The sequence below is a fragment of the Arvicola amphibius genome, chromosome X, assembly GCF_903992535.2.
Source record: "Arvicola amphibius chromosome X, mArvAmp1.2, whole genome shotgun sequence".
Taxonomy (NCBI): domain Eukaryota; kingdom Metazoa; phylum Chordata; class Mammalia; order Rodentia; family Cricetidae; genus Arvicola; species Arvicola amphibius.
Window position 1 is genome coordinate 260,770 of NC_052065.1, and position 288,358 is coordinate 549,127.

The window sequence follows — 288,358 nt, forward strand, 5'->3', positions numbered from 1 at the left end:
CAAAATTGACCTTAAAAATCTATACCAATGCAAATTATTCATATCTATATCATCTCCCCCTTTAAATGTAAAAGAACATTTATAAGCAATATTTGGGAAAATGGGCGCAGTTTTTTCTCTCCAAACTGCTTCCTGCTGAATGGGGGCGCTGTTATTTAGGTCTTTTATGGTATAACCTGTGTGCTAGGTTCCTCTCAGTTGGCAGTTGAGTGAAGTAATTTTTTGAAGATGTTCACAGCAACCTTTCAGGAGGGCATGGTCTATCATACCATATTGGGATAGAAGCAATCCACAGAGTCTCGTCCTCTGTGAAAACAAAAGAAGAAACTCTTTTCCAAAGCATCATGTTCTTAGATCCAAATCCTGAAGTCATACCGTTAAGATGTCCATTCTGGTCTAGCCTGGCAGCCCATATAATGAAATGTCTCTCTGTACTTAGCTCCTTTACAGTCAAAAAAATCAAAGAAAACACAACAAAATACATAATCCAGACTCTCTGTGAATTTTCCATTTTTATGTGGCTTATTTTCATTCTATCACTTTACTTTATTCTGTCTCTTTAAAGACTTTAGCCTTTTTTTAGGCATTAACTTTATTTTTTATATTTTCTTCTTCTCTCTCTCTCAAGCCTACATACATTCATCCAACACTGTGACTCATTTAAAAGTCTTTTATGTCTGAATCTGTCCTATTGTGAATCTGTAATTTTTTACTATCCAGGAGCACTTCTTAAAAGGTTAACCACTTCTTAAAATCTTAAGTTTCTCCAGGTAGAGGTAATAGGGTACTGCCTGTTTACAGCCAAGTCTAAACCTTAACTGCACTGTTATTATGGTAATTGCGATAGACCTGCCTGAGGTCAGCACAGTTTAGCATGGCGGAGCAGAGCCAGAGCTGCTACTGCCTCAGTCATTTGGTGTCCCTGAGCTGCACACAGTTACAGGTACACAGCAGTCCACATTGGAGCTGCACTCAGCAGTTTAATTTTGATACTGAGCGTGCAGCACAGAAACTCTTTTAATCCAAGTCACAGCCGAATCTGACGCGCAGAGCACCGCGCAGTCTGAAAACACCTCTCTCTCTATGGCGGCAGGAATCCGCAAATGCTGTCCCGCTCGCCTAAGCCTGATTCCGCCATCTGCCCAGGTGCAGGCAGGGAGCAGTGAGCCATTGGCATGGTCTCAGAGAACTTTCTTTCCGATCCCAAGCGGGCAAGGTTTTTAAGTGGATTTAGTCACCACGTTGGAGCCAATCTGTAGTAGGAAGCGGCAGGGCTGCGTCCCGCCACTCGCCGCCGGCTAGCTTTACACCCGAAATAATTACACGGAAACTGTATTCTTTTAAAACACTGCCTGGCCCATAGTTTCAGCCTCTTATTGGTTAACTCTCACATCTTCCTTTAACCCATATTTAGTAATCTGGGTAGCACCACGAGGTGTGGCTTACCAGGAGAGATCTTAACCTGCGTCCATCTCGGAGAGGAGCAGCATGGAGACTCACTATGGTGACTGCCTGAAGCGTCTCCCCCACTCTGCTTCCTTGTTCCCACAATTCTGTTCTGTCTACTCCGCCTACCTAATTTTCTGTTCTCTTAAAGGGCCAAGGCAGTTTTCTTTATTAATTAACCAATGAAAGAAACATAGACAGATAACTCTCCTCCATCATCTGTGTATGTCTTTAATACACCTTTCATTGAATATATATATATACATATACATATATATATATGTATGTATATATATATATATGTCTCTGTAGATAATGTTTACCTTTTCCGTAACAACAAATTTTTCTTCAGTAATCTTTGAAGTTTCCAGGTTGAAGATGGGGCCCCATAAGATCAACTCCAACTGGTTATTATGACGTCATGTTTTTAGTAGCGCTAAAACTAGATCTGTCTTTTGGTACCAATTGAACAGGACACTTTTGAATGGTGCACATTTTTTAACAACATTCTGGCCGGATCTCCTCAAAACATTCAGAGGCTAGATACATTCTTCTTAGATGAAATGTTACCCTGGGTATTTTACCATCATTTGCTTTCACAGAACCCCCTGAGAAGAACATCGCCCCTATGTCAGCTGGAAGCAATCTTAGATGACAATGCCCCCTAATTGGTGGTTAGTATAGGGTTGAGGGGATGAGGGAGGTATTATATGGACTCAGGGGTGTATATATTGAAAAAAGGAGGGATTAACTGTTCTGAAGGGATGATTGATATTTGTGAGTTACTGTTTTTAGAAAACTATTGGTGCTGATTCTTATATATTGATATATTGAACATTGTATAGGAGTATGCTCCTACCTCTGTTTGAAACAATTGTTATATGAGATATATACCATATTGCAATGTACATTTCTATCTCTGATATTATTTATGTAATGACATTATTTACCATATTGCAATGTACATTTCTACTTCGGATATTATTTATGTAATGACCTTGTTTACATTTGGAAATCATTGTCTTCATTTATTGCACAGTTGTTTATTCTCTTAGTTTTCAATTTAGATAGGTATTGAGAATTATGTTTGTCATATTTATATTTAAGATAATCAGGTTTTTTAGATACATAGAGACTATATTTAGTATAGATAGTATAATCTTCAACCTCTTCGAAGAGCTGTAGAACATGGCCTTTAATCTAACCTAGAGTTTTGTACTTATGAGACACAATCACTCCTAGCAACAATGCTCTACTCCCAAGAGAACGTTGAGCACCAAAGGTACTCCACTGGGAGTTTGTCTTCTTCTTGGCAGAACTGGCCTTTGGGAAAAGAAAAGCCCATATCTCGACTACTGACAAAGATACAGAATATCCATAAGTGGATAAAACAGAATTGTCTTATCTTGCCAAGACAGGGTAGGATAATTCTACTAAAGGTTCCTTGCCTTTGAATAATGGTATGTCAGGTTGTGTTAGGCCTTAGCCAAAGTTGGTTGCCTCAGCATTGCTAACGAGACTTTGCGTGGTTGCCCAGGTAGTCAGTTGTCTCTGTCATCTGTTGCACATTTTGGAAGTTTCTCGTTTGTACTTCCTGGTTGCTTAAGTAATATTACTTCCCTTCTCAGATCTTTGATGGGGTTGAAGATTAGATAATTGTAGCTACCCTCTACATTATTTAGGCTCCTTGAAGTAGAATGCTTAGTAAAACTTCTTTTATATGTTCCTTGCTTAATATTGTTTGCTTCTTGTAATTTTATATGATCTGTTCCCATTGTATATAGTTGTATTTGGTTTTGAATCTGTTTTATTTAGACAAAAGGGGAGATGTTGGGGAGGCTGACCAATCCCTTGTCTGAGGGGCATGACCGCTCCAGGGCAAAAAATACCTTTAAAAGAACCGGGTTTTGGTAAGCCCCTCCCTTCTTGTTTCCCTGCTCTTCGCAGGAACCTTGGCTCTGTAAGCTTACCCCACTTCCTTCCTTTATTAAAGCTGATTAATTCGGACAAGGCTATTTTTGGTTATTTTCAATTGCCGCCCGACCGCCACGCTTCAAATGTCATCTACATTCAAATTGGTCATGGGAAGTGGAGAAGCCACATCTTTCATAACAACACTCATACAGCTGAATGTGAGCTTATGGGGAACGTGGAAAAAAGGACTGCCATTGAGCTTGTTACAAGAATGCTCAAATCAGCCGGGCATTGGTGGCGCTCGCCTTTAATCCCAGCACTCGGGAGGCAGAGGCAGGCGGATCTCTGTGAGTTCGAGACCAGCCTGGTCTACAAGAGCTAGTTCCAGGACAGGCTCCAAAGCCACAGAGAAACCCTGTCTCGGAAAAAAAAAATGCTCAAATTGCTGCTAGTCCTGTAATGGAGTTCCCAAACATTTGGAAACTGGTGAGGGAGTGCCTGACCCTTTCTACATCGTGCAATTTACCCTGAGACGCTCACCTTCTCCAAAGGTCTTAGACCTTCCTTCTCTGTCCTGCTATGCCTAACACTTTCCCCTTACTGACCAAGGAGGTCTCCCACCTTATAGTTCTGACAATGGGGCCATAATGTGGGATTCCCCTCTGTATGCTGTGAATACCATTGGTTAATAAAGAATTTGTTTCGTCCAGTGGCTTAGTAGAACAGAGCTAGGCAGGGAAAACTAAACTGAATGCTTGAAGAAAGGAGGAGGAGTCAAGGAGAAGGCATGGAGCCACTGCCAGAGTCAGATATGATGAAACCTTGCCCGTAGGCCATGAGCCTCATGGTAAAATATAAAATAATGGAGATGGGTTAATTCTAGATGTAAGAGTTAGCTAGCAATACGCTTAAGTAAATGGCCAAGCAGTGACTTAATTCATACACTTTCCGTGTGGTTATTTTGGGAGTCTGGGCAGCTGGGGAAACGAAGAAGTGGCCTTATTACAATAGGACTGTGAGAAATTCTCTGAACAAGCCTGGGATTTATAACCAAGAGTCCGGAACCCCAGTAACCTGCCTTTAAGCCAGTCATGAGAAATGGAATGGCCTGCCCATATCTGGACAGATGAACACAAACTAGAGGAGGCAATCTAGCCAGGGACAGACATATAACTGCTTGAAGAATGCTGAGACTGGCGAATGGTCTCTTGGTGAATATTCTAAACTGAAGAGTTGGAGCATGCTGAATCAATGCTGGGAACTTACTCCATTGTACAAGATAGAGGGGACATTCCATTACCCTTCCTTCCAAGGCTGTATGGGACTTTCCCTTTCTGTCCAAGGGTTCAGACCATCACCTTTGCCCAATTCAGCTGCAGAATATCCTCACAAGAGGATCTTGGTGTTTCCTCTATTCCCAAGGGCTCTTACTCCTTCTCACTTAATAGGAAGTCTGTCTCAGACCTTACCTATTTGTCCAAGGGTGTCTTAAACATTTATTTTATGTAAAGAAGACTCACACCTTATCGAGTAGACCTCAGACCAAGGTAAACTTAAACCATTCCCTCTGCACAAGAGAACAGAGGTAGGGCTATGATCTTTCCACTTTGACTAAGAGAACTTAAAGACATCCCATTTTTGATCAAGGAGGTCTCGAACATGCTATTCTGGTAAAGGGACCCTGTGAATAAGGGTCCTAGAATTATGGAACTAGATCTTTCTATTGTGCCAACTCAGCTAGGGATTTTGCCCCTCTGGCCAGAGAAATTCAGAATATCCCCATTTAGTTCTCAGAACTTCTTTTTGACAAGGTTGTGTCCAAGCCAACCTCTTCTCAAGAGACACACATTCCTCATCTGATAAAGGTGTCATTAGAACTATCCCTGGGTCAGAGTTGACTTTCTTTCTTCCTCTTTAACAAGGTGAACTCAAGACACTCCCTCTACCAAGAGGGTATAAAAACTTTCTCTGACCAAGGGGAACTTTCCCTTATTTCCCAAGATGACATACGATGTGTCTTTCTGATTCCGGGAGCATCAGACCTTGCCTAGTACTCCATGAGGCCTCAGACCATTCTCTCATATCCAGGGGACCAAGACCACTATTCTTTTAACTAAAAGGGTCTTACATCTTCCCATCATGACCTATGTAGTCAGCACCTATGGCAAAAACAACTTCAGATCATTCTGGCCAAAGATATGGCCATTCTGGACTGTTATAACAATTGGAACATGGGAGTGAGTCCTGGGAGTCCCTAGACAAGATCAACTACTCAGTGCTCCTCCACTGCCCAAGGTATCCTGGACTATTCACCTTTAGCCCAACAGGACCTGGGACCTTTCTGCTCTACCCTACTTTGCCTGACACTTTTCCACTGGGGTAACAGGGATTTCCCTTCTACTCAAGGGGGTTTCACACCTATTCATCTGGTCCAAAAAGTGGCCTTGATCTATCTTCACCCTTATTTGAGTGAGCTTCAAATATCCCCCTAACCATGGGGTGTGGCTTTGAGCTTTCCCCTTTCTATGATGGCCTTACATTTGGTAAGTTGAGAGGCCTTGGTAGCTGATTTAGCTATGGTGTTTGTCACTCACTGATCTATGGATAGATAAGCATACCACCTCATAGTCTTGCCACCACGGATGGGGTCCAAGACCACCACAACCTCTCTACCACGATGGACTGTGCCTTCTCCAAGGGGAAAAAAAAAACCTTTCCTTTCTAAAACTGTTTTGTTGGGTATCCTGCCACAGAAACAAGAAAAGCTATTCACATTGTTCTTTCATTTGTCAGATGTCAGAGATACCAAGCAAGATGAAACGAACAAAAAGAAAACACAGTCACTATGTTCTCTAATATCAAAATAGAGCAATTTATTCAAGACACGGAATATGATCTGTTGATTCTCTCTTGAAACAAATGAGCTACAACACACAAGGTGATTCTTTTTACTTCTTGAAGAGCGTGAGGGGTGAGTGGGAGTGGGAGAATAGAGGACAGAAAGGGAGGGGAGTTTTGATGGTGCTTAACAGAATGTGGAAGATGCGGAAAGAGGACCATGTCTGGCTGTACGTCTGACACAGACAATAAAAACTGCACAAGCCAGAATTCAAAACTTCAGTGAGCTGCGGAACAAACATTTATGCATTTGACTAGAAACAGAATGGAAAGGTAGAACGAAGGGTTTGAAAAGGGAAAAGCAACAAGGAACAAAGCAGATCCTTACATGTGACAAAGTGCACTTCACTTGGCTCCATGATCTATTTCTTAGTTAGACAGAACAAAAAGTCAAGTCCTATGGTGTTGAGTGGGGTCAGAGAGTTGAACCTTGTAATGTCCATCTGGCCCTTCGGTCCTCTACAGGCAGCATCCTAATGTGCTGGGAATGGTGTGTGGTTACTTCAAACTCAAGGAAAAATACCTGTAAAGGCTGCTGTGTCACTACACTGCTTTCAAGGTTGAATTTGGTCACAAGACTTTAACCATTCCTCACAATGTTTTAGGAGTTATAAACAATGTTAGGTAGCAACATTACATACGGGCCACCCCTTCACCACAAAGATGATGCACATGCCCTGTGACAGCAGGGCAAATGATGGTGTCCAAATGCTGGCTGCTTCAGAAACAGCTGTAGATTTAACTGTTTTATGGGGACGGACTTCAGGGGTGTGGGCTGCATTCTTCTGCTTGGTCCCCTTGTGGCCAGCACTAAATTCCTGTCCATGTTTTGCTGCAAGGCCAGGGAAGTAAATGGTCTCTAGGTTTCTTCTTGTGTAGATCGAACCTTTTTGCCCTAGTCTTACAGCCACTGACTCCAAAATAACAGTTCTTATGTGGCTCAGATTCATCTGGGTGGGTGTAGCCTGGACACCCAGAGATTGTCTGATGAACCCCTTATGTGCCATTTACCCATCACCATCGTTTAGCAATGTGGAACTGTCAAATGACAGCCATGTCCCTACAATAGGCTGAATTTTAACAGCTGATCTTCTATAGAGATGAACAGAAATTTGGGGAAGATGGGATTTAAGTGGACTTCCAAAATTATATTCTAAAGCTAAAGCAGTCTCAGGGCAGGAAACATCTTATCCACAGAGACACACCTGCTATAATCAAATTCTCCACAGAACTCAGGCTTTCTTTGCTAAGTGTTTAAGTGCCAGAGTCCAAACACACAGCTCAACTCAGTAACACAACACCTGCATACGAGGGCTCACATAATTTACATGTGAAAGCAGAGGCCAATTCACGTTCTTGGTCTTACATTTGTTTGTTGTGGATGAAGCGCCTCACCTTCCTGCTGGTTGATTTTTGGCTCCATATAGGGATACTTTCCTCTAAGTAACAACTTTGCCTCAGCTGTAGACTGGACCCTGTATACTGCCATTTGCAGCTCCACTGACTTGGCCCAGCCCCCTTCTGGTCTACCTATCCCCCTTTACTAATTTAAAAAAAAAGTCTGTATCAAGTTATGACAAAACGCAAACCAAAGTCACCTGATTCAACGATGGCAAACTTTACCAGGCACACTCCTTAGTTTTTTAAAAAATTGTTAAAAAAAACCAAAACCAAAACCAAAACCAAAAAAACTTCCTTTTCCTCATTTTTTTTAAAGCTTTGTCCTAATCTTCTGTAAGAGAAATTGTAAGGTGGGCAGAAATGATTTATGACATTCTACCTGGGTCATAATTCATTTTTAGGATTCAAAGTCTCCCTTGATACTCATTGTCTTCACAAGACTGAGTGGCACTGAGGCCCTTGGGTCGGTTTTGCAAGATTCACCAAGCACGCTCTTGATAAAGTGCCCATCTGTAGCTACACTGCTGTGAGAAAGAAGTAGCTGGCAGGTGCCATGGAGCCACACTGTCGGTCAGGGTGGCTTCTTCACTGTCTTCCTATTGGCTGCTGAAGTAAATGTGCATCGAACAGTTCAGCATTCTGCTTGGTGCCAAACCGGTGGGGCTCTTCCCCACCAGCTGCCAAAACAATCCCCTTGTTCTTCCATAGGACGCTTCCCAATCCACGGTTTTCCTAACTGCCTTTCATGAAGCTGAAGGGAAAGGGGTAATTAGACACCTCAGACTCTGCCAGTGTCTTCTTAGTCTCTTAAATATGAATTTCACAAAACTCTCTATGTCTGATGGCCATTTTAGGATTTTAAAGTCATTTTAACATAAAAATATTTTTTTCAAAAAATACTCCAGGTTCTTTCTCTTATAAGTCTTTTTTTTTTTCTGTAAAAAGTCCCCCTCCCTGCCTTCTTACATAAAGCACTTACTATGCTCTGAAAGTGCCTTTGGGACCTAATGTGAAGCAACTATGAGAAAGGGACAGAGAGTAAGCGATGGGAAGGGGTAGGACGAGAGGGAAGGAGAGTGCTGTCCATCAAAGATCCGTTGTGTGCATGTGGCCATATCTATGCAGGATTTCATTAAAAGTGAGACCACACCAGAGCAAGGACATCAGAGGAAGGAGTGGGGGGACAACAAGGGAGGACAGAAAGAATAAGCCAAAAACAGTATCCATCTGAGGTGGGAGGCCCCCAGACCACAGAATTTTAGCAGATAGAAAAACCACCAAAGAAGGTTCTAGAAAATACAGCGTTGGGATTACAAAGTCACACGTTTCATTGGTACAAACTGGTCTTTTGGAGAGCAACTGTAGTATCCAAATCGACAGGAGGGAAATACCATAAGGAGCAGGTTTTTCCTCCCTTTTGGTTTATCACAGCATTTTTCTTTTTTGTTTTTGTATTTTTTTTGTTTTTGTTTTTCTTTTTTTTTAAACCTTTTCTTTATTTTTTTGGCACAGCTTTATGTTCTTCCTTCCCTGTTCAGTCATTAGAGCCTGTTCTGGATGGAAACCAAACCATGCATCATGTAGCTGATGGCTTCATCCTTCCCCAGCTGAACATTTTAGGTGGAAACCATATTCCTGTGATACAACCATGTGTATGACTTTGTATTTGTTTGTGTTTTAAATTTCTGGATGCAGATTAGGGGTGGGGTGGGGGGGAAGAATCCTGTGGCCAGGGACAGGTGATTTCCAAGTAGACTCGAACAAGTCAAGTTCACACAGTTTAGAGCCCATCATAGGAAGGATGCTGCAATCCCACACATTCACTGCTGGTCCATTAGAATGGTTTTCTACATTTTGTGTTTACTTTCGGAGATCTAAAACACAGACCTGGAAGGAAAGATAAAGTGTCTGTTACTTTGAGAGATAATATCAGGTGCCTTCAATCAGATGCTGGCAAGGTACAGTTTAGCTACCAACTTCATGCTTGTAAAGTTTTTATAATGGAAGAGTCAAAAAGAGAGAGAAAAACCCTAGAAACAGGCTAGTTTCTGAACATTAGAACAACCAAACTCTAGCAAAGAGCAGGGAAAGGAAAAATCAAGCCATGGACCATTCCAGAACTCACAGGGACTAAGGTCATCAGCAGGGGTCACAAATAGGATGCCTACATGGTAGAGCAGACAACAAAAGATTTCAGGCCACACTAATAACTTGGTCCATCAGTCAGAATTGCATCTCACCCTGGAGTTATTGCAACCTCAAGTTCAGAGGCAAATTAAAAATTACACATGCTAGTGGACCACAATAAGATCCACAGAAACCAGGAGGCCTATCTGATAAAAGCTATGGCTTGTCATGATGATGTTTGGTCAGAACATGCACATGGCAATGGAATAGGAACTTGTTTCTCAGCCTATATACTAATGATATTTGTGGCCAGATATTTCTTGGCCAAAGTGGGGCATCTAGAGCATTGTAAGAGGCTTACCAGCATCCTTTGACTCCACCAGTAAATAGCACCCTGCACCAAAGTAGTGACAACCTAATATGACTCCAGATATTCCTTAACATCCTGGGGTACACACATTGTGTGTAGAGTCACTGCAGCTAAAAATAATCAAGTTCACTGACATTCTGGGGCAAAGACAAGGCCATTTTCAACCCAAAGAGAAGCCTCCTTCCCATAGACACGCCTGCACGTGCACATAGTATGCGGTAACCAAGCACCTGTTAGGTGATAAGGCACAGCAGGACAGAGAAGCCTCACAAGGCCTTTGAAAGGATCTCGTGCTGGATCAGGGGATTAGCTGCCCTGTACCCCTAATTCCCAGCAGACCAGAGGTGCCACTTACAGAGCCATCTGAAGCACTGGCACCCACTTTGTCTCCTCGAGCATTCCAGCACACCTCAAATATGCCACCTGTGCCTCGGTAGCTGTGGACGATACCTCCACTCTGAAAAGCAAAGCATTTGTCATGATAACTCAGAAGAGGTCCCCAAAATGACAGTAGTAAAAGGGGGGACACTCTTCCTCCATAAACCTCTATCTGATCAAGAAGCTTTCAAGAACACAAAAGTTAAGGGATTTCCATAAACACCAATCTATTGTCACCCACAGAACTGCCACCACATTTCAGCTAGTCATGACTATGCCCAGCAATGTCTCGTGGCACTTAGGAGCACAAGAAATGATGCATACCTACCAGAGTGGGAGCTTTAACTCATGACCTCCTCTTGACCTTTTCCCACCATTCAGGGCTGGATTTGAAAACTGGGGCATCAGGGTGATAGGCATGAGTTCTACCACTAAACCACATTCCCTGTTTTCCCCAGTGGCTTTGCTAAATCGTTATTTAGCCTCTATGGCTACCTGAGCACCATATTATTAAGCCACCCTTTCTTGTCTCCTTCCTAGAGCTTGGATCAGTCCTCTGGGCTGAGGTCTTTCCATCTACTCCAGTCCCTACCTAGTTTCTGTTCTGATTATCTGTCTCCTTCTCACAGCACTTGTGTGAGCACACCCCCAGCCTACCAACAATTAGACAATTAGATGCATTAGCATGTCATGAACTTAAAACTCCCATCAGTTTGAATATGTAGTTTGGAAGGATGAATACACATATTTATGCTGTGGTATTTGTTAGTGGTTGGCTTGACGTATGTCATGAGATATGGAAGTCAAGGTTTCTCTAGACTTGACTAAGCCAGTTCAGCTTATCTTTACAAAGCATGTATGAGAGGTCTCTTGGTTGTCAACTTGACTATGTCTGGAATCAACTAAAACTCAAGCATCAGGGACATGCCTGTGAACCAATTTCCTGATTCGATCATTTGAAGTGGAAAGATCCACCCTAAATCTGGGCCACACTTTCTGGAGGCAGCCCACATAAAAAGACATGAAAACGTAAGCTTTTGCTATTGGCTTCCTCGCAGTGGCAAGTTTATCTATCCTGCTTCTAAGTCATTATTTGGCTGGTAATAGAGCCTATATCTTCAGAATTCTAATGTAGACTGAAGACCAGCTGAGACATCCAGCCTAGTGGCCCAATCAACTACCAGATTGATTCTTGGCCTTTCCTTTTTGATCAGACAGCTATTGTTGGACTAGCTAGACCATGGCCTAACAAATCCCCCTTTGGTACAGCTTCATTCTATCAGCTGTATTCCTTCAGTGAACTAAGACTTATACAGTCACTAACCCCAGCGGTCACCAACTATTCATTAGTTCTTATCCACAACAATAAAGTATCAATGCCATACACATATTTACTCACTATAATTAATATATATTTACCATTATCAAGCTACAGCAAGTAGTAGCAAAACATAATAAAAATGCATTGAAATTAATATTAGTTTCAGTTTACACAGAAAAATAAAGGGTAGTAGACATTGTGACTATGGACAAGACAGAAAGCCAACAATAGTATATATGTTTATAATAAGAGAATTAATGTGGGTTCTAAGAAGTCTCAAAATAATTAACTCCCTGGCGCCCTTCAATATGAACCTAATACCATTGGCCCATTTCACCATTACCTCCCACCCCAGCCCCTCAAAATCCTACAATATAAGCCAGCATGCAATCCTAGCTACTCCAGAGGCTGGAGGAGGATTCGAAGATTAAAGCCAACCTGGGCTGTACAGTGAGTGAGTTTTAGGACCCTGGATCCAATCCCTAGTATTAAATAAGAAAAAAGAAAAGAAAAGGAAAGCAAAAGAGGGAAGGGAGGGGAGGAGAGGAAGAAAGGGAGGGAGGGAGGGAGGGAGGGAGGGAGGGAGGGAGGGAGGGAGGGAGGGAGGGAGGGAGGGAGGGAGGGAGAGAATAAGAAAAAACAAAAAGTCTAACAACCATTCCTATAATATTCATGTCATATTGTACCAGGAGTCACCTAGTAAATGTATATGTGCATCAGCTCTACACACATACCATACCACACCGACTTATACAAGTGAACTGGGCTGCACAAATTCTGGTATCCCTTGGGGGGGAGCTATCCCTCAAAGATATTAAGGAGCACCTGCATTTTCATCTTGCTGGCATTTTCAAAGTGAGCTATCACTAGCAAAATCTGTTCTCTCTGTATGAGGATGTTATTCCTGCACACGTTTCTACCTTTTGTTCTGTTTTGCTTCTTGATAATACAGCTCAGGCAGGTGACAGGCATCTATGGGTATACCTGGAAACATGCTGCTAACTTTTGGGGTATGTCCCTGAAATGTCTGTGGAATGCTAGAACATGGCTTATTTACTGCTTCCCCTGCCACAAAGGGGCATGAACTTAAGAATTCATATCCTTCTAAATGTCAACCAACCAAAAAGGAATGAAAAGGTGGGGCATTGAATTCTCCTCAAGTTTAACAAATTGGCTCTTTTGTCTCAATAACTTACCCTAACTACTTTTCAATTGGGATGACCAAAGGTTTAGATGTAGCACAGGGAAGAACGATTGCCTGCCACCTCCAAGGCTCTACACGTTGCATTCCCAGCACCAAAAAGAAAACCAAGAACTGCCCAGTGTAATACTTCCACCCATTCTACCCCACTAGCTTTCATCCACTTCTACTCGATAATCAGAATTCTCTCATCTCTGTCAGGCCAGAGATATCCAGTGGCTATACTGATTCCAACTCCTTCCTTTATCAGTCCCTGCTGAAATGACAATCTAGTATTCAAAGATCCTGTATTAAAAAAAATAACACTTTCAAATGTTAAAATTCCAAACCTCATATTCCTTTATCTGTCAGTTGTTCCACAGTGGACAGGAGGAAGCTAAAGTTGGTTGTCCTCCAGTGTCTCCCTGGGAAGGTTTTATAAAGGCCACCTCCAGGGCCTTCCCACAAACAGCAGCATTTCTACGGTGACAAAACTAACACGAAGTAGGTCCCTGCCAGGATAGGACAGCTGAAGACAGCACTTCCTCCAAGAGACAATGCTCCTGAGGTGACAAGCTAAATGCTCTCGCTGGAAGTCAGATGGAAAGTGTCCAAAAGACTCCAGGCTTGTAGGTAGGGAAAACCCTACATCATTGGGGAACACACAGAAGACTACACAGAATCTGTGATCTCCATGGGAAGGCTCGCTCTACTCACTCCTGAATAACTCATTCCCCCAGCCTTCTTGCGAGCCCAGGAACTGAAAATATGCCTTTCAGGAAGGATTCGGCCACAGGAAGTGGCCTTTAAGACATTACCTGAGTATTCCAGATATGGACACACTTGTCAAAGGACCCACTGGCCAAATATTTCCCATCAGGGCTGAACGCCACACTGTAGACAGGCTCTTGATGCTTGGTCAGTGTGTGGATGCAAACGCCTCGCTCCACATCCCACAGTCGAACCGTAGAATCAAATGAAGCACTAGGAAGACGGCAGGGAACACAACCACAGAAATGGGTTGGCTTTTCAAGATCTTTATGATGTATCTCATGCGAACTGCCTATTAGCAATATTTGAAACATACTTGAATTTGCTTCAAGAGAACATTCTAGTGAGCCTTTTCTCTCCAGAGAAAAGTGAAGCTGCCACCAAACAGAACCCAGGACATTGTACAAGCCAGATAGGTACTTTCCCACTTAGCCACTGTGTTCATTTCTTTCTTTAGTTCCCTCCTGAACACAAAATGTTTTTGTGTACTACTCAACTAACCTTTCTAAAACACCATCATTGTTTATAATATACCTGCTTGAACAACTACAAATCCAGCCAGGTATGACTAGAAAATAAATTTTAAAAGCTGAATAAAGATGCACTACCACATAAGAAAATCTAAACCCACATGTGCATATACAACCACAGTGACAAGGGCTACAGAGTTTAATTATTTTCAGATTTAAAAGAACACTACATATCAAATAGCCGTTACCACCTTGCTTTCTGTATCTCCAATGGTCTCACAAGGTTCAGTGTGTCCTTTTGTTCTTTTAATAGGATAATATATTTGTTTCTGATATGTATTATGTGATAGAAAGAAGCATCTCCCTAGTCATTAAAAATGACCACTACATGTAGTACTACATCACTGATACGCAAGTGGGTTTTTGGATAATTATTGAAAAGAATTATAGAAGACCTTGGGGTTCTTCTAGTTCAGTCACAGTGTTTGGAGTATTTGTGTGTGGGGCTTAAAAGTTTCTTTTGGGCTAAGTTTTTGGTGGTGATGTGTATGCCAATCAAGTGATCTACCACTGAGGTATAGTCAAGTGTCACCATCTACTCTTGGAGACAGTCTTTGGTTGAACACTTACCACAAAGCTGTTCTCACTGCCAGGAAAGGCTGCTCACCCGACTACTATCTTATAGCAGAACTACCTACTGTCACTTCCTCCTCAAGCCTCTGGAACAACACAGACCAACCTTCCCATTGTTCCTTAGAAACCAAACTTTTCTTTGGGGGTCTGGTCTTGTCCAGACTAAGTGCATGAATTCAAACCCCTAAGATCCATTATCATGGTTTCCAGATCATTCTAAAAGTCCTGGATTCTGGCTCATAATGGCCTTAGTTCATCTGTCTAAATGCTCTCATTAAACTACCAAGAGGAGGGATGGTGTGTACTCTATGGTACACTACTTACCCAGCATGCACAAGGCAAGAGCTTCCATCCATGCACCAAAAGCCCAAGAATGGATTGTTATGTTTCCTGGACTCTAACATGCATCAGGATACAACAGTTCTGCTGTCTAAAGTCCAAAGTGACTTGGTTTCGATGAGATACCTCTGGCCCCTTGCTTCTGGGCCTTGGCTAATCCACAGTTCCAATATTAAGAGATCTGGGTCACCTTTGGCTAAAGCAGGGAATCACTTATCTCTAGTCAAAATCCTAGTACCACAGCCCTGAATGGAACTTCAAGAACAAACTTGAGCTCCAAGCTAAACTCTTATTTTCCTCTCTTTGCCTTAAAAACTTTCACTCTAGTAAGCCAGCCCTCCATATCTGCACATTCATAATTGTATAACTGCGGATAAAAAAAACCATTGAGGGGGAAGGGAAAAATGCATTATTGTGAAGACCTGTAACTCTAGTGTCTCAGAGGAAGTGGTACACAGCAAGTTCCAGGTACCCAGGGCTACATAATGAGACTCCATCTCAAACAAACCAAGCCAAACCCATAAAAACTGTATTGGACATGTGCAGACCCTTTTGTTGGTCACTGTTACCTAAACTACACAGTCTAAGAACTACTCCTACAGCATTTTCATTGTATGGGTAATACAGGCCATTTAGAGATATTTAAAATACAGGGGAATGCATTTAGAGGCTGTGGGCAAAGGGAAGTAAGCATCTATGGATTTTGGTACCCACATGGGGGTCCCAGAACCTCTATGGATACTGAGGGAGGTTATACTTCCATGTCCTTGGCCCCCTTCACAGTGAATTCCCATGCTGTTCAGTGTGAAAGGGATTCAACCCTGCTATTTCTAAGTGTGAGTGAGTCTTCCCAGCTGAGTTACTCACTAAGCAACAGAGAGTGAAGCTGTGCTCGGGAAGCAGACAGAGCTGTGAAGTTGCCCTGCTTTACCTTGCTAACATGATGTTAGAATTCGGGTTGCTGGTGCCTGGTCCTGTGGGACTCCACTTGATGGTATATATCTCTTTGCTGTGAGCTTGGAGGTCATGGACACATATATCCTGCTTCATACTCCAGATCTGGAAGAGGCATTGGTAACAGTGTGAGCTAATATTGTGTCCCTAATTGAGAATGGCTCAGTACCATTCATTCTAGTGCACCTAAGGTATCACTTAGGCAGCAGGTCTGGGAGACAAGCCGGCAAGCAGTCAGCCAGGCACATTAGCAGGTGGCTGTAAGGATGTGCCAAAGCACAGAGTTAAGCTAAATCTACAAGGATGCTGGTGGACAGGCCATAGGAAGGATAGGTCTCTCACTAGGAACCATGCCCCAGATGTCAAAAACTCCTTGGAAGAACAAGACATTTAGTTCAGAAGTCAGGAAAATCAGGGAGAAAAGACAATGTCAAAGTAATGGTCCAGGTATGAGGGTATAAAGGGCTGTGTGCCATACAAAGGTTTGCATAGGATTAACCACCCCATCCCTTTAGAAACCAACATTACCTTTAATGTCATGTCATCAGAGCAGGAGGCTAGCAACATTCCAGAAGGATCCCATTTGATAGCATTGACCTCATTCTGCAAGAAAGCACAGCATTTCACACAAAGAAATCAGAGCGTTTATGTAGAAAGGCTGGCATCCACCAGGGGCAGCAACATGCTGCCAGCGCTGCAGTGCAAAGGGACTTTCAGGAGTTCACAGGATATCAAAGACCACAACACAAGATCACACCCACATGATTATTCTTCCCTCAGTTTGCTTTTCATTCATGAAAAAATACTGATATATATTACAAAAGAACAGCCATACTCATAGTCATATTTCTTTAGGGGAAATTTCCTTATTAAGGAAGCCAAATGAAGAATTTGCATACAACAAGCACAGCTAACTAAATCAATTATTCATTGCTTCTTGAGACAGGGTCTCATGATGCAGTACAGGCTAGTCATGAGCTCCTTATGTAATTCCGTGATGGTCTGGAACTATTTTGTCAGCATTCTGAGTATTAATTAGAACTACAGGTATATACCATCAAGCAGAGCTAAAGCTAGTTTGTTTGATTCATTCATTCATTATTTGGTTTTTTGAGAAAGGGCTTCTCTGTGTAGCCCTGGCTGTACTGAAACTCACTCTGTAGACCAGGCTAGCCTTGAACTCAGAGATCCGCCTACCTCTGTCTTCTGAGTACTGGGATTAAAGGCATGCAGCACTACCATCACTGGGTTAAAAGTGAAATCATCACTTTCTGTGCTTTTAATACAACAGCTCCTCTTCATCATTCTGTTGAAAGAGCTTTAACTTGTTGGATGGAAGGTAAAGGTAGACAAAGGTTTCGGTGCCATCCAAATGCACAAAGATACACACAAGCAATTCCTATGTACAGGGAAACTACACCCAGTCAAGAAAAGGCACTGAGAAATAAAATCCATCGTCTTGTGGATTTGTGTTGTGTAGCCATTTCCTCTGAGGTTAAAAACTCCCACTTCGAAGGAAAACTTCTTAAGACAGGATGTTTTCAGGGAGTTGTAAGTGAGATGAAATACTACAGGGAAGCTCATTAAGACAGGAAATGAGCAACTCAAAAACCCTCCAGGAAGTCCCTGAAACTAACCAGATCCACCAGCCCATCAACTCCAATCACAAGAGTGTATACATGCAGAAAAGACTGCTGAGTCACTCTCAGATAAACATAGGTCCCTGGAAGCAGCAGAGGTCAGCTGAACTGCCTAGAAGAAACAAAGACAGGCTACTTGACTGATCAAGCCACACAGAAACGGAGGGTTTATGGTTGTTACACTGAGCTCCAGATTTTCAGCTTTTAAGAGGTTATCACTCATACTGAAGTGAGCTTTCATGGTGCAGCTGTCTTTGAGACATTTCTACTTCTGTAAGTAACCCCACTAAAACCCACTGGTTCATCAAGCTGGATTTTGGGACCATAAAAGAAGGGAACTGTCAGGTTTTCTTTGTTTCTGAGTACCAGAAACCCCAAGACTGGAAGAGAAAGGCTTCTGGTACAGAAGGAAGAAGGGGATGTGGTTATATAAAGGACCACCAGCAACTCCACCATACTGACAGGGACAACATACAGAGCAAGGGGCAGAGGGAAAGATAGTGAAATTTATTGTCTAGGGGGTCTCTTTAGAGGGGTCTTGGGAACACTACTGCCATTAACTGCCTCTTCTACCGAGCCAGCTGTCTTGCCCTAACAAACAGCTTCACACACCAGATTGTTTTCTAATAATTTCATACTTCAAAATGTTGTGGTTGATCCCCTTTGTAAAGACACCAAGTTTTGAAGGGTGTGAAACTGGATGAAGCTGGGGAGAGGAAGGGTGTGAGTACAGAGCAGCATTGAGGGTTAATGTGACAATGTGTACCTATCTGTGAGCCCGAGTGTAAATGAGGCAATGTGTATGGCTCCAACTAACTGCAGCTGTAGAGAAAACTCACAGGCAGATCTCTACATGACCTGTCTGTCTCTAGCTGATCCATCTGCAATTCCCCATGCTTCCTTCCTGGGAGTAGAGCTTTCTTTCTTGCTGTCCTTTTGCATCTCAAGTCAAACTTCTAGAACCTGCACACAGTCTTGGGAAGTAACAGGTTCAGCCTGCTCAGAACACTTAGCATCAGTGAGAATCATTTATGGAACCAGGAAGAAGGGTATGAGAGAAGTAAATTCTAAGCAGGGAAACAGAAATCAGACATAAAACGGGTACCCCTATTAAAAGCTGGGAAACAGACTGAAGTTAGAAGAGAAACAGCTTCAGGATAAAACAGAGGTTGGCAGAATGCCACTCTGAGGTATTCCCAGGACCACTGACACTTCAGCTGGGTTAATTCCATCACTCAGGGCAGGCATTGCACCTCTAAGCAGCAAAGCATAGTAGATCAAGTGGTCTCCCCTGGGCAGTTAACTTTTAATGCACACACTCAAAAGATGGCTCCTACATCACACTTTTACAACTCCCAACTCTAAGATCAGAACTGCTACTTACAGTATGTCCTTGGAAGGTTTTGATGGGGCGGTCACAGCTAAGCCTGCACACATGAATGCACATGTCTGTGCTGCATGAGGCAAAGGTAGTGTTGTTTTGCCAGTCCACATCCAAGGCAGGTGCTGCAGGGCAAGAGGCGAGAGAGGACATTTACCTTATTAACTGAACACAGAGTTTGGCAATGCAGACAAAAGCATCATCCAGGGGTCTTGTCTAGTGAACAGGAATGCCAGTTCCAGTGTAAATTAGCTCTACTGAAAGAAATCATGAAAACCATCCTTCATAGACCTTAAAGACACTCTCCTTCCAATTTACAAGCATTAAAATGCCTCTGCAGAGAGACCCCACCTTTTTATGAAAGAGAAAAACAAAAACAAAAACGAAAATCACAGGGACAGGCCCAGTTATATGTAAAAGGGAGGTAGCAGTTATTTTTTGGCCAGAACACCGATTTTGTTATTGCCAATACTTTGTTTCACATTAGTCCTAAGGTTCTGGACATGTTTATGCTCTTATACAATACCATGCAAGCTTAAATTAAAAAGCAACTCCTGGGGCTGCCTCTGTACAGCCCCAACAACAAACCTACCTGAATGAAAAGGAAACTGTTGTTTGGCTTCTCCTGTGTGGGCATCCCAAATTATTGTTGTCTGTGCTCCGCAAACAGAGGGAAAAGTCAGTTACTATTCTTCTCAAAGAATTATCTAGAACAATGTCTTGTAACAGAAAACACATCCAGCCAGCCCCCTTTCGTTCTAAGAAATTAATAACAACATATTTTATTTTATCCCTGTGCATAGCCAAACTGATATCATTTATACATGCAAGAATGTAAAATATTTATACAACACTTGTCATTTCTGTATTTCTGACCTAAGTCTATGATGTACACTCAATAATGCGAATGTCACATTAATGAAAGTAACTAGTACACAGCAGCCTTCACCAATATGTGGGAAAGCTACCAAAACTGATGGGAATTTCCCCTCAGCTTTCAAACCTAGGAAACCATTAAGTAACAGTTCAGAAGGCACACCCGCATATCCTTTGGACATTTGCCACAAGAATGAACATAACATCTCCAACAATTCCCCATCACTCTATAAACTGGTGGAACGGGGGAACCTCCATAAATTCAAAATATGGACTGAGAAATCAGCCTCATGAGTTTCTGTAAAGTATGATCCTGTATTGGGTCTCAGAGAATTATGCCATCTGTAATGGGAAGCAGTGGTTTATCAGGTGAATAAGGTTTAGCCAAGGGAAAGAAAAAGAGTCTGTGATTACGAACTGTTCAGTGGATGAAAGTCAACACAGAAATTGCTTCCTGATTAATAAACTCCATTTTACTGCCGCCTAGATTAATACAACATTTGGAGATTTTTTTTCTTCTTTTTATCACTGGGCTGAGAGCATATTCTGAATGAAGGTCTACAGAAGTAAATGTATTATGAGGTGATGTTTTGTTCAAAGTCAGCAGTAAGATCAAACCAGAGAAATCTGAATCTAAATGAGTTATATTGCCAAAGAAGCCAACAGGCTAAAAATAAATCCAGATCCATAGCTAAAAGGGGTGCATTAAAAGTTGATACTCACTCACCTTATCTACACCAGCACTCAAAATATAATTCCCCTTTTTGTTCCACTTCAAGGCAAAGATGGGGCCTTTATGCTGACCTAAGGTGCTGGCTAGGTTACCTGAGATGGGAAAAGACAGACATGACGACTTCACAGTCACCAACTGTTCACTCCTAAAGTCCATCTTACTCAACACAAGAGGGATGTGGAACTTACCATCTTCTGTCCATATTCTTGCAAAACCATCATAGGAACCTGTTGCCAACAGTGTCCCATCGCTCTGGGGGACAGAAAAAAGACAAAGCACATTAGTATCTGGGCCTCCATTCCATGGAGCTCTCACAGGCAACACATGCTCACAATGATGGGAACAATTTCCCACCCCCAGACTGCTATCTGCCCAGTAGGACCTGATCATGAGCCCCTGATACCAGCACCCCAGGGTGGGAGCTGAGACAGAACGGTCTGTTTCTTTCTGTTTGCATACGCTTCATCAGTAGGGTAGCTGTGTAATCATCGAAATACATGAACTGCAGAAGCTGCTTACGTTCCAGTCCAGTGAGGTGACATCCTTATTACTTGGAACATCGTGTCCACCTTCGCGTATACAGTGCCTTAGCACGAGCTGTGTGGAACCCCCACTGCTGTTCTCATTAAGGTTCCATATCCTTGCAGTGGAGTCTCCAGATCTACAAAACAAACATGAAGTATTTAGTTCTGGTTCAATGGGGAAATGGGACTAATGTGTGCAAGGTCTCACATCATTAGCATGTGCTCTGTCTTTTCCACCCCTCTTGCTCAATTTCCATCCTCATCCCCCTCTTCTCCTTACTGACTTGAAATGTGTCTGCCTTGCTCCCCACCCCACAGAGAAACAGCTGGACCACTGGCTTCACCACAGTAGAAGGTGCACAAAACACATTTGGAAGATACGACAAACGTGTGCTTTCCTGAAGGAACTGTGCCAGAAATCCCTCTCACATCCTCCAGACCAAGGTGTATTCCTGTCCCAAATTCTTACCCAGAAGCAAGTAGGTCACTAACAGGATTCCAGGCACAAATGAACACCTCAGACTCATGGCCTCGAAGGACCGTCGCTTTGCTCGATGGAATTTCAACTTCCCCATCTATTTCCATTGGTTTTGAATGATTATCTGTCAAGCAAACATGAAAACATACATGGCTCACAAACCCACGAAAAAATTGCATCCGTACACACTACTGTTTTAAAACTACTTTGTTTTTATGTACCCAAATCACAATACATCTAATGACTGCAAAAGTGGACATTTCTGTAGTTTGGTCTACAGTCTGTGTTTCTGTTTAGAGAGTAATGTGATGTGTATTTGCAGGCGGTGTCTAGTGGAAAGTCACTGGCAGCCACTTCTAGGATGCTCTGACTTCTTTGTCTCTCACGATGCTCTTCTACCTTGTGTTTCTGCCTCCACGTTCACCATGGTCATGGCCATGTGTAGGCTGACCCGAGTCTTTTCTCCTTCTAAACCAGTTGCCTCAGCTACGTCATTACAGGAACACAAAGCGAACTCACACTGCTACTCGAAAGAGAATCATGCAAGAAGGCCAATGATTTGGCTCTACCAGACAAAGTACTAGTCCTGGAGGGCTGATGGGCCTGAGTACACTGCTCCAAACCCTTGTTGAAGAAAGAGAACCATTCCTGAATGTTGTCATAGTTCGCCACTGTAGCAACAGAAAGGAGAAGCTACCTTGCAGTAGTAATACAAGAGCAGACAGTGAATCTTGTGGTCAGCACCCCAGGCGCACCAGGCCCAAGGAACAGTGTACAAATCAGAAACCTCAATAGGTGGCAGCACAGGTATGCCTTCAGGAAGTACCATGAACAGCCACCAGAGCTGTGGGTGCACACGAAACATACCTTCTGTTGTGAGTTGCCAGTGTGCATTAAAACATGTGTTCACCCCTGCTCTGTCCAGGTGCAGGGCTGATGTAGATGTCACCCTACCGGTTCTAGTAGCACAATTTATCCCTTAGCATGGGACACTGGTGGGAAGCTGGGATTGAAATGACACACTTTTATGTTGGGTGACTTACTTATAGAAGCTCCCCTTGTAATGTGGATACTCACACAGGAGCAATACTTTCTAAAACCAAGGGATATGAATGAAGTTGTAGAAGATGGGAGATCTTGTGGACAGATCAGAAGCAAAGATCAGAAAGCAATTTAACAGACTGGCAGTGGGCAGCACTTTAAAGTTTCCTTCAACTATATACAGATTCACGAGGAAAAACAAAGAAAAACACAACCATGTCTCTTGAAGACCAGATAACTCTCCACTTACTTAATGCATGGGCTCCATTCTCTTCCCCATTCACGGTGGCTTCTCCATTCTTTGGTGGGTTCTGCTGGGCAGCAGCTGCTGGTGTTGTGGCTGCTGTGGCTGCGGCTGTGGCGGCGGCCGCTGCCGCCGCCGCCGCTGCACTGGCTTGCTGCTGAGCGAGCTTCTCTCGAAAGGCTTGCTGTCTTGTCTGTACCACATCAGGCATCACAGCATCAATCAACGATAGGGACTCAATGGGACGCCCATCAAATACCGTGCCATCCTAGGAAAGCAAGACAGGGTTACCCATCAGCTACCATGGACCAGAGAAATTGGCATGAACTAGGAATAGGTGCAAAGAATTTTTGTGGTGGGACAGGGTTCGAGGGCAAAGAGGAACAGGGAAGTGGATGAGGAGGACTGTTCATGGACAGTTAGTAGTGAAGATCATCCTTAGTGGAGATTTGATAGATGCCAAGCCAAATTTTGGCATTAAGGACATCTGAACAGTTTTTCTTTTATCCTATGATAAAACCTACTACCATCAATGACTATTTAACCAGTAGGGTAGGACTGCCTCCTTGAAGGATATGTTCAATGTGGGGGAACCATTTTCAGTCATCAACATTGGGAGCATGGGTTTATCTAGCCACCTAGTGGGCAGAGCATGACATGCTGCTCACCATCCTCAGGCGCACTGGAAATCCTTCCTCTGAGCACTACAGCCACAGAACCCTGACTGGATGTTCCCACCAGAGTGGGCATCTCTACAATGGCCACCATTAACAATGAAGGAACAATGAACCCAATATGAAGACAACTAACTGTACAACTCAGATAGGCTTCCTAGTCCATCTGATTTAATAAGCACTGGATGTGCTCAACAATGACTGTATAAAGATGAAATAGCACCACGATACACCAGACAACAGATTCACTTGATCCTAATGCATATGTTTTACTGTACTTTGAGTAGTTCGTACCATTACACAAACATTTCCACACATCCTTAAAAACACAGAAGTTCCTCCCTCAGGAAACACTCCAGGTATTTGAATCAGGAATCTCCACATAATTCCAGGCTGTCTGCTGGATGAGAAACCATGTTCCCATATGCTCTGAACTTCAATTATCCCGGAAACGGAGAGGCACAAGTTTCGGTTGAATACTATCTAAACAATACATCGCCCCTGGTAGGTTTTTTTGGTTTGTTTTTGTTTTTAAATTATAATACAATGTGAAAAATAAGGAAAATAATACAACACAGTATAATATCACCCATCAGTCTCTTAGCCCTGGATTCTGGCCATTAAGTGACCCAGGCTGATCAGTCTTGATCCTTCCATATTACTTTCCTCTTTCATTGAGAGCCTCAGCAAACAAGTGACTGTGTCACAAAACACGGTCATGTGGCTGGGGAGATGACTCAGTCGGTGAGAGCACTAGCATGCTCTTCTAGATAACCTGGGTTCAGGTCCCAGGACCCACATGGTAGCTCACAAGTATCTGTAATGTCCAATTCAGGCAACCCCATGCCCCTTCTGGCTGTTGCAGACACTAGAAACCCATTGTGGTATACAGACATGGATATAGGCAAAACACACATACACATAAAATACAAACTAACTGATGAATTTAAAAAGAGGTCACTGTCAATACTGCCACATTTAAAACATATTCTTGGAGTTCTTTTTTTTAATGCCTGGAAATGTGACAAAGATTATCTACCCACAGACAAACAAAAACCTCTTGGAAGATGAGAGAAATAGAAATCAGACATTACTTTTGTGTTCTGAAGGACAATTTTTAAAGTTAAAAGAGAATACAGAAAGAAAGCCTGGGCAAGATATAAGGGTGGACTATGGTGGAGAGGAGATAGGTATGTGTTGGAGCAGGTCAATCAAAGTATGTATGAAAAAGTAATAAGGAAACTTGCTCTTTTGTAAGTTAAAACAAAGTATGAGCAGAGGTATCCTACGTGCATAGCTAAAGCTGCTCCAAGAAGCCAAAGTACTTTTAAAAAGCTGCCAAAGGTGTGCTAACTCTTTATAGGTTGCTGGTTTGGTAGGCCCTAAAAAAAAACAAAATAATACAGGTTATTTATTGCTACTGCTGTCCATTTCCCATGAGAACTAGTTACTGGTCTTTAAGACTAGTTGCTGGTATTTAAGAAGCAAGACACAAATCAAGCAGGAACTGAGATGGATAGGGTTATCTTTCATAGGGCTAGAAGGTACTATGAAAACTTCAGCTATGAACCCCACTTGCTTTATACCACCAACCTGCTAGGCAAGATGTGTCTACTGTTACTACAGCGGCCCGACTGTTATAAGGGTAGTTAACTGTTTTCTGATTGGATTTGAGACCTGCTTCACAAGTCAGAATTTGTATCTGGTACCATAAACCTGGCCAAAAGCCTGTGGCTGGGGAAGGTACTGTTATGGGTTTTGCTAAATGGACATGATGTGTTTATCAAATTCTAAATATTTATGTTTAAGATCATAGATTAGTGCTGCTCTTAGCTTTGCAGTGGGTAATACTCACTATAGAAACTTGTCCTGGTAAAAGTGCTGAAAATAAATGATCACTGAATGTGCAGCTCTAAATCAGACATCTATGTCACTTACTCCAAGGCTCAGTCAGGGAACATCAAAGAAGGATGGTGACAGTGAGAAAATAAGAACAGGAGAAATGGGTAGAATGTTAAGAAAAATTGCTGGTCAAATTTCCCTTTGGTTATGTCCTCTGTCAGTTTCACACAAAATACAGACTCTTCATGAGTATTCAGTAAGAGCTCTCTTTGGCCAGTATGTCCTGGAAAATCCGGAAGAGAGCTTGCCTACCCATGCACACGCTGGGCCAAAGTAGATAAAAGAATGAATTGTTTCTATCAGTCAACACCTTGTGATTCTGCAAACCTACACAAGGGGGCACCCAAATCTTGCTGATGGTGCAGTGGCCTGTCTGTAGCCTCCACTTTTTCCCAGGTACCTTAGAATGCATGCCAGACCCATATAGTAGAACCACACATTCTCCAGAGATCTGCTGGGGGGTTGGGGGGAGAGGGGTGTGGCAGGTCCTGGAACTCTGCCACATTCTCAGGAATGAACAAACCTCATTGATACTGATCTCCGCCTCCACATACTGCAGTCCCTTCTGAAGAATGGAGATGAGGGCAGCCGGCGGCACTAGTGTCCCATTGATATTGGACTGGCTAATGTGGCTTTCGATCCCAAACGTGAAGGCGGAGTGGGAAAAACCTGCAGGAAGAGGGAAACAGAGGTAGGTGAGAATAGAACAAAGGTGAGAATAGGGAGAGGGGTGTGGGCTGGAGATGTGAGCATGGAACTGTGTGCACTAAGGGGCTGCAGAATGGAAGCTCAGCTTCTGAATGAGGGTTGAGCAGGCAGGGGGAATAGGAAATGAAGGAGAAAGGAAGAACGGTGCTGATGTGGCAAAGCTTGGCTATTACATGGGTGGTGGGGAAAGGAACACAGATCCACACCCTTGCAAAGCAACCACTTTACCTACTGGACCATCTCTCCAGCCCTTAAATGTACTTTGTCTTACATTTTCAACTTAAGATAGATTTAAGGGAAATTAACTATATCCGACACTGAGAAGGGTACTATAGTTTAGCTGTAATGTGTCCCCAAAGGCCCATATGCTAAAGGTTAGAGTGACAACCAGTGGCACAATTGGGTGGTGATGGGGCCTTTAAGAAGTGAGAGAAACAGGTCATCGGGTATGACATTTAAAGGGGGCACTAGTGACTCCCCATCCTTCCCGTTTTTTTCTCTTTGCTTCCCCTGGTCATCATGAGGTAAGCTACTTTGCCATGCCATATATTCCCATCACAATGTTCTCCCACAAAACAGTCCTAAAAGCACTGGAACCAAAGCAAAAATGGACTAAGGCTTCTCAAGACAGAGCAACCACTTCCCCTTTAATTTGCTTTGCTTGAGGTATGAAAGAAATCTAACTACACATGTAACTCTGGAAAGTAGGAACACAATATATTTCAAGAGTGTGACCATTTGAAAATAGGTTCATTGTGGGTATAATTTATTAAAAACAAGTGTGCTGAGACCCTAGAGTAGTGGTTCTCAACCTTGCTAATGCTGTGACCCTTTAATACAGTTTGTTACGAACACCCCTTTAATCCCAGGACTTGGAGGCAGAGGCAAGCGGATCTCCGTGAGTTTGAGGACAGCCTGATCTACAAGAGCCAGTTCCAGGACAGCTAAGACTGTTACACGGAAAAACCAAAATAAATAAATGAACAAACAAATAGAAATATAGTTCCTAATGCTGTGGTGATCCCCCTACCGTAAAATTATTCCATTGGTATTTCGCAACTGTAACTTTGTCACTGTTATGAATCTTAATGTAAATGTTTGTGTTTTCTGATGGTCTTAGGTGACCACTGTGAAAGGGCTATTTGGGGTCATGACCCACAGTCTGAGAACCAGTGATCTGAACCAGTATGACTTTTTCTTTGCAAAAGGAAATGTGGATACATTGAGACATCAGGACCAAGGTGATGCAGCTTTAAACCAGGGGATGCTGAAGATTGCCAACAGGCCATCAAAGTAAGGAGAGACGTGGAACCGACTCCCCACACAGCCCTCAGAAGGAGACACTTGCCAACAACTTCACCAGAAACTTCTATTCTCTATTAGGGAAGTGAACATTGGGGGTTACCTATTGGCCCCCAGTGGCTTGTTGCTTAAGCTGCACAGCTAGATATCAGAATGGGTTTTCATTAGTATTGTTTTGTAGGTCTTAAATATCTTAAAGTTGTTAGAATTAAAAAATATTTTACTTGAGAACTACTATCTCTCATTACAGAAATCACATTGACCATGACAAAATAGAATTTTGTCCCACATGAGGCTCTCTGAGCACACCTGCTGCTACTACCCACGTGGCCTATTTTGTCAATAGGAGACTTATGTGTCTAGTCTTTTTGTTTTTGTTTTGCAAGACTGGGTTTCTCTGTGCATCAGTCCTAACTGTCCTGCAACTCAATATGTAGATCAGGTTGGCCTCAAACTTAAAGAGATCCACCTGCTCTCCCTCCAGAGTGCTGCAATTAAAGGCATGCACCACTACCACCTGGCCTCATCTTCTAACTATATACCATGAAGCAACATTTTGACAATGTCTCACTCATTATGTTGACCGGGCTGGCCCTGAACTCAGAGATCCACCTGTCTTTGTTTCCCAAGTGCGAGGATTAAAGGCACATTTGTCATCAGGCCTGGCTCAACTGCTCTTGATAGTAACTTCAATTTGATTTACCTCTGTCATGAGAAGAAAGATCATTCTCCCACATTCCAATCCAGAAATAAAGTGCCCCCCAAACTACTCTTTCATCCCTAATACTCTTACAAAGGGGGTCCTTAGTTATTTTTGATGATCCTATAGCCTGGTTTGCACTGGTGGTTAACCATTCTTCCCAATGAACTTCCTTCAAAAAAACAAGCTGTTACCTGATTCCTGGAGGTAGCGATATACCAAAAAGTTCACCTCGTCGCTGGTGATGCTCATCTTAGCCTCACCTTGCGGCGATGAGGTCTTCGTCTCTATCAAGTGGGAGCCACCCTCTGTTAGAAAAACACCAGAAATACTGTTTTGAATATACTGTGTGTATTTATCTTCTGAATATATGTATGTGTGTGTTTGTGTGTTGGGGAGTGCTACGGATAGGTCCAGGGCCTTGAGTATGTTAGGCAAATGCTCTACTACTGAACTACACCCCTATGAATTTTAAATAATGTTCATACTTTTGTACACATGATGGAAATTAATGACTGATTCACATTATATTTTGTAATTGTGTGATTATATAAAAATTTCATTGTAGCTCAGGGCCTAGCCTATCTATGGCCCTGGTTGATCTCCACCAAAACACGTGCACACAGAATAACTACATACAAATATGTTAGACACAGATAACAATACTAAACACTGCATTTGCATTTACTATCATATATTATAACATCACATACATATTATAGGTTGACCAATTACCATTATATTATAGAAGATAAATGTATTCATATGTGCATATATGTGGCAGTTGATTTTAATTGTCAACTTGACACAATCTAGAGTGGCTTGGGAGGAGAGTCTCAATAAAAGACTATCTAGATCAGGCTAGCCTATGGCTGTCTGTGAAGGAGTCTCTTTATTGTGTTAATTCATAAGGAAAATAACAGCTCAATGTGAGTGGTACCCAGGTCGGGCTGGGTCCTGAGTGTAGGAATAAAGAAAGGGCAACCTGAGTACATGCTCACATTCAAACTCTCTTTGCTCTCCCTGTGCTTCTGCTTCAAGTTCCTGTCTTGACTTCTCAGTGTTGGACTGCATCACAAAATTGTAAGCCAAATAAACCCTTTCTCTCTTAAGCTGGCAGATATCTTATCATAGAAACAAAAAATGCAATTAGGAGTGTGTGTGTATTACGAATGTGTGTTAAACATACCCCAGATAAAATGTTTTTCCCCAAAGAGAAAAGCTGATATAAATTTTAGGTCCGGATAGACTAAGATATAAACCATACTAAGAAAGCCAGATTCAGGGTCAAGAAAGCGCACAATCAGTTGACTTTGTATTCAGTGAAACTGCAGGGCATTATAATTAAGAATGTGCTTAGTAATGGAACTCTGCACATATGGAACCCTGACCAGACATGGGCAGATGTGGCTGGGTCAGGCACTAAGCACTTGCCCACACAGAACACACCTGAGCAGACAGAGTAGTGATGTCAAGTCTTCCTTGAGAGAATGATGATGTGGTCCTGGGGCAATAATGTATCACAGTGTCTTCCCCTGAGGAAGTTTAAAGGGGTCGGTACCATACACCTAAAGGTTACTCTACCTACAGGACATGAGCAGCTTACACATGGCACCTTGACATCATTTCTGTGCCAGGGCTCCAGGTGAAGAGGTGTACTGCAGTGACCATGGAGGACAGAGAGAATCCCATGAAAACAGACTCTGCCTCATCAGTCTATTAAGAATAATGAATTAATAAGAAGAAAATGCATTGTATGCGTGTATGAAATTGTCAAAGAACTAATGAAAATATATCTTAAAAATGCTTATCTTCCTTAGGTGATAGTAATGTATTTGTGCAAGCACTGCCATAAAAATTTGACCTGAGATTTCTACTTGATGCCTTAGGGGGAAGAAATAGAGACTCAGTAAATACCTATAAATTCAGTGTAACCTCACAAAAATGTAACTTAAGAAAATTAGACAATTCAATAATGTGTACAGGAAAACACTAGGGCCTAAGCAGCCCATCAGACCCTTGGTGAGGCTGAGTATTTTCATAATGATAGCAGTCTAAGCTGCAATAACAGGCATACAGTCTCAGGGTTTCTCTACCTCTCACACAGCTGCAAACCTCTGATTTTTCTATCAACAATTTGTTATAACAAGGTAGTGGAAGTGCAGAGGTCACACGGAGTTATTAGAATGACAGAAAGAAAACAATTTGGAAAATGGGTTTTTTACCAAAACAAGTAAACTATAGTTTTCAGTATTATTCTCCAGACTAGCTATACATTTGTGGAAGGTAATAAAAACAGGTAATAGGGTGCTGGAGAGTTAGTTCAGTGGTTAAGAGTACACACTCTTGTGCTAGCACCTATGCCAGACGGCTCACAACTTCCTGTAACTCCAACTCCAGAGAATCTCAACCTCATTTCCCCTTTGTATTTTTAAAGAATACTTATTTTTATTTTAGGTGTATGAGTGTTTCTGACTGCATACAAGTATGTGTACCAGGTGTATGCAGTATCCAAAGAGGACAGATGGGGTGTCATAGCCTCTGGAACTACAATTACATACTTGTGAGCAGCCATGTGGATGCTGGGAACAGAATCTGGGTCCTCTGCAAGAGCAACAAATGCTCTTAACTGCTGGGCTTTCTCTCCAGGCCCCATATCCTCTTTTTTTTTTTTCAATTAAAAATATGCATAGGGTATATTGCATGTTAGTGTCTGCAGAGGACAGTAGAGGGCATCTGATGCCGAGACTCAAGTTACAGGCAGTTAGCCCCATGTCCTCTTTTTATACCACAGAGTTCATACAATTAATGCTGCCCATCTATGCATGGGCATGGGACCATCCACTGGAGCACAAACAAACCATCCTTAAATAGAACTGATTATTCTTCATCTAGTAGCCCTGTCAATAGCTCCTCAGCTCGGGGGGGGGGGGGGGTGAGGGGAGCTTGTGAGTCTCTCTCCTACCCATGCTGGAATGGTGACTCGCTTGATCTTGCACAGGCAACAACTATTGTGAATTTGTGGGTTTGATGGTTGTGTCAAGAAGATACTATTTTGCAGTAGTCCCCCAACCACTGGCACTTACAGTCTTTGCACTTCTTCTTCGGCAACATTCTCTGAGTCTTGGGAATAGAGGCTATATGACAGATATTCCATTATGTTAGCCAGTATTCTTATCTGACAGCTCTGAAAATGTTGCTAAAATTACTCAAAGGGGCCACGTGAATGAGTCAGGAAAACATACCACAGTCATCACGTAGACTCAGGCCCTGTTTCCTAGTAACAGTTCACATCACTGATTGTCACTCAGGAAAGGAGAGGCTGACAAAAGCCCAGCAAAGGAAGCAGCAGTGCAGAAACCCGTGCTGGCCATCTGGTATCCGGTCACTTGCAAGTGGAAACCCAGCTCTCCTTTAAGACTTGACTAGTTAGTAGGATGGCACCCACTTCAGCCTGGAGCTCTGAGAGGCTCCAGGAAACTTTCTGCAACCCTCCTAGTTATGAATAAAAGAGAACATTTGCTATGTTCATAGATATATGCCCAGCCTCAAACAGAATGGGGAAGACAAGAGTGTTTCATCTGAGTTTATTTTCTCGCCTGAACTAGTTTTCAATAGAGACACCTTCAAGTAGTTGATGTGATGTCTTTGGAGTTGGAATTGTACAGGAAAGGAAATAAAAAAATTCCATTTGTAGTTGAATCCACAACTTATCAATCCCCTCTCCCCCCTTTCCTGTCCTGCAAAACAAAAGAAAAAAGAAAATGGCATTAAGATTGATGGCATCTCTGAACCTCCTGCACTAGAGAGAAGTATCAACAGAAATAGTAATTTGGTGTTAAAGACTTCAAGAAATTAAGAGAACATTATACCTACTGTTTTTGTTTGTCTGTCTTCTTTTCAAGACTTTAAGGTTGCAGAAGTTTCTGTTCCTTCACAAAACAGGTCAAGATTTAGTATCCACAGACCGTTAAGTGATTTATTTATTATCAGTTTTCAGGTGTGCTTAACAGAATTTGATAGCTATTAATCGTTGGGAAACAAGACGATTGCGCAAAATCAACAAGCTCTAAATTGCTATGTAATTATCTTTAAAAATGGAAACTAGAGACTTCCCTATCCCAGAGAAATGGTGCTGCTGTAAATTCATTACTTGCCACCAGAGGGCAACCTTGTTCTGCAGTGGAGAAGATGGTGCAAGGTGCTCAAATTTTAGCGTGGGTGATACATCTGATACGTCATTATATGGCAAAAATTCTCCTTTCACAGTTTGTCCCATGATGCAGAGAACTTTTATGGCCATGACAAACTGTCTGTGTTTCTCAGGGAGGTAAGAAAGTGTCTTGTTCCTGCTATTGCCTGCTGTTCTTTATGCTAAAAGAATCTGCAGTACAAAGGAATTATCTACTGAGACTCAGACTTAGGGGTCCTGTTTCCACGAGGACCCAAGACAGTCAACCAGAGGATGAAAATGGTCTCAAAGTACCCCTTCCATAAAGGACAGGGAATCCAAATGCATTACATGCATGTATGGATACTAAATAACTTTTCATAAGGGTACTTCTCTCTGCTGTATTAGTCTCAGCAGCTCTTACCTCCCTGGCTTCTTTCTCCATAACATCTTTAGTCTCTAAGTTAAATTCATGTACATTCCATAATCGGTAGTATTTCAAGACAAAACTCTTAATTTTAGGGAGCTGGCTTTCAGAATTTTCTTATGGCCACAAAAATGAACTAATACAATGACCCTTGAGTCCTCTCTGTCTTTCCTGTTCTACTGTAGATGTCTCTTTGTTTGTACATCAGATTAACAATGGGATAAGGGAAGGAGATAAAACCAAAAATGTGGCCAATATTCATTTTATAGTTTGATCCCAATTGTGGAAGATTTGCAAACGAGGAAAGGTTGGGAAGAAATAGCACAGTGGAATAAAATGCTGCCATTAAAACAATATTTAGGAGAAAATGTCTGTGCTAGTGTTGTGCAGGGGAAAAAAAAGTAGTAGGTGTGGGTTAGGGAGGTGGCTCAGTTGGGAAAGCAGCACCTGGCATGTACCTCTGGCCTCTGAGAGAGCCTGCTTGTATCAAGAACAAGCACACTCCCAGTCATGGGTGCACACCTTTATACCCCACCCCCACCCCCACCCCCCACAAATCGGTCAATCAACAAAAAAGAGGAGGTGTGTGCATGGTACTACATTTTGCTTTGCTTTGTGTGTTTACACCCTCATCTTCATTCATAACTAGCTCTAGGGAGACTTATATTGAATTTACATCACTGTGTGGTGCTTTTTGTATTTTCCATTTTCTATTACAAACATGAACTGTTTTATATTTATTAAAATATAATTAAAATCCAGCAAAGATTAAGTAGAGGATTGAGAAAGGAAAAGAAGGGAGTCTTCTGTTAGAAAAAGAACTCTGCTTTTCACATAAGATTATCCTCACCAAAAGGCAGGCCAAAAAAGTTTTATTGTGTCTGGCTGCCTTATTACGTTAATTAAAATTTGCCCTCCCAAGATTTTCTGCTAGATCCCATGTACACACCCATGACAGATGCTAATGTTACACAAAAGGCATGCAAGGAGGCAGACCCAGAAGGCAACATTCTTGGACACGTTTACCTGGTAAGAGCAGACATCTGCTAAGGAAGTCCACTTCACACTAGTGGAGGATGTGCACAAGCCAAGCAGCAAGATTTTCTTAAAATCTTCTCTTCTAAACACAGATTTCTGTCCCCCACGACTGGCAAATCAGGAGGCTTGGAAGATACCAACAGACAGACATAAGCCTGTCTGGGAATCAGGCTCAGCTATAATTGTTGAGGCTTGGCCCCAGTGACCTACCTCCTCTACCTAAGCCTCACTTCCCAAAGTGGCCACAACCTCTCAAAACCATACCACTCACTATCTGGGAACCAAGTATTCAAATACACAAACTTGTTGGGGCATTCGCATCACAACATCTGAAGAGCCTCTTCTCTCTACCTGCATGCACAGGCAATTACATTTGGTGATTAAGAGTTTACCAGTTTAAATTCCACAGGCAAAAGACTGATAACATTTTTGTGGTTTTGTTTTATTGCTTGTTTGTTTTTTTGAAACACGGTCCTGTTATATACACCAGGTTGTTATAGACACAATTTTCCCACCTCAGCTTCCTGAGTCCTCAGATTAAAGGAATATATCACCATACCTGGTTTAAGACTTTGTGTAGCATTTGTGTGGAGTATGTGTGTAGGCACATATGAGATATACGGGTACACATGCACATGTGTGCAAATTCAGAAGCCAGACATAGAGAATTGATGTCAATTTCTATTGTTCTCACTGAACCTGGAGGTTGCCATTTGGGGTAGACTGGCTGGCCAGTGGGCCTCTGGGAATCTACCAGTCCCTCCCCTGCCTCAGAACTAGGTTTACAAGAGGGCACACAGGACCATCACAAGAGTAGGAGACAGAGGAGGGGAGGGGAGGGGAGGGGAGGGGCCAGTCTGTGACTTTGGTAGGCCTTGCCTCTTAAATATACACTACCACACTGCTGCCAGCACCTGAACCCTTGGGGCACACTCAAACCACTGGAGTCAGTATTTACTGCACCCAATTTCTACTTGGGTATTAGGTCCTTATGCTTACCTGACAGGCACTCTACCATCTGAGCCATCTCCCCAGCCCCAAGACTGATAATATCTGAAATGCAAAATAAAATAAAAAGGCAACAGCAGCAGTGAGCAGGGTTCCTCAATCTCAGTCCTGAGAGCAGAAGGCAGCACCGTCTTTGTTTTAAGTTATTCCCATCAAGGGCCTTTGTGGAGCATGTCCCTGAGAGTGGAAATTTTAGCTCCAACTCAAAGAGCTACAGCCCAAACAGTTGAGAAACCACTGTGTTCTTCTACTTTAAAGTTAGCAACCATTGCCAGAGTCTATATATACAAGCTGATTGACGTTCAGCAAGTTCAAATGGCTTCAACATATCACTTGGTCCATAAAACATAAGCCATTAGAAGATGTTTGCTGACCACTATGGACTGAATACAATGATTTGAGCGTGCTCCCAAGGATTCAAATGCTGGAAGCAGTGTGGTAGTAGACATTTAAGAGGCAAGCCCTCTTGAGGTCACAGACTGGTCCCTCCCCTCCTCTGTCTCCTGGTTTTGTGATGTAATCCCTCTTGCATGCATTCCTACCAGTGTGATATGATGACCATGAGGTTAATACAGCTACGGGGGCCCCTGCATGAGCCAGACCTATACTGTTTGAACTTTAAGATTCCAGAACTGTGAGCTAAACAAACCTCTCTATTTTAGTAAGTAGCCAGCCTCACACATTTCCTTTTACTAACAAAATACAAACTAAAACAATGACCCCACCCACCCAATCTCTCTTGGTCTTTCCTAGGCAGGTTTTTCCATTTTTACTACAGAAAACAACTGCTTTGGTCCATCCTGCCTAATGATGTTTAGATTGACATCTCTAAGTGGACAAACCTCACAAACACACCCAACTATTTTAACAAGAGGTCCAAGAAAGGACTATGAACAAGGGATGCTGATCACTACAGACTCAATCTAACACCTAATCAAAACACTGAGGCAGAATAGTTCCCCTTCCCCATGTTTTCCTTGACTATTCAAAATACAGTTCAAAAGTTCCCCAAACGGGGCTGAAGAGGTGGTTCAACAGTTAAGAGGACTGGCTGCTCTGTCAGGACTCAAGTTCTATTCCCAGCACCCCTATGGCAGCTCACGATTTCTAACTCTAGTTCCAGGGGCCCTGATGTCCTCTTGTAGTGAGCTCCAGGAACAGATGAGTTGTACAAACATACATGCAGGCAAAACATCCCCACGCATAATAGATTAATTTTTTTAAAGCTCCAACTATTGGTGGACACAACAGTCACTTAAAAAAGATTAATAATTCTCCACTATTCCAGATCTGGAAACTATCATATGGTCCAGAAACCCTACCCTGAAATAAATACACCAAAGAAACAAAGCATGTCCACACAAACACTTTCATTCAAGTGTTCAGGACCTCATTTTCTAGAGCAGACAAAAGATGCCCATCAACTGAAAAACAGAAAAGAAAATCCAAAACTGCCTGAAATATTATGTATCTCATTTTATTAAAAGTGAAACCCATTTTCACTAGTTCTGCTTTAACTTCTGAAAATGACATTATAAGATTTTCCAAAGGTCTATTTAGTGCATGGGTGTGTGGGGTGCACATGTGGATATGCATGAGCACATGTAGGTCAGAGGTTAAGCTCATGTGGAATTACACACACAACTGCCTCATGTAACTCTTACATGGATGGGTTCTGAATCTAGGTCCTTATGCTGGCAAGGGGGGGGGGGGGTCATCTTGTGTTTAAAATTAGGAAAGCTTTGTGGGGTTTTAAAGTGAATCAGTTACTTTAAACGGTATTAAAAAGGAAGCTGAACATATAAATATATGTAAATAAAACTCTAAAATAAAAAGGAACAATTATTTATTTATTTGTTTGTTTGTTTGTTTACTTGCTTGCTTATTTCACTACAGTGCTAGGGATGAAACCCAGAGATTCATGCATGGTAAGCAAATATTCTACAGATGAAGTGCACTCTAACTCCAAGGTAAAAACCTTTACAGCATCAGTTTTATTTTGGATGTACAGTTAACTTGATCAGTTGGTGCGCACACCACTGTCTGCTCTCGGGTAAATTCAGGTAAATTCTAATCTGACTAGATTTATGCAGAGTAATCTGTATGACTTACTACAAAATTTCAAAGTCAGCCAGCAAGTCAATCTGTAGACAGACAGAAATCATATTCACAAACTAATGAAGTAGAACATTCACATGTGGGATCCAAATAAAAGCTATACTCCTGTGCCTCATCCCAATAAAAGTTGCAGCTTACATGTAGCTATTGCATAATATTGACAAGAATGTCTGATTATTGAAGGTGTTGTCTCCTTATAGTGACACTTGGAGAAGCTTATTTTAACTCAGCCAAGATCCAAAACTTTTAGACAGTCATAAAAGGTGAAAAGTAACCATGGAAACCATAGTAGGTTACTGATATTCCTTCCTTCTATCCCTCCCTCCCTCCCTGCAATTTCAGCAGAAAGACCTGCAACTTCTTCCTAAAATATAATTTGAAATCAAGTGCCGAGCTTTGCAGAATGGATGGCAGGCACAAAACAGAGGGACCCCATGAAGGAGGGGCTTACCGTCACAGTGAGTACATGTGTAGATCTCTGAAGCAATAGGCCACCCAGCATCCAATCATGGACCTTGAGAGGTACCCACAAAGACCAGGACCACCCTGCAGAGAAACAGAAATACTTGCGAAACAAATGTCATAAAAATTCATGAATTCACTCCTATTGTCCCTTTAGGGATCCTTCTCATCCTAAGTCAAATTTTACTTAATAATAATGTCCTAGGAAGCACTTTAGTTTTAGGATAGTAGTTTATGCAACCTGTGCACACCCTCAGGTAAAGACATGCATAACATTTAGAGTAAATCTAGCATGTTTGTTGGTGCATCAGCATGCCTGCTCATATTGTATCTTTGGCTCCTCTAAAAGCAAAGGCACTATCAAAAAATAAATATGTCTTTATTCTTTTGTTTCCCTCGGTGCTAGGGGTAAAACCTAGAGCCTTGCAGGAGTCAGGCAAGAGTTCAATCATACCCCAGCTCCATTTCAACCTTTCGAGTGATGTTTTTTATGAACTGCCATTTCAAAGGGCTCTGCCTGAATTTACTTCTCTATTTTTACCTACTTGTTTACTAATTTACTTAGTACCTATCTGTGTGTGCACTTGAGGCCCCCAGAAGACAACTTTCCAAAGTCAGTTCTCTCCTTCCACCATGTGTATCCCTGGTATCCAACTGAGGCTAGTTAACAAGCTTGCTGCTGGGTACATTAACCCTCTGAGCCATTTTGCAGGACCCTGAAGTAATTCCAAAGAAGCTAGGCTCCTAGTTCATGAAAACATCATACTGTACATCATACCAAAATTTTCTTTAAGGGGCTGGAAAGAGGGCTCAGTGGTGAGGAACACTGGTTGCTTTTGCAGAAGACCCAGATTCAATCCCCAAGTTCCATATGGTGAGCTGGCTCATAACTGTAACTCCTGTTCCAGGAGATCCAATACTCTCTGGCCTCTATAAGCATGGCACATAAATGTGGTACACATACATACACGCAGAAATTCACACATACACATAAAATTTTTAAAAAACTTATTTATTTGTTATTTTTCAGTAACTAGGAACACAAATTAGCTAACCAACAATGGCCTGACAACATGTACTCCTAGCCTTGTAAAATTTCTTTAGTTATAAATGAAACCAGCTCCTGGAATTCAAACTATCTAAAACCACTGGAAAATGCAAGAACCAGAGAAATTAAATTCCTGCCTCTCAAATTCTTACTTGATCATCTTGAGCAATAGCTGAAAGGCGCAGGTTTGTTGTAACTCAAAGCCACCAGTGAAGCTGCTTATCACCCATCATAAACTGTTTTCGGGAAACTCAAATCAGTCCTACAGAGTTATGTTTATAGGTCTGCTGTTTAAAAGAAGGAAATGAAAGAGATTTGACAGTCAAGTTCACAGACCTCCAAGTTTCATTCCAATATTAAAAAATAAAGAAATCATAAGAATCTAAGAAAATAAAAATTCACCTACAAAAATCTCTGAATGGAAATTAAAAGGCACTAAACCACATTAAACGAGGCACAAATATGCTTATAAAATAAAAACAAATAAATGCAGTGGGAAAGAGGGACTGGAGAGATGGCTCAGCAATTAAAGAGTACTCTGCTCACTTGCAGAGGACTGAGGTCAATTCACAACACCCACATGGCAGCTCCAATTATCTGTAACTCTATTTCCTGAGAATATTGGCTTCCTCTGGTACTGCATATGCATGTGACACCTATACACACATGCAGGCAAACACTCGTATACATCAAATAAAGATAAAAAAATCTTTTTAAAAGGGAAAAATGTGGTGGAAAAGCACAAAACTCTTTGAAGGAAGCTGAAGGGGAAGCAAATGACTACTCGGAGTTGCTGTAAATTACAGGGTGGGGGATAAGCCTTATGATGAAATAGCTAAATGCTACAAAGTATCAAAATATAAGCAGCTGTCACCACAATAAGCTCCAAATTGCCTGTAAATTAAAAGATTAAACCCTATCATAATTCAATAAGCAATTAATATACTAACAGTTCCTATTACAAGCTGTTCTGAAAAAAAAATTTAGAACTGAATCCCTTTCCCTAGGTCCAAAACAGATGGTAACTCACAAATCAGAGTTTCAAAACTGAAAACTATCTTTTATATATGTTGTGAAACTCTGTAAGCCTAATTGATTTTATCATCTGTGTGTGATCAACACACACACACACACACACACAAACACAAAGGGGAATTATAACTTTGGTTAATGGCATTCTTCTGGTTATACAACCTGCCAAAAATAATTAGTTGATTGCTGAACACAGTAAATTAAAATGAGAAACCAGTCCTTTAATAGCTGCTTTAGACTGATTTCTCCATGATTAGTACCATAAACAGAAGAATCATCAATAGTTGATGTTCTCAGGGCTGGCGAGATGTCTCAGTGGATGAAGTGCTCGCTTTGCAAGAATGAGAACCAGAATTCAGATTCTCCAGAATCCATATAAAATCTGTGCATGGCACCAAACATCTGTAACCCCAATGCTGTAGGGCAGGGGCAAGCAGATCTGGCCAATCTAGCCAGTCAGTGAGCTCCAGGTTCAGTACAAGTACAAGTTTGCCTTGGTCATGGTGTTTTATCAGAGCAATAGAAAAACAACGAAGAAACTCATTATATTTTTACTGTTTAGCTAATTCCCTAAATTGGACACAGAATTCCTGGAGTATAAGGTAACCCCCAACCTTTCCACTGAATTCCGTGCTTCCTTCTGTTATGTTATTCAAAGGATCATTTTTATGTCTCCTGCTAATAGGAAGAATACTATCCCATGCTGATCTCTGCACTCTAGACTAGACACACGGTAATTACAGTAAATGTAATTCAAAGGAAGGAGAGGGAGGGAGAGAGAGTAGGATGGATGGACCATATATGGTCACAGAACTTTGCAGTAGTTGATAACACAGATTAACACAAAAATTACACAATCTCTCTGCCACATTTGTTTTCTTCCTTTCTGTCTTTATTGCAAAATACCGAAGGAAGTAAAATATTTTCACAAGAATATTAGAGTTCAGAAAGATTTCTTTGTAAGTTTTCCTGTGTGAGTTGGAATTCAGGGGCCTGCACATGCTATGCAAGTTCTCTACCACTAAGCAGCATCCCTGCCCCGTTCTACTTTTCTTCAGTGACAGCATCTCATTAAATTAATGATGCAGAGTGGCCTGGACCCTTCTATCTCAGCCTCCTTAATGCTGGGGCTACAGGATTTTAAGTAGGTATTCTTTCTACACCCCTGATGTGACATCTCAGCACACTGATGTCCTATTTGAGCATGCCTGATCCAGTATTCACCTATTTTTCTACCCTCTAACTTTTCATCCAGTTACTGTTCAACACAGCTGAGAAGTCAACATGGCTGAAATGTCCAAACTCAGGAATACCCTCCGTTAAGGCCCATTCTAAAGCCATTCCCATTTTGTTCTAAACCCTGTTTATTACTTTACAGAGCTTCAGAACAGTTCTGCCTTCAAGACTCATTTACCCCAATACAACAAGAACATTCCAATTGGAGCTCCCTATAACTAAATATACCCCAGCATCCTCAAGATTGCACTTTGTTTTTAGTTGAAGTAAAATGAAATCACTTAACATAAAATTAACCATTTTGAAAATGTGCACTTTGGTGATATTTAGTACAATGACATCTTAAGGAACCACCACCCAAAAAACACTTCTATCACACTAAAGGAAAACCTTCCTCCTACTCACAGTCATTCTACCCCTCCTCTCAGGAGTATCAGAACTGCTAGTTGGATATGTGTGCCCATGGATTTGCCTACTCTGCACATTTCACATAAATACACATCACACAGTGACCATTTGTGTCTGGCTTCTCTCACTGACCATGTTTCTAAAGCTCTTCCTTCCGCAGCAAGGATCTAGCCTCATTCCTTTTTATGGCCTTGCACCATGTTGTTTGTGTTAAGTGACTTCCCTTCCAGGGGCCATAAGGCAATGTCAGTAGAGACATTGGAGGTGAGCTTCAGGACAGTGACAGAGAGAAACAAAAGCACACATGTGCACACACATATGGTCCATCTGTTCTCCAAAAGAAATATAAAACTCAATGTGCAATTCCCAATAGATTCTGGAAGCCTGAAATCTATAACAGTATTTTACTGAAACAAAAGTATGCCAAGATGCTAATGACTTAAAAAAATAAGTATAATAATAGTTACAAGAAGTAGGGCAGGTCTCCATGAACCTTTATCCACAGGGAATTAAAATCAGGCCACCATCCTCAATTTTCTTTTTACTCATGAAACTATGACATGGGCACAGGAAGGTGAAAACTGACTATCTGAATTGTTTCCTCTGAATTGTTTCCTTAGATCACCTATCATTTTATTGATTTCTTTATGTTAAATTACTGTGGAATAACTTTCCCTCAGATCAGACCACAGCTTATTAAACTGATCCCATATGGTGTCACGTAACCAAATGGAGAGCTTACCAAAAACAATTGGCAATAGTCCAAGGTTTCTGAAAGTACAACCAAGAATCAATTCAAACTTATGAAGAATACAAGGGGCTCCCAGCAGGGCTCACACCCATGCTGTGTGTGTGTAACCTCACTTCAGCTTTGGTTCTGAACAAACAACACATGTACTGCACATGTCTCCACCACACTCTCAGAACTGAGACTGTTAGATGTTATGATCTACAGTGCTTTCCCCAGGTATACAGGCTTCTGCTCTCATAGAAACTGCATGGCTTAATTATGGACAAAGACTTCATATTTTTATATACCACTGCTCAACACGCTAGTATCAAGTTACTATATTTTTGGATGTCTGAGTTGCTGAATTGAGTTTCTTCCCTCTCCCCTGTGTATATGCAAGTTTGACTTCTATGTGGAAGGCCTCAAGGTGGATGCTAGGAATTATCTTTGATTTCTCCTCCACCTTACTGATTGAGGTAGGGTCTCAATCAAATTACTGAGATGGCTACTGTTGCTAAACAGCTTGCTCAGGGAAATCCCAGGATAGAATTATTACAGGTGGGGATCCAAACTCAAGTCCTCATATTTGCCAGGCAAGTGCTTTGAACACTGAGCCATCTCCCAAGATCTGACATCAGTTTCACAAAATAATAATAATAATAATTACAATAGAAATAGTGGGATGATGGCTTAGGACAGAAATTTCCAAAATTTTCTGAAATTGCCTTAAATATTTTGTTCTACATATTTATACAAAGTGGTATTCTTGGCAATGAAGATTATAAATTCAAAATATTGATCAACTTTGAAAAACCAATGAAGATAGCTCTACATAATACATGACTTAATATTTATGTAAAATTAGGCACATTCATCTTATTAGTATAAAAATCTGCTTTCACGTTAATGATAAAGTTGTACCAAAAACCTTTTTTAGAATAAATTTGTGTATGATTTATCATCAGTAAATGTTTTATATTTCCTATATATGCAGAATTGTGTAAAACTGACTTGGGCAAAAAGGTTTCATGAGTAGAATTACAACAAAAGAAGCCTGATTTCAGTACAGTCTTTTTGTCATTGTTGTATATCAATGCCCTGTTTAGACACATTCCTGAATAAAGAAGAAATCTCTTCCTTTTTAAACTTAGATTTATAGCGTATATGTATGGTACTGCTGTTTTAAACAATAACTCTAATTTTGTATACAAATTCTGAGGGCCTAAATTTAATGTCCTTTAAAAACTGAGCCTATATAGCATAAACACAATGGACAGCTATAAACTTAAACCAAGGATCACTGAAGAAATATATAATTTAAAAATAGTATAGATAAAACAATAAAAAAATTAGTTTCATGTCTACAGGCTGAATTGGAGTCAGTGACTCTGTGGGGCAGGGGTAGCATTTCAGTGATGTTATCTGCAGGTGGCATTCTTGGTTTATTTCATCAATTTTCCCTTAACATGTGGAAGGAACCCTCTGTGACAGGGTCTGAGCAATATTTTAACATATATTTAAGATAGGAAAAATGGGGACTGGAGGGATGGTTCAGCAGTTAAGGAGACTAGCTATTCTTCCACAGGACCTGGGTTCAGTTAACAGCACCCATATGGTGGCCAGAACCACATGTAACTTCAGTTCCTGGTATGCCTATGGTACCCAGGAGAGGCAAAACACCTAGATAAATAAAAACTTAAAAAAAAAAAAGATTTTAGAAAACCTTTTAAGATTACTTACCAAGTTTGCATAGTAAGTTAGCAGGTACTGCCAACTGCTGTTGATAACACAAGTGTTCGATGTTCTACATGATACCTACAAACAGGCAAGTGCTTTCTTGGTAACCCAAGTCTGCATGGTGCAGGAAGTCAAGACCTAGTTAAAAGCACATGAAAACACAAACGCAGAATTTTCCACCATTATCTTCCCAATTTGTGTTAGAATTCATAAAAATGAAAGGAAAAACCCCAGTTAACTACAGGAATCAATAGTCAGTTTTTATAACATGTATATAAATGAAATATGTGACAACAGTTCAGGACTAGAGATAGATATTGTGAAGTTCCAACATGATAGAGCAATGTCAACAGATATAGAGGATGACAAAGATGATGGCTATAAACACTAGAACCACACAACAAAAAAGTGAAAATTCAGCTAATCAAAGGGCAGAACTGTAAAATTCTCTAATTCATTAAAGCATATAGGAATCGTAAAAGGATAGAAACAAATGCAGAAAATGTAGAAACACAAAGTGAGTGATGAGTATTAAGTAGTATGTTGAAACAATACAACTGGGTGATAATAAGCCAGATACCACTTATGTCTATAACAAACACACTGTGTGTGCATGTGTAAATGTATATGGTAATGATATATGGCGTGCTTATTGTGATGATCATATCACTGAGAATATTTATATATTAATTACACATATTCACATATATTATATCAATAAACTGAATGTGAATGAGTGTGAATCACACACATTCATATTAACCTATGTGGTAGTTAGTGTTAACTCTCAGCCTGACAAGTTCTGGCATCACCTGGGAAACAAGGCTCCAGGCATACCTCTGAGGAATTATTTGGCCTCTGGGCATGCCTGTAGTTAGCCTAATGTTGATTAGGCTAATTGAAGTAGGGAAGATCTGTTATGAAAGTGAGTGGCACCATTTCCTGGGCTGTGGTCTTGGACTGTATAAAAAAGTAGAGTGCTAACTGATTTCCCAGCTTCCTGATTGTAGATGAAAAGTAATCAACTGACCCAAGTTTCTGGGCCTTTGATTTCGTTACCACAATAGATTACAGCTTTGAAGTGTGAGCCAGAAAAACCTTTACACCTTCAAGATGCTTTGAAAAATTGTTTACTATATGTGCGTGAATGTTTCGCCCCTTGCATGTATGTCTGGGTATCACAGGCATACCTAGTGCCCTCAGGTTAGAATAGGACGTCAGATTTCCTAAATATGGAGTTACAGATAGTTATGAGTCATCATGTGGGTAACCTGAACCTGGGTCCTCTGGAAGAGAAGCAGTGCTCTTAAGTGCAGAGTCAGCTCTCTAGCACCTCCTAGTTGTTTTTGTCAGGAGTATTTTACCATAGCAACAGCAAAATACTAGCTCTGAATACATATACTATACTCAATTTATCTTCCTGTGTTTTGTGACTTCTTTTATTTCCTTACTGAGTCTGGAAAAAGTATTTTTTTAAAAAATAAAGACAATAGGGACTAGGAAGATGACTCAGTGGATATAGTGTTAGCCTTACAAGCATGAGAACTAGAGTTTAGAGCCTCAGAACCCATGGAAACTCAGATACAATAGTGTGTATTTGTAATCTCAGTACACTTACAAGAGGACCCCTGGGATCTTACAGGCCAGCTAACTAGAGGATAAAGCAAAAAAGCGACCCTGTCTCAAACAAGGTGGGAGATGAAGACCCACACCTGAGGTTATCCTCTGGCTACCATATATGCATCCTGCTGTGCGCTCTCTCTCTCTCTCTCTCTCTCTCTCTCTCTCTCTCTCTCTCTCTCTCTCTCTCTCTCTCTCTCTCTCTCTCTCTCTCTCTCTCTCTCTCTCTCTCTCTCTCTCTCCCCTGTCCTCCCTCTCCAAAGATAACATACAGGAGAAAATATAAACTGGATATGGAGGTGCATGCCTGTAATCCCAAGATTTATGAGGGTGAGATGAAAGTATCAAGAGGTTGGGACCAGTCTTGGCTATATGGCAAGACTGTCTCTTTTTTTTTTTAAATGAGGGCCTGGCTTGGTGGCTCAAACCTATAATCTGGGAGGTCAGAGCAGGTGGAGCTCTTGAGTTCAAGGCCAGCCTGATCTACATAGCAAGCTCCAGGACAGCAAACAGTACATAGTAAGACTTTGTCACAAACCATTTAAGGATGCTATGGAGTTCTGCCTCTATCTAGTATGGTTGGTAAGTGAATATCCCATCATATACAGAGAGTACTCTACTGCAAGAAGACTGAAAAATGACCTGGCCACCAGGCTCCTTAAGGAGTACAGTCACATCACACTGGGGCATTTGAGAGATTCACTTTCCTCACTTTCAAGGGGGTCATTCAGGTATCCACACACTCTACTGGGGATGATATTGGCAGGAGACAGAAAGTGCTAGGTAGTAGAAATCACACACAACCGCCACCATGTACCTCTATTGTGAGTGTTGTTCTCATTCTTCCTAATCAAAGAAAATGACGATGTTCTTCATCTTTAAAGTTATGTTCCTAAGATAGGTATTTTAATAAAGTCATTTGGTTCACATTATGGACATCTAAGAACAAAGAAGCACCCAAGAAGTCCATAACATAAGTCAATGAAGGTAAAATGTACATCTTATTAGGCTACCATTGATGCTATGACTATACTACCAAGGCAAGCATTGTAATCTAAGTGGGAGCAGAGCCAGTAAGAAGCAAATGGTCAGATGAGGACATGTTTGAAGGCATCTCTACTCACAAAGACAAACTATGGCTGAGGGGTCCTACAGGCATTAGTTTCCTGACCTCTACCATGAAGCAGTATCACCACAGCCTGGATAATCCATGCACTGCAAACACATGGAAAAGTTAAAATAGATGATCTACAGCTGTCATCAGGGTGAACACAGACATACATTGCACACTGGGTCTAGAAAGGTCATGCACATCACTCCAGGGTAACACAGGTCTGCTTTCTGTCAATGAGGAACATACTAGTGAAGAGGAGAGGAACACAAGAGGGGCTGTGGTCCCGGATTCTGGTCCCTGGGATCTGCACCTTAGGAATTTCAAACTATGTTTTGATAAGGCTCCGAGAACATGGACACAATCAGCCTTGCAAAAACTGCCAGCTATTCTGAAGACAAATATTTTTCAATTCCTAACATAAACACTCAGATCTTCTGCAAAAACTGATCCCTCAGTGCCCTTTCTTACTGTCTGGTGTTGCTAACGGGAGTGGACTCAGTGTGTGGAAAACACTGAACCAGTAAAAAGCAGGATACCCTCCAAAAACCACATTCAATATGACTCTCTGAGGTATGTCAGTGATGTGGCTGCGGGTCCCATTTTGCATATTACCTTTGTTGTGAATAAAGAACAGGATACCAGCTTATTCTCAGAGGTGGCAGATACAAAGGAGATGGTTTACAGCGTGAGACCACTGGGACAAACACAAAGCAAGAAACCTGTCACTTAAATAAAAGCCATGTTCGTCATGTTTCACGGAGCAACTGACATAACTCTCATGAGATTCCAGGTATTATGTATGGATGCTATACTGTAAGCACTATACACTAATGATATAGACCACATGAGATAATGGATCCAAGCTATACATATTTGCCACACAAGTCTGACAGCCCGAGGTCAATATCCAGGAGCTACTTTGGGAGAAGAGAACTGACTCCCGTAAGTTGTTCTCTGACCTCCATTCCCACACTGTGGCACATCCATGCCCATACATCAGGCACTTGTATTTGTTGTCTCTCCTACCTCTCCTCTCCTCTCCCCTCACAATAATAATAAATAAATAAATAATGTAATTAAAAAGAAAGAAAACTCTAGAAGAGTAGCAGGGCCAAGTACACAGAAGATAAGTTTTGCTCTCATCTAAAAGGCCAAAAGAAACTCAAAACAGGGGTTAAAAAATATTTTTAAATAACTTCCCATTTAATATCTTTCTAAGTAGGGGAGCAGAGTTCCCATATCCTATCATCACTGCTGGTCCTTTTAGGATTACTAGTCTGGGTATGCGGTACTAAAGCCAACACAAATACAATGAACTTCATTTGAAAGGATCAATAACATGTTAAGTACCATGTACTACAAAGATACTACTCAGAAGCAGATACACATCTCATCTTAAGACTTTCAGGAAATTCTGACCACCTCCCCAAGAATCATCCACAGAAGCCTGACCATAGGTCACTGACATTGCACTCCATCGACATTCCATTATACCACATGGCCTTTGTCAAGATGCCTTAAATAACTCAAATAAAGAAATAAATCAAGAGGACCAAGGAGATGGTTAACTAGGTGAAAATAATAGTCATGCAAAGCCTGGCCTCCCAAGTTCCATCCCCAGAACACATAAGATGCCAGATGTTGAGATGCACAACTGTAACCCCAGAGCTGCTGCTCCTGGCAAGAAGCAAAGAGAAAAGTCATTAGCTCAAAGGTCAGACAGCCCAGAATACCAAGCATGGCAGAAAGAGTAAGAGAGAGACTCTGCTGCAAATAAGGTAGAGGCCCGTGCGCGCACACACACACCATGACACAATGTGCCAGCATTCACACATAAACAGGATAAAGAATATTCTAGCTTCTCAATTTCTTTGTGTTTTACTCTAAAATCAAACTATTGACTACATTTCTTGTTCATATCAATCACACTCTCCGTATGCACAGCATAAGCTGCCTTGATTTTCCTGTCTCTGAATTCCAGTGTGGTCCTATTTCTTGGAAATTATACCCCATATCATTAGGAGGACACTGTCTCCCCAGCCATGTAAACTAACAAACTCTCTCAAGAGGAGTCTATTTCCCAGGGGAAGCTGTCATGAGCTACAGAATTTCTCATGAAGGCTAGGTATCTTGTAGGAAATAGTCCAAGTTTGCTGTGTTGATGAACGGGCAAAAGGCTCTCAACTTCTACTACATGAAGTCATAAGGTACAATGCAGGTAAAGCCACACATGCAGTAAGGACACAATGAGTAGAACTGCACACACATCACCAGAATGCTGTGTAACCTTTTCTGTGAATCTGTGTGACATATATTTATATGCATGTTCGCCACGAATGTAGGCACACGTTTGTGGAGGTCATAGGTTGACATCAACAATCTTCCCAGATCTCTCCCAAGGGTCTCTCTCTCTATTGAATTCAGACCCTCACCAAATTCAGCTAGTTTACCTAGCTACCTTACTCCTAAAAATCCCACCCTTCCTTTCCAAGCTAGCACTACAAAGAGGTTGCAACATCACAACTTTTAAGGTATACATAAACTGACCACATAAGGGGATGCTACACAGATTTGTCCTCTGTGTAACATAAGTTTTATTTTTTTTTAAAGAGCAAGGGGGTTTTAGTAAGGCAAAAAGGACCAAATAGAAAAAAAAAATGCTAGCAGATTTTGCTTCTGGAAGAGAACATTAAAATCTTTACTAACTCTCAAATTGAATTTGTGTGCATCGTGCCAATCTGACTATATGAATGGCACTCTGAACAGTTCTCCAGGCTGGTTTCCCAGATGATTTTATCTGCCCACCTTTCTCTTTTTTTAATGTTCTCCTCTTTCCAAGCAAAAGTGTCTTTCATATAAATAAAATTTCCAAATGCAGTTTCAGAAAAGAGAAAGCACACGTGCCCCATTTCCTATAAAAACTAAATTCCAAATGTGCTAACTATTTTTGCAATTTTATTTTCTTTTGAGCCTGTCAGGCCCTAAAATAGTGATTTTAAAAAAAACAATATGCTAAAATGTAAGCTACACAGATATAGGTATGACGGTTGGAAATTATGTTCCTGACAAGAAATCAAACACAAAGTGTAGTCCTCAACTGGAGGGCTGGGGAGATGGCTAGTGGGTAAAGCCCTGGACATAAAGATCTGAATTTGGATCCACAAGACCTATGGAAAAGCAGCTGCAGCATATATCTATAATCCCCGCAGACATACAGAGAGATGGGAAGAGGAGACAACAAATCACAGGCCAACTAGCCTGGAATATGTAGCAGCGAACAAGAGACGGTCTCAAAAAAGTGTGGAAGGTAAGGACCAACGGAGGCTGTCCCCTGACCTTGAGATGCAGATCATGGTAGGCACATACGTGCACACAAACATAAATACCACATACACATACAAAATGTAAAACTAATAAAAATAACATGATATTGAGGACATAGTTCAGAGGGAATACGTGCCCTTTCAAATATCCCAGTGTGAAAACCACGTTCGAGTTTTCAGAATGACATTTATACTATTTAATAAGATTATAATGGTTAATTAAAAAAAAGACAGTATCTCTTAGCTGCATACAAATCTTGATCCCAAATTAAGCATGAACAAAGGAACAGAATTTTGAAGACTCCTCCCAAGTTGGCTTGACAAAAACGTGAGAAAGCTAAGATGTGGATACATCTGAAATGAGCAAAACTCAACAGTGGTTTACTTCATTTTTTCTTTTTTAAAATACCTTTCTATATCATTGGGGTCTTAAACAACTATAATTGATCCCTGCAGATGGGTGTATCAGTCAACAGACATGTATGTATGTGAGTGTCTAACTTGGGTTAGCCAGTTAACTCTCTCTGCCCCACACATCTCTTTCTATTTTAAGACAAGGCTTCCAAATGGTTATACAGTCTGAAATAGCCTAGAACTATGGACTTGCCTGTCTTGGCCTCCTGAGTGCTGGGATTATAGGCATCTGTCTCAAATTTATTCTTAGAGGATAAAGCAAAAACAGCCCGAGGCTATGTTTCCTCTGCTATCACCTCTCTATTCTGTTGTTGCATCAAATAGTCACATTCAATATAAAAAAAAAATCAATGTACAGAGCCAAGTTCCAGTAAGACTTCAACTATGAACAAAAACTTCTGAGTTTCAAAGAAACTGTATGTATCCTGATACATAGTAAGTCTGTATTAGATAATATGACATATGGTTCCATTAAAAATGAACATTTAATCTAAGTCGGCACAAATATCACAAACACTCAAACATTCACATTTACTACTACAGCGTTAATAAACAGCCAAGATATGAAACTGAGCAGTCTATGTCTCAGTTAGAGTTCCTACTGCTATGATAAACCACCATGACCAAAGCAACTTGGAGATGAAAGGCTTTATTTCAGCTTACATGCTAGGTTCAATCTGTCACTAAGGGAAGTGAGCAGGAACTCAAAGCAGGAACCTGAAGGCAGAAACTGAAAAAGAAGTCATGGTAGAGTGCTGCTTGCTGGTTTGCTCAGTGTTTTTCCTATATAATTCAGGACCACCTGTCCTGCAGTTACACTACCCACGGTAGAATGGATCAATCCACATCAATCATTAATCAAGAAAATGCACCCACAGGATTCTCTCTTCCCAGATATGTCTAGGTTTGTTGACAAATATCAATCAGGACAGTATCTATTAACAGATGGATGAGTAAAAAACTGTGGTTTCTGTGTATGAAGGAGAGGAGATGAGGGAAGGGTAGGGATGGGGAGGAATGGGATAGAGAAAAAAGAGGAGGGAGAGAGTGAAGGGGAGAGAGAGTTCTATTCAAGGATAAAGAATGAATTATATCATTTGCTGGAAAATTCTGTTAAGAAAAGTAAGCCAGACTCAGACAAATATTGCATGTGTTGTCACATATGTAGAATAGGGGGAGGGGTCAGAAAGGGAATGAATACTGTACAATCTTAATTTTAAAATATTATGTAGCGGAGCTACCTTCAGAATTTAGTGTACCTTTAATGTATGCCAGGGACATGAGAATCAATCAATATCATCTTAGGCTTCCAGATTAAAGGTGATGCAACTTCAAGGCATTACCATTTCAGAGGTATAGAAGCCCAATTCCATAAGGTCCTTTCAGCTGTACTCGTTTTTCGGGTAAGTCTCTAGAGATGCTAGGTTCTCTTTTTAATCTAGAAATGGTTGTATATGGAAGCTGGTACTATGCAGGCTCTTTGTAAATCTGTACTGAGTCTATGAATGAACTGTGACTCTGCATCAAACCTTGGCATCTTAACCATAACTGCTGAGAAGCTCACAGCTTGGTAGTATGTATACACACCTCTGAAGGTGTTTAAGACGTTAGACATATCTCCACAACCTGTTTCTACCCTAGCCCATCAGTACCTGTTCTACAGTGAAAGCAGTCTTTTGTGTCATTTTGTGGTAAAGAGGGTGAGTGCGATAAAGCTAATCATTCAGGACTTAATTATTCTAACGTTGGGCTTTCTTCCTTTCTTTTTAGATTGTTCCCTGCCCCGACTTGTCTTTTTACCAAAGTATGAACTAGCTAGTTTCCAGGATTTCCAGCTCCAGGCAAGAGTCTAGACGATCTGTAATTACTACTCAGGATCTAAACTGGACTTCTGCTGCAGTCTCACCACTTTTGCTAGTTTAATGGGTACATTTTCGAGTCTTCCATTTTGTGTGGAATGAGAACCTCTCCATCAAATGCTGCGATGAACATCACAAAATAAAACATTGAGACCTAAAAAAAGAATGGACATTCTGGGTTGGAAGAGTTAAAATTATTTACAAAGCTCTGTTAAAGGCAAATTTATGCTGCAAGATTTAGCAAGAATTAAAGGGCTGGGCAAGGCAACCCAGTATGAGGAATAGGACTCAGGGACAGGTCCTGCTTCCACCACTAGGAGTCCCATAAGTAGATCAAGTTACACAACTATCACACATACATGAAGGGCCTAGATCATGGATGTGATGTAAAATAAGTGAATAAATTTAAATTCATAAAAATAATTAAAGGGTTAAATTATTTTTAATGTTTTTAATTGAAATAAGTTTTTATCACTGTTTTATTACTGACCCTTGAGTGCCTCCCATGACACCCCCATTATCAATATAATAGCTTCTTTTTCTTTATTACATGTCTACATGTATGTGTGTACACACAAATACATATAATTCTTTTTTCTGATTCAGTGTCAAGTGGTCAGCCCTGAAAGCATACATACAAATAATACTATATGGACTGAGCATGTTATATCTTGGATGAGATAACATGTGGACAGAAACATGGTATTTGCTAATCACTACAGCAACTACAGGAAAAACCAATTTCTCTTTGTAGTCTTTTTAACAGAGACCCTGAAGAATGTTCTTTTCTCTGACTGAGCAAAAACAAATGATATTCTACACATTTCTTAAATTGCACAGGTCAAAACTGTAATACTCCAAGCATACCAAAATAATACTATAAACTATGTTCAGCAATGGCTGGGGATACAGCTCCGTGGTAGAATGCTCACATCCTGTACTCGAGACCCTGGGTTCCATCCTCGTTCAAACAATATTTTAACAAGCTGTATGCTTCTTTGGTGAACAATGTCATATTAAAACACAAAAATCACATTGATTTTATAAGGTTTCTGTTCTTAGCATCATGACGTGCCAAGTGCTATGTGTGGCATGTGCTTTACCTAGTAGGATTCAAGGTGTTTGCCTGGTTTGTGCACTGTTACCTTCTGTGCATTTCACCTAGTAACTGCCCAATGAATAGTCACTGGGTTGTTCAATCTATTAAGCTGAGAGATAAAGTGAGGACCTATCAAAGAACACAATGTTCGTCAGTAAGTCAATATATACAGCTATCAAGCAAAGAGCTAGACCACAGTATGTGTGATGGTTAATAGTGGTTATCAATTTGACAAGATCTAGAATCTCCAACATGAGAGGAATAATCGAGGTGAGGCTAGCCACTGGGCATGTCTGTAAAGGATTACCCAAATTAGGTTAACACAGGTAGAAGACTCACCCTGAATCTGAGTGGCACCATTATATGGACTGGGAACTAGATTGAATCAAAAGGAGAAAATGAGCTGAGGCTTGGCCTTTATTTTCTGTTTCCTGAGGTTGGATGCAAGGTAGCAGCTGTCTCAGGCCCATTTCTACAGCCATGCCTTCCTCAACATTATGTATTTTCACCAGACCAATGGGCCAATACAAAACTTTTCTCCCTCTAGCTCCTATACAAATTTACTTTTTAAAACTAGGCATGATGGTGTACAAAAGTAATTCCAGGATCCAGAAGGCTGAGGCAGGAGGCTCACAAGTTAGAGAGATGCCTGGGCCACATAGTGAGACCTCATCTCAACATCTAAAGTACCCAAAAATATTATTACAGCCTTATACATTTCTTTTTCCTACTACTCAAACTCCAAGACCAATAAAAGTGTCTTCATTTTTTACATTCACCAAATCTCAACTTGGATGTAAAATTTTCACTGAAAATACGTGACTGGAAGCTCATAAAATGCACACTTGAAAAGGGGAAGTTTTTGGTCATAAAATTCTTCTCTAATTGGTTCACACACAAATTTTTAAATTACATGTCTACAGCATTTTTCTTCCTGAACCACTTCCAAATCCATTAATAACCACAAACTTGTCCTAGTTTAACACTAACCCTTGCCTAAAAATAGAGCAACTTTCCACTTGAAAAGTATTTTCCATTTTATGAGCTGGTTTGCCTAGTTTTAAAAAGGAGCCTGAGAGCTTCAAACCCTGACCATATCATCACTGTAACTGTAAACATACAACCAAATGACATGCAAAATCCACACACTGTTCACATGGGTAATATGAAAAGGGCAGCTATAGAAATTACATTATTCTGCATAAACCAGGTATATCTGATTTTTATGTGTAAGTGTATTTTTACTTGCATGTATGTATTTGTACCATGTATGTGCAGTTCCTGCAGAGGCCAAAAGAGGGTGTCAGAGTGTCTGAAATTGGAGTTAAGGTGCATAAGCTGCCATGTAGGTTCTAGGACTGGAACCCATCTTAAACTGCTCACTCCAGGCCCATTAAATAATTCTTTTTCAGATTTATTTTTGTTTCCTTATATGGTACGTTGACTGCATGTATATGGATGGCCATGTGTGCAGTACCAGCTCAGGCCAAAAGAGGGTGTCAGACACCTGGACTGGCGTCACAGTGTGTGAACCACCATAGCGGCTGCTAGAAATCAAACTTGGGTCATCTGCAAAGGCAGCAAATGATTTTGACTGCAGAGATACCTCTCCAGCCTTTAGGTAAAGTTCAAAGTCATGGTGTTATTATATATGAAACGAAGCCTTAGTATTAACACAGGGCCAGGTATTTAAATATAAATTTACTAGTTCCTTTCTACTATTTCATTCGCAGCTGATTTACAATTCTTACTGGGTAAAGAAAACAGGGAGTTCATGAAGACTTCAGGCTCTGAAATATGCTAATGGTAGCTGGGAATGTTGAAGAAGTACTTGAAACCTGTGTGTCCCCAAATGTGCATGGAAGCCAGAGGAGGAAATGAGTGCTTTCCTCTATCACTTTTGGCCTTATTCCCTTGCAGCAGTCTCTCACTGAAGCTGGAGCTAGCCCAGCAGCCAGCAATTCCCTGTGATCTTCTTCTCTGCCCCACAGCTCTGCTGTTGTAGACATTTTCCCCCACTGAGCCATCTCCCCAGCCTCCGGAGGTGAACGTTTTCAAGGCTATATAACCACTGTTTTAGTTCTGTGCTCTCAGCATCCTTCTCTCTCCTTGACCAGTCAGAAACACATTAACAATCTTACAGTGTTCTGGCAAAAGAGAAGTCATCCCTAAGGAAAAATTTAAAAAGTAGTTTTCTCTGAAGTTATTTTTAATATACTAAATTAGTATAACTTCCCTTAGACACTAGATCAAGTTGCAGGTAGAAGCTGTGGGTGCTGGAATAAAACGCCGTGGGCAAGTGGTTCCTGCACTGAGCTGACAGCCACCTCCCACCATTGAGCTCTGTGACTCTTACATATTTTAGCTACTGCTGTAACAGGCAGCAAGGTGAACTATAAACACACAATGAGGAATGACTCTACCTATGTGAGGTTCCCTTGCATACTGAAACAATACTCATGTATCCTAACAGGTGCCAGAGAGGACAAATGGTGATATTAGTGAGGTCTCCCTTCAGTTAGTTGCACTAGTCAAATCTCAACTTTGTTGGGTGACTCCCACTAAATTGTTCCACCTTGGATCACTCTCTGTTAGTGTACTTATTCTTATTAAATCTTCCTTCAGACAGGACATCCTGTTGCTGACATTTCTCAGCTTTGTTACAAAATTTAATCATGTCTCACTCCTTAAAAACATAGGAGGGCCTTCAGAGATGGCTCAGTGGATAAAGGGCTTGGCATGCAAGCTTGGGGACAGGCGGTCAGATTTATAGCACTCATATAAATACTGGATAGGTGAGCTGGCCTGTCTAATTCTGGAGTTCCAAGGGTAGAGAGAGGGGGATGATCCCCAAGGAAAGGTGGCTAGAAAGAACAATCATACTGGCAAGCCATGGGCTCAACTAACAGTGTGGAGTAACCCAGGAAGGTTCCAGGTATCAACTGCTGGCTTCCCCATGACACACAAGTACGTGCACCTGTGTGTGTGGGAGGGTGGGGGGTCATGTATCACACATGCACAAACACTGGGAGGGGGCAAACTGGTATTTTTGCCTCATAATACTTTGTCTGGGCATTAAAAAAAAACAACAATAAGTCTTTTCCTTACACATTATGATTTCTGAATTTTGTTTTTATGGGGTTTCTGTATGTATAAGTATGTGTCTCTACATCTATGTATTTCTTGTGCTTTTTCTTTGACTCCTTTTTTTTGTTTGTTTGCTTTGTCTTATTCTGGTTTGTTTCTTATTTTATCTCTATTATTATTATTATTATTATTATTATTATTATTATTATTATTATTATTATTAGCCTATTTGTTTTCTAATGAAAGAGAAAAGGTGTAGATTTGGGTGAATGGGAAAGTGGGAAAGATTTGGGAGTAGGAAGGGAAACCATAATCTGAATATATTGTATAAAAATCTATTTCAATTTTAAAAAAAGTAAAAAGGAACCAATTTCTTCAAATGTTGGAGTATGTAGTGTTCAACAGCTACATTTACTCTATAGTGACAAATCAAACTCCTTGGGAGTCCTTGTGCCAGCAAGGGCAATTGAAAACTAACCTATCACATGATGGATCTATGCAGCAAGTATGCAGCTCTCTTCATGAGATGGAAATTACAAAGCACAAGAAGAGCTACGCTTCTGGGTTTATTTGACCATGAGCTATTTGTTCAAAATTACCATCACCCATCAGGAACCACATTCTGAAAGAAAGCTGTGACCAATGTCTATGCCGACAGCACGAAATGGCACCATGTAAATTCCTATTGATTAAAAAAAAAAAAAAAGGAATCACATCTCTACAGATTAGCTCAAACTATATTGAACCTGGCAGGAAATGATTCAGTCAAAGCCTGGCTTACCCAGTCAACATACTTTTGAGCAAAAATACGCGAGCGTCATCAAGAAGTTAAATCTGCAAAACACAGATCATCTACTCCAAAATTATCAAGCAATCCAGCAGTAATTTCTCTATCATTGTTCTCCTCATCTTTCTACTGTTTCATTTCAAGGTGTGGGATTCTTTCTTAGGAAGAAATAAAGAAACACACGTCTAAAGTAAATTCTGCTCAGGGAAAAGCTGGAATAGATACGAAGTATGCTTTGAACAGAGTGATATCGCAAAGTCATAAAAGGAGATCTGTTAGCTGAAGCCTAAATAACAGTGCAGGTGTGAAGTGCTGACACACAAGCATGAAGACATGAATTTAGATCCCCAGAACTCAGGTAACACAAGCATCTGTGATGCCGGCATGCCCCTACCAGGAGACAGGAGGTAGATACAGGAGAATCAAGGGATGCTGCTAATATCAAGTATGAAACTGCAAATAAGAGAGACCCTCTTGGGGCTGGAGACATGGCTCAGAGGTTAAGCGCACTGGCTGCTCTTCCAGAGGTCCTGAGTTCAATTCCCAGCAACCACACATGGTGGCTCACAACCATCCGTAATGAGATCTGGTGCCCTCTTCTGGCCTGTAGGCAGACAATACAAGTAGATTATTGTATAAATAACAAATACATAAATCTAAGGACGGAAGGAGGAAGGGAGGGAGATCAACCCTCTCTCAAGGTAGAGCGAACCAGTATCTAGAGTTGTCCTCTGACCTCCAAATGGTTACCACCCCCCATACACACACAAGGTTTGAATGATGTCTTCAGAGAAATACAGAAGACAAGTTCTTCTTTCCATGTCATGAGCACAAGTCACCTCAGTGCTTCTAAGACAGCGTGCAGCTTGCCACATCAAACAGTCAGTTAACTTGTATATAACTCAAGACATATCAACACATCCACATTCTCAGAATACTGAATTCTGGCTAATGACCACCAGAAACAAACTATAAGCTTGTTAAATGATGCCTAAATTTTAAAACAATATTTTATTGCCTAACATCCTAAGAGTCTGCAATTTCCACAATTGCCATGCTATAAACAGTGTGTGTGTGTGTGTGTGTGTGTGTGTGTGTATGCAAAGAGTCCAACTATCAGTGTTAGGTGTGTTCCCCCATAGCTTCCACCTTATTTTTTGTTGTTGCTATGATTTTTGAGACAAAAATCCTGTGTAGTCCTGGCTGTAAACCAGGCTGGCCTTGAATTCACAAAGCCTGCCTCCTGAGTGTTGGGATTAAAGGCATACACCACCACACCAGGCTTTCTTCACCTTATTTTTAAGATAAGGTCTCTCAATAAGTCAAAAGCTCACTGACTGGCAAGAGTACCTGTCCAGCAAGCTCCAGAGACCCACTGGTATCTCAATACCTCACCACTGCTAGAGTTAGTTACAGAAGTGTACTGTAGTGCCTGGCTTTTACATGGGCCTTGGAGATCTTAACTCATGTCCTTGTATAAAAGGCAGTTTAGCAGCCAAGCCAGTAACCTACCCACCCCCACCCTTAAATATACTCTACCAAACTAGGACTAGATACTAGAGCTAGGAGATGGGGGCTCCAAGAATATCAATTACCATGAATAACCAGTTAAAACTGTGGTATGTAGCACTGACTTTTCAGGAAAAGAAGTATCATAATTAACTACACAGATGCTGTGTCCAATCTTAGCACAAGGAGTTGTTAACGTGGTCTCTTAAGCCTTTGTTTAATATGCAGCTCTAATACTTCCTAGTCAGCATTTGGCTCAAGTTCAGGGACTAATACACCAACAAATTTCAGGTAGGGTGCCTTCAGGTGAAACTCTGACATTGCAGTCCTTGAAAACAGCCCACAGGAAACCCATATAGCATATAGCTCAAGTACAGGGAAAGAAATGCAAATGAAAGATCAACATTCCACCCCATTAAAAATCAAAGAAATGCAAGGGGGAAATGCAAACACAGGATGCCATGCGTGCCTGCTTCTGTTAACTCTAAGCATGTGAGCGGTCTCATGTGACTGCAACCCCTTTCCACTCCATTCCCCAAACCCCTCTGACCTGCCCTCATGGTTCCAGTTCCTTGACCTTTCAACAGAGCAATCTGATAATCTGCCACAAGAGCCCTACACTTCTATTTCCAGCAATCTCCCTAAAGCAAAACCTGGAAGCAGTCTAAAATTCAAGCATGTGTGATAAATAAATCATAGACTGTGAGCTCGACAGGCAGGATGTAGGTATGCATTTTCTCCACGTTTAATGGGAAGGTACTGAGAATGCCTCACATCCACACTCTCATACATTAGAATTCTTCGTTCACAGCTGGCGGAAATAATTGAGAAGGATTAGGAGGTATGGCTTAATAGAAGAAGGTGTGTCACTAGAGGTGGACTTTTGAGGTTCCAAAATCCCACATCATTCCCAATTTGTGGATCAGATGTGAGTTCTTAGTTACTGCTACAGTGCCTTGCCTGCCCTCATGCTCCCTGCTGTGATAATGATGGCTGCTAACCCTCTGGAATCTGAGTACCCAAATTAAATGTTTTCCTTTATAAATTGCCTTTGTTATGCTGTCTATTCACAGCAATAAAAAAGTAACTAAGATACACATTTCAAAGCTAGATAAACAGCCAGTTGCATACCCATAAACACACACACAAAGGTTGGGGGAATTTCTATGGATGTATGTATCTATGTCTTTGCATGTTTAATTTTATTTTCCAAATTGCTAACAGAGGACTGGTTGACTGATTGATTGATTCATTCATTCATTCATTCATTCATTCATTCATTCATTCATTCATGTATGTCAGTAAAGCCTCTTAAAGAGCCTAGTACCCAAAGAGTAAATTCATTACAGATACTTTCTCTGTGATTTCCTTAAAATGAACTACTTATCTCCTTTTCTATGAATGTTGGAGATAGTTTCTTTATACAAGGGAAGGTTCTAGAATATTTTCTCTCCAATCTCTGTGCAACAAGCTCCCCTACAGTCAGTCACCTCTTTTGTACTTTTGTGAAGCTAAAGTCTATAAACACAGCATTAAATATTTATGGTTGATATTTGCTGCTTCTAAAAATACTCAGTGGAGGAAAAATATGGACTTAATGAGGTCTCTGCTTAAATTTCTTGCTGAATTAATGGAAGTATTCTTTTGCAGAGGGTCTGCCAACTGCCCACAGCATCTAGACTGGGCTCTTCTTCACAACATCCACAAAACCCCTAGAATTCCACTGGAATTGGTTCAATGGGACTAAATAGAAACACCCAACTGTGGACTGTCTCCAAACGTGCTCCTGCCAAGTGGAATTACATTACTGGTGCATCTATGAAAAGTAATGAAATAATACATAAATTCATGAGCTACCAGAACACATACATTTTTTCCCAGTGAAACCCATCTCAATGCTTTCTTATGGAGTTAATCAAAGCAGATGTCCAAGCTAAAATCCAAAGACAGCTGGACCTCTGGGGCTCACTAGCCAGTCAGTCTAGTCTATTTGTAGAGTTCCAGGTCAGTGGGGGGGAGGGCTATCACATGAAACAAAGAGAGTGCCTAAGGAACAATACCTAAGGGAGATCCCTAGCCTCTAGGGGCACACGGTCACATGTTCATGTGCAATTCTAAAGCACATGTATGTACATACACATACCACTAAGATAACATTCTCAAAGGAAGCCCAATGCTTTCCATGGAGAGATCAGTGAACAGATATATTTTCATGTACAACATAAGCAAAACACTTCCGGGAAGTAAAATCTATCACATCAAACCCAGTGTGGACTTAGAATGAACAATGTATAGAAAGGGGAAAGCATTAACTTCATAATGCAGACATTTATCTCCCACAACTTCAGTAAAAAGGCAAAAGTGAACATTATCAGCATGTAATGTTTACTATATACCTACCCCCTTGATAGGAGAGAACAGTGAGGTACTTCACCCCCAGGATACCCCCCAAAATACACTATCCCATTCTAATTACCTGAATAACAAACACCAGGCCAACCTCAACTGAAGAAAACATAAAACATAAGACCAGGACTCCTCCAAACTGTCCAGGTCAACCCATACAAGACAAGTTTGAAAAACTGCCACATATGCACAGAATAAGAGGACACAGGAAAACTCAGACAATAAGGTTTCCCAGATGGGATCCTCAAACTGAAAAAGAACATTTGTGGGAAAATGAGCAAACCCTGAAAAAGTCTGAAATGTAGTTAATAATTTAAGATAAAGGGAACATCTATGTGCAGCATTTGTTACAATTACCAGTGTTGCTCATGCTTTTGATGAACTGAGCATCTCTGTGGATCAGTCCTCCAGGTAAGCTCTTAAGAAGCCACGTAGAAGCATTGCCACCTGTGATTCATGACGTAGCTCATTCCCCAGCACAAGTACATCATACAAAAACCAACCAGCCCAATGTGTGTGTGGTGGTTTGCATAGAAATGGCCCCCACAGACTCATATATTTGAATGCTTGGCCCATAGGGAGTGGCATTATTAGGCGGTGTAGCCTTGTTGGGGTAGGTGTGGCCTTGTCTGAGGAAGTGTGTCACTGTGGGGGCAGGCTCTAAGATTTCCTTTGCCCAAGCTACACCCACTGTGGCAGTCTCCTGCTGCCTGTGGATCAAGATGTAGAACTCTCAGCTCCTTCTCCAATACCTGTCTGCCTGCATGCCACCATGCTTTATGCCATGATGATAATGAACTAATCCTCTGAATTATAAGCCAGTCCCAATGAAATGTTTTCCTTTATAGGAGTCGTGGTCATGGTGTCTCTTCACAGCAACAGAAACCCTGAGACAGTATGTTAACAGCTGCCACAGGGGCAACAAATGAGTACCTAACATTTTGTTTCAAAGCTTGAAGATTTCAACATATCTCTGGAGCCAACAAAAAATTCTCCCCTATTACCAGCCCACATTTACAAACATCCCCATCTTGATCATTACGGATGTCATTCTCTTCAATGTATAAATTTTGGATTTTGTAGTTCCCAGATCACTCCTCACATCAGAAAATTTTGGCTACCACCTCACATATTTTAGATTGGGGAAATTGAAAATTCTTCACAAAAAAGTTAGAAGGAGAGAATGACATCAAAGCCTTAACTCTCAAAGACAGGGTGGCCTTCAGATAAAAACACTGACATCAGCACATTTCAGAACAAAGCAATTCACAATACTGACTATAAAGGTCAGGGTTACTAGGTGCAGAAGCACAACTTGGAAGTGAACCACATGGTAGTTTCTCACCCACAGACCTGAGCTGATGTGATGCATGTCTTCTATAAGAAATGTAAGGACTTGACCCAGGGCATACTATACTCCACCATCCCAGCCCTAGCTGTACCTAATAGGAACCACTTCCTTTTGTGGACCACAATGGCAAATCCATGAAATACAGAAAGCTACAAGAGCAACTCAAAGCTTCCTTCCAACTGTAAGATCTTAAGATCTTACAAAAATATTCAGTCTTGCATAGTGGTTTACATATCTGTAATCCAGCTACGAAGTAGAATGAGGTACAGAGGCTGAGTTCAAGATGAAACACTGGGGGCCTGGAGAGATGGCTCAGTGGTTAAGAGCATTGCCTGCTTTTCCAAAGGTCCTGAGTTCAATTCCCAGCAACCACATGGTGTCTCACAACCATCTGTAATGGGGTCTGGTGACCTCTTCTGGCCTGCAGGCATACACACAGACAGAATATTGTATACATAATAAATAAATAAATAAATAAATATTTTTTTTAAAAAGATGAAACACTGTTCTCTCTCAAAAAGAAAACAACAGATGTCTGCTGATTACCTCTGTCAACCTGACACAAACTTAGAAGGGAGGAGTTTCAGTGGTGGATTGTCCACACTGGGTTAATCGGTGAATATGTGTGGGTGACTATCTTAAGTTATGTGATAGGGAAGACTCTGTCTACTCTGGGTGGCACCAGTCCCAAGGTAGGGCATCCTGAACTGTATAAAGTTGAAGAAAGCTAGCTGAGCACAAGCAAGAGAGAATGTGTGAATTCATCTCCCTTGGGTCGTTACTGTCGGTGTGATACAACTGTTTAAGTTCCTGTTACTAATGCTTCCTACCTATAATGAACTGCCAACTGTAATTGTATACTAAAAAAAAAAACCTCTCTCCCGAAGTGGCTTTTTGTTAAAGTATTTTTTTTACCACAGCCAACAGAAGACAAACTAGAACAGACCCCACACACACACCAAAATGTTCATTAACTCATTGCAATTTTCCCATATTTTAGTGTTAAATGACCTAAGTGTAATAAGGACATTGTCACTTTTTGTTTTCTTAATGTTTGTGTGTGATATGTATGTGAACATGCTTGTATTAGTCAGGGTTCTCCAACTGATAGAATGAATATATGTGGGATTTATTAGATTATCTTAGAGGGTGAATGAGGTTGGCTAAGTTGCTGAAAAGTGCTGCAACACCAAGACAGATGGACTTGCATACAAGAACGAGGGCAAGTGAGCTTCTTCTACGTTCTTTAAGCTGTGCTGCGACCAAAACATACCACCTAGATTTAGGGTCTTCTTGCTTCAATTAATCTGATCCAGCAAGTGGTAATTTAGTTGATTCAAGATGCAGTAATGCTGACAGCCAAAAGTGGCTATCACAGTGTTCGAGTGTGTGAGTGTGAATGCAGTTGGAGAGGTCAGAGGACAAGTTTTGGTGTCAGCCCTCCCCTTCCACCTTATTTGAAACCGAGTCTCTTATTGTTCACAGCAGCTGCATACAGCAGGCTAGCTGCCTGTGAATCTCTGGGCATTCTTATCTTAGCATGACATCTTGCTAGAAATGCTGCGAATACAGACTCTCTCTGAAGCATGTAGCTTTTTTTATATGGGTTTTGAGAATCCAAACTCAGGTCCCTACACTTGTACTCAAGCCCTCTGACCTAGCAAGCCATCTCCCCAGTCACAATGTCAACTCTTAAATCATGGCCAAGAAGTCTGTGATGCAGCTCAATGACAAACTGTCTAGTATAGTATTACGAGGTACAAAATAATGACAATAACAACAACAACAACAAAATAAGAGCTAGAAAGATGGCCCAGGTGTTTACAGTACTTGTTGCTCTTTCAGGTAACCTGGGGTTCAGTTCCCAGAACCCACATGGAAGCTCCCAACTAACAGTAGCTCCAGGGGCCTCCCTCCCTCTTCTGGCCTCCATGGGCTATGCATACATGTGATTTCATGTAGGAAACACCCATATGCATAAAATAAAATAATCAAATCATTAAAAATAAATAAACTCAAAGAAAAAGCACAATTCAACTATGACTGAGAACACTCCTGAACAATTGGTGGGTGTGGAAATGAGACCTCCCAGATGTGTGGAATGAGCCAGTTCCATCTGCCTGTGTGGACTGCACCTGGTCTCAGGACACACATAAGAGCATCAGTTACTTGCAGAGGTTCAAGGTAATCTGTCACATGACCTTCGAAAGATAATTCATATAGTGTTTGAAACTGGTGTACATTTGTAGACAAAAAAACAGACATAAAAACCAAGTTGTAACATCCTGTCTCTTCCAATCAGTATCACATCATTCTGTGTGTTTACCTTCAAATAAGCATGTAAACAATGAACACTACCAACAACAACAATCAAGCCACTGTGAAGGGCCATAAGTTATTTTGCTTTTGGTGTAGTCCAAATCTACTGGGCTATTTACTTACTTTTCAGATGTTCAGATTCAGAGCCTTAGAAATCAGGAAACATTTCTACTTGCAAATGTTATAAAAGACATGCCTTGTTAAGTTCATAGCAAATGCCCTGCTCAAAGCTCTTGACGTCATCTAGTTCATTTAGTAAATTATTTTAGTGTTTGAGACAGGATCTCTATATAGCTTTAAACTCCAGATCTTCCCCTTATCACAAGGTCACATTACCACACCCAGCTATTTCTTAGCAAACTTTTGGCATAAAAACTAAGGAAGACTAAAGGAAGCTATTGCCCTGCCCTACATTACAGAACAGACTCCCTGAAAAGAAACCTGCCTTTGTGGGTTTAAAGACAGATTCATGCTGTATCATGAAGCAGGATTGAAACTTCCTTCCAAAGCACACTTCTGAGGTATTTGGTCATTGTCTCCAGCATCACAGAACCAATGACTGCACACATGCCCACTGCCTTGGACTCCCTATGAAGCAGGATCCTCTTTGAGGCTTCTAATCATCATACAAGATGCAAGGTGCATCCCCCACCCATAACACTGCCACTGAAAGCTGAGTCTCTAGGGCTTGCCTGACTTTTGTCAAGTGTTGAGCTTGATGGCTGGTGATACACCACCAAGGTAACTATTGTCTTGTTTACATCTGAAGTCAACAGCACTAAGAGGAAACCCTCAGGTCAAGGCCTCCCCTGCTGTGCCCAAGACTTCTAAACACAGAGCATTTCTCAGCAGGCCATCTGTTTGTATAACACACTTCCCTGAAAAGAGCTAAAAGTGTTGAAAGATGGTGAGCTTAGCACCAAGACTCAAAAAATCAGTTCTTTTGGAGAAAAATGCACAGTACTTTGTGGAAGGGCCTTTGGAGTCAGCACTTTTAGCTTCTTTTCTTCTGTACCTACCACTGGAAGAGCATCACAGCTCTGTTCCAAGTCAGCTGTCTCAGAAAGCACCCCACCTATACCAAAGCTCACTGCATTCCTCCTGTTAAGCTACCTGGACCAAAACCCACCTAAAGCATACAACCATGCAGATTTCTGAAAAAGCCCCAGAAGGTAAAAACTTAACAACAACACAGATCATCGACTCATGCCTTGCTGAGTCAAAACCCACCCTTCATTCAGTAAGATATCATCCAGAATACTGGTGGTGAAGGCTGACACAAACTTCAGTTCCAGCATCTGTGTTTGGCTTTGCACCTTGCTGCTTGTATCCTACTCTTGGGAGTAGAAACAGCCTTTTAGGGATTATTGTACTTGGGAGGGAAAACTTGTTCTATTTACATGCTCACTACAAAAACAGAACGTCACCTGCCTGGGTTCCTTTGGCCGTTCTTTAAGTGTCCCATAGGTAGCATTGGAACCTGTAACAAATGTGGGGTTGGAAGGGGTGGTGTATGAAAACTGTTATGGGTTGGACTGGGTTCCCCCAAATGACATGCTCTAATATACAAACACCCACAATCTGACCTCATCTTTCAAAAAAGAATCATTGTTGAGATGGTTCCAGTAGTTAAGAACACTTGTTCTTCCAGATCCAGGTTCAGTTCACAGCACCCATATGGCAGCTCACAACCATCTATAACTCCGGTTCCACCTCTTCTGACCTCCACAGGTACTAGGCACACACATGGTGCACATATATACATACATACATACAGGCAAAACACTCATATACATAAAACATTGTAAATATAACTGAACTGTGTTGGACATGCTGGTGTATGCCTGTAAAAATTCCAGCACAGAGGGAGTAGATCTGAGGATTGGGAGGCATTCGAGGCCACCCTCAAGGTTACACAGAGATCTGGAATATGAGGTTAGACTGCAGAAGGGGAAGCCTTCAATCTAGTGTGTATGGTATCCTGTTAAAATGGTCACAGAAAGGCAGACACTCAGGAAGAAGGTTATCTTCCCCTGTGGGCCCAATGACACCTTGATGTTTATAACCTGTGGCCTCCAAAAAGGGGAGACAATGTATGTTCTAACCTATTCCAGTCTAGGCTACAATATGACAGCAACTCTGGGGTTTTAAAACAACCAGACACAACGTGCTTCAAGGCCACTCATTTCTACAGGTAGGAAACAGACCCTCTGGTGGGCTTGATCTTGGACTTGGACCTAAGCTTACTGTTGCACAAGCTCATCAATAGCCTACTGTGAGCCTCTAAAGCAGTGATTCTCAACCTGTGGGTCATGACCCCTCTGTGGGTTAAAAAATCCTTTCACAGGGGTCACATATCAGATAATTACAATATGATTCTTAACAGTAGCAAAATTACAGTTATGAAGCAATAAAAATAATTTTATGGTTGGAGGTCACCACAACACGAGGAATTGCATTAAAGAGTTGTAGCATTAGGAAGGTTGAGAACCACTGCTCTAGAGCTACCATCCATATGCTGGTGGAAATTGTATACCAAATTATGAACTCAGAATTTTAGTGACTCCAATGCACATAAATATGCATCTTGTTTTCACAGATCCTAATATCTATATCCCTGGTATCCATTTTCACAGTCCTAGTATCCACAGCTATATATATATATATATATATATATATATATATATGTGTGTGTGTGTGTGTGTGTGTGTGTGTGTGTGTGTGTGTCTTTGTATTCAGTTTATTATTAATACTATTCTGAAAAAATAAAATTATTCTTAAAAAATAGGTTTCAGTGAGTTTCAGATCAACAAAAGAGAAATTCTGATGAGGGCTAGATGTTTGCTGCACAGGTTTAAAGACTTCAGTTCAGACCCATGTAGTGAGGAGCTGCGGGCAGGCCTGTTTTTCATCCCGCCCGGCTCCCGGCCACCTGGGTAGCTTATGCCCCGAAGAAATAACAACACACCAACTGTATTCATTTAAACACTGTCTGGCCCATTTGTTCCAGCCTTTTATTGTCTAATTCTTACGTCTTGATTAACCCAATTTTAGTAATCTGTGTAGCACCACGAGGGGTGGCTTACCGGGAAGATTCTAGCCTGCATCCATCTCGGCGAGGAGAGTCATGGTGACTGTCTCTCGCAACTGCCTGAAGCGTCTCACTAACTTTCCTTCTTCCCAGGATTCTGTTCTGTCTACTCCACCTATCTAAAATCCTGCCCTATCAAAAAGCCAAGGCAGTTTCTTTATTAGCCAATGCGATTCCTCCATCAGACCCACGTAAATGCCAGGGAGGCACTGAAGCTTACCTGTAATCACAGCATTCAGGAGATAGAGATATGAAGTCTCCAAGGCAACCTGACTAGCTACACTAGCCAAACTGGGGAGCTCTGGGTTCGAGTGAGAAACCCTGTCTCAATGAAAAACATGGAGAGTAATCAAGGAAGACGATGCACACCAACCTCTGATCTCCATATTCACACACACGCACACACAAAATTCTAAGGTGGTAAAATGCTTGCCTAGCATGTAAAATCTGAATCCCAGAAGTACCAAAATAAAGTACTATAGAAAGTTGAAATGTCTTCTAAAGTAGAAAGACTCATAGAGAAAAGCAGTGAGCAGCTTACAACCCTGAGCAAAATGTAGGCACCTGCTTTTAGGTTGGCTGAAAGGTGAACAAATCCTCATTAACTGGGAAATTTGTCCAGTGTATCATCAGGGAGCTCTAACTGGAGCTTCTTGTCCACAAAACAGCTCCAAGAACACCAAGACCACATGGATCAAAACAGATATTCAGTTCTGAATCAAGGCTGAGCCTCGGTTTGTGGTTAGTTTCTGGGTTCTATTGCTTCTGGGTAATCCAATAAGAAGCAATTATATGAAAATGCGTAACACTTAGGATGACTAAAGCTTTCCTGACATTTTCAAAAAGTATTAAGCTTATTATATTATGTGTGTTAAGTACATACATTATAGTTTTTATCTTAATATTCCCCAAATGCCATGTGTCAAAGGTTGGCCTTCAGCCTGTGGCGCTAAGTAAGAGAGGGGCTAATAAGACCTTTAGAATGTGGGATGGAAGGAAGTTAGACCATTAGAGGCATGCCCAGAAAGAATAATGGGACCTTAATCTTGTCCTGACTCTATCTAGGTACATAGTTTTACTTTACCTCATGAGACTTTATCCAAAGTGACTGTGTCAAACAACTGAAGAACTCTCAAATAAATTTGTCCTTTTTATAAACTGATTTATTCCAATGAAAGAAATCTAACACAGCATACATCATCTTCTAAGAACTGAAGTGCAATGAGATTCTACATGAGAAAAAGATGGAGAAATTTTTGTCAGTTGTACTACAATACTCAGTATACACTAAGCAGGAAAATAAAGTATACACCTTCAATTTACTGAAGAGCCTTCCATTAAAAATATATGTGTGTACAAATATCCCATAATCAAATCAGAATGCAGAGTTATGGATCCCAATCCCAATGATAGATCTACAAAACAACTCCCATGCCTAGGGCTCAATGAACATTGTGGAAGGGGTGAGGAAAGATTCTAAGAGTCAGATGATCAGGAAGACTGCTATGAGACTGTGTTGCCTAAAAATATCAGAAGCTAAAGCCAAGAAATCTCATTAACATGGCTGCCTAAGCATGACCTGAACAGAGACAACACAAGAGGCACACTAATGTGGAAAAGGGAAAGTCCACAAGGCCTCAATCCTAAACAAACAACATACAAAGACTGAGAAGGTCATACTTATGTATTTAGGAATAAATATCTATATCTGTGTATATCTGTGTGCGTGCATGTATGTATGTATGTAATAACAGCTAAAGAAATAAGACCATGCATGAGTTTGAAAGACAGTACAGCAGAACTGGGGAGACTGAAGGAAGAAAAGGAGAGGTAATATGATGTGACTATATTATGGTCTCAAAAACTAAAATGCTTAAAATGTATGGGTATTTTTGTATATGTGTGCACATGCACACACATGCTGAAGGTGTAACTCAGTTGTATAGCAGCATATGCTGAACATGCACAAAGAGAAAAGTTCCACCCCAGCAAAAAGAACAAAATTAACCCATGTGTGTGCTCATGTGAGAAAGAGAAACTTCAAAACCATTCAAAGGCAGGCAAGCCTTTCCCAGTCAATGCTATTCCTCTGAGTGCACATATCTTAACTCAACCTACATGACACAGCTTTCTACAATGGGATAGTCTCAGGATTCAAAGAAAAACTTCCACTAAAATCAACAAATGGCTAAAAATTATTCAGGTTCATCAAGCAACCTGAAAATTGGTGGGCAACTATGCTGAGATCCAGGTTCTTAGGTACAAAAACAAGGTAAGGAACTAAAAGACACAGCCAGGATTTGAAGGGAATGATCGTGCACCTTAATGCTTCTCTGCCCTGAAGTCAACTAACTGCATGCATTACCAAGAAAACAGACTGTTTTCCCATATCAATCAATCAATCAATCAATCAATCAATCAATCAATCAAGTAAATACCCCACACACTTGCCTGTAAGCCAATCTAATGAAGGCAATTCCTCAGTTGAGGTTCCCTCTTCCCAGATATGTCTAAGCTTGTGTCAAGTCAACAAAAATAAGCAAGTTCAAATATTATTTTTATATTTAGCACTATCACACATAGTAAAAACATTCTACTACTGGGCTATACCTCAGCCTTTAAATTCTAACTTTTTTGGTTTGGTTTCTTTTTTTCGACACAAGGTTCCTCTCTGTAGTCCTGGCTGTGCTGAGAACTCACTCTGTAGACCAGGATGGCCTCAAACTCAAGAAATAAGACTGCCTCTGCCTCCCAAATGCTAGAATTAAATGCATGCACCACCACCAACAGGTCAGTTCTAACTTTATATGTTTCTGTATATTTTACAATATCCATAATGTATGTAAATGGTAAGACTATTCTCTACATACATTTCTGAAGGGGAAGCCTAGCCCAAAACCTTGTTTTGTAAGGCGTGTCCCCCTTGGTTTAAAGGCGTGTCCCCCTTGGTCTAAAGGCGTGTCCCTCTTAGGCGTGTCCCTCTTAGGCGTGTCCCCCTTAGGCTAATATTGACTTATAAAATCTTGCGGGCCTGCGGCCTGCCTGCTCTTTGTTTTCCTGCCCTCCTCGCTGGAACCTTGGATTTGTAAGTTCCCTTTCCTTTCCTTTATTAAAACTGAATTATATATATATTAAAGCTTGTCTGGTGAATCATAACTGCCGATCAACCACGCACCTTCATTTGGCGTCCAACTCGGGCATTTGGGAGCCTTCAGCTCCAGTTCCCACACTGCGTGGCAAGGATTCGGCCTTGGGCTCTTGATTGCTTCAGAGCAGTTTCCCAGACTAGCCTGTCCCAGCCCCGCTTGTACGGAGCAAAGGACGTGTGTGTGACTCGGTTTGGCCGAGCGGTTATTGCCCTAGCGACCTACTGGCAGGGAACGGTCATTTCAGGTAAAATTTCTTTTGATTAAAAAAAAAAAAAATGTCTGACCATATCACCGTTGAAAGCTTCTGCAATCTATTTAATTATACTATGGTAGAAATATTACAGGACACATATGATATTCCCATAACTTGGATGTTTATAGGGCTTGCAATTTTTCTCATATTTGGTTTCTCCCTTACATGGTTTGAAAATAGAAAAATGATAAAGTCCTTACAGAATGAAACCAGGATTCTTAGGACAGAGGTTGAATGCTTAAGAAAGGGCACAACTGTTTTGAGTGACAACTTTAAGTCGGTCGAGGTATTTGCAAAAACAATTCAGACTGACACCAAGAAAGAGTTTGAAGGTCTCAAGGAAGGGAATAGGGCTTTGTCTGATATAACTCGGTCAAATGAGCAAAATTTAGAAAAACTACAGTCTGATATTAAGGAGAGACTCATTGCTGCGGAGGAGAGAACAGCTGATTTGGATCGTAAACTTCAGTCCCTGTCTGAAACATTATCAGAGAGAATTAAAACTGCTGAATGTGAAAATCGGACTTTGTCTAAAGGATATGACAGATTGGCTGACAGATTGTCAATACAAGAAGGCACAATTCATGCCATGAAAATTCTATCCAAGGATGAGATACTAACTCTACTGGACAAACTTCATGTTTTGGAATCCTCCATGAAGGCCTTGGAGCATAATTCTGGACAGGAGATCCAGGCCTTACAGAAGGCAATAGTAAGCAGATTAGAAAAGATTGAGGAAATTATAGAACAGGAGCAAACGGTACAAAGGCGAAATTTAACTCCGTCAATGAGTAAAACTCTCCGGGATAATTTCCATAAAGTTCTACCTGCCTTTCCAATAGTAACGTCAGAAAAGGTGACTGGTTCCAAAAACCCTAAAGTCATCAAGGAATATACATGGGAACCCGTCCGTATGAATGATCTCAAAGAAATTAAACAAGCCATTATGAACTTTGGGCTACATTCGTCCTTTGTTAGAGAGATGCTCAAAACTTGGTCTATAAGCAATAAGGCAACGCCCCATGATTGGGTACAATTAGTATCAGCTGTTCTAGAGAGTGGGTCACAATTAAATTGGAAATGCATGTTCAGACAAGAGGCTAAACTTTTAGAACAGCAGGAAAGAGCAAAGGGAATTGAGATCTCCCTAGATCAAATTCTAGGTGAAGGACTTTTCTCCGATCCTCTGGAACAAGCGAATTATGATGAACACACCTTATCCATATGTACTACAGCAGCCTTAAAGGCTTGGGACAGGGTTCAAGACCCAGGACAGAGACTGGAATCATATATCAGAGTTAAACAGGGTCAGAGAGAACCCTTTAGTGATTTTTTACAAAGGCTAACTAAAGCTGTACAGATAGGGATATCTGACCCAGAAGCAAGACGTATAATAATTGAATCTTTGGCTTATGAGAATGCCAATGTGGAGTGTAAAAGGATCCTGGGGCCTTTAAAGATGAGATCAGCGCCCTTGGACGAATGGGTCTTACATACAATGAATGTTGAATCATTTGACTATGGCACTGAAGCATGGGTCGAAGAAGCAATTTCTAATGCAAAAAGGAGGCATCAAGTTACCAAATGTTTTAATTGTGGCAAGATGGGACATATTAAAAGGAATTGCAGACAACGGATTTTCAGAAATAATAATAATAATAATAACAACAACAATAATAATAATAATAACAATAATAATAATAATGCCTCTTCTAGAAATAACAGACGTAGGAGGACTCAGCCTTCAGGTATATGTAGGAGATGTGGAAAAGGCAGACACTGGACAAATGAGTGCAGGTCAACAAGAGATAGACAAGGCAACCTGTTGCCACTGGGAAACTCAATGGGGGGCCTCTCGCAGGCCCCCATGGCGAATGTGGTCCAGTCATTTCCAGTTACTGCCGAGAACATGCCTCGTCAAGAAAATTAGAAAGCCCCATGCCTGCTGTTAAAAGCAAAAATGGCCTGAAAGATGAGTTACGTGTATTTTGGCAGACTTTTATAAATGAACAAAGACCAAAGTTAAGAGTATGTGTAAATGGCATTTTTATTACTGGCCTACTGGACACAGGTGCGGATGTAAGTAACATTACTCCAGAATCTTGGCATCCGTATTGGCCTCTTCAGGATGTAAATGTTCAGTTCCTGGGAATTGGAACCCTATCTCAAGTAAGGCAGAGCACGAGATGGGTTGAATGCATAGGGCCAGAAGGACAAATAGGAAAATTAAGGCCATATGTAGCCAATATTGCAGTGAATTTATGGGGCCGTGACCTGTTGCAGCAATGGAATACCCAAATTAACATTCCTGCTGCTTCTAGAGCCTATATCACCGAGGGAAATATTAAAAGATATTACAGAAGGCGGAAACCGGCTGTTCGGGCTGTACAAGAATGCAAAGCAATTGATGGCCCTTCAGAGATACGAACAGCACTGCCTCTAAAATGGTTGACTGAGAAACCAATCTGGACAAAGCAATGGCCTTTAGCTGAGGAAAAGTTGCAGGCTTTAGAACAGCTGGTACAAGAGCAATTAGATGCTCGACATATAGAAGAATCTACCAGCCCTTGGAATTCTCCTGTATTTGTTGTTAAGAAAAAATCTGGTAAGTGGAGAATGGTGACAGATCTCAGGGCTATCAATAAGGTTATTCAACCTATGGGCTCTCTACAATCTGGAATTCCTCTGCCATCTTTATTACCAAAAGGATGGCCTCTCATAGTAATTGATTTAAAGGATTGTTTCTTCACTATACCTTTACAAGAAAAAGACAGAGAAAAGTTTGCCTTCACAGTGCCTACTTATAATAACTCTCAACCTACAAGGAGATACCAGTGGACCGTCCTCCCACAGGGCATGTTGAACTCTCCCACCCTGTGCCAATATTTTGTAAATCAACCATTGCAAATAATACGCAAGCAATTTCCCAACTCTATAATTTATCATTACATGGATGATATTCTGTTATCTGATTCAAACATGGCTACTTTAGAAAGACTGTTTGAAGAAGTAAAAATACTTTTACCTAAATGGGGATTGCAGATTGCTCCTGAAAAAATTCAGAGAGGAGATTCTGTTAATTATCTAGGTTATAAAATAGGTTTACAAAAAATTAAGACACAAAAAGCACAAATTAGGAGAGATCGGTTACGGACTCTCAATGACTTTCAAAGGTTGTTAGGAGACATTTCAAGCTTACGACCAGCTGTTGGCATAACACCTGATATGATAATTCATTTAAATAAAACCTTGGATGGTGAAAAAGACTTAAACAGTCCCAGAGAATTAACAGCTGAAGCAGAAAAGGAGCTGAGAATGATTGAAGAGAAATTACAAGAGACACATGTGGACAGGGTGAATCCAGAGCTCAGTTGTATTCTCGTCATATTGCCTTCCAAAATTTCTCCTACAGGAATTTTAATGCAGAGAGATGATATTATCTTAGAATGGATCTTTTTACCCCATAAACCAAGTAAGAAAATAAAAACTTATGTGGAAAAAGTCTCTGAATTAATTATAAAAGGCAAATTGAGACTTCGTCAACTAGCAGGCATAGACCCAGCAGAAATTATAGTTCCTTTCACTGCTGATGAACTAAAAAAATTGTGGGAAGATAACGAACCATGGCAAAGAGCTTGCGCTAATTTTTTGGGAGAAATCAATAACAACTATCCAAAAAGCAAGAGGCTTAACTTTATAAAGAGAACTTCTTGGATTCTCCCCCGAATCATCCGTGATGCTCCAATAACTGGAGCACGTACATTTTATACTGATGCTAATAAATCAGGGAAAGCAGGTTACAAATCAGAAGATTTGAGTAAGGTGGAACAAAGCCCTTATGATTCTGTCCAGAAGGCAGAATTATATGCCATTCTTATGGTGGTAAGGGATTTTAAAGAACCGCTTAATATAGTTACTGATTCACAATATGCAGAAAGAGTAATCTTACATATTGAAACTGCTGAATTTATACCTGATGATACAGAACTAACCTCATTGTTTATCCAGGTACAAGACATGATCAGGAACAGGCTTTGCCCTATGTATATAACACACATCCGATCTCATACGGGTCTGCCAGGTCCTCTAGCAAAAGGTAATGCAGAAATTGATCAATTGTTGATTGGTAGTGTGCTGCAGGCCTCTGAATTTCATAAAAAACATCATGTCAATAGCAAAGGCTTGAAGAAAGAGTTTTCTATTACATGGCAACAAGCTAAGGAAATTGTAAAGAAATGCCCTACTTGCTCTTTTTATAACCAAACACCACTGCCTGCAGGGGCTAATCCAAAGGGCACTCAAAGGAATGAAATCTGGCAGATGGATGTGTTTCACTTTGCAGAATTTGGCAAATTAAAATATGTACACCACACCATTGACACTTATTCAGGTTTTCAATGGGCAACTGCTTTAAGCTCAGAAAAAGCTGATTCAGTAATCACTCATTTATTAGAAGTTATGGCCATCATGGGTATACCTACACAAATAAAGACGGATAATGGTACAGCTTATGTTTCTAGGAAAATGAAACAGTTTTTTGCTTATTACAATATTAAGCATGTTACAGGTATACCATACAATCCTACAGGTCAAGCAGTCATAGAAAGATCAAATAGAACTATAAAGGACATGTTAAACAAACAGAAAGGGGTGGAAAATACCCCTAGAAATAGGTTACATAGTGCTTTATTAACCTTGAATTTTCTCAATGCTAATGAGAAGGGGACAACGGCTGCAGAAAGACATTGGATAATGGAAAAGTCTGCTGAATTAAATCAACCAGTTTATTTCAAGGATGTGCTGACCTCGCAGTGGAAGCCAGGAGATGTGCTGCGTTGGGGAAGGGGTTTTGCTCTTGTCTCCACAGGAGAGGAAAAATTGTGGATACCGTCAAAATTAATAAAGGTTCGGTTTGAAGAGAAGAAGCCCCTTGGAAAAGAAAAATAATTCATTCACAAGGATGATGATCATACTGATGGTAAGAAAAGCATATAGGTTGGGGGCAAGGTTCTTTTCTTATCTCCACAGGAAACCACTCATCTTCAAAGAACTTAAGGGACCCTGGATATTTAAATACTGATGCATGGACACTAGTTACAACCTAATATGGATCAACACAGAACCCGAATATGTTTAGTAAGTATAAAACATTTTTTTTTTACATATATACTGTGCCTTTATTTATATGTATATAGAGCTGGTTTTGGAGTTGGACTATGGCTCAGTCCTTCTTCAATTCCAAGCCTGTTTATAAGAGATATCTCAGAGTTTCTGTCTCAGGTCAGGAGCCATGAAATGGGACAGAATAATAATAGTAATAATAATAATAATAATAATAATAATAATAATAATGATAATGATGATGATGATGATGATGATGATACTTGATAAACTTTCTTTGCCTTTCCTCATATCTGTCTGTCTTTATTATACCTTCCATCGAATATATATGTCTGTATATGTCTTTGTAGATAATGTTTACCTTTCCTGTAACAAACAACAAATTTTCCTTCAGTAATCTTTGAAGTTTCCAGGATGAAGATGGGGCCCCACAACATCAATTTCACCTGGTTACTATGACGTCATGTTTTTAATAGCGCTAAAATTAGACCTTTTTTTGGTTTTTTTTTTTTTGGTACCAACTACACAAGACAGTTTCAAATGGTGTACAATTTTGACAACACTCTGGCCGGACCTCCTCAAAACACTCAGAGGCTAGTTACAATTTCCTCGACCAAATGTTATTCTGGGAATTTTACCATCATTTGCTTTCATGGAACCCCCTGAGAAGAACGTCGCCCCCATGTCAGCTAGAAGCAATCTTAGAGGACGACGCCCCCTCTCCCAACAGAGTTTGCCCTCTGGTTTAGGGACATCATTTAGTAGATGGTATAGGGTTGAGGGGATGGGGGAGGTATTATATGGACTCAGGGGTGTTTATGAAAAAAAAAGGGGGGAGAATTACCTGGTTTGATGGGATGATTGGTATTTGTGAATTATTGTTATTAGAAAATTGCATTGGTGTTGATTCTTGTATATTGAACATTGTATGCGAGTATGCTTCTACCTCTATTGTATGAGAGTATGCTTCTACCTCTGTTTAAAACAATTGTTATATTGAGATATTTATCATATTGCAATGTACATTTCTACCTCTGATATTATTTGTATAATGACATTGTTTACGTTTGGGAATATTGTCCTCATTTATTGCACAGTTGTTTTTCAGGTTTTTTAGATACATAGAAATTATATTTAGTATAGATAGTATAATCTTCGACCTCTTTGAAGAGCTGTAGAACATGGCCTTTAATCTAACCTAGAGTTTGATACTTATGAGACACAATCACTCCTGGCAACACCACTCTACTCCCGAGAGAATGTTGAGCACCAAAGACACTCCACTGGGAGCTTGTCTTCTTCTTGGCAGAAGTGGCCTTTAGGCAAAGAAAAAGCCCATACCTCGACCACTGACAGAGTTTCAGAGTATCCGTAAATGGATAAAAACAGGATTGTCTTATCTTGCCAAGACAGGGTTGGACAGTTCTACAAAAAGTTCCTTGCCTTTGAAAAATGTTATGTCAGTTGTGTTAGGCCTTAGCCAAAGTTGGTTGCCTCAACATTGCAAAACGAAACTTTGGGTGACTGCCCAGGTAGTTAGTTGTCTCTGTCATTTGTTGCACATTTTGGAAGTTTCTTGTTTGTACTTCCTGGTTGCTTAAGTAATATTACTTCCCTTCTCAGATCTTTGATGGGGTTGAAGATTAGATAATTGTAGTTACCCTCTACATTATTTAGACTCCTTGAAATAGAATGCTTAGTAAAACTTTTGTTATATGTTTCTTCTTAATATTGTTTGTAATTTTATATTTATTATTTGTTCCTATTGAATATAGTTGTATTTGGTTTGGTTCTGTCTTATTTAGACAAAAGGGGGAGATGAAGGGGAAGCCTAGCCCAAAACCTTGTTTTGTAAGGCGTGTCCCCCTTGGTTTAAAGGCGTGTCCCCCTTGGTCTAAAGGCGTGTCCCTCTTAGGCGTGTCCCTCTTAGGCGTGTCCCCCTTAGGCTAATATTGACTTATAAAATCTTGCGGGCCTGCGGCCTGCCTGCTCTTTGTTTTCCTGCCCTCCTCGCTGGAACCTTGGATTTGTAAGTTCCCTTTCCTTTCCTTTATTAAAACTGAATTATATATATATTAAAGCTTGTCTGGTGAATCATAACTGCCGATCAACCACGCACCTTCACATTTCATACATGCGTTACATTTTTTCCTGATACTTCTAGGCTGTATAGTTTGTAAGTTTTTTCAAAAATAAAATTCCATGTACATGCAGATCCCACACTGTCATTGAAGGTTCAGCAGTAAATAAATGTGGAAGTTGCCCAGAGCTAAATAGCTTCATCATCCTCTTGCAATCATGAAATGAAATAAAAACCCAAGCCTAGGACTGGGGAGATAGTAAATAGCTCAACTGGTAGAGTATTTGTAGAGAAAGCATAAGAACCAGAGTTCCAGTCCCAGACACCAAGTTAAAAAGCTAGGCATGTTTTCACAGAATTACAATCCAAGAGCTGGGTAAGCAGTCAGGTGGAGCCCTCAGGTTCACTGGCAGGCCAGCATGGCTTATCAGCTGAGTTGAGGCCAGTGTGAACTCTTGTCTACTCTTGGGTAGAATCTGAGGAATGTTACCGGAGGTTGACCTCTAGCCTTCTGCATTACCCACACACGTGAAAAAACATACAAGTGCAAGTAAGTCTAACTCAAGCCCAAGGGATATAGCCTCCTGAGAAGATTCTGCTCTCAGTTCACTGCGCCTTCTGAAGGCTTCTATGGGGGGTATCCATGTGGCACAAGAAGCCTTCTTTGGAGATCCACATGTTCATACTATGAGGAAGGATTAGCTGTGAAGGATAGTGGTGGTGGCTGATTTGGTGCCATTCCCCTTCTCCTCGTCCTCTGAATTCTGCCTGTATGGATTGATTTTTTTCAGCCAGAAACTTATATTTTATGCATCATTCTCCATACAACAGTGCTCCATGGAGCACATGCAGAATGCAGTGCATGTACTGGCCTGAAGTTTTCTCGTAGGCTTCACTACAAAGCTGCCTTCTTTCAGACCCTCCCTCAGTCCTTCTGGCTCCTGAGACACTGGGTTGGTACACTGATTAATTTAGTAGTGTTGTGGTGAGAGATATGTTGGTGCTTTGGCTGATTCCCCCACTCGGACTATAAAGAAAACAAATTTCAATCATCATTTCCATTCCTGGATCCAGCAAAGCACCTATAGTACTCACCCTGGGTTGACTGCATTAAAACAAATACAGAAATGATTACTATGGGTTTCCATGGTGCTAGGCATACAACACTTAGTAATGACTCTGTTTTGTTTTACCAGTTTGTAAAGAAGTATTTCCAAAGAGACCTGCTGGGTCACAAACGTGCTTATTAATATGATCTAAGAAGAGGGGTATGCAAGTTTCTGTTGCAAAGGAAAAATGTTATTCTCTATGACATTCCAATCTACAAAGCCATGTGCCTAGATCACAGTACCTCCAAACCTGGTCAAATTCCTGTTATAGCCTCATCCGCAAAGTGATACATTCACTACTAAAAGGACTGGGTTCGGGGAAGTGATGAGGTCACAAGCATGGAGCCTTATGTGTGGGGTTAGTGTGCTTTTTTTTAAGAGATCCCAGAAAGCCCCCCGCACTTCCACTTCTGAAGATACAGTAAGAAGAAGAAACCATCAATGAACCAGGAAGCAGACATCACCAGATACCAATCTGCTATGCTGTGATGTTGGATTTCCAACCTGCAAAGAAATAATCTCCTGTCTAAGCTACCCAGTCTGTTATTTTATGATAACAAATACAATAAGACATCCTGCTATAATATGTGGTAGGTTTGATGAACTAAATGCATTTGTGCCTTTATAATATTTCAACTTATAATGGGTTTATTGAATCTGAGCACCGTTCTAAGTTGAAGAGTGCCTTCCCTGAATATTAAAGACAGGGCTTGCATTTCAGCAAGAAATCAGAAACTCCACCCCCAAGGACTAGAGATGTTCCAAAAGCTACGCTACAAAAGCACTCCTGAAGACCATCCTTGGCTTGACGCCGGCTGGATGTCAACCTTTCCATACATTTCAGAGATTCTATTTTCTTTGAGAAGCCAGTCTGCCCATGTCTTTATCTTTCAGCATTTGGAATACATTCTGCCTTGTGGGAAGTTGGGTATGTATGTGTGGTGGGGTGGTGGTCATGGTGGGTATTAAGAGATCTCAAAATGGCATTCAAGACTGCTCTAAATTAGTATCTTTGGGAGGAAAAATGCTTGCAGAATTTCACAGGGAAAGGCAACAGGAGATTCATAGGGCCATAATTCCAGTCTTTTAAACATATCACTAACTTCACGCTCTAAAATAAAAAAAGGGGATAGAGGTAGGGTACCCAGCAGTTGAGTTTATTGAATGGCATACATAGATACCTGGGCTTCACCCCCAGCATTGCAAAAAAGAAATCAATAAAATACAAAAGGCAAAAGCATTCTATTCTTAAGTAGTAAGTGCTCTGAAGCCCCACAAGTGTCCATAAAATCTTTTCTGCATAGCTCATCATCTGTGTGTCTGTCCCCATGTCTGTCCCTGTCCATCCATGTGTACGCACAGACCATAGAACAACTTTGGGTGCCCTTTCTCAGACATCATCCACTCTTCTTGTCTGACACAGAGTCTTTCACCACCCTGACACTATCCAGGTAGGCTAAGTTGGACAGATAGCCAATGATACTCAGGGATCTACCTGCCTCTGCCTCCCCAGGGCTAGCTGGGATTTTGCCAGACTTTTGTATGTGGTTGACGACAGAACTCAGGTCCTCATTCCTGTAACTCCCCAGCCCTGTTTCCCATATTAAAAAAAAAAAACTGTATGTGAATATATTTCAAGTATGTGTGCATTTTGTTTAATATGGGTTTCACTATATAGCTCAGTCTAGCTTAGATTTCTCTGTCCTCTTGCTCCCACTTTCTGTGCTGTGATTAGCGTGCACATCACGCTCATCTCCTTTGCTCCTACTGTTAACTCTTATTTCTAACGACTAACCTCAAGTCTTCTACTCACTTTGGTCTCTGTTCTCTTCCTTCCTCATTATACTCATTTACGCTTTTTCCTTTATGAATATTTGAGAGACGATGTCAAAATTTTTATCATTTCAGACCAATTACTTCTAACTAGGTATTTCAGATCCTATTACCATTACAGAGAATTAGGGAGCCTAATTCTTCATGTCTTCAAGATTGGTCTTAGCCACAGAACTAGTCTGAGACCAGCAAATCTCAAACACAACAAAGTTAAATAAACAACTCTCCCACCCCACTCCCCTCAGTGTATCCCCCCCACCTGAAACCCAGCCAAGGCCTTTTACATGCAACACAGTTACTCTATTATTGAGGGACATTCTCTAATATGCATTTTGCTTTGTATGATCACAAGACAATTGCAGCTACCCTGAACATTACCTAGCCTACTCTGGTGGTGCTGTATTGACACCAGTCCTGGGGAGATATGAAATCCAGATGGGGAACCAACAACAGACCAAAGTAAGGAAGGATACTACCAAATTCCATACTAGTGAACCAATGAGTTTTAATTGGGACTACTTAGAAGATTATGGGTGAAGGTCTACTTACAGGAGCAGATATGACTAAGCACAGCTGTATCACTAAAAGCCCACCCCAGTATAAGTGACAGCTCATGAAAGCTGGAAACCTGAAGCACACAGCACACACAAACTGCAGGCAGCTGAGCAGGTTAAAGGTTGTCTGTCTCTTCCAAGACAGAGATCCACATCAGAGCACTGGACTGAGCTCCCAAGGTCCAGTTGAAGAGCAGAAGGAGGGAGAATATAAGCAAGGAAGTCAGGACCACGAGGGGTTGGTTCATCCACTGAGACAGTGTGCCTGATCTAATGGGAGCTCACCAAGGCCAGCTGGACTGGGACTGAACAAGCATGGGATCAAACTGGACCCTCTGAATGTGACTGACAATTGAGGCAGACTGAGAAGCCAATGATAATAGCACTGGGATTTGTCTCTACTGAATGTACTGGCTTTTTGGGATCCTATTCTATTTGGATGCATACCTTCCTAGGCCTGGATGGAGGGGGGAGGGCTTTGGACTTCCCACAGGGCAGGGTTCCCTGCCCTCTCTTAGGACTGGAGGGAAGCGGGGGGGGGGGGGGGGGGTGAGTGGGGGAGTGGGAGGAGGGGAGGAAGTGGAAATTTTGAATGGTATTATTTATAAAGCAATAAAAAATAAGTTTTAAAAAAAGGTTGTCTCTTGCAGGCAGCTTGGCTAGTCTCTATTCCAAGGGGTTCACCTGCTCTGAGCCTCTTCTAGGTAGCTCAGCTTATCTGAAAGTGATTTTCAGTGGCCCTTTCTGCTTACATAGGTTTGGGGAGAGTTGGTGTTGCTAAAGCCTGTGAATAGTTTATTTTATGGTCTTAAAGAGGTTCCCAGCAGGATGGAGTGTTTCACTTCCTATGAGAATATCCTGTATCTGTATCCCACCAAGGCGAAAAGTTTATATAACTCAGAAGAAACTGCCACACACCATATTGTTACACCCTGAAGAATATATAACTTATCTTCTTTTTGAATGCCTTGTCCTTGCACATATATCACAAGCTATCAGTTGCTATTAAGAACTTTAAATTCACATCCACAATAATGGAACATTACTCAGAAAGGCTATCCTGGGTGGTATCTCAAGAGATCAAGAAATTGTACCAAGAACTGACTCTGTGAGTGGCTGTCACAGTTTGGCTAGGTCCTGAAGACTTAGGTATGCAACATTGTGCAGACGTAGGCTTGGCAGAATAGCTACATCATTAGAGTTAACCCCTCAGCAATGAAGTAATCTGCTGATAGATTCTGAAATTGATGGTACTATTAGGAGATGGTGTAAATTTTAAGAGGTATGGTTTAGCAGGAGGAAGGAGGTCAGTAGGAGACTGTCACTGAAGGATACACCTTGTCCCTCAGGACTTAGGATCCCACTCTCTCCTGGCCACCATGTGGTGAGCAGCTCAAAACAACTGACCAAACAACCACAAACTAAGATCTCTGAACCTATGGGCCCAAATAAATCTCCATGCCCTCCCCCATTTTGGGGTGTGTGTGTGTGTGTGTGTGTGTGTGTGTGTGTGTGTGTGTGTGTGTGTGTGTGTATGTGCATATGGAGAATATAGGTTGACAATCAGGGTCTTCCTCACTTTCTTACTATTTGAGGCAGGACTGCTCACTGAATCTGGATACTGCCAATTTGACTAGACCAGCCAGCAAGGCCCAGGAGTACTTCAGCCAGCACTCCTATAGGAGTACTTTCTGCTTATTCTCTTTCAATGTCATTTTCCATCGCTGTGGCAAAATAACACAGACAAAAATCCTTTACAAAGGAGAAGACTCAATGGGGGTAGGAAGATGACTCAGTCAGTAAAGTGCTTGCTGCTTAAGGATGAAGACCTGAGTTTGATCCCCAACATCCATGTAAAAGCCAGGCATGATGGTACATGATGTACTTTACTGAGTCATCTTCCTACCCCCACTGAGTCTTCTCCTTTGTAAAGGATTTTTGTCTGTGTTATTTTGCCACAGAGATGGAAAATGACATTTAAAGAGAATAAGCAGAAAGCTCTGGAATTTTATTTCTGTCCCTATAAAAAGTCAGGGCAACTGGTAATGTAGTTTAACTTACCTGAACTCAAGAGAAGGGACCCAACAGCTGATTTTACAGCCTTTGAGTTCAGAGAGGTGGTTCCAAACTCAAGGTAATTATCCTCCCCCTCCCTAAGGAAGCATTATATAATGTCTGGAAAAATTTTTGTCATATGAAAGAAAGCACAGTGGCACAGTGCTTATGAAATTGTTCTGGAGGGCATTATTTTGCATGAGGAACTATCTAGTGTGTTGTAGGACATTTTACAACACTCCTGGTCTTTTTTCATTAAGTACCCTTCCCTGAATCATGACCCCAACATGTCTCTAGATACTACCAAAAGTCCTCCAGGGAGCAAAACATCCCTGAGAAGAGACCAGGCCAGTTTACAGGTCTTGGAGAATGGTCGATACAGTTGGCCCCTCATTTTGTAGGGAATTAGAAGGGCTGACCTATATCTTAATTATAGCTCCTTATTTTGCCTAGTAGACTTGAGTCACTGAAACAAAGAAAGTATAGATGAACCATTTTTAGTTCAATATTTTCTGAGTCTCAGCAGCTTGCAACACAGGGAACAGTAAAAGAGACCCTGTTTCAAATGAGGTGGAAGGTGAGGTTCCACAACCACATGTCTTCTTTAACCTTAATTTGTGGTGGGGTATTATATGAATCATAGTATGAAACTCTAATTTTATTCCACCCATTCATATTCTTCCAATATTGTTGCCAAAATGTCAGCTGTGGATACTGGAATGGCCAATCTACTGTGTTTTTTTGGGGTGTAGCTCCTAACAAACCAATTCAGGATGTTGATCCACTTAAAAGAGAAATATGAATTAGATGTTTTAAAGCTATGCTGGTTTGCATGGGGTGTGTTAATCATTAACAGCTGCTAAGGGCCAAGTCAGGACTCCTTTTCATCTCTGGTCTTTGAGCAGGCACTCTTCCCATGTCAAGGCTCCATACTGAAAAACCTAAACAAGACTAGCATTTGGGCAAAGATGTACTCACATGTGGAACACGGTCATTTGTCTCCTCCTATTCAGTAGGCTGTGTCCAAACACACCACACATCACATTGATTTAACCAGATTACAAGCAGAAAATCTTTCCTATTTGAGTTTCTAAACTCTTCCATGCTCCCTAGAGTGGCTTGGAAGAGCCGATACATATACGAATTTGAAACCACCACTATCATCAGTCACACAGGACTAGGAATTCCAAGACCCAGCTGGCAGAGACCACCTTACAGCCTCTGAGATGGCTCTACAAGCTGTAGTGCTGTCCTTCTTGGGCAGATCAAAAGTCCAGTCCCCATGCTGCTAGCAGTACGTGCTCTGCCAGATGAGTTCTAAATCATCTTTTTCTCCAAAAGGAAAGAACAGTATGGGAGCACAAAGGAGAAAGGAGACTGTCTTAGGGACAGGTCAGCAGCAGGAAAAGAACCCACCGGCTTTCTTTGACCTGGCTCAAAAAGCCTGAGACTCAGGCCTACAATGTCTTTATTTGACTGTAACGTGTAGAAAGCTTTCTAACTCTAGGCCCCTTTATTAGGAGATGGCAGAATGCAAGGATAAAATAAAAGTTTTCAAACCTCAAAGAGTTTCAACTTAGAACTCCTGAAAGGACTTGCTTACTGCCTCTCTTTCTGTGAGTCCCTGCATGATGATATAGTTAACTACAGAAGTCTCTGCTAGGCATATACACTCTCAAATATTCCCATAAACACTACCATTAACAACTCTGCATATGAGGGCTGGAGAGATGGCTCAGCGGTTAAGAGCATTGCTTGCTCTTCCAAAGGTCCTGAGTTCAATTCCCAGCAACCACATGGTGGCTCACAACCATCTGAAATGAGATCTGATGCCCTCTTCTGGCCTGCAGGCAGAAACACAGACAGAATACTGTATACATAATAAATAAATAAATATTTTTTAAAAACACAACTCTGCACAGCACTTTTCAATAAGACAGTATTAGGAATTGTTAAGGCATCTAGAGAGAAATTAAATCCTACAGGCAGATGTGCATGGGTTATATGAAGATACCACATAGCTTCACATACAGATCTCACACACCTGTGGCTGTGGTGTCCATGGGGTGGGTCCTAAAGCCAGCGGGCACCACAGGAGAAGATAAATGTCAACTGTCAAATTTGGAAGGCTGAGCTTGTGAAGAGATAAAGCAGCTTACAAATAGTTTAAGACAAAAAAAAAATAAAATAGGGTCTAAGTGTGTGGCTAGCAAGTGAGAAGTGCTGGGATCCATCCACAGCAACAAGAAAAGAAAGGGGAGAGGAGAAAGCCTATTCTGAACAAGGAACAAACCTGGAGGTAGGGGGTGAGGTGACCAGAAGGAAAAGAGAAAGGAAGAAAACACACTAGGGCAGTACTACAAACTGATTTAAAGAGAAATTATTTTACATCTAGATAAAAGAAGAGTAAAAATGATTCAAAACAACCATTCACCTTGTCAGTAGTCCCCTATCTTCCTTAAATTGTAGCTGGCTCTGGGGCAGGGGGCCTCATAGAAGATAAAGTAAGATTCCTGTGAACAAAACAGATTCCTGAGGTCAAAATTGCTATCAGTTCTGGTTAGGGAATCTTCTGGGTCCACCCCAGCAGACAGATGCTAGGCCATGATCTTATCTATCACTTTTATCCCCATAATTTCCCTACCAACACACAAACACATACACATACACACACACACCCACACACCCACACCCACCCACACACACACACACACGTACGTCAAAAAGCTGATGGAAATGTCAGGCAAACATGAATAGAACAACAGAAGAGCAGTGTGGAAGAAAGAAAGATGAGGCTTAAACCATGACTGCAACAAGGATGAACCCCCCCAAAAATACATCAATGAATGAAGTCTGATATAAAGAGACAGAACTGCAGGATTCTCCTTCTATGCAGTCCCTGAAGTAAAAAACCAACATGGGGACAGAAGGAGTGTAGAAGTTGGGAGGGGTGGGGCAATGGGGTGTGACTGCCACTGACTGGGAGAACTATTTTCAGAGAATGAACTATTGCTATAAGCTAAAGTAAGCATGACTGCAAATTTTTTAAATATATGCTGCATCTTAAGTGGATGGACTGTACAACTCAAGTGAATTACATTTCTCAATTAACATAATTTCTCTTGATGTTGGTGTGGTTTACATCCCTTCTGCTCCCAAAGCGAGTACCTCACTCAGTTCTTGGCCTGGACTTCACAAATAAGCAGTCTATTGTTCCCTCCATGTTCACCAAGCCAGGGTCTTGGCCCTCCCCAAGGTGAAATTCCACCTGATAAACCTTACAGAAACATGGAGCCAGTAGAGAATACTGCAGGACATTGTACTTAAATGAGCATTCCTGGCATTTGGCAGAGCACCCACTGTCCTTGAAGTCTGTCTTAGATACAGGAGGGTGTTTAGAAGCATCCAGAGACTCTGCCCATCAGATGCATGTAGCACCTCTAAGATGTGACAACCACAAGTATTTGTAGGCCTTGCCAAGATTCTGCCGAAAGACACAATGTCCTTCACTTGTACCACCCTCCTAAGAAGCCTCACAGTGTACAGGCCAAAGTCCTACTATTCTGAACCATCTGAAACAATGTGCAAACTAATGTCCCACTTATTTTTATTTATCTATCCATTCATTCACTCACTCATTTTTGAAAAAACTTTTACTGGAAAGAAGGGCCATAAATCATGTAATTTAAAGAATATGCATTTTTCAAAACATAGTATTTCTTATTCCATAATGTCTGTCTGACAACCTATGTTTTTCTTTTATTGAAAATAGATTCCTTTATTACATAATATATCCTGATTATAGTCTCCCTCTCTCTACTCCTCCCAGTTCCTCCCAACCTCCCCTCCCCTCTGGATCCACTCCCTTTCTATTTCTCATTAGTAAAGAACAGACTTCTAAGAGATAACAACAAAGCACAACAAAATAAAATATAATAAGATAAAGCAAAAACTATCATATTGGAGTTGGACATGACAACCCAACAGGAGGAAAAGACTACCAGGAACAGGCACAAGAGTCAGAGACCCACTTGTTCTCTTTTTAAAGGAGTCCCTTATAAAAATGCCAAGCTGAAAGCTGTAACATCTATGCAGAGAACTTTAATGCAGGCTGGTGTAGGCCTTTGCAGCTTCAGTCTCTTGAAGCACCTTGCTTAGTTGTTTCAGAGGACCTTGTTCTCCTGGTGTCTTCCACTCCTCTGGTTCTTACAAACTCTGCAGGATTCCCTGAGCTGGGTCACTCACCTATTTTTTAAGACAGTGTCTCCAATAACCCTGACCAGCCTCACTCACTCTATATCTGAAGCTGGCTTTGAATTACTGTTTCTCTGCCTCCACCTCCTCAAGAGCTGGAACTAAGACATATGGCACCAAGCCCAGGCTTCTGTTCCCTTTTTATTCAGGAAACACAATAAATCATCCACATACAGACCATAAGAAGAGAACGTACAGATAGACAAGGAAATTGGATACACTCAGATGAACTTTGGAGAAGGTAAAATGAAATTACTTTTGAACAAATAAAGCATATGAAAGGGGTTTTTAAAGTTTTAGTTCAGTTATGGGCAATTTCTAGACACCTGGATGTTGCAACTGTTCTTTATGGTTCTTAATTTCTCAAAGTGGGAACAGCTAAAACAACACAAACACTCACGGATAGGATAAGGGACCGGAAAGATAGCTAGTTCAGTGGTTAATAGCATACTATCACAAAGGACCAATGTTAAATTCCCAGAACCCACAAGAGGTGCCCCTCACAATAGCCTGTAACTCCAGCTCCAGAGGATCCAATGCCCTCTTCTGGCCTCCACAGGCAGCAGCACACACATGCACATAGACACACACAAACACACAGGTAAGACTCATATATAAGGATAGGGTTAGGGAGAGCAGAAGAATGGGAATGTGCTGATTGCACATGTGTGTGGAGCTATGTGTTTATAAAGACCAGAGGAAGATTGCAGGAGGAGGATGCAGGTGTGGTGAATGCACACGTGTGTGGAGCTATGTGTTCGCAAAGACCAGAGGAAGATGCCAGGTGACCTGTTTTATCATTCTGCACTTTATTCCCTTGAGACAGAAACTCTCAGTGAACCTAGAGCTAGAATGGCAGTGAGCAATACCCAATCCTCCTGTCTCTAACTTCCACTGACCAGGCAGGGTACAGGCATGGAAGGTCATGCCTAGCTTTTTACATGGGTGCTAGAATCAGAAGTCAATGTTCATGCTTGTGAATCAACCAAGCATAATGATCCATCTATCTCCCCAGACCTTAAAAGAGGGTTCTTACAGTTTTAATTTTAATTTTACTTATTTATTTTGTGAGGGAGGAGGGACCATGCACGTGTGAATGAAAGAACAACTTTCAGGAGTACATTCTCTCCTTCCATCACGTGGGTCCCAGAACTCAGGTCTTCATGTTTGGCAATAGGCCCCACTACCCAGTGAGCCATCTCTCTAAACCCTAGACAGGCTCTAAGGGCTCTTAGCACACAAAAAAACTACAAACGCGGGTGAGAACAGTCTATCTAGCTCAGCTGGTAAAGTTCTTACCTTGTAAGCATGAAGACCCAAGTTCCATCCCCAGCATCCACTTGGAAATCCCCAGGCCATTGAGACCCTGTTGTCATTTCTGAGCAAGTTTATCCTCTGGCCTCAAAATGTACATGCACATGAGTACCTGCACACACGTGAACATGTACACATACACCCCAAATTCTTTTAAAAAGGAAACATATGGCTCATGCACCTTCTTAAAGGATTCTCTAATGATTGTATCTCCTTCAGGAGTTACCTCCCTAGTCCTTTTCTTCATCAAGGTGGTTGAAGAACATTCCAAATCCAGGATGAAAGAGGTACTTCTGTGCCTGCGACATGCTCAAATGAGCAGGCTAGTGTTCTAGGGAAACACCTACCTATTAAACAGCAGGCAACTCATACCATGTGCTATAGCTCTTTGCTGCTACACACCATGCCCAGTGAAAGGGTTTCCTCAGCATCAACACACGAAGACTCCTGACACACAACATGCAGCTGGACTCCCCAACACAGACGTCTGCATTTCAGTCACTACTTCCTGATCTTTTCACCTCTAAGCACTTTTTTTTCTCATTTGTTTTATTAAAAATTTCCATCTCCTCCCCTCCTCCTCCCCCTTCCCTCCCTTCCACCCATACGGTGGGGGAGGACTGAGAAACCAAGGACAACGGCAATGAGCATGAACTCTAAGCACTCTTAAAGAGAAAATAGAGCAGGCTTTGGATCCCTTCTTTGCATGCAGAAACAATCTGTGGTGCACAACAAACTGACTCAGTCCTGATACAAGGCATTTGGCATTTGGAGAATTGATGTAGGAGTGTTTCTATCTATCTGTTGTTTCATTGGTTAATTAATAAAGAAACTGCTTGGCCTGATAGGTCAAAACATAGGTGGGTGGAGTAGACAGAACAGAATGCTGGGAGTGAGGCAGATGCCTCCGGCAATCGCCACGCCTCTCCTCTCTGGGTCAGTCGCCATGATTCTCTGACCTGAGACAGTCGCCATGAAGCCAGCCACCAGGTCAGACATGCTGAATCTTTCCCAGTAAGACACCACTTTCTGGTGCTACACAGATTATTAGAATGGGTTAGTCAAGATGTGAGAGCCAGTAAGAGGCTAGAGCTAATGATCCAGGCAATGTTTAAATGAATATAATTTGTGTGTTGTTATTTTGGGGCATAAGCTAGCCACGTGGCCAGGAGTGGGGCGGCGGGAATGCGGCCCGCTGCTCTTTACTACAGAGAATAACACTTGATTAAAATGCTGTGGCGTGCTATTCTAGTCAACTATATTTTAATTATTTAAAAAAGTCAAATTTGCCAGGTGGTGGTGGTGCACGCCTTTAATTCAGCACTTGGGAGATAGAGGCAGAAGGATCTCTGTGAGTTCGAGGCCAGCCTGGACTACAGAGTGAGTTCCAGAACAGCTAGGAGGGATACACAGAGAAACCCTGTCTCAAAAAACCAAGAGTCAAATCCTGTTTTCGAAAGAGTATCTACACCTGTAAGCAACACATAATGCCACTGGCTTTTGCTTCATGGAACTGCACATCCAATAATGTCCACATCTCCTGGAAACTTGTAGTTTTCCAGAACGCTTATTTTCTGAATGATTTCAGTTTCAATTCTCGCATAACCATCTTACTACCTGGCTGACATCATTGTCATATGCTACTTTTCAGTTTCTGCCAAACAGTACATGAACAGGCTTCATTTCTAAGTAGTGAGGTTTCTTCTTCTAGTATGGTAATTATTATCAGTGTTGTCCGTTTGGCAAGTTGATCTGCCTTCGTCGGGGGGAGAAACACTACAATAATGTGCAGTATCTCAAACAAATGGAAAAATCAGTCTGACAATGCCAGCAGCATTCTCCATGCCAAGACCAGCCCTGTCTTCTGCCACAGGAGTCCCAGCTGTACTGGTGCACAGGGAATCGCTTGTTTTATTACAGTGACAGCACTGCTTTAGCCCTCTGTGGATCTGTGCTCCCTTCTGTCTGTTCCAGCTTGGCACAATTGAGAAAGTCAATTCCAACACCTAGGCCTGCACGTATTACTAATGACCATACCTTCAATTTTGTCTCTCCAGAGGCCAAAGCCTCCTCCAGGGTATGTGACTGGCAGTGGATAGGGATTATCCAATAGGAATTTTTAAAATTCTCTTGTAGCCTTTAACAAATAAGTCAAAGTCTTTTTGTCATGGGTCCAATTGTCTAGTTGGATGTTACCCAGACTGCTATACCAAATAAACTTTCCAGTTGCTGTCTAAGTGATGTTTGTTAAAGACACTGACAAGGACAAAAAGGTACTGCTCAGCTATCCCTCTTTACTTGGCCATGGTAATGCTGCAACACAGGGCCTGTGCACTCTACAGCAAATTGCAAAGGCAGGGCCCAGGGGCTTGTTCTGTCTTTGCCTTTAATGCTTACTGGTAGTTTTAAAAATCTTTATGTATGTGTAGTGTACATGCATGTCAACCTGTCGGGGGTGCATGTGCACATGTATGGTGATGAATGTGGAGGCCAGAGGTTGGTACTGGATGTCTTTCTCAATGGCACTCCTCCTTATTGAGGCAGTGTCTATCAGCTGAACCCAGAGCTCTGAAATACAGGCTAGTTTAGCTAGCCAATTTGCTTTGAGAGCTAAAATCACAGATGAGCTGCTTTTATAACCACCAGTGCTTATGATTATTATGGTTATGTGGAATCAAATACTAGCCCTCACATTTGTACAAGTGCTTTATCCACTGAGTCATGTCCCAGTCTTCTTTGTTTTCTTTGGGGGCCGGTGTTCACGTAGCTTATGCTGTCTCGAAACTGGTCAGGTGGGCAAGGAATGGCCTCCTGCCTCCAACTCCCAAGTGATGGGAATACATGTTAGGATTCTAAGTATGTATCCCACACCCAGCTTTATGAGGGCCTGAGGACTGAACTCAGGGTTTTGTGAATGCTAGGCAAACATTCTACCAACCAGCTCCCTCACACACACACATTCCTTAACAACAAGCAATTAATTATACAACATCAAATCTGTGGTTTACACTTAGCATAAATCAGAACAGCAAAGGAAAGATAGCCGGGGAAGCCACATGACAGTCAGATGCCTGGCTTCCTATCTGAGCCCTAGCATTACCAATCTACCTGTGCATGCTGCCAGAGTTCTGACCTCATTCAGAGTCCCTCGACTCCTTGCTTATAATAAACAGGAGTTGGCTGCTTATACATATCTTATTGTAGAGATCCTGCCCAGTCTGTTCAGCATGAAGCAGTTTCTCCAAGTGGCAATGTAAGATGGTATAATCTCCACCTTCTGTGTGCACTGTATGCCAAATAGCATTGGGAAAATTCTCCAATGTCCATGTGTTAATAAAGTCTTGCTCCCTAGGGAGAACTACCAGGAAGTAGTGGAACCTTTAAAACACAGCCCCGTACAGGAGCAACTTAGGTCACGGAGGGGTGGTGCCTGTGCAGGAGATAAAAAGACCTTGGCCCTTCCTCTTCCACTCTGCTTCCCAGCCATCATGGGTATCTTTGTTACTCAAACCTGATGAGCCAAGTTTGATCCCTAGAGCCCACAGTGGAGGGAGAAAACAAACTACAAAAGTTGTCCTCTAACTTCTACATGAAGGTCGTAGCATAAATGCACCAACAATCACACACTTATACAATAATAATCTATAACATTTTTTAAAATTATCTAATTTTTTACAACCTAACTGCTCAGTATTAGGCGAGCTCATGATTTTAAGAATCAGTTTTAAAAATTAGCAGAAAGTCAAAAGAGAAGGTATTTGTCACTCTAACTTTATATAATTTAAATGTAATTAATTAAAAGTATGAGCATGGTAAATACTGAGCCAGATCTAAAATGATGGCTTTAGTGGAAAAAAAAAGAGGGCTGGAGTCCCCACTCTTTCAGGCATACTGTCTAGGCCTGCAGAAATGAATCTCTTCATCTTACCATGAAACTCAGTCTTCTCTAATGAATGCCATCCCAGTTTGCTCTCCTGGATTGCATAGCACCTGAATAAACTCTGAGACAAAACACCAAGCACATGAACAGACAGAGACTCATCAGTGACGCAGACCATTTTCTTGAACAGTTAACTGTCACTCGGGCCATCTTATTGAATTCTAACTGGGTAAGCACCTTCTAAATCCAAGCCGTTACCTTCCAGGGATGAAAACAGCTCCCATAAACCACTCTTTAGGAAGAAGGGGGGGGGGGCCGCAAGACCTGCAATAGGTTTAAAGCTGTAATTATCTCAAAATCTTTGCATACTTCATTTATGATGTGCTGCTTTGTGTGACCAAAAAAACAAACAAACAAACAAACAAAAAACCCTCTATCATTCTCTACCTTGTCTTTTGACAGGGCATCTCACTAAACCTGGAGCTTACCAATTTGTTAGCTAGATTAGCTAGCTGGCCAGTGGGATTTGGTACAATGGTACCTGAGACACTTTACTGTAGTGAAGGTTAGTAATGTTAGTAGAGGAGGATGGTGTTCAGTTGTTTTTCCAGGATCCATGATGGAAGTGGAAGATATAACATTTCCAAAGCTGACTCTACATACTCTGTCCAAAAGAGTTCCTTCCTGGGGTCACAAGAATGCAACACACAGCATGTTTTTGCCTTTCCGACATCAAACCTTTCCAGGCAAAGTTCCTATCTGTGAATCCATTACTTAGATGAAACCTTCCTAGCTGAACTCACCAGAAAACGTGTGATGATTTTTAGGCCCTTCTAAAAGCATGAAACAGACTGTCATGCTGGAAGTAACTCCATAGCAATGTTCCCCACTGCTTGTTGCCTGCAATGCTGTCTTTCCAGGAAGTTATGAGGCCTATAAAGAATGGTATGGACTTCATTTAATAGAATGCATCAGAAGGGAACACAATCTTTTATCTCCTGGGTATCCTGGGCCCTCACCTAAGTTATAGGAGAAAGGGATTGGAAAGAGGCTTTCTTCAGCACTCAGAGATTAAACACAACTGAGAAATTGCTTTTGGTATGAGGATTCCAGAGTCATCTTTAGAATACAGAATAACTGGGACAGCTCACACACAGATTTTGATTCTTATACAAGCAGAAGGTATCACACCAGTTCCTCTTTACTAAAAAAGAAACCAATTTAACTCCATAGTACCAAAAAGGAGAGGACCTATCAGACAAGGTATACACAGCATGTTGTGATGTAGTCTGTGGCCAATTAGGTCAGTCTAGGGCTCACTGAGACAGCTAAGAGTTTTGTATATGGAGAAGGAAAGGTATGTGTCAAAGCATAACCTCAGGTGACATTCCTAAGGATGGCTATCCAACTTGTTTATTAAGACAGGACCCAAGTAGGTCGGGTTGGCTATCCAGCAAGCCAAAAGTCCACTGGTCTCTACTGCTGGGACAAGCTCACACTACAATTAATGTCTGAGTTTTTTGGGGTTTTGTTTTTGCTTTTTAATGTGGGTTAACTCAGGTTTTCATGTCCATACACTAAATACCTTACTGACTGACCCATCTCCCCAGCCCTCCCAGAATTTCTTTATTTATAATTCACCAACTAGCCTCAACTGCAAAGCCATAAATCTATCCATTCCCTCCTTATCTGAATGTCACACAAGATTAATATATTCCCCCCACTCATTGACAAAGACAAATATCCAGAGTGCAAAGTAACAAATATTCATGTAAATAAATCTGCAAAAACGATCCAGTCAAAAAGTGACACATGCAGGTAAAACATGCTATTTTGAACACATATATACTATAAATTAAGCATTACTCGTACGAAAAAGAAAGTGTCTTTAAAGTGGATATAAAGAAGCTTACACAACAGTAAATACCATTCTTCCATTGTCATTAAATATGTTGCCTTTAATTCAGGTTGTTAGACAAAACCATGAAAGCAGCCCATAATATTTTCAAAAATATAAATTAAATTCTTAGCCATATTTAAAATTAGTGATATAAAATAAAATAAGTAACTATGCATCCCAGTAGATAACCCAGAAAACCCGGCTGTGAGGATATATGCCCCTTACAAACGAAAATTTCTCTTTAGTTTTTCAAAGGAGGAAAGGGACTGCAAAGCTGTATTTTATTTAGTTTACAACAACTAAATTATATATTATATATATATATATATACACATATATACACATATGTATGAATATAATTATAGTTAATAACTGTAACAGAAGGCAGGAATGTGCTTGAAATAGCCAGCAGAGCACTCAGAGATAACACAATAACATAAAGGACATTATCTCCACAACGTATTACAGATCATCTCACTTTTTAAAAATGTTTATGTGGTATACACGCATGCTTCCATGTGTGTGCCAATGTATGTGTTTGTGTGTGTATCTCTGTGTGTATGTGTAATGGATAGGTGTCAGCTGTCTTCCTGGATCACTCCCCACTTTATTTACTGAGACAAAGTTTCTCACTGAAACTGAAGCTTGCCAATTTGGCTATTCTAGCAAACTAGCTTTCCGTGGGATCCCATCTCTGTCTCCCAAACCCCAGGGTTACAGGTGGGCCATTGTACAGTAGCTATTTTGTATGAGGTGATGATTATCCAAACTCTAGTCCTCATGTATGTATGTATGTATGCACATGTGTTTTATCCCGAGCCATCTCCCCAGCACCTGCAGCTTACTTTCATTATTTCTAAGAGCTGCACACTTGCTTCCTATGTGTTCTCCATTCTCAACCAAGAGTTAGATGAAACCTAGGTTACCACAAACTAATACACTAAAATCCCTGCCTGTTATCTACAAAGCAGGTTATTCTGTGTGTGTATTCCTCTGTGTGTGTGCGCGCATGTGAACATGCCTGTGTAGGCCAAAGGTAGACAGGTGTTGGGTGTCCTCCTCGAGCACACTCCACTTTCTTTAACACAGGGTCTCTCGATGAACCTGGATTTCACCACTGGCTAGAGTTGCTGGCCCATGAGCTCTAGGCATCCTGGTCCTTCCCTACCCCAGCATTGGTATTACAGGTTCCACTCTGCCTCATGAAGCTTTTCAAAAACAGGTACTAGGAATAAAGCGTGCATAGCAAGCACTTTTCTGGCTGCACCATCTCCCCAGCCTGGGAGAGGAGGCATCCTGTGCTGGGCAAAGGAACAGTGAATGAAGATCAGGAGATGCTCTACAGCTCCATACCAAAATAGCAAAGAAGTCTGCCTCAATTATTCAATGTACATAAAGTGAAACCTTTGGCCAATAAACATAATACCTCTGGGATTGCAGATACTGATAACAGGCTGGAATTGAGTCAGATGCAAATACAAAGCTGGGGTTCCAGTCAGATGTAACCTGCTAAGAAGTAGATACCACATTTCAGACTAATCAAGAACCCTTTCACATGAAGATGAAACCTCATCACCCTGATTGCAGGAGCCATGCATCTCATCCACACAGAGCCAAAGTCTACAGCTCTTCATAGAAGTAATCTTACATGGGGTGGGAAAGAGGAATGTCTGAATTAGGGTCAGAGTAAAGGAAGACAGGCAGGGGACTGTTACTCAGTCCTGAAAAGAGGGTCCTGGCAAATGTGCAGCCATAACAGATCTATCTTTGAAGTAAGTCTTTGCACAAATGGCCTGATTTTAAATGGGCAATAGTCTTTAGTAGGCATTCTCAAAAGAAGATAGAAAAATGGACACACACAGGAAAAGACTTTCTGACAGAACACCATTAGCACAGCCACTAAGATCAACAATTCATAAATGGGACCTCATGAAACTGAGAAGCTTCTACACAACAAAGGACTCTGCCATTCAAAATGGTAGCCTAAAGAATGGGAAAAGGTTTTTACCAACTACACATCCAATAGAGGCCTAATATACAAAATGGACAAAGAACTAGATATCAAAAAAACAACCCAATTAAAAACTGGGATACTTGGATAAACACAGAATTCTCAATATAGGAAACTCAAATGGCTGAGAAACACTTAAAGAAATGTTCAACGTCTTTAGTCATCAGGGAAATGCAAATTAAAACAACTATGAGATTCCCTTTTACACCTGTCAGAATGACTAAGATCAATAAAACAAATAGGGAGCTCATGCTGGTGAAGATGTGGATTAGGAGGAACACTCCTCCATTGCTGGTGGGAGTGTAAAGTCAGCCCCTATGAAGATTAATGTGGTGGTTCCTCAGGAAGATGAAAATCCATCTAACTCAAGCAAGATCCAGCTAAACCAGTCTTGGGCATATAGCCAAAGAATCCTTCATCTTACCATAGAGACACATGCTCAACTATGCTCACTGCTGCTTCATTCATAATATCTAGAAATAGGAAATAACCTACATGTTCCTCAACAGAAGAATGGATAGAGAAAATGTGGTACAATTACAGGATGGAGTATTACACGGCCATTAAAAATGAAATCATGAGGGGGCTGGAGAGATGGCTCAGAGGTTAAGAGCATTGCCTGCTCTTCCAAAGGTCCTGAGTTCAAATCCCAGCAACCACATGGTGGCTCACGACCATCTGTAAGGGGGTCTGGTGCCCTCTTCTGGCCTGCAGATATACACACAGACAGAATATTGTATACATAATAAATAAATAAATAAATAAATAAATAAATAAATAAATATTTTAAAAAATGAAATCATGAAATTCACACATAAACACTTGGTGCTTGGGGGAAAATCATCCTGAGTGAGGTAACACAGACCCGAAAAGACAAAAATGCTGTGTATTCATTTATATGTGAATGTTAGCTCTTAAGTCTTCAATAAGTAAACTACAATCCATAGGCCCACAGCGGTTAGTTTTAAGAATAAAGGACTAGAGGGGAGGGATGAATTTCTCTAGGAAAGGAAAATAGGATAGTTACGAATAAATGGGGGCAGGGTGTAGGAGAACGTCAAATGGGGAAGGGAGAGAAGAGGGGACAAGAAAGGGAATATGGGGAGAGATAGCTTAAACTAATGACCATTTGAGGGCTCATATGGAAACCAAATACAGTAGAAGCTTCTTAAAATATATATGTATGTGAAAGTAATCTAAATGGAATCACAAAATAACGGGAGAGACAAAATCCCAACTAGACATTTCTCACACCAAATGAAACCTCTATGCCAGTAATGGATGTCTAATATAGTTCTTGGCCAATGAGGCTCCATGGACATCCCACACAATGCAGGCAATTGCCAAGGCTGTTGGTTGCTTTCCACAGACTGATGCAAAACCCCTATTGTTGAAGACAGCACCTACATAACTCACTGAATATGGAAATTCAAGCTGGTGCATACATAGGGCCTTCACCTCTACTGACTAATGTTCATGTTACTGAAAGTTACTCTGCACACAACCAGAGGAGAAAGGTAAAACACCAACCCAGGTACAAACCCTTTGATCTACAGTAGTGACTTGCCTGCAAGATACTCTGGTGTGCTCGTAATGAAAAGCTGTGGGAGTACCCAACCAATAACTAATTGAATTTAAGATCCACACCATGAGATGGAACCTACATCCAATGCTGCTTGGGTGGCCAAGAACCTGAGACCAGGGACCTGGTGAAAAACCAAATGTTACTGTTCTGCTAAAAGAAACATAACAGTGAAATGACTCCTAATGGTATTCTGCTGAACACACACATCAGTGCCTTGCTCAGTCATCAACAGGCAATCTTCCTCCTACAGCAGATGGGAACAAATACAGAGACCCATAGCCAGACATTATGCAGAGAGTGAGATACCTTAGAATACTCAGCCCTAAACGAGATGTCGCCATCAAATTCCTCCCCTCAGGGATCAGGGAATGGTACGGAAGAGGAGGCAAAAAGACTAGTAAGAACTAGGGAGGAGGAAGACACCAAAAACAGTTTCTTCCAAACACTTAACAGGATCAACAGATATACAAACTCAGAGTTTGAGCATGCACTGAGCATACAGGGGTCTGCATCAGATGGCATCCTTAGAACTGAGAGAAGTGGATGCAAATTCCCAATGCCTAACCTAGAAGCTGTCTCCAATTGATAACTACTTGCAAAGGAAAATTAATTTTGTCCAACTGCATCTCACTGAGTATATAAACCACACTGAAAGGCAAGCCCCAATACAAAACAAATTCAATGGTATTTTTGGAGGTTCCCTGCTTGTATCATAATGCTTTGACTGGGCATTATCTTTTTACCTCCGTACAAGTCTTTTGAGTATATATTATGGTTTCCTGTGTTGTGTTTTTATGGGATTTCAGGCCAACACGTGTGTGTGAGCACACACGTGCACACGCGTTTAGGTGATTCTTGTACTTTTGTTTGGGCTCATTTTCTTTTCTCAGTCTGTTTTATACTACTCCGGTTTATTATTTTAGCTTATTTTATTATTGTTTTTAAATGCCCATATGTATTCTAATGAGGAAAAAGGGTATGTATTTGGAGGGGAGGATTTTAGTTCAACCTGAATGAACTAATATAGTATGGTGATTATTTTCCCAATGTACAGTTATACTGAGAGCATGCACATTAGGGGATCTAAGGACATGTCACTCCTTCCTGAAGTACTGTATATTGTAAGAATCTGCCCCCTCTGTGTGTGTGCACTCGCATGTGCGCGCACATATTTCTCTCTGTGTCTCTCTCTTTCATAAATGTACACTCAAAGGTTCATATACTGACAGATTGTCTTGTAGGACAATAGGACAATGTGACTACTACTAGAAAAGGTGAAGGACAGGAAATCACAGTAATATGTTTGTAACACGCTGGTGAGTTTTCTCAGGTTTCAAAATAAAAGGTTTTGAGCAGCATGGTGGTACATACCTGCACTCCAGAGGGTAAAGCATGAATGTGAGTTAGAGATCGGCTGAGCAACACAGAGAGACCTTATGCCTTATTAATAAGAAAAATAAAAAGGCTTGGAGAACACAGTTCATTGGTAGACTGCTGACCAAGCATGTGCAATGCCCTGAATGTGGTATTCATCACCACAGGAAGAAAAGAGAAAGTTTCAAAAATGACTGTGTGGTGCATGAATGAGCAGATGACGGAATAGCATTTGAGGCTACTAAGAAATGAAACACAGATACCAAAACACACTTTAGTCCTTGAAAACTGTCTTCGAGTGGAAACCAGCACACACAAAAGGCTAGGCAAATGCACAAACAGAAAGTTAGGTGTATGGTACTTATGAGCTGGGGCGAGACTGGTAACAGAGTTTCTTTAGGAATTGGTAAAATATTGTAAACATGATGGTGGGGATATGATTTCTTGAATATAGTAAAAATCACTAAACTGCGTGCATCAAATGGGTGTACGATCTCATCTCAGAAAAGCTGCTACCAAGAACCAACAAATGTTAGGTGGGAAGTGCTTAGCAAAAGGCACACACCCAGACATACCCTGCACTCACACCCTGTGGCTCCTACTCCAAATAAACTCAAATCTACATCACATAACTCTGTGCTCTCTACAAGACAGAACTAACAGGTCAAGGACTGCCAGCAATGAAACCTTTCTTAAAAGTGTCTATAACACATGCTTTCAATGGAAACTAAGTGACAAAGGAAGACAATGAACACATCAGCTTCCAGAGGTCCCATTCTACCAGAGGCTGCCTCCTTCTGCTTTTGATAAACAACCCATACCAGCACTGATGAAAAATGCTAACCATGCTACCTCAGAATCTGGCCAAAAGATGTTTATGGAAAAATCTGGCTGACATACACAGACTTTCAAGGCTTAGTTCACTTCCACACTAATTTCATGAGGAGCATCTGAAAGCCTGGGATATAGAAATCAGAGCCAAGTGCTTTCAATTTGTTTTTAAAAGTCAGGGTAAAATAAGAACTTCAAATGTACATGGCAGAAGAGATCAGCAGCTATGCTCCACTGAAAAGTACACACACTGTGGTCACTCTCCATGTTTGTTTTCTAAAATTGATACAGGACTGACGGTGTAGCTTGGTGGCAAAGCACCTACAGCATACACAAGACTGTCAATCCCAGTACTGCAAAAATTTTTTAAAAAGGCATAAATCTTCAACTTCCTAAAGCTAAACTAAAGGTTTTATGTGTTTAGGAGTGCAGCTTGGTACCTTGCTAGCATATAAAAGGTCCAGGGTTCCAGGTCCAGCACATCTAAGAAAAAAATGTGAAAGCCGTTTGTTATGAACTACTGCTGATATTGCTCATCCTTCTTTCCTTCTCAACCATTTGCTAGTAAAATCAGCCAATTGCAACAAATGTTGGTAAATCACCATTTCCAGTGCAGAAAGCAAACATTGTTACATTTATTTTTTTTTAAGCTCAGGAAACACAGGAAGACTGACATGTTAATTCACTACATAGTAAGAAACCGTTTTACCATTTCACTTACTCAGAAGTAAACGGAGGCAAATCCTTTTCTTTCAGACTTCTGGTCTATCTTCAATTACCTGTCAATGAGTAATAGCCAAAGTAAGGTAAAAATATCAACCAATACACGCTGAAGTATATTATTGTCAACATCTTATTACTAGACAGAGGTGATTTAGTTAAATCTAGTCAGTCTGCATGTAGACGCTTTAGTCAACAAAGGACCACATATAAGACAGTGACCCCATACACTTTTATACCTAGTTAGTATCACAACTAGGTTGCTTCCAGTGCATGAACTCTATGGATGCCCACCCAGCAAAATCTAAGGACGCATTCCTTTGCACATACCCCCTGAAGAGCTCCTCAACTATACCATAGGAGCATTCTGTAGCTTGACTAAGAACCACATAAGGTGGCAGGAAGCTGTCACTGATGAATTTATGACTATACCTCTGCATAAAGTACACAGAGAGACAGTTCCACACAAACTGATCTCAGAATGCTCAGGAGCAGCCTGTAAATGACATTTCTCAGTTACAGAAATCCCCCCAGGAATGTTCTCAATGCTAACAACCTCCTCTGTCATCCAAAAGAACACCAAGTGAAAACTGAAGCTGAAGATCTTTCAACTCAAGGTAAGACTAAAATAATTTTAAATGGGCAGAATGCAGTAGTACACAACTTTAATCCCAGGAATTAGACTAGTTTGAGCTGCATAGTAGCCTACATAGTCACCCTGACTGTGCCAATTAAAACAGCTGTTTCCCAGATACAGAAAGCATCCCTAAAGGACATATACAGTCTGTTTAGAATTTTCTGGTCTAAGAGCATAAGGTAGGGAAAGCATAAGGTGGAAGAGATAGCTCTCACTGGGCACAGGCAAGAGAGGAGGATTGTCAGAACATGTGAAGTACCTAGTTTCCAGTGACAAATAGTTCTGTGGACAAATTCAAACACACACATGCATATAAAGAACCATGGTCAACTGACTTCCAGAGAGCTCATATCTATACCAGCACAGGTAACACCTCAAGACACACTCCAGTGCAAGCTGAGCTTGCAATCCCTACATTAGTTTCCAATGTGGGTAGGGCTAAGAAGCCATGACTATGAGTAAGTATGTCCACCATGCATGATCCCTACTGCTGAACCATGTCCACTGAACTGTGAGCTTCCTGTGGTATCTCAGAGAACAGCAGCAATTCTCACTTATCCTCTGTGTCTTTTGCATGTAGAACAGTCTTGTTTTCATGTCTACATATTCTCAGCCCAGGGAAAACCTAAAGGGCCTTCATGGCCGATGGGGCAAGGACAAAGAGAAAGGGAAACTGAGGATTCTAACTTCTTGGTGTGTTGCCTTCCTCTAACCCCAGGCAGGGAACCAGAGCCATTTAGATATAGATAAACAAAGTAGCTGCATGCCCAGCCAGTGTAGGATGAAAGAATTCATGGCCAGCAGCTTTGAAACATCTGCAGCTGGCAAAGTCAGCTCCAAGATACCTGCTGACGTATTTAAATACTTGGTCTCCAGCTGGTAGCACTGTTTGGAAAAGCTATGAGACTTTTAAGAACTGAGTCCTGGCCGAAGTAAGCCACTGAGGGCAGACCTCAAGCTATAACTGGTACTGACACAGCAGCCACACTGTAGTGGACTGCATTCTTATTTATTCTGATTATATATGTATGGTGTCTCTCCACATGGGTGTGTGCGTCACACGCATGCATGAGTATAGTCTCCACAGTGGTTACTACAATTGAATATGAAAATGTTCTTAATGTAGAATGGTAGAAAAGTAGGGTCGCTGTTACAAATCCTATAATCACATACAGCAGTTCTCCCTTATCTGAGATGTTAGTTTCAGCTGTATGTGGTCTAAAAATATTAAGTGCAAAATTCTGCAACTAAACAATTTCTTTGTTATAAATGGCATACAACTATGATTTGTATGGATTCTTGTGCTGTCCCCCTGTCTCATCCAAAGTAAGATTCATCCCTTAGTTCGGCACATCTACACTATACATGCGCCCCCACATTGGTCAATTAGAGGACATCCATTATTATACAGCTTGTCATATATAGCACTACAATACTCATGTAATCAAATATTTCTTATTTTACTTAATAATAATGTTCATGCTAAACTTACTTACCCACCTCATTTCACTTCATTACAAAGGCATCACAAGAACAGTGGGTACCACATAATGATATCATAAGGGAAATTCACATTCATGTAGCTCTTATTATAGTATACTGTTACAACTGTTGTATTATTGTTAAACTCTTACTGTGGTAACATACATTCCATTTTCTTACACATATGTAGCTGCATAAGAAAAATAAAATGTAATACAAGCTTTATTAGGAATCTACTAGAGACCTTAAGCTAAGTGCCCCACGCACAGGAGAAGGAGCAACTATTTTAATTCTACTGGAGTGGTACATTCCACTGTGGACTGTGTGAGGGGCTAAAAGGACACAAACATGCAGTTATTATCTGAGGAAGGTAGGGAGAAAAATGAACACAGGCAATGATTTCCTATGATCAGCAGACTGGCAGATTGGCTTCATCCACAGCTTTGCAATCTGTGCTCTCCAGTTTTATGAATGGCGTATGTCTAGACCCACCCACCCTTCATTCTTTGTCCAGGGTAACTAAGCAGGTCTCCTAACAGGTTTCCCATTGCCTAGTCTCACACCCTTGGAGAGAACTTACTTACCCTGTTCAGACCTGCAGCACAGTCATCACCTCTGTCCTTCACACCCATTACCAAACCCTATGCTTCTTATGTAGAGTCCAGGGCTGTCTTGCCAGATTTATTCTTTGTAGAATACACCCTTTTGGTTCCTTGATTCAAAACTGAAAAGGACCCGCAAGGAGCACTACGGTCTCTGAGTCTTTGTCTCTGGGTATGAAGTAGACAGTTTTTATGACTCTATTTTCTCTAGGAATTAAGAGCACAGATCCAGGTCAGAGAAGCTAACACAAAACCAGCTATCTTAACATCCCAGGGTCCAGCGTGCTCAGGGCCTTCTATTCCTTGCCTATATAGAGTAAATGACTTCCTGAAGGATAGCTTCTACCACATTCACTAAAGAGCCTAGAGAATCTTGTGTGGCATGCAGAGAATGCTCTATACCTAAAGTTGGTTTTGGAATTGAACTCCATTGAGTGTATGAAGAATTTTCAGCCTTGTCAATCAGCACTAGGTTACTCAAACAAAAACCTGGTGTGGGGGGGGGGGTGGCTCTCATCACCTATTTCTTCTTAAAACACAATGAGGGGCACCTATAGTATCCAGGTGCTGTGAGAGATAAAGATATATTGAAAACGCATAGTGTTACTCCTCCTAGCTCATCAATATCATCAGCTGGCCAAACTGGTAGCACACACCTGTCACCTCACCACTCAATAGGTAGAAGCAGGAGGATGGCTAGTTTGAGGGCAGCCTGGAATGCGGAGCAAGACTGTGTGCCAAAACAAACAAATAGGCTGTGTGGTAAAATAAATAACTAAGCAAGCAATTGAAAGACATCATTACTAGCTATCATTTTAAAAGGTTTTTTAAAAAGAAGTATCAAGGATACTGAAGAATCGATAAAGTATATTACTCCAAACTTTCCCTTCTTACATCAAGAAAAAGTTATTTCTGTACTAATTCCTTGTATTTATCTCAATGGAAACACCGAAGAACTTGTGGCTCTTTCTTTGCTTTTGGGGCATGGGGCGTGGGGTGTAGGGTGTATGTATGTGTGTCAGAGTCTATATCAGGTGTCTTCATCTATTGTTCTCTGTGTTTGTTTGGAGAGTTTCTAAGTGAACTTGCAGCTCACCAATTGGGCAAGACTGCCTGACCAGCAAGTCCCCAGTGTCTATGTGTCTCTGACCCCCAGAGTTACAGATGCATGTTATGCTAACATAGCCACCATTTACATGGGTGCTGGTGATCTGAACTACAACACTTGACCCACCAAGCCATCCAGTTTCTGTGAACTATTTTAGTTCTAATATCTCACTTTTATTTTCTGCTTTTCTGTAAACTTCATAAAGCCTATTTAATGTACAAATTTCAATGGTGTTTAGAGAAATATCACCCTCTAACAGGTAAGGAGACAGAAAATAACTGAAGTGTATGTAATCTAATGCCTCCAAAAAATTTATTTTATTTTTTTTTTGTGTGTGTATAAACACTACAGGTCAGAAGAGCATCAGATTCCGTCAAGTTAGAACTGTGTGTGAGCCATCTGACATGGTGCCTGGAATTAAACTTAGGTCCTCTGCAAGAGCAACAGTGTGCTCTTAACCTCTGAGCCATCTCTCCAGCCCCCAAGACCCATTTAATTGCATTAAAATTCAATGATTTGGGTGCTCTGTTAGTCACTAAGAATCTTTCTTGTAAAAACTACTTTTGAAGAACTTATCATTCATGTGCAGACCTAAACGACCTCCAAGGCTTTGCCTAGGGTCTGGCAGAAACTGTGTGTGATTCAGTATCCATCACACTAAATTTAGAAATACACTGTGTCCCTGAGGCACTTCCACAGGAAGTGAGATTAAAATAGGATGCATGCAGCTATTCAAATGCTACTGCCAGCTAACAACCTCCAAGAAACCACAATGGTCTCAGCCAGTGAAATCCTTATCTTTCTGCACCCAGGAAAAAAGGGGGGAAATGATCATGGCATACAAAATAGCAAAATAGCAAAATAGCAAAAATGAAATAATAAGATGGACCACAGCAAACAGAAGGGAACCACAGCAGGGAAATGAAGCTGAAGCCAACAAGAAGGCACTTTATAAAGGCTGCCAGTGAACACAACTTTGTACCAGGAGGATGGGAACCACAGACTTTAGTTTGGTTTCTCAGGAGTCTACCAAGGGAAGACAATGAGGTGCTTATTCAACAGTAAAGACAGACTATCAGAAACTCTGCTTCTAGACTTTTTATGCATGTATAAACTTTCATGCACAGGTCCCAGAAAGAAAACATTCTGAAGTAGGAACAAGCTAGGTTTAATAAACAAAAGGGGCAGTTCTTTCAATAACCCTCAATCCTGGCTAACTGGGCAAGACCAAAAAACAGTTAAGCAAACAAAATCTGAGTGGCTACAATGCAGATCACGGCAGCCTGGTTTACTGCAGAAACTGCCTGCCTGTCCCTGGGGTTTGCACAAATACACTGCTGTATCTTGCAATCACATTTTGGTGCCAATAAGTATATCAGTTCTGTATTTTTTTATTTTTTTAAGGGGAGAGTGAGAATGCAGTCCTCTACTATGAGTTTCCCACCTTTGGGGAAATCACAGGGGCCAGCACATCCATGGAGAAGCCTCACGCTGGGAAAACCACCTTCATGATCATGGTATCTCCCTTCCCTGGCAGGAAAATATCAATAATATCATTTTTAAAATTCGCTTGGTAATCCATAATGTGGCTAGATCAAGGTCTTTTGCCATTGCCTTCAACTTGCTATAAGTAATAATAAATGAAAGCAAGAAAAAATTTTTTTAATTTTTTTGTTTATCTATTTTTACAATTTTTTATTACAGTACTAGAGATTAAACTTGGGGCTCCGCATGTTCTAGGAAACTGTTCTACCACTTAACTGTACCCCCAGCTGAAGAACCTTTGTTGTTCTTTTGAAGCTGATTCACACTATGTGGCTCAGGGTATCCTTGAACTCTCTAAGCAGCCAGGGAGAATCTGGAATTCCTTATCACCTGCCGTCAATTAAGCTCCAGCATTATTATAGACATGTGCTACCATATCTTTATGGAGTGCTGGGGAACAAACCCAGAGTTGGCTGCATGCTAGGCATATTAACTGAGCCAAACACCCATTGCTGATTTGTTTCCTTTCTTTTCCTTTGAGATAGGTTCTCCTTCTGTGGTTCTGATTGACCATGTGAACCAGCACTGGCCTACCACTTGCAGCATTCTTGCTGTTTCTACCTCTGAATTGTGAAGTTTCAGGCATGAGACACCACACCTGGCATCCAAGACTGAAATTTTCAGCATCAAAAAATGTCTGGATTCTGGTGTGGGAAGGTCTTCTGTATATGTTGCTTTTATTGGTTAATGAATAAAGAAGCTGCTTCAGCCAATGGCTTAGCAGAATAGAATGAAGAGGGTAAAACTAAACTAATGCTGGGAGAAAGAGGGCAGAGTCAGGAGACTTCATGTAGCTGCAGCTGGGAACAGACAAGCCAGAATCTTGCCAGTAAAGTCACAGCCATGTGGCAATACACAGATTAATGGAGATGGGTTAATTCTAGATATGAGCTAGCTACCAATATGCTTAAGTGAATGACCAAGCAGTGATTTAATTAATACAGTTTCTGTGTGGTTATTTCGGGGCTGAGCAGCCAGTAACAAACAAGTGGCTTCTTACAACAGAATCCCATATACAGTAAAACCCAAAGCTTGGTTTTCACAATCTAATAATGCTTTAGAAAAGTATACCTAATAACAAGATTACACTACACAATAACATTATATTCCAGGATGATGTTTAAATAATCTATATTCCCATTTATTACACAAATGTCTAGCAATTTTTTGCAAAAAAAGGCATACTTATGAGACAATGGATTTAAGATTATCAACAATAGCTGGTGGGTGCATAAAAAGTTCCGGATTTCTTGGGAAATAATTTTGAAACATCTAGCATTAAAACATTTACATAAATTTGGGTTGGGAATTTTGGAAGGAAAAACCATAATGAGCAAATTATGACTAACGTTCCAGTCTAGCAACATGATCATTACAAGATGCAAATTAGAGGCATCAAACTTCAATTGCAGTATCTCTGGTTACCCTGAATAGACTCTTCCCTGTGCCTGCTCCTCCCTCATCTATGTGAAGACAGTGACTAAATGAATCTTCTCCTCTAAGATAAGAACCTACTGACTTAAGTGGCTTTGACCAAGCGGATACAGCAAAGGTGATGTCATTTCTTTCCTGATAGCAAATGTCCTCTCTACTGTTCTGGCTAGAATAAAACAAGTGTCTATCTTTTTTCTTTCTCCGTCTCTGTAGTTATTTTGTTCATAGGTTTTATTTTGCATTCATGAGCCTGCATGTATGTATATGTACACCAAATGTATGCCTGGTACCCAGAGAGGTCAGAGCAGGTGTCAGATGTCATGGAATTGCAGTTATGGACGGTGTTGAACTAGGTCCTCTGGAAGAGCAGGAAGTGTTTCTAGCCACTGAGCTATATCTCTCTAGACCCAGTAGGGTCTGTTTTGTCTCCTCTACAACTTAAAGTCCTGTACATAAAGAATAGTCATTTGGTGTGTATGGATTCATCTCAAATTTTAGCAAGCAAGTTTAGTTTAAAAACACATGTCCTCAGTATTCTGCAAGTTGGAAGGGTAGTGACTCTGAACACCATCTTTCCTTTACATACATCCTTTGAGGGAAAAATTTAAGTCAGCTTACTAGAAAGACAATATTTTTTTTCATACTGTAGACTGATGAACTAATACAGATGGAAGGGACTAGGAAGATTTTACTAAGTCTTGCCATTTCAGAAGCTGGCACTAATGACAGAAGATCATTATTAATAGTGATTCTATTTCAGAATTGTCTATATTTGGATGATGTATCACATGGTCACCATATGTTTTACTTAATCAATAACCAAGATGGTAGTTATAGCTGGACCAACTAGGAAAAGTCAAAGCCTGAGCATATGTCTCTACACAGACACTAGGACTTCTTAAATATGACAACATAAATGAGAAAAAGAGGCCCTAGATTAGAACCATGTGAATCACCAAAGGAGCCTTCTACATCTGCTGTGTTAAAACAATAACCTCAATAAACTCTACAGATGCAACACTGAGCCTCGACCTGCCCACTTCCCAGAACCATCTGGCATTGCCGCTTCAGAACCACCTCAGAACCGCCTCCATAACTGCCTTATGTAATAGCCACTACATTCAAAGACGAATACCTGGAGCCTTGCACATGGATTCCCCATTCCAAGCAGACCAGGGCTACACTGGGGTTTGACCCAGTCAACATGTATGAAACAGGTCAGTATGGGAACATTTGAATAAGGATGGCCCCCAAAGGTTCATATATTTGAATGCTTAGTCATCAGGAAACGGTACTGCTTGAGAAGGATTAGGAGGTGTGGTCTTTTTGGAGTATATGTGGCCTTGTCTGAGGAAGTGTCACTGGGAGGTGGGTTTGAAGGCTTCAAAAGCCCAAGTCAGGCCCAGCGGCTTCTCTTCCTGCTGCCTGAAGATCTATCTGGATGTAGACTTCTCCAGCACCATGTTTGCCTGCGTGCGACCAGCTTCCTGCCATGATGACAATGGACTAAACTTCTGAAACTGTAAGCAAGCCCCAATTAAATGAGAGTTGCCATGGTCATGGTGTCTCTTTACAGCAATAAAATAGAAGAGTTGCTAAGGCATAGCATTATATCTCTACTTGGGTCCCTGTCTGGTACCCAGAAATCATTATGCCAAGGGTCAACTTACTCTAGCCTTAAGTTGTCTTCAGCATTCTGACTTACCAACTGGTATCCTTTTCCTCCAGGCTCCAAACACTGCCAATGTCATCTTGGACTCTCAACCTTTGTCTCCCCCACTCCCCACCCCCGTCATCCTCTGCATCAAATCTTAAGTCCTATCGCTGTAGCCATAGAGCACCCTTAACATTTTATCACTTGTACTGTCATTTCCATTGGGGCTATGCTGTGGTCTCTTCAGAGTGACAAGAATTGGTGTCAACCTGATCAATCCTTCTGTAAAAATACACAATTCTTGCTACAGCATAGTCTGACCATAGCACATCACCTTAAAAAGAATGCCATCGGTTAAATCACTATCTGAGAAAAACAAACAAAACAGGTTCCTTCCATCAACTACCTGGACATGTGCTTCCTATGCCACCAGGAGAGGTGGTGATGGGGACCAGTAACATTCACAAGAATTATATACAATACTTCAGATTCCATTTGTAATAAGTAAAATAATGTCCTCCTCACCATCACTGTGTCCTACACTTCAATCCCCTCAAGCTGGAACTGTCTAGTTACTGACAAGGGGGAGGGAAAGTTGCAGAGAGAAATCAGGTTGCTAAAGATCTGACAGCATTTAGAGCATTTACAGCATTTATACCCTGGGTTATATGAGGGGGTATTTGCTAAATAGCAACACAAGAGCTTCTCTCCCACTACTAGTCTTCTAAAGCAGGTCACAGCACACAAACCAATTTTATCCTAAACAGTGTTCTCAAAAGAATTCTTTAAACAAGGAAGGAGTAGAAGAGAAGAGCTAATGCCTGTGGTCCTTCATGAGGAAAATGCAAGTCAGCTCTACTGGCTTTGAGAGGAAGGGGCTGTGGGCTAAGAGATGTGGTAGCTGTGGCCTAAAGAAATATGGACAGGGGGTCCGGTCCCTTGAACCCCCAGAAAATAACAATGAGCTGCCTTCAGATTTGTGACCTCCAAACTGTAAGACAGTAAACCTGTGCTACTTTACTCACCTGAGTTTATGGAAGGAAGATTGTTACAGCAGCCAGTGGAATACACCTCTTCCCTCTCACTGCTGAACACCCACTGCAGAACATTCACACCATTTTACAGTACTTAGCATTTTGTATTAGAAGCCTCTGTACTGCACAATGAATATGAAGTTCCAGTTCTACACCGCAGGCAGTTCTTTGTTGCCCTTCAAACAAACAATCCTAAAACTCATCCCTTTGGCTTAAGTGAAAAAAGGACACCTGTGACTCAGGCCACATGAGTGAGCACCTGCTGCAGTCCTACACCCTGTTGCCCATACTCACTTCACTCTTGCATCTTGTCCTTGCTTTCCTGAAAATTCTGTTCACACTCCCTCAGGGGCAGGCACGGTATCTTATTTTCAGTTTCATGCCATGCCATCTTATTCCCTGCATTAAAGTTTCCATTCTGAAAAACTCTGGGTCATTCATTTGGCCTCATTCTTGCAATGAATCTTTGAAATCAAGGAACTTTTGCACTTTGTTCTTTAAACATGTAGAATAAAGGGTTGGGACTGGGAAGAGGGCTCAGTTGACAAAATGCTTGTCACGCAAGCACAAGGCCTGAGTTCAGATCCCAGCACCCATGTAAAAGGCCAGGTACAGTGGAGAGAGTTAGATCACTGTAGTTTAGTGATCAGCCATTCTACCATAATCAGCAAGTTCCAGAGGCCTTGAGGATCCCTGGTCTGGAAAATGTAGAGGGCAATAGAGGAAGACATCTGACATTGACCTCTGGCCTCCAAGCCGCACACATAAAAAAGAGAAGAAAAACTATCTTTGAAAAGGTTGAACATGGGGTTGGAGAGATCGCTAAATTGTTAAAGAGCACTGGCTGCACTTCCAGATTCAGGTTCAATTCCTAGCACTTACATGGTGGCTTACAACCTTCTGTAGCTCCCGTTTCAGCAGATCTGATGCTGTCTTCTGGCCTCCCTCAGCACTAAGCATGTGCATGATACACGGACATATGTGTAGGCAAAATACACATAAAATATTTTTAATTTTTTTAAAGTTGAAGATTTATATTTGTCTTCTTGTTTATATTTGTTTCTATGCTCAAATGCCTTAGTTCAGAGAAGAGTTTATTTGGGCTTAAAGTCTGAAAAGATAGATAGTCTACCACGGCAGGGTACGTGCAGGTGACAGCAGCTGGTCACATTGCTTACTTAATCAAGAAACCAAAGCAGATAGAAAGTAGGGCATCAGGACCTGACCCCAGTTCATTCTGTGAGGCTACACCTACTAAAGGTTCCACAACTTTCCCAAACAGTATCTGTATTCAGAGTTCATCAGCCTATGGGAGATAGTTCTCATTGAAACCATAACATAAACAGTTCTGCTCCTAAGAATGTAATCAAGACAATGAAGACATATCATTAACAGCTATATTCACAACAGAAAAGAGCAGAAAGAGTTTATGACCATCAACTGAAAAAAAGATAAACAAAACGCAATGAATAAACAACTCAACAAGATCCTGTTTCAAAGTAAGACATGAAGAATGATGGGGATATAATTCAATAATAGAATGCTAGTCTAGCATGAGCAAGGCTCTGAGTTCTAAATGGAGGCAGTACTAAATGGAGGCAGGGAGGGAAGGAGGGGAGAATGACAAGAATGAATGCAGGAGGGTGAGAAACAATTCTACAAACCTTCATGTGGACACTTTTTACACAGGTGCTATGGATTCCATTTCAGGTCCTCATGCTTGCACAGCAAGCATTTTACACACTGAGCCAGGAGCCATGCTTTCTTTCATACTTTCTGAACAGTTGTCTTTGCTTTCAGCAAATCTACACATCTACACTTGCTTATGGATAACCAATCTATGTTCTCCACTTCAGAATTCATGGGAAATGCATGAAAATGAATAGTTACAACTGAAGCAACAAAAGAACAAAACAGACAGACATAGATGCAAGCCCAAGCAATTCCCACCAAACCCTGAACTCAAAAGGTAATAAAAAGCTCTCTAGATTTTCATCCTGTCTCCCTCACTCTTCACACACATTATGATCTCCCCAAACCACATAGAATAGATAGAACAGCATTCCTGAACTGCACAGGCACACAGTATCAGACACCTGCAGGCTACACAGCTTCCATCATAATTGCACAAAACACCTGCTTGACCTGAGGTGAGGCCCAATCTCCTAATCTTCAAAAAACCCTAGTGATGTAGAACTATTTCTATCTGCTGTTTCATTGGTTAATTAATAAAGAAACTGCTTGGCCTGATAGGTCAGAACATAAGTAGGTGGAGTAGTCAGAACAGAATGCTGGGAAGAAGGGAAGTGAGGCAACCACCACAAAGCAGTCGCCATGACTCTCCTCTCCGAGATGGAGGCAAGCTAGAATCTTCCCGGTAAGCCACCACCTCGTGGTGCTACACAGATTACTGAATATGGGTTAATCAAGATGTGAGAGTTAGCCAGTAAGAGGCTAGAGCTAATGAGCCAAGCAGTGTTTAAAAGAATACAATTTGTGTGTTGTTATTTTGGTGTAAAGCTAGCGATGCAGGAGACAGGCGGGACGAAAAGCAGGCCTGCTCATCTCTTCACTACACCCTAGCACGGTTTCCTCCTTTATACCTGCTCCACACAGGCCCTGACTGAGCTCAGATCAGTGTCTCTAGAACATGCACCACCTGTCTCCTGTCTCCTGCACTGGAGTAGGTGCCACCAGAATCCTCAGCCACCTCTCTAGCCTGACTGGTGGTTCTTCAGAGTAAGAAAGGTACACTCTGCATCTCACAGTTGGCTGAGTACCTGCTGTTTGTTACAGGTACGCAGAAAAGGTTTGTGCCATGAATATATTCCCCATCTCTGAAACTTCATTTCTGAAGAAAAACATGGGGAAAACTTCCTTGTAAACACTTGAGAGTGATAACATGTGTAATAATGTTTCTGGGCCAACAAAATTCTACCTTCATGTTTTACAGGGGACACTGTGTCTACAGGGGAGTCCCTCTATCTCTATTTCCATATGAGGAATTAGCTAGAAAAATCCTGTGATGTACGCTAAGGAATGAGATCAGAGAACATCTTACTGGAACTTCAGTCTTGACATTGTATGAGGTAAGTCATTCTGGGGCAGACAGAGAAGACTAGTGTGGCGTGCTATATAGACTTGTAACAGCATTCTGGGCTTCCATCCAGCAGAGACCAGAAGTACCCCTCCCCCAACACTTGTGACAACTAAAAAAAAAGTATTGACAAAGGCCCTTGAAGAATACAACTACCCTAGTTTAAAAACAATTGCCCTGTGTCTGGGCTCACTGTATAAACTGCTTGCCACACAAGCCATGAGAACCTGAGTTCAGCGCCCCAATATCTATAGAAAATGGGTGTAGTGAATGGTATGTTCTAGTTATTCTGGTGCTGGGGAGGCAGAGATAGGTGATCCCTGATCAGGCAGGCTAGACAAATTCGGGTGCTCCAGGTTCAGTAAGAGACCTTGCCTTTAAAAAAAAAAAAAGTAGAGAGCAACTGACACCTGCCTATCAACCTCTAGCTTCATTGGGCACATACCCAGGGTTCATTGATTATACACACATATACACACACACACACAGAGAGAGAGAGAGAGAGAGAGAGAGAGAGAGAGAGAGAGAGAGAGAGAGAGAGAGAGAGAGAGAGAGAGAGAGAGAGAGAGAGAACACAGCATCCTATCCTTTCAAAACTTTGCAGTGAAAAAGCAACCCAAGTTTGTAATTTTTTTTGAGACCGAGTCTTACTATGCAGCCCTAACTGACCTAAAACTTGTGCAGCCCAGTCTAGCCTCAAACTGAAGCAATCCTTCTGCCTTGGCTCCTGAGTGCTGGGATTACAGAAGTGAGCCACCACTCCCAGACAGCCTGGACTTATTTGAAGGATACTCCATCCTCAACACTAGCTCAGTCTATCTTCCCACATTCTTTTAAATCTCACCGTAATTCCCTTCTTTGAGGGTGGGGGGATCTAAAACATTAAATATGTGGCTGGGGAAATACCTTAGTGGGCAAAGTTCCCACTCACTATAGAAGCTTGAGTGTGAAGACCTCAGTTCAGATCCCCCAAATCCACAGAAAACACCAGATTCAGTAAAGGCAGAAATAAGTAGCCTCCTGAAGTTCACCAGCCTAGCTCAGTCAGTCAAAATTAAAGGTACAGCGGCTGAAGCAACTGCTTGGCAATTAACATAGCCTATGCTGCTCCCCTGGAGAGTCCTAGTTGGGTTCCTAGCACCCACATTTGGCAACTCACAGCCATCTCTAACTCTTGGGGAAACCAATACCCTCTTCTGGCCTCCATAGACATATACAAATACAGCATACACTCACAGGCATGTAATATATCTTTTTTTAAAATAAAAATAAAATACAATAAAGGTAGAGATCAGTAAAGACACCCAATATCTGGCCTCTGGACCCACACGCGCGCGTGCGCGCGCGCACACACACACACACACACACACACACACACACACCACAACATGTATATAGACCAAAATAGTAAAAGCAATTGCATATTGCATCTGTGTGAGTGACCTATATTCCATGAAAATGACCTAAATGTAAAATCTGCACAACTCATTTTTCCATTTAAAAAATGTTCCTATGTTATGAAGAGGATTCAGAGGACTCTGACAGAAACAGAGATTGCTCACTCTCATTAGCTTTGCTCAGAGGCCTGCAGCCAGGGGGAACTCGAGAGACCATCCTGCACGTCAAAGTGCAACATCTTTCCCATGGTTAGCCGAGATTTCTACAGGTTACATAAATATTACTTTTGAATGGCTGTTTATTTTCTTTCCACTTGTGGACTGAGAATTAAATGGAAGGCTGGAAACAGTCTACATCAAAGCTCTTTTATCCTTTTAACCATGCTTTCAATGGGGACTTTCATCCAACTCCTAGCCCCATGCCCTACCCCCACATACAGAGCAGAGCCAGACTGCAGAATCCCAGGCTATTTCTGGGATCCCGAGCCTGTAGCTCCTTTTAACAAAACCAAGCTCAGAAGTGAAGGGGCTCTTAGAAATCAAGCCAGTTCTCCAGGGTGGGCTCAGAGTGAATGAACTGTCATACAAGTGTGCCTTTGGCCCTGAATCCTCAGAACAGTTTGATCTGTGACCACCATCCCCAGCACCCTCACCAGTCTTCCCTCTGGGGCTGTAGACCATCATGAAAGCAGTCCCTCACATCATGAAATAAGGTTCATGTTTTGTGTGCATGCAAGCACATGTGCAGCTGATAGCTAGCATCAGATGCTTTCCTCAGTTGCTCTCCACCATAAGGTTTTGAGGGAGTCTCCAACTGAACCTGGAGCTCATCAAATAGGCTAAACTGGCCAGCTAGCAATTTCCAGGGATCACTCTCTGCCCCCACCTCTAGCTCTGGCGTTATAACACATGTTACCATACCCAAGTTTTCACAAAGGAGCACAGGATTTTGAACACAGTTCTTCATAGTTACACGAACAAACATTTTACCATCTGAGCTATCTAACAACCCAATTCACCTCTTTTAATTCCACCCCCCACCGTCAACTACTTAAAAGTGCCAAACTGTTCAAAGCTTGAATGCCTCTAAAAATAAACAGTTTGCAGAATTGGGCCCAGCTGGTGTAGACTAAAGACTGGTGTTAAAGACTGGCACAGACCAATACCCTAACTCTGGAACCTAAATACACGGGATGGGGGCTGTGCAACAATGGATAAAGAAACCACTACAGAAAGATGTTAAAAGAAAAACTCTTCAGAGCTGCACTTGGCAGTGAACATCATCAGGAAGCCACACAGGTAAACAATATCCACCTCCAGGGCCTCCTCACTGAAAGAGCCAAGAAATAACACCAAGAGCAATGAGCAAACTAACAGCTCCTAGTGTCTAACTGCCATAGCAAAAAGAACCTGATTCTAGGGAATTTGCTCTAGGAATTGGAATAGCTTTGCATCCCAGAAAGGGAGGATATGCTTAAAAGGTCAGAGAGAAACAAGACCAAAAGACCCAGGACTCATCTTGAAAAGACTCCCACTAGTCAAATTTAAAGCAGCTTGTACATCTAAAACAAGTATGGTGATGGATTATAACACTGTTTTGTTTGGTTGGTTGGTTGGTTGGTTTGGTTTGGTTTTTTGGAGCAGGGTTTCTCTGGAACTCTTTGTAGACCAGGCTGGCCTCAAACTCATAGACACCCCCCACCACAGCCTCTGCTGGTATTAAAAGCATGCGCCATCACAACCAGCTTATAACACATTTTTAAAGGATAAATTAAAGTGACTGAATTTTTGGTCAGTTCTATTGTTGTTAATAACAAAATACCTGACAAAGCAATTTAAAGATAGAAGAGATTATTTTGGCTCACGGTTTGAGCAGTCTGTCATGACGGAGAAAGCATGGAAGCATAACCTTTCAAGATAGCTAGATACACTGTGAAGAGCAGAGAAGTGAATGCTGGTGCTCAGCTCATTATCCTCTTCATTCAGTCCAAAAGCCCAGCCCAGCCCATAGGGTGGTGCTGCCCACAGTTATGGTACTAACCTACTTAACATAATCTAGAAATTCCTCACTCACATATATCAGAGGTTTGGAGAGGCTTGATCCTGTCAAGTTAACAATCAAAAATCACACAGGGATTCTTTTACAAAGAAGCAGAGCTGAAGGTCTAAAGATTGTTAACCAGAGTGCTGGAGAGATGGTTCTGTAGTTAAGCTACTTGCTGCTCTTGCAGAAGACCAAAGATTCAATTCCCAGAACCTACATGGTAACTTACAACTGTCTTTAACTACACACTTCCAGGGGATCCAATATCCTCTTCTGGACTCCATGGGCATGCATAGGCAAAACATTCATACACATACAATAAAAACAGATCTAAAAGACTGCCTTCTAATATATGCAAAATGAATAGAATTAGAAACACATCATTTTTTTTGTTTGTTTTTAACTAACAGCACATGGGTTGAGGAGCTGCCCAAAGAGAATGCTTTTCACTTTGTAAGCCTGCCAGTCTCTTTCCCAACGTTCTCCTCTGCCTGTATTTATCATGAGGCCAGCCACTGTCAAGACGCAAGTGAATAGGACTTATGGAATCCTGTTAACAGAGAGCCACAGTTCCCCCAAATATGTCCTTCTTGATGTGTGTAATAATACATCGATGGTCCTCTGCAAGAGCAGTAAATGCTCGTAACTACTGAATGAGAAATATGTGACAATAAAGCAGTAATGCTACCTCAGACTGGGCACCAACTACAGAGGCCACCACTTTCCAAAGGGAGCCACTTGGTGGGTAGACCTTCATCCACTACTCTAGATGGATATAGTCAGCTGTGTAGCTCTTAATCTCACTCTAATCCTAAGAAAAAAGAGAGATCATCAAAACTCCCGTGCCTTGGGAGGAGGTAGGGGAGATTCTCCAAAACAGAGATGACTAAAGAGACATAAAACAAAACACAGGGAGGAGGTACTCAGATAACAATGATCAAATGACTGAAGAAAAGTATGATTGGTCAGTGTGACAGTAAGCTGCCTATGTTCACTTGAATGAATTGTGTGGCAGCAATTTCTTCAGAATAGCCTGCAAAATGGCTTATCAAGTAAAGGCACTTGCCACCAAGCCTGACACCTAAGTTTGATCCCCAGGATCTACATGGTGAAAAGAGAAAATTGATTCCTGCAAACTGTCCTGACCTCTACAAGTATACACACAAAAATAATAATAATAAATTTTCTCCTTAAAAAAATCAAGGAGGTGGTGAAAAGATGGCTCAACAGGTAAGAGCTCTTACTGCTCTTCTAGAGGACCAGACTTCAATTCCCAGGGCCCAAGTCAAGTGGCTCATCATCACCTCTAACTCTGGGGATCTTACAGCCTCTTTTAGCCTCTGAAGGCACATTCACAGACTCACACACAAGACACATGTACATACACAGAAATAAAAACAAAACAAAGGATTAGGGGAATGAGGTGGAAAGATTGCTTGCCGTGTAAACGCAAGTTCGAATATCTAGCTCCCATGCAAAAAGCCTGGCATGGCTCTATGCACTATAATCCCAGAGCTGTGAAGTGAGGGACACAGGAAGACTGCAGAAGCTTTCAGTGAAAGAATCTGTCTTAAGGGAAGCAAGCTATCCCACATCCTCCTCTGGCCTGTATGTGCACACTCATATACACATGTGTACATACACTGGCCCCACCCACAAAATCAAAAGTAGGTGAGGAAATAGGCATTCATTTTAATTCCTGCAATGAATACTTACATAGTTGTTTATGTTGCACATAAGCAACATGCTACTTTGCAAGAACTATGTTTCCTTCTTCCATTAATGGGTGCCCTAGTATGCCCCACATATAGTATGCAAGCTAATAGAAAAAAATAAGGAAGATGAATGTGAGGATGAAAACTGAGCCACATCTCTTAGAACCATAAAAATAACAATACCCAGAATCCCTGCTGTCTTCAAAAGTGAGACCCATAGAAAGTTGAAACACAACTCATACTTGGGTAGGCATGGCACCTGGACTCCTCCTTTCCCTAACCTCATGAGTAGACACTTAAACACACACCAAGACAATTAAAAAAAAAACTCAAGTTCATGAATGTACTGAAGGCAACCAGGACACATGGCCAACCAAAATCCCAAAACAAAGGCTTTTGTCCCACACACCATCATTCAGCAAGTTCTTAACTACGGAACAAACAATGGGATGTCTCTGAAATGCAGTCACACCTGCTCTGTTTATGCCACAACAACAGTCTAGGGAATTATGAAAACTGCAAATCACCTACAGAAGTTGGATAGGGTGACAGAACAGGGAAATGTGATGAAGACTGAGATATGACTGAGCAGAGAGGCTTGATGACATGAGCCAAGAAGTCCCACTGTTCTTGTCCTATCCAGGTCATCCTCCCTACCCAGCAGAAACCAAAACAAAGGTCTGGGAGATGTGGACTAGGGGCTCCCACTTCTTCCTTCCCTAACCAAAGCTGCAGCATTCAGGTGCACAATAACTGAGCTTCCATTCATCTGGAATGGTAGTTGTCTCTCAATATACCACAGCTTTTGAGAGTGCCCACTGATTAAGTTCTTGCAATCTGCAGCTATTCTAAACCCCCCACACACAAAGACACACAGACACAGACAGACAGACAGACAGACAGACAGACAGACAGACAGACAGACAGGGGCACGCATGCACACGCACACACATGAACACACACACACACACAGTGGTGGAGAACCCTATCCTAGCGCTGGAAGTCAGAATTAACAGTGTGACTGGTTCCTTCAATTTTTACTGCTACACACCCATCTTCTGTATAAGAACATCCCCCACTTTCTTTCTGTGGGGTTTATTTCCCTTTCTGCCTTACAAATAGCAGTTGAGCAGGGGATGATGTGGGAGAGTCTTCTGTTTGTGTTGATTTCATTCGTTAATAAAGAAACTGCCTTGGCCCATTTAATAGGCCAGCCCTTAGGTGGGTGGAGTAGACAGAACAGGAAGAAGGAAGTGAGGTAGATGGCTCAGACAATTGCCATACCTCTCCTCTCTGGGACAGTCGCCATGAAGCCAGCCACCAGGTCAGACATGCTGAATCTTTCCCAGTAAGACACCACTCGTGGTGTTACACAGATTATTAGATATAGGTTAGTCAAGATGTGAGTAAGAGGCTGAAACTAATGGGCCAAGCAGTGTTTAAATGAATACAGTTTGTGTGTTGTTATTTCAGGGCATAAGCTAGCCAGGCAGCCAAGAGCCGGGCAGCGGGAAGCGGCCCACAGCTCTCACTACAAGGGGATGTGGCTCAGTTGGTAAAATTCTTGTCTCCAAGCACAATGCCCTCCCTAGCACCACATAAACAGGGAGTGACAGGTGCAACAGGCCTGTAATCCTAGCACTCAGGAGGTGGGAGCAGGAGGATCAGGAGTTTAAGCTGGCCCTTAGCTACATGGCAAGTTTGCAGCCAGCCTAGGAAACTTGAGACTTTGCCCCTGCCTGACAAAGAATGTTAACGACAGAATTTATGGAGTTGTAGCTTCCCTCAATCTGTTCTCCTAGATTTTTTAGGAAAATTCAAAGCAAGGTCTTCCCAAATTCATGATTGTAGCATACCAGATAAAGACAGAGTAATCCCATTCATCAGTTTAAGATCCCTTCTCTCCCACTGTGACAGAAAATGTACAATGAGGGCTTAGTGGGATGCCTCTATCTGGCCCCCAAGTCTCTCCCACTGTGACAAAAAGTGCACCATTCAGACTTAGTGGGATACCTCTTTCTCATCCCATAGTTACCACTAAGCAGCCCAGCGCAGCAGTGGCTTCCAACAAAGCTTAGAGGATAGAAATCAGCCAGTGTCAGGCCAGGAGTGGGTGGTGCCAGACAGTGAATCTTGCTGGGAACAGCCTGAGGGTAGGAGGAGACATCTGAAACTCAGGCACTCTGGAAAACCTTGCAAGGAATTCTGATCACTTAACAATGTATTTACCACCTTACACCCCTAGCAAATAAAATTGCAGGCAATTTCCCAAAACAGTTAAGAAGTCAGACATTCACAGACATTTGCCCATGACAAGTTGTGAACTATAACCATAGCACCACCAATGACAGACTCACCCTCCAGAGACTATTTCCTCTACTCAAACTGGTCTCATGTGAGCCTCTTCTATCAGCTTCCTGAGTGGCTGGGACTGGAGGTGTAAACCATCATGGGGCTCATATTTTTTCATTCAAAAGGGACAGGGCTGGGGACTTAGCTAGGCAAGTACAATGCCCTGGGTTTTGGTCCTTATCTCTCCCCCCCCCAAAAAAAAGAGATAAAATATAAATAAGAGGGGTATGGAATAGGGTGAACAGACATCTATCAGGCAATTAACTCATGAACATCATTTTCCTAGACTACAATGTCTATATCAGCTGTAAACTTTTCAAAGCTGTATAGCACTGCTTATGACCCATCAAAACCTAGTGAAGTGTCAAGTGAAGAGTGAGAGCCAAGTTCTTGCCCTTGGTCTTGACTGTGAATGAACACATAAATACCAGCTCAGTCAACTAGCTACTATACATGTGTGCTCATGCACACACTGAATTCTGAGGTACCAGTCCAAGGAGAGGAATAGTCTCTCTTATCAACATGATGGTATCTAGGTCACACTGTTCCTGTCACACCTTACATTCCCTGCTTGCTTCTCAGTCCAGCAAAACTACCCTGCCTCCTGCTACCCACCCACTCCCACCCCAACAGCGAACATCCCTGCCCTCAATCAATTTCTCCAGTTCCCTCAATGCTAATATAAAAAAAAGAAAAGAAAACCTTGTTAGCTTAACTACAAACTGCTTCTGTTATCCCAGCTTCAATAAACCCTAAGAGATATTTTCCGTGACTGGCCTGGGAATGTTGAGCCCATTGGTATGCTAATATGTCCAAGATACACTAGGAAACAAACACACACACACTTTCACATAAAACGTCCTAGAAAATATACAAGAAACTATTACCACAACTTACTATGGAAAGTGAGATTTAGAGAGAAAGAAGCTTTTAATTTTTAAACTTTTACTGTCTTACCTTTTTATATTAAACTAAATAAACAGCATGTGCTGAAAGAAACAAATGTATACAAAAATCTGAAAAGGAGGCAACCAGAGAATGCACTTACCCTTTTGGACTACCAGTTCCTTACTCCTTTGGTAAACTGCTCTTACATCCATTGTCCTGCCCATGTCCATCTTTGGCTTAAATTCTATCTATTCATCCAGTAAATTCATATGCAAGAGGTGAAATCCCTTTCCTGTCCCTTAGAGAAACAGCACCAAATGGGCCCAATCTAGCTCTCACAGCTAAAGTCCCACATACTAAGCATGCAATGAATTAAAAACAAAAACCCAGGAACAAATAACATTGCCCCATTATCCCCTCAGGACTATTTGTTCCCATGATATTGAATTAGTAGAGTTAATGAGAGCTAAATTTCACCAAACAGGCATTTTGCTTTATTTTCTTTGGTTATATTTTTATACTGTTTGATTCTCAGGCTCCTTCTTTACCCCACTAAACAGAAATTCTCCCTCTAATTGTTAATTACTTAACACACTTTTTACAAAAAGAACATTCTACATTTATGCCCAGGCAAAGTTAGACAGCAGAGTGGGACTGCATTCTTGACTAATGCTGACAGAAAGATGCATTTTCACACCCTTTAAAAGACAGTACCAGAGGGAGTCACAAACAATAGAAGATGCTAAACAATTCACAATAATATTCCCTGGGGCTTGTCATGAATGTGGAGGCCTTTCCAAAGAATATTCAAGTTATTAGTAAATACATAAGTATCTCATTTAAAAAAATGGGAAAATAGCATCAGGACAAAGCCTCAGCATTTAGACTTGTGGGTGTTGAAAGGTCTAAGTCTTTCATGAACTGTGAACACAAACCATTTGTCCAGCCCTAAACCACTAAATTTCGGAAGGGAAGAGTGACTTTTTGCCGTCACTTCTCTTGGCTGCCTCAGCCTTGTCTGTTACTTCCCTGTTTTTTTTTTGTTTGTTTGTTTGTTTGTTTGTTTGTTTGGTTTTTCGAGACAGGGTTTCTCTGTGGCTTTGGAGCCTGTCCTGGAACTAGCTCTTGTAGACCAGGCTGGTCTCGAACTCACAGAGATCCGCCTGCCTCTGCCTCCCGAGTGCTGGGATTAAAGGCGTGCGCCACCACCGCCCGGCTACTTCCCTGTTTTTAATTTATCTTCCCTTATAAGATGGTCAGCTTTATGAGGACAGAAACACAGCAGGAGGACTTTGTACACAATAAAAGACCATGGCCATGTGCTGGCCTTTCTGGTTTGCGGCTTCTCTCTGGTTCACTGAAAACTGACTTGGCTTCTCCTGGGCTGACCCATCTGGCTGTGATCCTGTTCTCAGATTCTAAAACCCAGCCTCCTGTAGCACCTTCCTTCCCTATGAGTGAGTGGCCACCTAGTTTCTGTGACATTGTTTGTCTTGGTGACCTTTCTACTACACTACTTCCTCTCCAATCTCAGTTGCCACATACTTATGATGTTTTCATGTCACCAATGAGATGGCAAGGATGAAGAAAAAAGAGTAGCTTGCCCAGAGTGAACATGGGCCCACTGATCCTGTCATCATAAACTATCCCCCAATTCTTCCTGTATTGCAAGGACCAGCTGCTGGGTATACTCAGGTTATAAAGGATAGACTCTGCATATCCATGGATATACTCCATGTGCAAATATGGCCATCTAGAGCCACACATATTGGTTTGAATGAGAAATGTTTTCCATGATCTCAGGTACTTGAACACTTTGATCCTACTTGGTAGCACTTTGGGGAAGATTTAGGTAGTACAGTCTTGCTGAAAGTATATCACTAGAGATAAGCTATAAGATGAAAAGCTTTGCCCTTTGAGCACATGCAAGAACCAGGCTCTGTAGCCAGATCTAAAGAACACAGATGAAAATAATCACAGCTTTGGCCACATCTCAGAATATTTATGGTGGGGTGACAGATCTGTCAAAAGATCATCAGAAGATATTTGAGTATCTTCTTGAATAGGAACTATCCCGAAGATTTCTTGTGCCTAAAGGAGAAGATGCAAGTTCATGGGGATTTTGGAAGTGACTGGATCATTAAGTCTCAACTTGTTTCTGTCTCTCTCATCCTCATCTCCACCAGGTAAGCCTTGTTTCCCAGCCACATACTCCCCAGCTGAACTGCCTCACCACCATGAGCCTCAGAAGCAGCAGAGTCAGGGGACCATAGACCCAAAACCTGGAAACCATGAGCTAAATAAAACACCTGTCTTCCTTTGCTGTAGCTCTCTCAAGTATTCTGTCACAGCGACAAAAGGTTAAAACACATGTAAGTCAACCTAGAGGTGCTACAGCCCTTGACATATTACATACTCTGAGCATGGGCAATATCTACGCAAGTCAAAAATAAACAGAATTCAGCTGGAAAAGGGAGTAGGGGGCCATCAGAGAACACCCCAAGTCTATAAAGGAAAATAACTCTTACCAACTGCACATGCACCGAGTTGCTTACCTATGAAACTTCACTAAAACCTAACAACTTCATCAAGCTTAATTTCATCAAGCCTTCTAATTTAAGCACAGGTAAAAAGAGATTAATCCATGTAGGAGCCGTGCCTATGCATCCTGACCCCTGTCATTTCATCAACCAAGTTTCATTTGGCCCTATGGCCTTCATGGAACCACAATACTGCAGTGAAGGTCACAAGGTCTCTACATATTTAAACACATACACAGTGTTCTGAGATATTTCTTGTCACACACTCCTACACACACTCTACCCTCATCCGTACTCAGGCCACATGGTTCACAAAAAGGACAGAAACCAGAACTGGCATCTTCTGTCTCCCCCACCTTAAACTGCCACTTCTCTCTCCTTCCTGCTCACTGAGTAGCATGTTCTAGGCAGGTAAGTCATCCATCTGCTCTACTGCCCATTCTTATCTTGAGCACTGGGGAAGGGCCTCAGGCCAGCTTTCTTCACAGCAAGTGCACATCTACTTTGGCACTGAGCCACACAACCTTTCCCCAGCCACCAGTACCTGCCAACGGATAGGCATGCAGACTTTAGGCTTGCCAGCAAGTAAGAAAGACACTCTGGGGCTCTGAACACAGGGCATCTTCCAAACAAAATAAACAGCAAACATCTCCCAGGAAACCCATACAAAGAACATCCCACACATCCTTCTTTACAAGAGGGAAGGGGGAGGGTTGGAGGGTGTGGTTCAGTGACAAAGCACTTGCCTAGAATGCACAAGGCACTAAAGTACAGCCCCAGCACAATAACCAGTACCACCATCAAAACAATCATGCCAGAGCAGTGGCTCAGTGGTTGAGGAGCTAGCTTAGCACATAAGCACAGGAACTTGAGCTCAGGCCCTACCATCCATGTATAAGCCAGGCCCCAGCATCCATGTAAAATCCAGGCCCTAGCATCCATGTAAAAGTCAGGCCCTAGGCATTCATTTAAAATCCAGGCCCAGCATCCATGTAAAATCCAAGCCCAACATCCATGTAAAAGTCAGGCCCTAGCATCCACATAAAAGCCAGACCCTAGGCATCCATGTAAAAGCCAGACCCTAGGCATCCATGCAAAAGCCAGACCCTAGGCATGCATTTAAAAGTCAGGCCCTGGGCATGCATTTAAAAGCCAGGCCCTAACATCCATTTAAAAGCAAGGCACAGTATTATCCATGTAAAAGTCAGGCCCTAGGCATCCATTTAAAAGCCAGACCCCAGCATCCATTTAAAAGCAGGCACAGCGCTGCAATCCAAGCAGCAGGAAGCAAAAACAGAATGGTTAAGGAGCAAGATGAAAAATGATAAAGGCAGACACCCAACATCAACCTCTGGCCTCCATACACACTTGCATAAGTTCCTGTACCCACAACAAATGTGACCTTCATCCTCTGGGCATTAGAACACAAACTAGGCTGGAATTATGAATATGAAATGCTGTGCATTTACTACCAAGACCCAGATATCTGAAGGGAAAGAAAAGACAAAAACATAAGACAAATGGATTCAAACCTTCAGTCCCCATAACCTCTCCTTCAAATTATTTACTAGACCCCCCCACAGCTAACAAAGACCCACCCTATTTAGCAATTCAAACATTTTTTGACTCAGCATCCATTCCCATCAAGGGCTTCCATGCCATGACCCTGACCTCAGGCAGGGTTGGACAACCTACAAAGGCACACCTTGAATATGATCACTCACAGACAGACTTCCAATGCCATCACCTCTGAGATTATCGCTCTGAACCCCAACTTCCCATGTCACCCATATCTCCATTGAGCCTACACAGATCATATCTAACTTCCATAGAACCCCAGCCCACAATAGGCACACAGATCTAGGCCTCTTAGTGTTGATGGGCCTAAACCAACGCCCAGAGCTATCTACATGGATATTGTCTTCCTGAGTGTTCTACTAGTGTGATAAACACCGTGACCAAAAGCAACTTGGGAAAGAAAGGGTTTATTTCACTTACATTTCCATAATATAGTCCATCACTGAAGGAAAACAGGACAGGAACTCAAACAGGGCAGTCACCAGAGGCAGGAGCTGATCCAGAGGCCATGAAGAGGTACTTACTGGCTTCCTTCCCCTGGCTTGCTCAGCCTGCTTTCTTATAGCACCTGAAACCAGCAGCCCAAGGGGAAGAACCACTCAGAGTAGCTGGGCCCTCCCACACCAATTACTAAGAAAATGCCCTCCAGGCTAGCCTATAGCCCAATTTTAGGGAAGCATTTTCTCCACTGGAGTTCCTTCCTCTCAGATGACTCTAGCTTGTGTCAAGTTGAGTCAGCACAGATGTCAACAGAAACACAACTTCAAATAGACACCAAGGTTCACAGCAGCATCATTAACAACTGCTAACAGGTAGAAAAAAACCAGGTGCCCACAAAAGGATATCCAGAAAAACAAAGCCTGTTCTATCTCTGGAATGGAAAATGGTCCAGCTTACCAAAGGAAGAAACTCCTGTTACCATATTCTGAAATGAGTGACCCTTGATACAGAACTAGTTGTCTTGCCGTGCCTCTGCCGTGGTAAAATACGTGACAAGAAGCAAGCTTCAGGGAGAAAGGGCTTATTTGGTTCTGAGTTCAATCATCAGCACTGGAGGGGCAAGAAGGAAGAGGAAAGGTGGATGTAGGAAGGGAAAAGTGGGGAGAAGGGAAAATGAAAGTAGGAGGAAGGGGAGAGGAGGAGCAAAGGGGAGGGAAAGGGAGCAAAGGAGGAAAGGGAAAGAAAATGTAGAGGAAGAGAAGTAGTAGATGAGGAAAATAGAGGAATTGAAGAGGAGGTAGAGTAGAAGACAGTGTTAGGTACTAAGATGATAAATGTTATGTGTAATTTTTTTCAGATTGATTGATTGGTTTTTCAGGACAGGGTTTCTCTGTGTAGCCCTGGCTGTCCTGGGAACTTGCTCTGTGGATCAGGTTGGCCTTGAACTCAAGAGATCTGTCTGCCTCTGCTTTTTGAGTGCTGGGATTTAAGGTGTGAGCCACCAGGGCCTGGCTTTTTTTAATTTTTTTAAAATTACATTCATTCTATGTACTCACTTCTTTGTGTAACAGTGCATGAAAGTGTGTGGTGCATATAGCGCTCTGATGACAACTTGCAACAATCAGTTCTCTCTCGTTACTTCGTGGGTTCTGGGATTAAAGTCAGGACATCAGTCTCGTGAGCAGGCAGCCCATCCACACTATAGGATATTTTGCCACAGTTCCTTAAAACTAGCAATAAGAACAAATTCTTCTATATTAAAAACCCAAGAACGATGCCATCAATAACATATATGACTCAAGACGATAAGGCACCTTAAATCCCAGCACTCAAAAAGCAGAGGCAGACAGATCTCTTGAGTTCAAGGCCAACCTGATCCACAGAGCCATGGCTGCTATAAAAGTTCAGGCATCTGCCTCTGACCTACAGTCATTTTCCTCCCTGCCTGTCACCTTTCTTGTGGTCAGAAAGGAACATATATGAATAGTATCATGGACCTCACTCCAACCACAATTAGTTCTGCTGTGACCTCATAGATGAGCTTAGAGGCCAATGCTGATTCCAAGGCAATAATTACCTGTGCAATGAAAATGCACAGATTTTATTTAACTGCATGGTGCACCGCCAACAAAACAACAATACCACACAATCAAAGTGCTCTGTGTCGATGCTTAGCCAAACAAGAATTACCCAACACTCAATATACATCCAGTGGCTATATATAATACCCTGTAATGACTAATATAGTGGCTCATGAAGTGTTTTAAAAAGCATGAAAGCTATAGCTTTAGGTTGGCACAGGGTAAAGACTGCTTGTGATAGATAGCTCACTACAGGCAGTCATAGATATTAAAGACAATGCAATTGTGTGTCTTTAGAAATAGAATCCACGCATTCAAGCCAAAGTTGGTTAATTCTGGCTGATGGATTTGAAATCACTCTACTGTAAAAAAAATAAATCATTCTGAATACATTGCATGGCCTTGACCACTCATAAACTCCTTCCATTTCCTGGGTGCTTTTCACCCATGCTCTATCACTCATGCCTTAACCGGAACTGGAAATGCATTACTTTGGGTACTAGGGAAATAGCTCAGTCAAAATCCTTGTCATGCAAACATAAGAACCAGAGAGCTCAATCCCCAGAACCCATGGGGTGGTGATGGGTCTTGTTTAAAAAGCAAAATATGGTGGCTCCAGTTTGTAATCACAGGGCCAGGCAGTCAGAGACAGACCCTTGAAACAAGCTGGCCCGCCTAGCAGGCTGCTACACATATATGCATGCAAGCATACGTTGGGGTGGGGGTGTTTGCTCATCACTGTCAAGTACAAAGATTACTCCAAAGGAAAAAAATGTATCTTTCTTTAAGTACTAGGTGTATACCTTAGTGGTAAGAAATGTTTTTTTCCAGCATATACAAGTGTCATAGTCTGGTTTCTATTGCTGTGATAAGCACCATGATCAGGTAACTTTGAGGGGATGAGAGGAAAGGATTTGTTTGGCTTACACTTCCATATCTCTGTTCGTCACAGAAGGAAGTCAAGACAGGAACTCAAAACAGAGCAGGAAATTGGAGACAAGAGCTGATACAGAGGACACTGGAGGGATGCTGCTTATGGCTTGGTCCCCATGGCTTATTCAGTCTGCTTTCTTATAGACCCCAGGACTAGCACCCCAGGGATGGCATTACCCACAGTGGACTGGGCAAACACACATCAATTACTAATTAAGAAAATGTCTTACAGGCTTGCCTATACCGTAATCATATGAAGGCATCCTCTCAATTGAGGTCCCCTCCTCTTATAACCCTTACTTGTTTCAAGTTGATATAAAATAAAAACAGCACAAGCTCTCTGTTCAATCCAGTCTGTCTGTCTCTCTCTCTTTCTCTCTCTCTCTCTCTCTCATACACACACACACACACACACACTTTAATTTATAAATTTCATGATTAAAAAAACTTGCAAATATATAAAAATACCACATCAAAATTAAACAGACCAAAGTCACACAACTCAACAGAACAACCATTCAGAAACTGTGAAGCCTTACATTCAATTTTCCACTTTCACTATCAAACATATTTTATGCACTTACCCACACCAAAACCAAAACATCCACGACAGAACTAGAACTAGGAAGAACAATGAGCTTTAAAATGTTTGAAGTTAAAAAAATTAAACACCTGTTTATTTATTTCCATTCTCTTCAGTTATCAAAGAATCCTACACGTCTAACTTCCAGCACTGAGATGAACTTTCAAGATAGCCAAGGAAGGCAAATAGAAAGGCTGCCGCCTGTACTATTCATTTCAACAGAAAAGCAAGGCCAAGTTCCATCATCTAAAAGAAGAGAACGCAGTTATACTCACAAAGCAAAAAAAAAAATTCCTTAGAATTTCTCATCACCTCTTCAGGTTGGTTCCCATTACCAGTGTGCCCATAGATCCACAGATCCAGAGACTGTCTCCAAATCTCTGGAGATCCTGTCACTTTACACCTGCAGATTTGTGAGCATCCTTTTCTTAAGTAAGTGGAATCCTTATTTATTCCTGTTCTTATAGAGCAAGCCAGAAGTGGGCTCTGCTCATCAGAAATGAGAAAAAGGAAACAGTAAATAAAAATAAAATTTAAACTTGAACAAAATTTTGGGATATATCCTGAATATCTTGATTTCAAGGGCTGGAGCTGGAGAAATAGCTCAGTGGGTAAATTCACACACACACACACACAGCATGCAGAGCTGAGTTCCAGTCCCCTGACACCCATGTCAAAACCAACCACAGAGAAGTGGAGCCAGTCAATCTGGCCAAAATGGAGAGCTTCAGGTTAAGTAAAAGACCTTTATAGGAAGAAGTAAGGTTGAAGAACAACAAAGATGACATCATACATAGACCTCTGATTACTACATGCAGACAGCATACACCACACACACACACATGCAGACAGCGTACACCCCCCCACAGACATACACACACTCTGATGGAAAGGCAAAATACCTTTAAACTGAAAGGCTGAAGGAATTTTTTGACCTAATTTTAAAAGAAACCAGTATTTGTGAAGAAAAGGATAGAGAAAACCATGTAGAATTTTTTAAGAACACAGTTCTAAAAAAAGGTCATTGATCATTTGAGATCACAATGTGGTCAACTAATTAAAAGATAAATATTGAGATACACTGAATGTTAAAGCATCATTTACACAGACAATAACTTCAATTTCAAATACTTGAGTTTGCTTTAATTGCTTTTTAACAGTGCTGGAAAAATTTAAGGATGTTCTTCACTTTTTGGTGATTTACCAAGAATGACATTGTCAAACTGAAGCAAAGTTTCCTGGACTCTGCCCTCCTCCCCAGGGTTAAGGAAACCCAAAAAGTACCACAGTAATTAAGTCAAGAGTGGATGGGGGAAGGAGAACTAGGAATGAAGTGCAGTGGGTAGAGTACTTACCTAGCATGCAGAGGCCTAGGTTTAATTCCCAACGTGACATAAAGCAAGCATACCGGCTCACATTTGGGAGGTGGAGGTAGGAAGATGAGAAGTTCAAGGTCATTACTGAGCTGCAGGGCAAGTTTTAGGTCCGTTTGGGCTATGTGAAATCAGTTCAATAATGAATGCATAACATAACATGCAGCTGAGGTCGATAGATTAGACACTGCAGTGTGAGGCCGACAAAAGTGTGGCGCGCGCTATACCACGGGGCTCAACCATTATTAGTGGTGATGCTGTGCTGGCTGCACAGGCGAATATAGTGGATATTATAGTATGGAACTCAGGCTTGTGAAGTAAGTGTTATGGAGTTGAGCTGGTCTCTTGATGAGTCAAACTATGTTAGCAGGTAAAACCCAGCCTTAGGTGAAGACGGATCTCCCTAGGGGTCCTATAATTTCATCACAGACTAGCATCTCCCAATGACCAATGCTTTTTCCCTAACTCCTCTGCCTCCCCTTTTTCTGATCCTGGTAGCTTCCTCCAAAAGCTTCCTATACAGTGATCAACAACCCCAAGGTTGTTCAACCTGTAGCTTTGTGATCACTGTCAGAGATCCAACACTGGGAACCATGCAAATGGGGAAACTATCCTCACCTGATGTTCATTTCACCTCTGAAAACAACACTGCTTATCTTTTACGTCCACACAAGTTCCTCAAATGTGAAAAGAACGGATACAACTCCTGAGATTTCCTTCCTCAAGGACAATTCCAGGGAAGCCACAGAGGGCGAAAAAATAACTTTGCATAGAGTCTTGTTTGTGAAATCCTTATATAATGAGCCCAAAGGAGGAATCAATGTGATGATTTTGCTTACTGTTCTGTTTTTCAGAAAGAATCTTGCTAGATAACCCAGACTGGCCTCAAATTTGCAATCGTGTCCCCCAAGTGCTGGAATTGCAGATGCTCACTACCACCGTGCATTTTATGATCACTTATACATGTTCCCTAAAGTACTCTATTTCACAGACTGGCTAGGGAGATGGTTCAATCAATAAAGTACTGCCACACCAAGTGTGAGAGCCAGAGTTCGGATCCCCAGCTTCACATAAAAAGCTGGGATGGTCTGATCGTTGCACTGAAGAGGCAAAAACAGAATCCATGGAGCAAGCTAGCTAGCTAGCTAGCTAGCTAGCTAGATAGATAGATAGATAGATAGGTAGGTAGGTAGGTCGGTCCAGTTAGTGGGCTCTAGTAAAAGACCCTGCTTCCATGAGAAAATGGAAGGTATGTCATTGAGGAAAACATCCATCTAAAGTCAACTACAGGCCTCCACAAGCACATGCATGCTCACGTATGTGCACTCACAAACAGGCAAACACTTCACACATGACACATGCAAAACACTTCATAGTGAACAAAGTGAGATCGCATTTGCCAAGGACAAGTGGAAAAAAGCAGACAGAGTTTAATGGTCCCTGAGCTTTAGCATGGTGTTGTGGTCTAAATGATAAGGACCTCAGGTATTTGAACACTTGATCCTCAGTTGGAGGTGCTGTTGTCGTGTGTGTGTGGAGGACAAAAGGCATGGGACGGACGACATGGAGATGTGATTAAAAGAACTAACTACACCACTGAGGGCAGACTCTGTTCATTCTACTTCGCATGTCTGGGTGAAATCTGATCACACAGCTTCTAGTTGCAATGCCTTCCCGGAGAGTTCTAACCCTCTGGAACCCTAAACCAAAATAAAGCCCTCCCTTCTTTTTTACATTGGTCAAAGTATTTTATCATAGGAAAGAAAGGTTATTAATACATATGTATTATATATGACATCTAAGCAGTGAATGCAGTGAAAAGTCACTCTACCAGGAAGACAATGACAGTGACTTTTGTCTAAAGGAAATCTGTTCAACAAACATGGCTCTTGTCCTTTGCACATATAATCCCCTTTTCAAAATTAATGTCTAAGCTTGGGGAGTATCTCAGTAGCAGGACATTTGTCTGCTAGCTTCCTCAAGGTCCTGAGTTCCATCCTCATAAATTAAATACCTTTTGTTATCTGAGTGAAGATAGACAGACACAGGTTGGTGAATGGCTGCCTCCTAGAACCATACCTCCATCTGTTCGTTCATTCCTAGCCCAACTGCACCCACCAGTGGGGTCTTCTAAACCATGAAAAGAAAATTATTCCCATCACGAACCCCCTAACATGTGACTTCCCTTTGGGCATACCAAGGAATGTTTGTAACTGCTATGCTTGTATCTACCTTTCTAATTCTACCCACATATCAACTCCAGAAAGCCAACTTTTCCACCCTGGAAGGTGACTTTCCCTTATCCAAAAGGCACAATACCGGGGCTGGAGAAATGGTTCAGAGGTTAAGAGCACTGACTGCTCTTCCAGAGGTCCTGAGTTCAGTTCCCAGCAACCACATGGTTACTCACAACCATCTGTACTGAGATCTGGCGCCCTCCTCTGGCGTGCAGGCATACATTGAAGCAGAATGTTGTATACATAATAAATAAATCTTTGAAAAATTCACAATACCAACAGTATTTCAAATCCTACAGTATCTGTACATTTACAATAAGAAATCTTAGGGATAGGACACAAGTATAAACACAAAATTCGGGCTGGAGAGATGGCTCAGAGGTTAAGAGCATTGCCTGCTCTTCCAAACGTCCTGAGTTCAATTCCCAGCAACCACATGGTGGCTCACAACCATCTGTAATGAGGTCTGGCGCCCTCTTCTGGCCTGCTGGCATACACAAAGACAGAATGTTGTATACATAATAAATAAATAAATATTAAAAAAAAACACAAAATTCATTTGTTTCATATGTATGTACTTTACATACACAACCTGGACATAATTTTATATATCTGTAGTACCTGTGTGTTTTGACGGCACTCAATCATATGAACTCAAGTGTAGAAGTTTCTACTTAGAATATCATGTCAGCAGTTGGATTTGGGGTAGTGCTTACTTGTTTACATTAGCATACACAAAGCCCTTGGTTCAACCTCCAGAACCATAAAATTGGGTGATGGTTGGCAATACGGCTCAGCAAGGAAAGGTGCTGTCACCAAGCCTAAGTTCAATTCCTGAGACTACATGGTAGGAGGAGAGAAGAGACAACTTGTCCTCTGACCTCCACATGCACTATGGCATGCACATGCACACACACATATAAAAAAATTTAACTTTTTTATAAGAAAAATTTGGGTATGTAGAACATACCAGAATCTCACCATTTTTGGAGGTGGAAATAGAAGGATCTGAAATTCAGGGTCACCCTCAACTAGCAATTTGACACTTTGTTGCTTGTCAACTCTACATATTAAAAAAAGTTTTAAGATTTTGAAACATCATACATTTCAAGTGAGATGGACTCAACCTATATTACAAGACCCAAGAATGACGGCGGGGGGCTTAGATGGACTAGGTCATCAAAAAGTACTTACTAAAGAACACAGCCAATTCTGGGCCCAGCGAAGGACATGTTATCCAAGTTCCTTGGAAGCCTAAAGGCAGGAGGGTGGCAAGTACAATTCAAGACTCTGCTACCCTCCCCACACCCCCACAACAGAACGTGCAGTGGAAAACTCTACCATCCTCTGTCCATTTCTTCCTCATGTGCAAATATACACACATACACACACTCGGCCTCTCTAATGTTGATCTCACATTCTCATAAATGCATGCATTGTTTCTCTCGTACATACATAGAGACACACTCTACCATTCTCTCATACATACACTTTCATTTTCTACCTCCATCCCTTATCTCCTCTCTTGATCCTTCACTTGAACCAGACACATCTGCACCTATTAATCTTTTTTTTTTTTTTTTTTTTTTTTTTTTTTTTTTTTTTTTTTGGTTTTTCGAGACAGGGTTTCTCTGCAGTTTTTTTTTTTTTAGAGCCTGTCCTGGACCTAGCTCTTGTAGACCAGGCTGGCCTTGAACTCACAGAGATCCGCCTGCCTCTGCCTCCCGAGTGCTGGGATTAAAGGCGTGCGCCACCACCGCCCGGCTTGCACCTATTAATCTTATTTCTGAAATAGGAGTAACTACTAGAAGCAATTAAGGCAGAAGTGTACCAGAACACTCCATATCACAGCATCTTTTCTCGGAGGCAAAACACAGGAAAATAAAACCTAAGATACCTCTCAGTTCCCACAGTATCAGGAATTGCAGCATAAAAGTCTCCTTGGGAAAAATATAATTTTCTCTGTACAAACACATAAGGAAACATACAGGGCACAATGTGTTCATCACATTGTACACTTAGAAAATAATTTAAATGTTGGCCAGGCTAGTATTATGTGCCACCTATACTTAACTAGCACCACACATTTGTATGACAGCTAAAGAGGGCTGTTTTCCTCTGTTCACAGACTGATCTTGCACAGCACAGAACCAAGCACGTCCCAAAAGACTGCACAGTTTCTTCAATTTAGATCTACTTAAGTACTTTCTAAAAAGCACACCTCTACAATTCCATCTCAAAAATCCATCTCCAGACCATGTGAGCTGATGTAGGAGGAGGTCCTTCTATGTGTTGCTTTCATTGGTTGAATAAAGAAGCTGCCTTGGCCTTTTGATAGGGCAGAACTCAGGTAGGCGGAGAAGACAGAACAGAATTGTGGGAGGAAGAAAGTAGAGGCAGGCGGATGCCATGGCTCTCCTCTCCAAGACGAACGCTGGTTAGACTCATGCTGGAAAGCCACAGTCAAGTGGCGATACACATTAATGGAGATGGGTTAAACAAATATGTGAGAGTTAGCCAATAAGAGGTTAGAACTAATGGGACAGGCAGCAATTTAATTAATACAGATCTGTGTGATTATTTCGGGCATAAGCTAGCCAGGTGGCTGGGCCAAGCAGCCCGCCAACCTGGGTGTAAGCTAGCCAGAAGGCAGGGACTGCAGCCCGCTCTCCTTACAACGGTGAGCATTCCCGGGAAGGTTAATAACTTCCTCTCACAGGAGCCCAGAGTACCCAGCCTCCCACGGCACTTGCCACCACAAGGGAGATTTCACCTTCTCATTCTCTTCCAGATAAATTTGTCCCAATTTCTCAGACATACCAGATTCCAGATTCAACTCAGACATTAAATAAAATGCTTCCAATATTCAAATAAAGGCAAGTTTCTCTCTGACCTAAAGTACAGGAGGCAAGATTCAGGCAAAAAAAAAAAAAAAAAAAAAAAAAAAAAAAAAAAAAAAAAAAACTTTTAACTTGAACACGTAGCTTATGCTGAGCAAGAGAAACGTATTCTCTCCAGTCTAGTCCAAGTAAATTTCCTTCTAGAATATTCCAACAGTCTCCAACAACTAATTTTCTTTCCCTGCTGTCTATCTCCAAGACATTCTGCTCCAAGCAATCACAATCCTCCATAGGAGCACATTAGGAAAGCATTCCCCTCCATGGGTACTGCCCAGCACTCCCAGGTTCAGAGTTAACTTTATGCAGCCCACGCAGTATTGGGAAAACAATACCTAGCAATCTTCTTCCTGCTCTGCTCCTGCACTACACACACACACACACACACACACATTCTCACCCCTCCACCCACCCTTGAGATCCTATCTTAAACATCCTTTCCCCATAGTAAGATACCCTGTACCCGACAGACTCTCACAGCTGCTGAAACTGACAATAGCCTTCATGGTTTTTCTAACTCAATGATATCTGTGGCTATATCTATGCTTCCCCTTCTCTTGCATGGGAGAACAATGTACATATACCTCCTCCATCTTCTTTCTTTCTCTTATATCTGTGGTTTGGTTTATCAGACAATGCTAATCAAAATGAGTTCAGCACAGAGTGCTAATCAAGCTAGTGAGTGAATGAATGAGCAATGGGAACAAGCCATGTTCAGAGATAAAATTCAAGCTAGCGATACCAAGAAGAAAGAAAAATCTCCAGAGGTGTTCTAGAAATATCAATCTTGGAATGTGGACAATAGAGCGGAAGGTGGGACCTGCTTTACTTTCACTAACTAAGCTTTCAGCAGATTTCATGACACAGGTGATAAACCCTGCTGGGATTAGCAACTCTCAAGATTCATCAACAGATGGCACAGGCATTCCACAACACTCAACACTACTTGGAAATAGCAGCTAATATGGTTTGCCAGATCATGTTGTCTGAACTGTTTCAGAAGCTGAGGAGATGGCTCAGTAGGTATAGTGTTCGTCATGTAAGTATGAGGAGCCAAATTCAAATTCCCAGAATCTACCTTAAGAGCCAGGTGCAGTAGTATATGCCTCTGATCCCAGCACTCCCACAGGGGAAAATGGGAGGAAAACAAGAGAATTTCCAGAAGCTCATGAGTCACCTAAGAGAGTGGAAGGAGAGGCTTGACACCCAAGGTTGTCTATCCTGACTACTACATACCATGGCAGGCAGGCATAATATAAAGAGATTATTGCACAACAATGGCATGCACATACACACAGACACACAGGGGTATGGGAAGGAGGCAAAAAGAGAATAAAAAATAAAAAGCACATAATGAAAAAATCAGAATCTCAGAGGTAACCTGTGTAGTCAGCTTCACCGCAGCATGTTCACAGAAGCCAAAGGCTGGAAACAAACCAAATCAACAGATGGATGGCTAAACACTACATAGTATATACACACAGTTAAAAATTATTTCAGCCTCAAAAGGAAAGACACTCAGACACATACCTCAATGTGGATGAAGTTTGACATTATGCTAAGGAAAAAAATTAGCTCCCCCATGCCTACCCAATACTGTATAACTGCACAACTTCACTTATATATATGAGATCAACAGAGACGCCAAATCCAAAGACAGAAAATAGGATGGTGGTTACTGGGCGCTTCGGGGTGGGTAATAGTTAGCAGGAACAATGTTTCAGATCTCCAAGATTAAAGGAATTCTGCAGAATCTCTGGACAATATAAATGAATGCCCTTTACCAGGAAGAAGTGATACACTTCAAGTGACTGACAGGTAAATTACTTATGATAAACATGTGCATCAATGGAAAGGAAAGAGCATGCAACTACTCAGCAAATCATTTCTTAATAGCATTGCTATGATCATAGTGTCTCAGTTCTTCCTTGCAGTTGTGCTTTTCAATGTATTTAGAAATGACTGAGACCAAGGGAGCTTTGCTGTAAAGAGAACTCAAAACAAAAGGTTCAAGGGAGCTTGGTATCAGAGTAAAGGCAACCTAAGTCTGCAGCACAGACTCCTGCCTACAAGGCAGGAGGCTGGCACATATGGCCTTGGCACAGGGATTTGTTGAAGCTCCTGTCCCCAAGGCAGCTGCTGCAGAGCCAGCCATGCCTGTTTTGCAAACATCCTTTGACAACAGCTCTCAGTCATCCCCTTCACATCCTGATTCAACCACATGGCTACCTACCCATGCTAAAAACATCCTCTAGAATCTGGGAAGGTGGCTCAGTAGAGGACCTGAATTTGGTCTCCCAAACTCATGGATTTTTTTTAAATAAAATAAAATAATGTCCATAGCTGGGCAGGTTGCCTTTCTTCCACGACTGGGGAGACAAGAAGATGCCTGGAGCTTTAAGCCAGTCAATCAGACAACCAGACAGTATAGTCTACTTGCTAAGCTCTAAAACAGGGCTTGGGAGAAAATTCAGTGAGTCCAAAGTGCATGCCCTGCAAGTGATGGAGGAGGGTCATCTGTCTATGTGTTACTTTTATTGGTTAATAAAGAAACTGCCTTGGCCTTTGATAGGACAGAAAATTAGGTAGGCGGAGTAAACAGAACAGAATGCTGGGAAGAAGGCAGTGAGGCAGAAGCCTCAGGCAGATGCCATAGCTCTCCTCTCCGAGATGGACGCAGGTTAAGATCCTTCCCGGTAAGACACCACCTCGTGGTGCTACACAGACTACTAATTATGGGTTAAAGCAAGATGTAAGAGTTAGCCAATAAGAGGCTAGAAACTAATGGGCCAAGCACTGTTTAAATGAATACAATTTGTGTGTTATTATTTCGGGTAAAGCTAGCTGGGTGGCGGGAAACGGCCCGCTGCTCCCTCAACACAACATGCAAGCATGAAGACCTATATTCTATCCCCAAAATGTGTTTCTGGTTTTGTTTTAAAGGTGAATATAAGAGGTCTGGCATGTAATCCCAGTGCTGGGAAGGCTAAAAAAGGAAGATCCCTGGGGCTTCATGGCCAGTCAATCAAGCCTGATTAGCAAGCCTCAAGCCAATGAGAAACTATGTCTCAAAAAGGGGAAGGGAAATAGTGAGTGACATCTAAGACACAGTTTCTCAAACATGTGTACATACCAGTAATCATCATTCTTCTCCTCCTTCCTGCCACTGATTCTCTTTCCCTACCCTCAGGGTCAGCCTCTGCTGTTTCATCAGCAAGACTAAAGACTCAAGCAGGTGAAGATTAGTTCTACTGATTCTGAAGCTGGAGTCCCTCAGTAAATAGGTCTTACACACATGTACAACAGTTTCTGACTACATAAAAGGAAGGTGTGGGCCAGGACTATTTAGGGAAGTTGGTAATGGAAACCAGAGGCATACCAAATAGTTCTGCAGTGAAGACAGACTGGACTGCAGGCATGGGGCCCCACCCCCACAGCCCCACAGCCCCACAGCCCCACAGCCCCACAGCCCCAGACTCCAGGAGATTCAGTAAAGGATGCCAAGTTCCTTTAAACTCTGCTCTAACCAAGAACTAACCCTATGCCCTTGAGATCAATAAGGACGATTGCCAGAATGACTCAGGACCCTACTTCCATCCCTGGGTAAAAAAAGTACAAGGAGAAAAGCTTGTTCTGTAACCTTCACACATGTGCCAACAGCCCCGCACCTGCATACATACAAAATAAGTAGGAGCTGGCTTGGTTTTTATTTTAAAAAGAACTGTCCCAGGTTAAGATGATCAGAGGGCCATGAGCCCATCTCCTAAACAAGATACTTTTAGCTCTTGTCAGAGTAGAACAGGAAAATCAAAAAGATTTCTCACTTTCCATTTGCCCAGGCAAATGGCAAGAGGTAGCATGAGAAATTTCTTAGAAGTCATTGTTAACTTTGTATTCTACATAAACCGGACCAAAAACGGTGATGTGTATATGTGTGTCCGTGTGCCCCTCCATCTTGAATGCTTTGAAGAACAAAGCCCTCGGGAAGTATAAGCAAGAGGATGTAAATTCAAAGTCATCTTGGCTACCTGAAGCTCTGCCCACCCCCACTGGCCCAAAAGAAAAGTCAAGAAGCCAGGCAGTGGTAGCACATGCCTTTAATCATAGCACTCAGGAGTCAAAGGCAAGTGGATCTTAGTGAGTTCAAAGCCAGCTTGGTCTACAGGGTGAGTTCCAGGACAGCCAGAGCTGTTAAGGAGAGAAAACCTAACTCAAAAATGGGAAGGAGAGGGGGCGGGAGAGGGAGAGAGGGAAAAAGAACAACAATAACACAAGCACCCAAAGAAATAAGCTGTCTACCAAACTCACAGCTAATGGATGAAAACACTCTGCCTTCCTACTGCACATGCCAGAATATGAGTTGAGAAAAGAAACTGAAACAAGAGCCATCGCCAAACAGCCTAACACTTCACATGCTTTAGTCAGAAATGATTTTTCTCCCCCAAAAGAAAAACATGATCAATTTCCACATTACAAAAATAGGGTCTGAACAGTGACGTGTCTCTAAACTTACTGCCAAGCCTTGATGACCTGAGTTTGATCCCCAGAACCCACATGGTAGAAGGAGAGAATCAACCCAAGAGACTCCATGGACACTTGCCACATACCTGACAACATGCAGACAGAATGCTGTGTGTGTATGTTTGTGTTGTGTGCACATGCATGCGCAGTGCACAGGTACATGTATACATGTGCATTCATGCATACAGAAGCCAAAGGACAGTCTTGGGTGTCATTTTTCCTTGGGTGCCATCCACTTTATTGGACAGGATCGCTCTCTTTCTAGCTGGGCGGTGGTGGCGCACACTTTTAATCCCAGTACTCGGGAGGCAGAGGCAGGTCGATTTCTGTGAATTTGAGGCCAGCCTGGTCTACAGAGCAAGTTCCAGGACAGCCAAGGCTCTTATATAGAGATCCTGCCAAAAACAAACAAACAAACAAACATCTCTCTCTAGGATCTGAGCTCACAAGGCAAGGTAGACAAGACCCAGAGATACTCTGGTTTTTTACAACTTTTCTGGGGGTGGAACTCAAATCCTCATTCTTGCACAGCAAGCATTTATGAACTGAGCTATCTCCCCCAGCCCAGACAGTAATCGCCACAGGTTTCCCCCAGGCAGTCAAGCTGATGTGTCGCAATCCTCACAACACCCTCTGTAACAAGAAGACAGCCATACACAGTACATGAATACACATGGTTCCCGTGCAACCATGAATGCTAACTTTGGAATTCCACATCACTTTCATCTGTCACACAGTTTACAGTTCACCTCCATATACACACTGCACTATCATTTAAAAATATAAAACCCTTCCTGGTTCACTATTTGTACAAAAACAGGTGAGAGTTTGGCCTCTGCCTTTCAAGAAGTCTGTCTCTAACTTGTTCTTGCATGTACTGCATCTGCAGCCAGAGGACAACACCAGGTATTGTTCTCCACCACACTCCCCTTTTTCCCCTTGTCTCCCCCAACCCCCACCCCAACTAGGCAAAGCCAGCAATCGTCCCGTGTTAGCCATACCCAGGAATGGGTTAGAAGCATCTGATTTTTTTCTCTAGACGCTTGGGCTCTGAACCTGCACAGCTCAGTGAGCCATCTCCCCGGCACACACACACTGTCATTTCTATAGGTTTCTCTTGCATACATGAACACATGACAGGGTCTCAACCCACCACACAGTGGTGGCCTTTGGGCTCTCCAGGACACTGTGGAATTCACCATCAGTTATGGCATGAAAACCTTGCATTTTGAAAAGGCACTACACCATCCCAAAACCACAGGGGCTTGGAAATCATACTGGGCCACCTGTGGCCATCCCACTCTTGGTATCCTCGTAGCTTAGATGTGAGAGCTGATGCTGCCATTACCCTCCCTACAGTTTCCCCAATTATAAACAGAAAGCATCTCTCCTGTGATACACTCCTGTTACATCAGCTCCAGTGCCACACTAAGGCATTTCATGCTGATAACAGAGGCCCAAAAATTGTCCCAGCTACTATTCTAATTATTTTTCTCCTTTCTTTGTCCTCTTGAGGTGCAGTTTCACTGTCCTGCCAGGAGGCCACACTGCTGCCCTCCCCTGGCAGGCCAGGCCCTCCAAGTTGAAAAAAGGGGGGGGGGGGGCTGGCTCCACCAGCTGTTCCTCCTCAAGGTTCCAGTTTCCTGGGCCTCTTGGCTCCTATCCCACCTTACCAGCCTGCCTCATCATTATCCACCCAAGGATATACACAGCAAACTATACTTCTTTATATTTTATATCTAGACTTTTAAATTCTCCTTTAGCAAGCTTCTTCTGTCCCTTGTAATTGTTTACTCCTTATAATCCTTAACGAAGCCACCTTCTGATCAGTGCAGCCCATGGGAATTAACAAAAGATAGCTAGCTGCCTGGGTTCCATTTTCCAGGAAACTGCTCCTGCTAAACTCTTACCTAATAGCTGCCCAAAAGAGATCAAGGCCATTCTTAACAACACTGTCAGCTTGAAGCCAGCCTGTCTGTTCCCCCCCCCCATTCCACCCCACAGAAGAACATGTTTAGCTTATCTCCAGACCTCCCCAAGACTTGGGCCACTAATAATCTACTTTCTGTCTCCACACACAGAACAAACTCTTACTTATTTAAACCCAAAGCTGCCACAGATGCACCTATGACATTCCCCAACTTCCCACTCCTCACCTGTGCCTCACTTGCACGAGCCAGTAAATAAACCCGCCTTTAGTAGCTAGTATCTGTTATTCAACTCTCAGTTAGCACACATCTGATGTTCTAAGTGAGGGATGTCCAATGGCACAGTGCCATCAGTTGCTGAGATGGTTGCTGAAATTAAGTACTGCCACTTCTGTCCCCACATAGAGTCAGTGTTCAGTCATTAGCCACTTCCAATCTCATTACCAAGGCATATATCCCTACAACAAAAGCATAAGGGCAACCTTATCTTTCCACATTGCATATGGCTGGGACATGCACATCTATTAGGAAAGGACTTGCAACCTACTAAAACGCATCTCTGATGCCAACACTTCGGAAGCTAAGGCAGGACAGTGTCCAGTTTTAGGCTAGCCTGAAATACATAGTAGTTAAGACACTGTCTCAAAAACAAACCAAGCCAAGTGTGGTAGCAGCATTAGGCTTTAATCCAGCACAAGGGAGGCTGAGGTAGGGGATGTCTATGAGTTCGAGACCAGCTTGGTCTACAAAGCAAGTTCCAGGACAGCCAAGGCTACACAAAGAAACCCTGTCTCAAAAAAACAAAAAGAAAACAAATCAACCAAAATAATTTTTTAAAAAACTATTATTGTTTTGGCCTTTGAATCTTAGGAGGCAAGGACCACCCCGTACCAAATGGAAGCTAAGGTTCATGACCCAAGTCATCATTTCCAGGCACATTACTCACATAATCTGGCCAGTTTGCTCTGGATCTTTCAATCAGTGGTGCATTTTACACTTTCTTGTGGCCTCTCAGTTAGACAGGCCCCTGAGTCATGAATTCTAGTGAGGACCATGACTATCAATCAATCATACTGGACGTTGCAAGATTACAAGTATCAAAATTATTCAAGAACTTCCTGCCTGAAGTTGCAGCCTACAGCAGGAGTTTGGAGCAGGAAGAAGAACCCCACACCGAAACAAGCCTTTCCAATAAGGCAAGAGGTGGGCTAGAGTCTGCCCATCTGTAAACACTGGGCCAGTGCTCTGTGAGTCATTTGATATAAACACTTTCCCTCCACCCGCATGGAAATCTAAAGACAGCATTAAAATTGCAGCAATACCAGATACCTGTCCCCAGCAAACCATCAGGACAGTGAAGGCCGTTATCATCCACCCATCTTAATAGCTAAAACCTAGGCACTAACAGCTCTATAACCTGCAACAACACAGGAATCAGTCTTAGGCTCCTCAGAGTGCCATCCAGGAAGAAGGAAGAATATGTTAGTGGGTCCCTTCACCTGACAGTCCCACTGCCACTGTCTAAAGGATTCTCTTTGCTACCTGAAAAAGAGAAGCCAGAATTTTCTGACAGATGTCTGACTCTTCTCTGACAGTCTTCACTTGTTCTCGTGCCAATAATATCATCTCCTGCATAGTCAGTTCCTATAGCGGGTTTGCCAGTGCAGAGTTCTGCAAGCACCATGCGGAAAATTTCACAGTCCATTCAGGAAATGCACAACAATGCCCACTGTACACTTTCGAGAGTTAACAAACTGTTTTTGCAAACACAGCTGGTATGGGCAAAGTGCAGGTTTAAACTCCTGTGAGCCTGAATGCAGTCTGTGTACTTTACCTATATGCTGGGCAGAGATCACAGACACCCCAAGGTTTGTGCAAGCTAGGTGAGCATTCTACAGCAGAGCCACATCCCCAATCTTCACAAGTCCTCTTGAAACTGAACCCCTTTGTCTCTACAGTTAGCATCTGTTACATGCTCATGATCACTATATATAAAATTAACTGTAAGTGCTTGCATTATTGAAATGATACACAGAAAATAAAGTTCTTGTGTGAATAACAAACCCATCATGGGAGCACTGGCCCCACTCCTCACCAGCTACCACACAGAGGCGCCAATATGACATGAGCACAGGAGAGCTGGCCCCAGTGGCATGGACTTGGGACAGCTGACCCCAGTGACAAGGGTGCAGAAGACCCTGTAACCGCAGGATCTCCATGACTCAGGGCAACAGCAGAATAGCAGAAATGAGTCTCAGTCAGAGTCCAGTATTGATTAAGTAGCAAAACACAGAGGCCTTAAACCAGACCACCAACTCGTGTTGCAATGAACAACTGCAGGCAAAGCTGTTTGGTCAAAAGAATACACTGCATGATACACAGCAGCTTCCAACACCACTAAAATGAACCAACATGTGATAAAGAGAAGGGTAAGGAAGAATGAAGTGGCACACACACAGTAGAAATGAAGCTAAGGCAGCTGGGACAGGTGTGATAGAATGTTGGAGTAAATAAGAGGAGCAGGTCATTGTCCAGCGGTGGCTGCAAGATGTTTTGTTTTGGGTTTACTTTTTATTTTTTTTATTTCCTTTTTGGGGGAGGTTACAAGAGTAAAAGATGTGGAAGGACTGGGAAAAGAGTGAAATTGGGGTACATGGTATGAAATTCCCAAAGAATCAATTTAAAAATATTTTTAAAAAATCATCTTAAGCAAGATTCAAATCTGCATTATGTTGTGGGAGAGGGAGTACAGCTCAGTTGTCTACAAAGAGGTCAGGCTTTATAGATGGACTTAGGCCTCATTCTTACTTGCTGAAAACATAATTCACTTCCTTGGGATATCATATCTGATAAACTCCATGACCTATGAAGGTTTTTTTTTCCATTAGCAAAATACAGGAATCATTCTGTTTTATTAGAGATCTCAGTAGATCTCAATAGGCCAAGTTGATCTCTAACTCACTTTGTAGAAAATGATGACCATCATTACTCTGACCCTCCATTATTTACATCCCATATCTGGGATTACAGGCATGTCCGACCTATGTCCAGTTTTATTAGGTGCTGAGAATGCAACAAGGGGCTCCATGCATGCTAGGCAAGTACTCTGCAAACGGAGTCACATACACAGCCCTAAAGGCAGTATTCCCAAAGATAATGTGCAGATTCAAGGCAGGAAGGGCATGAGGGTTTCTAGAGCAATGAAACTACTATTTGGTACAACACAGGTAGACACACTTCATTATATATTCATTCAAATCCAGACAACAAATACACAGAGTGACCCTGTGACCTGTGGACTTCAGTGACCACACTATGTCAACACAGGAAACTTAATACACTTAGGGAAGCTCATGGCTCACAACCAGGTAACCCTAGCTCCACAGGATTCCTTGCTTTCTTGGGCACTCACATGCACATGTTCATAAACACAAATACATATAAAAAATTCAAAAAGTTTTTTAAAAATATTTATTTATTTATTATGTATTATGTATACAATATTTTGTCTGTGTGTATGCCTGCAGGTAGCAGAGGGCACCAGACCCCATTACAGATGGTTGTGAGCCACCATGTGGTTGCTGGGAATTGAACTCAGGACCTTTGAAAAAGCAGGCAATGCTCTTAACATCTGAGCCATCTCTCCAGTCCCCTCAAAAAGTTTTAAAAAGAAAGGGGAGCTAGAATTGGCTCAAGTCAGTTTCAAGAGAACAAAAGAAGTATTGAGATGAAAATTCAAAGCCAACCTGGACTATATGACAAGGCACTGTCTCAAAACACCAAAACAGAGCTGAAGAGATAGTTCAACTGGTAAACTGTTTGTTGTTGATCTGAATTTAGGTCATAGCACTCACATAGAAAAAGCTGGGCATGGTGGACCACACCCGTAATTCCAGGGCTGTGAAGGCAGAGACAGGAGAATCCTGAGGCATGTTGAGAATCCTGAGGCATGTAGTCAAGCAATCTAGCTGAATAGATCTATAGAAAACAATCCCCACCTTTGGCTTGCACAGGTACATGCACATTGCATCTTCATGCTGCCACATGCACACACAGAAACACATGAACATACATACACACACCAAAAATACACCCAAACAAGTCAATTTTTTAACAATGGATCCCATCACTTTTTATATCCACCCACCAATTAATTATCAAACATTCTTCTTACTTTAAGCTGGACTCCAACTAGCTATGTAGCTGAAGATGATTCTGAACTCATGGATTCTCTTGCCTCTCTAATTCTCAAGGGCTGGCATTACAGGAATGAGCCACCATGGCTGGTAAACACAGTCCCAGGGACGGAAGCCATAGTTTTGTGCATACTAGGCAAGCACTTTATCAACTGAGCAATAGCCCAGTCCCAGATGCACATTTTTAATGATATGACCTGCATTTATTGGACATGATCACTGCTTCAAGATCAAGTTCATAGCAGAAATGCTATTCAACATTCCCATTGTTTTGAGAGGCACTGTCCTGTTTGTTGTCTCTCCTGCATGATAAATTTTTTCAGTAGTGCAATTTTAAAACAGGACTTGGGTTTTCAGCACTGAAGAAACCACAAGGAAAAGCCAGTAGTGGTGGCATACGCCTTTAGTCCCAGCACTCAGGAAGCAGAGGCAAGTGGATCTCCTTAAGTTCAAGGCCAGCCTGATCTACAAAGCAAGTTCCAGGACAGCCAGGGCTACATAGAGAAACCCTGTCTTCCTGACACGGGTTTGGGGGGAGGACACAGAAGGAAAATGACATAGCCAGTTCATTCTCATGGACTAAAACAAGTATTAAATTATACACAGTAGCACCTAGCCATGAGAGCTATGTATTTAAATTCCTGACTGCTGTCCCTTCCTTAAAAAGGCTGTTGGTTGGTAGGAGGCATTTAGGATGACAGAACAGCGGGTTTCACCATTCTACATGGAAGAAATGTTCCAGAACAGCCAGGCTACACAGAGAAATCCGGGGGGGAGGGGGGGGGAATTAAACCCCAAATGAAGGAGAATGAAAGACTCTCCTCCCTATTCAAAACCTAACAAAAGCAGAGAGGCCACCTTTGCCCTACAGCTCAGTGGGTACTAATGCATATACACTTTAGGCCCACGCATTCCACAAACACTGTCATCTTTAATTTCTTTCTTTCTGGTTCTGGCCCCAGGTAATACTTCAAACAATTTTAACAGAGACAGAAGATTACAAGTCTGTCCACTTAGACAGATAAGAGAGTTACACAGCAAAGGTATTTCATATTGCCAGAATTATTTTAGTATACCCATGTTGTTCTTTTTTAAAATAGTTGTCATCCAGGGTCATTTTGACCACCTAGCAGAAAGTTTGTCCTGATAAGAACTCAGGAGTCTTAATGGCAGACCTGGATTTAATGATTGTGACCCTATATTGCACCCACAATGTTGGGCATTCAAGGTTTATGTGTTGGTGTGGGAATCAAGAGCCTAATTAATGATTGGTCAATCCATTTAAATAAACATTTACATCCCAGCATCCTAAATTTCCCTTATCTCTAATAGGTCTACTACTTACCTTTGGGGTATTTTGGAGGTTGTGCTCCTTGGCTAAATTTCACTTGTATAACTTAATGATTCCTAAGAAAATCTATTAGCAAGCCCATTATAATATCAATTCTATCACTTGGAGTTTCTGCTACATCAATGGTACAATGCACTAAAAAGGTTGGAAAAAATAGAGATCCTCCACAAAATGAGTATACTATGTGCAGTTATGGTTTTTGTTTTAATTTTTGTTGCTTAGAATTATTTCCAAGCCAGGTATGGTGGTGCAAGCATCTCTGTGAGTTTGAAGCCAGCCTGGCCTATTATACATATCGAGTTCCAGGAGAGCCAGGACTACACAGAGATGGCATAAATAAATAAATAAATAAATAAATAAATAAATAAATAAATAAATAAATAAATGATCAAAAAAGGTAAATAATTAGTTCCAAGCCAAAGTGATGTTTCATAGCTATAATCCCAGCACTCCTGTGGTTTAAGGCTAGAGAGAGAATCCAGGGTTTGAGGGGAGTTAGGCCAGACTGGCAATAAACGAATGAATACACACAAGCAGTGGCTAATTAATACTGGTTTCCTAATAAGAATTTGATCAGAATCAACAGTGGAGAAATGCAAAAATGAAGGCTTAGACAGAATCTACTTGAAGGTTTAGACATCATAGCAACCTCCTCACATCCACCAAGAAAAAGACCCTAAAATCCACCTAACTGTGCTTCCCTATCCCTACAGACATCTTAAACTACGCTTTCACACTCCACTCCCAGACCCTGTGTGCCTGTCTCCTCAGCATATGCAGCTTATGTGAATGGTTTTGCAATGTCACATGCTCAGCCTTTTATTCAGGTAAAATTTGGTAACATGACCATCAGTAGCAGTTCCAAGTGGAAAAAGCTATAGTCAAAGAGGAAAAAAAATGAAAATTTCCCCTGTGCTGAGTGCTAGCTCTTGAACTGTCTGCCATGCCCGGTCTCCCTTGAGACTTCTATGACTCAGCATCTCTCAGAGGAACTTTGCTATTTAACCCTTTTGTTTAAGAGGTAGATTGGCGTGGGGGGGGGGGGTACAATAATTGAGGCCAAGCAGCAAATCTAAGTTATGAAACAGTCTGTTAACTGCTTCTTCCTGTTTTACACAAGTCTTAAGACCAGATGTGAAGACATTTCCAAGAAAGCAAAAAAAGGACCCACAGGGACTCAAGTAAACCTTTCTTCTGTAATGTAGGGAATCACAACAGCCAAACATGGCTGAGCACTCCAGGAGGACTGCTCTTGCCCACATTCTCAAAGGATGAGGACAGACAGAACCTTTTTTAAAGTGACCAATGTGTTCTTTAATAAATACACAAACGATGGTGCGATGACACAGTTCACTGGGTAAAGGCACTTGCCATCAAGCCTGCTGACCTAAAGTTCCATAGCCAGAGCCCACAAGGTGGAAGAAAGAATCAATTCCTACAAATTGACCTCTGACCTCCAGAGGTGCACATGTGTGAACACACAAAAATAAAGAAATATATTTCAATTTTAAATTTAAAAAAAAGATTTATCAATTTTCTTTTTTCTATTATTGAAAATCGATTTTTTTATTTTTTCATACAATATATTCTGATTATGGTTTTTCCCTCCCACAACACTGACCAAAGCCCCCCCACCTCTCTACCCACCCAAAAATCACCATTCTGCCACCCTCCTTAGAAAACAAACCAGTATTTAAATAGTAATAAAATAAAACAAATAAAATAAAACAAACAAACCAGAACAGGGGAAAAAAAACAAGAGCCAAAGAAAAAGCACAAGAAACACATCCCAGGCTACATTTTTTAACAAAGCAATTTTAAAAACTAAACTTTTTGAAGATGTTTTTTTAAAAAAAGAATGTGACTGATTCTCTAAGAACATTTTATGAAGGAAAAATATCTATCTCTCCATATGTGACATATATCAGCATGGTACAGGGTTATCTACTAAAGACAACTAGGATCATGAGTAAAGGTAACAATATTCCTTTACTTCTATCTACACTAGCATCCAAACTGATTTTTCTCTAACAGGATCCAAGTCAGCTTTTAATTATGTCATGCTTAGGTTCAATTCTCAACTATGTAAAAAAGAAAACCACACAAGGGACTTGAGGATGTGGGTCAGTTGGTAGTGTTGGCCTACCACACAAAAAGCCTTCAGTTCCACACCAGAATCACATAAACCAGACACAGTGGTACACACTTGTAGCCCCAGGCATAACCTCACAACCTAAGTGGGGCTTTTTGTTTGCTTGTTTGTTTTAGAAGAAGAAGAAAAGGATTAAGGATGTAGCTCAGTGAGAGAGTGTTTGCCTAGGGTTCAAGCCCCAGCACCATGAAAACAGACTTGGAGTGAAGGAGGAGAGGGAAGGAGCCAGCCACCAGCATGCACAAGACAATTCTTTCTCTACCAAGCACAAGGAATTTCTGGATAGCTAGACCTGATGACACATGCCTGTCAACCTCAACATTCAGGAAGCTAAAGCAGGAAAACCCTCAGTTTACATCTGGCCTTGCAAACAAGCCTAATGAGCAGTTTGATGCCCAGAACACTCAAGGTGGAAGGAGAGAGAACTCTGAGCTGCCCTGGGACTTCTAGACATGGGCCTGCCTCTACACACACACACACACACACACACACACACACACACACTAAAAGAAAATTTTTACTATCATACCTGTCAGTCTTAGGGTGCTTTTCTAAAAACTGACATTGTTTTTGCAACTGCTAACTTTTTACTCTGAAAAGATTATATTATTTTCACATTAACTTTCTTTTTAAGACTTATTTTTAATTACGTGTCATAAAGTATGAACACATGAATGCAGGCTCCCTCAGAGGCCAGAAGAGGTTGCCAGATCCCCTGGAACTGACCTTACAAGTGGTTATGAGCTGTTCAATATGGGGGCTAAGAACTGAACTGGGGTTCTCTATAAGAGCAGCAGATGTTCTTACACCTGAGCCATCTCTCTGGTCCCTCATATCAACTGTCTTTGACAGAAAACATCGCTGGAAAAGACCTAGATTGGTGACAGTTGAAACTGACAGTTCTATGCTTAGAAAATACATACCACCCACCTTTCTCATTTTCTTAATGAAGCCAAGCAGGCCCCCTTCCCTGCTCAACACGCACACACCAATTCACTTCATGTTTCTGTTTCCATCTCCTCTTCCTACCAGCTTGTCCTAATGGCCAAGAAGATGAGAAGCAAATTAATAGGTTGTAAGAAGAGCAACAGAGGGGCTGGAGGTATGGCTCAGAGGATAGAGAGCTGGCCTTGAGTTCATCCCCTAACACTGTATAAAACTGGACACAAAGATGCTCATCTATAATCCCAGCACTTGGGAGGTAGAGGCAGGAGGATCAGAAGTTCAAGATTATCCTTGACTTTACAGCAGTTTGAGACTAGCCTGAGATACTGGAGACCCCATTGGGAGGGAGGCAAGGAGAGAGGCAGGGAGGGAGGCAGGGAGAGAGGCAGGGAGAGGCAGGGAGGGAGGGAGGCAGGGAGGAAGGGAGGGAGGGAGGGAGGCAGGGAGGGAGGGAGGCAGGGAGGGAGGCAGGGAGGGAGGGAGACAGGGAGGGAGGGAGGGAGGCAGGGAGGGAGGCAGGGAGGGAGGCAGGGAGGGAGGCAGGGAGGGAGGCAGGGAGGGAGGGAGGGAGGGGAAGGGAGCCTTCTGCAGGGGCCCAGCTAACCAGTGTCTTTCCACTTGGAAGAAGGGAAGGGAGGAGCCAGAGAGGGAGCAAGGGAACTAACAGTGATATATAAAAGGTTACTCCCTAGAAACTTGAGAAACAGTACTTCACCAGTGTGCAACTTTCACTTATGTTGCAACTAATGCCATTATCCCCCCATTATCAACCAACCAGTAATTACCCTATGCCAACTACTCTTTGGTGCATAAAAAACATTGAAGGTACAAGTGCTGCTATCAAGAATCTAAATCAGTACTCTCTGCTCTTGAAGGTGGATGTTATGGGAACAGTTGCGTCCAATTTGTTTTCTTTTCTTTTTTTTGTGGTTTTTGAGAAGGTTTCTCTGCAGCTTTGGAGCCTATGGTAAAACTCACTCTGTAGACCAGGCCAGCCTCAAACTCAGAAAGATCCACCTGTCTCTGCTTCCCGAGTGCTGAGATTAAAGGGGTGTGCCACTACCATCTGGCTTGCTTCCAATTTCTTGCTACTCTAGTTTCCTTAAAATAATGTGCTATAATCTGAAACTGTGAGGCAAATAAGCCTTTCCTCCACCCCACCCCCCCAAAAAAGGTTCCAGTCAGGACTGGGGAGATGTCCAGCACCACTGTTCTTGCCCCAAGATCCAATGCATAAAAAAACAGCAAGAGCCCCTTAAAAAGGAAACAGGGAGTTAAAGCTCATAATAAAATCTCTTATCAAAGTGTACATATTTTCCACAGCAAATAAAAGGTTCATTTATTAATCTGAATAATAGGAAAGAATTAGTGAAGCTGGAAAATGTAGTTACAAAGAAAAAAACAATTTGAAAGTAACAGAAACCTCACCATGACCCTTGGCTTTCAACTACATAGTTATCTGTAGGATTCTGGACAATTAACATTTCCCCCAGTACTGGGGATTGAGGCCAGGGTTTCACCCATGCACTTTACCCTTTGGATGTGTACTTTCTAACCTGCCCCTTCAGAAAGACTCATCAATTCCCCTTCACAGATGGGGAAGTCTTGTAAGATTTGACTGTTACCTACAGAGTGCACTAAGTTGCCCCATGACTTGCTTTCTCAGCTCTGGGACTCCTGATGTTTGAGCAAAACACTTTCTTGTTTTGGGAACAACCCTGGCTTCCACCAACTTGGAGCCAGGCAAGCCCCCACCCCCACCCCTAGTTGTGACTATGCAAGTGTCTCAGCTGCAAATCACAGCCCTAATATGGAACCAAGAAGTTGCTTATGTAACTAGCTCTCAGGGCTCCCAGCATCCACCAAGAGATGATTTCCTGACTTAAGAGTAACCAGACTCTTGTACTTAGGTCATCTTTCCTGCCTCCCACAAACAAAGCAAAAGCCATCCTAGCTTGCCTGCCCATAATAGACATCTATGCTTGCTCCATCTGCCATGTGACTCCACAGCTATTCCCAACTAAAATAACCCTCCACCTCCCCAGGGAAGCTGTGACTTAATCAAAGGGATGTTACTGAGAGTGACAAGTAGATATTTTAAATGTGTCTGCATGCTCACCTAATTATATCTGATGAAAGAAGCACAACGGCCTGCTCTAGGATCCCTTGGCCCCATTACAAAATACATCATCCATTGCAGAACCCTAACCAGCCTTTCCTGACACTAGCCAAGCCAACAGCAGTCATGGCTATGCCACTAACTACTAGGTAAGTAAGAGACACCAAAATATGGTAATGTCCTGAATAGGGTGGTGTTATTTGTTATGTAATAGTACCATAGTAAAAAGCTGACTGATACACTTTTGAATTATTTCTAAGGCATAAAACTCTGACCAACAAGGCAACATTTAGTTCAGTTTTCTAATCCTAACCCCATTTGATTTCCTCTACCATTTCATGGTGGCACAGCTCAGGAGCTATGAATTTAGGACCTCACAAAGTCATACAGAGAATCCTCATATTCCTAGGTCCTACCTGCTACTTCTGCTGCCATTGTGGCAGTCTCATTCCTCAAACTCAGCTCAAGACTCAGACTTAAAGTCAGAGTGCATGGAAGTGGCTGTGGTTGCAACTCAGAAAAAGCCCCAAAAGCTCAAAGCAGCAAATAGAGAGAGACCTTGAGGCTCTTAGGGAGGAAACAGACCCCAACTGTACAAGTACAACCCCAAACATGACCAAGAATCTCTCTAAAAGGAAAAAGAAATGCTGACTAAGTATAACTATAACAAAACAAGATAGGACCATTTGTCCGGTCCTTTGAAACTCAAAAGTAAAGAAATAGGGTTGACCTCTTGAGCATTCAGAAAAGAAAGTAGCTTGCTGCTCTCTTCAGACTTCTGACCTTCAAAACTATCAAACAGGGGTCTGGAGGGATGACCCAGCAGTTAGGAGCACTTGCTGTTCTTACGGGTGAGGGCTCAGTTCCTAACAGCCACATGGTGGTTCATAACCAAAGGCAACTCCAGTTCTGTGGCACTCTCTTCTGGGCTCCCCAAGCACTGCACTCATGTGATACACATACATGCAAACACTCATACACATAGAAAACAATTTTTTAAAAACTAAAATGAGGTGAGTGCTGCTTGAAAACTATAAGTTGGTGGTCCTGTAATGAATTTTTGTTTTAAGATTAGCCAGAAAAATACCTTCAGCCTTACCAACCATAACAAGTATAGGTATTCCCATGGGCAACTAGATAAAAATCAGCCTTGGGAGAAGCAACTCAGGGATGGAGTGACTGGCTAGTAAGCATCAGCTTCCAGGTTCTATCACCAGCACCACAAAAATAAAAATAACTTCTATATTCTCAAACTCAATTCTGGAACTTTAAATTAGGCCATACATACACAAATGGCACAGAAAAGTAAATGCTTCATAATTTACCAGTATGTTAGCAAAGATTGTGGCTCTGGAATGTTCTACCTGCTTGGCACCCCCAGACACCAAATACATGCCACACATACCTTCGGGGAAGTCAGGTTTCCTGAATCTTCACTGCAGAAAAGACTCCCACACATTCCTAATACTCCACTGAAAATGCACCACCTAGTAAGACAGAGATCAGCAGAACAGCTGACCCCAAAAAATCTTTGTGTGGTCTCGTGCACATGTGCATGTTGAAGTATGTGTGTGTTGCAGTGTGTGTGCGTTCATGTATGTGTGTTTGTGTATGTGTGTGTGTGTGTGTGTACATATACAGAGATCAACTCTGTCTATCTTTCTCAACATACTTCACACCTTGCTTTTTTTGATACAGGATTTCTCACTGCACCAGTGGCCCAGCTTGGCTGTCCAGTGAACCCCGGGGATCCTCCTGGCTCCTACCTCCCCAGAACTGGGGTCATGCCCAGATTTTTACATGGCTACTAGGTACCTGAATTCAGCTCCTCATGCTTGCACCACAAACATTTTACCCACTGAGCTGTTCCCTAAATTGACCTCTGGGTGGAGGGAACTGAATAAAGGATGAAGAGAGGAGAAAAATAGCGGTTCAGGCTCAACTAGCAGCTGAAGCACTCCTAATTTAATGCACACTACTATACCTGTAGACCATTCTCCACACCCAGTGTAATCACAGGAGATGCTAATTACGACTACTCCCTATTATCTTTACCTCACACCAAGCCTTTCGGCCCCAGGCATCCTTCAACATGCGTAAACAACAAAAATATTAACAGAAGTGCTGGGGAGAGAGAGGGCTCACTGTGTTAAGTGCTTGTCAAGCAAGCTTGAGGACCTGAGTTTGGATCCCAGCACCCAAGTAAAAAATGCTAAGTACAGTGGTACACACCTCTAATCATAGCTTTGGGTGTATGGAGACAGGAAGAAGATCCTTGGAGCTTGCTGGTAAGTAAGACTGGCTCAATCAATAAACTCCAGGTTCACTAAGAGCTTCAATTTCAAAAAATAAGGTGAAGGGCAATTAAGGAAGACACTTGAAGAAATCTCTGGCCTCCACACACATGCATGAGTACACACGCAAACACGTACACATACACAATTAAGTAAACTAATGAGATTTTTGTTTTGTTTTGTATATCTCTGTTGTTTTGTTTTAAGACAGGGTCTCACTATGTAGGTCTGGCTGTCCTGGAACTCACTTTGTAGACCAGACTGGCCTCAAAGAGATCAACCTGTCTCTGCCTCCCAAGTGCTGGGATTAAAGGTGTGCCCACTCACCCAGCTGTGATTTTCTTTTTAAATTAAAAACAAAAAGCCAGGTATTAATGGGCACATATAATAATGTATTAGTTCATTTTTATGAAATACAAAGACTAGATAAATCCATAGAGACAGAAAGGAGATCTGTGGCTACCAGGGACTTCAGGGAAGAAATAATAGGGTTGATGTCATGATGTCACAGGATCTCTTTGGAAGGTGATAAAATGTTCTAATGATTAGAAATGCTGAGTGGACTACTTAGTAAATACACTAGGAAAGTTCTCAATTCCACACCTTAAAGGGTCAAGTTGTGTGCATTCTCAGGCAACCTGTCATTGTAAAAGCATAGGAGACTGGAGGTAGAGTTTACCAGTACAAAGCACACTTAAGACAAGCAAGGTCCTAGGTTCAATCTCTAGCATCCACCCCCATTTCCACCCAGTCCGCCCAACCCTCACCCTCCCATACCCAGTCTCCCAGGTACCATACCCCACTCCCAGGGGGAAAAAATGCTTAGGCAGCAGGCAGAACCTGAACCCATGACAACTATGTAGTGCAGGTATTTTTAAATTTCAGCATCCCATAGACACAGTACTCTTAAAGAGACTGTGGTGTTTGGCTATTTCTTAGGAAATCAAACAAGGAAGAAATAGGCTCAAGAAGACTTAGGAAGTTAATGAAACTTCTAGGCTCAGGAAACCTCAGAAAGTTCCAAGACTTTGTTTGGTGAGATGGTTTTTCAGGTAAAGGAACCCAGAACTCATGGTGGAAGGAGAGAACAGATTCCCAAAGTTGTTCTCTGACACTGTGGAAGATAGTACATGATGAGCATGTGTGTGGTGTATGTGTGTGTGAGTGCGTGCACACACACATTAAATAAATGTTAATTGTTTTTAAGTTGTAAGATTCAAAAGTCCCATCCCTGAGGCCATATAAACAGTAAGCAACTACTGTAGATGAAATCTCTATGGTAAAGCTGATTCAGGAATGCAGCTTTTCTGAGTTGTCAACTACACTGGGGTGGGATTTTCAGTGACACAGCTGCCTCTGAATCACCCCTACTCTTGCAAGTAACCTCAATCAACTCAACGGTTCACCAAGGGTGGAATCATTTCACTGGTCAGTCATATACTACCTAAAGTGATTACATGCTTATTTATGAAACTGTCCACCATAAGTCACTCCCACCTAAAGTGATTACATGCTTATTCATGAAATCGTCCACTGTAAGACACTCCCTCCTACAGCATCTTCTGACCTGGTTATGCTAAGAATGAGCTCTGCTTAGACATGGGGCTTTCTTAGATTTGGGCTGAGGTTTGGGGCTCGGAGGCCAAGATCTACGTAGCATTTACAGGTTGGATTCCCAGCACCACCTACAAATGAGAAAGACAGAACCAGGAAGATGGTGACCATGGAAACTTGCTCTCTCAAATACAAGCATATCTTTCCCCCAAACAAAATAAATCAATGTTACCAAACCATTGGTTATGATCTAAATAATTTTATGATCTCTAGCTGCCCCAACATGGTCCTGTATCACTCTCCTCAAAAAAGACAGACCATTAAATTCAAACCGTGGGTTGACTAGCTTGGGAATGGCTCTTTAAGGTTTAGCTAGGAAAGAAAAGACAAATGATGCATCCCATTTCCCCGCACAGCCCAGCAGGTGAAGCCAGTGGCCTGCAGTCACCCTTTCCTAGCACTCCATCCTAAGACCATACCAGCTATGGGCAGGGACCAATAAAGGTCATTTGATGGGGGAGGGAGAGAATCATGGCTAGTGTTTAGAGATTATTAGCACCCTACCCCACTCACCCCAGGATATTCCCAATAGATTTTTCTTTTCATCAAGAAATCAAAACCCGGGCTGAATAGATGGCTCAGTGGTTAAGAGCACTGACTGCTCTTCCAGAGGACCTGAGTTCAACTCCCAGCACCCAAATGGCAGCTCACAACTGTCTGAAGATCTAGTTCCAGGGGATCTGACACCTTCATAGCAATGCACATAAAATAAAGTTAATAAAACCATAAAAATATTTTTTAAAAAATCAAAACCCAGAAGCCACATTCAACCAAAGATACAAAAATGAGGAACCTAGTGACTCAGCTACCAGCAACCTTATAACAAGGAAAAAAAAAGTCTAGGAGAGAAGAGTGTCAGAAAGTACAGAGTCCTTGTCATCATTTATAAGGACTTCCTTGAAGGCAGGAGCCCTTCAACGTGTGTATGAGCCTTCCAACAACAGCTTCCCTGGGAAGATGCTAGAAAGGCAGGCCCAGACACAACTATCCCAGAGTCAGAAACCTGAGAGTGAGGGCTGTCATCATGTATGCTAGTAAGATCTCCAGAGGCCAATTTAACAGCCACCTGTATGGTCACACATTTACCTCAGGGTCTGAGGCTGTACAGCTCAGTAGAAGACAAACTGCCTAGCAGGCACAAAGGCTTAAGAGTGGGGGTAGGGAGAGGGAAGAACTAGTGTGTCTACCTGAGGGCAAAACAGGGGTGCCCAGAGGTAAAAGTGAAATTACCAAAGGGGACCAGGAAACTGGAGAGTAGGAAGAACACTTGGCATTTGATTGTCATGCAATCTTAAAGATATTTATGTGTGTGCACATACATGTGTGCAAAAAAATGATTAAATGGCCGGGCGGTGGTGGCGCACGCCTTTAATCCCAGCACTCGGGAGGCAGAGGCAGGCGGATCTCTGAGTTCGAGGCCAGCCTGGTCTACAAGAGCTAGCTCCAGGACAGGCTCTAGAAACTACAGGGAAACCCTGCCTCGAAAACAAAAAAAAAAAAAATGATTAAATGTATGTGTCATTCCTACTTTATTTCTATTATACCTTAATAAAAACAAAAAATAAAGTAGGTGGAGCTAAATAGCTATAACACGATTCTATCTAGATGCAGCATGAGGCTGCAAATTTGTACAGGACTTCAGAAATCGATAGAAAAAAATGTTACACTCTACCCTGTAGATTAGGTACTCTAGAGGATGACAGAGAAAGAGATTCTCACAGCCTGGACTCTTTTTAAAACAACATTCATTGTATTTACTGTCTTAGAAAAACAAATGGATTTAGAGCAACATACCGAGTTCCAGGCCAGCCTAAACACAGAAAAAGAGAGCTATCTCGGAAAAAGAGCCAAGAGCCACGTAGAAATTGCAGGCCAGAGTCCTGGGGCAGGAGCAGACAGATCTGTGTAGGCCAGAGTTGAGAAGGCTGCAGGCCATGCAAACTGCAGGTAGCAAGTTCATCAGATTTTAAGAAAATGTCAGCCAGGCACCTTCAGAACAGAACCCAACAGATGAAACACAATTCCCAGAGGAAAACTTCATGCCTTTAGTTCCTCTCTCTGCATTGTACATTCATTGTTTATTTATGAATGAACACTTCCAAGGGAGCAGAAAACCATTTCCCCCTCTAATGAGGGCTCCTGAGTCTGTGGATCATTTGTTTTATAAAAATAATGCCTACTTTCTGGTCAGTAACAAAGGCTATATTTCTTCTCTGAGCACAATCAGAGAGAATATCTAGGCCAGGGGCTTCAGTCTTTATGAAGGATCTAAGTACCTCCTTCCAAACTGGAGCCAGCAAGCTGCAAGAGGACTTGCCCAGACAAGTGCTTGCTACATACAGAGTCTGGCGAACCAGTTGGATCCCCAAGACACAGACAGAGGTAGGAGAGAACAGACTCCCAAGAGTCTGTGTTATTTTCATATAACACAAATAAAAAATATCTATATTTTTAAACTGCACCCAGGGCTGGTGCTGTAGCTCAGTGGGTACAGTACTGGCCTTGCATATACAAAGCCCTAGGTTCCATCCCCAGAATTTGCATATAGCAGGTATGGTGGCCCATGCCTGTGATCTTAGCACTCAGGAGCCTGAGGCATTAGAATTAGAAGTTTGAGGCCAGCCTGAGGTACTCCACCTCAAAAAAAAAAAAAAAGGAAATTGAGGCAGGATACCAAATATACTACTTCATCAATCAATCCTCTGGAGAAGTAGAGGTGAGACCAGAATTAAGTCCAATATTACAACTCAGAAAGTTCAATCAACAGAGAGACACTAAAAGGGGCTCTAAAATTCCAGAAAAAGAAAACCTATCTAGAGCTTGCCCATGGCTGGATTGAGAAGCCAAATGACAGCTGGACATGAACTATAATGAGAATATTGTACCATTTTCTAATGGTGAGCTTTACACGGCTCATTTAAGATGGTGGCTTTCATGGCATGTCTGTCACTTATACTTCAACAATGCTGGTTAGGAAAAGCAACTTCAATTAAAAGGCAGATCTTATAATTTTAAGTCAAGGATGGAGGAAATGGGGGAAGTATCACTCAGTGGGAGAGAGAATGCACAAGACTCTGGGTCCCATCTCCAGTGCTGCAAAAGAAAAATAAATAAATGAAAATGAGGTCTATGACAAAGGAAACATCCCTGAAGCTTATCTCCAGCAACCGAAACTAAAGCAAACACTGAGGGCAAAGCTAAGCAAAACAAAGGGAATTGCTGCCCAATCCACATCCAGGGCCATTTATTTCAACTCTAGGAGATACACAAAGCCAAACACTAGCTGCTCCCCAGGCCCCCTGGTGTGCTCGGGGAAATTCCACTCCCATGAACATCTGGGACATCAGAAACCCACCCACAGAAATACATTTGTTGTCCAAATATAGAACACGAAATGGAAAAGTAAATAGAACAGGAAAACGGAGAACAAACCATGAACTGAAAAAAGAAAGCGAAGGCATCACAGAAAAACAAGACGAAGGTAATGGCTTCCTGCTGCTCATTTACTATGACAGGCACAGAACAGAAAGAAAGTTAAGATCCCAAAATGACAAATTAGGCAGGGTATGGTGGGAACACCTGCAATTCCAGCTTCTCAGGACAAGCTTGAGGCCATATAGGGTGGCTAAACCTGCAATCCTACCACTTGGGAGACTGAGGCAAAAGGGCAGTTATGAGTTTAGAGGCTAGGAGCTTGGGATCTGCAGTCAGTTTCATGCCACACTGGGCTAGAATGAAACTCTCAGACAAAAAGGGGGGGCTGGAGAGATGAAGGAAGGCTCAGCAGTTAAGAACACTTGCTACTCTTCCAGAGGATCCAGGATCAGTTGCCAGTACCCACAGGGCAGTATACAACCTTTTGTATACACCAATTCAGGAAATCCCATGCCCTCTTCTGATCTCCTCAGGTAAGAGGCACACACACATTTCTCCAAATTGCCAACATTTTCTATGTACCAAAAGTAGGTCAGAAGTTTGTTATATTTAGTTCTCACATTGTACACAATATTTGTTAAACATTCACAATGAACCAGGTGATTTAGACACATTTCTATACTTATATTCAAAGTATCATTTTGATGCAAAATGATGTATGTTACATAATTTGTATTTTTTAAGGAACATTATAAATTTAAAACTTCTGTTTACTTATTTGTTTTTGCAATAGGGTCTAGTGTAGCCCAGACTATCCTCAAACTTGCTATGCAGCCAAGGATAGTCTTCCATTCCTAATCTTCCTTCTTCCACCTCTCAAATCCTGGGATTACAGCCATATGGTACCAAACTTGCCTCAATACTTCAGTTTGTTAAATGACCATTTGACCATTTCATTTGAAATGATCAAAAGCAAACTGTTTGTTTCGGTAACTCAAACCTGTTTAGTTATATCAAAATGGCCTTTTCCAACAGAATTTCCATCTTTGTAATAGTTATGGAGCAAAAGGAATGAATAATCTATAGTGCAATTTATAAAATTAAAATAATTATTTGGAATTATCTTTATTGAGTCTTTCAACATATCCTCACATATACTGATCATATTCCTCCACCTTACCCAAATCGTCTCATATTCATTTCACCCAACCCTTCCCATATCCACCTTCCCTTTCCTACTCACCCTACTTTGGGTCCTCATTATTTTTAAACCTTAGAGTCGATTTATACACATAAAATTTCAAAAAATAAAATCTTGTTTAACGTTTGAGGTCAGCTGGGGTAAAAAAGTGGTTTTGTGGGGTTTTTTGTTTTTGTTTTTGGCTGTTTTCTTTTTCTTTTAGTGTTTTGAGATGAGTTTCTCTGTGTAGCCCTGACTGTCCTGGAACTTGCTCTGCAGACCAATCTGGTCTCAAACTCAGACATCTGCCTGCCTCTGCCTCCCAAGTGCTGGCATTAAAGGCGTGTGCCACTGCACCTGGATGCTAAAAAAAAAAATGTTTAAGTGGAAAAAGCCTGGCTATAGCTTAGTTAACAGAGCATGTACAAAGCCTTAAATTTGTTCTTCAGCAGCACATAAGCTTGGCATGGTGGTGAACACCTATAATCCCAGTATTGGGAAGGTAGAAGGAACAGAAATTCAGAGTCATCTGGTATAGTCTTAAATGGGGGTGAGGAGAAGATAGGTCAGTGGTAGATAACCTACCTACCTCACACAGTGTCCTAGGTTCCATCTTAGTACCACAGAACAAAGAGCTGGCAAATTACCCCATGCTTTTGATGCTTAAGGAATTGGCACTCCCACACCCCAAAAGTTTCTTGTTTCAACTAATTTCCTGAAAACAGACCTAGGATGTTCAAAACATTAAAATAAAATGCATCCAGAAGGCAGCTAACTGGGATGTTCAGAATAGTTCAGTGGTATAGTGTTTGCCTACCATGTATAAAGACGTGGGCTCAGTAAAAAAGAAAGGTAAGAAGGGAGGAAGAGAAGAGAAAGGGGAAGGAAGAAAAAGAACAGAAGGGGGAAAGAAGAATGGAGAGGACACAGCTCTAAGGCTAGAAGGCCCTGAAGTGACACTATATATCTTCCTCTATATTTGGTTTGAACACATTAATGTAATTAACTTGGGCTATATAATTTTGCTAACTTCAGATCTTTATAATTATAAAGTCTCACATATAATTATTTGAACAAAAAAATGATTTGATTTTTATTTCCATGAAGAAACCATGACAGCTCATTTTAATAGCGCCACCTTCTAAGAAGCCATTGCATTTCTTGAGTGAATTTTGTCAACAGTCCTTCCACAGTGTAACCAGCCCATGAACTTCCTTCTGTGTTCTCTCTGCCAGGTTCCCAGACTTAAGAGCACTCATGGTCCAATCGCTTTTACCCTTGCCTTGACCAGTCCCCTCCAACTCCCAGGAACAGTGCAGAAACACCTGCACATAGTAAGCCTATTCTTTCAGCACACAGGAAATACAAATCAGTAGGTTTGAGAAGATAAAGCCCACTTAGGACCATCCTTCAAAACAGATTTCTGAAATACATTATAATATTATAATTATGCAATTGTCTGGCTAATCATCAAATGGATAATGAGTGCTGTCACTTAACTAAGACACAAGATGCTGGCTCAGAGCTAAAGCAGTGTCACAGGATCTTGCTGACCTGCTTCCAACATTAAACTGAGAGCTGCTTGGGCACCAGATAAGGTCTCATTCAGAATTTGAGCAATGGCGAGCAGACAAGGTATTAGGCCAAAGAGAATCTCCACTTACCTAACCTTCACTATAGGGGTAAGGATGTGTATGTATGTGTGAACCAGTGTAACTGTAAGACACATCCTATTCTATTGATATTAACCATACAGTACCTATTTTAATCATGGGAAAAACAATGGTCCAAGTCAGAGATAAAAGTAACTGTTGATCCCAACCCCAGCATTTAGTCAACATAAAATATTGAGCCTTAGCCGGGCGTTGGTGGTGCACGCCTTTAATCCCAGCACTCGAAGGCAGAGGCAGGCGGATCTCTGTGAAGTTCGAGACCAGCCTGGTCTACAAGAGCTACCTCCAGGACAGGCTCTAAAGCTGCAGAGAAACCTTGTCTCGAAAAAAAAACAAAAAAAAAAATTGAGCCTTAACAAATCTGAAGGAAAAAAGTGGTCATGCGCATAAAAAAAAGTCTGGCTTCCTAATTAAAATCTTAACACTTAGCCCTGAGAAAATGTGGTTTATAATGCATATATTGTACAGACATAGGAACCTGAGTTCCTTTCCCAGAACCCATATAAAAGTCAGCTGTAGTAGTTTGTAATCCCAGTGCTGAGTACATGGAGCAAGCAGAGTCCAGGAGCTCACTGAATGGACAGCAAATGAGCAAGCTCCAGGTTCTGTAAGGAACTGTCTTTAAATATACAGTGAGGAAGACACCCAAGGTTAACCTTTGACCTCCACATAGATGCGCAAAGGCATGATCGTGTACACACATTTACACAAACAGATATGCACTGCTAGGCATACAGGTTCAAGTGACCCCATACAGTTGGCAGGCCACCTATGGTGGTCTGAGTAAGAATAGCCTCCATAAACTCATATATTTGAATACTTGGTCCCCAAATGGTGGAACTGGTTGGGAAGGATTAGGAGGTATGGTCTTGTTGAAGGAAGTATATCATTAGGGACAGGTTTTGAATTTTCAAAAGCCCACCCTTTTCCCAGTTAGTCTGCTCTGACTCAGGGTTGTTGCCTCAAAACATAAGCTCTCAGCTACTGCTCCAGCACCATGCCTACCTGCCTGCCTGCTGTCATGCTCCCCAATATGGTAGTCATAGACTTCAACCCTCTGAAACTGTTAAGCCCCCAAACTAAATGCTTTCTTTTGTAAGTTGTCTTGGGCATGGTGTTTTGTCATGACAACAGAAAAGTTAACTAAGACCACCTAATACACGACCTAAGTTGTCAAGGTGAACAGTCTTCTAGTAAACACATCAACTGCCATGAGAACACAGAAAACAAAAGTATAGCCAAAAGTAAAACGTAAGTGAGCAGTGTAGGTAAGAATTTGCTCTTTTTAAGAGCCTGGCATAGCAGTGCACACAGAGCATCCCAGCACTTGGCAGGCTGAGGCAGGTGGATCAGGAGTTCAAGGCCAACTTCGGCTATATAGTAAATGTGAGACCAACTTGGGCAACACGAGATGCTGTCTCAACAACAAAAATAACAAGAATTCATTCCATTTTTTTTTCCCAAAAGTCAAATACAAAATGAGTTCTGTAGTTTTACCAAGGCTTATTTTCACATGAGTGATCTATAGGCACGACTTCAAGAGCTTTGCAAGTTCAAGGGCCCAGGGTTTAAAGCTAACAGCCTGGACACCACTTCTGAGCCACTGTAGATATTAGATTATGTTAAATACCTGTCAGAAGTTCTATACAAAAGATTACAACTTTTTAAAAGTATTTACTTATTATACTATTTTATGTGTATGAGTATTTTGCCTGCATGTATGTATGTGCTCTGTGTGCATATACATACACGTACACAAAGAAAGTGACAGATCCCATGGGATTGGAGTTACAGGGGATATATTGGAGGGTTTGGGGGTAGAAAAGGCAAGGGAAAATGTTGTAATTATATTATAATCTCAAAAAATAACAATAACAGTAATAACAACAGCAGCAACCTGAAGGGAGACCTGAAGCAGAGGCCATGGAGGGGTGCTACTTACTGGCTTACTCCCCGTGGATTGCAAAGCTTATTTTCTTATACCACCCTTAACCACCTGACCACCTGCTGAGGGATGGCACTTCCCACGGTGGGCTGGGTCCTTCCACATCAATCGTTAATAAAGAAAATGCCCAACAGACTTACCCACAGGCCAATTGGATACAGATATTTTTTTCAGTTGAGGTTCTCTCTTCTTAGATGACCCTGACTTGTGTCAAGTTTTAAAAAAAATGACCAGCATGTTCCCCAATCCTCTGGCTCAATGCCAAAAACCTCACTATGCCACAGCTATGCAAATGTAGACAGAAGCAGCATCTAGAGCCAGAAACCAGCCAAAGCCTGAGACACTCCCTTCCAGGTTTCTTGGCCTACCTGTGTGGCAATGAAATTCCAGGCTAGCCAGTGTTGTTGCTAGTTCCTTCCTGGATCTCCATAAACAAGAGACAGAGCTATCTGGGGATTTTCCTCATCACAAATAACAAGATGACCTCAAGCTAGACCTAACCATCTTTGACATTAAAAATAACCAAGAAATAGAGACAGTTTTGTGGATTCCTGGGGCTCTGAGTGCTTGCAGGGCAGTTTATATGGCAGCCTCCTTCCCCATACCATAAGCCTGAAATTCAACCATTCAAGGACCATTTCTTCTCTCTTGCCTTTTTCCCTGAGCTCTGAGATTCTTATGGCAGCTGTCAGCTAACATTTCCTCCTAACATACCCTGCCCCCCAAACACTTATGTGCCAACTGGGTAATACACGTCTGCATCCCAGAGGCTAAAGAGTGCTCAAGAGTTGGAGGCAGGGTTGGAAAAAAGGTCAGTGCGTAACACCACATACTGGCCTCCCAAAGAATCTGAAATCAATTCTCTTCCAAGCAATAGATAAGTATGAGGCTCTATGTCTATCTCCATCAGGATATTTGGGTTGCCCTGAGGTGCCGCTCTTCTGTAGGTGATTAAATAAATAAATAAATAAATAGTGCCTCGGAAGAAGATCAAGCTCAAAGTAAGCCATTTAGGGAAGCCTGACTCAAAAAGGCCATCTATGGTGAGCCCATAGTTCAGGTCTTGTCTTCACTTCCTGCTGAGCATAAAGGTATCTCAAATTATTCCTGAGGTTCCTCCTTCTAAGCCCCACCTTCTTGATCAAGATTTCCCTACTCTGTGCTGGGACCTACAATGATCCCTCACAGAACTGCACAGACCATCAGTTTCTGGCTGAGTGAGACAAGACTCTAGGCCCCCTTCAGGTTTTCTCACACCTAGAATTCATCCTTTCCCCCTTTAAAAAAAAAGTCATATGTACACGACATTCAATAAACTGTTAATCTTTCACCAAATACATTTAAAAACTAGCTCCAATGAGGAAGCAAGATTAAAATCATTTTGTAAACATTTATCCTTTCTTAATGTTGGAAAGATAAACGTTTTTCTTTTTCCATGACTATTTTTAGCATGAAGGAAGGAACTGGCCTTTGGAGACAAGACTGGAGGCAAGATTTTTCCCCTCAAGTCTCGCCCTCCATCACCCTTCCCTTCTTTCCATCTTTTCTCTGTGGCTCATATGAGCCTCACGAGCCACACCAGCAGAAACATATCTCAAACAAGCAAAATAAAAAGATGAGTGTGGGGAGGCACAGAAAGAAGTCCACATCATAAAGGCCAGCAAGGAGACTCACAGTCTTCAAGGAAAAAATAAGGGGCCAGGTTTGGTAGCACATGCCTTTAATACAAGCACTCATGAAGCAGAGGCCGATGGATCTTTTGCTAGTCCAGGCCAACCTAGTCTACATAGTGAGATCCCATCTCAACCAAACACAAACAAAACCCAAAACACCAATCATGGAGGAACTACCTCCCTGTCTAGTGGTTGCCCAACCAGCAGGTGGGGCCCTTGGGAGAGAATGATGTAGGAAGACATCAAGTTCAAAGCCTGCCTGAGCTACACAGTAAAAACTCTATCTCAAAATAAAATAAGTAGAGGATAAGGATATGGTTCAGTCAGTAAAGTGCTTGCCATCCAATCACAAAGACATGTCAGGGTCCCCAACATCCACGTGAAAAAGCCAGGAACAGCACAAGTGTACATCTGGAATCCCAGCACTGGAGCACTGGTGAAAAAGAGTTCCAAGTTCAGTGAGAGATCCTGTCTCCAAAAATGGTAGGATGGAGCATGATTGAGGAAGGCATCTGACATCAACCTCTGGTGTGTGCATGCGTACACAGAAACCATGTGTAGAAATACACATCTGTGTTTCCAAATACACGTACATGAACACATATATACATCACACACAAAATATGAATTAATTAAGCCAAGCATAGAACTTCTCATCCCAGCATTTGCAAAACAAAGACAGGCAAGCCTGGTCTACAAAGCCAGCCAGGACTATGTAGTGAAGCCCTGGCTCAAAGAACAGGAAAAAAAAGGAGGGGGAGAAAAGGAATAAATTAATCCAAATAATAAAATTAAAATCAAAAGATAAAAATAGTACATGAGAACAGATGCAAAAAGATATCTCCAGTAGACACAATGTTGGGTTTCTCCTTTCCCTGGTCCTCCCTTACAAATAACATCTCTAACACATGTACAGAACTATGCAAAGCAGACATCAAACAACTAATAGAAACATCTTGAGTCAAGGGCCAATGTTCAGCTATGTTTTCATTTTTTAAAGGAACTGACTGTTATGACTAGCACCTTGTAGAAGCACGTCTTTTCTGGATCTTTTAATCTGAAAGACTTTGACCTCCTGAATTCAAACTCAATATTTAAGATTTCAGCTTCAAGAAGGAGCTGGAAAGAAACCAGGGTACCCAGAGCTTACAAGAAATTGAATGAAAACACAAGACACAGACCAGGTGTGATGAGACAGGCCCATCATGCCAGCTACTCATGACGATCACTCACCCAGTCTAGGCTAGCCTTGGTGAGGTCTTGTCTCAGGAGAAAAAAAAAGTAAAAATGACCAAGCGGTGGTGGTGCATGCCTTTAATACCAGCACTCAAGAGGCAGAGACAGGTAGATCTCTGTGATCTTGAGGCCACCCTGGTCTACAGAGCTAGTTCCAGAACAGGCTCCAAAGGTACTCAGAGAAACCCTGTCTCAAAAGGAAGAAAAAAGTAAAATTGGAGTTTTGGGGTGTAGTTAATTCCATGGCAGACTACATTCCTCAGTTTCACACACAAACAAGTACATGAAAACTGGAAAGGTAGTTGAGCTAGCAAAGCCCTTGCAGCACAAGCAGAAGGACCTGAGTTTAATCCTCAGAAGCCACATAAATGCTGTGCAAACTGGCCAGGCAGTGGTTGTGCACACCTTTAATCCCAGTACTCAGTAGACAGAGGCAGGCGGATCTCTGTGAGTCTGAGGCCAGCCTGGTCTACACAGTGAGTTCCAGGACAGCCAGGGCTACACAGACCCTGTCTCAGTGGGAGGGAAAAAAAGCTGTGCAGACATGAACACTAGGTCACCAGCTTGGCCTCACTGGAGAGCTCCTGGCCAATGAAAGAATTTGTCTCAAAATACAAGGAGGGGGGTCTAGGCATGCTGGTACGTGACTTCACTTTAATTCCCAGCACTTGGGAGACAGAAACAGCAGATCTCTTGAGTTCAAGGGCAGCCTGGTCTACAAAGCATGTCCAGACTCATGAGAATTACATGATGAGATCCTGTCTCAAAAGGAAAAAAGGGATGGGGGACTGGGAAGAAGGCTCAGTAGGTAAAGTGCTTGCTGCACAAGTTTGAGAACCTAAATTCAGATCCTTAGGATCTATGAGGGTATTGTGGTATATGCCTATTATCCTAGAACTGTGAAGTAGAGACGAGGAAGATCCCCGACACTCATTCACTGGTCAGGTGGTTTATATTAATCCCACTGTGTATAAACTGGTGAGCTCCAGGTTCAATAAAAGGCCCTATTTGAAAAGCAAATGAAGTTGAGTATCAACTTCTGGCCTCCACATATTCACCCATCTGCACACACGTGCACAGGCACACACACAAAAATTAAAATCAACATGGACAATACCTGAGAAACTGTATCAGAGGTTGTCCAATGACATGAACATGTACACACATGATTATGCGTGCGCGCGCACACACACACACACGATTGTTTAAATAAGTCTACCTGTGTGAATTATTTCAAAATCAAAAGACCGCCCTACAAAAACTACACTCAAATTACTACATTTTTTACGAAAACTTCACTAAGCAATACCAGAACAGCCCTGGGAAACCGAACCTTTGCACATTTAACTCTGTCCAATAAGACATGTTAATTTATTAGTTTAGTTCCATGTGCTGTTTGAATCCATAAAATGGACTCCGATAGACCAGAAGTGTTTTCAGCTAATTCAAGTCTAAGGACACACACACGTGACTCAGTGGAAAAGCTATATAAGAAAATAATCTCTGCGCCATGGTCTGCCTTCCAAGAAGTTTATCAACATTTAATGAAGATCTGAGGGGGCAGGAAAAGGGAATGGAATTTACAGACCTCTTGTCTCAAATGGGAAAGTTCACATTAGATAGATAAGAAGGCAGAGGAAGACCAAGTTTAAGGGCTGGGCCATGGAATTCACATGCCCTTTCCCCCTCCCCATGTATGAGTGCATGTCAGTTTCCAACCAGGCCATGGTGGTACACACCTTCAATCCCAGTACTTTGGAGGCAGAGGCAGGTAGATCTCTCTGAGTTTGAAGGCAGCCTGGTCTACAGAGTTCCAGGATATCCGGGGCTACAAAGAAGCCCTGTCTCAGGAAAAAAACAGTCAATTTCCTTGGCTGGAAAGTGGAAACCGTGAATATAATCCACAGCAAAAAGTTCTATAAAGTCCTCATCACAAGATAATGTGATGATAATGATAATGTAATAAGCCCCTTACCCAGTAAGGGGCTTGGTGCCAAGTTTGACAACTGAGTTTGATACCCAGTATCCACATCATGGAAATAGAAAACTCACTCCTACAAGTTGTCCTGACTTACACATACAGAGAGAGACACAAATAAATGAAAATGCAATTTTAAAAAAATAAAATCTTCATTGCAGGGACACTGTGGTAAAGTTTATTTCTTTATTCACACACCAAAATGCACAATTTTTTGTTGTTGTTTTGTTTCTTTCTTGAGGTAACGGGAATTGAATCAAAGGCCCCATGCTTCAAACTGGGACATGCACTCTGCCACCAAGCTGTGCCCCTACTAACCTTCTTTTTCTGCCTCTTCAGTGTTAAGATTACACCCATAGCTGGGGACTGAACACCAGGCCTCTTGATGGCTAGGCAAGTAGCCTAGCAACTGAGCTATATCGTTAGCCCCTTCTTTTGATTTTTCTATATGTATAGAACAATGCTCAAAAAATTACAGGAGTTGATGGTCCAGCAACTGGTTAATTGGGGGGGGGGGGTCTTTTACAGTTCAGATAAAAACACAGACTCTGATACGTAAAACTGGTGTTCAAGGAGATGGCTCAGTCTGTACAGTGCGGACATGAGTTTAATCCCTGAAGACCCATGTAAAAATGTGGTTGCTGCAGCCTGCATCTATAATCCCAACACTGAAGAGAATTCTTAGGATTTGGGGGTCAGCCAGTCTAGCCAAATTAGTGAGCTCTGGGCTCTGTGAGAAATGCTGCCTGAAAAAATAATGTCGCTAGCTATCAATTTAAGACACATATCAACCTCTGACTGCCACCATGCATACACACCAGAAACACAAGTGCACAAACATCTACGTACACACGAGGACACACAAAAACATGCTTCAGGATTATTTACAATTCCACAGCCCTACACCACCTACTAAAGCACACAAACTTAAGACATAGCGTTAAATATATAAAACTTGAAGGTATTTCTAATTCTCTGGACTGATCTCATCGTCTTGGTTACTTTTCTATTGCTTTGAAGAGATAACACAACCATGGCAACTTCTAGAAGGAAAAACTCATCGGGACTTACAGTTTCAGAGGATTAATTAGTCCATAACCGTCCAGCATGGCAGGGAGCATGGCAGCAGGCAGGCATGGCACTGACGCAGTGGCCGAGAGCACAGGGAGAGAGTGAGCTAACGGAATGCTGTGGGCCTTTGAAACCTCAAAGCCCACCTTCAATGATACACAAACTCAACAGGACCACACTTCCTAAATCTTCCAAAAAACATTTCCACCAACTGGGAAACAAGCATTCAAATATATGAGCCAACGGAGGTATTCTCATTCAAACCACAATAATCTTGGATCAAAGGCAATTGTCAGCAGCCCACAGATCCTGATAGCCCACCCTTGCTGAACACCAATCAGCCCCTATTTCCAGTGTCCCCCAAAGGCCTTGCCTTGGTGTGACTCTCTGGACCTAACAGAGTACCCAATATTTACCCAACAACAAAACCGAGGTAATTTTTAAATGAGTATTTATCGAATACCATAAAAGGGGTAAAATGCCTTCCTTTTTCTTTTAGTAGTACTGCCAAAATGGAGTTCTCCGACCGGAGTAAGAAGGTATCCTGGGGTAGATGGGAGCCTTACACCCTAAATCGTCCATACCAGTCCCCACAGGTGTGTGTATGTGTGGTGTGTGTGTGTGTGTGAGAGAGAGAGAGAGAGAGAGAGAGAGAGAGAGAGAGAGAGAGAGAGAGAGAGAGAGAGAGGGAGAGGGAGGGAGAGGGAGGGAGGGAGAGATTAAAGGCTTGAAAAGCTTTAGGGGGCCATTTTAATAAGTGGATCGAGTGAATTTCAACTTTCATCGTTGTACTAATTACCCAGGTGGATGGTTCCATGGAAATCTGCAGCACACTTGGACACGAAATCCCTTTAAAAATAAAAGCGCCATCTACACTCAACACTCTTTCATTTCTTCTGTGTCTTCTAGAAATGACTCAAATGGGTAAATTTCTTAGAGCCATCAAGACCCATTAGCTACCCTAAACTGACGCCTGGGGGAAAAGGTGCTCACTCCTCTTACAGTCAGTCCTCTTTCAAGTTAAACCAGGGACTAGCTCCGAACAAAACACAAGTCAGGTCAAGGCGCACACACCAAAGCAGAACAGAAACAAACACTTGCACTAGCAGTGAGGCTTAGGTTTTGGTTGCGGGGGGGGGGGGGGGGGGGGGGGTAACTGTTTTAGGTTTTGCTCCACAACACTTGGTAGGAGCTGACCCTAACTGCGGAATTTACAGTGCGTAGGGCTTTGAGAACGACAGACACTGCAAAAAGAAAAAGAAGAAAAAAAAAGAAAGAAAAAAAACAAGCCCTGAGCTCCTGATTGCGCACTGGTCACGCACGTGAAGCCCAGGCCTCATCCAGCACCGGCGGGCCTCCAGCCTCCTAAAGTTGTCACAAAACCCGGAGATCACCAATGTTCAAAGGCGCACCCCTCCCACATAAACTCCCGCACCCAGCATCCGTCTCTGCGTAAGGGAAATTCCTAAGACGGGGATGTGGGTGAGGGCTGATCTGGAGAACCCCTCCCCAGCCCCAAAGCAACAGGTTTACACCCTCCCCAGGCCGCGCTGGGCGGTCCCTCACCCTCACCTAGCCGGAGGAGCCGCCCTTCATCGGTGTCAACCCCCCAAGCCTGGTCCCGAGACAAGGCCTGAGAAGATGTGTGGAGAGGGGGCTCCCGGACTTCCTTGACAGTTTGTGCCTCGGAAACTGAGCACAGGCGGGCCAGCCTCTCTCCCCTGCGCGCCGCCGCGCGTCCACCGGGTTCCGGGAGCGCCGGCCCGCGCCTCGAGGATGAATGGGGCTCCCCTCCCCCACAAGGGGATCCCGCTCGGCCCCCAAGTCCCAAAGCGACCCAGGTCAGCCCAGCCAGCCCCCTCTGGAGCCGCAGACAAAGAGACGCAGGGACTAAACGGCAGCGCTTCCCTAAACTTGCTTGTCCCCCTCCCCAAAACAAAGGCGCACCCAGGCCTTTCCCGCCCCCCGCGCGCGCGGCCACTTTGGGGAGCGGCCGCCCCGGAGGTATTGTTCAGCATGCAGGGAGCGCGCCAGCCGGGGGGTCGGGGGGCACACGGGAATTTGCCCCTCCTGGAGCTCCAGGGTCGGACCTCCATGATAGGGGTCACCGCCAAGCCCCTGGGCCCGAGAAGTTTGCGCCCCTGCCCGGCGTGCACTCACCTCGCCACGAGCCGTGCAACTTGTGGCCGCGCTCTGTGCGTACTGGCGGGTCCACCGTCACCGAGCCCGGGCCGCGCAGAGGCCGACGAGGGCCAAGCGCCCCGGAGCAGCCGCGCGCCGCCCCCGGCCCGCCACCGAGTCCCCGAGAAGAGCGGGCGCTGGAAAGTTTCGGTGGTGAATGGCGGCCGGAGGGCGCTGCAGCGGCGGCGGGGCGGGGGCGCTGGCGGCTAGTCGCTCCCGAGCGTCGAGACTGGGGGGCTGGGCTGGGAGCGGCGGCGGCGGGAGAGGGCGGGACGGCGGGAGGGACCGACACGGCCAAGTGACCTCCGCTGGGAGCGGACGCGAGCGCGCCTACCCTGGTTGGGAGACGTGCCAAGGGGGTCGCCAGCGCGCCGCCCTCCCCAGACACCTGAAGGAGGCACTCTACAGCTCTACCCTCCCCCACCGCGTCCCCGCCGGCCCCTCCCCCTAGCGCCTTGGGAGGGGGGGCGCGTCCCCACGCGGCAGCCCCTCCCCCACTTAGGGCTAGGACGCCAGGCCCGCCCTCACCCCTACCAAGTCCAGACCCAGCCCCCCGGGGGCAGGGAAGAGACTTACATCCCTGCAGTTCTTCACCCTAAAGCCTCCCCACCCCCACTCCACTCCGCCCCACGCCCAAGGTGGAGGAGGGAAGCCCAAGCGTTGCCCTCTGGGCCCCAACCCGGTCTCTAGCTCTTTTTCTACAGGCTCCGAGAGGAATGAGGGGAACAGGGCCCCCACAAACATACCCAATCCCAAACCCTGGCACTCCAAGGTGGCTTTGAGGGGGATGAGAACAAGGGCCACCCTGCAGGTTGGGGGAGGGAATGGTAACCCAAGCCACTGAAAGTGTTACCATCCCCCACCTCAAAGATGAAGCCGCCCAGCTGGCCTAGGAGGTCCTCGTGCAACCCGTCTCCAGGAACATCTCCTTCAAAACTAACGATTTAAAGCCCCCCCCCCCCCCGTTGCCTCTACGCCCACCCACAAAAAAAAAAAAAAAAGAGGACTCGAGCGCAGCCATGACCTTTGCAAAACACCTCCCAGCCAGGAATCAGAAAAGCAGAGAGGAGAAGCTTCAGAACAAGACGAAGAAACAAATAAACTGGGGAGGGGTATGTTAGGGTACTGAGGTCCTTAGATCTGTAAATCCCCACCCCCAGGCCTGAAACCGCAGGCGCTGGCAAAGTGTTTTCTGTTGCCATGGCTGGTAAGGCCCAGCCCTGGCGCTTCTTCCTCCCTTCCACGTTGGTGACGATTCCCCCCAACTCCCGGCTTTAATTCAATTAAATAAATATCCGGCCCTCCTCCTCAGCACCTTTGGTGTCTGCCTTGTTGAGTATTTTTAAAATCAATTTGCCCCTCCCTTAGGCTTCTAATGAGCTTGGTGCTAAGAGCCCAGTAACACTCAGCAATTTAAACTCTAACCTCACTTGCTCCTTCCTTGAACACTAGGTGTTTGTTGCTCTGGTGGTTGGGGGGGGGAGGGGGAGAACTCCGGGCGAGTTTTTAAGGGGCCGGTTCTCCATCATACAGGCGGACCTCAAAATTACCTTACAAAATATTGCTGCGAAACGTCAAAGATGTCAAACGACTGTTGGTACACCGTTATTAGAGCGCATCAATAAAAAATACACACTTACACAGTCTCCATAATTGTGAATCAGCAGAACACTGGCTTATTAGCTATCGGCTGCCACTGAAGTCCCCCCACCCCAAAGGATTTGGTGGGGCTCCCTTGAGTCTGCCCTTCGTAGCTCCCGGGCTCCTGAGCTCGTGCAGACTGATGCTGAGGTATTACAGAAGGGTGTAATCGCAAACCCTAGCCCGCTCATGATGCAACCCTGGCCCGGTTTACACGTGCTTCCCTTCCCCCACTGCATGCTGGTGGTAGCACTGCGTTTTTTCCGCCTGTAGGGTCACATTGTGGTTGATTGATTCTCCTTTCGCCTTGCTCAGTCATTCAGATTTGGAAAGTAAATAACAAGTTGACATCATTACAGCTTCAGGCTTTACCCGGTCGTCAGCTCTCGGCTACCGCAGACCCTCGAGTAGCTGCGCAGCAAACCCTACCCACCTAGCCTGCCCAGCTTGCCTTGTCCAAATTAGTGCTTGGAAATTCCATACTGAAGTTGGTTAAAAGCTTCCCTACATGTTTCTATTACTTGGCAAGTAATGATCATTTTTAAAGAATGGGAAAGTGGTAGGAAAAAAAAATCTCATTTTTCATATAGGGTGCAGAATGACTAGGTTTTATTACAGGCCTCCTCTGACTAAGGAAGTGGGAGGTTTGATTCTGTTTTGCCAGCACGACATAGTATCGCAATAATCCCAGTTCTTCCTTTTCTGACAGTCAAGGACTAGGGATGTGGAGAGAAGGCTCCATGATTAGGAGCACTTACTCCTCCTACAGGGGACTCAGGTTCAGTTCCTAGCACCTTCAAGCCTGTTCAGTGCCGCCTGTAACACTGGTTCCAGGAAATTCTGTGCCCTCATTCTATGCTCTATGACTCCTACATGCATGTGGGGCACATGATTCTCAAAGGTACACATAGACCTAAGAATAACGACTAAATAACCCTTGTTTTGCTTTGTTTTAGAAAGAAAGTTAGTGGAGGGCTATGGGTAAGATCCCAAATGTTGGAAGGCTGAGGCAGGATTAGAATGGGATATATAGCAAGACCCTATCCAAAAAAATTAAATCAAGGGCTTGTAATAAAGACTCATAGGAACCACCACAACTTTGTAAGAACTAAAGACAAGAAAACAGGCCCCATTTTCAATAATAAAATTAGCAAAATTCTCTCCAAAGTGCTACTACATGAGTGGAAAATTAGACTGTTTTATTTATTTACTCTGGCTGTCTGCTGTAGGTGCTAGTGTGGGGAAAAAAACATGAAAATAACAGAGAGGCAGCTAGGTACACTGTGTGTGTGTGTGTGTGTGTGTGTGTGTGTGTGTGTCTTGGTGAACACTTTGCAAAAAGAAATCGACTTGCTGAATTGCTTTCACTTTGTTCATGTATGCCTTTGTGCAGCACTGAGATTATTCTTTTCTCAACAGTGATGGCTTGAGATATAATACCAAAAACGTGAAAGAAAAAAGTGAGCTGGATTTCATCAAAATTATGGAATTCTGCAAAAATACTGTTAAGAATGGCCGGGCGGTGGTGGCACACGCCTTTAATCCCAGCACTCGGGAGGCAGAGGCAGGTGGATCTCTGTGAGTTCGAGACCAGCCTGGTCTACAAGAGCTAGTTCCAGGACAGGCTCCAAGGCTGCAGAGAAACCCTGTCTGAAAAAACCAAAAAAAAAAAATACTGTTAAGAAAAGAAGACAAGGGGGCTGGAGAGATGGCTCAGAGGTTAAGAGCATTGCCTGCTCTTCCAAAGGTCCTGAGTTCAATTCCCAGCAACCACATGGTGGCTCACAACCATCTGTAATGGGGTCTGGTGCCCTCTTCTGACCTGCAGGCATACACACAGACAGAATATTGTATACATAATAAATAAATGAATAAATAAATAAATAAATAAATAATATTTTTTAAAAAAATGGAAGACAAGCCAAAAACAGAGAAAACAGTTGTAAAACACATGCCTGACGAAGGATTGGCATTAAAAATATACAAAGACCTCTCTTTGTTTACTTTTAAAATTATGTATCCATGTGTCTCTGAACATGAGTGTAAGTGCTATGGAAGCCAGAAGAGAGTGTTGGAAACCCAGGAGTTGGAGTTGCTGGCTATTGTGAGCTGTCCATGTGGTACTAGAACAAAACCTTTATAAGAATAACTCTTGTTCCTAACAGCTGAGCCATCTTTCCAGTGCCCAAAGAAGTCTTAACCTTCATGTGATAAGAAACACATTAGAAATAGATGGGAAATAAAGTAAGGCTGAAGAGATGACTCATCCATGAAGGCCAGAATGGAAGCAAATGAACTCCTGAAAGCTCCTCTCTAGTGTCCATACATATGCCTATGCGCATACAAATATATTCAGGTAAATAAATGTAGCTTTAAAGACTTAGTTCTCTGTTCTAATGTGGTGGTGCACACCTTTAATTGCAGCACTTGAGAGGCAGAGTTAGCCACATCACTGTTGGAGGTTAGCCTTGTCTACATAGTGAGTTCCAAGCCACCCATGGATACATGGTGAGAACCTATCTAAAAATAAGTTAAATAAATAAATAAAATTTGATCTTTTTACTATATCTTGTGACATAACTCCTATACAACTGAAAAGAAATTGAAAGAGGTACCAAAAATACAACTGTCAATGGTGTGGGAAGACCTTCTGTCTATGTGTTGCTTTTATTGGTTAATGAATAAAGAAGCTGCTTTCAGCCAATGGCTTAACAGAATAAAGACAAGTTGAAAGATAGAGAGAGAGAGAGAGTAGGCAGAGTCGGAGAGCTGCCATAGAGCTGCCAGAGAAGAAAGATGCAAGCCGCCAGCTGGAACCTTGCCGGCAGGCCATGAGCCCCGTGGTAAAATATAAAACAATGGAAACGGGTTAACCAAAGATATAAGAGCTAAGTTAGCTATATGCTTAAGTGATTGGCCAAGCAGTTATTTAAATAATATAGTTTCTGAGTGGTTATTTTGTGGTCTGGGCAGCCTGGAACAAACAAGCAGCCACCTACAATATGTCAAGATAAACATTATAATGCCTTTTTCCCATCTTGCAGAGCTCCATGCACGCCAGGAAAGTGCTCTACCTCTGAGCTATAGATGCTGGCCCCAAATATATTGCTGCATTTCTGTAAGAGTGTATGTGCATGTTAGTGTGTGTGCTAGTTTTAAATAAAACAAGGGAAGGAAATGACGTTAGAAAGGGAGTACCAGGTGCCCTTTGAAACCAAGCTCCCTCTGTTTGGTGATGGCACTAGATTCCGGAAAAACAGAAAGGGCTAGTGTCAGAGGCACAGCAATATACCCAGAGAAAGTCAAAATCATAGCATAAAGGGTTGAGCAAAAGAATAACTGAGGCACTAAGTATGTAGAGGTACATGCCTGCAATCCCAGCGTATGGGATGTAGAGGCAGGATGAACATGAGTTCCAGGAAAGCTTTGGCCAGACAGTCAGACCCTGTCTCAAGAAAAAAAGAAAAGGCATTCCCTCAAATGAAAATGTGCGATCCCTTTTTGGACATTTACTAATCTGTATGTGCACATGCACCTGCCTCATGGAGGTCATGTGTGAAGGTCGGAGGACAATTTTGGAATCAGTTCACTCCTTCCACCTTGTGGGGATGGAGGATCAAATTCAGGTTATCAAGTTTAGTAGCAAGTGCCTTTACCAGCTGAACCATCTCAGCAGAGTTATTTGTATACTTTTATTTTAGGACACAATCCCACTAAATTGCCCAGGCGGGCTTTGAACCTGTAATGCATCTGCCTCAGACTTCCAAGTAGTCTGAGATTGCAGAGCCATGCCACTAGGCCTGATGGTGGCAATGGCTCCAGTAGCACTGGTGACAGGGTTCCTTGTATTTGTTCTTCATCTTCTTCTTCCTCTCTCTTCCTCCTCTTCCACTTCTAAAATATTTTTAATTTGTTTTCATTTTATGTGTATGAGTGTTTTGTCTGCCTGCATGTCTGTGCACCACATGCATGCGAAGTTCATGAAGACCAAAACAGAGTATCAGATTCTCTGGAACTGGAGTCACAGAAGGATGTGAGCCACCTTGTGGGCTCAGGGAGTTGAAGATAGATCCTTTGGAAAAGCAGCCAATGCTCTTAACCACTGAGCCATCTCTCCAGGCAACATCAAATATTGCTGCCTTCTCATCCTCTTCCTCCTACTCCTCTTCCTTTGAGACAGTTTTTCACAGAGCCCAGGGTGTCCCCAGAAGTCTCGGTGAGGATGATCTTGAATTTCTAATTCCCCGTCTTCTGCGAACCACTATTCCCTGCTTGTGTGGTTCTACAAATCAATCTCAGAGTTTCGTGCTTGCCAGATGAGCACTTTACCACAGCCATGTCCTTTCCCGACTTCCACTATCCTTGATGAGACTGCACATGCTTTTCCTCTCCCTTTGTTTCCTCTTCTGCAGTTAGCATTGAACAGGGTCTATGGGGAATGAACACAGGATCAAGGATGATCTCATTATAAATAGTACCTGTTTGCGTGTGTGTGCATGCACACACACACCGATCCTTTGTCAAGCATGACATTACATTGACCAAAACAATAAGTTCTTCAAGAGATGCTTCAGTGTCTCTGTGGTTCTTGACAGATCATCTTACTTTCATATGTATGTCATGGGCTGGCTGGCTAGTTTTATGTCAACTTGACACAAGCTAGACTTATCTGAAAAGAGGGAACCTCAACGAAGAAAAATACTTTCAGAAGATACAGCTGTTAAACATTTTCTTAATTAGTGATTGTTCAGGGAGGAACCAACCCATTGTAGGCAGAGACAACCCTGGACTGGTGGTCCTGGGTTCTATAAGAAAGCAAGTTGAGCAAACCATGAGGAACAAACCAGTAAGCAACACTCTTCCATAGCCTCTGCATCAGCCCCTGCTTCCAGGTTCCTGTCCTGACTTCCTTCAGTGATAAATAGTGATATTGAAGTGTAAGCCAAATAAACCCTTTCCATCCCAAGTAACTTTGCTCATGGTGTTTCATCACAGCAAAAGAAACCCTAACTAAGACATGAGCACATGCACCACTGTATCCAGCTTCTAGTATACTTGAGAATGAAAGTGTAATGTCCATAGAACCTGTACGTGAAGGGGTTTCCTTCTACAGCTGTCAAAAACCTACAAACACCAGACACCCTTCCACAGGGTGTATAGTCCATCCATAAAGCAGGGGTATCAATGAACAAAGAAAAGGAACATGGGATGGTCTTTTTTGCACCTAGGAAACAGTCTCCAAGTTACTGCATCAAGTACCATGTTGGGTATTTTCTAGGGTTACCCTAACAAAGTACCTACCACAAATGGGGTGACTTAAGGCACCATTTATATATTCTCCCAAGGTTCTGTAAGCTCAAAATTCAAACTGGAAACATCAACAGAGTCCTTTTCCATCTCAGGGCTCTCTGTGTGGATCTCTAACCAAACAGATTACATTATGCTTAGTGGATAGTTAACACAAGCACAACATTGTAGGGAGGGACAAATTCCTGACACTGCTCAGCTGACAATTCCAGTTGTAAGAAATATAAAATATGGCTCTTTTCTATCAAATACTATAAACCTTGTGTTTAGGACAAAGAGTTCAAATATTTCTACCTCTGCTACTTTGTAAGACTTTTATACAAATGTTTTAATCCCCACCACCACCGCCCAGTAAAACCTTTGTTTACACAGTGCCCCCTGCTGCATTCCAAGAATTTAATAGCCCTGAGCAATGTGGCCCCGCTCCCTCTCTTTCACTTTCGGTACACTAATTCTTTTCAGACTACCAATTAAATTAAGGCTATGAGACCAGACCCCAGCCAATGGGTAAGCCACCATCTGAGTTAGAATAAAAGCCAAGTGCACTTCTGTCTCTGTGTGTTCGCTCTTTTTCTAAATTTTGTTTTTCCGAGATAGGGTTTCTCTGCATAGGCCTGACTGTCCTCAAACTTGGACGTCCACCTGCCTCTGCCTCCCTAGTGCTAGGATTAAAGGCATGCACCACCACTGCCCGTATTTAACTAAGCACACCCTCTGAATCCAGACAAAAATTTGCCTTGTCCAGGCACGTCAGCTGGTATGATGGTCTCTCTACTTGCAATCCTAAACGTATTTCTAATATAGTTTATGAAGAAAAAAATGACAGGCACCTATTTGGGCAATACTCAGCTCAAATTCATGGAGCACAATGTTCTAAAGGTTGAAATGTTGGGCAAGAATACCTCTGGCCATGCTTGGTTTCCCTTGTAATGACAGGAATGCCTCTGACATGCTCGACTCTCTCCAGATAGTTATAGCTGAAAAGACAGGAAGGAAACCTTGAAGATGTGTTAACTTAGAACTTTACCCCTAAAAATGCTTGCCCCAGTTAGCAGTAAACACATGTGTTTTATACCTTTTTCAGGTTCCCGTGGTGGCCAGCCTCCTTGGTGTTCCCTAGTTTATAGCTACATCACTCCTCTGTCTTAGCTGTCTTCACAAAGTTCTGTATACAAATCTATCATCCATCCATCCACCCACCTAAATCTTCCTCTTTTCTTTTCTCTTACAAATACAGCAATTGCTTGATTTAGGACCCACTATTACCCCACATAATCTCATTTTAACTTCATCACATCTGCCAAGCTGAGGAGTTAGCTGACTAGGTAAAGGAGATTGCCATGTAAACATGAGGACTTGAAGTCAGCTCCCCAGGAGGTTTTTAAAAAAGAGGAAGATGTTTGAAGATGGCCCCTGATGTCATCATCTTGCCTCTACATGCACACATGTGTACATGTGTTCACAAAAAATGTGTACCCATGCAAACACCACACACAGAGACATAAAAATTGTAAGAGTAAACAGCCCTTACTAACAATGTACCCTGACATAATCTATTTTGATTAGAAACCTAGCCTTTAATGGCTGAGCCATCTCTCCAGCCCACCAAACATAATCTAAATAAATGCAGGCAGAAATACCAAATTGTGTAAAAGCAGTAATCAGAAATAAATCATCTTCAAGGCCTAAAAATCACAAAATCATTTAAAATACCAGCTTTTGTGCTACTGAATCATGAGGGCTCTAATGATAAACACCTCGCTCCTTTAGAAAGTGAAATTAGGACAGGTCCACTCTGTGCTGCATCTAACTATCCAACAGTCAGATTTCACATCTCCTCCTCCAGGTCTAGCCAGGTGACTCTCCCTGACCTTTCCATCCTTACCTTCTCTTCAACCTTCAAGATCTAGCTTGGGGCCCACATTTAGTACACCTGCCTATTCTGGCCTGCACAGCCAACCATCTCTAGACTTAGGCCAAAACACTCCCTAGCCCAAAACTCAGCCAGATCCTCTCCCACACTCCAGGCTTAGACCAGGAAGCACATCCAGTATGACAGCACAGTCCCCTCTTGTCCACCTGACTTTACTTCCAATCCCAACCCAACTCACTCACACATCCTCTCTTTTGTCCCAAGCTGCTCTGTCCATAACAAATTCAGAATCAACAGAAGTCCACACACCTAGATCTCATCACAAAAACAATAGTATGTACAATAAGGCCAGTATCTTGTCTCCAAATCTACCACTTCTGCAGAAATGTTTGCCAATGACAATTACCTAGAGGAACGCCAGGATATCGAATTTAAAGGAACAATCATAAGCTTCATCAGAGAATTCAAGGACTTGAGGGAAGACACAAAAAAACAACTCAATGAAATAAAGGAGAAAGCATTTACAGAAAATCCTTTGCCTGAGCAATGCCCAAGAAATTATAAACATAAGACTAATGGAAATGACAACAAAAATCCAGGAATTCAATAAAGAGAAACTTTAAAGAGGGCTCAAACTGAAATGAGGATGGGCTGTGGGACAATGGCTTTACTCTGTAAACATTTGTTTCTTGTACTTGTTTAAGAAAATGCTGATTGGCCAGTAGCCAGGCAGGAAGTATAGGCAGGGGAATGAGAATAGGAGAATTCTGGAAAGAGAATTCTGCAGTCTGCAGTCGTGACCCAGACGCAGAGGAACAAGATGTGACTGCCTCATTGAATAAGGTACCAAACCACATGGCTAGCACAGACAAGAATAGTGGGTTAATGTATGATGTAAGAATGAGTTAATAAGAAGAGCCAGGGATACTAGGCCAATCAGTTATAATTGATGTAAACCTCTCTGTGATTTCTTTGGGACTGAATGACTGCAGGAATGGGCAGGACAAAAACCACAGTCAACAAGGATGAAACTGAAAACCCCAGTAGCCCAATAAGAAGACTTGAAGGAAGGCCTTCAAGTAAAGCAAATTAAGCAGAAGACTGAATATCAGGACCTGAAGATAACATACAGGATCTAGACCAAATAAGGAAGTAATATAAAAAAAACTTACCAATTTTTTAATACAGGAAATGAATATACAGTAAATGTGGAACATCATGAAAAGACCAAACCTTCAAATTATAGGCATAGATGAGAGAAAAGAAACCCAAGTCAATGTCATAAGCCAGATCTTCAACAAGATCATAGAAGAAAATCTTCCCCGACCAAAGGAAAGATACATAGATAGAAGAAGCACACAGAATACCAAGTATACAAGACCAGAAAAGAGTATCCTACCACATATCATAGACAAGCACTAAGTATAAATAACCAAGAAAATGTGTTGAAAGCCAAAATAGAAAAAGAAATGAGGGTATCTTTATTTGCAGATGATGTGATATCTACATTGAAGATCCCAAAAAATTCTATCAGAAAACTTCTAGACATAATAAACAATTTTAGCAATGTGGCAAGATAAGGAATCAACCTGCACAAATCAATAACTTTTTTTCTCTCTTTCTTTTTTCTTTTTCTTTTTCTTTTTTTTTTGTTGTTGTTGGTTTTTTTTTTTTTTTTTTTTTTTTTTTTTTTTTTTTTTTTTTTTTTTTTTTTTTTTTTTTTGAGACAGGATTTCTCCCTGGTCTTGAACTCACAGAGATCTGCCTCCTGCATGCTGGGATTGAAGGCATGCACTACCATTGCTGGGCCTCAATAACTTTTCTGTACAACAACAACAAGCATAGAGAAGGAGTTCATGGGTGCACTCCCATTCACAAAAACCTCAAAGAAAATAAAATACCCAGGAATAAACCTAACCAAGGAAGGGAAAGAGCTCTACAATGAAAAATTTAAATCTCTGAAGAAAGAGTTAGGGAAAGACACTAGAAAATGGAAAGACATGCCTTGTTCATGGAATTGATAGAATTAACATTGTGAAAATGACCATTTTACTGAAGGCTGTTTACAAATTCAATGCAATCCCAATCAAAATTCCCATCTCACTTTTCTCAGAAAAAACTAGCTTAGCATTTATATGGAACCACAAAATACTCCAGATTGCCAAATAATCCTGAGTGAAAAGAACAATGCCAGAGGGACTCACAATTCCAGATCTTAATATATATTTCAAAGTCATAGTAATAAAAACAGTATTGTTATGACACAAAAGCAGCCATATAGTCCAATGGAACAAATCAATTAGGTGGTAAATATACAATTAAGAGTCTGATGTTCTGGGTGATGAGTAAGGACATCCCCTTGATGTAGGAAGAGGCAGTCAGTGGGTCCTCTGAAAACCCTGCCAGGATAGATCAGGGATCTAGAAAAACATCTCAAGTATATCTCCAAGGCATTTTTCTCATTTTCTTTTCCTCCCTTTTTCCTTCTTTTATGTCTTCTCTTCCTTTGCTATTCAGTTCAGAATAACCTTGACCTCCTGTTTGACCTCCTAAATATTCAAATTTAGGTGTACACCACCGTGCCTGGTTTTGCGTGGTGCTGGGAATGGAATTGAGAGCTTTATGGATGCTAGGCAAGTGTTCTGCCACTGGGCCATAGCTGCAGCCCCAAAGATTGATTGAGTGATTGGCTTGTTTGTTTGTTTACTTATTTATTTATTTTTGTTTTTTGGAAACAGGGTTTCTCTATGTAACGGCCCTGGTTATCCTAGAACTAGCTCTATAGACCAGGCTGGCCTTGAACTCACAGAGATCTACCTGCCTCTACCTCTCAAATTCTGGGATTAAATGTGTGCACCTCCACTGCCAAGTTACCAATGATTTAATTTTAACTGAGTTTTTAAGAACTATTTCAACAGATGAAGGGTCAGCAGGCATCAACATTTAGATACTGTGCATTGGCACTCAGAAACTCGAATGCAGTGTGGTGTTCTGCCACTTGATAGCGTTAAAGGTCCTGTGATTCATGCAATAATGTAAACTGAGATTGCGATTTTCTGTTTGTAGCTGGGTGGTGGTGGCACATGCCTTTAATCCCAGCATATATGTGTGTGTACAATGTATTATGATCATGGTTTCTACTCTCTTTTCTCCCAGATTCTCCCTAACTCTCCACCCCATCTTACTCCAAACTTTCTTTTTCTCTCTCTCTTTAGGAAAAGGAAGACAAACAAACAGAAAAAAAACAAATCATGAGAAACATGTAATGCATGCACACACACACAAATCCCATAAAAGCACAAATCAGAAGCTATAATATATAAACAAAAGAAACGTAAGGTTTTTAAAAATACCTCAAAAAACATGAGACAAAAAAATACTGTTGAGTTTGTTTTGTGTTGGCCATTTACTTATGGGAATGGGACCTGCCCAGAAGAGTGGTAGAGTGATACGTAGCTGGGCGGTGTTGGTCCCAGCACCCGGAGGCAGAGGCAGCTGTGAGTTCAAGGCCAACAAGTTCCAGGACAGCCAGGGCTACACAGAGAAACCTTGTCTCAAGTGGGAAAAAAAAGAGTGATTTGTATAACCAGCAAGTCTCCTTTGGAAAAAATGAATTCTTCCTTTGTGAGTAGTTGTCAATTGTAGATAACTTTTTGGGGGACTTCTCCAGTCAGCACTGGAACCCCACATGGCTTGGACCTGTGCATGTGCATACTGCCACAGTTCATATGTGTGGCAGACATGTCAGGTCTGGAAGGGACTGATTCCTTTGTATCTTCCATTCCCGCAGGCTCTTACAGTCTTTCCACGTTCTCCTCTTCCACGTTCCCGTAGCCCTGAGAGACAGGATTTGATGAGACGTCTTATCTAAGATTGCGTGTTCCAAGGTCTTTCACTCTCAGTACGTTCTCCAGTGTTCCCATCTATTGCAGGAGGAAGCTTCTCTGATGATGACGGAGCCAGACACTGATCTTTGGGTATAGCAGAATGCCTTTAGGAGTCATTTTATTGCTAGGTTCCTTTAGTAGAACAGTAGTAATAAGGATTTTACCTCAGGTCCTTTGGCTAGCTAGTCTCATATTCTTGGCCTCCCAAGCAGTGTCATTCGGGTCCCATCTAACAGAGTGGGGTATAACTCAAATCATATATTGGTTGGCTATTCCCACAATATTTGTGCCACTATTGCACCAGCATATCATGGAGTCAGGTTACCATTGTAGATTAAAGAGTTTTGAATTTGGTTAGTGTTTCCCTTTCTCTTCTGGTAGAGTGCAGAGTATTTTACAGCACCATGAACACTGGTCTGTAGGAGTGAAGTCTTTAGTTAGGCACCAGCTTGACTTCTGCATGCTAAATGATCTATATTGGTATCTTCAGCAATAGGGCCTTACCATCAGTTTGTGGAGAGCAACGAAGTGCTTTGACAAAAGCTGAAATTGGATGTTTCCAGGGGGCCCCTTTGGCCAACAACTCAAGTAAATGTTACCCATTCCTGGCACTGGAAAGTTCACTTGGTATTCATCTAGTTGGGACTTTGTCTCCCCATTATTTGGTGATTCTACTTAGATTTCCTTCATATACATAAATATATTTTAAGAAGCTTCTACAATGTTAGGTTTCCATAAGACCACTTAAATAGCTGTTACTTTTAGTTATCCCTCCCAATATGCCCTATCTTACCCCCTTCTTCCTATCCCCTCCCCATTTAATACTCCCATCCCAGTCTTCCCTGTTTTTCTCTGACTATATATATTCTATTTTCCTTCCTTGGGAAATCCTTCCCACCCCCAATCCCTTACTCTATACCTACCTAACCTCTGTGGTTAAATGGATTGTAGCTTGCTTATTAAAGGCTTAAAAGCTAAATCCATATATAAGAGAGAACATACCATATTTGTAATTTGGAGTCTGAGTTACCTCACTCAGGATGACTTTTTTCTAGTTCCATTCATTTACTTCTGAATTTCCTCTCTCTCTCTCTCTCTCTCTCTCTCTCTCTCTCTCTCTCTCTCTCTCTCTCTCTCTCAGAAAGAGTTTTTCTGTGTAACAGTCCTGGCTGTCCTGGTACTCACTTTGTAGACCAGGCTGATCTGCTGATTTGGAACTCACAGACTTTGGCCTGTCTCTGCCTCCCAAGTTCTGGGACTGAAGGCGTGCACCACCACCAACTGACCAATGATTTTATTTTTTAAATAGCTGAGTAATATTTCATTGTGTAAACATACCACATTTTCTTTATCCATTCATCTGTTAATGAACATCTAGGCTGTTTGCAATTTCAGGCTATTATGCATAGAGCAGCAATGAACATGGTTGGGCATGTGTCTCTGTGGTAGGATGAAGAACCCTTTCAGTATATGCTCAAAAGTGGCAGTGGCATAGCTGGATCTTGAGGTAGATAGATTCCCATCTTTCTCAGGAACCACCACACTGATTTGTATAGTGGCTATACAAATCATTTTATTTTATTTTATTTTATTTTTGGTGTTTTGAGACAGGGTTTCTCTGTAGCTTTGGAGCCTGTCCTGGATCTAGCTCTTGTAGACCAGGCTGGTCTCGAACTCACGGAGATCCATCTGCCTCTGCCTCCCAAGTGCTGGGATTAAAGGCGTGTGCCACCACCGCCCAGCTTGTTCTCAATTTGGGTTATTTTTTTCTTTTTCTAGGTTTTTTTTTTTGAGACACAGTTTCTCTGTGTAGCTCTGACTGTCCTGGAATTCACTCTGTAGGCCAGACTGGCCTCAAACTCAGAGACCTGCCTGCCTCCAGAGTGCTGGGATTAAAGATGTATACCACCCTGCTGTCTGTTTCCTTGATGTCCAGTTTTTGTTTTGTGTAGTTCTTTATATATTTTGGATATTAGCAGTCTATCCAATGTATAGTTGGTAAGCATCTTTTCCTATTATGTAGGCTTTCACTTTGTCCAAATGAATGTGCTCTTTGCTGTGCAGAAACTTTTTAGCGTCATTAGGTCTAAATTGTTGATTTTAGTGCCTGTGCTAAAAGTATTCTATTCAGAAAGTCTTTTTGTGTGCTATATGATCAAGGCTATTCCCACTTTGTCTTCTATCAGGTTCAGTGTATCTGGTTTTATTTTGAGGTATTTGATCCATTTGGAGTTGAGTTCAGCATGCAAAACATTGATTCAAAGTTTGCTTAAACTTAAACCACTGTAAGCTGAGATATGTATGAAATGTCTGACCCAATGTTCTTTTTAAATCATATTAGTTATAATTTCCTAATGGACCTGGAAGTATTTAGATCTTACTTCACTTACTGCAATCATGACCTCCTGAGCAAGGACTTAAAGCTATTCTTAGAACAGAAATTTCAGTGTCTCCTCTAGCAAAAATAAACAAGCTGGAAACGAAAATATTTCTATCTAATGTACATTTAATTCTATTCCAATATTTAGTAAGTATAGCTCATGGTTCTGTAGGGGAAATAAGACAATGAGACACAATACCATCTTCTAGAAATGTACACAGTCCCATAAGAAGCAGACTGGGTCAGTTGTGGTAGCCCACACTCTTTTTTTGTTTTTTTTTTTTTGTTTTTGTTTTTTTATTTTTGTTTTGGGGGACAGGGCTTCTCTGTAGCCTTGGCTGTCCTGGAACTCACTCTGTAAACAAGGCTGGCCTTGAGCTCAAAAATTCGCATGCCACAGGCGGATCTCTGTAAGTTCGAGGCCAACCTGGGCTACAAGAGCTAGTTCCGGGACAGTCTCCAAAAGCTACAGAAGAAATCCTGTCTCGAAAAAGAAAAAAAAAAATTCGCATGCCTCTGCCTCCCAAGTGCTGGGATTAAAGGCTCAACCATTGCCCAGCTGCTGCTGCTGCTGCTGATTCTCCTCTTCTTCTTGTAGCCCACACTTTTAATCTCAGTACTGGGAGGCAAAAGCAGGTGGATCTGTATGAGTTTGAGGAGAACCCGGTTTATATAGCAAGTTTTAAGCCAGTTAAGACTACAGAATGAGAACTCACAAACAACAGTATTACCAGCAACAAAAGCAAGAAAAGAAACAAACTCAGCTCAAATAAACTGAGTGGCAAGAAATGCAATTAAGTGGTGGTGGGGGGGAGAAGGCTCATGACTGATTTGAAAAGGATATATTTTTATCTAAATTTCTTAAGTTTTACTTAGGGGACATTATAGCCATTTGCTGTCTTTTATTGTTTTCTTTTGTGATCCCCTTATTTATAACTTCATTCACTGAAATGTAAAAAGTTGTTGTTTGTATGGAGTTTTATTTTTATTTATTTATTTATTTTTTGAGACAGTGTCTCACTATATAGCTTTGACTGTCCTAGAACTCACTATGTTAACGACTGTGGCCTCGAACTCACAGCTATTGGGAAATAGAGACAGGAGGATCAAGAGCTCAAGGCCATCCTCTACTTCGTAGCAAGTTTGAGGGCAGCTTGCTACATGAAACCCATCTTTGATCCCAGCACACGGGAGGCAGAGACAGGTGGCTCTCTGCGAGTTCAAGACCAGTCAGGGCCTGAAAGATAAGAGGCACATATAAGATATAAGCCAGAATCTCTTATAGTGATTTCCTGCTGAGTTCTTTCTTTGTCCTCTCCCATCTTCTGTTTAAACAGTTTCAGATCAATAGGAAAGAAATCCATCTGATGTGTGCCCTTCAAGGGAGGTCTCTTCTCTCCCTGCCCAAACACCATCTAGTAGTAATCAACCCTGAAAGGTGGAGGGCACACCTTTTTACCAAGGGAGTTCATCAGGTGTCATCAGGATTTGGAAAGTTCACATAAAGAAAACATCGAACTGCCTAAAAGAAGCCCTCTAAAGAAGGCCTGAATTTAGCCCTGTTTCACAAAGCCTAACATAACCAATGCATGGGTCAGCCAGACACCTGAACCTTGCCTGATTTCCTCCTCAAAGCCCCACAAAAACAGATCTCTCATAGAAGAATAAAGTTCAAAAATAAACGAGAATATTTTGCTGCTTACCGAATGATTTGTAGTAGTAACTGGGCTTCAGTAGACAGTAAATGTTTTCAATAGAAAGATGCTTTAAAAAGATGATCCCCCACCTCATTTATTTTGGGGCTGAACACTGTAGGCAGAAACAAATGACTGCAGTGGCAGAGTTGGTGTTTGTTCTTGCTGCCGTTTCATTGCTGTCCCCAACTGAAGCTGCTGGAGAAAGGTGACCAGTTCCAGGTCACTGGGAGCAGAGGGTCTTCTTAGATAACACTGATGTTTGATGACTGACTAAGTTACTGAACACTAGCGCATTGCCGAGGGGTATGATTTCCTCCTTGCTTCCTGGCATTCCATTCCTCCCACCTCTGCAGGTGTATGGGTGCTGCAGTTTGGTTAGTCTCCCAATTGTTTTCGTATTAGGAAAATAGAAATGGATTAGATCCCAAGAAAGAGGGTCATAATAATAGGGTAAGCCTGTTCCCACCCAAGCTCCTGTTTTCTGGCTTCACCATGTATAATGATTACTAGTGATCATCAACTGAAAAAGTTCTAGAATCACGTAGGAGACAAGTGTCTAAGCATTCCTATGAGAGATTATTTAGATTAGGCTAATTGAGGTGGAAAAACCCACCCTGAATGTGGGCGGCACCATTTTTAAGGGCTGAGGTCCAGGACTGAATGGAAAAAGAAAAGGTTAAGCAGGGGGGATAGTGGCACGTGCCTTTATAATTCCAGCACCGGGGAGGCAGAGGCCAGCCGATCTCTGTGAGTTCAAGGCCAAACTGGTCTACAGAGTGAGTTCAAGGACACCTGGGGATACGTAGAGAAACCAAGTCTCAAAAAAAAAAGAGGTTAGCCAAGAACCAACATTTACCTCCCTCTGCTTCCTGACAGCAGATGCAATATGACCAGCTGCCTTAAGCTCCTGCCACACTATGATGGTCCAAACATTTAAATTGAACCAAACTAAAAGCTTTGTCTATAAAATTGCTTCTACCAAAACGAAACGTAACAGACCATGGGACAAACCCCACCTCTGATGCTGTGTACCATGTTCAAATGTATCTACAAGGCCCCCAACAAAATCAAATGGAGTGGACCACATACCAATCATGAGCTTTAGTCTCTGAAACCTTTCTTCATTATACTCTTTACCCAGCACAAAGTATTTGGTGATAGCAGCAAAAGCAGGACAGGGAGTTGCTAGTGTTTGGGGCAGGGTCTGCTTATGGATTGACTCACAGGGCCATACCAACTGGAGACATAGGTGGGTAGGAAGTGTGTCTGAAACAGAAGAAGCCACATGTTGAGAAGAAGGACCAGTGTGGGAGTTTTCAAGAATTCAGCACCAGTGAGAGAAGGTGACAATAAAACAGTTGTCTGTCAGCCCGTGATTGTGGGGCTCGCTGGCTGTAGCAGCAAGGCCAAGTGCCAGTTTGATATGATAGGGAAGGCTTTTTGATACATTTGCTGTGATCTTCAATGCTCCTTAAAGATGTATTAGTCTTCCCCAGAACAGAAAGAACAACCTGTACAAACGCCCTTTCAGAACAGATATGTAAAGTGGTTAAACAATGGAACAGGAAGCCCTTTGATGTTCGTACAGCCTTGACCTTGGTACTTCAAATAAACTCTGCCAAGCTACAAACCATTTGGATGTAGCAAAAAATTGGTGTAGAGCTCACGTTTCTAAGAAGACTTCATGTGAGAGCAAGAACCCTGTTTGTTGTTGCTTAAGATCTTGATATACTTCCTGGGCTGGCTTTAAACTCCTCGGCCTTCAGTTTCCCAAGTGCCTGGGTCTATGGGTACAGCTACTGTGTCTAACTCAACATGGCTTTGAATTTCAGATCATGAACAGCCATTGGGACGATGCAGAATTTACTTCAATGGCTGTTTTCCAGATTCGGCCTCTGAAAACTGAGATGGCATTATCCCTGTCCTAGGGGTAAGTTGGTTTCTGTGGTCAGCACTATGTGGCACACAGCAACTGACTAACAAATTGAAGCTCTGAGGATTCCTCTGAAAGATTTATCTGAAATGAGTGTAGGAATGTGAGCAGACACAACATTCATAATAGGATTTGCTGTCTCCAGTGCAGAATGCAAAATAAGTCAACTATGAAAAAGCTGGGGTATGGTGTAGGGCAGAGAGACCTAAGAATTATTAAGGGGCTCAGAGTCTCAAAATAGAAAATTTGGGGTTGGGCAATGATTCATCATCAATGTTTTAGCTTTCTGTGGCTGTGACAAAATACTGTGGGGGACTAGGGAGATGGCTCAGAGGTTAACAGCACTTGCTACTACTCTTGGCAAAGGAACTGGGTTTGATTGGCAGCACTTACATAGTGGCTCACTATGGTCAGTTTGTGGTGCTCTCTTATGGCCTCATGACCACTGGGTATTCACATAGTTCACATACATACATATACTCAGGCAAATCACTTATGCACATAATTTTTTATCTTAAAAATTGCCATAGACAATGGGAGGTGAGGCTGGAGATATGGCGCAGTGGTTAAAAGCACTTACTGCTTTTGCAAGAGGATCTATGTTGCCAACACCCACATGGTAGTTTACAGCCATCTGTTACTATAGTTCCAGGGGATTTGATGTCCTCTTCTGACCTCCACGGGCACATAAACACCCGTGAAACACACACACACACACATCCATATAGGCAAAATAGTCACACACATGAAATAAAACAAATAATTTTATTTTGATACAGGGTCTCAGTATATAGCACTGGTTAGACTGGAACTTGCCTTGTGGACCAGGCTGTCCTTGAAGCCCTGGGAAAGACAAGGCCATCCAATACTAGACTAGATGACATACATGCTGTTGGTAGTGGGAGAGGGCTAGGGAGATGGCTCAGTGGGGAAAACACTTGCTGTACAAGCAACCTGGTTGCTGAAGCCATGCAGATAGTTTTCAAGCTCCTACAACTTTTTTTATTCTTTTATTTCGCTCTGTGCGTAGTTGTGTGTTCTGTCTGTGTGTCTGTCTCTCTGTTGGTGGGTATGTGCACAGGAATGCAGTACCTACAGAGACAGGAAGATGGAGTTGGATTCCTTGGACCTGGATTTATAGGTGGTTGTGAGCCACCATGTGGGTATGGGGAACTAAACTGCTGCTCTGCAAGAGCAGCAAGCACTAACTGCTGAAGCTTGTCTCTACTCTCCTTTAACAAAAAGATTTATGGTTAATTTTTAAGTGTGTATGTGTGCTAGCAAAGTACACTGAAAGCAAACATGCCTGAGTACAGTGCCTATGAAAGAAGCCAGAAGAGGGCATTGGATCCCCTAGGGCTGGAGTTAGAGGCGGAGGTGGTCTGGTGTGGGTTCTAGGAATCAAATCTGGGTCCTCTGGAAGAGCAGCAAGCTCTCTCAACAACTAAGTCACCCCTCCAGCACCATCTCTATCCCTCCTACTTTGTTCTTTGCATTCTAGTGTCTAAAACAAATTTTATAAAACTATCTGAAAATGGTGTCAAACTAAGGATATTTGTTCCTTGACGGATTCATGTGCTAGATATTTTTTGTTTGTTGGTTTGTTTTTTTGAGACAAGGTTTTTTTGTGTATCTCTGATTTCCTGGATCTCACTCTGTAGACCAGGCTGATCTCAAACCTACAGAGATCCACCTGTCTCTCCCTCCCAAGTGTTGGGATTAAAAGCATGCACCACTACCAACTGGCACCAATGGAAGGTTTGAATGGAACAAAGATGGTAAGGAGCAAGTTGTCTGGCCTGACTGTGTTGAATCCAGTTTTTCCTCACATTTTCAGTGCAATGAGATAGCAGCAGCCTGTTGCTTTCAGTATGTCTTTTCTGGGACTTAAGCATTCTGAGGCTGTCCACCCTCCATTCTCTCCATCCTTTCTCGACATCCTGGATGTCTCCATCCATCCAGACATTCTATTTCTGCCTATCTAGAATACTCTCCCTGATTCCTCTTTGGCTTATGGCATCACATTAGGGCTCACTTTGAATATTTCTTGTAGTGAGGAGCTATGGGCAGGCCTGCTTTTCATCCTGCCCGGCTCCCGCACGGTTAGTTTTACACCCGAAATAATTACATGGAAACTGTATTCTTTTAAATACTGCCTGGCCCATTATTTTCAGCCTCTTACTCACATCTTGACTAACCCATATCAAATAATCTGTGTAGCACCACAAAGTGGTGCCTTACCAGGTAGATTCTAGCGTACGTCCATCTTGGGCTGGAGCTTCATTGCGTCTGGCTTCTCTCTGAGGAGAGGCACAGCGGTCTGCCTAACTTAAGAGAGGCGTGGAATCTGACTGAGCCATCTACCTCACTTCCTTCTTCCTGTTCTGTCTACTCCACCCACCTAAGGGCCGGTCTATCAGATGGGCCAGGCAGTTTCTTTATTAATTATCCAATGAAATCATCAGATAGATAGAAGACACACCTACAATTTCTCCCCTAGCAGCATTTTATGATTTTGATGTTAGCCTGAGACTTCCAGTAGAGGCACTGAGCTTCTGTAGAAGGGTCCTGATTCCAAATATTAAAGAAACATATTTGTGATTGTTTAAATGAAAATGGGCCCCATAGGCTCATATATTTTAATTCAATTAGTGAAACTATTTGGGAAGTACTAGGAAGTGTATACTTGCTGGAGGAGGTATGTCACCAGGGGTGAACTTTGAAGTATCAGAATCCCCCACCAAGCAGGGTTTTAATATCTCTCTCTCTCTCTCTCTCTCTCTCTCTCTCTCTCTCTCTGCCTGTTGCCTGTGGTTCAGAATGTAAGCTCTTTGTTCCTGCACCATGCCTGCCTACTACATTCTCCCCACCATTATCATGAACTAAGCCTCTGAAACTGTAAGCCAGCTCCAGCTTCAGTGAGAGACCCTGTTTAAAAAGGAATAGGTCAGAGAGTGGTAGAGTAGGAATTCAGCATTCTCCTCTGGCTTTCATGTAGAAACATAGGTTTACATAATCCTACACACATATCAGACACACATGCATACACACACATGAGTAAACACACTCACACAAACAAAGGTGAAGCTTGATTTCTACCAACACAACCAAGAAAAGACATTTGTTCTCTCTGTCTGGGATCAGCCAGGGAGAATCTCACAAGGTGACAGATAAATATCAAATGCTAATGTTACTGCCCCAACCCATCCTATCATATTTCATTTCTTCTTCATTACATGTCTTAGGGGAGGGTGTTACTTTCACAGTGGTAAATATGTACTGATTCCTAGTTATTAAGGGTATATAAGCTTACAGAGATGTGTAATGGTGGGTTCCTGCCTTTAAGGAATCCTCGGTTGTCCCCCTGCCACCGAGGATTGCCTTTCCTGTTTCTGAGATAAAATACTTGACAGAAGTAACAGTTTATTTTGACTTACAGTTTGAAGGTATTATTCATCATGGTAGGGAAGTCATGGTAGCAGTTGCTTGAGGCAGCCCACCACATTGCATCTGTGGAGAGAGATGGATGCTGGTATTTAGCTTGCTTTCTTCTTTTTATTCAGTCCAAGACCTGTGGAATATTAAGGGTGAGTCTTCCCACTTCAATTAACCTAACATAGACACTCTCTCACAAACATGCCCAGAGGTGTGTTTCCATGGTGATTCTGGATTCCATCAAGCTATCAAGATCACAGCCTTGTAAGGACTAGCTTCCTGAGGGGCCCTGGCACAGCACATAAGCTACCACTGTTTCACTGTGTCCCTTGCAGACAGCATAAGCCCTTAAAGTCAAAGCTGGATGCAGGAAAGGGGACCTCATTGCCACTGCTTGGGAATGCATGTCACAGCATCTCCTTGTTTCTCAGGAGACCCCTTTCCTCACAGTATTGGGACTTGGCAGGGAGACAAATTGGAGTGCTGGTGTGCTGCTATCTTTGCTGAATGTTCTCTGTGTACTGTTTTCCCGCAGTCAGTTTGACGCATTTGCCTTGTGCAGATCGCAGTATTTTTTCCCTTGGCCCTTCATGAAATAAACTTCCTTTGTTTCTATCTCTGTGCTCTTCCGGGGGAGTTTATCACCACATATCTCCATGTATACCCTCAGCTTCTCTCTGTCTGCTACGTGTCATGGTGGCTGGTGCCTGTACACTGCATTGCCTGGTGCCTCTGGGGAGTTTTTGCTCTCACAGCTGACACTGAGTCCTTGCTCCTAATGCTGATGCATCAGCTCACATTGAGGAGTCTTGCCAGACTAGACTTGGCTCAGCTGCATACAGTCTTCCCAGACCTAGTGCCATATCTTAACTGGCGCCTGTTCTTCTGAAGGCCAAGTACATGCCAACCTAGATGCACCAATGCATTTAAAGCTTCTCCTTGGGCCTGGGGATGTAGTTCTGTTGGTAGAGCCCTTGTCTGGCATGCTCAAAGCCCAGGTTTCATCCCCAGCATCACATAAACCAAGCACGAGACAGTGATCTTGATGGCTATAACTTGACACACATGGGAAGAGGAACCTCAACAGAGGACTCGCCTCCGTTAGACTGACCATGGGCATGCCTATGGGGGCATTTTCTTGATTTCTGATTGATAGAGGAGCACCTAGCCCACTGTGAGCAGTGCCAGAATGGGACATGTGGTTCTAGGTTATATAAGGAAGCCAGCCGAGCAGAAGCAGAGAACAAGCCATTAATCGGCACTCCTCCATAGTCTCTGCTTCCCTTCCTGCTTCCAGGCTCCTGCCTTGAGTTCCTGGCTGACTTCTCTCAATGATGTAAGCCATGTCAACCCTTTCCTCCCCAAGCTGGTTTTAGTATTTTATTTATTTATTTATTTATTTTAAATATTTTTATGGTTTATTTAACTTTATTTTATGTGCATTGGTGTGAAGGTGTCAGATCCCCTGCAACTGGATCTTCAGACAGTTGTGAGCTGCCATATGGGTGCTGGGAATTGAACTTGGGTCCTCTGGAAGAACAGTCAGTGCTCTTAACCACAAAGCCATCTCTCCAGCCCCTGGTTTTAGTATTTTATCACAGCAACAGAGAGCACACTGTAAGTGTGCCTCAGGCCCCTAATTCCATCACTCAGAAAGTATAAACAGGAGGATCAGAGCAGATGCACAGTGAGTATGAGGCCAGGCTGAGGCACATGAGCTCCATCTCAATGTAAACTAAAATAAGCTTTGCTTAGGTATGTTTTTGCCACAGCTATTTCTATAAGACATACCACATGAAGAAGTTGAAGGTCAAAGCATTAGAAAAGTACTTTCTGCCTAAAAGAGTCCCAGACAAGAGCCAGGAACAATGCTTGAAGAACAGTCCACAGTGGTATCTTCCATATACAGCTTCCTATGTTCATTCCTTCTGCTTCACTTTTCCCTGCAAACACCTTCATCATATAGCATTCTCCACTTAATCTTTGCAGTACTCCATCTGTTTCCTGCTAGGACTTATAGATCAACATGAAGTCCCTCCTGGGTACACACTGGGATTGCTCTGCTACATTGGCTCTTGATTCCCAGGCTATGTTTATGGGTCTAACAATTAGAGCTAGAGTTCTACCTTAATAAAATACTCCCCAATAAACACGAGTGCATTCAGAAATGAATCCTTTCCCAGTGGAGAGTCCTTGTTTATAAGTACAGTAAGATTTTTAGGGTTATTGGTAATCTTTGGTGTCAATTATGATTGTTAATGGCAATTTCCAACTCAGTATTGATACAATTTAATAACGTAGTTATATTAACACCAAGGAAAAAAATTTACATATGGACTTTTATGCTGTTAAATTAGACCAAGTTAGTAAAAAAAAAAAAAGGCCAGATGTGGTCATAGATGCCTTTAATCCCAGCACTCGGGAGGCAGAGACAGGCGGATCTCTGTGGGTTCAAGGCCAGCCTGGTCTACAGAGCGAGTTCCAGGACAGGCTCTAAAGCTGCAGAGAAACCCTGTCTAGAAAAACCAAAAAAAAAAAAACAAAAAACAAACAAAACATCACTCAGGAGACAGAGACAGGTGAAGCTCTGCGAGTTCAAAGCCAGCCTGCTCTACAGAGCAACTTCCAGGGCAGCTGGGGCTTCATAGTGAGATTCTGTCTCAAAATCTGAATTGGTCAGGGAAGCAGGTAGGCAATCTTCAGAGCTTCATTTTCCCTCCTCCTCCAAACCCAAACCCTTAGTCTCATGCCCAGTTCTGTAGCAGACAACTGCTGTAACTTCCCCTCACTCTCTGACCAGTTTCCAGAAGATCATGAAGATCTCCTCCAGCCTTCCTCCACAACATTCCTTTGTCTCAGTCGCCAACTACCCCAGGCACTCCCTGGGAACCTACAGACCACCCTGGCCAAGGAAGCAGGTAGGCTATCTTCAGATCTTCACTGTCCCTTTTCTCCTCCAGTCCCATTTCTAGCTTTGTAGCAGACCACTGCCATGGCTTCTCTTCCCTCTCTGTGCCCATCCCCAGGAGACTAAGCAGATCCTGGGGGCACAGCCTGCTTTCCTCCTTTCTGTAGACACCCAATATCTGCCTCTTGCCAATAGATAGGTCATTCAGACAAACAATAAACAGGGAAATGCTGAACCTGATATCATAAACTAAATGAATCTAACAGATACTTACAGAATATTTCACCCAAACAAAAAAAAGGAATATACCTTCTTCTCAGCACCTCATGGAAGTTTCTCCAAAATTGACCACATACTTGGACACAAAGCAAGTCTCCACAGATAAAAGAAAATTGAAATAACACCCTGCATCATATCTGACCACCACGACTTAAAGCTGGATATCAACAACAGAAACAACAGAAAGCCTACAAACTCATGGAAAATGAAAATTCTCTACTGAATGAAAAATGGGTCAAGATAGAAATAAATAAGGAAATTAAAGACTTTATATAATTTAATGAAAATGAATACATAGCATAACCAAATTTCTGGAACAAAATGAAAGCAGTTCTAAGAGGTAAGTTAATAGCAGTAAGTGTCTACATAAAAAACGGAAAGATCTCATACTGGTAATATCTGAAAACTTTAGTGACATACTGGTAACATCTGAAAACTCTAGAACAAAAAAGTCATTCCCAAAAGTAGATGGCAAGACATAAACTCAGGACTGAAATCAGTAAAATAGAAACAAAAAAAGTACAAAGCACAGTGAAACTAAGAGTTGGTTCTTTGACAGAATCAAAAAAATTGACAAACTCTTATCTAAATGAACTAAAGACTGAGAGAAGATCCAAATAAACTAAATTGGAGATGAAAGGAGGGACATAATAACAGACACCTAGGAAATCCAAAGATTCATAAGGACATATTTTTAAAACCTATTGTCCATCAAATTGGAAAATCTAAAAAAAAATGGATAATTGCCAGGTGGTGGTGGTGCACACCTTTGGTGATCTCAGCATTTGGGAGGCAGAGGAGAGTGGATCTCTGTGAGTTCAAGGTCAGCCTGGTCCACAGAGTGAGTTCCAGGACAGCATAGCTGTTACAGAAAGAAACCCTGTCTCAAAAAACAAAACAAAAGAGGATAATTTTCTCAATATTCACCATTTAGAAAGGTCAAATCAAGATCAGATGAACAATTTGAATCACGGAAACAACTCCTATATAATAGCCACAAATAATATAAAATATCTTGGAGTAACTCTGACCAAGAAAGGGAAATACTTGTTTGCTAAAAACTTTAAGACATTGAAGAAAGTAATTAAAGAAGATATCAGAAAATGGAAAGATTTTCCATGCTCGCGGAATGGTAGGATTAATACTGTAAAAATGACTGTCCTACAAAAAGAAGTATACAGGTTCAATGCAATCCCCATCAAAATTCCAACATAATTCTTCACAGAACATGAAAGGATAATTCTCAGCTTCATATGTGAACAGAAGAAACCCAGTTATTCCCAACACAATCCTGAACTTCCAGAGGTATCAGCATCTCTGATTTCAAGCTGCACTACAGAAGTATAGTAAGAAAAACTCATGGTATAGGTACAGACATGCTGATAAGTGGAATCAAGTTGAAGACCCAGATATAAGTCTACGCACTTCTTTCATGGACATCTGAATTTTGATAAAGAAGCCAGGATATACACAGAAAAAAGGCAGCATTTTCAATAAATGGTTTTGGTCTAACTGGATGTCTGCAAGGAGAAGAATGCAAATAGATCCATACTTATCACCCTGCACAAAACTCTACTCCAAATGTATCAAAGGCCTCAATATAAAACTAGATACACTGAGTCTGATAGACAAGAAAGTAGGGAATAGTTTTGAACTTATTGGCACAGGAGAAGACTTTCTGGACAGAATACCATTAGCATAGGCACTAGAACAACAATTAATAAACGGGACCTCACGAAATGCAAAGGCTTCTGCACAGCAAAGGATACCATCATTCAGAGAAAGCAGCAAGATACAGAAAAGATTTTTATCAACTACACATCAGTAAAGATACCTCATATCCAAAATATATGAAGAAATAAAGAAAACTAGATATCAAAAAACCAAATAACCCAATTAAAAATGGGGTAGAGATCTAAACAGTGAATTCATAACAAAGGAATCTCAAATGGCTAAGAAACACTTAAAGAAATGTTCAACATCCTTATCCATCAGAGAAATGTAAACTACAACTACTTTGTGATTTTTATCTTAAATCTGTCAGAATGTCTGAGATCAGTAACACAAGTGACAGCTCATGCAGGAAAGGGTGTGGAGCAAGGGGTACACTCCTCCATTGCTGGTGGAAGTACAAACCAGTAAAGATACTATGGAAATCAGTGTGGAGGTTCCTCAGGATGATGAGAATCTATTTACCTCAAGATCCAGCTATACCATTCTTGGGCATATACCCAAAGGACACTTCATCTTACCACAAGGATGCTTGGCCAGCTATGTTCACTCCTGCTCTATTCATAATAGCCAGAAGTTGAAAAAAAAACCTAGATGACTCTCAACAGAAGAATGGATAAAGAAAACGTGGTACATTTACATAATGGAGTATTACTCAGCCTTTAAAAAAGTGAAATCATAAAATTTGCAAGCAAATAAATAGAGCAGGAAAAAAATCATCTTCATGGTGTAACCCAATTCCAGAAAGACAAGCACCATATGTATTCACTTACATGTGTAAGTTAGTGATAACCAAGCTACAATCTATTTAACCACAGAGGTTAGGTAGAGTTAGGGCTAGGGGAGAGTGATGGATCTCTCCAGAAAGGGGAAACTGAACATAAAGCTATGGATGCATCCGGGGGTACTGAAATAGTAGCATCAAACAGAGGGGGGGAGAAGAGGGTGACTAAAGAGCAAATGCAGTGAGTAACAGTTAAACCTAAGGGCAATTTGAGGGGTTGTACAAAAATCTAATACAGTAAAAGTTTCTTATATACATATGTGAAGGCAATCTAAATAAAATTGCCAAATAACGGGGGAGACAGGGCACCAAATGGCCATTATTCATTACCAAATGAAGCTTCTAGTACCAGGAACAAGTTACATCTAATTGAGTTGTTGGCCAAAGGGCTCTCGTGGGAACCCTCAAATAATCTAGGCAATTGCCAAGGCTGTAACTAACCAATATCTGATTTTACTTAAAGCTCACTTCAAAGATAGAGCCCATACCTGATACAGTTTGGGTGACCAAGAACTTGAGACTAGATAGCCCAGGGACCTAAAAGAAAGCCGAGTATAGCAATAAAGTGACTCCTAATGACATTCTGCTAGCCTCATAGATAAGTATCAGGGCTCAGTCATCATCAGAGAAGCTTTCTCAGGAAGCAGATAGGGACAACAGAGACCCACAGCCAGAGATTACTCAGAGAGTGAGAGACCCTGGGACACTCAGGCCTAATGTCTCCAGCAAATCCCTCCCCTCTGGGCTCAGGTAATCCCAGAGAAGAGGAGGCAGAAAGACTGTAAGAACCAGAGGAAACAGAGAAGACCAAGGAATCAAGGCCTTCTAGATACAACAGGGCTGTGGACATGCAAACTCAGAGACCATGTAGCATGCACAAGGCCTACACAGGCCTGCAACAGATGTGGTCCTAGAGCTGAGAGGAGAAATGGACACGTGCCCCATCCCTAACCCAGATTATCCCTTGCAAATGAAAAATTAGTGCTCTCCAGGGGAATCTCAGTGAAAACAACCCACTCTTAAAGGTAGGCTCCATGTTCCGCAGTAAATGGCCAACATGAAACAAACTCAACAGCATCTTTGGAGATTTTTTTTCTCGTAATATCTTAAGTCAGGACATTTTTTTTCTACTTTACAGGTTTTTGCACATATAATGGCCTCTGGTTTGGGGTTTTTATGGGATTCCCATGTGTGTGAATGCTTGTGTCTCTGTGTCTCTGTGTTTCTTTGGCTCTGTTTTTATTGTTTGGTAGTTTTGTCATATCCCAATTTGTTTGTTTCTGACTTATCTTACTGTATCCCATTTTATTTTATCATTGTTATTCCTTAGATGCCTGTTTTCTAAGGAGGGACAGAAAGGGTATGGATTCCATAGGGAGGAAAGATAGGGGGAACTAGGAGGAGTGGGGGAGAGGAAACCTGAATGAGAATATATTACATGAAAAAATATATTTTAATAAGAAAAAATTATTTTTGTGTTTGTGTGTGTATGAATTTGCTTTCCTGTGCCCACACATGAAGCCTGGAAGCCAAAAGACAGCTTCCCACAGTCAGTTTTTTTTTTTTTTTTAGCCACGTGGATCTCAGGTATTGAACTCAAGTGGTCAGGCTTCATGGCAAGTGCTTTTACCTGCTGAGTCATCTCACTGGGCCCAGACTAATTTCTTGTAAATAATTCATGGATAACCATTTTGAGAATGCTGTTGTGTGTCTGTCATGTGTGTACACGTGTGCTCTAGACTATACAGGTATGTGTGGATGTCTTCTTCTATCTCTGTCTGCTTTTTTTTTAAGATTGCTCATTGAACTGGATCACACCATTTCGATAAGCCTGGCTGGCCAGCTAACCCAGGGATTTTGCTATTTCTGCCCTGCCTCACATGTAGGTGTTTGCCATCATGCCTGGTTTTTATGTAGGTCCTCCTGCTTCCTGACTAAGCTGTCTCTTTAACCTTTAATTTTCTGTTTTTCTTAGTGTCTTTCTGTTTGATTTAATTTTTGCAGACTAGGTATGATGTACCCCAGGTAACTTTGAGCTGTTTATGTATCTGAAGTTGGCCTTGAACTCCTGATCTTCCTGCTTCCACTTACCAAGTACAGAGATTATAAGTATGCACGGCCATCTCCAGAGTTCTGTAGGTATCTTTCTTTCTGTGAGAGCTTGGCCTCTGCCCTACAGGAGTTCACAGGACAGGGAGAAGAAAGGGCAGAGCAAGCTGAACAGTACAGGGACACTGTGTTCTCTGCTCTGGAACTAAGTCCACACTTGGGTAGTTCTTAGTTTTCCTTACTGTGGTCTTTATCTTGGTTGGCAAGTGGCTGGATTCCTGGCAGCCTTGGGCATGGTTGGAAGCAATTTCTGAGAGCAAGTATTTTTTTTTTTAACTTTTCAAATTTAGGTCCAAGGCTCCGTGCAAGTTTAATAACCTCTTCTGTAACTAACTTGCAGATAAAAATCAGAGCCTCAGGATTATGAGGCTCATTTATCTCATGGTTCTGATCAGCCCCCGAGACTGCGCAAACCCTTGAGGGCTGATTTAGATTGAGGCGGATGGAAGAACAGGCTCAAAGCAGGGCTGGCCTTCCGGGTCTGCACTGTGACATGGAGCCCCGGGCTCTATTCTCTACCCTGGTTTCCAAATTCTCCTTGTACAATAGTCACAAGAGCCTATAGTAAGGATCAATTCAGCTCATGGAAATGCTTAGCAGGATGCCTGTCGTACAATGGATGCTCAGCAGGAGGATGGGAAGAAAAGGGTCTGGAAAATCCTGCCCTCTTGCTAAAATTGTTATTCTTTAATTTTAATTTTGAATATTTGGGTAGGACTGGGAATTCAGCCTAACTACTCACACTTATAGATTTGATAAAAATAAATAAATTTTTACAATTTTTTTTCAAAGAAGAAGCTGTAAAGACATTTTTTTTTAAGCTGGGTCTTCTGGCACAGTCTTGTGATCCCAGCTACTTGGGAGACTGAGGCAGGAATATGGCAAGTTCAACAACTCTCTGGGCAATGTAGGAAAACTATTTCAAAGTTAAAAGAGGGCTGAGAAACAGGATGTAATATGCATACCTGTGACTCCAGTGTTGGGAAGGAAGGTGGAGACAGGAGGATTCTTGGGGCTTCCTGGCTAGCCAGTCTAGCCAGAGAGCTCCAGGTTCAAAGAAATCCTGTCTCAAAAAATAAGGTGAAGTGATTGAGTAGGGCATTAAATGGCAGCAGCTGGGCCTCCACACGCCGTGCACATGCAGCCAACTCTATACACATACTTAGGGAATTCAAGGTTATCCTCAGCTACATGGCAAGTATGAGGCCAGTCTGTGTTATATATGATCACACACACACACACACACACACACACACATACACACACACACACCCCACACACACCCCCCCCACACACACCCTTGTCTCAAAAGTAGTAACAACAATAAAAATCTAACCAAAAACTCTCAAACAAATGAACAAACAGATAAAAGGATAACAGATAAAAAGGATAGCTCGGGATACAGCTTCATAGTAAAGTGTTTGCCTAACATAAATGAAGCTCTAGGTTCAATCCTCAATATCACCAAAAAACAAAAACAAATTAAATAAAACCAAGTAACTCAAAACACATCTTAATTGAGACAGTACAACCATATGTACACAGGAGAATATACAGGTACCTATCCCTTGTCACTTAGGAAGTGCCTCCCACCTATGTTCTTCTGATCCTCATGACACTGAGTTTGGAGGGGCCTATAAATGATCTTCTTTACAGAAATCTCAAAAGTGAAGCTCAAGAGCACAGTACCAAAGACCTATCTTCCTCCCACTGCCTAAAGGCTCCATCACCTGGCAATAGTTTCACCAGACGGGGATCAAGCATTTAGCCTGTTACAATACTTAGCGTAGTTGCAGGAGATATTGTCTTTGCCACTTAAATGAACACCTCATTCCAAGTCCCTTCCTATTGTTCTTCTTAATCCTCATTTAGACCGAGTGGAGAGCTACATATTGTGTGTGTGTGTGTCTGTCTGTCTGTGTGTCTGTCTGTCTGTCTCTGTGTATAGCCAGAGGTGTCAGGTGTCTTTGTCAAGCACTCTCTACCTGCTTAAGATCACCTATTCAGATACATTGACAGTCCATCAAGCTTCAGAGATGTTCCGGTCTCTGTCTCCTTAGCACTGAGATTACAGGTGTGTGATGACTCACATAACTTTTTGCTTGGGGGATCTGAATCAGGTTCCCATGCCCACGCAGTAAGCACTTTACTAACTGAGCCATCTTCCTACCCCTAGAGAGCTACTTATTTTACGGCCAAGGCAGTGGCTTTATTTTAATGTTTCTGGAAAACCACAAAACATAAAGAAGACTGAGGGAAACAGACCCTCTGGCCAACTTTCAACTATGGATTGGGTACCTCGTGGGTGAGATGCTAGCTGTCTAAGTGGGGTGATGTAAGCTCCCGCAAGTGAATTTTGCATCTCTTAAAGGGAATCATCCACTGAGCATTTTGTGCTTGTAGACACAGTGGCTCCTGCTTGGTTGGATTCATTTAGAAGAGATGGGTCATGGGTAAAGGTAAAGTGACACCAGGTCAGGCCATTTGGGAAACTGCTGTGATGTTATACAAAGGTTCTAAATTTAAAAGATTTTTCAGCAACTGTACTTTCAGTTCAGCAGCTTAGAACATATAATAACTTGGCTTAGGTTAATAAGTCATCTTAAGAGTGTCCTTTGAGGATAAGCCATAAATTCACAGTCACCAAAGCACTTGGTGGGGACTGTTGGGGAAAACAAAGCAGTGAAATTAGGTACAAAATTCAAGAACATATTTGGAATATCCAACAGCATATTTTTAGACACATGCTAAAAATATCAGCACTGTGGAAAAAATTCATAGTCACTCAATATTTATCTAGGAAATTTCATGTATTTAATTGTTTACTGTGTGTGTAGAAGAGAGATGTGCATGCACATGCCTGTGTGGGTGAGCACACCTGTGTAAAATGCTGGCGATCTTTCTCTACCTCAAGATAGGGTCTCTCCCTGAAATGAAAGTTGGCCATATTAGCTAGGTGAGGTTTTGGAATCCACCTGTCTCTGTCTGCTCAATGCTGGGGTTTCAAACACATTCAGCTTTTCACAAGGGTGCTGGGTATTTGAACTCACGTCCTCATGTTTGTGAAATAAGTAAGTGCTCTTACCCACCTAGCCATCTCCCTAAGCCCTACCAGCTGTGTTAAAGGAGGTTCAAGGACCAGAGCCTATTAATTATTAGTGCCACACTTCAACAGACTTTTGAAAACACTTGACCTGAAATAGTTAATTGAAAAAAAGTATATTCAACCCCAAAGCCATATTCCTGCATTAATTTATTCCTGACAATTAATTCAAAAGTAATTACAGCATCATTCAGGGCTTATGTATACATTGGAAACTTCCAGGTTTTTCCTTCAACAAACACACATATTCCTGGTCCCACTGTCTCTCTACACACCTGAGCACTTATGTCAAATGTCTCTGTTTCTAAGTTCGGAATATTTATTTATCCTGTTGTGCTATTTTTATCTTTAGTAAGTTCAAAAAAAAGCTGTACTCTATGATTCAGAAAACCTTTTTCTTGTTTTAACAGCCTCTCTGCCTGGACTCAGTTGTTACATAAAGTTTCTAACGTTTCAGAACCCTGGAGGTACCTAGGATTTCTTTTTAATTTTTTTCTATAAAAAACATTTTTGTGTGTATATGTGCATGTGCCTGAGTGTGTGCTTGTGTACCACATGTGTGCAGGTGCCATTTGAGATCAGAAGAGGGTATCAGAGAACTTGAGTTACAGATAGCTGTGAGTCTCTGTGAGGAAGCTGGAAACTGAATTAGGTCCTCTGCAATAGCACCAAGTGTGCTTAACCTCTGAGTCATTTCTCTAGTTCCCAGTGCACAGGGTTTTTAGAGGCAAAATGTATCCACCCATTCTGGTGTGGCTTGCAGGATACACTCAGGGAATGTAAAGAGAAGCAAATACAAGCATGAAAATGATATAAAAAAAAAAACAAAAAAAACATGGTTAGGGAGTAGGGAGATGGCTCAGTGGGTATGGGCGCATACTCTGAAGTCATGAGGTCCTGAGTTCAAATACTCAGAATCCAAGTGAAATAAGAAAGGCAGCCATGCTTATGCTTGTTAAGTCCAGTGTTAGCAGCCTGAAACAGGCAGATCCTGAGAGTTTGTGGCCAGCCAACTTGGTCAAATGGACCGCTTCCAGTTCCGAGAGAAACCTTGTCTCAAGGCAAAGAGGCAGATATTTTTCCTGCTCTGGTCTCCGTGAGTGCATGCACTGCATACCCACATGAGCCTCCACAACCATGCACATGCACATAGACACAGCCTCTCACATAAGAACCAGAAGGGAAGGGATAATTTAACACAGGGTCTGAAAAACAAAGATGAAATAAATTTAAATGTATGTCAGTCTGAGGAAAAAACAGGAAGTGGGCTGGGATTAGTTGTGTGGTTGGAGGACAGCACGTTAATGTGCAAGAAGCCCTGGATTGGCTCCGTAGCACCTCATAAACTAGGCGTGGTGGTGCACGGCTGTAAAACCAGCACCAGGGAGGTTGGGGCTGGAAGATTAGGAGTTCAAGGTCATACTTGGCTACGTGGGCGTTTGAGGCCAAGCCTGTGTTACAGAAGACTCTGTCTAAACAAACAAAAATCCAGTATGAACTATTTACATGTATGTAAAGAATTATCAGAGCTCTGGAACCTAAAAACAATGTATTTTACCAGGTCTCTGCAGTGTTTCCAGCATTCCAAAGATTAGCAAGCCCTGGTGGATCACAGGCTAGAGCTTGCCAGCTTCTGTCAAAACCATCATGTCATGCAAATTAACAGAGTCTAAATTCATCATCTTTTGTTAATTAGGAACTTGCTGGCTCCTAGCAAGGAACATACAAAAGGTTGGAAATTCACATGCTCGTTATCAATCCTGGAAGCAAGAAAGCTGAGTCAGGCAGGCAGGAAGAAAAACAACAACAGGCCTAAAATATAAACCAAAGCCCAAAAAATGTGTTCATGGCAGAAAACAAGGATGGGTGAATGTGAAGTTGCACTCTTAAGTACGGGGTAGGGGTGAGGTTGGGTATGTCTTCAGCTTCTTTAGGGATTGCTCTTCCAGGCTTTCCTTGCTGGTCAGGCTATTAACTGGAGGACTTGAGAGGGCTGGAGAAGGAGCTTTCTCACTAAAGCGGTTGCTATGCAAACGTAAGAACTGGAGTTGAGATCCTCAATACTTGCTTAGAAAACTGAGTATGGCAATACACACCTGTGATTCCAGAACTGTGGCAGGAAAAGCGGTCCAGACAGGTAGATCCCAGGGGCTTGCTGTCTAGCAGATCTAGTATTACTGAATCAGTGAGTGCCAGCTTCAGAGAGATCCTGATTCAAGAAACCAAGGTAGAGAGCAACTGAAAAGGATGACTGATATCTACTTCTGGCTTCTGTGTGCACCCACACACACAGCAAATCACACACATTTATAATTAATCATGAAAATATTTAAAGGCTTATTATATACATTTATCAAAACAGAACTCAGAACTTGAAAAGGCAGCTCCACCCTGTAAAATTCGTATTTAAGTCCACAATGCAAAATTTCTATCCATGCCCATTGACTTTCTTTAAAATTTTTGTAATTAAATTTGATTTATTTATGTAGCAAGAGGCCACAGCATACACACGGAGCTCAGAAGAAACCCTTCCTGCTTCTATTGTATGGTTTCTAGGGACTGAACTTAGATTATCAGGCATGGCAGCAAGTGCTATTACCTACTGAGTCAGCTCACCACCCCGCAGAGATAAGAGTGCCTCCTCCACAGAGACCAGGAACAGGACTTTGGAGCCAACTGCTTGTGCTTGGTCACCACATTCTGCTCTGCAAACCGTGCTGTCAGCAGTGGTGTTACAAGGATTAAATGTGGTAATATTTGTAGAAGGGCTCCTGGTAAGTGATGTTTGACAAACACAGAGCTAGTTAATGGTGGACATCTGCTCGGAGAAATACATCACTGGGGTGGCTGGGAGGAAGCCGCCAAGTGATACAGCTGATAGGGTTACTGTGGGGCGTCTGTGCAGTATGTGACAATGGCTGAGGTGCACAGGTGATAATGAGTACTAGGGAGCAATCTCCTGTTTCCTGATTAAACAGACTTGGATTAGATTTCTGTTTAATCTTAGTTACCCTTTGGGGTTCTGATCTGTCAAAGCACTCTGGACAGACAAAGAAGCATGATAGGCGAAGAGCGCAGGCTCTCCAGTGACTAGTATGCTTGATGTCCCAACATGCAAAGAGGGGAAGTCGGCCCGAGTCTTATTTTAGCCAGGGCTAGCACTCAGTTGGCCAGACCTACAGGCTTCTTTTTGCATGTTAGCTTAATAAGGGCCAAAGGGTTACCAGGCCCAGGAATTTCTGGTTGCTTAAGAGGAAGTGTTGAAAACCTGACCCCCCTTCCCCAGGAGTCAAAGAACACATTGCATACCTTGTTCTCTGTAGGGACCTAAGGAATGTAGGGATATTAAGGGGACCCACTGTGGTGGCTCCCTACAGGGAAAGTTGCCAGCTCCTTATCCTTATAGAATTCTTCACTCAACACTGAGAGCTTGGATTCAGTTACACTTACAATGTCCAGAATGCCCATGGAATGGAGAAGCCTAGGACAAAGCTTTAAAGTAGGACTCTAGCAAGGACAACATGGGATGTATGGTTCTCAAAGGATCCTGGATTACCATGGAGCTTGAGCCCAGACAACAGTACAAAAACACTCTTAAGGGCCATTGTGGGGCTTCCCAGAATACAGGAGACAAAGAGAAGGGCCTAAAATTGTACCATGTCAAGTGGCTGTGAACTGTGGGACATGTGGAAAGTCCCCATGAGATGGCTCATGAGAACCTGGAGAGATGGCTCAATGGGCGAGAGCTCTTTCTGAAGCACTGGAGCCTGAGGATCTGAGTTTGAATCCTTGGCACCCATGTTAAACAAAACAAAAGTGGGTATACCTGTCTGCACCTCTAACCCAGGGAGCAGAGACAGGAAGATCCTAGTGACTTTCTAGACACCAGCCTTGCTCCAGATCCAGTGAGAGACCCTGTCTCAAGGGAATAAGGTAGAGTGTGATAGAGCAGGGGACCTCATGTCTTACTCTGGCCCCTGTAAGTTCCTACACCCTCATAGAAAAGCCAGATGTGGTAGCTCATGCATGTAATTCCAGTACTCAGAGATAGAGACAGGTTCCTGGGGTCTGGTCCACAGGTTAGTCAGCCTACCCTAGTCAGTCTGCTACAGATTCAGTGAGAAACCCTATCTCAAATAACCTAAAACAAGGTAGAAGTGACACACAATGGAATTCTTGGTATCAGAGCACACATGCATTCCACACACACCGAAATGTACAACCCCCATCCCTAGTACACTTATGTGTATGCATAAGAATGAACTTTTTAAAAATATGGCACTAGCCAGGAATTGGAGGCACATGCCTTTAATCCCAGCACTTGGGAGGCAGAGGCAGGTGGATCTCTGTGCATTTTGAGTCCAGACTGAACTACAAAGTGAGTTCCAGGACAGCCAGAACTATTACACAGAGAAACCCTGTCTTGGAAGACCAAAAACCATACAAACAATCAAAAAGCAACAACAACAAAAAGCCCATCTAAACAAAATAAAGCATGGCACCACTACAAACTTAAAGTCCCAGGCTAGGGGGTTAATGACACCATGATGAGGGGTGCCTTGCTGAGTCATTTTTGCCCTGTCTGACAGGAACCCCCTGTAAGAAGCAGCCCTTACCCCAATTTAAGTTCTGTTTACTTTTCTTGGAGTCCCCCAACTCATATCTTCCTGCTCACAAAGTTCTCACCCTGCTATCCTCCAGCTATAAGGTTCCTGCAGATGGCTTTAGTCACAGAGGATAAGACACTAATGGATACTTAGGATAGTGTTTCTTTTTGTTAAAAAAAAGATTTTTAAAATAATTTTTAATTGCATGTCTCTGTGTTTGCAGTTGTCCTCAGAGTCCAGAAAAGAACTGTAGATTTCTTAGTGTTAGAATTAGAGGTGGCTGTGAGCCACCTGATGTGGTACTTGGGACAAAACCATGTCCTCTGCAAGAGCAGTATGTGCTCTTACTTGCTGAGCCACCTCTCCAGCCCCAGAGTATCACTTCTTTCTCTCCACCTTCTCCTTTTGAGACAGTGTCTCACTATATGTAGTCTTGGCTGGCCTGGAACTTACTATGTAGACTAGGCCGGCGACAAATTCAGAGATCTGCCTTCCTCTGCTGATCATATTTTGGGATTAAAAGCATATACCGTGATGCCTGGCATGGGTATCATTTCTTTAAAATGAAAACTTACCACACGTATTGCAATACAGAATCCTTGGGATCCTAAACTAAATATGAGAGTTAGGAAAGCCAGCATGATGAGAGAATCTTTCTCTCCTACAATTTGTTTTTCTTTATTTTATTTAATTCTACTTTACTTAGATAGGGTCTCAAGTATCCCAAGCAGGCCTTGAGTTCATTGTAGAATCAAAGAAAGTTTCTTTGGATTCCTGATCCCCCTGCCTTTACCTCCTAAGGGCTGAGAATATAGCTCTGCTACCATTACTGGATTTCTCCAAGTACTTATGGAGATCTGGAAAACACCTCAGGACTAGAGAGATGGTTCAGCAGTGCTTGCCACCCTTCTAGAAGTTCAGAATTCTGTTCCCAGGACCCATGCTTGGTGGTATATAACTGACTGTATGTCTAATTCCAAGGAAGGGCTACATGCCCTCTTCTGTTCACACACACACACACACACACACACACACACACACACACACTCTTACACACATTAGATAGAAAAATTGGAGGAGGAAGAGGAGGAGAAGCTGCTGCAGCATGCACCGCTGCCTTTTCTGGCAGCTTCTCAGGGAGTCACTCACACTCTTCCCACTGATACCATGCTTTCTCCAGAGATAGTGGGCTATCAATGCTCCCAAGCAAGGGTCTTTTCACAGAGGTCCTTTTCACATAGGAGCCAGTGCTGATGTGAAAGGTGTTAAGTTAGGAGGAGACTGCTGGAAGACTTGCTCAACTAGACGGTGGTCAATATCTCAAGATAAAAGGGCATTCCTCTGCTGTGATGGCTATGACATATTACAAAGAACTTTAATTTTATGATCTTAATGTTATGAAGGCTTGAAGTCTAAAATCAAGGTGTGGGCCAGAACTCACAGTAGCCAAGAGCCTTTCCTATTTCCCCTATTTTTTATTTCCTTGTAAGAAATATTAAATAAGAGTCTTTTCTGTTAAATACTATTTAGTTCCCCTCATCCCATGAGACTTTTACACAAACGCTTTAATTCTCTTCACCCAGTCACACCTTTGTTTACACAAAGGCCCCTACTGCTCTAGTCTAGGAATTTGCTTGCCCAGAGCAGTGACCTTTTTCTCCTTGGAGCAGGGACCCCTTCCCCCTTACTCCCCCATTTCCTGCCCACCAGATCTTTTCAGGTTAGCCAATTGAATAAGATTCTGAGGTTGGACCTCAGCCAACAACAAAAAGACACAGCCACCACCTGAGTTAGACTAGAAACCAAATGCACTTCCTGTCTCATTAGTTTTACTCTTCCAAGAACACCTTCTTGATCAAGAGGAAAGTTTGCCTTGTCCAGACACTTCAATTGGAGTGGCAGTCTCTTTCTTTGCAACCCTGAACTAATTTCTAACAATCTCCTCCCCCCCTTTTTAAAAGTTTCTTCCCCTATTCCTCTCCTTCTCTCCTTTTGTTCCTTTTCTTGCCTCCCTTCTTTATTTGATTTTCTCCCCCCCTTTCTTTGTTTCAGTAGGGTCTTGCTGTGTACCCTGCTCAGTCTTGAATTTACTGTGATGGCCTCCCTCACCACACTCAGCCAGCCCTAGTGGGAGGTTTCATATAGCTACACGGTAGTAGAAATGTCTTACAGCCCAGGTAGCTTGATTCATGATTTTTGTTTTCACAACCATTTTACCTATTGATATGAGAGTAAGAGACCTGAATACTAGTGTTTTTGTAGCCATCGAATGCCTGCAGAATGCATTTTACATACTTCTGTAATTCAGCTGGTAGAGTGTCTGCCTAATATGCCTAAGGCCCTGGGTTCAATCTCTAACATGACATAAAACGAGCATGGTCCTGCACACTCATCATTCCAACACTTAGAAGGTGGAAGCAAGAGGATCCAAGTTCAAGGCCATCCTCCCATACATACAGCATTGGTACATTCCACAGATACTTCTTGATATCTTCTGTGGAACACCATGATCACCTCTAGAGTTGTAGCAAGAAACAAAATAGCCCTTGCTCTACATTTGGCAGATGCTGTCTTCCTGGCCAGCATGTAAAATAGGCTCTGTTGGGTGGGGAGACAGAGAATGTGAAACTGTTTGAGTTATATCCTGTGATGTCCTTGCTAGACAGACTTCCTGGTGGATACAACAGTCACCCAAGGCTGGGCTCCTCACTGCCTCCCAGAGAATGGGATATAAGCCTGCCATGGGGAGCATGCCTTGTGCTGTTCCTAGGCTCATTTGCCTCATCTATGTACTTTCCATCCTGTTTACTCTGTGTCTTCTCCCCAACATTCTCTCTGTTCCCCAAATCCTGCCTAGTCATCAGCCAATCAACTTTATATTAACAATGAGAGCAACACATCTCCACAGTGTACAAATAGATTTTTACACAACAATTAAATTTTTAAAGAATGAGTTACCAAAATAACCCAAATGATTGTGACTATAGCTTGTGTGGAGTACCATGGAGGAAAGACTCCATAAAGAGATGGAAGCTAGAAGCCAAACTCTTTGGCCAGCCTTGACCATTGATGTACTTCCCAAGCCATATTCCTCAGAGCCAAGTTCAACAGGGAAAGGTTGGAAAGGAAAGGCTAGTTTTCTTGTGCAGTGTTTTATTCCAGCTAGGACTGCCAAGGAATCCCAGGGGCCTCACCATGTGTCACCTACCTCTGCTTGGGAAATTCTTGTTCATCAGACACTTGCCAAAAGAAATCTTTCATTGTTTCCTAGACCTCTCTGGCTCTTGACAAATACCCTCTTAGAAATTCTTTGGTTTCTCTTTTTCCCCTTTGTTTACTTAGAGCACAAATCCTGCATAAATAAATGGATTGACTAACATTTCAGTTGAGCCAGCAAATTCCATGATAGGTCTTGTCAGGAACCCAAAATTCTGGTGTGCAGTTTCCCTTGGAGGTGGAATAGAGACACAAAAATAAAACCATTAAACATTTGTTGGATCTCGTTTAGAAACCTGGACAGTAGGACTGACATGTAATTCAGCAGTCACACCTGGACATTTATCATAGAAATGAAATTTTAGGTTCACCTGAATTCTTATCCAGAGAAACCAAGCCATCACCTGTAGCAGGCTTTTTCTTTTGGGGCCACCAACCAGCTTCCAAATTATGATGTGGAGACTTTTTATTAGTTAAGAATGCTCAGCCTTAGCCTGGACTTATTTTTTCCTACTTCTTATAACTTAACCTGCTTCCCTTCACCTACATTTTGCCTCAGGCTTCTTCATTTTTCCTTCCTTCCTTCTGCATGTCTTAGTTTTTTTGCTGTCTCTATGGCTGTCTGGTGGCTGCCTGGCTTCTGGCCCTGGGCTTGTCCATCTCTTTTTTTCTCATTCTCTCTTCCTTCTTCTCTCCTTCTTATTCTCTCTGCATGGTATCCCCACCTATCTCTTTCTTGCCTAGCTATTGGCCATTCAGTATTTTATTAAACCAATCAGGTGCCTTAGGCAGGCAAGGTAAAACAAATGAAACATACCTTTACACAGTTAAAACAATATTTTACAACAATTACCCTAGCAATGCAATGGTTCACCTTTGTTGAGCACAAAGCAGTGAGTTTAACCAGAAGAGAAAAGGATGGAGGAAAATGAAGTGAGTTGGACTTATTTACAAAGCAATGGTTTCACCCAGAGTGTGGTGATTTTATTGGGGATTCTATAGATATTCTTACAAGAAAGCATACTTTGGAGCTTTGGTGCATTTGTGAGCATGTTCAGTTTAAGGTGTACATTTCTGAGTTTGCTCAGGTCAAGGTCATATATCACGTGTTTACAAAAGAAATATAGTAGTGACCTGCTCAATTCAGTATCCTAATGAACCAAGTTTATTCTTGGTTGCCAAAGAAGATGAGGCAGAATGATATGTAATTTTCTTCAAAGAGTAAGTGGAAACAAATAGAACAATTTTGAAGATATGTTTAGCCTTACTTATTTGATTTACCTTTTTTGTTTTATGTGTTCTGCCTGCATGTATGCATTCCATGTGCATGTCTGGTGCATGAGAAGACAAGAAGAGGGCATTGGATTACAGTTGTGAGCCATCAGTGCTCTTAAATGCTGGGTCATCTTGCCACCTCTTTGTTTTATTTTATTTTATTTTATTTTATTTTTTAAAGATGTGTCTCAGTCTATGTCCTAGGCTGGCATGGAACTCACTACACAGCTCAGGCTGGCCTTGAACTCTCTGCAATCCTTCTACTTCAACTTATCAAGTGCTGAGACTCTATGCATACTCATCATGAGTGAACCAGATTGTTTCTCCCCTGTAAATGTCGGGATATTCCCCTACAAATGTCTGTGGTACTTACCAGCTCACACGGTCAGCCCTGATATATCTTTCATCTTTCAGTGGGTGAATGGTGGTGCCTATCTATAGTGTGAAATATGAGTTAGCAATAAAAAGAGCACAATATCTAGTGATGCATAAGACAGCTTGCATAAATATTCAAGAAACCATGATAAGTGGAGAAAGCCAGTTCCCAAAGGACTGAGATTGGAGTTTCCTTATAGTTACAGAATTATACCATGGTGTGTGTGTGTGTATGTGTGTGTGCATGTGTGCATGTGTAAGGGTTAGGAGTCTGTGAACACTGCAAGATGTCATAGAAATACAAAGACCAACCCATTTCATAAGTATGTGGAAAAATGACATTGCATAAGGTCTTTGGAAGAAGGGACTGAATTACACTTAGGAATGTGCCCTCTAGTTGTGAAAGACACCCTTCTTTGGGGTAGGGTGGAGGATGAGCATAAAGAACTTCCTTGTGCTATTTTATGATTTCTCATGACCGTGCAATTATTTCCAAGTTAAAACAACGACAAGAAGGAGACATACAAATTAGTGGGCACACTCTGTTTTGTGAAGAAATCATGAAGATGATCCTCTGAACAGGTTCATTCATTCCCCCAGCAGAATGCTCATGAGCCTCGGTTGAGCTTCTGTCAAGAAAGGGCTTGGCAGGCACTGCTCAGACTGTGACTGACCACAGTAATAGCTTTGTCTAAACAATGCGTCTTCACAGTATGCCTGATCACAGAGGTAACAAGCAGCCCATATGTCAGAACAGGCTTGACCACTCCCTCTTGGTCCATGAAAATGGCAATGCCTTCAGACAACTGATAGATGTTCTTCTCACCTCCTTTCTCTTTTAGATTTATTTTCTTTTATTTTGTATTTACTTAATTATTTAGTGTGGGATAACTTTCAAGGGTCTGTTTTCTTTCTCCAACTTGTGTCACAGAGATCAGACTCAGGTCATTATGTTTGTCAACAAGTGCCTTTAGCTGCTGAGCCATCTCACCTGCCCTCCTGTTCTTTTTCTGTTTTGTTGTCATTATTGTTGTTGTTGTTGTTGTTCTCCTCCTCCTCCTCCTCCTCCTCCTCCTTCTTCCTGCTTTTGTGTTTTTGTGATATGGTCTTAGGTACCCTAGGCTAGCCTTGAGCATTTCTTGTAGCCAAGGATGTCTTTGAACTTCTGATTGTCACTTCTGTGTCCAGAGCACTGGGATTACAGATGTGCACCATCCCTTCTGGTTTACATGGTGCTGAGGATAGAACTCAGGGCTTTATTCACGCTAAACAAGCATCCTATTGATAAAACTACATCGTCAGTCCCAATTTTTTTTCTTTAGAAGCACAAAGTCCTTAAGGATTGGGGTATGCCCCACCCTTCTAGCCTATAGTCTCTAGGCACTGGCTTCTGTGCATCTTAGTTCAGAGGCAGCATCTGGCCTGCCCTTCTCTGAGACTGCAGGGACACAAATGTTGCTTCTGAACTCTCACTAAATAATTAATTTTTGTTTTAAATAATTTATCAACCTTTGCCTGTATAATTGCTTGGAGCAAAGAATTAATTTGGTTGGATTCTTTTCTCTTTCTTTGCTTTGATCAAGGGCTGGGCATGGTGGAGGGATACAAAGTTGACCTACCTATTTCTAACTGGTATTTCACCCCAGTGACACCTAACCAAGTGTGGCAATAGGACTTCCTGTTTCTGCTTCTGCTCTGGGTAACACAAACTATGTTCTCAACTCTATTTTCTGATTCCTTCTTCAGCAATGGCTCATTGATGTGGGGTGATTTTTGGTGGTAAGATCCAGACAAACTGCTGTAGGCAGATTTTTCTGTCCCTTCTGCCAGTTCCCAAATCACTACATGAAAACTTATTATTAATTATAAAAGCTTACCAATAAGCTTAGGCTTGTTATTAACTAGCTTTTACAACTTAAATTAACCCATTTTTATTAGTTTACTTTCTGTCTCATGGCTTTATTACTTTTACTCTGTATCGCCCATGCTGCTTCCTCTCTCTGTCTGGTGACGCCTTGAGACTCCACCCTTCTTCCCATCATCCTCTCTGCTCTCAAAATCCTGCCTAGCTATTTGCCATTCAGATTTTTATTAAACCAATCAGAGTGACACATATTCACAGTGTACTAAAAGATTATTCTGCCCCAATCTAAAGTTACTTGAAATCAAGGGCTGTAGATAGATATGGCCTTTTGATAGATATAGGATTTGGGGAGCAGAGAGGATGCTGGGAAGAAGAAGGGTGGAGTCTCAAGGTGTCACCAGACAGAGAGAGGAAGCAGCATGGGCGATACAGAGTAAAGGTAATAAAGCCATGAGACAGAAAGTAAATTAATAAAAATGGGTTAATTTAAGTTGTAAGAGCTAGTAGCCCAGTGGTACATCACATAAGTGTGAAACCATAGCTTCAGTTTCTAGCTTGCAAAAACCCATCCTCAATTGTAGTGAGGAGCTGCGGGCCTGCTTTTCATCCTGCCCAGCTCCCACTCGACTAGCTTTACCCAAAATAACAACACACAAACTATATTCATTTAAACACTGTCTGGCCCATTAGTTCCAGCCTCTTACTCATATCCTTTTTTTTTTTTTTTTTTTTTTTTTTTTTTTTTTTTTTTTTTGGTTTTTCGAGACAGGGTTTCCCTGTAGTTTCTAGAGCCTGTCCTGGAACTAGCTCTTGTAGACCAGGCTGGCCTCGAACTCAGAGATCCGCCTGCCTCTGCCTCCCGAGTGCTGGGATTAAAGGCGTGCGCCACCACCGCCCGGCATTACTCATATCTTGATTAACCCATATCTAATAATCTGTGTAGCACCATGAAGTGGTGCCTTACTGGGAAGATTCTAGCGTACGTCCATCTTGGGCCAGAGCTTCATCGTGTCTGACCCAGAGAGCAGAGGCATGCTTTCCTTCCCAGCATTCTGTTCTGCCTACTCTACCCACATAAGGGCCGGCCTATCAAATGAGCCAGGCAGTTTCTTTATTAACCAATGAAATCAACTCAAACAGAAGACTCTCCCACATCACTCAATCCTCAGTTTAGAGCAGAGGAGCATGGGCTGCAATGAATTTACTGCGTGGTTTTCATAAATAAAATTTTATTGGCATCTACTTATGCCTATTTGTAAAACAAATGGTGGCTTTAGGCTACCAGGGCGGGTTTGGGTAGCTAAGACAGAGGCTGCTTGTGAAAGAAACAGGGGACTAAATATACAAGAATCCTGCTCTGTCCTTTGAGTATGTATGCTCATGGGTCATGTGTGGAGATTGGATATCAGGTTTCTTTTTCTTTTTCTTTTCTTTTTTCTTTTTTTTTTTTTGAGACAAGGTCTTTTTACTTAGACCTGACTGTCCTGGAACTTACTATGTAGATCAGGCTGTCCTGAAACTCAGGGATCTACTCACTTCTGCCTCTTTCTGTGATTAAAGGAGTGGGCCACTACACCAAACTAGGTGTCAGTTCTTACCATTCATCTTTTGAGATAAGATCTCTTATTGTCCAGCATTGTTCACCATTGTTCTCTAGGCTGGCTGGCTTGCAAACTTCCAAGATTTCCCCTACATCTTTCTCACACAGGGTATCTGGACTTTTAGATGCTCCTGCTGTCATATTTAGCTTTGCCATGAGCTCAAAGTTGAACTCTGAACTCAGATCTGAACTGCTGTGGAGCCAGTGCTTTACCCACTGAGCCATCTCTCCAACCCTGTCCCTGTCCCTGCCCCTGCCCCTTTATACAGGTTTACAAAGCCCTATTTGAAGTTGCTATTCAATCAGACGTCATTTCCAAGTTAAGGCCGTGGAAGAATGCCAGGAGAGAACTGATTTTCCTTGTTTGGCTGCATCTCAGGGCAAGGAGTGCAGGCAGAGAAATAAGCATAGGTGACAAAACTTTCCAATTCCATCTGAACTTTGAACCTTTGGTTATTTACGATGAGAATCAGATCCTGCAAAAATTAACTTTTCAATTGAATCGGGTTTGGAGTTAGGAGCAGGATCAAGCCCACACTCCCTGACTCCTATTATCTATGATGTGTCTGGAACCTGCCATCTCCCTGGCTGATACAAAGTGGTAATTCTTGCTTCCCTACTGGGATTTTAGAGACCGACATGTGCTAAACAATATTCAGTTATTTTACTTATTGTTTGCAATCAGGCATGGGTGACCTTCAACTTTTGATCTTTCTGACCCCACCTCCTGAGTGCTAGGATTACAGGCATGTTCTGCTTTGCCCAGTTTTATGAGGTAATAGGGTTTGGAGATATGGTTAGGTCCATGCTTAGCAAATATTCTACTAGCTGAGCTACATCCTTGGCTCTGCAAATGTCTTGTTTCTTATGGTTAAATTTCTGCAGTGACTTTATCTTGCAGGTTCTGTGACCACATTTTATGATAATATTTTGTGTCCTTACCTTCAACTTTAGGTGTTTTGTTTGTTTTGGTTTTATATTTTAGGGTGGGTTTTTTGGGGGGCTCTATTTGGCTGTTTGTTTTCTCAATATATATAGCCCTGGCTAACCTTGAACTTGCTATGTAGTTCAAATTCACAAAGAACTACTTGCTTCCGCATTCCAAATGCTAGAATTAAAGGCAAGCACCTCTGTACCTGGTTCCATCTTTAGTTTTGACAGTGTCTTTCCACTCCTTGGCCTGAAGCCACAGTCTTGCCTCAGCCACTCAAGTGCTAGCATTACAGGCATGTGCTGTCATCCAGCTTTTAGTCTACTCTATAATAATTTCATTTCAGGGCTGGAGAGATGGCTCAGCGGTTAAGAGCACTGCTTGCTCTTCCAGAGGTCCTGAGTTCAATTCCCAGAAACCACATGGTGGCTCACAACCATCTGTAATGAGGTCTGGTGCTTTCTTCTGGCCTGCAGGCATACACAGACAGAATATTGTATACATAGTAAATAAATAAATATTAAAAAAAATAATTTCATTTCAAAAAAACCTTCTTTTAAGGGGAATGGAGGAGGAGTAAACCTGGGGAACGGTGTGTGTGTGTGTGTGTGTGTGTGTGTGTGTGTGTGTGTGTGTGTGATGTGAGTATTCCTTCTGTATATGTGTTGCTTTTATTGGTTAATGAATAAAGAAACTGCTTTGAGCCTATAGCAGGGCAGAACAGAGCTAGGTGGGGAAAATTAGAAGAGAAGTTAGGCAGAGTCAGTGAGAGGCCATGTAGCCACCAGAGGGGAAAGATGCAAGCTGCTAGTTGGAACCTTGCTGGCAGGCCATGAGCATCATGGTAAAATATAAAATAATGGAAATGGGTTAATTCTAGATGGAAAAGCTAGCTAGTAATATGCTTAAGTGATTGGATCAAGCAGTGATTTAAGTAATACAGTTTTCTGTGTTGTTATTTTGGGTGTCTGGGTGTCCTGGAACAAACAAGCAGCATCCTCCAACAAGGGGGTGTGATGACGGTTGGGAGGAGTGAAGGGAGGGAAAACTATGGTTGGGATGTATTGTATGAGAGAAGAATTTTAAAATACCTTCTTTTAAAGAAATACTATTTGAACTGGGGTGATGACTCCATGGGTAAGAGTTCCCCAAAAGTGGGAGGGATCAGGTTCCAGTATCCCCTTCAAGGGCATGTAACCAATGACCTAACTTCTCCCCACCAGCCTCCACTCCTGAAGCTTTCACTACTTCCCAGTAGCACCCAGGCTGCCCTTTCTATATAAGGCGCTGAGAGGACATTCAAGAGCCAACTCTAGCACTTTACTACTTGGTTTCTTTGCAATAGGACCAGAAACTCTTCTGATGCTAAAAACCAGGTGTTTTGTCTCTTTGGCACTTTGGTCAACAGAAAAGCAAGCTTGATATATTTCAGAAAATATTTGAGGACCTCTCTGTAGAAGTGCCTTCCAAGAGCTAATACTATTGCAGGAGGCCTGGGTGATGACACTAACATCTCCCTCAACTTAGAGCAGGCCACTGTGTGCACAGTGTGGACATGAATTAGGGTTTTGGCAGTCACTGAACAAAAGGAAGAGAAAATTTAAGATGGCCCAAGTCAACCACCATTCCCTATTTTAAAAAAATTACATTAAGAAATTGATGTTTTTTCTTGTTATAAATGGAGATGATGGGGCTGGAGAGATGGCTCAGCAGTTAAGAATATTGGCTGTTCTTCCAGAGGACCCAAGTTCAATTCCCAGCACCCAAATGGAAGTTCACACCTGTATGTAACTCCATTTTCAGGGGATCTGATACCTTCATATCAATGCACATAAAATGAAGCTAAATAAAATTATTTCTTTTAAAAAGAAAAGGAGATGATGTGCCTAAACTCAGCAGAAAAGCAGCACAAAGAGAAGGTTTCCTAAGCACCTTCTGAAACCAAGCTGGTTTTGTTTTTATCATTTATCTATTATATATGATACTGACTTTCCCATCTGTTATAATAGGAGCAAATCATGTTTAGGACGAAAAAACTCTATGAGAGATACTAAGAGTCATTTCAGCTCTAAGCTTGTACATTAAGCTTTAATGTCAACAGCGAATAATTCTGACATTCAAATTTCATTTGCACTCCTAGAAAGATATATCTTCCCTGCAGGGGATGTGATCTTTTTTCCCCAGTGACAAATGATGTCTGTAAGATTTTCTTCCTAAACTCATTTATTTTATAAGATGGGGAAGGTCATGAATGTGCAGGGGAAACTGGAACAGCCTCTCCCCCATGTAAGAGATAAAGAAGATAGAGATGCATAGGAGAGGAAGGAGAGAGGCTGCGGAAGGCTCAATAAGTAACAGTACTTGCTTTGGGAGCATGAGGACTTGGGCTCAAATGCTCAGCACCTAGACCACCTGACTTGCACTCAGGTGATTTCCACTCTCATTGGGTATACAAACGACCATTAGGGCAGCCCCATGCCTAGAAGTAGATTGCTGACACAAAATGAACTTGAAGGTATTTTTTTGGAGATTATTTTTAGTTTCATAATGCTTTGTCTGGGCATTTTTAACCTTACTTGTATATTATATTATATTATATTTGCTTGCATATTTCCAATTTTGAGTTTTTATGGCTTGTGTGTGTATATATTTCTTGTGCTCTTTTGTTTTTGTTTGTCTAGTTATCTTTTCTATTGGCCTGTCTGTTTTCTTAAGAGAGATTAAAAACAAGGTGTGGATTTGGAAGGGTGGGAGATGGGGGAGGATCTGGGAGGGTGTGAGGGATGGGGAATTGTCATCAGAATATATTGTATGAAAATAACTTTATTTTCAATAAAACAATTAAAAAACAATAGCAAGCACTCATTTAAAAAGCAGCGTATGGTTGGGTTGTCCAATTACCTGTAACTCAAGAACAATGAGGCAGTGGAGACAGAAGGATCTGTGGAACTTGCTGGCTGGCAGCCTAGCATCAGGTTCAGTTAGACACTCTATCTCGAAGGCATAATGGGAGAATGACAGAGCAGGACATTGAACGTTCTCTCTTGATCTCTGAAAGACTCCTTGGGTACATGCACTAACACATGAAAATGCACACAGCAATATCCTCTCTCTCATATACACACACACACACCCCATCACACACACACCCTCAGTATACCATACATACACATGTGCCATGCATGCATATATGCACACACATCTGTACACACCATACGTGTACTCCCATGTACTATACACACACTCACTTTACACACATACACCATATACACATGTACCATATAAACACTCACAATACATACACACAAAGAAAAAGTAAAAGTAAAGAAAGAAAAAGGTAAAGAGAAATAAAGAAACAAAGAGCTTTCTCTCCATCTCCACTGAGAATCAATATTTAATCTTTTCTGCTTGAGAACTCTGGCCTGGCTAGTCAGGTGATTGAGACTGCAATTTGGTAATCCATGCTTACTCTCTTCTCTATTGTTCTTTTATTATTTTTTTCATGAAGATATTTTCAGCAGAGTCAGATTTCTGTTTTGTACAGAAAATAATTTAGCAGTGACATGTTACATTCATGAACCACGTGAAAAAATGCCTCTTTTCAGAAATTCTTTACGTGCATGTATGTATAATGCATCTGTGAGAGCGCAGGTGTACTGTGTGTGGGGAACAGATGACAACTTGCAGGAATCCTATTTCCACTGTGTGATCCGAAAATCAAATGCAGATTGTCAGGCTTAGTGGCAAATGCCTTTACCCCTTGAGCCACCTCACAGTTCCTCTCCCCTCCTTTTAAAATATCTTGTAATTGTATGTAATTTTGTACCTGTACATTGCTAGCACCAATTCCCATGGCTTCGTCAAAGCCCACTTTAGCCCATGGGAGACAAATGTCTGTGAACAACTGCAGAAAAAAGCTAAATAGCTTTCATTCTACCTTGTCAAATTAGTGTTTGTGTGTGTGTGCATGCATGTGTGTATGTGTGTGTAGAGCCTGAGAGCAACCTCAGGCTTCCTTCATTCCTTGGGAGCATCCACTTTGTGTTTTGAGACAGTGGGACTGCAAGCTCCAGTGACCCTCCTCTCTCCATTTCCTCTGAATTGGTGGGACAGTAATTTCCTAGGATCCTCCTCTCTCCATTTTCCCAGCGCTGGGTTACAGGCATGCATGTGATGCCTGACCTGTTGGGTTACAAGCATGCACCATGAGGTCTGACATTTTACTTGGCTGCTGAGAATAGAACTGAGGTCCTCATGATAGGGCAGCAAGTACTTTACCAACTGAGCTATCTCCTAAGCCCTGAATTATCATTATTTAAAATATTAATCAATTGATGTCTTCTTCATGCCTCAACTGCTCGAAGACAACAGTCTCTAGGTTTGGGTTTTCTCCAAAGAACATCTGAGATCTAGTGTGAGCACAGTGGTTTATGTGTGATCTAACCCCATTATTTTCCCCATAAGATAATGTAAAGAGAGACAGGAAAATGGAGGCAGTGATGAAGGGGGAGTGTCACAAAGCTGGGACTGCTGTGGTTTGCTGGAGGCTTAGTCTTCCTGGTTTCCTACCTCTTGGAGGAGACATAGGACGTACCTGGCAGCTCTTTCAGCTGAAGAACAGCAAGTTGTACTATTGATACTCTACTCTCAAGAGCTATTTGTTTAGTGAGCTTTGCAAGAACCCAGATCTTCTGCTTCGTGGCTTGTTGGGCACACATCTGAGCATGCTCCTTTGGTGTGAAGGATGAGTGGAAAGGGAATATTGACAGAGCTCAAGAGCATCAACTGGAGCAAGACTGCTTGCAGAGGACTGATGAGCAAGGAATGCTTCCTTGGGGCTCTTTCAGGGCACAGATGATGTGGGAGAGTCTTTTGTTTGTGTTGATTTCATTCGTTAATAAAGAAACTGCCTTGGCCCATTTAATAGGCCGGCCCTTAGGTGGGTGGAGTAGACAGAACAGGAAGAAGGAAGTGAGGTAGATGGCTCAGACAATCGCCATGCTTTTCCTCTCTGAGCCAGATGCAATGGAGCCAGCCACCAGGTCAGACATGCTGAATCTTTCCTGGTAAGACACCATTTGTGGTGTTACACAGATTATTAGATATGGGTTAGTCAAGATGTGAGTAAGAGGCTGAAACTAATGGGCCAGACAGTGTTTAAAAGAATACAGTTTCCGTGTAGTTATTTTGGGTAAAGCTAGCCGGGTGGCAGGACACAGCCCGCCGCTCCATCTACAGATTGGCGCTCCAACGTGGTGACTAAATCCACTTAAAAACCTGAGAGGGCTTTAAATAAAGGAAAGAATTTAACACAGCCTTTTGCTGTTTGCTAGGATGTGCTGTAGAGAGATTTCCTGTTTCGGCAATAGCGGCAGAGAAAAAGCTGAGTCATTTTAAAACGCGGCTTCCTGGTGCTGTGCCGCCAATGCAAACTCTGGCTTTAAAGCATTTCAATGGCTTTTATGGGACTGGATGTTTGTGTGCCCACCCTTGATCGGAAAGAAAGTACTCTGAAACCATGCCAATGGCTCACTGCTCCCTGCCTGCACCTGGGCAGATGGCAGAATCAGGCTTAGGCAAGCGGGAGAGCATGGCGGATTCCTGCCACCATACAGAGAGATGTTTCCAGGCTGCGCGGTGCTCTGCGTGTCAGATTTGGCTATAACTTGGATGAAAAGAGTTTCTGTGCTGCACGCTCAGTCTCAGAATTAAACTGCTAAGTGCGGCTCCAATGTGGACTGCTGTGTGCCTGGAACTGTGTACGGCTCAGGGGCACCAAATGACTGAGGCAGGAGTGGCTCTGGCTCTGCTCTGCCATGCTGAACTGTGCTGATCTCAGGCAGGATCTATTGTAATTACCATAATAACAACGCAATTAAGGTTTAGACTGGGCAGGACACAGGCGGTACCGTATTACCTCTACATGGTGCGACTTAAGTTTTTAAGAAGTGCTTAACATTTTAAGAAGTGCTCCTGGATAGTAAAGAATTACAGATTCACAATAGGACAGATTCAGACATAAAAGACCTTTAAATGGGTCACAATGTTGGATGAATGTACTTAGGCTTGAGAGAGAAGAAAAAAATATAGAGAATAAAGTTAATGCCTTAAAAAAGGGTAAAGTTTTTAAAGAGACAGAATAAAGTAAAGTGATAGAGTAAAAATAAGCCACGTAAAAATGGAAAATTCACAGAGAGTCTGGATTATGTATTTTATTGTGTTTTCTTTGAAATTTTTGACTGTAAAGGAGCTAAATACAGAGAGACATTTCATTATATGGGCTGCCAGGCTAGACCAGAATGGACGTCTTAATGGTATGACTTCAGAATTTGGATCTAAGAACATGATGTTTTGGAAAAGAGGGTCTTCTTTTGTTTTCACAGAGGATGACACCCTGTGGATTGTGTCTATCCCAATATGGTATGATAGATCATGCCCTCCTGAAAGGTTGCTATGAACATCTTCAAAAAATTACTTCACCCAACTACCGACTGAGATGAACCTAGCAGACAGGTTATACCATGAAAGACCTAAATAACAGCGCCCCCATTCAGCAGGAAGCAGTTTGGAGAGAAATAACTGTGCCCATATTCCCAAATATTGTTTATAAATGTTCTTTTACATTTAAAGGGGGATATAATATAGGTATGAATAATTTGCATTGGTATGGATTTTAAGGTCAATTTTTTATATGTATATGTATTTCTGATATTGATTAAGGTATTGTGATTGTGTAGTTCATTTAAAAATGTAATGTATAATTAGGAAATATAGGTTGTTAATGGATAATAAATAATAGTCAAGCTTATAGTCATGTTAGATTTTCTAGATATGTAGATATATATTTCAGTTAAATAGGTATTCTTCATATCTTTCAAAGACTACAGAATATGGCATTTAATGTTTTAATAACTTAGGACTGTTCATGACAGTGAGACATGTCTGCTCCTGGCAGCACCAATCTACTTCAAGAAGAAGATGGGCATCAAAGAGGATCCTTATGGAGTTTGATAGCCATTTGGGCAAGAAACTGCCTTTGCCTGGACTGTTGCATAAACTGGACACAAAGAACCCACGGAAAGAGGGCTGCTGAACTTGCCTAAAGGTGAGATGGTCTTTAGAGGTTCCTGATTCATGAAAGAGTCTGCGAGACATTCTACAGGACACAGCAGATACTGACTGAACTGCCTTTGAAATTTCCTGCTTTATGGAAATGTCTGCTGGAAACTATGGGCCTGTAGGCCGAAGATGGATGCCCCAACGGTACAGAGGAACCTTGGGTGACTGTCCAGGCAGCGAGATGTCTCTGTGATTTCTAGAGTTTTGTAAGTTGCTTACTTCTCATTTACTTAGGTAATATTATTATATCCTTCTGGAGTCTTTGATGTAGTTGAAGAATAGATAGATAGTTATAGTTTTCCTTTGTTACAATAAAAGATAAAATAGATATAAATATTGTAACTATAATTCTTACTTGATATCTGTTTTGTTATATGTAATTTTGCTATGTTAAAGTTAAAGCCTTTTTTGTTTAAACAGAAAAAGGGAAAATGATGTGGGAGAGTCTTCTGTTTGTGTTGATTTCATTTGTTAATAAAGAAACTGCCTTGGCCCATTTAATAGGCCAGCCCTTAGGTGGGTGGAGTAGACAGAACAGGAAGAAGGAAGTGAGGTAGATGGCTCAGACAATCGCCATGCTTCTCCTCTCTGAGCCAGATGCAATGGAGCCAGCCACCAGGTCAGACATGCTGAATCTTTCCTGGTAAGACACCATTCGTGGTGTTACACAGATTATCAGATATGGGTTAGTCAAGATGTGAGTAAGAGGCTGAAACTAATTAGCCAGGCAGTGTTTAAATGAATACAGTTTGTGTGTTGTTATTTCTGGGGCTAAGCTAGCTATGCAGGAGCTGGGTGGATGAAAAGCAGGCCTGCCCACAGATCCCTTCTACACCCAGATGATCAGTACTTTGATGGGTAAAGCTAAAACTGGAGTTGCAACAGAAGCAGCAGGGTGTGGTGCTACATGCTAATAATCCCAGCACTCGTGAAGCAGAAGCAGGCAGATAGGCATACACCTAAGTGTAGTTAAGATCTGTTTTTAAAAACCAAATGGCTGGGGATGTGGCTCAGTGCTATGGCACTTGACTTGCATATGCAAGGCCCTGGATTTAAACAAAAAGAAAGGAAAAGTCAGAAAAGAAATGAATATATATATATATATGTGTGTGTGTGTGTGTGTGTGTGTGTGTGTGTGTGTGTGTGTGTGTATTGGCAGGACTGCCTATGTGATTGCAGAGTCCAGTGGCTAGCACAATACCAGAGTCAAAGACTAGGAAACAGTAACAGTGTGAAGTGCACAGAACAGGTGGGCAAGAGCCTCATATTGGCCACGCACACCAGACTGAACTTGAAATGTGCCTATGGCCTGTGCACCTGCAGTGGACAGTGAATGAGCCTGGTTTTCTTTAGTGGGCATCTTATCAAGATTTGTGCTAGGGTTTCTCAAAAGGGCATACTGAGTCTTGAGATGTTAGCTGTTCATTTAACATAGGAATTGGTTGCTCTGATCTTGGAATGCTTAGTAGTATAGAAAAAGGTTGGGCATATTTGTTCTGTCAAAAACTAGGCAGGGAGCACAATCGCCTTTGTAACCTGGTGGGCTTCTGTGCCAATGGTATCACATGCAGTTGACAAATAACAAGGCCTGGTTGTATTCTGATTCTCATGTAACTTCCTCAAGATTTAAGGTGCTGGCATGTCATATAATTTTTTCTATGTTATGAAATGACTTCTTTTTTCTTTAAGTAAGACTCTCTCACTTAAAGCTAAGGCTGGCCTTTAAGTCATGATGTGGCTCAGGTTGGCCTTAAACTCTTCATTCTCCTACCTCAGCCTGGCAAGTGTTGGGATTATATGTCCATACCATCATACTCAGCTTCCTTTGGGTTTTTTTTTTTTTGAGTTGATGTCTCAGTTGTAAGGCAGACTGGTATGTCATGTATTGCAGGCCAACTTTGAACTTGCTATCTAGCCAAGGATGACCTTGAACTTCTGATCCTCCAACTTCTGTCTCCAAAATTCTGAGATTACAGGTGAGTGCCACCACATTTAATTTATGTAGGGCTGGGGATTGAACGCAAGAGTCTCCTGCAAGTGAGCTAAGTACTCTACCAGTTGTGACATCTGTACAGCTCCCTTCTGCTTTAAAAAATTAAATTTTTTAAAAAGTGTGTGTGGGGGGCTGGAGAGATGGCTCAGAGTTTAAGAGCACTGACTGCTCTTCCGGAGGTCCTGAGTTCAATTCCCAGCAACCACATGGTGGCTCACAACCATCTGTAATGAGATCTAGCGCCCTCCTCTGGCATGCAGGCATACATGGAGGCAGAATGTTATATACAGAATAAATAAATAAATCTTTTAAAAATGTGTGTGTGTGTGTGTGTGTGTGTGTGTGTGTGTGTGTGTGCACATGAGTGCAAGTGTCCACAGAGGCCAGAAGAGGGCATCATCAGGAGCTGGAGTCACAGGCAGTTGTGAACTGCTTGATGTAGGTGCTAACAATTGAGCTCAGCTTTTCTGCAAGACTAGTATTGTTCTGAACTGCTAAGCCATCTCTCCAGACCTTGACTTTATTTTATTTTGAGGGAGATTATCATTTAACCTAGGCTGGCCTTGAATTTACTGTAAAATGACCCAAACTCCTTCTCCTTCTGCCTCTACCTCCCAAGTACTTGGATTACAAGCATATACACCATGCCCAAGTCCTTTCTGATTTTTCTTAATACTTCATGGAAAAAATAATTCGTAGCTCATGAATCCTAGAGATCATGGGCTGACACTGGCTGAAAACTACCTTCATCACCAGACATTCTTCACTGTCTGCTTCCTGGCTGTGGGAAAAAACTACGACCTGTTTCCTGTTGCTATGTCTTCCCCACCTTGATGAACTATATTCTTACATGTGGAACAGACTAAACCTTCTCTTCCTTAAATTGTTTGCCAGGTGTTTTATGACAGCAACAAGAAGAGTAACTAGTATAGCAGGTATCTTTGGCACATGATACAAGATGACTTTCATGATTCAAGGGCTCATGTTGGGCAAAGATCCATTTTGGCCACACTAGTTAGATTTCATTGCTTCTGGATTAAATGACTTAAGCCTAAGATTCTAATGTTTTGATTTCCTTGACCCAAAGATACAGGAGAAGTGTCTGGAAGTATCTGGAATATACTGTGGTTACCTCACACACAATCAGCCAAGAGACGTAACTTCCATGTGTGTTCTTTTAACTCAACTGAGAAAAAACTACTAAGTACCCCAGTACACACAAACACACACACACACACACACACACACACACACTCACCAACAGAATGTTTTCTATTTCAGATGTGTGCTGCTGAGATAAATGTTTAACACATTAGGATTTAACAGATCACACTAAAAAGTCCTAAATTAAAATCTGGAAATGACTAGGGGTTTGAAGGTATGAAAAACATCCTTAAGACATTCAAGCCTGAAATATTTAAAAGGAAAACATATAACCCCATAGACATTCTCTGCAGTTTATTTTAGCAGTGATCTTAATAAACATTTGCTATTTTCTCTGGGTGGTGGTGGTGCACACCTTTAAACCCAGCAGTTGGGAGGCAGAGGTAGGGAGATGTCTGTGAGTTTGAGGTCAATCTGTTTTATAGTATGAGTTCCAGGATAGCCAGGACTACACAGAGAAGCCTTGTCTCAACAAACAAACAAATAAGAAGTGTATGCTATTTTTATGGATAAGCCAAATATTAATATAGAGGTACTCAAATGTATTAGATAACTTACCCAGTGCCCTATCAAATTCAAGGTCTCCATCCTCAGTTGTCTGATGTGGGATTCCCCTCTATATACTGTGAACATGTTTTATTAGCATTGGTTAATAAAAAAGCTGATTTGGTCTATGACACAGCAGAACATAGCCAGGCTGGAAGAGGTATATAGGAAGAGTAGTCAGAGTCAAAGAAACACCATGTAGCTGCCAAAGGAGACAGATGCCAGAACTTAACCGAGTAGGCCACAACCTTGTGGTGACACACAGATAAGTAGAAATGGGTTGATTTAAGATGTATGAGTTGCGAGGAAAATTCCTGGGTCATTGGTCAAACAGTGTTGCAATTAATATAGGTTTTGTGTGATTATTTCGGTCTGGGCAAATTGGATGACCTATCTAGTTGAATAAGTGAGTTACAGGTTCAGTAAGAGTTTTTGACTTAAAAGATAGAGGATGACTGAGAAAGACAGCTAGTGTCAATCTGTAGCCTCCACATATATGTGCACAGTGTAAATTTCCACACAATGTGAGTACACACAAACAGGTACACACATACACTACCACAGCTCACAAAAATTCATAGCCTTAGGTAGGTCGTTGGGCAGGTTTTGACCAAAGCCCACATTGTGTGCGCCTAGCTTCTTTCCATCTAACTGTGGAACACTTCTGTCACCTGGCTCTTTTACCCAGGGTCTTTGGGCAAACACTAATTCGAGCTGCCACTGCCACTTCCTGAAACACTACGCTGACTAGTGTGATAGGCCTTGAAGATTCTGTGTCTGTCTGCCTAGTTTGGTTATTGCTACTCATAGAATAATAGAATCTCAGAGCTGCTCATGCTTAAAGCCCAGAGCTGTTTTTTTCTTTTTGTCATAGGCCTCCCCTTTCCTCAATACATCATTGCTCTTCCAAGCAAACTTCAGAGCATATGTATTTAAGGCAGAGGAGCTGCCTGTTATTTTTCAGTGCCTGCGAACAGCAGCATTTCTAAGTGAGCCTACTGGTCTCTGTTTATATCCCAGCCATCATGTTTATATTGTTGTTCCCAGCGGTAGGTCTCATCTTGCAACCCCTTGCACTTGTAGGCACCTGATGTGGGCATTGGGAATTGAACTGGAGTCCTCTGGAAGGGTAGTAGCCACTCTCAATTGCTGAGCTGTCTCTCCAGCCTTTCCACTCTTCTTTTATGGCCCGTTGTATGCATTTATACACACAGTTAACTTTCCACCCACTGCTTGTATTCCTAGGTACTTCGTTTCTCTGTCTTTGTTCTGCCTACATCGTTAGCTCCTTTAACTCTGTGTACTGGAGGAGATGGCGTCATGGAAATAAGGGAGAGAATGTTTTTCCAGGAAGAAAGGCAGTGTTTGCGCTAATGTGTTTGCTCCTTTTGTTTTCACATTATGAATGCATGAGTGATCATGGTTCTTTCTGTGCATGGGCTGCTAGGAATACAGAGCCCTTCCTTAGTATGGAGATGTCGCCTACAGGTTGGATCACAGTGAAAATGATGGTGTATTGTGGCTCCTGTTTTCTTTTGTTCTCTCTCTCTCTCTCTCTCTCTCTCTCTCTCTCTCTCTCTGTGTGTGTGTCTGTGTGTGTGTGTGTGTGTGTGTATGTGTGTGTGTGTTTGAATGTGGAGGCCAAGCAGAGGACAACATTAGGGACCAACTTCAGGAACATCACCCACTTTCTTTGGGTGTTTACTGGAGTTCACTAATTAGAATAGAATAGTTAGCCAGTTAGCTCCCAGGATTGTCCTGTCTCAGCCTCCCCAGCACTGGGATTACAGAAGTGTGCCACCATGCCCAGCTTGTAGTAGAGCTAATGCACTAATCAATTTGTCCAATGAATCAGCTAGTTGATTCTTTGAAATGTACCATAGCAAAAAACAAGTTATTCAAAGACAGATGCCTCTAAATTTATATTATCTTCCTGTCATTTAGCAGAGACTTTGGCACACAGTAGGAGCTCTTTAAATGCTAAAAGTCATTGAAAATACAAAATAAAGAGGGGGCTAAGGGTTCCATACCATCTGTGCTTGCTATGTTTTAATGTAGAATTATTATGATATAATGGGCTCTGTATAAGTGTGCTGTTTCATTCAGAATATCATGAGTTTGTAAGAGCCTGCCAAAGAGCTTATGGTTGGGAGTGCTGGAGCATGTAAAAATGGAATCAGTGAGCATCTTGGGAAACTTTGTACTACTGGGGATCTATCTGAAGGCTGTTGTCACTGTCATAACATAAGGACTAGACGAGATAAAATTAATGATTCTTCACTTTCTCTTTCCATGCTGACCTCAATCTCATTGTGTAGAAACTCAAGATTTATACATTATTGAAAAAGCAGGTAGCAAGAAAGAAAGGCGCAGGAAAATTAAAGAGTGAGAGAGAGGAGGGAATGTTTTTTGTATTGATTTTTCTAGCATGAATGTTGATGTTGTTGATTGTACTAATCACTTGCATTTCCTGTGAGGAGTGGCTCACTGTCTCTCTGGGGCTCCTTACCTCTGTGTCTTTTTCAAAAGCAGATAAATGGCCACAATCTCATCTTCTGCCCCAGGAAATGACTTCACAGACTAAGTCTGGAAGAATCTCCCCACTCCCATCTCTGGGCATTTTATTAATTTGCATGCAATCTCTTGGATCTATCTGTGCAAAATAATGATGGTTAAGAACAAACAGATATAATGAGAGGAATACAGCATCATACCTAGCATATTCTTATTAATTTATTTACAATGTCATGTAGCTCAGGCTAGCCTTGAACTATGTACCCTAGGAGGACTTTGAATTCTTCTTTCTCCTGCCTTCACCTCTAAGGAGCTTGTGCCACCAGGCCTAGAATATGTGGTGCAGTAGGTGGAACACAGGGTTTCATGCCTGCTAGGCAAACACTCTACCAACTGAGCTATATCTGTGACGCCTGACATAATCTTGAGAAGATTCCTAACCATTCTTCAGTACATCCCTGAAATCCTTTAATACAGCCTCCAACAAATAAGAAAGAATCAATCTCAATAGACAAAGGTTGGGGAACTCTGAGCTATACAGATCCACATGTTGGGTCAATGGTAACACAATTGATAAATGACTCAAAATCCTTTATATTTGGATAGTATGTTGAGGACCAAGGCTTATGCAAGCATCTGCCACCAACCAGTTTCATGACTGCAAAAACCAAACCAGATTCAGGTATACTGTTTCAGGGCACCAAATCCCCTCACAATAAGAGAAACAGATGTTGCAGGAGATCCTGGCTCCTGGTACACCAAGTAATAATTCCTGCTTCAGATGGTTGGAATATTTGATTTACATTTTCTTTATGCATTTAGATTTTATTTGGCATGTTGTGTAAAAGGCACTATTTTATGTTTTAAAGCACAGCAGTGTAGTTTGAATGAGAACTGTCTCCCATAGGTACACGTGTTTAAGCACTTGGTCTCCAGCTGGTGGGGCTGTGAAAGGTTGTGGAAACATTAGGAGGTGGAGTCTTACTGGATGAAGTGGGTCACTAGGGTGTACCCTGAAGCTTTATAGCTTGGCCCCACTCCTTATCTTCTTTCTTCTTACTGATTGCAGATACAATGTGACCATTCACTTCATGCTCCATTGCCACAAGAACTGTATTATCCCTTCTTTAAATTAAAAAGAAAACATAATTATGCGTGAGCATTTGCTTGTATGAATTTAAGTGTACTACATGCATGAGGATGCTCAAGGAGGCTGGAAGAGGGTGTCAGATGCCCCTGGAAGTAGAGTTACATACAGTTTTGAACTTCCATGTGGTAATGTGTACCAAACATGGGTCGTCAGTGCATGCTCTTAACTGCTCAGTCAGTTCTACACCACCCTGTATCTCTTCTTAAACTCTGATCCCAAATAAACCCTTCTCCCTTTAATTGCTTTTGTCAGGGTATTTTATCGCAGCAATGAGAAAAGTAACTAATGGTCTTAGGTGAGGGATCTTGAACTGTATGGACTTTCAGACATCCCTAAACTGAAAAGACTTTCAAGTCCTGCCTTGTTTCATTTTAGTGGACTAGGGCTATATCGTTCAGTGGGAGAACACTGCCAAGTATGCACAAAGCCCTGAGTTCACTTCCCAGGAAGCACAAAAAAACACAAACCACCACCAATAACAACAACAACAATAAAAAAGAAAGAGGCAGGGAAGTGGTGGTACATGCCTTTAATCCCAGCATTCAGGCGTCAGAGGCAGGCAGATCTCTGTGAGTTCGAGGCCAGCCTTGTCTACAGAGCAAGTTCCAGGGCTGGCTCCATAGCTTCTGAGAAACCCTATCTCGAAAAACCAAAAGAAGAAGGAGGAGAAGGAGGAGGAGGAGGAGGAGGAGGAGGAGGAGGAGGAGAAGGAGGAGGAGGAGGAGGAGGAGGAGAAGAAGAAGAAGAAGAAGAAGAAGAAGAAGAAGAAGAAGAAGAAGAAGAAGAAGAAGAAGAAGAAAAGGAAGAGAGATTACATTTTAAAATAAAATGTCAAAACTAGGCATAGTGGTGGTACAGGCTTATAACCCCAAGACCCAGGAGACTGAGGCAGGAGGATTACAAATTTGGGCCAACTAGGGCTACACAGTAAGATCTTACCTTAAAATAAAAATGATAGTTCTGGGCAGTGATGGCTCACACCTTTAATCCCAGCACTAAGGAGGCAGAGCCAAGCAGATCTCTGAGTTCCAGGCCAGCCTGGTCTACAGAAGGAGTTCCAGGACAGTCAGGGTTATGTAGAGAAACCAGAGAAACCCTGTCTCAAAACAAACTAACAAACAACAAAATAAATAAAATTTTAAAAATGAAAGCAATAAAAACTTCAGTACTTCTCCCATAAAAGGGCTTGGCTCAAGTTCATTTTCCTTTATCTTGAAGCCAATACTGAAGTAAGCTAACAGGGCCTGCACTATGCTGTAAGGGTCAATGTACATATAACACCCGTGAGGTAGACTCTAGACAGTACATTAGCAGTCAACTTTAGAGCTTTTTTCTTCATTGTGTGATTATTATTAGCGCCATTATTATTATCATTATTATTATTATTATTATTATTATTATTATTATTATTGGAATAAGGTTTTGGGAAATACAGTTGTGATCAAGATGTGTTGTAGCTCACTGAAGATAGTAGATCATGCTAAACATGTTTATTGAGATTGTCAAAATCAGATCCCCAGTTGGGTCTGCAAAAAAAATAAAACAAGACTCCCATAGTTAGTTCGTCCATTTATTCACTTGTTCATTCTTTCCTCCCTCCTTCTTTTCTTCCTTCCTTTTTTCTTCCTCTTTCCTTCCCTGCCCTCCCCACCACCTCTGCTCCTCCCTCTCTCTTTTGTGTATATGTGTGTGTTCATGTGCCTACGAGCACAGATCTGTAGAAGCCAGAAGTCAACTTCGGGTATTGTTCCTCAAGAGTCACCCACATTAATTTTCAAAAATGATGATTATGATTATTGCATATATGATGTGTGTGGGTGCATGTACCACAGCATTAGTGTGGAAGTTAGAGAACAGTTTTTTGAGTCAAGTCTTTCATTACACCATGTGGGTCCAAGGATTGAACTGTTTGTCAGGTTTAGGCCACAAGCTCTTCCCCAGCTGAGTCATCTTATGGGTGGGCCCTACCTTGTTTTTCGAAATGGGAACACACACTGAATTCCCAGACTTGCAGATTAGGCTACACTAAACATACAGTGAACCCCAGGGATCCTCCTGTTTCCCCAATACACAGGAATGTGCTAGGTATTTTCCTGGGTTCTGGGGGGTGAAACTCTTGTCCTCAAGCTTGTACCACAGATATGTCACCATCTGGGCTATCATCCTAATTCCAATAAACTGTTTCTGATCCAAAAGAGTCAGCAATAGACAAAGAACCTTATACAGTTTTCCACATTGGAACTCATTAATGCCTTCTCCTTGGTACCCTGGAGGCATTTAAAAGCATCTTCCAGGCTTAGTTAGGAAGATGCTCTCCTGGTTCTACTCGGGTTTGATGATGGTTATTTCTTACTTAGAGGCTGCCTGCTGAGACTTGATCAGGTAATTTTTGTGATGTCAGTTTTCTCTGATCCTTTTCTTTGCTTGTTCTGATCCTTAATTTGTGTGTCAGCTATCCAAATAATAGAACTGGAAAGACATTTCTACTTAGTAATCTTGCTTTGAAACTCAACAAGTTCCCCTGCTCAGCCCTGTCAACAGGCAATCTCCAAGCTTAGCAAGCAGACAGAACACATATTCAACTGTCTGTATTGAAATTGGCGCCCTTTCTGTTAGAATTAGGATTTTGCCTTTTTGCTCCACCCTTTCACTTTGGCCTATTCAGGAAGTGCTGGTTCATGCCTTTAGTTCCAGAACTGAAGAGGAAGAGGCAGGGGGATCTGAGCTGCACTCAGAAGGAAGGCGCTGAGCTGGAGAATGTGGCCGGATTGCTAGAGTGCTTGCTTAACATTCATAAAGCCACTGGTTCTATCCTTAGTACTGTATAAATTATGTGTGGTAGGTCATACCTGTAATCACACTCAGGAGGTAGAGACAGGTGGATAAGGAGTTCAAGGCCAACCTCTTCCCTTCCTTGTCTTTCTAAATTAACTTTCTGGCTAGCACACAAAGAAATGATTTTCATTGTAAAATAAACATGATTATACTTTGCTCTCATCCAAGACTCTGTCCCTCTTCACTCCTCTCTTGTTGGTCCTGTTCCTCCATCCATATAGCCTCTCCTTTCAAGATGCGTATATTCCATCATTATACTTTATTCTCCCTTCTTCTTCATTTTAGACCTCTTCCTTCCCCTTCTAGTCTGCTTTATATGTTCATATCATCCATACCTCAAATTCAGATTCTACAATGAGAGAAACGATGAGATATTCATCTTCCTGGGAGTCGCTTATTTCCCTTAACATGATTGTTTGTTCCTTCACTCATTCTTTATTTGTTCATCTGTGAATGAACTTATTTTGAGACAGAAGTTCCCTAAAATGAGCAGACTGGTCTTGAACTTACCTTGTGGTCCAGGCAGACCTTGAATTTGTGATCCTGCTACCTCAGCTTCAGGAGTATCTGGGATGTCAGCCCTTCACTACCAGGCCAGGATGATTTTGTGATCTTTTAGTGGATTAATTTATGGAGTCTGGGGATGAAATGGAAATCTCTAGACTTTCAAAATTATTGATATGGCTTTCTCCCCACACCCCAGGCAGTAGGGCTGGGAATTCAACTAGAATGTTAGCCCTAGAATCCATGTTTCTCAACATGCAGGTATGTCTTGTAACCAGGAGTAGCCCACCATCTGGCATAAATAGGTTAACGGAATGACGGGATCCTTTTATGCTGTTCTTGCAGTTTCTCTGTAGCTCTGGAAGTCAGCTATTTTTGGCAGCTGCCTTGGTTGGCATCCCCTGCGCCTTCAGATATTTATGAAAAGTTACTCCGTGCAGAGAAGGCAGGCTCCTGGGGTTCATATAGAGCGTGAGGCTGAGCTCCAAAGCAAACCAAGCTACACCCTATCTGCTGACCTTGATCACATTTAGGATGAGGCTCTCTTGTCTCAGAATCTCCAAGGAGCCCTTCACTTTGATTAGTACATCCTTAGACTAGACAACAATTTCTTAATAGTACCAGGCGGTGTGATGCTGCCTTTCATGGGAGTTCCGTTGTGGTCCCTTGATACTTGCTTTTAGCTGACGCAGAATAAAGAAATGGAGAAGAAGCCAAAGGCATAGAAAAAAGAAGAAAGAAGTTTAGCTACCCAGAGACGTTGGAGAAAGATCCAAGATTTTCTTGCCCTGTAGCTCCCCTCTCTTTAGATGTAGGAGATTGGGTCCAGTATGGGCCAACAGGACACCTCTATGAAGTGTGTGACCTACAAAGCTGTTCAGAGGACTATGAACATTTGTACACTGAACAAAAAGACTCTGGGCTGACAAGATGGTGCAGTGAGAGAAGGTCTGGGTTGCCAGCTCCGAGGACCTGAGTTCCATTCTTCAAACCCACATACATAAAGGAGTAACCAATTCCTGTAAGTTGTCCTCTGCCCTCCATATACACAACTATATTTTTAAAAGAACACATAAGCTTCTCAGCACTGAATGAATTTTACTTCCAACACATCGCTCTGAAATACCAGGTAGACTGTAGATTTATCCCTATTTCACAGAGCTTCCAGAAGCTCCTAAGCAGTCAGCTATGCATCTCTCTCCTTTTTCTTTTCTTCTTTTGCCTTAGTGGTGTTTAGACTGCATCTAGGAATTCTGGTGCCCTTGAATTTTAGAATGTATTCATGATTTAAATAAAGGAAGTAACACATCGTTTGAGGCAAAATTACACATTTCAAAGAAGGCCCAAGGAGATAGCCCATTGGGTAAAGTGCTTGCCTTGAACTTGTCTTGCAAATGCGAGAACCTGAGTTCAATCTCCATGTAAGAAACGAAAAAGCCAGGTGTGATGGCAGGTCCCTCTAATCCCAACTCTGCATCCCTGGTGCTTGCTAGCCAGCCAGTGTAGCTTAATTGGTGAGCCTCAGGTCCCAGTGAGAGGTGGTAGACAGTTCCTGACACTGGTGGTTGAGCTCTGGCCTCCACATGCAGGTGCACACATGTGCATTTTCACTTGTATGAATGTACACACACATGCAAAACAAACAAACAACAAACAAAAATAGAGAGAGGCAGGGAGGGGGGAGAGAGAGAATTCCAGAGAAGTTAGGCAGTGTTGGCTAAATAGCATCCTTCAAAAAAAAAATGTCCTGACATCCCATCAATACCTGCAATCATTACTCATCAATTAGAATATGACAAAGTAGTCAGACACACTGACTGGTACTGGCAACCCCAGGTACTTAGGAGGTTGAGGCAGAGAGATCATTTGAGTTTGAGCCCAGATTGGCAATGCTTAAAAAATAAAAGGAAAATAATTAGTGGATGAGCACAGGGAAGGGCTTAGCAGGGCAAGTGTTCACCACACAAACATGAGACTAGCATTCAGATCCAAGGCACTCACACAAAAAACTGGGTGGGATGGTAGCTGGCTTGAAATCCTAGTTAGGGAGTTGGAGAAAGGATGGTACCTGGGCAAGCTGCCTGGCTAGCTAGACTAGCTGAATTGTTGAGCTCTCTATTCAGCAAGCGACTTTGCTTCATTAATTAAAGTGGGGAGTCATGGAGAAAGATACATGGTAATAAGCCTTAGCTTACGAATGGCATGCATTCACACAGGCATCCACACATTCTCACAAACACTTGCTCCTTCACAATTCAAGCACACACACACATAATTAAGTGAAACACTGGAAATGTTCTGACCTCAACAAGGGCAAGCTCCTTTGCTGGAGCCCACAAGACTATACAGTAAATGTACAGCCCAACACTCGTTACAAGTCTCTTAGGTAATGAGTATATGTCTTGATAAACAGAAGTAGCAAAAAGACAGGACTTCAGACACCATCAATGGCAACAGCATGCTGTCTTATGCAAATCAGTCCCTCCTGCCAAAGAATGATGCTGAGCTACAGTGCTAGAATTGTGCTAAGTCAGCACATCTTTCTCAAGAATAGAACAAAAATCATATCTCATGTGGAAGGTTTCCTACGGTCAAAAACAATGTCATTTTCTAAGTAGAGGCAGGGTTGTGATTCCCGAGCCTAAAGCATTTGCGTTTGGAGGTTTTGCTTCTCTCTAGCCAGTAAGGTCTGTGTCCAGTTAGCTAAATACAGAGAACAAAGAGTGCTTGAAAAGCTTGGAGCAGGAGGATGTGATTTGCTTCCGTGTTTAACCCTGGAGCCTCCGGTAGCTGAGAGCTGCTTGCAAGGTTGCAGGTGGATAGCACAGTTTTGTTGCATAAGTCCACACCACTGTGTTGTGTGCAGTGCCTTTGGAACTATGGTACTTGTAGTCTTGGAGCCTGCAGATGTGTAACAATAAAGCCCAACAGCCAGAACAAAGGGGGCCCATGGTGTCTTTTGGGAGACCTAGTGTGTCACAATTTTTTGACACATGCTGACAGCCTGGAGGTCGATTTTAAACACGGGATGTGTTCTAGCAACCTGCAGTGTGTGCCATGAAGCCTGTCCCTTAGTAACTCACCTTGGAGTTCCAACACCAAGAGCTAAGCAGATTCAATAGTTCAACTCCATGTACACCAGATACCCTGAGAGAATGGTGACAGGTAGAACTAGCTTAGGGCGACAACCCTTTTCCATCACATCTTGCCTCTGTCAGGCCACATCACCCACCCACCCAGCTATGTTCAAAATCACCCACAAATACTTTCAGTATATTTTCAAGTGAGGGACCAATAATACACATTTATGTAATGTATAGTTTTGGACTGCACACACACACATTAACAATTGCTAATTTATTTTGGCTCTTTTTATGAAGCAACCAAGAAATGTGTAACAGAGACAATAAAAAAAGGAATGCAATTGAAGAAAGGTGTGGTCTCATTGCATAGGAAATTACAATGCCATCAAAAATTAAAAGGAAATGCTGGCATTGTAAACAGCAGAAAATGTTTTAAAATGTTAAATGTAAGCCCAGGAATTCAGGAATGGTGGGGTATTAGGACTATCTAGAGGAATAGAACCTTTAAGAATGAATATATATGTGTTTATATGTATATATAAAATGAAAATTAATTTATTAGACTGCCTTGAGAGGCTGAAAACTTGGTAGCTGCTTGACCTACCAACCTGGACATCTCAGCAGTCCCTAGCAAAGGATGGCAGCATCAGCAGCATCAACAAGGCAGATACATTCACCAGCAAGAAGCAAATGTAGGCAGGAAGAAAATTAATGTTTTTCCTGTGACCTTTTTATATATGAGCCACTGGCAAAAGGTATCACCCAGTCTGCAGGAGCATCTTCCTTCCTCTGCTAATTCTTCCTAGAAAAGTCTCCACAGACCTGCCTGTCTCTTACTTGATTCCAGATCCAGTCATGTTGACAGTCAAGATTAACCATATCAGGTAGTATGTATCTGTAGTTCCAGTTACTCAGGAAGCTGAAGCTGGGGGATCATTTTAGCTTAGTAATTTGAGAAAGGCCTGGGCAGTAAGGTAAGACCCCGCTTCATCAAACAAACAAGTGAATCATGCATGGTTTATAATTAACTGGGAATCATACAGGTTGGGTATAATAGTCTGCCATCTCCAACCTGAAGTTCTTGTTCACTGTCTCTGAGTTGGTGATTTGAGGGTGAAATCTGAGGGCAGGGGATAGAGCTGAGTGGTAGAGTTCTTTGACTTCAGTACTAAGTCCCCTGGAGCTTCCACTGCTGCCCTCCCTATACTGCACCTGCTCCATTTTGCCTCAGTCCACGTGTTGTTGTCTTTAGGGACCCTTTGATCTCTTCTTTCCCTGAACCTGTCTTTTCAGATGCCAGAGACTAGCCATGTGTGAAGAGCAAGGTGTAGCTGAGCTGAGGACAGCACGTCTCTTCTGCATCTCAAAGAGTTCCTGGCATGGTTCCATCAGACTGCTTAGGGCTGTGTACCTGTGTGCAGATGTGAGTCTTTGGAGGCCTGAAGAGGGCATTGGACCAATGCCAAGGGAGTTACAGGGTGGTGGGAGTTGACTGGTTAGACTAGCTGGCCAGTAAATTTGTCTCGGCCCCAACTCCTGGGCTTCTAAGCACAGGTACTACCCCACTCACCATTTTGCTGGAGAAATCTTACTCAGGTTCTTATACTTTAACAACTAAGTCATTGCCCTAGCCCCTGAATTTTGTCTTTCCCCACTTCTTTCTTCTTCTATCTCCTCTTCGGAAGCTCTTTGGGAATTGTCTTAGTGCAACAGAGGACAGTCAGCTTAAGTTACTGGCTTGCAAGCTATCTTAAGAACATTTTTATTTCATGCAGCTCAAAACTGTAAAGAAGAAACACATTTCTGTCTTTCCAAAGGACATTTAGCAGTATCAGAAGACAATTTTGGTTGTAATAACTGGGGACACTATTGACCTATACACAGCAGTGACCAGGCACACTATCAAACACCTTACACTGTATAGGACAGCTCCAAGAAGTGTTCAGCCCCAGACACCCATACTACCAGATCTGACTTAAAATACATAGCCAGAGGGCAGACTTTTATTTATTTATTTGTTTGTTTGTTTGTTTATTGCATTGTGTGGATCATGTGCAGAGGTCAGAAGACAATTTGTAGAAGTTAATTCTCTTCCTTCTACCATGTGGGTCCTGGGGATTGAACTCAAGTTGTCAGGCTTGGTGGTAGAGCAGTCTCACCTGCTCCCAGCGGGACAACAAATTTGATGGGTGTGGCCAAAAATATGGAGCTCTTTACATAATCTGATCACTGCCCTTGTCTGGGGCACACACTCATCTTTTCTATATCATTTCCATTCAGTATGTTCAATGTTGAAACACATATGAAAAATATTTTTTAAATGTTATTTGATTCCTCCTCTCATCAAACAATCTATTATGGCTTCCCTAAGAGAAGCTGGCATGCATCTGAATGCCAATATTAACTTACAGGAGAATGCCTCCCTAAGGGTGATGATGGTTTCTGTGTCATAATAAAAACAAAGATAAAACGGGAAGTGCTTAGGATGTCTACAACAGAATACGGTGGACATATGCACAGTGTGCTCAAAGGGTACCAGCCTTCTCCATCCTTGCCTGGAGGGTAGACTCCCTGGGGAGTTTTAAAATATTTGGACAGGCACATCAAATATTCAGAGAGCAAGGAAATCCTAGTCTTAGTGTTGGTAAGGTCCTGGAGAAATTCTATAGCAAATATTCCGTGCTGGAAAATCATGACAGAGGATGAAGTCAGGGTGCCCTAAACCCATCCCTTAGGCTACCACATCCAGGAAGAGAGGATCAGACAGGGGCTTGAAAGGAGGAATTTTTTTCAGGAGCAGAAAATAGTCTGGCTGGGAGAATGGTATGGTGGGGATTGGGGTGAATTAAGCAGAGATGGTCAGCAGAGATCCAAGAATGGACAAATCAGCAGAGAGACACACACTGTAGTGAAGATATCTTGGGGAAGTCAGGCCTGTGCCATTTTCAGACCAGGGAAAGAGGACAGAAGCAAAGCTGGCCTGTGTGTCTGCCAAGAGGTATCTTGATTTTAAAGCAAGCCCAAAGGGGCACCCTTAAGACAGGAAGAACCCCTCCAGAACATAGCTAAGTGGGTGCAGTGAGCAGGTTCAGATTTGGGGGATTGAAAAGTGGTCACCAGAGGTTGCGATCTAGGGATCTGATCAATACTCTTCTGCATGGAGAAAGAAGACCTTGCTTCTGCAGTTCACCCTGAATCAGCCCTTGATGACAGAAAATCAAGACTGTACAGTCAGTGTTCCTCACTCTGAGATATTGTTGCCTGGGGTCCTACAGTGTGTGAATGAAAGAGATGCAGCTTGAACACCCCTATTGCAAAAATTAGAAGTGCTCTATGACATCAAATAATTTTAGTTGTGCCAGGTGTGATGGTACAAGCCCTTAATCCTAACACTCAGGAGGCAGAGGTATGTGGATCTCTGAGTGTTTGAGGTCAGCCTGGTCTACAGGGTGAGTTCCAGGACAGCCAGTTTTTTCTCTCTCTACAGAGAGAAAACAAAACCAACCAACCAACCAAACAAACAAACCCCCAAGGCTTGGAGAGATAGCTCAGCCATTAAAAGCTAAGCTCACAACAACAAAAAATATATTTTTTAAGTTGTGATATCATGGAAAAATACATACCATGTGACTTTGTTTCATGCATTAAATTATAACAAAATAATGCATAAAATTACCTTCAGAACTTGGCAAATGGTTCAGTAGATAAAGCGTGTGGCATGCAAAGAGGAGAACTGCAGTTCAGCTACTCAGCACCCACGTGAAAAAGCAGGTAGGTGTGGTAGTTAGTTGTAATCCCAGGACACAGGAGGTGGAGACAGAGCAACCCAGGGGCAAGCTGGCTACATGAACTAGTAAAACCGGAAAGGTCCAGGTTCAGGGAGGGACCCTACCCCAGGAAAATGACATTCTCCTCAGTCTGCCACAGGCACACACATGTGTACCTGCAAACAGACACTCAGACATGTCTACACAGACACCCACTCCACACATACACATGGAAACTGTGGCTCAGCAAGTAGATGTTCTTGCTGCCAAACCTGATAATCCGAATACAATCCCTGGAACCTACTCTCAGTTCCTGCAACTTGTTCCCTGTCTTCCACACGCTCACAACACCCATGCCCTCTTTCTAATAAATAAATAAATGTTAAAAATTAAAAATGAGAAAAATTACTGTCAGGATATTTTGAGTAGGGTATTTATGAAAGAGAAAGGAATTTAGTGTTCAGAGTTTAATTGCTTTCCCAAGATATCTCATTAGTTATATGCAAATATTTAAAAATATCCTCCCCTCTTTAGTCCCGTGAATTTCAGGTAAGCAGAGGTAATCAGAACAAGTGGGAAGAAAGAGCAAGTCCTGCCTAGCTTCACCTGAGAGCACGCTTACCTGCTTCTCTACAAAAGCTTGGTGGTGAATGAGAAAAGTTGAAACTTTCTTTTCTTTTTTTCTTTTTCTTCCCCTTCCCTTCTTCCTTCCTTCCTTCCTTCCTTCCTTCCTTCCTTCCTTCCTTCCTTCCTTCCTTCCTTCCTTCTTTTCTTCCTTTCTTTTTGACAGGATTTTTTTTATTGTAACAGCCCTGGCTTTCTTGGAACTCACTTTGTAGACTAGGCTGGCCTCAAACTCACCTACCTCTGCCTCCCAAATGCTGGGATTAAAGGCATTCATCACCACGCTTGGTGAAAAGCTGAATTTCTAGAAGTTTCTGGTAATCTTTGTAAAATTAAGATTCTCAACTTCAGCATTTTTTGTTTGTTTATTATTTGTTTTTTTGAAACAGGGTTTCTCTGAGTAGCCCTAGCTGTACCAGAACTCACTTTGTAGACCACGCTGGTCTCGGGCTCACAGAAATTCACCTGTTTGTGCTCCCCCAGTGCTGGAATTAAAGGTGTACATTAAGCCTTAGCACATTTGACATTTGGAGATCAAGCATTGTCTGTGATGGGCCCATCTCTGTGTTTTATTTTATACCACTCCTTCCCTAGCTCTGTCTGACAACCTAGCCCTGTCTGACAACCTAAAAATGTCTCCAGACGTTGCCTAATCTCCTTTCTGGGGCAGAATCACCACTGGCCAAAGGCCACTGGTCTAGACCAGCGTTTTTCAGCCTAGGGAGAGTATGTCCTGAAAATGAGCTGGTGGTGAAGCCAGCTGTGAGTGGTGACTAGCACTGAGAAAAACGAAAGTGTGTCAACAACAAAATGGCAGAGCACTCACAGACACAAGGTGAGGATTATTTCATTAGCACAGTGCACATGGCAGCTGCACGTGTGTATGTGAGTGGACCCTATGTTTCTACAGGAAACACGTGTACTGCTGTGGCAGGTGAGTGGTTCTCCCCAGAGAAGGAACTATAACAGGGTTCAGCTATGTGAAACAAAATTAACAGCAGTAAAGCCTGAATTGTAGATCCAGAAAGCAGGAGCTAATCCCATCAACCCCAAATGAGGTCAAATTGTGGTCAAACACATCACAGCAAGATGGAGGTCTGGCCCAGAGCATTATGGGAACTTGACAGATGACACAAAGGTATAAAACAATAGCAACCAAATGCATACACCACATGATGAGGGCTTAAACTGGGTAAGAAATCAGAGGAGTGATCTGAAGGAAATCAGTATCTAGCAAACATCTGTAGCCTGTGCTAGTTTTCAATGGTCAGCTTGAAAGTCTTTTGTTACCGATGGTACTTGCTCATTTAGAGGTAGCACCACCAAGAAGGAAATGTTAAGGTTGTTAGTAGGTTGTGATGCATTCATGTAATCCTAACTCTTGAGAAGAAGGGAGAGAATGGATGATCAGGAAGATGTTCAATGTCATCCTCAACTAAACAGCAAGTTTAAATCCATCCACCATGGGTTACATGAGATCCTGCTTCTTCCTTCCTTCCTTCCTTCCTTCCTTCCTCCCTCCCTCCCCCTTCTCTCCCTTCTCTCTCTCTCTCTCTCTCTCTCTCTCTCTCTCTCTCTCTCTCTCTCTCTCTCTCTCTCTCTCTCTCTCTTTCTTTTTGTGACAGGGTTTCTCTGTGTAAGAGCCCTGGTTGTCTTGAAACTTGCTCTGTAGACCAGGCTGCCCCTGAACTCACAGAGATCCAACTGCCTCTGACTTCTTAGTGCTGGGATTAAAGGCAAGTACTACCATGTCTTTCAAGTGACAAAACCAATTAAAGTTGTTAAAAACCATTGTAGTGGCACACGCCTGTAATCCTGGCAGCGAGGAAGCTAAGGTAGAAAGATGGTAATATCCGGGGCACCCTGCACTGTATACTGAGAATCTTTTTCAAAAAGAAAAGTGTTGTAATAGGTTACATGCTATAAACTCACACACTGCAATGACATAATCCATTGCTTTGTTTTTACTAATGTGTAGTTATATAATCCCAATCATAGTCTTATTTCTGAATGTTTCTGTTACCTCAAACAAAACAAAACAAAACAAAACCTGAGGCTTTCTGATAGTTACTTATCACCTTTTCCTGGGGGTGAAGACTTGGTGGTTTTTCTCAGACACTCCCTACTAATGGAATATATATCTGATGTGGGATGTCCTTCTGTATGCTGTGAATATGTTTTATTATCACTGGTTAATAAAGAAGCTGATTTGGCCAATAGCCAGGCAGAATAGAGCCAGGCCGGAAATCCAAGCAAAGATAAAAGGAAAAAGAAGGAAGAGTTTGGAAGATGCTAATAGCTGCCAGAGAAGCAAGATGTGAAATAGCAAGCCATGAGCCTCGTGGTAAAATATAGAATAATAGAAATGGGTTAATTTAAGTTATAAGAGCTAGTTAATAATAAGCCTAAGATAATAGGGCAAACAGTTTGCAATTAAAATTAAGCCTCTGAGTGGTTATTCTGGAACTGGTGGGTGGGAGAGAAACCTTCAGTTGATGTGGGATTCCTTTCTGTATGCTATGAATATGTTTTATTAGCATTGATTAATAAAGAAGATGCTTTGGTCTGTGGCAGGGCAGAATATAGCAAGGCAGAAAGTCCAAGAGTTCAAGCAAAGATAGAGGAGAAAACAAGGCAGAGTCAGAGAGATGTCATATAGTTGCTGAAGGAGAAAGACACTGGAACCTTACCAGTAAGCCACAGCCTCATGGTGATATACAAATTAATAGAAATAGGTTGATTTAAGATGTAAGAGTTAGCTAAAAATATGCTTGAGCCATCAGTCAAACAGTGTTGTAATTAATATAGTTTTGTGTGATTATTTAGTTCTGGGTGGCTGAGAAATTAAAAAGCAGTTTCTGATTACATCCAGTTACAAAATATATCCTTTTGGGTCTTAGTATGTTGTTTTTAAGATTCATCCTCCTCATGGAATGTTTTAGTAATTCCTTTTATTGGGTGAACTACAGTCTATTGTATGGACACACCACATTTTTTGTGTTTTTGAGACAGGGTTTCTCTGTGTAGCTTTGGAGTCTGTCCTGGAACTTGCTCAGTAGATCAAGCTGGCCTCAAACCCACATAGATCTGCTTGCCTCTGCCTCCTGAGTGCTGGGATTAAAGGTATATGCCTCCACTGCCCAACAAACACATTTTATGTATCAATTTGTTCACTTTTAAGTACTTTTTAGTTTTGAGCTGATGTGGCTAAGATTTCATGAATATAAATATAAAATGGTCCTTATAGTCTCCTATAGTTGAATACTTGGTTCCAAGTTGATGGAACTGCTTAGGAGACATGGCCTTGTTGGAGGTGTGACCTTATTGGAGGCAGTGTGTGCTGTGAAATATTCTTACACTGTGTGAAGATATGCCACTGTGATTGGTTTAATAAAAAGCTGAATGACCAATTCAGCCAGTCTTAGGCAGGATTTCCAGGCACAGAAGACACTGGGAACAAGGGAGGAGAAGTCAGCCAGATACAGAATGATCAGGACACACAAAATGAGATAAAGATAAAAGCCACACGATAGAGTGTAGGTTAATAAAAGTATCAGTTAATTTATGTTGTAAGAGCTAGTAAGGAACAAGCCTAAGCTATCAGCTGAGCTTTTATAAGTAATAAGAAGTCTCCCTCTGTGTGGTTATTTGGGAGCTGGCAGGCAGGACAGAAAAATCTACCTAGAAGTGTGTCATTGGTGGAAAGCTTTGAGGTTTCAAAAGCCCATACTATTCCAACTTAGCTCTTTCTGCTTTGTCATTGTGTTTTAAGATGCAATGTTTTAGCTACTGCTTCAGTTCCATACCTCCTTGCCTGATGCCATCCCCTCCATGGTGTTCATGGACTCTAACCCTCTGAACTGTGAGGCCCAATTGAAAGCTTTCTAAGTTGCCTTAGTCATGGTATTTTGTCACGACAATAGAAAAATAACTGAAACAGTGATTCTTTTTTTTTTTTTTAAAAATTCAGTGTTGAAGCATAAATAACTTGGGAAAGCTTGGAAATAACAACACACTTGAGGCAACACAAATTCAGTGATTCATCCATTACACACTTGGTGGACTCTTTACCTAAAGGAAGGCCCTGAACTTTTGAGACCTGTGAAATTCAACACTAACAGGAGGTAACTGGATGCCTGGATGCCTAATTCTTATCCTACCACAGTGAAATCTCTGCCTTTCACACTTTGGCACTTGATTTACATAGAATCAGTGATACTGACCATTCTGCTTAAATGTGCATTCGTATATGAAACATAGTATTTAACATAGAACATGACAGAAGGGAAATTTTCTGATCCCTACTACAAACACTGAGGTTTTATGGGCCATTCATGGAGTGTGATTCTCAAAGTTCTGGCTAGAGAGCTTCTCCCAAGGTCTTCTTCCAAGCCTGGGGATGTTGGGATGTTTGGGCCTATCTATTTCCTACAAGCCTGGTCAGTCACATTTAACTATTGGAAACTTGATCAGTATTTTCTGCCTTTAATTCTACCCAGTTACAGCTAGGCATTCCAAATCCTGGCTGATGGCTGTGATTAAAGTGCTTGCCAAGTATGGCGAGAGGACCTGAGTTCACGCCTCAGAAACCCACAATAAGATGGACACAGTATCCAACATCTATAATCTCAGTGCTCACAGAGGTAGAGAGAAAAAAAACAACCAGAAAACCTAATTGTGTCCTTTGACCTTCATATGTATTCCATAGCACAAGTGCATCTATGTGCTCCCCCTCCCAGAATATGTATACAGGATATACATAGAAAATTCAAAACAAAACCAGGATTATCCTAGCAGGCAAGGTAAACATATTTATCCCTGACCTATATTTGTGTGTCGCATTGAGAACTGTAGAGGAAAAGGCTACTTACATAATTACACAATTACATACCTTTTCTTCCACTTCTGAGTGCCCAGCAAGTACAGTACCACTGAGCTATGACCCCCTGCCCATGAATTATAGGTTTTTGTTGTTTTGAATCAAGGTTTCATATATCTCAGGCTGGAAACTTTTTTCTTTTTAATAGTGATTTTATTTTAAATCTGTCTGTTTGTATTTATTTCTCCCTCTTTTATTAAAAATAGATTATTTTCTTGTACAGTCTATCCTTATTACAGTTTCCCTTTCCTTTACTCCTTCCAGTCCCTCCCCACCTCCCCGGCCACCTGGATTTGCTCCCTTTTTTGTCTCTCTTTTGAAAAGAAGAGGCTTCAAAGAGATAACAACAAAGCATAACAAAACTGTGTAATTGAGGATGACCTTGAAGTTCTCATCCTGTCGCCTCCAGCTCTCCAAGGGCTGTGATTACAGGTGTGTACCACTAGGCTCAGGTAGAATCTAGTGCCACCAACCTTTGGTTTCATGCATGCAAGTCAAGGGCACTACCCACAGAGCTACACCCCTAGCCCATGTTTGAAAACGGTAAAACAGTAATGCTCTGCAATTAGGAATGGTTAAAACATTCTGGCATAGAAAATTCCACTGCCTTCAGTCAAAGTTTGACTTTGAAAATATCTACTGACCTAGAAAAATATTTTTACAGCTATGTAACCTAATCACAGTGTTCAACTGCTTGCACAGAGCAAGCTCAGTTTTATTACACCCCTCCCCTCCCCCTCAACTGCCATTTTTGGATGGGAAAATGTTTCTGCACCGGGAAAGATCTTTAGATACAATTACACATTTGAGCATTCAGGCACTCCCCGCTAAGCAGACCCCCTATTCTTCAGTTTCCCTATTTCACAGGGTCTTTGGGTTTCCCAGAAGGTCCCCAGCCCCTGTGGAGGCGGTGAATCCAGCAGGCTTTGAGGAGCCCAACCATCACAGCCCAGGCCCGGCTGGGGGCGGGGCGCTGAGACTGCGCAGCTCTTTGAAGATCCTCGGTAGTTCCTTCCCAGCTAGCGCAGGCGCAGGCTCTGACCTCTTAACAAAGAACAGGTTCTGCAGCCGCCCCTCCCCCGCAGAGGGGGGGGGGGGAAAAGAGGCAGAGGGACCACGTGACCTTTGGAAGCATTGCGCTAGCCAGCCCTCTGGGAGCCTGGCTGGGAACTGGGCAGGATAGTGGGCGGGGGAGGGGAGGGGGACTTGGTAGGGTGGGGAGAAAGGGGCGGGGCTGCAGCTGGAATGCACACCGCTGGAGGAGGAAAGCAGGAAAAAGGGAGGAGGAGGAAAGAAAAGGGGTGCAAAACGCGAAGGTGGGGGCTGGGTTGGGAAGGAGGGAGGTCCTGGGAAATGGAGGAGGAGGAGCAGGCTTGGAAAGTGAAAAGGAGGGGGATGGAAAATATAGCCGGAAGGTGGGTAGATGGGAAGTGAAATGGAGGGGAATGGGAAGTGGAGGAAGGAAGGAAGGGGGAGGGAAGTGGTGGTGGGGGGGTGGTGGTGGTTGTGGTGGGGGTGGTGGCAGAGAAAGGTTGGGTCAGTGGAGGTGGGGGATGGGAGAAGGGGTGGGGCACGTCACTGTGGAGACTCATTAAGATGCAATTGACTTTTTTTTTTTTTTGGTAAAGAACAGACTGTATAAATTTACAGTTTCCTTTTGAACCCAAGCAGACAATGTTCAAACACGTCAGATTTCTGTTTCGGAATGCAAATGAAAACACGCCCAGTTTCTGGAAGGCTTAATTAAGGACTTAAGAAAACAGATTTACAACACAGCTGTAGTAGGGCAGATCCTAGTCTACCAAAATGGTTTTGAGTTTTCTTTTTTCTTTTTTTACTTGAAAAGAGAACATTGTTTGGCCTAGGTCTTCCTTAATGTAACAGGAACTACTGCTTAAAAAACCTCAAAATGTCAGTCACCATTTTGTGTATGTTGGGGTGGTGGACAGGTATGGGTGGATGGCATCTCAGGACTCTCTCAAGGTTGATCACTCTGTCCCTCCGCTATAAAGAAACAGCCCTCCCCAATGCACCCCAATTATAAGACAACCAGAAAACAAAGCGAAAACTAAAACACAAAACCCCCAACAATAATATGCCAACTAAGTAAAAAAACAACCCCCTCCCTCCTCTCCAAACTGGGCACAGCCACTTGCTCACTCCATGCCAGCTTTGGTGGGTATTTTCTGCTTGTTCCTTCTGGAGAGATATACAAGGCCTTTAAATACCATTCTGTGCATACAACTTAAAAAATGGCCAGGTGCAAATTGGCAAGTGTAGTTCACCATCTGTTACCAGTGCATGCAGCCAGACTGGCCAGTATCTCCATGGGCACTGTGTGTGTTGCTCTGCTAATGATAGAGTGCCTCAGTGGTAAAACAGGATTCCTCTGAGATTACAGATGACCTAGCAATCGGTTAGCACAGAAAGGCCTGTCTTTAGAGACATCTCTGCTCCCAAGGTAGTCTGTTTTGCCTTGGGTGAACAATTTCAGGAAGGAGAGACTGCAGGCAGGAAAAGGCAGTGGGCTAAGGCTGTAACAATTTCCTTATTCCCAAGTCACTCACCCCAACTGTATAAAGCAGTTTTCCCCCTGGCAGACCCTTCCATTTCCCACGGGAGAAAAGCTGCCCCTTGCTGTGTGTGCTAATAAACACAGTGCTGTCTGTTGAAGGTCAGACTCTGCTTTCTTCCTGCATTCTGTTTTAGAAATCTTGCAACTAAGGCTGCTGGATGCCAGGCCCACCAACTGGCCTAGTTAAGCAGCAGTCAGTTTTTTTTTTTTTTTGTTTCACAGTCACGGAGGGTGGATCACGGCAGGGTGAATCATGCCTGTAATCCTAGCATTCAGGAGGAAGAGGCAGAAGGATCTCTGCCAGTTTGAGGACAGCCTGGGCTGCAGGTGTGAAACCCTGACTCAAAAAAACTGTGACAGTTCTGGATGCTGGGTTCAAGATGAAAGTATAATCAGGAATCCTTTCGATGATGGCCCCTCCTCCTCTTGTAGATACCAGCTTCTCCTCATGTTTTATGTTTATCCCACTGGTTGAGAATAAGGGCACTACCACAATTTAAAGCCAAATTTGAAGCAAGCTTTAATTATATATTGGCCAAGTGGGTGGGCTATGACCAGCTCCAGCTCTGGGATTCCAAAAAATGGCCCTGATTCAAGTTTTGCAGGGGCTTAATTATTTCCCATTAGATTTAATTAGGGAAAAGCATACATCCTGGTGTATTTCCTGCCTGTGTACCTCCCGCCCTCATGTGAGAGTTTTTGAGTTTTTTGTTTGGGGTTTTGTTTGTTTGGGGTTTTTTTTTGTGATGTGAGATTTCCTCTCTGTATGCTGTGAATATTATCATTGTTTTATTACCACTGATTAATAAAGAAGCTCCTTTGGCCTATGGTAGGGCAGAATAGAACTAGGCGGAGAAAACTAAGCTGAATGTAGGGAGAAAGAAGGCAGAGTCAGGGTGTCAGGGAGATGATGTAGCTGCTGAAGGAGAAAGGCATCAGAACTTTACTGGTAGGTCACAGTCTCATGGTGATATATAGATTAATATAAATGGGTTAATTTAAGATATAAGAACTAGCTAGGAATATACCTAAGCTATTGGCCAAACAGTGTTCTAATTAATATAGTTTTTGTGTGATTAATCAGGTTTGGGCAACTGGGAAACCAATGTGTACTCTCCCTTTACATTTTGTTGGTTTGTGGTGGGAGGGATTTGAAACTTGATTCCTGACTGTCCTGGAACTCGATTTGTAGACTAGACTGTCCTAGTATGCATGGAAAGCTGGCTGCTCCTGTCTCCAGAGTGCTGGGATTAATGGCATGGGCTACCACGCCCAGCTTCATGTGAGTTTTTGAGATAATCTTGTGTAGCTCAGGCTGACTGCGGTTGAGGATGACCTTGAACTCCTGCCCCTTTCACTTTCCAAGCCTAGTAACCTAGTCAAGACACTGATTAAACCAGTTAAAAGTATGTGAGTCTTTTATCGGCTGGAGACGAAGAGCAGATTCATGCCTCAAAGTCCCTTGGTGCAAAAGCTCAGAGGTACAGCGTTTTTAAATGTAAAAACCACACTTATCATAATTTACATCAAAGTTAGATGAGGGTCAGAATGACCTTGAAAAATTCATTTCTGGCAGAACATAGTAATTATTTTAGACACAAGTACAATTATTTTTGACTTATACATTTCCAGTTATTTTAGTTTATGTTAAGATTGTATAAACATTAATTATTCTGGTTAATACATCTGGACCATGGTCAAGGGCATGGAAATCTCAGATATGTTGCCAAGCTGATGTGACTGCTGGGGGAGGAGAGCAGAGAGCTGAGAACTGTCTAAATAAACCCAAAATGGAGTCAGGACAAGATGGCACTACCTTAGTCACTTTACAGGTGCAGGAATTGCAGATGGCTATTACCACACCCAATTTATGTGGTGCTGATGACTGAATCCAGGGCTTTTTGCATACTAGGCAATCATTTTTTTTTTACAGAGCTATGTCCCTAGCCTTTGTCATCATTGTCATCATAGGACTGTTTCTTGGTGTGTGTTTCCTAGTCTTGTGATCTTTTGTTGTTGCTGCTGCTATTTTGAGACAATTCCTTGTAGCCTTGACTGTCCTGGAACTTGATATGTAGAACAGACGTATCTCAAACTCACAGTGAACCTCATACCTCCTAACCTCATTCCATAAGAACAATGTTCAGATACCACCTCATTTTACCTTAATTATATCTGTTTATTATTTGTATTTGAGATAGGGTCTTACTACATAGCAAAGGCTGGCCTCAAATTTATGCTTTTCTTGTCTCAGACTCCTGAGTGTTAGAGCCAGGTTTAGTGATGCATAACTATTATCCCAGTATGAAGGAGGTAGAAGGCATGAGGATCAGAAGTTCAAAGTTAGACTACATAGGGAGTTGGATGCTTAGTTACTTTTCTATTCTCATAAAGAGACACTGTGACGCAACTTATAAAAGAAAGCATTTATTGGGGCTCACAGTTCCAGAGGGTTAGAGTCCACAACCATCATGGCAGGGAGCATGTCAACCGGCAGGGAGAGAGAGAGAGAGAGAGAGAGAGAGACAGAGAGAGAGAGAGAGAGAGAGAGAGAGAGAGAGAGAGAGAGAGAGAGAGAGAGAGAGAGAGAGAGAGAGAGAGAGAGCGCTAACTTGAAATGGTGTGTTTGGGCTTTTGAAGCCTCAAAGTCCTCCCCAGTGACACCCCTCCTCCAGCAAGGTCACACCTCCTAATTCTTTCCAAACTACCACCAACTGGGGGCCAAGCATTCAAGTATAGGAGCCTATGGGGGTGGTTAACTTGGGCTTTCTGAAACTCTACTGTAAAATAACAAACTAAATTTCCCAGTGCTGGAGTTCCGAATGTGTGCTATGGAGCTGACCCTTGACCACATCTTTAAGGATTCTTCCTGTATACAGCTACATTATAAGGTAGTGGGGTTGGAATTTTAATGGAACACTTTCAAGGCTTGGTAAGTGAAGTAGAGAGGAAGCATGGTCTCTCAGCCCCTCAAGGAAGTAGCAGGGTAGAGAAATTAGGTGACCTCCATCTAACAGCAGGGCCCTGTGAACAGCTGGGCTTGAGGGGTTTGTAGGATAGGTGCAGTATTAATTCTCTTTTCTGGGTCATGAGATTGTGTTTTAAAGAGATTACCTGTCTGTTTCAGCTTCCTAGTAGCTGGAGGGACAGCTGACAAATTATTCCTGTGTAATGCCTTTCTGGTTGGAGAAGCATCTTGCTAATATCTGTGTCCCCCAAGCTGAGAATATTTGGGGCACTGAAGAGGGAGCCCTTGGTATATTGGTAGAACGAGGAAAACAAGTTCGTCGGTGTAGGCTTTGACGCCAGAAATCATCTGCTTTGACTGTCTGTGGCAAAGATCTCCAAGGTTGTTTATCAAAAATGGTATCTTTTGTGATAAAATAACTATTGATAATTTTTTAAAAATCTGTTTTTTTCCCTTGGTTCCTTTCATGGTCAGAAATATAGTAAGAAGTATCAAGGCTAGGAATATTCAGATTTGGGGGCAGGGCTGCTTACTCAACAAGGTATGGCCAGAGGCTAAAATCTATTGGAATATCTGTGGTGTTTGCTTTCATTCCAATGTCAGTGGTGTAGGATGGTAGCTAATTCTAGAGTACTTTTGAACATGTGTACATATCAGTCCTATCTGAGTAGAAGTGTCAAGGGTGAGCTGAAACATGGGTTATAGAAACATTTTGGGGATTTGTTACTTAGAATCACCTGGGGCAGTAGTCTTGATCAGATGAAGGCAAAGTTGATCTTTTGGGTTCTGGAGCCTTCCATGGCATTGGTGAACTTTCCTTCTCCATTCATTTTCAGCACAACATCTCAGAGGCATTTTGAAGCATAGGAGCACATTATATGTGTTCACTGAATTGTGCCAACAGTAATCTATTACCAGAAGCTGCTAGAAATGATAAAATCTGTGTCCATGTGGTGTTTTTGCCTAGCTATTAAGAGTGCTTACTTGCCGGGTGGTAGTGGCACTTGGGAGGCGGAGGTTGATCTCTGTGAGTTTGAAGCCATCTTGGTCTACAAAGTGAGTCCCAGGGCAACTAGGGCTGTTACACACAGAAACCCTGTCTCAAAAACAAACAAGTGCTTGCCGTTTTTTTGCAGAAGACCAAAGTTTGGTTCCCAGAAACCATGTTGGGCAGATCACAACTTCATGTAACTTTAGCTCCAGGATATCAGATACCTGAAGAGGCCATCAGCTTTCCTGGAACTGGAGTTATAGATGGTTGTGTCTTCAGACTGATCTTGAACTTACGATAGTCCTCCTGCATCAGCCTCCCAAAGCCTGGGATTTTACAGATGTCGTCACCCCTCTTGACTAAAAGATAGTTTTCTTTGGTGTACTAGTTTATCCCGTTCAAGCTCTGTGACCTAGAGCTCTAGGGTGGCTCAGACAAGGCCAGAGAACATATAACATTCCTCTGTCTCAGGAAGTTCATCCTCCAAAGAAAGCCAGATCTGGGCTTTCAGATGAATTCTCGGAGTTTGGTTTTTGTTTTGGGGGCTGCTAATTGAGTGCAGACAAATTCCCTCTCAATAAAATCAGTCTTCTAAATCACTCCTCAAAACCAAACATCGCTCTAAGGCAGGGAGACTCACTGTGCCCAGCGCTGAAAAGAGAAAAGAGCTCAGTAGCTCTTAGATCTTGCGCATCCTGAAGGCTACTCAGGAGAGATTTGGCTATGTGAGCCAATGTGTTCCTTTTATTTTTCTCTGTAGCCACATTTAATTTAGGTTTCTAATATTTGTCACTGAAAAAAAAGAATACCTTGTGGACTGAAGCTAAAATAATGTTTCCAAATAGCAAAAATGTCTCAAGGTACTAAAATATAGATCATTAAGATAATCACAGTAGAATTTCATTTTAAATGAAAATGTCCTGGATCTATGTGACAGTTATGACTATGTGTAAGTTTTATTGTCTATTAAATGTCTTTTTGGACTATGAGAAATTTTAAGAAAATAATCAGAGTAAATAACATATCAATTCTTCTATCAGTCAAAAAATACCTTCTTGTTGAAATCTATTTTGGCGGGATTTAAAATTGTGTTTTAATGGTTTTGGAGCCACAAAAACATTCTCATCCTTCCCTCTCATTTGTTTCCTTATTGTGACACATGACCTATGCAAATGAGAGAGCATTCCAGAGAAATGTGCATTCCTAATGACCTAGTCACACCCCCAAAACGAGAAGCAGAGGGCCGCCAGCTGTTTACCAGAAAGCTGCTATGATCGCCATCATGATGCTGGGGCATGCCAGAAGTTCACACGATGGGTAGGGATGGTGAGGAATCAGCTCCTGTTTGTCTTAATTGCTTCTCTGCCACGGTGGTAAAATAGCTCGACAAAAGCAATTCAAAGGACAAAGGGCTTCTTCTGGCTCACAGTTTGAGGGTATAGTCACAGTGGCAAGAGCGGTCTGTCGGTGGTCAGGCAGCATGAGACAGATGAATGTTGGTGCTCAGCTCACTTTCTGCTTTTTATCCAGGTCAGAACTTCAGCCAAGCTAGATAATCCCTCACAGGTGTGCTCAGAGGGTCATCTCCTAGGTGATCCTCAATCTGCCAAGTTAACAATCAAGTACTATTCAGTGTGCAATGTCCCTCTCAGCTGAAGCCATGGTTCATTCATTTTGCATTCAATGTGACTATGCTGCCACACATTTATCCAGTAGAGAGTATTTCTGTGGTCAGTGCTTTACTGTAGAGAGCTTGTGGAAGCTGACCAGACCAGCAGAGACCTCCCAATAGAAACAAACCGAAATGTTAAGTATTGCTCTTCTTAGAAGCTTGAGCTTCGCCATGCTATGCCATCTGCCTTCCTTGGTTGACATCCAAACCTGCCAAAGGCTGTTAAAAAAAAACTGTACAACCTGGTGAACTGGTGTTATGACACAATTGTGGACTTCAACCCCAGCTGTGCCTCAAGAAAGTAAACAGTTGTATGTGTCCCTTGGAACACACCATGTCACCATGGGTGTCAACTGTGGTTGATCCACAGTCCCTCCTAACCCTGTGCACCCCTCCACAGGGAGGTCATTAGACTGGTAGTCCTCTTATCTCTTAGCCTAGGGACCTTGACTCTTATCTGCATCCATGGTCTTCTAATTTTTAAAAACAAACAAACAAACAAACAATTTACCCCTCCCCCCCACAGGGTCTCTCTGTGTATCCCTGGCTGTTCCAGAACTCGCTTTATAGACCACGCTGGCCTCGAACTCACAGAGATCCTTCTGCCTCGACCTCCCAGTTCATTTTTGAAAGGCATTTTTTGACATTTTCTCATTTGTATGCAATGTATTTTGATCACATTCACATGCTTGGTCCCTCTCATCTCCCTCATCTCCCTCCCACTCCTGCTGATCTCCTTCCCTGCTAATTCCTCTCCAGCTTTCAGGTCTTCTTTGCACATCTTTTGCAAGTGGTTCTAGACACTGTATGGCCATGCCATTCAAAATACATTATGTCACAGCACCCCCACCCTGCTCCTTTCCTGTCCTTCAGCTCCTGCATTCTTTCTACTCCCTTTTCCGTGATGTTCCTTGTGTCTTGGAACAGGCAATATAGATCTTCTATTTAGGGTAGAGCACTAACAGTCCTTTATTCTCAGTACTCAGTTTGATCAGTTATGAGTCTCTGCCTTAACTGTAACCTACTTACTACAAAAGCAAATTTTTGTGGCCAAGGCAGATAGTGTTACTCTAAGCATATAACTTATAAAGCACTTATTATTCATTTAGCTTAATATCAGAAGTAAGTTCCCTCCTAAGGCCTGCGACATCCACAGCAATAAGTTTACAGTACTACGTATGTATTTCTCTATGGAATGGACCTCAAATCTGATTAGAATGGTTTACCTCCTCCCCCCCCCCCCCGCAACAACTGTGTCACTATTGCACCAGTGGAAATACCTTGCCTGACAGATGTTTTAGTATTTAGAATCCATAGATGTGTAAAGTAGCTGATGTCTTTTCTCCCCTAGTAGCTTACATAGCACCTTATAGTACTATGAGCTATAGCCAGTGTTACCCACTGGCATCCAGCTTACTTCCAGCTTGATGTATGTATGCTTTTAGTAGCAGGGTTGTTAGCCTCAAAGAGAAGTAACATGCACTTTGGGCATGGCTAGTGGGTAAGAGCTTTTGCTGCACAAGCATGCAGACCTGAGTTTGAGTCTCCTGCACCCATGTAGAAAGCTGTGTGTATTCATGTCTACATATAACCCCAGCATTGTGGGGAGGGTGGAGACAGCAGGATTGCTGGGGCTTGCTGACCACCTACCTAGATCCCAGGTTCAGTGAGAAACCCTGTCTCAAAAAAGGTCATACCAGGATGTCTGACATCAGTCTCTGGCCTCTTTGGGTATACATGAGGGCATGCATCCCACACATATGTGTACATACCAAAAACATGTGTATACACCCCCCTAACAGTAAATCGAAGTAAGTAGTTTATTCTGGGAGCTCTGGAGGCCACAGGTCTGAAAGCCATGTGTGTGCAGGCTTGCTTCTGAGGGAATGAATCTACCCTGCACCTCCATTTCAGCTTCACCTGCTTTGTGAGACTTAAGACTCAGCTCTGTTTTTACAGGGCCTTTTTGTTATTCTCTCTCAAACACTCATTTCTTTTTCTTGTGTGCGTAAGTACCATCTACTCAATGCAGGGTACATCTTAAATTCCACGTCTCCATAGATTCTTACCTTAGTCACATCTGTAAAACCTAGTTCAGATCAGGCTGTGTTCTGAGGTCCTGAGAGGACTTGGAGCTCTCATTCAGTCTTCTGCCAACATCTGTATCACTTACTTTTCCTGATGCTGGGATAAAATGGTTGGCACAAGCAACTTAAGAGAGAAAGGGCTTAGTTTGGTTTACAGTTCAGGGGCACAGTCCATCATGTTGGGGGAACTCCTAGTAGGCAGGATCTTGAGCAGGTGTACTCAGGAGGCAGAGAGTAAAGAAAGCTCAGCATACATTCTCCTTTTTATTTGTGTGGCAGGTAAAGGTGAGTCTTCTCATCTCATTTAGCTTAATCTACTAATCTGTCTAAGATGTGACCAGAGCCTAGGTGATTTTTAGGTCCTATCAAGTTGGTAATCATCATTAACCATCACTACCTCTTTGCTTAATATCCTTAGTGGTATTTACTTCTGACTTCTCAGACCCAGTCTTAACCTGATCTCTCAGCATCCCAAAAACCTCGTAACTGCAATGCAGCTAACCCGTGTTCTTTTGTTGTTTCAAAACATGCCTTGTCATATGGTACCTTTAAGTAAGAGAACAAAATCCTCTCAGGCTGGAGATGCAGCTCAGCTGGGTAAAAGTGTGCACCTAGAGTGATAGGGCCCGAGATTTACTGCCCATCCTCCTCCTGTACCAGACACAGCTACTAAACAAACAAAGAACATAATGCAGGAAGTAAATAGGTCAGGCATTATCTCCAGACAAATCAGCTGCCACGACAGAAATTCTGAGTTGTTAAAGGTGCCTACAGTTGAAAAGGAAAAAAAGCTAAGTCATCTTGAAAGCATTTAGTTGGTTTTGAAAATATCAGTCACTGTTTACCTTTTCATGGAAATCCCTGACAATTGCTGGGCCAGATGGCTCACGCCTGTAGTGCACTTGGGACCTACTTGGGAGGCTAAGGAAGGAAGAGGAGTTGGATCCAGGAGTTCAAGGTCTGTGCATTCATGGAGGCCCGAGGATGAATTTCAATGTTTTCCTTTATTGCTGCTCTCCACGTTATCTTTTGAGACAGGGTCTCTCACTGAACCTGGCACTCACTGATTCAGCAAGACTGACTGGCTAGCAACTCAAGGAATCCTGGCTCTGCCTCTCAGGTCTGGGATTCAGCAATGAACCCTGTGCCCTGGCTTTTTATATGGGTTTTGGGGAATCCAAACTCAGGTGGTCATGCTTATCCAGCAAGCACTTTACCCACTGAGCTGTCATACCAGATCCCCCCACTCCCCAGTGCTTTTATGTTTCTTGCTTTGAAGTGAGCTTTCTGGTTTGTTGGATAAAAGGATCCCAAAGTGTATGTGCCCTGAGGAGAATGACACTAAGAATACAGATTCAAACTCAGGAACTGTGACAAGTGGCCAAGAGTCTTTACCATTCTAGACTCTGTACAAGTTTTCCTGAGCCTGGTATGATGATGAATGCATATAATGCCTGCACTCAGGATACTGAGGCAGGAAGATTGCCAGATGAGGGTACAGAGCCTAGATAGGTTAGGCTGTGATACAGAGAAATTTCAGGCCAGCCACAGAGTGAGAACCTGTCTTGAACAAAACAAAATACCCCCAAATAATGAGTCCTATTGATGCACTATTAACCATAGGTATAGGGCAAAATGGTTAAGAACATTAAAATGAGAACATTCTGGAAGCTCCAGGTAAAATGGATTTCTTTCAGTCTTTCCCTATCTTTGTAATGCTCAGATCGTTAAAATCTTTCTTCCGATTAATAAGATAGGTCTCATTGTGTTCAGCACTGCCTTTTGAGCAATTATTAGCTGTCTGATTGATGTGGCTTGAAGCTTGAGGAAGGAAATAAGCTGCACAGAGAATGACCTAACAGTTCTCCCTCCTTTCTTTGACAAAGTTTCTTCCATATATGCTTTCAGAATGAGTGAAAAGAAAAACACACAGTTGAGGTTTTGCTAGATCATTTTCTTCTGTGGTTTTGAAGGGTTCTTACTTGTTCGCATTGTGCAGAGGACCTTGACATTGATGGTGTCACTCGATGATTCACAGAGCCCCACGACTTTAGAAATCAGCTGCTTTCCTTCCTGATGAGACATATCTGCTTCTTAGAGTCCAATTTCTACCCCATGGTTTGAATTCTGTGACATTTGACTTAAGAGGAAAACACAGCCAAAAAGTTTTGTGTTGGAAAGCAATGAACCGAGCCACCAAATTTTTGGACATAGGAAACAGGTCAAAAAATTTGCTTCTTGGGGCTGGAGAGATGGCTCAGTGGTTAAGAGCACTGACTGCTCTTCCAGAGGACCAGGGTTCAATTCCCAGCACCACATGGCAGCTCACAACTGTCTGAAGATCCAATTGCAGAGGATCTGACACCTTCACACCAATGCAAATAAAATAAAGTTAAATAAACCATAAAAATATTAAAAAAATTTGCTTCTTACAGCTTAAGTTTCTAAGTGGGCTCTTGGAAGTTAAGCTATTCTGTATTTTCTCATGTATTTCCCCCTAGTACTTCATGTCAGTGCTGCTAAAAAGGTCTCACTTGTACTTCATGGATGCACTAAGGAGGCAGCAGGTATTTTTCTGTGTGCAGGAATAAGGAAGCTCTGATTGCAGACGTTCACTGAGGCCTTTTATCTGCTTTGGCAGCTATTCCTACGGTTTTGGTGAGACAAAACCTGTCATCTCAATTGTAGAATAAAAATAACCATATGCAACATGAAAATAAATGGGCTATATTAGTCAGAGTTCTCTAGAGGGACAGAATTTATAGAATTAATATAATACACACATGTATGCTATATACTTACGTATATACATAGGGTTTATTAGAGGGGCTTACAGGCTATGGTCTAGGTAGTCCAACAGTCTACCATCATTAGGTTCAAAAGTCCAGTAGTTGTTCAGTCCTCAAGGCTGAATATCTCAGCTGGTTCAATAAATACCAGAATCCCAAAAAATTAGGCTCTAATGCCAGCGAAGAAATGGACATGCCAGTGAGATTGAGAGCAAGTAAGCAAAGAGAGCTAGCTTCCTTCTTTCATGTCTTTTATATATAGGCTGTCAGCAGAAAGTATGGCCCAGACTAAAAGTGGATCTTCCCACCTCAAAAGCTCTAGATTAAAGGTAACTCTTCCAACTTTGAATGATTTAATTAAGGAAAAAAAGTCCCTTACAGATGTACCCAGCCACTTGGTTTTAGTTAATTTCAGGTTTAGGCAAGTTAACAACCAAGAATAGCCATTGCATGAGCTGAATGCCAATAAAACTTGATTGGCAAAAACAAGAAAATTCCTGATTTGATTTGTGAGCGTCATTTGAAGGGACTTTCAGGATTTAAAAAAATTATAATTAAAATCTTTTTAATTATACTTATTTATGTTTGTGTATTTATATGAAGGTCAGAGGACAATTACTATGTTGTTTCTAGGGTCCAAACTCAGGTTGTCAGGCTTGGAGGCAAGTGCCCCTTTCTATAAACCTATCCTGCCAATCTCTTATTCATACCTTTTTTTTTTGAGACAGGGTTTCTCTGTGTAACAGTTCTGGCTGTCCTGGAACTCACTTTGTAGACCAGGCTGGCCTTGAACTCACTGAGATCTGCCTGCCTCTGCCTCCCAAGCGCTTGATTTAAAGGCATGTGCCATCACCGCCCAGCTCTTACTCATATTTTTAAAAACAGCATCTTTGGTGTACCTCCACCTTACTGATTTGAATAGAGCAAGAATACATATTAGGGCTGGAGAGATGGCTCAGAGGTTAAGAGCATTGCCTGCTCTTCCAAAGGTCCTGAGTTCAATTCCCAGCAACCACATGGTGGCTCACAACCATCTGCAATGAGGTCTGGTGCCCTCTTCTGGCCTTCAGGCATACACACAGACAGAATATTGTATACATAATGAATAAATAAATATTTTAAAAGAATACATATTATACATTGAATTAAAATAAACATTTTTTTGCGGGTTGGGGGTCAGAGCCTCATGTGATCATTTGCTGGTCTTGACTCCATATGTAGCCGAGAATGACCTTTAATTCCTGATCCTCTTGCCTTCACCTCTCAAATGCTGGATTATAGGCATGTACCACACAGCCTGGTTTACAAAGTGTTGGGGATTAAACTCAGGACTTTGTACAGAGGAGGCAAGCACTTTACCAATGAGATCCATCCTCAGCTCAAGAAAAGTTTCCTAAAGGGACAATTTACCGAAGTTGTTCAGCTAGTAGAAAAAAAGTGTTGGTAGATGCTGCCTTTATTGTTGTTAAGAGTGAAGAAGAAGAGGGTGTGAACACAGCTCTGTGGCAGAGTGCCCGTTTAGCATTAGCCAGGCCTTGTGTTCCATCCCCAACACCACAAAACAAACCAATAAAACCCCAAAGAAACAAAGAAACCCCAAAGAAACAAAGGAGAAGAGAAACACCACCTAACACTAGTGATAGAGATAAAGGCTCCTCGGTAGGGGGCTTGGGTCATTGATACATTGAAAGGAGGGGATTTTCCTAAAAAATTGTTGAAGTGCTAATTCTCTTCTTTCCTCACCCAATTACAGTGTTTTTTTTTTCCAAATCTACTGAGAGCTGGCATGTTGTCATTCAGAACTGTGATGGGAAAATGTCCTGATGTCACAGCTATTCACAATTGTGTTTAAACAAAACAAAATAAAGCACCCCCTCCCTGCACGTGCGCAACACAGCAAAAGACAAAGATGTATTTCTTACAGATAGAGTGGGGAGTTTTGATGTAGCAGAAAGTGAAATCCCAGGAAAATTTTAAATTGAAGTTTGATTTATCATTGGCTTCGTGCTTTCTACTCAGTACGGAGAGAAACAGGAACCAATTTATGTCCTGTAAGTTTTGCAGCCTGTGAATCATGTAGAAGCATCGCTGTTCAAGTTGCATATCGTTTTATTCCAAAAGTAAAAGTTTCCAAACAAAAAGCCCAGGATAACCAAAACAATCCTGTGCAATAAAGGAACTTCTGGAGGTATCAACATTCCTGACTTCAAGCTCTACTATAGAGCTAGCTATAGTAGTAAAAACAGCTTGGTATTGGCATAAAAACAGACACGTGGATCAATGTAATCAAATTGAAGACCCTGGTGTCAATCTACACACCTATGAACACCTGATTTTTGACAAAGAAGCCAAAATTGTACAACGGAAAAAGAAAGCATCTTCAACAAATGTTGCTGGCATAAATGGATGTCAACATGAAGAATGCAAATAGATCCATATCTATCGCCATGCACAAAACTCAAGTCCAAATGGATCAAAGACCTCAACATAAAGCCAGTTACACTAAACCTGATAGATAAGGAAGTGGGAAGTAACCTTGAACACATGGGCACAGGAGACCATTTCGTGAATATAACACCAGTCACACAGACACTGAGAGCAACAATTAATAAATGGGACCTCCTGAAACTGAGAAGCAACTGTAAGGCAAAGGACACAACAAGACAAAACAGCAGCTTCCAGAATGGGAAAAGATCTTCACCAACCCCACATCAGACAGAGGGCTGATCTCCAAAATATACAAAGAACTCAAGAAACTAGATATCAAAATACTAAATAATCCAATTTTAAAATGTGGTACAGATCTAAATAGAGAATTCTCAACAGAAAGAACTCAAATGGCCAAAAGACATTTAAGGAATTGCTCAACATCCTTAGCCATCAGGAAAATACAAATCAAAATAACTCTGAGATACCATCTTACACCTTTCAGAATGGCTAAGATCAAAAACACTTATGACAGCTTATACTGGACAGGATATGGAATAAGGGGAACACTCCTCCACTGTTGGTGGGAGTGTAAACTTGTACAGTCACTTTGGAAATCAATGTGGTGGTTTCTCAGAAAACTGGGTATCAAACTACCTCAAGATACAGCAATACCACTTTTGGGTATATACCCATTGGATGCATAATCATACCACAAAGACATTTGCTCAACTATGTTCATGGCAACATTATTTGCAGTAGCTAGAACCTGGAAACAACCTACATGTTGCTCAACTGGAGAATGGATAAAAAATGTGGTACATTTACACAATGGAGTATAAAAATGTAAAAAAAGTGGTAAAAAACAATGACATCTTGAAATTTGCATGCAAATGGATGGAACTAGAAAAAGCATCTTGAGTGAGGTCACCCAGACCCAGAAAGACAAACATGGTATGTATTCACTCATAAGTAGATATTAGACATAAAGCAAAGGATAACCAGGCTACAACCCACAACCCCAGAGAAGCTAAGTAAAAAGGAGGACCCTAAGAGGGAAATACATGGAAGGCCCCAGGAAAGGGAAATAGTTACAATCTCCTGGGTAAACTGGGACTGGGTATTGAATGGAGGGGATGGGGAATGGGAACATGAGGGCTCAAGATTGCCAAGTTGGGGCCGGAGAGAGAGTGGGAGAGCAAGGAAAAAGACATCTTGCTAGAGGGAGCCATTATGGGGTTAGGGAGAAATGAGGTGCTAGGGAAATTCCTAGGAATCCACAAGGATGATCCCAGCTAGGACTCCTAGCTATAGTGAAGAGGGTACCTGAGCTAGCCTTCCCCTATAATCAGATTAGTGACTACCCTAATTGTCATCATAGAACCTACATCCAGTAACTGATGGAAGTAGATGCAGGGATCCACAGCCAAGTACTGGAGTAAGATCCTGGAGCTTAGTTGAAGAGAGGGAGGAGGGATCATATGAGCAAGGAGGGTCAAGATCATGATTGGGGATACCACAGAGACAGCTGACCTGAGATAGTGGGAGCTCATGCATGGACTCTGGACAAATAGCTGTATGGGACCGAACTAGGCCCTCTGAATGTTTTGTGGCTTGGGCAGTTTGTGGGGCCACCGGCAGTGGGACCAGGATTTATCCCCAGTGCATGAACTGGCTTTTGGAGCCATTCTCTATGGAGGGATACCTTGCTCTGTGTAGATACAGGGGGGAGGGCCTTGGTCCTTCCCTTCCCTTCCCTTCCCTTCCCTTCCCTTCCCTTCCCTTCCCTTCCCTTCCCTTCCCTTCCCTTCCCTTCCCTTCCCTTCCCTTCCCTCCCCTCCCCTCCCCTCCCCTCCCCTCCCCTGCCCTCCCCTGCCCTGCCCTGCCCTCTCCTCACCTCCCTTCCCTTTTTCCTTCCTTCCTTCCTTCCTTCCTTCCTTCCTTCCTTCCTTCCTTCCTTCCTTCCTTCCTTCCTTCCTTCCTTTATGTGTGAATATGATGGATATGTGTATGTGCATTTCCATGTGCATTCTTATGTGTGATTGGGAGCATGTGTATGACATGGTGTGTATGTAGAGTTAGGAGGACAACCTCAGGTGTGTGTCCTCACCTTTCACATTGTTTAAGACAGGATCACTTCACTGTTTGCCACTGCATATGCCAGGCTACCTGACCTGTGAGTTTCTACACAGCTGCTTTCCATAATTTAGGGAAGTCAGATCCTCATGCTGCAGGACAAGCACTTCACTGACTGAGCCATTTCCCCAGTCCACAATAATCTACAGTTGAAAAACAATTTCACTGTTCCTGTGTTTTCCTTTATAATCAAGGTCACCGGAGATGGCATCAGTGTATATCAAAAACACTTTGATGTTATTTGAAGACAGTTCCTTTATATCTACATACCTGATGCAACTTGAAGACATCCCCAGCTCTGAGATGCTCACTCAAATAGCAGAGCCTGGCTTAAATAAATGTCTACAAGGCAAAAAGTACCTTGAATCTAAACTCGTGCTAAGATGTGGAATGAGACAGATGGGGGACAGGTTCCAAAGCACTGACTGGGTGGTTCTTTTGGCGGTGTCAATTATATCTGAGTCTGGGTTCCCAGGGATTGATGAGGTCTTAGTAGAACCGTGTGATATAGCGCCCAGTAGGAATTGCATTGTGAATGTTAAACCTGATACACTCCAATTTTTCCCATCACTGGCTTGCTAGTCAGGTTCGAAAAGCACTGTGTAGAACCTTTTGCCAAGTTAGTAAAACATTAAGAAGAATAATTACTGAATGAGAAAATAGCAAGAGAAGAGACCAGTAGGTGTAGTTCAAACTTGTTTGCAGTATGGCATGTGAAATTTAACTTTTATTTATTGAGGACCCTGCATAGTTCTGTGCCCCATTCTCTGTGTGATGGTGAGCTGGGCTGCAGGAACAAACAAAGATTTTCAACTCTTAAAACCAAGTTAACATCATGTGTATGTGTTTGTGTGTATTGCTCATCTATGCATTCCTGTGTGAAGGTCAAAGGTTAACATTGGGAGTCTTTATATGTCTCTGCCCTATTTTTTTTTTTTGAGACAAGGTCTCTCACTGAACCTAAAGCTCACTGTTTCAGTTAGGCAGACCGTAAGGCTACCTGGGATCTGCTTGTCTCTGCTTTCCTGAGCCAGTGCTTCAGTTAATGACACACACACTCACACCCAGATTTTGTGTGGGCATAGGTGATCTGAACTCAGGGCCTCATAACACTTCTGCCTAGCCCCCTAAGTTAATCTCATGCTCGGGTTATTTGCTGCCACCTGTTGGTCCCATCCCATGTGACCCTGTTCATCATACTCATGTGGGAATTGAAGTCCATGGAGATGAGGGAGAAATGACAAACCCAATGGGCACCTCGGGCAGCCCCCTAGGACTTGTGTCTCTTCCTGTATTAATGACTTTTCTTCCTGTTTTGACCCAACACCAGATGAGAGTCAGCCTGCATACCCAGGGACATGGTTGAGAATGGAGAGGACCTATGACGGACATATTCCTGTAAGTCCACAGATCTTTCTTCTTGTGGGCAGGGACAGGCAGGCCTGAGAGGTCAAGGGTGGAATGAAGGTCTGAACACTGTCCCTCTTTTTCAAAGACTAGTAATATTGATATATGGCAATGCATCATGATAGAAATATCTCTTCCATTCTATGCGACTGGAAATTTTTGCTGGACCTCACAGACAGAGTTAATAATACACACACCTTGAGGTCACTTAAGACTGCTAACATACTGTGTACTCAGACCATTTGTTTAACCTGCCTTTAAGAGAACAATGTTAGCAATCAACCTTGCTTGCCTTGGCTTTCCTATGTGATCAACTTTTTACAACCTAAGCTAATGCATAGCTGTAATCTTAAACTAGGCAATCTTCCATGGCCCTGACCCAGAACAATGCATGCATATCATTTGCTGAAAGCAGCAAATACAGAGGTTGAAAGCCACCTTCTAAAATGAATATCCACCATAATGGTTAAACATAACATTTAGATGTTGGCTGATAAATGAAGATTATTTGTTATCTTGTCAGTTGGGGTCAGTTAGAACCAGTGACTTAATCCCTTGTAAAACTCTGAAAGATTTCTGTAAATTATCACTCATTTCTTCCCCATGTGATGCCTTCTGTGCAGTTCAGTAGACAGTGTGAAGTCCTTTGTTGTGGGCACACACACATAGGGGCAGATGCTGACACGGACAGAGATTCACAAGATAGTCTTCAGGCAAGCACAGATTCCGGCTTATACAACAGTCAGACAAAGGATGGAAGACACAGGCAAATGATATGGAGAATTCAAATCTGGACTTGCTCTTGGCTAAAGAACTCCGAGGGGAAGCACATTTATTTATGTCCTTAATGCGACAATGATGTATTATTTGGGGGATGATTGTAGTGGTTGGTTGGGAGAGAGTAAGACAGAGATTTGAGCAGCCATTACATTTCTTTAATATAGGCATGTGTTAGTGGACAAAGGAATTATATACTTGTTATCAAATGAAAAACCTTTTGTCAGAATAACACATGGTGTTCCAAATTGCTTTAGCGGTTTCTGGGTTTCATGGACTCTTTATTGTATAGCATCTGTGGCTCTGAGAAGTTTTAAGAGTCTTGTTGAGAGTGTGTGTATATGTGTACAGGTGCATATGTGTGTGGAGGCCAGAGGCTGAGTGTCTTCATGAATCTCTCTACCTTATCCTTTGAGACAGATCTCTCATTGAACCTGTAGCTCACCAACTGCCTAGGCTGGCTAAATCCCTGTGGTTTCCACCTTGCCAGTGCTGGTTGTGGGGCCCAGCTCATATGTGGGTGCTGGGGATCAAATTGAAGTTTTCATGTTTGTGTGCCAACCCTCTTACTGACTGAAAAACCTCACCAACCCTGAGAAGAGTCCTTTAAAGGAAGATACTTACTCAGTGTTTTGTTCTTTTTCTACTCTGAATGTTTATAACTATGTCAGACCACACCATGGCCAATAACACTTAATTTCCCCCAATCAATTATAGTATCTCTCTGTATTGATACTGGATTGATTCTAGGAGCAAGCATGGATGCTCAAGCCTCTCACTAAAATGATCTTTCTCTCTTTCTTTCTTTCTTTCTTTCTTTCTTTCTTTCTTTCTTTCTTTCTTTCTTTCTTTCTTTCAGACAGGTATTTTTTTTTCCTGTGTAGCCCTAGCTGTCATGTAATTTGCTCTGTAATCCAGGATGGCCTCAAACTCAGAGATCTACCCACCCCTGCCTCCTGAGTGCTGGGCTTAAAGGCATGTGCTATTATACCTAAACAGCCTAATATAGTATAATGCTTTCGTGTAGCCCACCCACATCTTTTAAAAACTTGTTTTGCAATGTTATGGATGAACTCATGGCTTCCCATATTCTAGAGAAGTGCTCTACTCTGAACTGTATCTCCAGCCCCATGAGTTAGGTTCCCAGCACCTGTGTCATGTGGTTTACAGCCTCTTGCAATTCCAGAGACCTTTTTTTGATGTTCATGTCATTGTACTCATGTGCATAGACACACATATACACATAGTTAGAAAAGGAGTTTCCACGAGAATCATTCACCAGTTCATCTAAGTAGTGTTTATTCACAAAATTCCCTTTCATGATGCACCTAGTTCTCAAGATCAACTGTGACCAACCACATTAATTTATGACTGCCACATGGCTCTCTGTTTTCACACCCCTTCACTCATAATTTCTAAGTGAAAGAAGTTCATTTGGAAACTTGAAACCATTGATTTTACTGTGGCTTTTCAAATTCTTTAATTTTTACTTTTAAAGTTCTATTCTAAAAATATGTCTTTATTTATGTATATATGTGTGTATTAGTTCAAGTTTAATGTATATCATGTGCAGGAACTGGAGTTATAGGCAATAGTGAGCTGCCTATTGTGTGTGCTGGGAATTGAACCCTGGCCCTCTGGAACCACAGTAAATGCTCTTACTGCTGAGTCATCTCACCAAACTCTTTCAGATTCCTCCTTCTTTCCCTTTCTATCCTTCTCTCTCTCCCTTCCCCTCCTCCTCTTGTGATAATTATAATGCCTTTGCCCTGAACAGTACATGGTGAGACACTTTCTCTTGTGTGGGGGATTCTTTCTTTGTGTGGGATTGTGGCAATGAACTTCAGGAAGCAAGGTTTCTATGCCACAGATACTGTGTAGCAACAGCTGTGTGGATGGAAAATTCCAGAGCCTTTTCTGTTGTGGTGGTTTCCATTTTTATACGTGGGAGGAAATGTGTGAGTTACTGGACTCAGCTGTTTCAACATTTACAGAAAGGAGGAGCTAACGCTTGCTTGTTGATTCAAATAATAGCAAAAAAGATGTGTTTGGCTAAAAGGGTTTATGAAATGTACGTATTTTGACCATGTTGTGTTAAACACTTGAGAGACCTCTAAAATATCTTTCGGTTTTAGGCTGGGGATGTAGATCACTTGGTAGAGTGCCTGCCTAGCAAACATGAAGCCCAGAGCTCCATCTCCAGGGCTACGTAAATCAGGTTTGATGGTGTATGCCTGAAATCCCAGGACTTAGGAGTTGGAGGCAGGAGGATCAGGAGTTCAAGGTCCACTGGAGCTACCTAGTGAGTTTAAGGCCAGTCTGGGCTATTTGAGAGCTTGCTTCAAAACAACAAACAAAAAACTGGAACAAAGTAAAAAAATGGACAACATTTGAGAAAGAACACCTGAGGTTCTCTCTCTCTCTCTCTCTCTCTCTCTCTCTCTCTCTCTCTCTCTCTCTCTCTCTCTCTCTCTGTGTGTGTGTGTGTTCAAAGCTGTGTATCCATTAGCAACATTTTGTGTTCCCTCCTCACCATCTTTTTTCCCTCATGGCTGACAGATGCTTCCTGTATGCCGATTTGCTCACATATTACCTCCTTTTGCTCCAGGTTGTGAAGTAAAAAATTGGAGGGCAAGACATTTCTCACAAAGCAAAAGACAGCATGTTAGGATTGTGTGTTGAATTATTGCATACATGCAAACAACTAATCTGCTGTTTTTAAAATGCTGTCTTTTCTCATGGGCTAGGCTCTTAGTCTACAGCAATGGTTAGGGTGAGGCGAGGTCGCCAGGCCAGGCCACTCCTGTCTGAGGGCCTGCTGCCGGTAACCTCTGGTCAGCCAGAAACAGGAAGTAAAGGAATGTGTGGAGGATGGGACAAGGCACTTTGGCATAGGAAAATAGCCCTTAGTTTTGCATGCCCTGATCATGTCTTGCTGTTCACAGTATTTTATTCTGGGGAGCTCAGATAAATGAAAATCACACTGCCACCAGCATTCTTCCTTTTTTCCCTGTCAACACAAAAACATGTCTCTCATCTCAAAGGGAATAAAAGACGGGTTTTTTTCAATCAAATATGAATGAAAACAGCCTAGAGACATAGATTTGAGTTGTCCCAAACACCGTGTTCCAACATGGTGGTATGAAGTTTTTATAGTAACAGAATAAAGAAAATCATAAATCAAGACACTTTTCAAATATATTGGTGGGACCATCAGGTAGTAGTGAAGAAGGGAAATAGACCTCAGCTGGCTATCTGATGACATCCTAAGTCTTTGGTGGAACTGAGTGGTCTATTTGTATGTTCTGCAAGGATTTATCCAGTAGTCACAATGGATGGATATTTGGTTAAATACAGAGCCAGACAATTAGAAAGGATGAGAAGTAGCTGAGGAGATGGCTCAGTTAAGAAGGTGCTTATTGTGCAAGCATGAGGACCTGGGCTTCACTGGCTGGCCAGCCTATCCTAGTTGGTGATCCCTAAATGGGGACCCTGTTTCATAGATGGTGGATGACATCTTGAGGTTGACATGTCTTCCAGACATCATTCACACACAGGCACACACGAACACACATACACGGGGGGGGGGAGTGTAATTTCATTCCCGACCTGCCACCGTCATGGATGTTCCAGTCAGTCTTGCAGACTCTTAAACAGGTGCAGTTTTATCCCCACCCCCTGCTGGGAACTTGAGCTCACAATTCTTACAGTGGAATTTGTCTAGCGTTATAGTTGTTTTGACCGCAGTTCATGCATTCATCCAAAAATATGAATCTAGTGGTTTTGTTATTGACAAGCCCTCAAATTGGTGGTGGAAATAGGGTCATGATCCAAACTGCTCTGGTGTTCTTTCTCCTAACTCCTACAACTGAGAAGAGATTTCTGTTCCAAGAATGTAGACCTACTACTACACATGGGTACTGGAAAAGGTGGTGACATATCGGCGAAGACAGAGACAGGGAAAATGTCTGATGAGAAGGTCAGATGATTTAGAAGGTGAAGAAAAGGCAGCGCTGGGAAATGAAAGGGCCCAGGCTATTCTGTGTGAAGTCCTCTGTACTGAACTGCTGGCGTATTTCTTATCTATGGCCGCTTAACACATCATTCCCTTGAAGCTTAAAACAACAAACATGGGCTCTTGCAGAGTTCCTAGGCCAAGGAATTTGGGAGCAGCTTGATTGAGTGGTTCAGAGCCAGCATCTCCCTAAAGCTTGGAAGCGTGAGTGGAGCTGGAAATTGCTTGCAAGGTGAACACCCCACCCCCAGACAGCTATCAATAACAAGGCAGCAGTTCCTTTCTGACTGGGATTATGGGTAGTATACCAGCATGCCTGGCCTGCACTGACTTCTTTTAGATTGTTCTGTTTTTAGTACTGGTACCTCGTGCATACTAAGCAATCACTCTACCACTGAGCTATATCTCTGGGTCCTGATTTAGTTTTTCTTCTTTCCTCTGCTCCCCCTTCTTTGTTTTTATTTTTTAAACATTTCTTTTTACCTTTGTGTATATGTATCTCTGTGTGAATGGATTGGGTGCCCGTGCATTCTAGAAGATGATAGCAGAGCTGGAGTTACAGGTGGTTGTGAGCTGTCATATGTGTGCTGGGAACTGAAACTGGGTCCTCTGCAAGAGTAGTCAGTGTTCTTAACCACTGAGCCATCTCCCCAGCCCCTTCTGTTTCTTTTGCGTTGCTGGGGATTGAATGTAGGGCCTCCTGCTTGCTATATGAGCTATCTACTATTCAGACCTGGGCATTGGGCTTTTTTCTTTCCATCCTTCAGCTCACAGGCTGATCAATCATTCACAATCCTCTTGCCTCAGCTTTCTGAGTACATGCCCAACTTCCAAACCTCCTTGGGTTAAAATTTTCACCTGCCTGTACTAGCTGTATGAATTGGACAGAATATCTTCCTTTTTGTGAACTTCACTTTCTTTATTGCAGAAAAGAACATTAACAGCGCTAAACCTGGCGGTCACTGGCAAATTGAATATGTAATGCTGGTTGAATGCTATATACTTAAACCAACTGACTTGTCATAGGAAGTACTGAAGGTTTTTAAAAAATATTATTATAAAAATAATAAAGTATGGGTGCTTTACCTGCATATGTATGCCCCACATGCCTGCCTGGGGCTCACAGAAGCCAGAAGAAGACATCGGATCGAGTGGGACTGAAATTACAGATGGTTGTGAGCTATCATGAGAATGCTAGGAACAGAACCTGGGACCTTTGAAAGAGCAGCAAGAGTTCTTAACTGTTGAGCCATTTCTCCAGCTTGAATAATATACAGTCCATAAATATACGAAACCTTTGAGTCAGATTCGATTTCTTCTTTGTGTTTAGAGAGTGTTTCCTTGAGAAATTAGACACTGAATTTTGGGTCAAGGTGGCGCTGTGGATGGACTAACATTTTGCTGAAGGAAGTTCTACTGAATACACATTTTTATATTTTGAATAATTATCTTGAACCCAGAATGCCATTTTCCATGCTTGAGAAACCCCGGTTACAATGTGAACACTTTATGAATTTTTGTTTTAAAGTTCATTGTGCATGGCAGGCTGTGTTCTTTGGAGGCCTTCTGATTATTGGATTTGGTCCTAGAACTTCCAGAGCTGAGTCATTCCATTTTTCTGTGAGCCTTTGTAGTTGATTGTGTGGTATACTTGTCTAAATGAGACATTGGCTCACGTGCCAAAAATCTCAACTCCATGTAGGTAGAACAAGATGATAAACACAGCAAGGGTGCCAATCTGGTTTGTAGGCCTCTATGTCAAGAAAAACATTTCCTTAATTAATTACTTTGTGTGTGAGAGTGTGTTGGGTGTATACATACTCGTGTGTGAGTATATGTGCATGTGTATGTACTAGAGTCCATAGGAGGATATTAGGTATTCTGCTCTATTACTTTCTACCATATTCCTCTGAGATAGGGTCTCTCCCTGAGCCTGGAGATAGGCCAGCAGCCAGCCAACTCCAGAGATCCTCCTGTCTCTTCCTCCCAGAGTCCTAGGTTACAAGCACATGTATGGCCATCCCTGGCTTTTTATGTGGGTGCTGGGGATTTTTTTCCTTATTCTTGTACAACAAACTAATTTTTACAATGAACCATTTCCTTAGTCATCATAATATGCTTCTTAAAAATATAAGGTTTCCTATACTCAGAATAGTCTTGTTTATGTCACTGTTAAAATGCAGCCCCTTCCATGCATGAAGAAAAAAAACTTCAGCGTAATCTTTCTCCAATGCAAATGTTTGATGAAACACTTAAAATTTTAATCTCAATAGCCTTCCCAACTCAACCAATTCACTATACTTTGTTCTATAGAAAAAAATAAACTCATGCCCCACACTTTTAATTTCATTTTTAGTTTTGAAAAGTAAGTGATCAATTGTAGTTTATAATTCATAAAATTGTTGGCTATTGTACATAGCCACAGAAAAATTTGGGGAGGTGAATGGGCTGTGACTATTCCCTTTATCAGAATATAATGAGAAAAAGTGACTTTATAGAAAGTGGGATGTTGGCTCTGTGAAGAAATGTTGAATTAATGTTAGAAAGATCTATGTTCAGTGTTTGCAAGCTTTAAAGATTACCAGTCAAACTATATATTTAAAATTCTTATTTATCTTTATAGTGTGTGTGTGTATGTATGCATGTGCCTGTATGCGTGTGTGTATATACGTGTGTGTATGCATGTGTATGCGTGTGTATATACGTGTGTGTATATACGTGTGTGTATGCGTGTGTGTATATATGTGTGTGTTTACATGTGTGTATGCATGTGTGTGTATACGTGTGTGTATGCATGTGTGTGTGTATGCATGTGTGTGTGTATGCATGTGTGTGTATAGGTCAGAGAACAACTTTCAGGAGTCAATTCTCTCCTTCCACCATGCAAGGCTGGGGGATCAAGCTCAGGTACCCAATCATCTTACCAGTTCTTGAATCACTCTTAAGCTTTGAGTTATACTTTATTTTTACCATTCTTGGTTAGAAGTTATACACACTTAGGGTCCTCAATACAAAAAATGTCAATCCAAATACACAGTTTATTAGGTATAGAACACATCCGTCTGTGCTGTTGTTTAATCATGCATGCATTCACATGCAGAAAGAGCCGGGAAGTTCTGAATGTGCAAGTCAGTTAACACGCTGTTGTGTGTCAGATTCCATCAAGCCGCCCACGCAGGGCAGCCTCTGAAGGAGGAGTCTGTAAATGCGGGAGAAGAACACTCTGCTGCCTCCTGGGTGTTGGCAGAGCCTCCTACCACATCCTCGTGGGAAGCCGCTTCAGAGTCTCAGGGCGGCTCTGTGACGTAAGGCATTGCCTCATGGCTCATTAAGCTCCCCCTTGGAACAAGAACTGTGCGTTCCTTGTATAGTAAGCAGAACACAAGCACAGGCTGCAGAAAGAGGCTCTCAGAATACACTAATCCACAGAAAGCAAGGCTGGGACTCTGGAATCCAAAATCTCTGTAACTGGGACCAGCTGTCATTTTTTGTTGTTGTTCTTTTATTAATTTATTTGTTAGCTACAAAACAAAAGAATTGGTTCATTTTATGAGTCTCTTTCTCTGTCTGCCCTTCTCTGTAGTATATGTACATATCTATGTCAGTATGTGCATGTGTGCAGGTGAGTGATTGGCTCTGTGTGTTTTCCTTGATTGCTCTCCATCTTATTTTTAAAGGTAGGCTATGTTACTGAATGGGGCGGTCATGCTGAGGATCTGAACTCAGGTCCCTGTGCTTACATGGAGGGCACTTTACCCACTGAGCCATCTCACCAGCTCCCAATAATGAGCTTCCTTGTGACATTCTCATACACATTTCATATACATGTATATGAAGATGTACTTTGCTCATATTTGCTCCTCTTACTCTCCTTGTTTCCCTCCCCCTTCATACTGACTCCTTTCTTCCATCCAAGTTCATAATTACTTTATAGAACCCAATTTTAATAGTAGTGGTAACCCTTCAGGTTTAAAATACTCAGGAGAACTATATTTTTGAAGATTTTCCATTTCTGTTGCTTTTTTGGGGTGGTGGTGGTTTTTCTTCTTTACGGACACTGGTGCTGCTGAACTGTCAAATCTGCAGATGGAAAGATAGATATATGGTCCACCTTGAGGGATTTTTTTGAAGAACAAATAAACACATGAAAAGGAAAACAATCCCCCAAATATCTCCCCAAACTAAACAAAGAAACAACTCCCTCAGGAAAACCCTACTGCAATGATAAACCACAAAGAAAGTTGGGCTGGTTCTTTAACCGGATCTAATCATCATTTGTCTTTAATGTTTCCAAAATAAAATGTGCAAATGAGAGGGGGCAGCTCCTAAGCTAGCTTCCCCCACCCCTTTGATGGATTCATGCACAGGCTCCATTTGCTTTGCCTTCCTTTTCTGAAACTGCTGGAGAGAATTATCTTCTCAGGACATCATATTCTTGGCTCGAGCTGCAACCAGACAGACTGCACCGTCTTTTTCAAAATTCCCTTTGTATCTTTTTCCTCTCGTTTCCTCATCTTTTATTTCTCAGAATACACATTCTTTTTATAGCTGTGGGAGCAATTGTCAAATCTGGCTCTCGGAAAATAGTTAGAATTAGAACATATTAGGGGAAAATCACCAGTCATCTGCAGAAGCACATTGTGTTTTATAAGAAGCATTACTTGAGGCTGCAGACTGGAAAATCAAAAGGAGGTGGAAAATTTTATTTCAGCTATTATTTGAGCTTTGTTTATAAGAATCATTCTTAATGTGATATGGACACATTAATTAAAAATACATTGAATCAGGCTGGCAAGATGGCTTGGCAGGTAAAAGTGCATGCTACCAAGTCTCATAATCAACTGTTCACAGTACCCATAGGGTAGAAGGAGATAACCAACTTCCTCACATAGTGTTGCAATAAACACGCCCCCCCCCCCCACCCAACATCAGGGAAATAAATTCATGTAAGAAAATACATAAGAAAAAAGACAGCAGATATTGATTCAGATTGAGTATGTTTATATTTCTCCTCAAATATGCTCTGAGGGCTGAAGAAATCCAGAAGGTCATTTCACAAGCATGTCCTTCTCTTAGCTTCAGTTGAATGGTTGAAGAACTACAACATCCTTTAAAAAGTGCATTGTCTTAATTACTTATCAATTGCTGAGATAAGCCACCATGATCAAGGCAACTTATAGGAGAAATAGTTTATTGGGGGCTTAACACTATCAGAGGGTTAGTCCATGACCATCATGGCAAGGGAACATGGCGGCAGGCAGGTAGGCATGAGCATGGAGCAGTAGCTGGGAGCTCATATCCTTATCTGCAAGTAGAAGGTAGGGAGGGATAGTTGGGAACTGTGTGCACTTTTGAAACCTCAAATCTCACCCCAGTAAAATGTTTCCTCCAACAAGGCCACAGCTCCAAATCCTCTCAAACAGGTCCACCAACTGGGGACCATTTATTCAAATGTATGAGCTTAGGGGCCATTCTCATTCAAACCACCACATGCATGCATGAGTATGTGTGTCTGTGCAGTGTCCATGGAGACCAGGAAAGGGCCACAGCTTTCTTGGAGCTAGAGTTACAAGTGGTTGTAAGCTTTCTGACATGGATGATGGGAATTGAACTTGAGTCTTCTGCAGAATGCCTGTGCTCTCAGGAGAAAAGAAAGGCAAGAAAGAAATGCAGAGCTTTCCTAATCCCCACGTTTAAACCAGTAAACAACATGCTCCAGTTGCCTTGACTCATTCTGTAGAGGAGAAACCAAGGCGCTAAAGATCAGGATGTGAGAAAAAGTGTTAGAACCCCTAACAGTTATATTTATCTGTTTGTTCTTTTCTTTGTAAGTGTCTATGTGTATGTTTGTGCTTGTGTGTATATGCTATATACACATAGGCGTATATTTACTATTTAAAAATTTCCACTATAACATAAAATGCTAAAAAGTCAGATTGAATTAATTTTGATAATGTACTGTCCTAGTTAGCTTTGTTGTCTTGACACAGCCTAGAGTCATCCATTTGAGAGGAAAGCCTCGACTGAGGAATTGACTAGATCAGAGTGATTGGTGGGCATGTCTATGGGGGATTCTTTTGATAGTTACTTGGTACAGGAGGGCCATCCCACTGTGTGTGTCTGTTTCCCAGGAAGGTGATCCTTGGCTATATAAAAAAGCTGGGTAAGCATGAACCTATGAGTCATGGATACAGAGAGTGAGTCAGCAAGCAGTTCCTCCTTCGTTTCTATCTCCCTGTTCCTGCCTTGAATAACTTCCCTTAACTCCGCCAAGAAGAAAAAAGGAAGGAAGGAATGATGGTAGGGAAGAAGGAAAAGAGAAAGCAAGAAAGAAAAAAGGAAGAAGGAAAAAAAGGAATGAAGGAAGAAGAGCTGGGGGTGTGGCTCAGATGGCAGAATGCTTACTGCACTGGGGATCAAAGCTTCAACACAAGTCTATAACTATGATACTTTTGGAGATGTCTGATGTGACATATGAGGGCAGTGGAGTAGTCTCATGGAGAGGCAGGTGTTGGTGATGAAGAGTTGAGGCCTTTTAAATCCAGGTAATAATGAACACAGCCATCTTGGAAGTCAGTCTTCTCTAACCCTGGTTAAGTCATCAAATGATTGCAGTCCTGTGTTACAGATCACCTGTAACTCTGTTCCTCAGTCTTCTGACTAATGTTGAAAAACATAGGGACTAGAGAGATGGTTCACTAGTTAAGAACCCATACTACTCTTGCAGAGGACCTGCAGTTGGTTTCTAGTACCCATGTTGGGCAGCTCACTACCATCTGTAACTCTAGCTGCTGAGGGTTCAACACCTCTGGCCTCCAAGAGCACCTGCATTAAAGTATACATACCCCTACAGATAAATAATTAAAAGTAAAAAAAATCTTTAAGAGTATATAAAATCTAATTGACACAGAAATGGAATTGCATTAAAAAAATTGAAAACCCCTACTCTAGTTCATTTCAAGGAATCAAATACTTTCCAGGAACAGGTTTTTGGTAACTGTGGAGATTGCTAAAATGAGTATCAACTCTCTTTTGTTATATGTGTCTTGTGTTAACTTTTCTTTCCTTTCTCTTTTCTTCTCTTCTCTCTCTCTCTCTCTCTCTCTCTCTCTCTCTCTCTTTTTAAAGACATGGTCTCATAGTCTAGCTGTGACTGCCTCAAACTCACTACAACCTTCTTATCTTTGCCTCCTAAAGTTGGGATTATAGGTTTTGGTTTGAATGTAAAACGTCCCCCACAGGCTTCTCTATATATGAATACTTTGTAGGGTGTGTGTGTGTGTGTGGGTGCCTGTTGGGTTTCTGTCCTGCCTGGTCCCGCAGCTGTTTAGTCCCAGAGAAAATCACACAGAGGGGTCTATATTAGGTTATAAACTGATTGGTCCATTAGCTCAGGCTTCTTATTAACTCTTGTAACTTATATTAACCCATTATTCTTATCTATGTTAGTCACATGGCTTGGTACCTTTTTCAGCAGGGTAGGTCACATCTTGCTTCTTCCGTGGTCTGGGCAGGATTGGGAGGAATGGGCTTCCTCCTTCCTAGAATTTTCCTGTTCTCATTGCCCCACCTCTACTTCCTGTTTGGTTGATCCACCTATACTTCCTGTCTGGCCAATCAGCGTTTATTTAAAACATGGTTGACAATACAGATAATTCTTCCACATCAATACTTGGTTCCCAGGATTGGTGATGTTGCTATGTGGGTAGGTTATAGAACTTTTAAGAGATGGAGCCTTGTTGGGGGTTAGTGAGTCATTGTGAACAGGCCTTGAGGTTTTATAGCCAGGCCTGGCTTCCTGTTGACTTTCTGCTTCCTGACTGTGGTTACAGTGTGACCAATCAGCCTTCTGTGCATGCCATCCTGCCTTCCCTACCTGTTGCCATATTTTCCCTGCTGTGATGGACTGTACCTCTCTGGAGCTTTGAGCTCACATAGACTTTTTATTCCTTGAGTTACTTTTGTCAGGGTATTTTTTATCATAGCAACGAGAAAGCAGCTAAGCTCCAGATCCTTAGTGTTGTGTGTACTTCTTTTTTCAGTTTTGTTTTTTGAGACTGGATTTCTCTGTGTAACAGCCCTAGCTGTCCTGGAACTTGCTCTGTAGACCAGGCTGGCCTCAAACTCACAGAAATCTGCCTGCCTCTGTTTCTTGAGTGCTGAGATTAAAGGCGTGTGCCACCACCACCTGGCTTGCCATGTATACTTTCAGTGGGGAGATTTCCTGTCTTTCGTGCCAGGTAATGTATTTGTGTCCTTCTCAGGAGTTTACATAGAGACATACATAGACTGAGAGAGGAATCGTTTTTTCCCTGCAGACATTCATACATTCTTAAATGTACACAATAAGGTGGGTTGTTACTCACATTTGCAGGGTCTTTGGTTTGTGTCCAGTCTGGAGTAATGGGGCTCTGGGCACATCAGCCACATCCTGGTAATCTGTTTACTTCTTTAGAAGGTGGCCATAAAAGAGACTTTCTTGTGGCATTAGATGATGCATTATATTGGTGCTTTTTTGTTGCCATTCTGATACACTATCTAATTGCATTGTATACCACACACATAATTGTACTTATAAGAAACAAATGGAACAACTCACACTACAAAGCTGATGAACACTTCCTAACTGGGTCTCATGAACCTCAAACCATGTTTAACCTCATCCAGTCATGCTAAGTAAGCTGGAGTATTATGCTAATATGATTAAAACAACACAAACCCCAGATAATTTAACATACTGATACTGTTCTAAATTTTCACTTTGGACAATTGTCACAAAATATATCTACTTGCAGTGCAATTAGTTGTCCATGGCTGATATATTCTGAACTGAAGTTACTTTATAAAGCCACCCCTTGTTTATACAAGAGATGGCTCAGTGGTTATGAGCACTTGTAGAGAACTTGACTCTGTCCCAGCACCTACACGGTGGCTCACAACTGGCTAACTTCAGCTCCCGGGGATCTCTTGCTCTTTTTCAGCTTCCGAGGGTACTGCATGCATGTGGCAATACACACTCATGTACATGGACTTATATACATAAATAAACAAATCTATCATTTAAATTTTTCTTCATTTTATGTATGTGAATGTATGTATATTTGAGCGTAATATACATGCCTGGTACTCAAGGAGACCATATGAAGGCATTATACCCCCCTAGAACTGGAATTAATGGTGGTTGTAAGCTGACATGTGGGTGCTGGGTTCTTGAAGAACAGCTACTGTTTTTACCTGTGGAGCCATCTCTCCAGCCCCAACAAATACATTTTGAAAATAAGTCAGTCATATGCTGAAGATTTTTCGGTTCAACTGACTGAGCAGAAGTTTCTCATGGTGAAAGTTAGAATGTTGTATTTCAAGAGCCAAAATTATGTTGGGCTATCATCAGTCTCTATATCTGGTTTAACATCATTTGACTGTCAGGCAAAACCTTTGGAATGTATTATCTTAGACCAGTGGCTCCTACCAACTCTAAAGCTAATAACTGAAACCTGTAATTGAGAGTTTTCCTAATGTTTGGAACCTGCTTACCTGATATCCCCACCAATGTCTTTTGAGAATGCCTTGTTTATGACTGTCCTCTGTTCTGGACTTATGTAACCATTTCCACACTGGAACATGTTATTTGGGCCATGATCATTCCTGTTTTGTTGTGAAAGTTGCTGATGTACAGATAATAAATATTACTTATGTATATAGATATAGTATGGTAATATAGAAAAGATGCTAGCTTAATACCAGATTATAAATGACCTTATGTAGGGCTTCATTCCTTCCTTAGACTTCCCAAGAATTGAAAGAAAAAGGTCTTTAACTTTGTTTAAAACAAAAAATTCTACTTTTGTGGTCTAAATTTTGACCTTATCAGTTTTAATCTGTCAGGGGTCCCTCAGAAACCACCTTGTGAATTCATTTAAGCCCCTTAGCAAACATTTTTTCTTCTGTTGCTTACTTTTCTTTTTTTTTCTTTTTTTTCTTAGCAAACATTTAAAGATAATAACTTCAAGCTACCAAAATCCTGTATGACTATTACAGAGACAATGATGTGATGTGCTGTAGAGGTGACTTAGTTGATAAAATTACTTGCTATGCAAGCAAGAGGATCTGAGTTAGAGTCCTTAGACTTGTGTAAGACTAGAATACGTAGTTTATATCTGTAATTCTGCTCCTACAGAGAGATGTGAGGAGGAGATAGGAGATCCTGGATGCTGGATAGAAATCATGGATGCTACCAAATAAAAGACTCTGTCCCAAACAAGGTAAAAGATGAGGACCAACACCAAGGTTGTCTTCTGATCACTTCATGTGTGTCAGGGCATGTCCATAGTCACACATGTATACATCAAACACACACACACACACACACACACACACACACACACACACACACACACACTGAAGTGTGTCTCTTTTGAAAAGTACACTCCCATGAACTGGAGTCAGATTCTTTTTCAGAATGCTTAAATCCATACTAAGATCGTTATTATACTTTAACTTTGCTTCATACCAACTATTTTTTAAGATTACTTTTCTGCATCAAAGGCATGAATCTTGCTTAGGCCAGAGTTGGGAATCTTTAGAAGAATAGGGGAACTCCTCAGTTTGCTGTGGTGATAAAATGAAGCTTGTGCCCCTGTTCTCCACAATGTTGATAATCCCATCCCATAGAAACAGTGTAAGAATGTGTTATTTAAGGCCTCTCGCTCATACGATTTTGAAAATGCAATGCTTCATTATGTTGCTTCCTTTTCCTCTTAAATTTAAACTTACATTTACTTTTCCCCTCTGTCTTTGTTTCTGTCTCTTCTCTTTCTCTCTCTGTGTGTATGTAAGTAAACATCAAGTTGCAGAAGTCGGTTCTGTCTCTCCATCATGTGGTTGCTATGGATGGAACTCAGGTTGTTAGGTTTGTCAATAGACACCTTAACTCACCGCATTATCTCAACAACCACCCCCTCTTTCTGCAGATTACACTTAAATTTTTTAATGTTCACTCAAATGAATATTTCTACAATTTATCTTAATAACCTTTATTCTTTTCTTTTTGCTATGTAGTTCCGGTTGGCTTTGAATTGACTGCATAAACTAGGCTGACCTCAAACTCCCAGAGATCCTCCTGGTACTGTCTCCAGAGTGCTAGAATGAAAGGCGTGAGTGAATACACCTGGCATCTTACTGGCTTTTCGACTTTTAAAGAGCAAGAACTGGGTGTTATAATTGACTGGATAGCCTTTCTAGAGGGCCAGTCATTTTGTTGTTTACTTGGGCTAAAATCAAACCCAATTATAAACAAAACGTTTTTCATTTTCCCTTCCTCCCTTCCTCCCTTCCTTCCTTCCTCCCTTCCTCCCTTCCTCCCTTCCTCCCTCCCTCCCTCCCTCCCTTCTTTCTTCTTTTCTCCCTTTCTCTTTTTTGGACATGACTGAATGTAGCCCAGTTACCTCAGACTCACTATGTGGCCAAAGATGACATTGAACTTCTGGTCCTCCTGCCTTCAGTTTGGGAGTGGTGACATTTCAGGAGTATGTTATCACTCCCTCCCTGTTACAGTGTTCTGGGAATGGAAGCTGGGGCTCCCTCCATGCTAGACAAGCTCTTTACTAACAGAGCTACACTTCAGGTCTAAGTTCACTTTTGACTCTGCAATTTAGCACTGATTTACAGGTGATTTTTCCTTATTATGTAAAGTTGACTGATGGAGATCAGGAATGGAGACTTTGGAAGCCCTGCTCAGCTGCCCAGGGCGCCTGCCTGGCTGCTGATCTGTTTGGATATAGCAGATCCAGGCTGCTTGCCTTTTAATAGGCTGTTGAAAATTTTTGCCAAGCACCCAGATAGCCAGAACCTCTGTAGAGTCCTTCCCAGAGTCATTTTGTTTATTAATTAAAAAAAATACATTTAAGTAAGAGAAAAAAAAAACTCCATGGGAGAGAAGAAGCAAATTTGCTGGCGAGCTTTTGATCTCATACCCAGTGGTCAAAGCAGGGCAGACCCTTGGGCTTGCCGACAGGAAGCAATGTATATATGGTAGTTTGTCCTCTACCCTTCCCAGTGGCCCTCACACCTCAGTCCCTCCCCACCTGCTGGAGGACCTAGCTCATGGAATGGAGCAGTTAGGCAGAAGGTAGAGATGGAGTGTGTGCCAGGTTGGCTCCCGATTGGCGATGCTCTTTGGAAAGGTTGTGGAACCTTTAGGAGATGGAACCTGGCAAAGGAAGTCACTCAATGTGGGCTTGAGGTTTATAACCTTGCCCAACTTCCTGCTTTCTCTCTGCTTACTATGGATGAAGTGTGAACAGCTGCCCCATGCTCCTGCTGACATGCCTTCCTGAACATGGTGAGCTCTGTCCCCTGAAACTGTAAGCACAGACATACCCCCCTTTCTGTTAAGTTCTTTCTTGTTAGGTACTTGGTCACAGTAATAAAAAAAAGTAACCAATGCAGGGGGTCATGATTTATAGCCTTCTAAACTGGCCTCCGTTTATTTTTATCTTATTGGTTTTCCATAGTCAGCTTGATTCTGGGAGAGCAAGGTCATCAAAGAGGTAACTCAAGAAATTTGGGTTTATGGTCTTAGCGATAATACATGTGGTAGTAGCCTGTTCCAGAAGAATGTGGGAATGGCAGTGTTTTCCTTTAAGTTGGACATGGCATATCTAGGCTGCCTCCCTTTTTTTGGGCTTGGTGTATATTTGTGACGTGTAGTATATATACATATTCATGTAGGTGTGCACATTTATGAAAGAAAGTATGTGAAATCCAGAGGTCAGTGTGTTTTCCTCTATCATTCCTTGTTGGGAAAAATTGTTATTGTTTCATTTATTTGTTTGTATGTATTTGCTTTTCCTAAATCTTGTTTTTAAGGTTTCTCGAAACAGGGTTTCTCTGTGTAACATTCCTGACTGTCCTGGAACTCACTCTGTAGATAGACTGGCCTCAAATTCATAGAGATCTACCTGCCTCTGCTTCCCAAGTGCTGGGATTAAAGGTGTG

At 42.0% G+C, this 288,358-nt stretch overlaps 1 protein-coding gene and 1 pseudogene across 13 annotated transcripts; both read right to left on the reverse strand.

Annotated features, from left to right (window-relative positions):
- Positions 1–6,213: 6,213 nt before the first annotated feature.
- On the reverse strand, positions 6,214–176,191 carry Tbl1x (transducin beta like 1 X-linked). Of its 13 annotated transcripts, none has more exons than XM_038316012.2 (20): positions 176,046–176,191; positions 101,824–101,881; positions 86,388–86,466; positions 37,619–37,713; positions 34,030–34,166; positions 32,282–32,337; positions 28,600–28,713; positions 26,219–26,364; positions 23,126–23,387; positions 21,826–21,958; positions 21,352–21,493; positions 21,021–21,084; positions 20,827–20,924; positions 19,816–19,876; positions 19,227–19,348; positions 16,731–16,805; positions 16,180–16,307; positions 13,854–14,019; positions 10,512–10,613; positions 6,214–9,546 (listed from the first exon to the last, which is right to left on the reverse strand). In XM_038316012.2, exons 5-20 carry the CDS (start codon positions 34,044–34,046, stop codon positions 9,520–9,522), a joined length of 1,713 nt encoding a protein of 570 aa, XP_038171940.1. In that variant the 5' UTR covers positions 34,047–34,166; positions 37,619–37,713; positions 86,388–86,466; positions 101,824–101,881; positions 176,046–176,191; the 3' UTR covers positions 6,214–9,519. The 13 variants fall into 13 exon arrangements, with proteins under 13 accessions (XP_038171940.1, XP_038171942.1, XP_038171941.1 ...); XM_038316014.2 differs by lacking the exons at positions 86,388–86,466; positions 176,046–176,191 and adding exons at positions 35,041–35,094; positions 174,385–174,630; XM_038316013.2 differs by lacking the exon at positions 176,046–176,191 and adding an exon at positions 174,385–174,630.
- LOC119805665 lies at positions 107,084–107,177 on the reverse strand (annotated as a pseudogene).
- Positions 176,192–288,358: the final 112,167 nt, after the last annotated feature.

Bases quoted from the DNA above. Each gene is read 5' to 3' on its own strand.
- Tbl1x (XM_038316010.2), bottom strand. The intron at 19,877-20,826 runs GTGAGTGAGTAT...TGCGGAGCACAG, and splicing joins TGAGTGCTGGTGTAGATAAG to ACAACAATAATTTGGGATGC. The intron at 19,349-19,815 runs GTAGGTTTGTTG...CTTGCCCTGCAG, and splicing joins ACAGTTTCCTTTTCATTCAG to CACCTGCCTTGGATGTGGAC.